The sequence below is a fragment of the Rousettus aegyptiacus genome, unplaced genomic scaffold (genome assembly GCF_014176215.1).
Source record: "Rousettus aegyptiacus isolate mRouAeg1 unplaced genomic scaffold, mRouAeg1.p scaffold_m13_p_12, whole genome shotgun sequence".
Taxonomy (NCBI): Eukaryota; Metazoa; Chordata; class Mammalia; order Chiroptera; family Pteropodidae; genus Rousettus; species Rousettus aegyptiacus.
The window spans coordinates 71,296,591-71,584,948 of NW_023416287.1; the positions used below are offsets into that span (position 1 = coordinate 71,296,591).

Sequence of the window (288,358 nt, forward strand, 5' to 3'; positions counted from 1 at the left end):
CCATGCCACCCTGAACGAGCTTGATCCTGTCTGATTTGGAAGCTAAGCAGGGTCAGGCTTCGTTAGTACTTGGATGGGAGACCACCTAGGAGGACCAGGTACTGTAAGTTAGTACTTGGATGGGAGACCACCTAGGAGGACCAGGTGCTGTAGGCATAAAAAAACAAATAAAAAATAAAAAGTAAGGGATTGTAAGCTGACAAGGTCCTTGCAATCTGTGAGGTCAACCTAGGGTTGCCTCACCTAAAAAAAAAAAAAAAAGTTTTCCTCGCCATAAGATAATCATAATTACCACTTTTGGTGAATCTCACTATTTAGTCAACTAGGATTTTGTTTTTATCAAGAGCAGCCTCTTATAAATAAGAATTTGTTCCCAACAACAACTTAGTTTTCCTTGTAGTCAAACTTGCTTTGTGTTAAAGTTGTATCAAAATACTCTGTCTCACAAAGTATTTTGAAACTGGCATACCTGTAGTCAGTCCAAATGAAAAGCTGGCTTACTGATAGTTCCCACTTCAAGGGAAGATAGTGGTGAGTTGGAACAGTAACGAGTGAGGCTGGGAGAGTGAAGGAAGGAGAGAGAGGGTGCAGTTGGAGAATTGCAGTAAAATACTGTAAAATATTGCTGAGGGCATCATCATGAGTGCCTTCTCCCTGCATCCGCTGGAAGAACTGATAACTGCCTGGCCTTTACAAAATGAAATTGACATTTGTAGGCTTAGGTTCAACAGAAACTGAAAAGGGAGGGGTAGAAGATGCTGTAGGCAAAGCCAGATCCCAGTTTATTGGATCCAGGGCAGCAAGTCCATAACTCTGCTGTGAGTGATGGGTCAATATCCAATAACTCCGAATCAAAAGCTGAAGTCTTCTTGAGTCAGCAGAGCTGAAACCTCCTTCAGGGGATAAGAGTACAGCACCAGCCCTTCTGACAGAGCTGGAGTTGCCAGTAGCCTTTAATCTAAGGAAACCACAGGCAAAGCAAACCTGGCATATAACTTTTCCTACATTAATTAGCACCCTTAAGTTGAAAGGGGAAAAAAATAATAATACTCTTGGGAGAGCAGCTAGAGCTCAACCTCAACTCATTTGGATTCAGCACATAAAGACTCTGGGAGAGCATAATGGGGTGGAGAAGAGAGCACAGGCAGGGAGCAGCAAAAGAGATTATTTTCAGTTCAGCTGAACAGTGGCTTTTAGAAGTAGGCTATTGTTTGAATTGTGTTTCATGATATTGATTAGGAATCATCTTTAGGAGTTCTTCACCTTTTTGGTCAGGCTTTGCCTGTCCTATTGGAAATGGGATGCAGTACATCCTGGAGCTGTGCTAAATGTGTTCTTTTCTTAAATGCAATGAGTCTGTTGGACATGGTTTTAAAATGTACTTTTAATAGCTCATCGTCTAGTAAAATTTAGCTAAGAAGATTAGTTAAATATTTTTGTTTTGACTGACTGCTAATCAAAAACAAATCGATGAGTGAAAACAATGATCTAATAGGTACTTTTCACTATTTATTGGATTTGAAAGACATACAAAACAAGTTTTTTTAAAAAACGAAGTGAGCATAGGCACATCAGACTCACAATAGTACTTCAGTGTGGTGAGGACAAAAGCTCAGAATTGAAAATGATGGACGAAAAAGAGTGAGCTTTATCTTGCCACTCTAATTTTTCTTTTTGAAAGGAATAATTAAAATTCATAAATCACTTACATAATTATTTATAGAAAAAAAGAGAAATCATTGTAGCCATCTGTAGTTTTCTTTTAATTCTCCAAATTAAAACAAGTAGTTTGCATAGGTGGTTATTATTTCTGTCCACTTTGCATCTGAAGATAACATTTCAAGGACTGTTCTTGGATAGAAGATACTGGACTCCTGACTCTGACATCATTATCTAAATGCTTTTTAAGTTTTGAGTCAGCTAGCAAGGCAGCAAGCTGAAGTCGAACTCTAGGGAACTATTGTCCCTTCTTCGAATCTACCGTCAGCCAGAAAGTCCATAGACTTGAATCCATCTGCAGGTTCTACCTCCTTTTATTTTTACATTTTTTGTTTACCTTTATGGCACTTGTAGCACATTTTTAAAGAGTTATTTAAAACATTTTTAAATGCTATAAAATTGAAAAATGAAAATAATTTAAAACTATTTCACTCTCCAGTTGCAAAATCTTTTAAGTAATTATATACTTTACTTTGGAAGGTGCTTGGGTTGGCATTATTTTACCATTCTACAAATGAGGGAACCGAAGCCCAAAAAGATTAAGTCATATCAGTAGCAGTAAGGACCATAACCAGAGTTCAAGTCTTCCAGTTCTTAGCTGTCCATCCACTTATTCATTCAACAAACATTTATTAAGCTCCTAGTATATAGACTCTTTTCTAAAATTATTTTTAGTGGCTCTGGTAACCGTATTTCCCTAACTCTTTATTATGTTATTGTAAGATACTATTATATACTATATTATTAATTATTGTTCCATTGTGCATGCCTTGTCCTTCACTTCAACTACCCAATAGATTATAACATCCTTAGGTAGTTCCATATTCCATGATTTCATCTTATTTTACATCCCATAAGGCTTAGCAATTCTGGGTATATGGAGACAATCAGTGTGTGTTACTTAACCAATTTACTGAAGAATATTTTATTGGTTTAAAAGCCTAGATCTTAAAGATTACCCCAGACACCTCTAATTATGATGAGTAGAACCACACCACATATGTTCCATCTGTTCCAGATATGTGGAGAAGATGTTAGAATCCAAGAACAAGTTAGAAACTTCAGAGGATATTCTCTGTGTTACCCTAGAAACTGTGCTAAGCTTCTCAGTTTAATTCCCACTTAGAGCCCATTACATAACATTGAGAAAATAATAAGACTAGCCCTTTTGGTTAGAGAAAAAAATTGTCATCTATTGTCATCTAAAAAAATTGTCTTCTATTTGTCATCTATCAACTGGTTTTCACTGAGGTTCTACTACATGCACAATATTTTGGTTATTATAATTAAACAAAGTAAAGCACATGGACATCTTCCTTCTCCTCCATGTGAAGTGTACTTTACAGTTTATATGTTACCTCCTTCCAAACTTTATAATATAGTTTAGCATGGCAGTTATATGCTTGAGCTCTGAGTCAGATGGTCTAAATTTAAATCCTGGCTTTACCACTTTCCAGCTGTGTGACCTCAGGCAATTTGCTTAATTTTGCCAAACTTCAATTTCCTCATTTGTAGAATGATAATAGGGTTCTTGGGAAGATTAAAAGAGATAATTCATGTAAAGCACTTAGCACAGTGTCTGGCACAGAGTAAGCCCTCACTAAATGTTAGCTATTCCTATCATCATCTTTACAATCACCCTCTGAGGTAGATAAGACATGCATTATTCATACATTAAAGAGAAAACTGGGGCTGAGATAAATTATGTTAGTTGCAAAGGGTGACAGAGATAGTAAAGACTATCCACTTCAGGCATAATCACTCTAGTCCCCAGTGCTAGCCCCATATTACACTGCCCTTTGACAGTGACGATGAGGAAAAAACACATAAACATAAGGAAAAGTATAAATGTGGAAGACGATTTAAGAAAAAAGTGACTGTTCTTGTTAGCTGATCTCTCTTCTCCTTCAATCAATATCTGGTATGCTCCTTACCAAAAGATGAACATGTACTTGGTGTTTTGAAGTTCTTCCTAATTAAGCTTACTTTCTTTAATATAGGCCAGTCTCTATATTTTAATCTCAAAGACTTGCTGGCTTTTTTGACAACATGATATGCCTTTGGATTAAACTAAATAATACAACATATATTCAAGGGATAAACATTATTCATTGGTGTGCCCAGAGGGATTATGAAAGAGGCAAAATTTATCCCCAGTCCCACCACAGTGCCTACACAAAGTTCTCATATTTTAGTAAGCATATGAATCACAAATGGTTGGACCCATCTCATAGATTCTGATTCAATAAGTCTAATAATTTGCATTTCTACAAATTCCCAGGTGCTGATGCTGTCTAGGGTCTATGATTGGAATGCTGCCCTCAATCAGTGTTTCCTAAGGCATAGTCTCCAGACAATCTACATCCAATCATTCCAGGCAATTGTCAAAATGTAACTTCCTAAATCCTACACCAGACTTGCTGAATATGATTCCCCTTGGATGGGTCCTAGGAATCTGTATTGTCACAAGTATCCTCAGTGAATATTCAACACTAAAGTTTGAGAAACACTAATTTAAATTCTGAGTTTTTCCATGACCTAAAACATATTCTTGCATGCTCAGGATCTAACTAAAAAAATAAAACATTTATTTAGTAGCCACTTGTAGTATCTACTAAATAAATGTTTTATTTATTTAGTTAGTCCTGTCTCCCCACACCACCCCAGGTACAGCTCCCTATTCTGAATTCCTGCCTTACTGCCACACCTACTCAGCCAACATTTACAATTTCTTATCTAAAAATAGCTTTCTTATTGTCATTTTAATTACTTCATCACATTGTTACTAAACCTTGTACAAACCCCTTATGTGATATGAGTATAAACCCTGAGGAGAGTGAGCGAGCACCTTATTTCCTTCATCCATAGAACTTCAATCCCAGTTAGTGCATTGCCATTTCACCCCGAAATAAAATATTCATTTTGTTTAAATTTTGTTTTATCAGATTGAAAATCTGTTTTTATTCATTCAGTCATTAAATGAGCATCTATTAGGTTTCAGACACTTAGCAAGACACTAGGCTCTCGATTAACATATATAGAAATAGTCAGTGAGTGAATGTTTGGCAAATACTAATTCTCTTTCACTTTTTGTCTCCCCATTACAAGACACACACTCACACACACATTCTTTTAGAAGGTGGACAATATTCACTGGTGTGAAAGGGATAAAGCTCCGATAACAAAGTGATTTCTCAGGAAAGCCCTGGGAGCTTATCTCAGTGAACATCTATGCAATTCTCAGCCCCTCCTCACCTCAGAGAAAGAAGTAAGCCACTTCTTTTGCCCCCTCCAATCTGATGACAGATACTTTCATATTCACTGTATTCAATCTATGCTTTATCATATCACACTACATTGTTTTTTGACTGTGTGTCAGGGAAATGCTACCATCAGTTTTACGGAAGTCTCTCCAGGAATCAAGGAGCTGTCGGCAAGACTGGCTGGCAGCAGGACTTAGACGTTTACAGATGTGAATCTAGCTGTGAGGTAAGAAAAAGCAATTTAAAGAGACACTGCCAAATTTGAGAGGACTAAATATTTCATCTTCAGGTTAGTAATTAGTCGCTTGAAAAGTATCCAATTAAAAATATGTTTATTAATATTTTAAAGAAAGAAATGAAGAATCAAGTTGTTTTTTTTTTTTTTTTCCACCCATGGACTTATTCCCCAAATGACAAAGCCAGAGAAAGCTGAAGGACAATTAAAAATCATCTTCAAATAAATATAAACGTATTACTGGACAAGGCCATAAAGATGAACAATTCAATCCCCTCTTATGCCGAAGCTAAGACACCCAACATAAGATTTACCAAAATTCACAAGCCTCACTGGCCATCATTTCTCGTGTTAGACTGATTAGGTAAAATGTTAATGGCAGAGACTCTTAAAAACCTTAAAGAGATAGTACTTTACAACAGAGAGAACGTGGGCAAAACTGTGATTCAGGGTCAATATAGCCAGATTCCAGTCCTGTAGCCATGTCTCCTCCTATGCCTACTCGCTGTCTCCTGGGAGAAAATCCCCCCAAGTTTCAGCCAATTTAGGAAAAGAAGCAGTCTATGGTCATAAAGGATTTCAGTTAGACATAAAAACCCCATTTCCCATGGTAAACTTGGTTCTAGGAAATTTCTCCTTCTGCACTCTCCCGTTTTTCTTTAAAAGGCAGGAATGACAACAGTACCACATCTGTACTTTGACAGATACCTGTGACGTGCAATTTACAAAAACCAAAAAAGTACTTTTACGTCTTGAAAGCTCCTTGTCATTGTCCTATCATGGTGTCTAATGTTCTTGCCATTAAAAAGTTGTTCCAAAAACACTAAAATTTAAAGCATTTTATATTCAGAAAACTCCAGTGTAATGTTACTACTTCTAGAAAGGATGGCACATGAATCAAAGAGCAGTCAATAATGCACTGGCATAGCAGGACCTGAGGGAATGGGACGTAGAGCCCCAGCTTGGAAGAGTAGGACCGGAAGCCATGAGTGCTGCCTGGGGAGGGCAAACAAAAAGGTGAGTCCTAATAAAGCTGGACTACGATTTGAAGAGAGCAAGTAGCTGAGTTATTGAGGGAAAGAAATAAGTGAAAGAAAAATAAAATGAACCACCTGCTTCATAATTTGAACTATGGTTGATTCTGGGTGGTCTCCAAGAAAAGCATAGGCTAACACAAGCCTAATGACTCATTCAGCAAATATTGATTGCGCACCTACTCTGTGTTAAATTCAGTTAAAGAATAAAGAAGGAAACTAAAGGTGTGTTTTTCTTTTTCCTTAAAGAGATGGCAAGTAAAAAAACAAGATTGACAGAAACTTAACAAGAGAAGAAATACAGCATCTGTGGTTTAGAAGTGTAGCCAACCAATAACATTCACTGAACCTTAACAGGGTCAAAGCTATAAGTTAAATTTGTGGGACGTCTCATTGCCTTCACTGTCTGATAGAGAAGTTGGCCTTGGTACACAAATAGCCCCAGTATGATGGGAGAGGAGGTCCTGGCAGGAGATACAAGCAAAACCTGAGCCATAAGTGTGTGCATTTGGAGGGGACATTATTTCTACTGCAGAAAGACTTTGCTGTGGCTCTGTCACTAAACTCAAGCCTAAACTTGAAGAAAAGGTAAGCCTAAATAGCTGAAGATTAAGGATAGTGCATTACAGAAGGCCACAAAAGCAAATATGCAATGTACGTTTGCAATACCGTGAATAGTCCTGTTGAATAGGATGAAGAAAAGAAGTAAGAATTTAGGAAGTGATCTTGTCCTTTTCCCACTTCTCAGGAAACAAGGAATAGAGGAAAACTTTAAGCATCCTCAAAACCTTAGCCTATTTCTCCAAAGAAGCAGAGTGAATTTAGATCCTATTTCAAGGCCTGGCTTAGTTGCTTAACATGTGAGTGACTTGGCAAATTACGTAACTTTCCTTAGCTTGTTTCCTCATCTGTAAAATGAGATGTGGAATATTCTGACTCCTGGCTTGATAAGGTTATGAGAGCCAAATGAAATAAGCTTTAAAAAAAAAAAAAAATCCTAGACAGAGCTACACAAATAGTCATTACCATTATTATTATGGAAGTGTGCCTAGCATGCTTGGTGGAAGTCATCCAATACTAGGGCAGGACACAGAATTAAATTAGTCTGTCCCGAAATGACTGTATAGTCTGGAAAAGTAAATCCTTACCTAAAATTAGAAATCAAAATAGTATATATGTAAGGTGAATCTGGCTTCTAGCATAGATACCTTTGCCGTTTATATCTTTCAAGCCGTGGAAAAGTTAGTTCATGGGGTGAAGTAGGGGTGGAAGTTCACCCTGATCCTTCTAGAAATATTTAGATGGACAAAATACTGAAAATGCTTTCTGAAAGAACACCAAGAAATATTTTTTCTATACTTCTGATTAGCTAGAACTTTCTTACATATCATAATGCTAATAAAATTATATATGTATTTCAATAGAATTATGTATTTTCTAATTAGTGCATAAATACAATGTACAATATTTTATATATTTCTTTACACATGCCTCAAAAACCTCAAAGGCAGCACTGAAGTGTCTTAGGGAATATTAAGGCTAGTCAATGACCACTTCTGTAAAAAAATAGATTGGTAATAACTGTAGAGATTTCAAACTTTTTATAAGGATATTCTAAAGGATCAAGCTAACAGTATGTTTAGTTTCAGTTTTGAAATATGAAATGTGCATTTCCTTAATTAGCCCCATCCCAACTCTTCCTAACGAGTATAATTATCCGAAGACTTCCTATACATCTTTAGAACCAGTGAGAGGCCAGGGTTACAATCAGGCTTTGCAGGTAGTCACACAGGTTCCCGCTTACTTTAATGTTCTTCTTATTATTAATAATCTTATTTTCAAACTTGCGTTTAATAAGTCTGATGGGACAATGGAGTGTGTGTGTGAGGAGAGAAGATAAACAGCGGAAAAGGGAAAGCTTCCCAGTTTAGCACTTTTCAGTATGGTGTTTTGGCCTGAGTTGGCTAATGGCTGCATTTGCAGAACAGCTCTTTAGACAGGAAATATGGACAACTGAGCTGACCTTGAAGATGCTATTTCTTCATCCCCTACTAGATGCTGTTCTTAAGGCCCTGTTATGCCTCAAGCTATTTCACTGGAGCCATGACAATTTGCCATACTGCGGCCCTGGCTGTATCTTCTTTAGACCATAAAGCTATGTTACATTTTCAGAACTATAATAGGGTTGTGATACTAGCTTGTTATCAGTCTTTTGAATTGTAAGAACAGTGTTAATATTCTGTTTCAATCTATGATGAAGAAATATCCCCTATTAAAATCAATTCATCCATATTTTAAAAAGCAATTCTGGAAAATAAAAGCCTAAGAAATATTAAGCACTTAAAAATTCAAAGTAAAAAACAATGCGTTAAGATTAAAATTCAAAATGTCAAATTGGCTTTTGCTTTGATTGCTGCTTATCTATTTCTTTCATGGGAATAAATTTAGATTTCTCTTTCACTTTCAGTACTTCAGCAAATTCTAACTTGTTTTAAAGGGGTTCAGGCACACACATACACTTACACACACCTATCTGTCAACAAAGGCATTAAATTCACAGTCTTTAGATATTGATGTTCTGTTTAGAAGGCTGTCAGACATATAAAAGCTGTAGGGAAAAGTTTCTTTGCATAACAAAAGAGCTAATGCATCAAGTTATGGTTTGTTAATGGCATTCAATTAACAAATAACTGTTGTTAGTTGATTAAAAATTAACTGTGAATAACCATTTAACATTTAGTACTTGCAAATGTTCCTTGATTTATTAAAATTGTGGGAACTAAGGAGTCTGGGGAGAAGCTAGAAATATTTGGTTAGGTTTTTTAATGGAAATTTTAGGCACACTGTGAAATATTTCTTCCTAGTAAATATACATTTGTAAATCAATCTTCATGTTTTAACCGCTCATGAAGAATTCTGCAGACCTCCTGTTTTAAAGGCACTTGAGAAATAAATATCTGCCAGGGCGAGAAATCCCATCAGTTTTCTCGCTGTTCCTATACAGATGGTGGACCATACTGTGAAATTTGCTATTCTTCGATTGCTCCATTCTGCATACGCCCCGAGGAATCTCAGAATTATAGAAACTAAAGATGTAATAGACTAAATAGGTCATCTATTCCAATAGAAATTTTACCAGATTTATACAAGACTCCTTTGAATTTACAATACAACTTACTTCCAAAGGGATCCAAATGCTGAACAAAAAAATTGGCTTTTTTTTTTCAGCCACCCTAGTGTCATATATTATGTTCTACTATTAATCATGTTTTTCTCTTGTGAAGATAATACACCATCAGAATGTGCACACGAAATTGCTTTTTCAACAAAGGGATTAGATTTGCAGTAATATATTTCCAGGCTCTCATTTGCACCCCCACTCTACACCCAAACCAAGGGCTATGCTTGCAGGACAACTGTCTGAGGTCTCAGGAGTATCTCCTAGCCCTGAGAGAATGAACTTATAGGTAAGCGACTTTTGTGTGTGTGATATTCAACAGTTAGTCTCTTTGAAACCATACCTTAACCAACCAAAATAACTAGCTGCAGACATATTACACGATTACTCCAAAATCATTTCAACATATTTTTGAACACCAAGGATATGTAAAGAATAGTCAGGAATTTGAAACATAGTCTCAAACTATAAAGGTTTACATTCTTGGGGAGAGGAAAGACCTTTAACTGCTTGAGAGCCTCATACCACTAGATAATGTGAATATCCTTTGTTTTTGTGTGTCTTCCTTTTTATTCTTCTGTTCCTATGGTGACTATTCTCTCTGTGGTTCAGATGGAAATGACCTCACAGTAACTCGTACCTGCAGCCACAGCAATGGGTGCAGAAATGATCAATGGTCTAAGTTTGCGAATTATGGTTCTCCCAGGAATTTTATGCTAGAGGTCTCTAAAACAAACAAACAAACAAACAAACAAAACCCCCTCTATCACCAAAAAGTCCTAAACATTTTTACATTAGAAGAATGTGGGCCTGAGGCTACTAATGGCAACTTACTCAACACATATAGAGAGCGCATCTGAGAAAAAAGTCAGGGTAAGAGAAGTAGAGAGACTGCAAGAATCCAGACAATATCATTGAACTTCCAAATTCGGCTGCTCCCAAAGCTACATCCAAATTTTTAACTTCTCTGTTCTGTGACCTCCCACAAAAGATCTCCTTTTAATTAAGGTAGTTTGAGTTGGGTTTCTATCATTTGTAACTGAAAGAGATCTAATAGAGACACCTATCAAGTGAGATATACAGATAACAAGAATTACGGGAGTTCAGGGTAGAAGTTCAAGGGAAGACTTTCCAGAGAAACTGGAGCTTGAGTTACGCTTTTAAGAATGTGAGAAGATAGAAAGGAGAAAAGAAACATTGCAAGTAAAATGGTATAGAAAAAGGCAGAAAAGAACATGCCAGTTTCAAGGGTCAGAGAAGATCAATTATGGGTAAAATGCAAGCTACACATAAGATAAGAAGTAGGAGGTAAGGCACAAAAATAGAAATACGTTTAATAAATGTAGGACATAACTGATCATCTAAAGGTAAAATAATGTTTTTAAATAAGCTTTGAAAAAAATAAAATGCTGAACAATTATCATCGTCATCATTATTAAATACCATTACAAATTAGCATCACTCATAAAAGCCTTGGAAAGGATCCTGGATACAAGCACAGAGAAAGCAGTCCAAAGGTAACCAGAATTGCATGTGCACTCTGACTCAGCTACACACTTAAGCATCCAGGGCCATCTACCCAACATTTGTCTTGATGACATAATCCTTTTAGAAAGACCAATAGAATCGACTCTATGTATAGATTGCAATTTTTCTCCTCTTCTAGACTCTTATCTCTGGAAAATAATTCAATTAGATACTCTTTCTCCTCACTTTCATCATCCTGAGCTTCTGTTTATCCATTTCTTACATTCCATACCTTAACTTTATCTTGGCCTAGTATACTGTTGCATGCATGATGCAGAAGAGAAAAGCTTATAATGTTTTCTTCAGCTGCATCTGAAAATTCTATTGTATTTATAAAAAGCACTGAAAACATATGTAAAATGTCAAAATAATTATCTAGCCAATCTGATTCTTTGGAAGTAGAGGTGATGAATTTGGAGTAATTTGTGAAGACAAATTTTGTAAGCCACAATAATAGGAATATATAGTTAGCTATATATGGATTTAAATATGGATATGGATTTAGATATATAGATGGAGATACAGCTGCAGGTGTAGGTAGAGGGAGGGACAGGGATAGAGACAGAGACAGAGACAGAGACAGAGAGATAATGTCTGCAATATGAGATTTCCAAGGCCTTTCATACTATCATGCCTGATCTCCTCTTTCCCAGTGACTTCTGTACTCCTTTTAGCTCTATGAAGGTTGGGAAATAAGCTGTGTCTTTCATTAGAATGAGCTCACTCACAAAAGTGATACATTTTCTATATATTGGAAAACAATTGGTAGAAAAGGTGAAATAATTTGAACCACCTTTTGAATGCTGGCTGAAGAGGAACAAAGCTTCAACTACATCTGGCTAAAAGAAAGAGGTTAGGCTAAACCTCTTTCCACAAGTATCATTTTCCTCTCCTCACTTAGAGTTTATACTTATATACACATATCTAATAGCCAGAGAGAAATGAATCTGCAGTGGGGGGCATGCATTAGGATGAGAAATAGAAGCCAGTTTTATAATTTCTAAATAATTGAGCTATATTAATAATTTAGATAACAAATATTGGTTAAGTATTTACTGTTCTCTTAGGCATCAAATTAGCTGCATTGCATGGTGCATATGTTTATGTACCTAAATTTTAGACTATGAACTTGCTGAATGATCTAGCCTGTGTCTTCCCATTTTTATATTATAAAACCAAAAGCAATGTCAGGTATGTTGTAGATGGTTAATATTTGTACAATAGAATAATGTCTTGATGATTAAATGATGTAATACATGCAAATTATGGAGTAAGTATTCCATTGATATTACCATTCTTTTTTAGAACATTTAAAGAACAGAAAGATAAAGAACCTGAAAAGATTGAAAAGGAAGAGATAAAAAGGGAATCAGGAAAACAGAGATGTCACATAAGCCATGTCTTCTTTCCATCATATTTTTTTTCTCTTTGAAATGCCCTCATAACTCCTTTTGCCTGGCTGACTTCTTCTCATTCACCAAGACTCAGCTTTGGTGCCAAGAATGGCCAGTTTGACTTATATGCTCTTCTTTTCTAGTGCACCAGACACCACATCCACTAACCCACATTTAGTTATTTATAGCTCCTATAAACCGCCAGAGTTAAGATCATGAAGGCCGGAGTCTGATGAGTTTATCCATTATTTAGATTCTCTGATGAACTCATTTATTTATGCAGCCAATATTTATTGAGCACCTACTATGTGATGTATACTAACACCTATGGAATAACCAATATCACATCTCAAGAACAGCCCAAAGAGTAAACTTTTAAAACATTTGTATAAACTAAGTCTATCTTCACACTGAAACAGTTTGTGTAAGTCACTTCTGTTATCATAATAGCTCAAACCCATAATCATTAGCATTATAAGGAAAGTGATGAAAGCTAGTCATTTGTCTTCAGGCATATTCAATAAGGTTGACCATTTCAGAGAGGTCAGGTAAGATGGAGCCTGAGAAGTCTGCTGGTGTGAGCCTCAGCTGTTCCTTTATGCTCTCCACCAGGAATGTTGAAGTGAAACTAAGGAAAGCAAATCCAAAGGCAGTGGTTGAAGCCTCAGTGTGAGGTTGAGAAGCTTGACTCTCATCCGAAGGAGAGAGGGAAGTGGTTTCTAGAGGGACGTGTGGAATATGGAGAGATCGTTTTGAGAATTTTTTTTTGGTTTTTAAGATAGAAGAGGCTTGAGCTTATTTGTAGGATTAAAAAAGAAGAAGAACTAGTAAAGAAGGAGAGATTGAAAATGAGGAGAGAGGCAAAAAGTGACAACATCTTAAAGGAGAAGTGTGGGGATGGATCATGAACAGCTCTGGAGAGAGTCATCAGTTCCTCAGAAAAGAAGAAGAGCCTAGGTAAAGGTATAAATTTATCAGAAAGTAAAAGGCAAGGTCACCTGCTATGATGGAGCAGATTTGGAGCTAGGGTCTTTAGGGACATGAAGCAATCCTTCACAGAATATTAGATCTTTGGAAAGGCTAGGACTAGGCTTTACCTTTGTAGAGATGCCAACCCTCACCATGGAACCTAGTTGGCTGGGGTAGGAGGTAAAATCACACCAGGTAGCAGCTGGGAAAAAAAGGAAATTGGAAGTTCATCATGTTAGGAATAACAGAGAAGGGAAAGAGACCACAGAACCAACTTAAGATTTTAGTTGATTAAAAAGAAACAAAAACCCAATGTATAATCTCAGAATTAAGAACCTGAAATGGAAGGGGTAAATATTGTTTTAAGCTTTAAGACTGGAGCAAGAAGGTCAAATTTGTTTTCTTTCATGAAGTGCTATGTTGACAAAGATTCTAGGAGTTCGTCTAGGCTTAATAGAAAAGAGTGTCATAGTCATTGAGTAATATCTGCCCTTAGGGAGTAAAGGTAGGAGCATAGGGCAAATATTTATCACCTCTTGCCTAGGCTGTCTACATGGATAATCATCTAGAACTTTAGAGAGAAGAGCAATACAGTACAGCAGGAACCAAAATCCTAAATAAAAAAAAAAAGGGGGGGGAGGTGGTGGTAAAGGGCAACCACAAGTAGCATGAACCTAAAATTAGAGGAATTTTTTTTCTTATGATAAATAGTAATAATCTGGCAACAGTAATGAGAATTGACAAAATGTAGTGGGGCATTAACAAAATATAAGACGATAAGCCCTTTTGCCAGAATAAGGGAAATTGTGGCATAAAGGGGAAGTTGGATTTTCATTTAAAACATTGTTCGATGCTCGAAGTGTCCTAACCAAACCATGGAATTGTTCTCTATAGCATGCCCTTTTTGGGCTTGCCATGGAGAAACCTTGGTTTAGTTTTGTGCATAAATCACTGAGGTATATCAGAGCACTGAATTTGATCTTATATGAGTAAGTGGATAAAAATCATCTGAAACACTACTCTGAAATGGCACTCTCTGATTCAAAACCTTCCATTGAACACTCAGATTCCTTAGCCTGGCTTTAATCTAGTTTTTCATTTTCTCCCACATTCCTCTAAATTTCTGCCACAGACAGGCTGATATGTTCACAGCCAACCCTTCTTTACACCTTCTCTTCCTCGTTCCCCCTTTCAGCATCATCTCCACCTCAGGTGTCCCTTTGTTTTCTTCTGGCTATTAAAATTGTTCATGTCCTTTTTTAGCCCAGTCCATTACCCACTCATTTCATGAAGTCATCCTTTGATACTAGAGAATTATGACATCATCTTCCTCTGTAATTATTTGTACCTATTTGTACTTTTAGATGTATTTTTTTTTAACCTACATCCCTATTAGAACCTTGCATGCACGAACAATCCAATGTCTCCTTTTTTTTTTCAATATCATATACCAGATACTTAGTAAATAACTGGTAGATAAATAAGTGAATCAATTAAAGAAAATTCCTCCATTACTTTCAATCTATAATTTTTACCTTCTTAAGGGTGTGGGGGTGGGGGCGCTCTGAGTGATAGAATCAAAGACCCAGATAGGGAATGAAGCATAATTCCCATAAGGAGAGGGAGGCAGAAAACCAACTTTAATGCAGACACCTGCAGAGAGGTTGGCAGTGGGAAGGTGGGAGCTAACGCCACCTGAAGGACAGGGGTTAGGAGGGGTGCACCCCCTCCCACAAGGCTTGAAGGGTATCTCTGTAGTCACTCACCAGAGAGTGTGTAGCACTTCTGGCAAGTTCCCATTATCCCATCACTCTCTCAGATGGTGGGCAGTGGAATCGATATTCCCAAGGCTTTAAAAAGCTCCCAAATGTTGTGCTGCCATTCATTCAACAACAGGGGGAGAAATAAGGGAAGGAAAAAAACTGATGTTGGCTTCTTATTTTGCTTATGTTGTTAAAAGCCGCTCTGATGCTGCTGTTCTGGAATAGGTCCCCTCTTTCTTTGAAAGCATGCTGTGTGATAGACTGTCATTTGTCCCCTGCCTCCAGAAGAGCCAGCTGGCAGCTAAGTGCTAAAGCCAGTGACTTGCATGTGTTTTTCTGACATTTAACAAATGGGAACAGCTTGCAAATCTGCATTAACTCACTCTGTCTCACAAATAATCAGGGCCTACGCAGTGTAGACACTGGGAACATTAGCTCCGACACAAAAGAGTGAGAGGCTGGGGGGTGGGGGACGACAGAAAACAAGTCAGCAAATAACGGATGTTTTAACGAAGAGATGAATGTAACATTCTGGTTCAGAGGGAAGAGTTTTGAAGTCATTTTTGTTTTTCAACAAGCCACTGCTAATGGTGCTAAATCCATCTGTCAAGGCCCCACTTTGCAGCTTGAAGGCGAGTCGCCTGCCACCTCACAAATGCTGATCTGTTGGTTCCTTCCATCTTGCAAATACCACTTTGAATTCTTTATGCTTCAGAGTTGAGGGCCTATGTTTGACCACATGTGGACTTTTGCAAAGTCACACCACACAGCTAGATTTCCACCTCTACTCAGATGTTGAATGAAAGAAAACATACCAGTCAAAAGGCCACACATAGACATAGATTTGCAGGAAAATTATCACATGTATGTGTAGTGATCTGTTGTACAACTTTCTTAAATATACCCGCATAAATTGGGGTACATGTCTAGCTCATGCTAGCATTGTGGATTTCGAATAAATTTAGGAGCCTTTCTCATTAAGAGTGATTTGGCATTTAGGGATAGGCACTATCAATCCCAAAATGTTTCAGTCCATTTAAAAGATGGCTGTGTTTGTGATGTTCTATCTTCTAGCCCCAGATATCCAAGGAAAATAAGTCCCTAAGCATGAATAAAGAAAGAAATAGATACACTGGGGAATGTGTTTGGCACAGGGCTTGGAAATTCTGTCTTCTAGGAGAGGCAAAATAAACCTGTACTTTCCTTAAACTTTCAGGAAGGGCACAATAGAGGAGCTTAACTCCCATCTTCCTATGTGAGACAGAGAGAGACAGGTTCTCAAGCCTTCTGGAAGGAGCCATGAAGAGGACTTAGGGTCTCATAATTAGGACCTTGAACCACAGGACAAAAATATTGTTACAAAAAAAAAAAAAAAAAAAAAAAGAAAGAAAAGAAAGAAAGAAAAGAAAGGATATAAATATTCCCAACCGCAACCATGAATGCGCAGGAAGACAGTCACCTGGCCCAAGGGAAGATGTTATAGAGCCTGGCCCTCCTTAGAGCCTGGTCATGGTAAGCATTCTTGAGGTGAAATCTCTGCCCGACCCCAAGACATAAGGAGAGATTCCCAGCAAGGACCTCCTTTCTTCCTAGGTGCCTTGATGGAGGAAGCAATAACCCTGAAGACCACATCCAACTTTCAGAAACCAAAAGGGCAGGAATTAGATTGCTAGTTGACCACTGCTGGGAAAGAACTGTCACACTCAGAAGCAAGTGGCAACTGTCAGTGGAACAGATAGTGATCTGCAGCCCTGAATTTTGGCAAGGGTTAGAGCTCAGCAAGGAAGCAGATGAGAGCATCAACTGAAACTGGAAGTTCAGAGGCATGAGGCCAGGTGTCAGGATGAGGGCCCTCTGGCATTGAGACTCTTCAGCCTATTCTACAACCTTAATTGAGTTGTTTACAATACTAAGAAGAAAAGCAAAAGGCAAGGGTGGCCCATTCCTCTGGCATAGGGAGTCATGCATGTAACCACCATGGGACTGAACCCAGAGGCCTCTTTGCATATCCCACGAATCCTGATTTCTCCCATGGCAGGGGGCTGGGGCAAACAAGAGTTACAGACAATTTTTATACACAAAAGATCAACAAATTATTTGTCTGAAATGTGAGACAGCTGAGGAATGTATCCCGGCAATGGATCAACCAGATATAACGTTCAAAATCGGTATTTTCTAAATAAATAATTTTGAGTCCAAATCTCTATTTTCTCTGTCTTTGTCTAGCTTCAAACCTTGTGTTTTGATGCCGATTCTCTTCATTTCTAGTAACGCTGTGCTAGACTTAAGCTTCTGTCATCTTACCTTCCCCACTGCAAGTGCTTCTGAATTCGTCTCCCCTAATTCCACTTTCAATCCCAACCAATCCACAAGCCAGAGTGGTTTCTTCAAAACACAGGCTGGTCATATGGATCTCCTGCTTAAAATTCTTCAATTAGTAGTCCTCAAAACGTACTCTATTAAAAACTCACAAAAGCATTGTGGGATATTTTTGAATTTCAAGAGAAATAGCAATCCTCCCCATCAGACCCAGCAATTTCAACACTGCATTGCACTACATTTCTTTCAATGATATCGCATCTTCATGATGCTGTTTTCAGTAATTGCTGTGAAAAGAAGCCAATACCACAGAAGTCAAAGTGAAACAAGAAATAAGGGTGGAGGAGTCTAATCTGATCCCAAGTTTGAGTAGTAGCGGAGTACCAAATAGGCAAATATGTCCAATTAATAAGTCAGGACATAGACTGCAGCCCTAGGTCCAGGGTCTTGTTGAAAAAAAAAAAAAATAGCAATCTCTAGTTTCGTTTTGTTAACATTTGCTGTATGCAGCCAATTCTTTATTCATCTGATTGGCCTTCTGGCCTGGTTTCCTGCTTGTATTCTAGCATTCACCAAGAATGAAGCCATGCTATAAACCCTCAAGAAATCTGCTGGGGTCTTATGTGCCTCTTCCCGACTCTGCGTGGTCCTTTTCCCCAGGACTGGCCCCTGTGTCCAGTATCCCTTATCCCAATTTGGACAATCCTCTTTGAACTACTACCCTGAGCCGGAACCTGCAATCTGCTGCCACTGAGAAGCCCTTAATTTCCACCATACCCCCCATCTTTCAACAACAATAAAAAATTATTGAGCACTACTGAGTACCAGTCACCGAGGAAACTGTGATATTCATACAAACAAAATTTACACTGCACAGTGTGGGGAGACAGACAACGAAAAGTACACAAGGAAATAATGTCATTTTCCAGCTGGTATTAAATGATCTTGTTTGTGTACTGACATCAGCTTGGATTGAACTTTAGTTAACTCTGCCTTTTGTTTTGTATTTTCTATTCCTGGCTCCTCCCAGAGAGATAGGGGCCACTGTGAATACCATAGTCAGCTTGCCCCACATTTCTACTGGACCAGTCCCCCTCATTTCATTTTGCTGGGAGCTCTCAACATCCTATAAACTTGAGTGCAAACTATTTATAACACTCCTGTGATGGTTAATGTTATGTGTCAACATGGCTGGGCCACAGGGTACCCATATATTTGGTCAAACATTTACATTAGAGAACTTTGGGTAAAGCAGACTGCCCTCCATAATGTGGATATCTTCATCTAATCACTTGAATACCTGAATAGAACGAAAAGCCAACCTCCTCCGAGCAAGAGAAAATTCTCTAGCAAACTGCCTTTGAATTTCATCTGTAACATTGGCTCTTCCTGGTTCTACAGCAGATGGTCTTCAGAGTCAAACTGGAACATTGTCTCTCCTGGGTCTCCAGTTTACTGGCCAGCCTGCAAATCTTCAGACTTGCCAGCCTCCATAATTGTGTGAGCCAATTCCTTACATGAAATCTCTATGCATGCACGCTCACACGCACGCATGCACACACACACACACACACACACACACACACACACACACACATTGTATTGGTTCTATTTCTCTGGAAAATCCTGACTAATACACCTCCCTATGACCAACTGGAAATTAAAAGTAACTTCTTCCCCCCAAAAACACAAAATAAAACCTAATGTATCTCCAGCCAAGACCAAGGTCAAATGATATGTACAAATCCAATAAACCCTTGCTGGCTGATTGACTCACCAACCAGAGAAAGCAACATGATATTAATCACTAGATTTAGAATTATAAAGTACATACAAAGTCAAAAGATCAAGACAGTTCACAAAATACTTGAAGCAAAAACTATTGACTAGAGAACCAACTAGGGAAACAAATCACTTGTGCTATGTAATTATAAACAGAAAAAAATGGGGGGGGGGAGTAAGAAGAACCTCATTTTATTCTCAAAATCAATGTGTCAAAAGTGGCAGAAGCAGAAGGAGACTTGGATTCTTATTATTTGAATCAGTAATATCAAGTGTAAAATGAAGACAATAATGAGGACACCTACCTCTCAAGATTGTCATGAGGATTAAATGAGAGAATGAAAGAAAAGCATTTAAATAGTGCCCAGGTATACATGCTAAGTGCTCAGTAAATGTTGACTGCTCTCATTATTATTATTTGTCTGTCCTACATCTTGAAACATAGGGCCACATAAGTGCTTAGGAATATAAAGAAATAGAAGAGAGATTTTCAAAAAGCAAGTTAATACAACAATATCCTGAGGACTATTAATTCATTAACCTGTGTGAAGCCCCCATCTGAGCCACCCCCAAATATGACTATCTGGCAGATCGGTTAACAGATACACAGACTAATGCCATCCCATAGAAACATTTAAGTGCCATAAGAGAGTTTCAGGTACCGTGTTGTGAAAGTTTGAGGAGAAAAAGAAATCATTTTCTAGAGGGAATCAAGAAACCAAACAGGACTTGAGCCGGGTTTGGGAGGACCATCCGCATATGTTCATGTGAAGGTAAGGGAGGACCGCTGTGTGCAAAGTCATGGAGGTGGAGCATCTTCATTATCAGAAAGTAGCCCAGGTTGTTGGGGGTGAGGGAGGACCGAGGTGGAGTAGTGACAGATAGGTAAAAAGTGAAAAGCAACTTAGAAGAGGTTAACTAACTTTCCCAAATCCCACGATAGGATTTGACTCTTATGCCTGATATCAAAACCCTGCCTTTCACTTCTCAACTCAGCAAACAAACAAACAAAATTAATTTGGGACCAATACCATAAAAAATATAGTATTAATGTTTGATTCTCCAGTACCTAACACAACATCTAACACACGATAAGTAAGCAGAAACTTTGTAACATATTAGAAAAAGGGTACTGAAATAGCATAATGTGGAAGACCAGCTTGTTATAAGGTGAAGAATTAGTTACATTCAATGAAATTTAATTGTATCTTGAAATGCCTTCTGAACAATATCCAGAATTATAATGGTATCCCGAATTTTTACTTTTAGTAAAAAATACCTCAAAAGTAGTTCTGCTGCACCTCTATTTGTATGCCTATCTCAGCAACCTGGAAAATTCCCACTGACAAAAAAAAAAAAAACAGAAAACCTCCTGTGTGGGGTTCCATTACTCCTATTACCTTCTAACTAACTATGAGCCAAGTAATTCTAAAAAATCCTTTCTAGTAATCTACAGGCAAATTCAAATCTCAATTTGGAAAACCTTTTACAGTGTATCATTTCTATGCTCACCCTGAGCTAAATTCATGAAGAAGCTTCTGTTGGCATTTGAGTCAGGTGAGCTGGACTTATTTAACAGCACCTACTGTGAGGAGTCAGAAGATACTACCTGGACAGGCCCATGCACAAACTCCCATCCCTCAAATCTTTCTGGAACATTCCTTGATTCTCCAGGCCTAATACAGCAATCTCACCTAGCCAATAGTAGATTTGTAACAGGCCAGATATGTGTGTCTGTATGTATGTGTTATTACTATTTTAAAGCCTCTTCCTAGTTTCCAAACCATTCCTAATGCTGGCAAGTCCATTTTTTCCTTCCATATTTTTTTCTTGTACTTCTTTCATTTTTAATCAATTATCAGGCTAGAGGAATAAGCTCTTAGTTTACTTTTGTCACTTCTCTAAGAGTTTTGGTTTTGGTAGTTTCCCTGGCCCTCCCATCTATATAAAATGTGCCATCACTCTTTTCTAGAATTCTTATGGTTTTATTCAGCTAATATATTTATGAAGCCTCTACTATGTGCCTGGCACCATGCCGGCTGTCAGTATGATTGCAAGTATTTCATTTAAACAAATATCAACATAAAGACCAGAAAACACTGAGTTTGGAAACTTATAAACCTCAGTTAGAGAGGCAGCCTGGTAGGCTAAACCAGGAAGCTAAAGTTCTAAATTAGGATCTGCCTTTAAAAATCTGTCTATATTTTCATTTTTCATATAAAAAGAAAAATTAGAGAACAGGACTGAATGAGTACCGTTCCTTCCGGCTCTAAAATTATAAATTTGGAAATCTATTCAAGATTTACTCAAATGGCCCATGTTTTATTAGGTAGAAAAAATACCTTACAATTTATCTCATCTCATATTTCTTCAATATGCTCTTTATATTGGCTATCGATGTTCTCTTCAATATAAACCCAATTTACCTTTGTAATAAAATCTCCTACAAGTTGCCTTTATACATACCCAAATTTCCAAGTCAATGTGAGTCCCGTGTCCTAAAATCATCCCAATTCTCCCAACCAAATACCTTTGCTATCACTATTTTTTCAACTTGTACTGTCTTTTCCAACCGGCTTTATCAAAAGGCCACCATTTTCTGTGTGGCTCAGCAGGTATGTTTCCTAATCTATAAACTTTGCCTTACTCACTTTAGTCAATTATAGTTGCTTTTTACATTGACCTCTCTAGCACTTTCTACCTCCCTTATTAAACCTGTCATGTCATGTGTCCAAGAGTCACATTTGTACTCTCTACTTGCTATGCCTAAATGTTCAAAACTGACTTATTGACATTCTCCACCCCACTCCAACATTTGTGTCCTCCTATATAGGGTCTTTCTTGGTGAATGATAGTTTGAGAGCAGTGATGTGCTAGTAAATGTTTAACAACTAGTTCCCTAGGGGGAAAAAATTAAAATATTAATGTGTAAGATAAAACTAAAGCAATGAAGATGTTAGAAATTTGCTTGTTGGTCAATAATGTGAGAGACTTCTTTGCTCAATCAATAATAGTTTGTAATACTACAAGAACATTTTCTCAAATTTTATACTATTCACTATGTAACAGCTACAGAAACAATATACTTTTAGGTTTAATCTGCATGATTAACATCTTTTCTATAACTCTTGTAGTGTTTCTGATTTTCACAAGATAAGTACAACTACCATGGCTAATTTTAAGCTACCAATGTAATATCAGTAAACACAGAGCTCATCTTTCTGGGCCCTGCTCAAGCATCAGTTACTCTAAGAAGATCCCTTGTCCTCATCTCAATTTTTCAAGCTATGTCCTCCGTTCCCATAGCGTAGGACTTGGGTTTGAATTTCAAAGCCCCAAATAAGTCTCCTTAACTCTATAAATGTTTGTTCTCCTCACAGAAAAATAAGTTAAATATAAAAGAAAGAAAGAAAGAAAGAAAGAAAGAAAGAAAGAAAGAAAGAAAGAAAGAAAGAAAGAAAGAAAGAAAGAAGGAAGGAAGGAAGGAAGGAAGGAAGGAAGGAAGGAAGGAAGGAAGGAAAGAAAGAGAAAGGAGGGAGGGAAGGAGGGAGGAGAGATGAAGGAAGGAAGGAAGGAAGCAACTACAAGGAGGATAAGAGTAGATCATGGTACATAGTTCCTTCACCAGCTTTTGGCTCCCTTCTGTTGATAAAATAAGGCACTCTCTCACTGCCATAGGGGACAGGAAAGGTGACTGGCTCTTGAGCAATCGATCAAACAGAAGAGGGTGCTTCTTCCAGAATTTTGACATGAAATCTTGTTTCACACTCCCATCTTTTGAACTGGGTGTATTAGAATAAGTAATTACCAGAAACGTGGAGTATTGGGTCAAGCTGTATAACCCATCTGACAGCAGCAGAGGGGGCGCTTTTCCTCCCTAGCAGTCAGCCCCTCACGCATATTCATAAGGTGGCCCTGTGCCTTGATAAATGGTGCCTTAGTGTTATGACCCTGTTTTCTCTGAGTGGTACCACAGCCCTCCACTTATTCTTAACATTTTTGCTAATGCTCTCCTCTCATAATCTTCAGCAGTTTTCAGGGAAACAGGAAAACTTATGCTGTATGATACATTGATATTATACTCTGACTAATACAAATAACTTCCTACTTCACAATTTTCACTCACAGAAATTCATTCTCATAAACAATGTTTCTAATACTCTTCCAAGATGATGCTATAGGTAGTAAAACGTATGTATGCATAGTGGCGGGGGTGCATGGAGTAAGCACATTAACAGTTACATGCTATCACGTGATCTGGGTCTGCCTTCCCTACAAAGCAGAAGACTCAAGTGTGTGAAACCCAAGCTTCTCAAACCTCATAAACACATGGAAATGCAATCACAAAATCTCTGATTGAGAACCCTATCAACAAAAAAGATTCCAAAACCCCACCTACCTCTCACTCCCAGGTGATCTCACAGGTCCTGTGCTTAGCCAGTAGAGACTGGCTGCAGGACTTAGGTTCCTGGGGAGACAGTAGTACACACAAGTGCCAGATGGTGCAGTGTTAAAAAACATCCTTTGGCACCAAACCAAATCAGAGAAAGTCAGTGAACCTTCACTCCCTGTATAGGAATGACCACTTCATACATTGCTTGCTTGAGAAGTTCAGCACTAGGGCTAGACTGTGAGTGCCACTCTTTCTGAAGGATCCAGTCCCTCCTCATACAAAGGTATCCTTGAAGGTCTAGGCAGCAAGAAAAATCCATATTGTTGGAATTCTCTCTAGGCAGCACAATAGCTGTATATGTGAAAGGAAAAAATGGTTTTATTGGGTCATCAGTGACCTTCATCTCTTAAAGAATAAGAGAATTGATTTGTGCTTTCAGTATTGCCTTATGAAGCACTCAACTACCATTTATAAGACAACTCCATCTCTCATCGCTATGCAAATATAACCTTTCTACGCCTTAGAACTTATTCAGCTCATCCCAGAAATTTCTGGGAACAAAAAGAAGGGCATTTTAAAGATGGGAAGTTAAAAATAAGAGGAGAGTATCTTTCTTTTGGTACATCTACTTCCAAAATTCTTCATGTTGTTCTGTGAAAGATACAGATAAGACATTTAAGATATTTAAAAAAATAGAGAGTTCCTCTGTAATGTCAAAATACAAAGAACCAAAGGAAGTGCAAAGACTGACAAGATAATATTGAAATCAATTATGTATTTTTATCATATGTTATATTCATTTTCCCCATTGCAGTTTACCATAGTTTCATCTATATTTAGTTATTGCTTTTCAAAACCTACACAGAAGATATCATTCATTTCTGTTTCTCAGAAGTGGAAATAAAGTCAGAGAAGTTAAGTGAATTGCCCATATTCAACCAACCAGGTAAATGATTGTGGAGCCAAAATTAGAGGGCCTTCTAATTCTTAAACCATTGTGCTTCCATTTTACCACAAATTCTTTTCTACAAATGTTTGGAATGGTGGAGGAAAGAGAGTAGAGAGACATTTAAAAATTGAAAGAAACAATTTTAAGATGAGTAAAGTGTTATTAAGGCAGTTAAGCAAACCTGTCATGCAGACAAATTCTGCAATCAGAATACCTAAATTAGAAACCCAGCTCTTTCACTTACTCTGTGTTCTAAGACATATAACCTTCCAAAAAGTCTCAATGTGATTGTCTGTAAAATGGGGGTTATCAGAGGATCATCTCCTTCAAGGTTGCTGTAAGGATGAAATGAGCCAAAGCATGTGAAGCACAGAATATAGAAAAACATGAGAAATACTTGATACATGTTAACATTTGTCATTGGTATCTCACAAGTTGTAACACTAGGTAAAAATTAAAAATAGCTCAAAAGTTGTTGATATGAATTTATAGATAACAGATCTAAAGGTGTCCTTGAGAAGAATCAGATTATTTGGAAGATATTCCTAACTCCTTAACACCAAGGAGAAGGGGCAGGGACTCCCATAACCTCTCCTTATGTGCCTTGCTAGAATAAATTCTAAGTAGATGGAATACACAGCTTAATATATGTATTTATAGAAAATTCTGTGTCTTGGTTAATACATTCTTAAGACTATCGACTTCTGGAGGGCAAGGACCGAGCCTTCTTTAGATCATTTAAAACCCTCCCAAAGACCAATACACTGCTCTGCACTCAATGAAATAATTTTAATCCCTTATTTATTGATGGAAAAAAACATGAGGTATTTGGAGAGATTTGCCACCAGCAATTGATTGTGAAAAACAGCAATTAAACTTCGTCAAGCAAAGTCAATGGCAGGCAGAAACCAAGAAATAAGCACTGAGAAAATGGAAAACTGAGGCAAGAATGGCCTGGTCAAGGAAACACCCATAAAAGAGCATTTATTCTGTAATTTTTCATTAAGCATCAAATTCAATACTCTTGATACACCAGAAAGGTAGGGCAATATTTTTACATATGATAACTCTGAGACTCAGAGAGAAAATAGCTGGCTTATAGGAACACAGTTAATAAATTAATATAAACCAATAAAGCCAATGTTTTGAATTTAAAACAATGAAGACGATTACCATGTTTCAATTCTTTTTGTTTAAAGGCAGCTATGTTGACAATCATTTTCTGGCACTTTTCTCTATCTGTCAAGACAATACTTTTAAACTGCAGGTGAGTTTTATTTTTAATAGAGCTACAATTGCTAAGATATAACATTTGATAACTTCATGGCCGTGCCCTGAAAACTTGGCCCTATAGCTTGAAATGTTAAAGAGTGTGTGTGTGTGTGTGCGCGCGCGCACACACACACACACAGAAATACACATCTAACACCACTTTAGTCTGCTTTTAACCTGGGAAAAATCAGATCATGTGATAGAATAATGCTGTGAAAGACAGAGACATTGCCCGGCAGAGTAACCCAAGCAGCAAAGAGTCCTGGCTCACCTCTTCTGCTCTCATCCCCACAAACCTCCTCCATCTCTGAGCAATGCCCTGCCCAGTGCCACATCATGGAGTGCCCAGCAATGATGAGGGCCCCTGCTGATCTGATCTGATCTGCCCAACTGTCCTGAAAGCCACTTAAAATCATTCAATTTCTCCTTACGTTTAAGGCAAGAGAAGGTGCTTGACAAATATTTACTGATGAATGCACTGGGGCTGGGGAATTATAATGCAATTTAATAACAGGATAAACATGAAAGAATTCTATAGAAACACAAATAAAGAAAAAGTATATCTGACTGGAGGAATACGATTAGACATCACTGCATAACACACAAACTGGGCCTGAAAGAAAAGTGGCTCACCCCAGAATTAGGACAGTTAGATAAACAGAAGGCTGGGTGGAAGTTCAGTGTTGATATAATCCAGCGACGCTTTTCATACTGTAAAATCTCTCCATAATATGAAAAGTAGACTCAAAATTTTCAATCACATAAAACGTCTAGGCTGACTATTGTAAAGTTAATGAAATGACAAGGGCAGCATTTTATTTGGTTGTATAATCTGGACCTATCCGAATTCCAGTTATAGTGTAGTAGCATCAGGGCTTTGGTGCGGGTTGGGGCTTCTAAGGCTGCTGTAAGCAATACCAGGAATCTTTTAATAAAGTGGTGCCTGTTCCATAGGCCTGATCAGGAGAGACTGGACCAGGGGAACACAGGCCTGCTAACTGGATGGAGCTGCCTCTTATCTCCTTTCTTAACTTCCCTCTCCCCTGTTCACTTCCAAATCAGCTCTCCATTCCTCTCCTTGTAGGAAAATAACAAATTTAGCCAGCCCCTTTCGAAGAAGAGAAACAAGGGGCTAATTGTTAAGTAGATTATATTAGAATCGCTATGATCATGGGGCTCATTACCACAGGATTTTACTACATTTGACTCCTTCTTATGGCCTATATGAGATCAGTCAATTTATCCTATATACCCCAGTTTCAAAGCAACCCATTCCTCCAGTGGATGTTTTTAATTTATGAAAAGTCATGTTCCAGACACTATTCTGTTTAACATACATACATGAGCACTAATTCTGTGATCATCCAAAAGGATGCTATGCCCTTTAAATACTGGAAAATAGATAGCACATATTTGCTAAGTTTTCTCTTTTACAGACTAAATTTCCTGAGTTCCCTCAGGAATTACTCATCTGCCTTGTTCACCGTTGTACCCTGAGAACTAAGGGAAATTCCTGGAACACAATAGACACTCGGTAAAGATGTACTAAATGAGTACATGATGAATGAATGGCTCCAAATTCTGTCCTATGATGAGAATGCTCTCATTTGTCTCTGTTTCTCTTCAAGTATGGCACCCCAAATAGAATATAAAATTACAGAAATTGTCCAGTAAGTATGCAGAACCTGACTGATCCTTACTCTTATCCTGGATGCTACACATCTACAAATGCCACCTAAAACTGACTTCACTTTTTGAACAATCCTATTACTATGGATTCATATCAACTTTATTGCCAGCTAAGACCCCTCTGAGATTTTTTTCACAGATCCACTGTTAAGCTACATCTCCCCCAATTGAGTTTTCAGACTGAAGTGCAAGACCTCACATTATTCCCTGTAAACTTTGTTTTATTGGATTTAGGCCATTACACCAGCATCTAAAGACCTCTTTGAGCCTTGATTCTGACCTCTGACATACTAGATATGCAGCCTAGCTTTGTGCCACTTACAAATTTGATCAGTGTTCTTTCACTGTCCTCACATAGGACTTCAATAAGTAGCTGGACAAAGTCCTAGACAGAGCCCTGAGACTTGCTTCAGAGACTCTCTTCCAGATTAATGGTCATTTATCTTGTAGCTGCATTATTGCCTGAGGCCACATGGGAAGTCACCAGAAAGAGAAATAATATACCGTCAGGGCTTAGACAGAACTACTTTGTAACCCCAGCTTATCATTTACTAATTGTGTTCCTTCTGGCAAGAGATGAGGAAAAAATAGCATCTATTGCACATTTATGGTCATATGTCAGACGTTGTTAAAGGGTTTCGAACCCATAAGTTCATGTCATCATTAGAAAAATGTAAATAAATATCATGATCCCTATGCTTACAGATGTGAAAATTGAGGATTAAAAAGGTAAAATAACTGAACCAAACTATATAAATAGGAGGCAACAAAGCCAATATTAGAATTCAGGTCTTTCTCAATTTAAAGCCCATGTTGCTCTCACTAAATCTGTGCTCCATTCCAATCTAATTTCATAAGACAGAAAATTTAGAAACTTTAGCAATGGAGGAAACAACAGACATCACTTCAGTATAATCTTATATTAATCCTGAACATTTTGGGACTTTTAGGCCTTTTAAAAATCTCTAAAATATTTTTAAATAGAAATAAATTCTAGCTTTAAAAAAATAATTCTGGGAAATTAATCATCTTACTCAAAGACACAGTGTGCTGGTAGCAAAGCCCACTTGGCGAACATCTAATAAGAATCAGACCTCCATCTCCTTTCACTTATACCATGCTTCAGGATAGGAAAATGCTGCCCTATCTCAGATCTAAATCCATCAATAATACATGGCAAGTCTATTCTTTATATAATTTATTTGTCTTATGAGTTTCTGAGAGCACACAGGGAAAGATAAGGTATGGACCCTCCCTCAAGATGTTCACATCTAAATGGGAAGATATAAAAAATACAGGATTTGATTCCATCCCATCCATACTATTCAACTTTCTTGTATTTTAATAGTCCACTACAGGTAAGACAGAACAGAATATATAAGTAAGTGATAGCTCCTATGGGCAGACAGCTTACACTCTAGTGAAGTGCATAATCTAAGCAAACACATAAAGTAAAGTATAACAGTATATTAGGGCCCAAGAGATACAGGCAAAGTGTTCCAATGAATCAAGGAAAAAGTATAGAACTGCTTAAGATCTATCATGATGTCTGGATCTTTGATGGTACTTATGGCAAAAGGGAAGTTTTTGCAGTAACAGAAATATTAGTTCAGAGTAGGAAATTCTTTTAACCAAACAAAGGAAAAATTGCGGTAGAAAAATTAAGCTCGAGTTTGATCTAGAGGAACTGGTAAGATTTGGCTGTGCTATAAGTCTTCATCTACACTGTCCAACATGATAGCCAATGGCTACAAGTGGCAATGAAGCACGTGAGATATGGCTAATCAAAATCGATTATGCGCCCTAAATATTAAATGCATATAAAATTTGGAAGACTTAATATAAATAATATAAAATATCCCATGAACAATGTCTATATTAATTACATATTAAATGAAAATAATTTGGATATATTGAGATAAACAAAATATATGATTAAAACTAATTTCTACTTTTTCATTTTTTAAACATGGCTAATAGAAAACATAAAATTTCATGTGTGGCTTGCATTCTACCTCTGCTAGACAGTGCCATTGTCGAGAGTGGCTAGCACAGAGAAGGTACTTACTACATGTGTGTCGAACCAGACCGAGGGATATGAAGGCTATTTCGAGAGATGCAAACAACAAAAGCAATGGCACAAAAGCAAAAAACTAAGGCATGCCCCGGGGACAGAAAGAAAGAAAAGATGTTATGATGGTACTTTGGAAAGCAGATAAGCTATGAATGCATCATATCGTTGCTTTTATGTTTGTATAGATATTGTCTACTATCTGAGACTCTTGAATTGGGGAAAATTATCACCTTATGTAATAAATAAATAATTTCTCTTAAAACAAGTATTTATGTGCAATTTTGTTTGTCAAGAGAGGACAGAGTATCCTGGTTCTTCACCAACTTGCTTTGTGACGTTGGCGAGGTCACTTCTTTAACTTCTTGGGTCTCCTCTCCTACAAAATAAGGGAGTTGGACTGGACTAAGATCCCTGCATTTCTACAGTGGTGGGGTGGGGATAAGGGGATAATCTATAGGGCCTAAAAGCAAAAAGTTACATTCTAGTTTCTGCTGATGCATGCTTTTCCTTCCTCCAGTCTCCTCGCTGCTAGATTTAGGCAGCCTTAGAACTCCAACAAACCTTTTTTCCATCCTACTTCTGATCCTTCTTAGGAGAAAACATATAGAAGAACATTGGCCAGCTCAGCATGCTGTCAATCACAGTATTGAAGAAAAAAACCTAGGAGTTGATGAAAATTCCTTTCAAAGTTTCCCAAGAAAAAATGTGGTAAATTGCTGCAAATGTTATTTGATTCTGTCCTAAATAATACCTCTTACAGGGGTAGCTAATACTTGTGCTTCAGGTCATAAAATGATCATGAGTCAAAATGACCAAAATTTGAATTACAGTTACATTTTCTTCTAAAGATATTGAATATTTTCTCTATTAGAATCAGATGGCAAGCTGAGCTAGCAATATGAAATAGTTTAATTAATGGAATTCATAGTAGCGACACATATGCATATTAGAAGACTCAGTCGAACTGACTGGGGACTATAATAGTCAAGTTTTCTTGGTTGCCAGTGGCAGTGTCCCAGCTTCAATAGTTTAAGTTAAAAAGGAATGCATTAGGTCATTTAACAGGGAAGATCAGAGATGGAGCTATTTTATCATCTCTACCTTTGCTGAACTCACATCTCTGCTTCTTTCTGCCCATTAGTTTCATTCTCCATGACTTCAGACTGTCTTGCTCCATGTTTGAAGAGAGGAGAGAGCCAGACCACAAAGAGTTCCAGGCTTCTATCATCCCAGCTTCACTATTCCAAAGAAAGAGAGAGCATTTTATCTATCTGTCTGTCTGTCTGTCTGTCTCTCTATATAAAATCTCAGAGAAGTCTGATTGGCTGTTTTTGGATCATAAGCCAATTGTATAACAGATACTATGGTTGATGAGACCTGATGAAATGCGTAACCTGTAACCAGAAGATTGAGATACTGTGTTTACCAGACCCAAAAGAACCACATGGGGTAGAATAAAGTCAAAGGAAGGAGCGTATTTATGGAGGGGGGTAGAGGGAGGGAGGGAGGGAGGGGGAGAGAGAGAGAGAGAGAGAGAGAGAGAGAGAGCGAGAGAGAGAAAAATGAAAGGTATGCTGAAGCAGGAAAAAAAAAAAAATATATCCAGTACAGGAAGCCACTGGCCCTTAATATGACCATTTGCCATAATGCTCATAAATCCACTTCACTTTCATTAAAATTTTTCTGGTCATCTCTTTGGCCCTGACAATAATAGTAGGTATTGCCTAAATCCTTAGACTTTCTTCTGACAATGATAAATGCCTCCAGGCTCAGGGCACCATGATAACAAAGAAAGCTAACAGAGCAGGGAGAAACAAGCCTCTGCTCTTGCGCCAGTTCATCGTGTCTGGCAGTGTCTGCCATCAGTGGGGATTTGTCTTACTTGGACCTTGTCAGCTCTGAAAACTGATTGGCTGATGGACCTGTGACTCTCTGCCTTAACCCTCCAGGAACACCACCTCTTTCCTTCATGGTGTTTTGGTATTTTTCACATTCTCTCAACTCAGCCAGCCTCCAAAGGCCCTTTGCTGTCTCTACCTCCATATGACTAGGGTAACATCTCATGTATAGTTTACAGTATATTTGCTTTTTTGCATTCTTATGCATGGCCCTCCCCAAATTCCAACTCTGGTACTTTACCAATAATTCAGCCCCTGTTTATGTCCTAATCAAATTGGGCATATTTGGTGCTTTCAAAACCACAAAGCTAACTACGCTCCCATGTGTAGGTTAATTTATGGCATCAGGGATAGTTTTATCAAAAAAACCACAAAAGTAGATAGCCGAAATGGTGACTTCACAAACAATATCTCTGACATCGCCTGCCAAAATTCAAAACTTACATTCCTACCATTAGTATTTTATTCCATTACTTTATCAAATGCACACTTCGTCTCCTGTTAAATGGCCATCTTCAGTTGGAATTACTCCATTAATCCTTTTCCTGAGGCAGGATTTGATAAGGACTTTCGGAAAAGAGCATAAAAGCTCTAAGAAACCAAGAAGAGTACCAAGCAGGAGACACCATTCTAGAAATCAAAGCCATTGAACCAGATACGTAAAAGAGGGCTCCTGTCTCTGGCATTGCACTTCCCCAGCACATCCATTTCTGTTTCCAAGTTCCTCTTATACCTATGACCCAATCTGACCCAATCCGCTGTTTTCTTTTTGCCCTTTTTGGGACTCCTTGACCCTACCCTAATCTTCTTTAGGACAGATGTCCCTTTTTATCAGATTTGGCTATGCATCAAAACACCTACTTACAGCAGCTTAGGCTAAACAGGAGAAAGCTGGGGCTACCGAAAGACAAGATTAGATGAGACCCGAAAGAGATCAGCATCAGCACAGTGGTGACGAGCTAATGGGGTTGGCAGAGCTATGAAGGGCAGATTGCCAGTATCTTACCTCCCAGAAAAGGAGTTGTGGTTTGCTAGGTGGTTCTTAATGTTGATAGCAGCTCCAGGGCCAGAGAATTGAGGGGCACAGGTTAGGCAAGATTGTCAGTTTCTCTGGCCTTCCATTGGAATGTACTGCATCATTGGGTTTTTTGTTTGCTTGCTTGCCTGCTTTTTTTTTTTTTTTTTTTGAAGATGTGTCCTACACTGGTCTTGATACATTTGCAGATGATGTTCACAGTTGCTATCACCCTTTGCATCATCTGAAAATGTCCAGATGAGTTGGAGGCAGCAATGAACAACCAGGCAGCCAGCTCTCATAAAGATGAATCAAACTATGGTGATCTGATAAGAAGACTTGTGAAATCCATTTATTTTCACCCAAAAGGGTAAGAGTTATTGTATCTTCTGAAATCGTCAGTGTTGATAAAGTAACCAGTTGGAAGACATACTATTCATGTTTCACCCAAATGTACCGACCAGGTAAACAGAACCAGCTCGTACCAGCAACCATAAATTTAAAGTTAGTATTTCAGGTCTATATCTAAAGAATGACAGAACATCATCTCTCCTGATTCATCCAGCAGAAATACATCACTCTTTTTCTCCCAATCTAATCAGGAACACTTCTGCCATGTTCATTTTTCTTTATAAGCCAGAAAAGCACAGAAAAGATTTAGGCCTTCTTTTCTACACCCCTTTGGACACAAGGTGGGGGAGGAGGCAGACTGCATAAGAGCAAAACCTCAGATTCTATTCTGACCACACCACAGGTACTTGATTTTTTTCCACCAGAATTCATTTCAAATGCTGTACACAAGTGCCATCTAGTGGTCATCAATAAACTAACATGGCTCTTCAAGAACGAAAGTCATTTTGCGACTAACGAGACCTTTTTTTCTTTTGTATTTAAACATTTTTCTGCGTTTGCCTTTTTTTTTTTTTTTTTTTTTTGAGAAATGTATTTCTTCCATAAGGTTCTCTTTGGTCTGGGTGGAAGTATCTTGGCTCCTCTCCTGTGAAGGTGTGCTTCAAGCCATAAAACACAGGCTGGGGTTTATTTACAAGAAAACACAGTGAGAATGTATCCTTTATTACTAGTCACTACTCTATACAATAAAATCTGTGTGCTTCTATCTGCTCTGTGCTCTACGTTCACAAACACTTTGGAATTGAGTAGTGGCTGAAATGGAAGAGAAAAGAAAGAAATTGGGATGGAGCAAACCACAGTCACTATCTTCAGTGGTTCTCCATTGCATATAGGGTAACAATAAAAGCTACCACCCTAAAATAAAAATCTCTGTAGTCTTACTCGAACTCACTTTACTAGTCTCTTTCTCCTTCCACACTCTGGTGTAAATTTTTATCTTTGTATTAGCCTATGCATTAACTCCTGAATTAAAGAATACAGTTTAACCTCTCTATATCTTCTTACTAATGTACCTTTTCTCCAGTCTGTGATATTATTGCCTCCCCTCCCTGCTTATTCAACTGTAATCATCCTTCAAGTTATATATTACTGTAACAGTATATCTAATCGGAACTATTTTAGTCTTAGTTCTCACTGAGACCTCTATCAATTGCTGTATAATGAATCACCCCAAAACTTCAAGCATTAATTATTGTTTACAAGTCTATGAGTTAGCTAGGCAGTTACAAGCTTAGCTAGGCCTTCTCATGCATTTGTGGTCAGTGGTAGATTATGTAGGCAGCTCTGCTGTTCTTGGTCCAGTTTTCTCACCTGTGTGTTGGTGTGACATAATAAGAAATATATATTTGGTGGGAATCTCCAATTTATAGCCAGTTGTTTATAAGTAAAGGTGACAACCTGGGATTTGCAACTGTTATCTAAAGTGGGAGCAGTCTATGAGACTGACTGAGCCTTTAACCTGTGATGTCTATACTAATTCCAAGTAATTAATGTCATAATTGAATTATGACATTCCATTTGGAATTATGACACCCATTTAGAATCCAAGAGTTGGAGTATTAGTTATTGGAGGGAGAGGGGGAGAAACCAATTTGGTGTCAAAAGTGTTGTGTGTAGAATATAGAAAAAGTGTCCTATTTAATTAGTTAGCTGGCTGTGGGCTGGTCTAATATGGCCATAGCTAGGACAACTGGGCTCTTCTGTGTAATGCCATCCTCCAGCAGGCTAGCCTGGGTTTGTTCACATGATGGTATGGGTACTCAGAAGGAGAAGAATCACTGAAGACTTCTTGAGGCCCCAGCCTGGAACTAGCACCTTGTCACTTCTACTGCAATCAGTTGACCAAAGCAAATCACAAGATCAATTCAGAGTATAAAGAAATAGACTCCACCTTCCGATAGGATGAACTATCCTATCTTAGCATAGAGAAACATGGAGAAGTGAGGAAAACTGGTCATTCTAGCAATTGATCTACTTCAAGTCCCCCACAGATGCCACATTTCACAGTAATGTAACACTGTGCAGACTTTATTATGTATTTACATAAATATTTGTATTAAAAGTAACTTTTTTTCCAAAGCAAAATAATTTAAGGAGAATAGTGGCATTGTTTTTCATTTTTTCAAAACATTCTAATGTCTGCTATAATAGAAGATAGCTAGATTCTTATATCTGCTTCTGCATTCAAAATTGCAATATGTAATTTTGGTTATAGTACGTGAGGAAAATTTGGCCTTAAGTAGATATGTACTTGAAAGGGTGAGGAGTATTCTAATACCAATTTCAGTAACTATGAATATTGTTCTTTGATACTACACCAAAACTTAACAAGGGGTAATTTCTTAAAGTTCATTATAGTGTAGAACCCAAAACTATATCAGTGATTTTGGTACTCTATTACATAAAAATGTATTGGTTTATTGTGTACTTTGAGTATATCTTTTATACATGCATGATTTTATTATATTATGTATTATTCATTTGGAAAATACTGGTTCATTGAGTTATATAGATCGCCTAAATATTGACATACTTTATTATCCAGTATCAAAAATATTTATTAATAATATCACCACTGGCCTCATCATAAAATTCTCTAGGTATTGGGGAGCTATCATTTTCACATGGCAGATAGAAAGGGTCTATACTGTCAATTTTTGCTTCAAAACTCAAATGTTTTATTGGCAATAAATATTGTTCATTGTTTCCTTAAAGTGACAAATTTACATTGTTCATTTTCAAAATATGTCTGCCAAATTCTAAAGACTGAATAACCATACTTGATCAGTGTTCGGTTTCAAGCAAAATGGTGTCTTATGAAAAAAGCTGCTAGCTAAACGATTTCAAAAGTGCTTTTCCAGTGGAAAAGGAAGTGGCTGTGATGTTGGCCACACTTTCCTTCCTGTACACTTGTCTATGCCACTTGTCTTGGCCAAGTTAACAGTGGTGGCCTTTGGTCACATATCTCAACAGGAATTTTATTTTGGCTTGAATCATCCAGTAGAGCCATAGTAATATATCAAATTTAGTGAATCATAGAATTAGAAAATATTTTAGACATCATCTAGTTCACTCTAAGAGAAAATTCTCTCTACAGCAGGCTTGACACAAGGTCATTCAGCTTCTGATCAAGCACTTCCAGTGATGTGAATCTCAATAGTTCTCTAAGCAGCCTATTCCACCATTCTTGGATAACTTCAATTATTATTCAGATCTTTGTTATATTAAGCCAATTGTTCCTTTCTTGGTTTCATGATGCAGAAGAGAATGAATCTGCTTTCTCTTCCATGTGGCTAACTTTCAAGCATTTAAACTTTAAATTTCTTGGAGTTTTCAAAACTACTTTAATCCATACCCTTTCTCACTTCATACTCACATACATACACATACACAACACACATCTTTCCTTATGCTATTTTTTCTCCAGGAAAGAACATAGCTCCTTTACTACTCTCTCTCTCAAATAACATAGTTTCTCAATTTCTGTCACCTTACCATCTTAGATTCTTTCTTTTCGTTCACGTGCCTCTTAAAAAGAGCACTAGAACCCTACCAAAAGATTCTTTTTAGATTAGAATTCATTTCCTTCCTGTAGACTTATATCAATGCACCCTACAACTGTATTTGGTTTTTTGTGTGTTATCATGTTTGTTTTTCAGGAACCACATCAAACAGTGGGTTCATACCGAATTAGTCTTTGAGCACATCTTCAGCTCTGTTATCCCTATGAACATTGTTAATTTGTCTTTCCTATTCCATACTTGTGCAATTAATTTCTTTAGCCTAAGTGAAGGAATTTAAATACTAGGTTGAGAGATTTTATCTTATAGGTTTAGACCCATTTTAAATACTCTATGCTTTTGGAATTTTTATCTATTTTAATTTTATCTCTGTGGCAAAGAATACTTGCTGGCCACCAAGACCTAGTCTCTCATTCCTGAGGACAAGACTGGATTACATTTCCTAGCCCCTTTGTAGTTAGATGCAGCTCTAAGGTTGATTTCTAGCCTGAATGTGAATAAAAAGATTGTGTACTACTTTAAGGGGCTTTAAGGAAGAGTAAGCCTACTTCATCCTCTCTCCCACCTTCCAATCTTGAACCTGGACATGACAATTCACCTTAACTATATGATACACTAATAAATCTATGGTTATGTCAGAGGCACTGGCAGATGGAGCCTGAATCTCTGCACAAAAGCTGCCTTCTGACCTTGAGTACTGCCCTGGAATTATATATGCAAAATATAAACTGTTCTTAAGCCACTGAATTTGGGGTCTATTTATTATAACAGCTTAGCTTACATTAGTTAATATAATATGCAACATATTGATGGTAAATATGATTATTAAGATACATGTTTTCAGCCAAATTGGTTGTTTTTCAGATAGAATAATGGTGAGAAATATAATGCCCACTAATAATATTAGGCCTGCCACATGTCTGTTTTTCATTTCAGTTCAAGAAACCTATTTTATTTCCTAGAGGATATCTTAGGTCCCTGATTCTGGTAATATCATGTTTTTATCATAAGCAACCTCCTCTTTGAAGTCTAATCCATCAGCCCCAAAGTCAGTACCTTTCTCTACTATGCTCTCAATAAAGCCTTGTCCAAGCCTCATGACTTGTAACTCTATTAAAATTGTTTAATATCCTTTTATTCGACTATGTGCTCACAAAGATGTAGACCACATTTTATTTTATTTATCTGTATATTCTTAGTATTGTATCACAGTGTCTAACACATAGTGAATACTTAATAAATAATAAAGACTTGGAAATGAATGAATAAGTGTATTTAGACCTTAAAAAGAATCACCAGGATAGAGTGGTTCTTCTAATATCACTAATTTCCCACTAATGTCAAATAAAGACCGAGTCCCTGAGTATAAAGTTATAATAACAAAGTAGTAATTAGTTATCTGGAGACCGGTATTCCAAGATCTATGAATCCTTTTATAATTCTATTTTTACTTTGAATACCTAGAACTAGTCATGGTGTCATAATCGCCTATGACTGACTAATGTTCCAACTGCAATGAACGAACCTCTGAAAACCAGAGCATGTTTTTCAAACCATGCACATGCTCTTAAGATGGAACCTAGTGTCTACTTAGATTTCTTACTTTCGATACAATTTATTTAAGACTATTCATGACAACCAGATGGTTCACACTAGTTGCAGACAATTTATCACAGTGCTCAGCTGTTCCATTAAATCTGTTTCTTAAAGGAGAAGAATTGTTTATTATTTTAACAAAAAAACAATAGGGCTCCACACTTACAAAGTAGCCTAAATGTCAGCTCAGTGCTCCCTGATTTTTAGAATCTCTATCTAGAACTTATCTGATTAGCTTAAACTCCAATGTCCTATGGAAATCCAAAACCCTTACCGGATTTTCTCCAAATCCTTGGGAATATGGGGATGTGGAGCATATATACTAATGATGACCTCTTGCTTGGCGGTCTTTCTTCTCACCTTCTTGGGTACACAGTCTGCATTCTACACCACAACAACTCAGTTATGAAGATAAGCCCCTTTCTCAATTCCCACTAGAAATCCCAACAGACACTATCAATGACTTGGGGAAAATTACAGAATTGCAAATAACTTCAAAGTGAATCTTAGCCTTTTACGTAACCTTCTCTCTCAATTTCTTTACCTCGCATTGGCAATTCTTTCTAACTGGCCACTGCACCTGTGGTGCTTCAGCCCTGTGTCTTTTCACTGGCTCTTCTCCCCTTACCTCTCTTGATTTCTTCTCTCCTATCTTGATTTTTTATATTTTTTTAACTCAGAGGAATGAGTTATTTCATTTTTGGCTTGGGTTCCTCCAGACACAATGATGGTCTCATCTTTCTCTCTGAATCTTACCAAAGTACTTTCCTAAATAATGGCATTTTCCTAAGTGCAATTCTGTCTCCAACTGTAAGCCCATAGCAAATAAATGCTTGGGGTGGGGGAGAGATTGATGACATCTGGACCTCAGTCATTTTGTATATAGACTTATTCAAGGATCCATAGGACATCAGCTACAGAATACAGCCTTGACTCTGGCTCCCCTGAGTCCCAGTCGGCTACTCGCCATAGGCCATAATCATCAGCCTCTATTCTATGGAGTGAGTGTACTTCAGTCTATACTCCAAGCCCAGCTGACACTCCTCTACTCTCTCATCTTTATGCCCCTGTTCAGTAACAGTAAACATTTCTCGTACCTCTGTTCCTGTTTTCACGATCTGTCCATTACTTCTATCCATCTAGGACTGGCATTCTGATACTTCAATGTATCTAAGATTAGAGCTACAATTCCAGCTTTCACTATTTCACTATTCCAGGATATTTCCATGTTAAATTGCTGCATTTTGTTTATGATTTTTTAAATATCAAATCTGTATGATTTACATCTTGAGGTAAATCTTTAAAACACATTCTGGCCATATCCTCCCCTTGTTTAAAAGCTCTACAATGTGTCTTGCTATTCTAACTCACATTTTCTGAGTTAATATAAAGGTTGGGCATGTTGTCTTACCTTTACTGGTTATTTGCATTTACTTAGGACTAAATGACCTCGATAAAGTGTTAAAAGTTGAGACAGAGATGTGGGGAGCCAAGAAAAACTAAAGGTGGATATAGTTTTTAATTAACTGTTACTAGGATGAAGTATTCAATACACAATATTTAAATAGGGCTGGGAAGTAGATAATCCATTCATACATATACTGGAAGAGAATTATCTAAATTTTGCCAATAGACCAACATGTAATATGAACTACACTTAAATATTCTTCTAAACTAGATCATACACACTTTATCTTAGAGTTAGGTACAAGAGGGGTTAGTAATTGTTTCCAAATAACATCAATATATTCCCTCAAAAAGTTAATATAAGCACATGCACACTCACACACCTTCCAGATGTGTTGTCTTTGTGTTCAGGACACCTGGCTGTTTCTAAGTAGCTGGGTGCATGGCCTCCTGCAGGCGGAACATCTGGATGATTGACTGTATTTTCCCCTATTCATCCAAAAGTTTTGGCAGCGAGTTGCAGACAGATTGAAGATCTTCCCCTGAAACAAGCAGGAGTAGCCTCTGTCAGCTGAATATTGACAGGATCCCTTGTAGTTTCTTCCCCAAGTCTCAGCTGCCATCAAAATGTTATTTTCCAACTGCTGATCTTTTATAACTCAAGAACAATTATATTTGCAATGAAGCATTAAAAATACATTTAGTAAGATTTAAGCCCTGGTAAAGGTGCATATATAGCAGATAAAGTCACAAAATGGTTTATAGGGCAACGTACCTGTGAATATCAGACTGTTTGACATCTGAAATTTCCCCTTATGAAGAATTTGGGCTCTATGTCTATAAAAAGAATTGGAGTTGGTCATCTATTGGCAATTAAATTTACATTGGTCCGAACCTGTGTACATTTATTTTTTCTAATGAACAATGGAATGCTAAATTAAGGAGATTTCTGAGTTCCAATGGAATAAATAAGTGGTTTAAATTGATTACAGATTGTTTGGCATTAATAATCACAAATAAATTATGTGAAATGTACCTATATAGTAAAATATATACATATTATCCTACATACGCATACATTATTTAGCTGTATGGCTTAGTGGATAAGAACATCTGTTTTAGTAATCAGGCTGTGTATGAATTTTGGCTCTACTACCTACTACCTACATGAACTTGAACAAATTATTTAACCTCTCCTGTGATTTTGTAAGTGTAAATAACAGTAGAGACTGCATCGTAAGGTCACAGTGTGAGGATTAAATAATATAATATGTGTAAGGCATGTGGGAGGTGCCTGGAAAATAATAAATTCAATAAATGCAATAGGTCTGTGTATGGATGTATTTGTGTGTGTACTTAAAAATCTAGTTATATCTTATTTTTTTCTGAATACTGAGGAGCTTTGGCATTGATTTCCTAAATTTTACCTTCGACAAACAGTCATATGATTTATAGGTTATAAAAATACAGAAGGAAAAAAACAAACTTAAAAGGGAACAGAAGAGGAGAGGGGAAAAAATGGAGTAGATAGAGGCCTTGTTCATCCCTCTGGCGACCAAATCAAAGTTGTGACAGAAACAAGGAGTAAGCAGCAAAGAAAAATTGCCTGGGATCTAGACGATCAAGCCATACAATTACAGAGAAATCTAAGAAAGCACCCTGCAATGGCAGAAGTTAGGACAGGGAAAGGTTGTAGGGCTGCCTGATTCTGCGCAGCTGAGTGAGACAGAGGCTTCACCAACTGTGGCGGCAGATGCCACTTAAAGGGGCTGCATCTGCGAGTGGATTTTCCCGGTGACGGACCTGCTCACTCTGACTGCCCATTAGGCTGCACACAGGGGACACCAAGGACTTACAGGGAGACATTGTCAGAGTGAGGGTCAAGGCAAGACTTGCTCAGTACAGAAGTGCTGGCGGTATCTTGTTCCCTGTTGAGCCCTCCCCCTCCAGTGAGCTGGACACAGCCCTGCAAAGCTGTGATGTCATCAAACTGGTTGCTCCACCCAGAGGATTCTCTGAAACCACGCCTACTCCAACTTGGGCCCCAGGCAAGCTACATCCAGGTGTATCTGCAGCTGGCCTCAGTTTCTGGTGTGGCCTTTTGAGGTACAGCATCTGTGGATTGCTTCCTGAACCTTACCAGGTGACCCCACAGGGATAGAGGCTTGGGCTAAGTTTGGCCTGCAGCTGAATCCCTCTCAGGACTGTGCCACTGGACACCTACTTCACAAATCCACACTAATAAGATCGGGAGACTTAGGAGCTTTGCTTAGTACATAGAAATAGACACGGAAAGGCAGCCAAAATGGGAAGACAAAGAAGCAGAGACCATATGACAGAATATAACAGAGATCTAGATATAAAGGTGTCAAGTAATCTAACAGATGCAGAGTTCAAAACACTAGTTATAAAAATGCTCAATGAACTTTTGGGAAGTGCAGAGAACTCCAACAAAAAGATAAAAATGGAAATAGAAATTATAAAAGGGAACCAGTCTGAAATGGAGAACACATTATCTGAGATGAAAAATATATTAAATGAACTAAACAAAGGAAAAAACAAAGTTAATAAAGAAGAGGATTAAATGTCCTATCTAAAGGACCGGAAAGACAATCAGGACACTCAATCAGAATGACAAGAAAAAAGATGCCAAGACTATAAAAATAATTTAAGGAGGTTATGGGACACTATTAAGATTCCAAATATTCATCTGATTGGCATAACATAAGAAAATCAAATTGTTGAACAGCTGTTTAAAGAAATAATGATGAAAAACTTCCTTAACTTGGTTAAGGAACTGGACATAAAACACCAGGAAGCTCAGAGAATTCCAAAAATCAGAGATCCAAAGAGGCCCACACCAAGCCACATCATAATTAAAATGCCAAAAGGTTAAATACAAAGAAAGAATATCAAAAGCAGCAAGAGAAAAACAGATAGTTACTTACAAAGGAACACCCATAAGACTGGTAGCTGATTTCTCAAAAGAAACTATGCAGGACAGAAGGGCTTGGCAAAAAATATTTGCTAAAATGAAGTCCCAGGATATACAACCAAGAATAACTTATCCAGCGAAACTATCATTTAGAGTTAAAGGACAGATAAAGAGCTTCCCAGACAAAAATAAAGTAAAGGACTTTATCACCAACTAAGCCAGTATAACAGGAAATGTTGGAGTTACTTCTTTAAGAAGAAAAGACATGTATCAAAAACAGGAATAAAGAATGGTAACAACTATGTTCCTATTAATAAGTACCTCAAATGGAAAAAAATTAAGTGCTCCAACCAAAAGATAGAGTGGCTGAAAGGATAAGAAAACAAGACCCCTACAAATGAAAAAGAAGGAGATGGAAAAAGATATTGCTTTGATGTACGTAAGAGGTATTTAAGTCAGACAGAGAAAGATAAACACTATATGATTTCACTTATATGAGGAATTTAAGGAAGAAAAAGAACAAACTAATCAAAAACAGGCTCACAAATATAGTGGACAATTGGTGACAGACAGAGGGTTGGGGGGTATAGGGGACTGGGAGAATGGGGTGAAGGGTTAAAGAAGTACAAATTAGTAGCTGATGGATGGTCACAGGAATAGGGAACATGGCATAGGGAATGCAGTTAGCATTAATACATTGGCTAGATGGAGGGCAAGGGAGGTAGGGAGCAGTTGGGGGAGATCATTTCACTAACTATATAGATGTCTAATCAATATACTATATGTTTGAAAGTAATTAATTTAAAAAAAAAAAGGAACAGAAGAAAATTTTGCTCAAAATTAAAACATAGCTATGAAGGTTCATCTCTATATTGTTAATCTTTCTTAAATATCTCTTTGATTATTTCACTTTCCTGCTCTAAAACCTACAGTGACTTTTGATCAAGTCTGTGCTTGACCATTTACAAATTATTTGACTTTGGGCCAGCCATTGCCTCCTCATATATTAATGAGAATAGGAATTCTTGTTCTATCTCTTGGAACTGTTGTGAGGATCACGTAGGAAACTTTAATAGATATCTACTTCTTTCCTTGGAGGAACTGTCCCCCTTCTCCATCTGCGTATGTCCTGTGGATTGTCCACCATGGGGACATGCTTGCTTCTCATCTCAGACCTATGCATGTGGTAGAGGCGGGATTAGCTGTGGTACACCATTCCCATGACCTCAGCAATTGGTTCAAAGACTAGACATCCAAGAAGAACCAGGAATAGCATATCCATGAATTTATATATAAACAGACTCCTGGTAAGAAAATAGCCTCTTCTTGGATCACCATTTGTATGAAGAATGTGGTCTAGAGCTTTTTTTGCCACCATCTTCTATAGCCACAAAAGGAAAGCTGTCTTTAACAGCAGAGAAAGAGGCTAATCAGTAAAAAGTAGATATGAACAAAGAAGACAAAGCAAATCTATAGCAAAACCACTTTTCCAAGCTTGCTATAGGTCTATAAAGAATCACTTAAATTATTTCTCATTACCCTGAATTACGCAGTCTCCAAATTTATACCTTTACTCTCATTGATCTACTTCTACTCCTCTCTCCATACCCCACTTCCAATATCTAAATCTCTTTTCAAATCTTGGGTTTTTCAATTTCTATATTTCTTTTATTTCTCCACCCCTTATTTATTTCCTTCTCTTAAATTTTACCAAGTATTAACATGTACTTCATATCTTGGTATTGAAAGATATTCTATAAATGATACTTTTGGATGTTTTATCTGAAAGAATAAAAAAAGCCAACTCTCTATATCTGAGGTCCTAAATAAATTCATAAATATATACCTTTTTCTGGGTCACAAATGTTACAAGATCCTTTGACAGTTTTGGGAAATAAAATCAGAACCCTTCTCAAGTACATGTTTTATTATGTATACCCTATTTATATAATGAAGCAAAAAAATCTCACACTTAATGGATGTCAAATTAATAAAATCCAATATAAGAAAATATGAATAAAAAATTTTAAAACATATTTAAAAGGTTGGGAAGTAATTATCTCTATTGCCAAAAAGAGTCCTACTTAATAGATAACTTGCTTTAAGGTTAATTTAAAATTGAGCAGTCCTGTTTATGTAAAATCATGTTTCAATTAAAATGTTGTTCTAGTCACAAAAATTTAACTCACACCAATATTTCATAAAGAGAAGCAGTTCTACTTTTTGTTGTTGTTCAATCTCTGCTTTTCCAACTTTTTTTACATGTTACATGTCTTAATAATGAATAAAGTATGCAGTATAAAATATATACAGAGAAGTCTGAGAATATTTTTAAAGAGTAATTTAATCATTTTAAAAAGACATTTTCCAAGTATTTGTTTCAAAATATTTGTTTTGTTTTGGGGGTTTGTTTTAAAAATGCTGGACTATAAGAGCAGAGACATGTGGTGTCCTTTTTCTTGTGAGTCCTAGATTTACAGGAGCTGGTGATGGTGGTCATCTCACTAATGATGTTAATAACAGTAGTAATATCACTAGCAAAGGTAGTCAAGACTGGCAAGATGAAAAATCTCATACTTGAAATGGGCCCTTTTAAATTATCATTTCTTCCTTCCCTCCACCCCCTTTTCTCCATTGGCAATAATAGGTACGGAATCACAAATAATTTCAAACTACATTATGTTCCTTGACACAGGGGACCATATCTTAAATCACCAGTTTTCAACCAAGGTGTCATGATATACTCATTTGTTCATAACAGCTGTGAAGTACTTTAAGATCAATCTTAGTGTGTGATGTAAGTAATTAGATATTAATAGGGAAAATACTTCAAAATGTGATTTTTAATAAAACAGGATATCTTTGAGGCTCTACCATGAACACTGACATTTTGACTCATTTTCTTTCAAATATGCTTTCTTGAGAGAGAAAAAAAATGAAGATATAACCAGTATGTTAAAAATTGTACATAAAGCCTTTCGATTGTGTCTATACCACATCCCTATGCTGAAAACCTTCGTGGATCCTCATTTTAAATATCCTATCATCCCATAAACAAGGAACAATCCCAGCATTTAAGTCTGTTCCAATCTCACAATCTAAATCTCACGATGTGCTTCTTCAATAGCAGGACTGGCACAAAAATCTTTTGTTGAATTCTGGATCCTGAATTTTTATTTGAAAAATACGGTCACCATGAAAATCTGCTAAAAATATAATGTTTGTTAGTTGTCATATAAAAGAGAAACAGAACCAGAGCACCATGTTACAGAGAGTTTATCAGATAGAAATCAGGCTTAAACCAGTAATCTATGAAAATCCAAATAAATAAAAATTCTCTTTTATCAGAACAATGTATTTAACTGATAATTTCAACATTTTCCTTCTTATCGTCTTTGTACTATGTCTATTAACAACAACAACAAAAAAGGAGAAACTGTAAAGGGCATCCGAGCTTCTAAGAATTTATAAGACCAAAAAGGGAGACATTTGGTTATATTCGTACCTGCAATAGATTGCCAGTCATTTGCACTGCACTGAATAAAGAATTGCCGTTTTCAATTCATACTGGGGAGAGAGTGGAAAAATTCTATCGGTAAAAAGGAAAATGTCACATTCACACGAAACACTAAAAATACAAAGTTGAGTGAGAAAAAAGGTAGGAAGAAAAGGAGAAAAGGGGAAAAGAAGAGCGTGGGTGTCGAGGTAAGACTAAAAGAGGAGAGAGACTGAATTGAGTTTTTAATTTTAAGAGGAGAAGGAATTAAATTCTCCACCAGAAAAATAAATCAAGGCAACTTTTATAGGATGACTAATACATTAATAACCTACAGGAAGAGTTGAGCTCTCAGGTGAAGTCAGTTCAAGGACAAAAGGGCAAGCTTCCACACTCCGAATACTGTCAAGGGATCCTCAATGAATTCACAGACCAGAAACACAGAATCTGGAATTCTTAGAGATGCTCATCTGCGTCCAGAAAGTCTCTTGTGTACATCTCTGAAAGGCCTTATTATTGACTAATGAGCTTGTCTGAATCACCTATTTGCTTTATTATTTGCAAGCAAACATACAATTATGCCCGAGCTAATTTGAGATTCCAACTTTTCATTTTTAATGCAGCTTAGTTAACGCATAAAACCTTTCACAGTGTTCATGACAAAAAGGTTACTCTTTATTCTTTTGTCCCAGTGATTTTTTCAGAGTGAGCTTCACTGGATGTCATTTTCTCTAGAAACTTTTTTCCCTCCTTCCATTAGTGGAACAGTCTAATTACAGCATAATCAAAAAGAGAAGCGCACACAGCCGCCTGGCTTCGCCACATCCACACAATGGTGCCGAATGCGTCTTAACAGTCCAGTGAATTGTCAGCAGCAAAAGTAATTGGAAATTGGGGGCTATTTCTTCCTGTACTGGTAGTGGGAGTTGTTCTTGTGCTTTGTTAATAGGCAAATCACTCAGGAGGTAGGGAGTCTATAGTTAGTTTGTAAAGACTCTTTATAATATTTTTTTTTTAGTTAAGACACTGCCTTACATCCTCCTAAAAAAATTTTTTTTTCAATTATACATTAAATGATTTGGCTTTTGGGGTAATGTTATCTAGTGTTAATTCACCTGTTAGGAAATTGCCTCTCTCTAGAACGTGGGGTTAATAGAGTGCAAAAGACCATTCTTATCAAGGGGTGGGAGAAAGGCAATTAATTTACACTATAAATTAAAACATAGAAAATGGAAAGAAAACAGACTCTGAGTTCTGGCCTCACTCCTGAAAAGCCATTATGTTTTGTTGTTTTTTCTGTTTTTAATTTGTTATTTTTATCCAGTTTAGCAGGCCTCTAATCATTTCAGGCAGAACACACAGCATGGATGAAACTATACATGAAAGAATATGCTTCAGGAAGCAAAATTAATTGACGTTGCAGGGAACATATTCACAGAGTCCATGGAGTTACAGCCATGTGGCTTCTATTCACATCACAGTAGAATCATTTGTCTGTTTAATATTTGCAAAAGCATATTTGAAAAGGAAAACCATCAAGTAGGTGCTAAGTAGCCTTGTTGACAAGCATGGATCTTCATTGTCATATTTTACCTTTAATGAAAATGGTGATGCTAATAATGATTAAATCCATTTGTACTACATTCAGAAGCCGTTGCAAAGCAATGTAGGCCAGAAGATGGCTTCCAACAAGTGAGCCTGAAAATAGTTGTTTATGGGCCTTTGTGAAGATCAGTTATTTTAAATAAAGTCTCTGGTGAATTAACAGTAAAAAATAAATAAATAAGGATAGGTATATAAGTTATTCATTTTCTTTTCAGGAGGCAGCCCTTTGTTCTCTTCTTTGTCCACCTCCAAAAACTAAAGGGAACAGCAGGTCTTGTCACATGCAAAATTTTAAATAACCTACTGATGCTTATCTTTCACTTTCCTGACTGCCAAGCCCCAGCATCCTCATGACATCTGGTACCTTCCCAGAAGCCCACACTCAGATGCCTCAGTTTAGACCTTAGCATTTCCCTATTTCTTCTCTGCCAGTACTTACTTTTCCTGTTCCTTTCTGTTGACATGGGTAATTTGTGTAATTGATCAAGTTTCCACCACTTACAAGTTCCGTAGCATTGGACATTGTTGCTTAATTTCTTAAGCCTGTTTCCTCATTTGTAAAACTGGGTCAATATCCCTATAAGGGTCTGGGGAAAATTAAATGAGATAATTCATATAAGGCCCCCATCCCAATGCCTAGCACACAGTAGATACTCAATAAGCATATAGAGATGGAATTATTATCCCTACAGCCAAGCACAGTACCTGCCCCATAATTGTAACTAAATATAGGTTTGTTGAATAGAATGAATGAATAAATACAAATGATGCCAGATTGCCATCTGCAAACCTGAAATATTAGAATAAGTCATAAATCAAGTAGCAATTATTTCGTGCATAAAATATCATGCAAACACCAACATAGTTTCCAGAAGAACATAACATTTTAGATTATTTCAGTTTCCTCCTATGATAAAGCATAGATTATGGAGATAGAATAAATGTTTAATACTTTCAGTAAGGAATTAGAGCCTATTACAGATATCATTAGCACTGAAGGAAACGTGGAATTGCCCTAATCGCTGCTACCTGGGATTATATGAATTGGAGTTAGAAATGATTCACTTTTCCCCTGACAATTTCAAATGGTGGCCCAAATGATACATCTTTAGCATCCATTTCACTCAATCTATTTGCTGAAAACAATGAACAATTCTTTTAAAAAATCGATTTCAATGTATTACAAGTAAGTATTAAAGACAAAGAAAACTTAAAATGTCCCTGAGAGTTTGGGGAAATTGTTTTTAAAATAGTACAAAAATCAATGGGGATAAGACAATCCATTTAGAGAAAATAAATGAAGAGAAAGAACTGATGGAAAAAAAATATTTGGGGGAGGAAAAGGGATTTTAATGAAAAAAAATTGAATTTGAATATAATTCCATCATTTCTTAGCTGAATAACTTTAAATATACCACTTAACTTCTCTAAACCTGTTTTCTTGTCTTTAAAATGGAAATTATAATATGTCTCTGCAAGTTTCTTATGAGAATTAGAATAATAAATATTCCAGGCCCATAGCAGCTAGTCAGTAAACAGCAATAGTAGACTGCTGCTTTAACTACAAGCTAAATAAAGCAGCAATTTCATATTGGGGGGAGGGGGAGGGAAACAGTATTTTTTAAAGTATGTAATGGAAGAGGAAAAAAACAAATGGACAATAAACATATGAAAAAATATTCAATTTTACTAATGATCAAGGAAATGCAAATTTAAAAAAAACAGAGATATCATTATGCACATATCCGATTGGCAAAAATTTGAAAACATGACAATAGCAAATACGAGTGAAGATGTGAAAAATAGGAGCTAAGAGAAGCAGTTAGGAGAACAGTTTAAAAGCTGCAGATCCCTTGCTGCTCTCCCGCAGCATTTCTCCAAAGAGACACTCTCATACTTGAACATGAGAACAAATGTACAAGCATTGCTTATAATAAAAGAGAAAGAGAGAGAGAGACAGAGAGAGACAGAGAGACACACAGAGAGAGAGAGAGAGACAGAGACAGAGACAGAGACAGAGAGGGAGAGAGAGACAGAGATAGAGAGAGAGAGAGAGAGACAAAGAGTGAGAGAGACAGAGAGAGAGACAGAGAGAGAAAACATAAGTGTCTCTCAACAGGAGAACATATAAAAGTAGTATATTCATTAAATAAAATGTGATAGAACATTTAAAATGAATGAATCAAAGCTACATGTATCAACATGGATAAACCTTAAAAACAATGCTAACATAAGGAAAGCATCTTGCTGAATGATAAACAAAAAAAGTATACTATTTTGAATTGGTTCTGGAAAAGCACAAAAACATGAAATGATGCTCACTAGATTCAAGATGGTAGATTTGCCTGGGATAGGAATGAGAAGACTAGAATTAGGAGTACAGAGTCTAAGATATTTGATTTCTTTCAAAAACATTTGAAGCAAATATGACAAATGGATGATATTTCTTAAACTCGATACTATGTATACAGAAAGGCCCATGTAAACACACCATGTGGACAGATCTCTGGGGCTTAGAGTCACCATCTGTAAACTGAAATGACTGGACCAACTAGTCACTAAATTCCCTTCCAACTGAGATATTCCATAATTCTATTGAAAGAAGGATTTATAATGATGGAGCAGGCCAGTCAAGTTGTTCTCTCTGACATAGGAAGAGGAAATTAGTTTAAAATTAAGGAGAAATACCAGACAGATACAGTTATCAAATAGTGTGCTATTAGCATAAGGCTAAACATATAGATAAATGAAATAGAACTCAGAGTTCAGAAATAAACTCTTACATTTATGGTCAATTGATATTCAACAAGTGCATCAAGGCCATTCAATGGAGGAAAGAATGGCCTTTTCAACAAACGGTAGTGAGACACATATTCACATGCAAAAGAATGAAGTGGACCCTCACCACTATACACAAAAATTAACTCAAAATATATCATATATCTAAAAGTCAGAGCTAAAACTGTAAAATTCTTAGAAAAAACAATAGAAATTTTTGTGACCTTGGATTAGGCAATGTTTTCTTAGATATGACAGCAAAAGGACAAGAGACAAAAGAAAAAGAGATAAAACGAATTTCATCAAAATTTAAAAATTTATGTTTCGAAGGACACCATCAAGAAAGTAAAAAGGCAATTGATGGAACAGGAAATTATGCTTTTGAATCATATGTCTGATAAGATATTTGTGTCAAGAATTCTGAACAATAAAAAGACACATAATCCAATTTTTAAAATGGGCAAAGGATTTGAATAGCTATTTCTCCATATACAAATTAAAAAATGATATACAAGAAGCAATAAACATATTAAACGATGTTCAATATCATTAGTCATTAGAGAAATTCAAAGTAAAACCACAATGAGATACCACTTCACACCCACCAGGATGTCTATAATCAAATAGACGAATGATATCAAGTGTTGGAGAAATGTGGAGAAACTAGAAACCTCATGCATTGCTAGTAGGAATGTAAATTGGTGTAGTCATTTTGGAAAACAGATTGGAAGTTCTTCCAAGAGTTAAACATCAGGTTAGCATATGACCCAGCAATTCCATAACTAGGTATATACCCCAAAGAACTGAAAGCATATGTGCACACAAAAACTTGTATACACTTGTTTATAGCAGTATTATCCAAAATAGCCAAGGAGTAGAAACAATCCAAATGTCTAACAACTGGTGAAGAGATAAACGTGATATAGCTATACAAAGAAATATTATTTGGCCTTAAAAAATGAATAAAGTACTGATACATTCTACAACATGGATAATCCTTGAAAACATTATGTTGAGTAAAAGAAGCCAGACACAAAAGGTCACGTATTATATGATTCCATTTATATGAAATGTCTAGAATAGGTAGACTCATAGAAACGGAAAGTAGGTTAGTGATTGCCAAATAAGGGAAGAGTAAATGGGAAATGACTGCTAATGGGTTTCTTTTTAAGGTGAGCAAAATGAGTTAAAATTAGTGGCGATGGGTGTACAACTCAGGATATACTAAAAACCACTGAACTGTACACGTTAAAAGGGTGAATGCTATGGAGTATGATTTATAGCTCAATAAAATTGTTTTATGTTTATGAGGGAAAATTTGGGGTTAGGTTTTTCAAAGACTATCTTGATTATCACAATTATTAGGATTATTAGAATTTCCTTATAAAGCTCTAAGAAAATATGTGGGGCATTTTTATAAATAAAGGATTTCCAGAAGAGAATACATTATAAACTGTCCTGATGCCTTTAGACATTTTTTTTATCTGAAGGCAAAAGGTTGATTCATAGAATTTTATGAGATTTCTTCTAGTTTTATTCAGTAATGAACTTAAGACTTCTGTTATCAGGTATTGATTTTTCTCTTGTTTCTCTCTTGGGTTTTATTTCTAAATAAAAAATGTATTCTCTTTCTCATCAAATGTGAGGAAAATCATTTGTGGAAATCAAAATTCAGTGATAATATATTCACCTGTCATCATTAAGAATTGTTCTGTGTAAATAAATATTATAAAATAACTGAAATTGTATCTGCAGCCAAGCCCCACGTTGTGCTTTCCTTAACCACACTTGATAGAAATATCAAAAATGCTTTATTTCTCTGACTTCTGAAGCAGAGAAGAGTGACCATACACACACTTTCCACATGAAATGGGGTCAGAATGATGAACGTTCCTTCCCTGTAACACACCATTATTCGCTGGCTGGCTTTGCATTGGTTTTGAGTGTCCTATTCTCCAACAGTCACTTCTGTTATCACTGCAGAATGCCTTCCATGAAAGCTTTGCATAGGTTTACAGAGGGATTACTTCACTTCTGCCTAGCCCTCCCCCGTGTTTCAAGCAAATAAACTCTTTAATGTCAGTAACTTTTAGAGTGAAAAAAAGGAACATTTTATAGAGAGAAAATGAAAATAAAGGACAACAATTGCCTTGCGCTCCCATTACTTGACCACATTCCGGCTTGACTGGTTGATGGAAGACTCCTGAGTCCATTCATCCTCTAGGGATGAATGGCTTATGGGAGACTTGGTGTTAAAGAATGGACGAATCCCCATCTTTGCAGTCCCAGGGAAAGCCAAAGGAATTGAAATGGGTACCAGGACTTTATCCTCATGAAATCAGTATAACACTCCTTCCAGTAGCCCTATTCTGCAACCAGAAGCCCTTCTAACTAATGTCTTTTCCCTAAAGATGGTAAGGTAAGTGTATGGGCAATTTTAGAGGATGAGGGGTATAAGCTAGGCAGAAGCAAGATTTTTACCTTGACTTATTTCCTTCTAAGACCTAAGCAGAAGAATAGGATTAATTATTATAGTATTAGCTTCTTAATCTTCCTTAAAGGTGCAACTTAAATAAATTAGCACATTCTCTGGCTACATTATGTGGTCCAAACAGGATTTTTTTTATTTATGTACCATTTTTCATCTTTGAACCCTGGATATTGACATGGTCTTGGCTTTCATTTTTTCCAAAAGAAGAAACAAATATCTTTAGAAAATTGTCTCCCAAATTGGCTGCCACCTGTTTTCCTTCTTTTGTCTTCTCAGCACTTCAGTGTTAAATAATTACAAATAAAACTTTAATAGCCTTTGCGTCTGCACGGGTTGAAAATCAGATTGATAAACGGTAAAATATTATAACAGATATTTTGGAATCTCAGGGCTCCTATTCATTTATTTCTTGGTCCACAGATATGCTATAAGGTTGAGTGTATCTGAAGTCCCTTTTCTAAATAAATGGGATAAAATTATTTAAGAGGAACAAATTTAATTTCAGTAACTAAGGTTACTGTGTGTTTCAGATGGTACAGTTGTTTTTTAGGTACTGTTTTCTGAGTGATTATATGGAAGCAAAATCTCTGATGACTTTTATTAGAAATGTAGCATGAACAAGAAATAAAGATTTGTTAAATAATTGACATTTCAAGGTAATTTGTTACCACAATATAGCCTACCAATCATGACTAATACAGACTATGAGTCTAAAGGTGGAGCAAATCTATATGAAAGAATATTCAGTTTGAGCTTTGTCAAAAATGATTGTTATTTAGAAAGAAAGAAAAGCATCCTAGGCTAGGATATGCAACTTGAGCAAAAGGAGAGATGTGAGGTCCACATGAGTAAAAGAGGAGAATGACAAATGTAAAGAAAGCATTAGAAAATATTGGGGAATATGGCTGGACATTTAGCATAGGGACCAGATCATATAGAGCCTTTGAAATCCAGTCATTTTATAAGAGACTTTCACTGCAAGTAGCAAACTGATTTAAACTAGCTTAAGCCAAATAGAAATAAAAAATTATTTAGAAGATATGGATGGGGTTTAAAGAAACCCAAATTCAGGAATGCCTCCAAGACTCCGAAAAAGTTGAAAACCAGAACTAGTAAAGATGGTACAAATACTGTGTCTGAATATCTCACTTCTACTTCTTTTGGCATGCCTTTTTCATTTCTGTCCCTCTCTGTCTCTCTCTCTCTCTCACTCTCTTTGCAGACCATCTTTGATTTACATGTTCCAATTCTTGACACAGACTAGTTGTTTCTAGATTCCAATATCATGTTCCAGATGACACCTTTGGGTGTCATATAGGTCAGGTGTCCCACACCGACCCTATCAGCTATAGGCCAGGGGAGAGGATCATGTCACACATATAGGGATGCTGGGAGCTCACTCTGTGAATCAAGGGTCTCCCGAAAGGGAGATAGCCTTATGGGCTGGACTGGGCCCTAGCAGTTGTCCGCTACAGAGAGTATAGTGATGATTGTTTCTTGTTTTATGTGACATGATTTGAATATTGTGGATAGTCTATTTCTTATTCGGTTAAAGCCATATGGACTATGAAAAATGAATATTTGTTAATGGAGCCAATCAAGTCATTTCCTCAAATTTTAAAGATAAATACACATAGATCTCATAACATTCATAAATGAAACATTAATGCCTTCTATTGGGTCAATAATAGGAATTTCCCCTATCTTTAAACATTTAAGTAAGAAGAGTTTTCTGTTTAACTTTTCAAACTATGAATAATATATTTCCTCATTTATTTTTCTCATTCAGAATTTATATCCTCTTTTGAGCCAGTCCTGCAAGAAATGAGTTTGATGAGGTTGAGAGGGCCCTAGCCTGAAAGTGGAAAGACTTTTTCTGAAATCATTAATTCTGCCTCTCTGGATTTGAAGCCCTTGAGTAAGAATTTATGAAGTTAGACTCTGTTTCTTCATACATATATTGATTTTTAAAAATATATTTAATAAGTGGGGCTTTAAGCAACACAAGAAAGCATCATTTGGTTCACGCTGGGTACCAACAACAGAGATTTGACACATGTATTTCTCCCCAGTTCTCATGTCAGTCTCTGTAGCAATGTGATTGGCTGAACAGCACTGGTTCCACCATGAGGCTGGGCTCCAAGAGAAGGATCTTGCCCTCTGCAGCTGCACCCCTTCCTGTGGTGCTCTGCATTGCAGAGGATGGGGATATGGTCTGAGTGTGGACAGCAGAGTCTGAATGTCCTGGGGACATTCAATCTCAGCAGCCCTGCATAAAGCCACCATAATTAAGCAGACCCTTAATTATTTGCTGATTTGAACCATTTTCCTATTCCAGGGTAGCATCTGTCACTAGGTATTGGCAAATAGAGAGGCACATGTTATCTAAGTAATCCTTGTTTTCATCACTTGACAATAGGTTCATCACTCACGCTTTCAAGTACATATATGTTCTCCAATAAGAACCAAAACTACATTGGTGTAAGTTGACTCCATTTGGCACATCTATTGACATTTCTCACATTTCTCATATCAACATTAGTGTCTTCCATTAAATTTTGTAATCCTAAGGTGAAGTCAATTTGCCTTTTTTCCCTTTTGTATTAGCTGAACCTTTCACAGTGCCTAGAAAATGTGGATATTCAATAAATATTTATTAAGCAAAGGAAACACAAAACATTTCCTTATGAAAAAAAATCTCGAAGAAAGAAATGAAGGAAAGGAATGCATCAAAGATTTGAAAAGCAGGCAAAGAGTAACTTGGAACTTTAATAATGTTCCAACTGGATTTCCACCTGGCGTAGGAAGTGTGTGTGTGTGTGTGTGTGTGTGTGTGTGTGTGTTTGTGTGTGTTTATAAAAAGAACAATAGGAATCGTAAAGCAATATGAAGTGCCCTTTCTCTCTAGCCCAGATGCTTTTGCTCTTTTTAGCTAGTATATATGATAAGAGGGGATGTGATTTTTTGGATTTATTGTATTTGATATTCACTCAGCTCTTTAATTTGTAGGTTTACGTATTTCACCACATTTAGGGAAATTTCAGTACTATTTTTTTTTCAGTCCATTTTCTCTCTATTGTTAAGATAAGGCAAATTCAAATGGTCTATCTTCGAATTCACCAATTCTCTTCTCTATCATCTCCATCTATCACTAAGACCATCACGCGAGTTTTTCATTTCAGTTACTGCATTTTCCGGTTTTAGTGATCTCTATTAGTTTCCTTTTAAATAATTTTTATTTATTGAGATTTTGTTTCACTTGTTTCTGGAGAATTCATAACTGTTTGTTAAACATTAGACAATGGTTACTTCAAAATCTTTGTCAGACAATTCCAACATATCATTGGAAGGGAGACAACACTAGAACCACGGCATTACCTCCAGTGGGAGTGTAAACTCCAGAGGAGGAGAGGAAAGAAAATGATGTGTCAACTATCCCTTCTCCCTATCAACTCACTCTCTATTGTTAGATGACAGGTCTCCGTAGAAACTGGTTCTCCATTAGTCCCTTCAGATGTGGGAGGGGAGGGAGTGGGGAAGGAGGAGACTGGAGCACAGACTAGTCCTGCTTTGCCCTGCCTCATTCGGTCTCATTACAGCCACATGAGTGTGGAGGTTCAGCTTCCCACTGAGCTCTATTGACCTGGATGACCTGGGGAGGAGTGAAGCATAGTGGTGCTCACACCTCACCCCCAAGGATCCCACACCCGCCTTTCTCCCACCATCTTCTTAAGTCTTCTTGCTGCTTGCTAGGGGTAGAGGTTCAACCCCATATAGGACCCTACTGCCGATGCCCTGTTGGGGAGCCTGCTTCACTGGGGGAGAAAGGGATAGAAGTTTCCCCATTCAGTTCTGCTGAAACCACAGTGGGAATGTGTGCTGGTTTTTCTGTTAGGCCTAAATTTTCCAGACTCTTTGGCTGGGAGAAACAGATTTTTCTTGCTGCTTTTGTGTGTGCCTGTTGGTGACTCCAGGTTGGAAGTTCCTGTCAGCTGATTCCAATCTGGGGATATGTGAGAGACAATAAGGAAGCCTATGGAACTTACTGGCATGTGGTTTCTCAAGTCCTGAGGTCCCTAGGCAATCCATCCATTTCTTTCTACCTTTCAAAGTCTTCTTATACCTGTTTGTTCTGTTTATGTCCAGAGTTTTTCAGTTGACCTCTATTTTTATCAGAACCATAAGTCTGGGGTGTACTCATTTAATTCAGATAGCTGAGACACTCCCCAGATTCACAGGCAGGAGCCAGCCCAACCATCTGCCTTCCTAGGCAAAATGATTTTGGAGGAATAAATGAATGAATGCATAAATGAATCAATGATTACCATACACTCTAAAATTTTAGCCATTGTCATCGGATTTGAAGAGAGGTTTCATCCCACTGTCATTTAATATAATCATCATTTATTTTCACTCTAACACACAAAAGACATTTCACAAAAACAACTAGACAGAACAGTTTTTTAAATTGTGATGTGTATATTGCAAGATTTTAAAAAATACTTAGCTATTAATCTAATGTTAAATCTGATTTAAAATCTTTTTTCTTTAACTTTTAAAAAACTCTATTTTTGTTAGAAAAGTAATACATGCTTATTATGGAAAACTTCAAAGTATAGAAAAGTTTAAGGAAGAAACTAAAAATACCTTTACTCTCACTACTTTCAATATTTTGTAATATTTCTAGTCTTTTTTTTGTGTGTCTACTTAGATGCATTAAGTAGATTCATCTAGTACATACAGTTTTAAATTCTCCCCCTTTTTTTTCATCTAACTGTATCCTGACCATTTTCTTTAGAGACTAAAATTATTGAAAAATTTAGAGTTCACCATTTTAGGAATTAATTGAAATTTATATGGACAATCCCTTTTATTGAATATTGAGATTATTTTTTGTTATAATAAATTGTGCTGTAACATATAATTTTTAAAATAAATTTATCTCTATGTAATTGCGATTATTGCCTTAGGATAGATTTCTTGCCTTTAATTTTTATTTTGAAGTACAGTTCTATCCTATAAGGTTAATTGTATTATTTTGGTCTGTTTAGTAAAAGTAGAAAAATAGTCAAGATCCTAGTTTTGAACATTGTAATATTCTGTAAAAGTATATAAAAATATACAGTTATATGAAAAGTTAGAGCTCCATGTTTCTGGTACATATCCACATTATTATTATTTGATGCTTTATTAGAGTTTGTGATATTTTTAATAGCCTCTGTAATGTTACTGTAGTGATGAGTGGCTCTTACCTGACATATCTGATTTTTTCAACAAAGTGTAAAGATTGCACTTGAAATGGTAAACAACATCTTTAAAACATACCTGAACACATTTTTTTTTCTATTTTTGTGGTTTTTTTTTTCAGTTTTAGATCTTTATGGTATCATCAGAAAAAAAAAATTCATATTAATTCTTTTCGAAGGATATGTAGGAAAAACATTGTTGAACACATGATTTGCTTGAGAACAGCTATTGGTAGCATGAAAATTAGTGAAATTTTAAAAACTATTTGGTAAAGTTTATATGATTTTTTAAAAAGTAAATCTGATTATCATTGGTGAGCATAGCAATCAGGCTTCAGCTGAAAGAGGTACAGGACTATTAGAAAGGATGAAAAGCAAATTAAGTTCAGATGACTTGAGGATAAAAAGAGACTGGTTATAGGTAAAGTTCTTCATTTCCTAAAATGCTCAACAGTAGAAAAAAATATTCACATAAAAGAGTTTAAAGATTAAATTGCCTTAAATTGCCTTTTCTTTCTTTAGAAAATAGACACAATACGGCTCTTTGTAGCAACAGATCTCTTCTGTAATTGAAATGATAAATAAATGGAGCTAGGCAAAACCCAAGGTGGTTTGGAGTTTGAGCTGAGAGTATTGCATTTACACTTTCTAAGTTTTCTTTCTTAACTTGTGACTCTGGGGCTGAAATAATGATCTCTTTTTTTCCCTTTAAAATAAATCTTTCCCTGCTTCTAACTACCAGGGGAATATTATGAAAACATTCAGAACTAACATTACAGAACTAACATAGCTAAAAACCGTGCATCAGCATTGTGAAAAGGCCTATAATCCCAGAGAGAGAAAAACTCCAAACATTATCAGCAGTGCAGGGCTCTTTACTGTTGATTCTGAGAAACAGTAAGTTTGGGGTTCTTGTGCTCATTTAGCAAAAATAAACTTCTTTGAAAAAAAGAATAAAGAAAAAAGAAAAGTCAAAAAGAACCACATAGAAAACACTTCCCTGTGTTACCCTTTACCTTGGTACTTCATCACCAAGTAACCTGTCACACCCTCACAGGATGAGAGCTGACAGAAGGGAGAGACAGGGGGGACAGTCTAAAGAGAAGGAGGGACAGAGTAGGAGCTTCCAGCTTCTGGTGTGCTGCTTCTTCCTCCATGCTGCTTTGCTCATCCAGAAGAAGAATGCAGACATCAGACACCAGTTTTACTCTGTTACGCCTTCCCAGCTGGTATGGGACCTAGCAGGGAAACTGAAGCAGCTCAGGTTGAAAAAGGAGATATCCTTAGAACAAATATGAATGTCCCTTCCCATCAAAAAAAATTAAACCCAGTGCCACCGTCTCTCCATGAATCCTCCAGTTCCTTTTGGTATTTACTTTCAGTATAATTTGAAAATCTACTGTGCATATTTCTATCACTGTGTGCAAAACTCTGTGTGTGTATGTGTGTGTGTGTGTGTCGTGAAGGAGGGGTAATTCTTTGCTTCATTGCCTCACCACTTGATTATGCACTCCTTGAGAGTAACCCTGAATCCCAAAGAGCTTTCAAAATACCTGGCACATTGTAAGCATTTTACAGTAATAATAATTATTATTCATTGAGCAACTACTAAAGCCCAGAAATTCAGCTAAGTAATTGTATAGATGTTTAAAAGAATTAAGTAACTCATCCAGGGTCACCAGCTAGTGGGGGCAAAGCTAGCCCCAGGAGCTAGGCTTCTGACAAGAAATAAAGTCTCACACATGTATTAAATGAAAGTAGAAAGCTCTTTTACTCTCTTACAGATAGCTGATATTTTAAATATAGGAAGCTAAAAAATTTGTCTTTTTACTATCACCAAAATACAATTTAGCACTTATATATGCTAAGAATCTAGGGTTATTACATTATGGGCAGCACAGGTACATAAAAGACATACAGCCTGAAGAATAAAAGCATTACCCTATACATTAATGGATCGCACAATACTACTCAGAGGGCCTCTGTATTCAAGTTACATTTAAAATCACAGCAGGAACATTTACGTATATCTATATACATACATGCACACATGTGTATACAGACACACATATGTATGCACATACATACATATGTGTGCGTGCACACATGTATACATACATGCACACATGTATGAACGTATATACATATGTATCTGTGCATATATGCATATATTATATATATACATACTTCTGTATATACATTATATATATGTGTATATATAAGTCTACATATATGTATACACACACAACACAGACGAGAATCTTCTCTATTTCTCTGACTCCACTGTAAAATAGATTGTTGTAAGAATTAAATGAACTAGGTACTGTTGCGGAAGCTGATGTTTCCTGGAAGCAGCTGGTATTGAGAGAAGCACGGCTGGGAGAGATAATTCAGGAGATTATGGATTTTAACAACCACGGGAAGTTGCGGCTAGTCTGCTTCTACAAGTGTTTCCCAGAAGAAATTCCACAGCAGATTGTTCAAAAAACTTTCTACCTAGTTCTCAGGAGGGATGGCAACATCTGTAACTTCTTGATTGGTAGCTCTGCCTACGAACCGATTTTTGGGGACTATGCTACCTTCTACTTTGTATTTTGTGTGAATTCGTAAGAGTGAACTTAGGATCTTGGACCTGATCTAGGAATACTGCATACTGGAAGACTTATTCATTGTATCCAAATAGTCTTTATCCCAAGGACACAAATCAGTTTAATAAGGAAAATTTCCTAGACTCTATTATAGCAGTAAGAAAAATAGAAGAAACAAATATATTGTGTCAGTAGATGCTGAGAGAAATTATTATCTAAATTATATTCCTAAAATACTCTTAAATTGAGATAGGAATCATTTTTATTAGATTACTTAGTGTACATTTATTTGTTTAATGGAAATTATTTTTGTTGAAGTAACAATACATTAATGTGGTTCAAAATTCAAAAAGCAGACCAAATGTGTACAGTGATGAATATCTTTTTTCCCCTCTCCCCCAGTCACCTAATTTATTTTCCTAGAAGCAGTCAATTTTAGTTTTAAAACCAAGAGCCAGAGCCAGTGTTATCTCAGGGGGAAAATCTATACGTATTTATATAAGGTATCTCTTACTATCCACTACTATTTGAACAAATACTTGTAATGAGCGATAACAAAGGAAATGAAGAAGTAATATAGTAAAGGAAGAGAGAGATAAGTTATAAATATAAGATGATCCGATATGTACCTAGAAAACCAAAAAAAAAAAAAAAGCAAAAAAGTATAACAAGTAATAAATGGTATGAACAAAACAGCAGAATTCAAGATAAATTCATCGAAATTGAATTTTCTATTTCTGAGAAAACAGCTAGAAAACTGATTCATAATTAATTTCACTTGTAGTAGTGACAAAGCATATTTAGTGTTTGGAAATTAACTTAGTACAGAATACTTGACATTGATTCCAATAAAACTGTAAAATCTTAAAGAAAAAACAGACAGAATACTTGAAATAAATGAAGTTATAAGCCCTCACCTTGTTGGGGAGAGTCAAGCAAAGATGACAGTAGTAATCAATAGATTAAATGAAAAACCAAGTATAATTCCATCAGAGGATCTTACAGAACTTGGTAAAGAGAAAATTTATCAGGAAAAATAAATGGTCAAGAACTGCAAAATCTGTTTTGAGGGAAAAATGGCAATAATAGGGGATGGATTGGCTTTACTAGCATAAGAATATATAATGTTTGCAAATGAAAGTAACTAGAAAATCTAAAGCAATCAACTGGAAAACAATTAGAACTAATAATAAAGTTTAGTAAGGGGACTGGATACAAGTTTAACATGGAAAAATTAATAGCTTCTCTTTAGTAATAATAAGTTAGAAAAATATAACAAAAAGTTCCATAAAATACCCAGGAATAAATGTAAATAATGTACATGATCTATTTGAAGAAAACTTTAAATCTCTACTGAAAATATTTTTAAAAGGAGCAAAATAAATAAATAAAACATCAAATAAAAGAATTCAGTGAGATAAAGCATAAAAAGTGCTTCAAATGCAATCTGCACTCTGTCATTTCTCAGATTATCAAGGCAGGAGGGAACATTCCTTGTAAGGTTAAAGTAGGCACTCTAGTGAGCCGAATTCCCAGAGTAGAGCTCTATGGACCATCTAACCACTTAGAAACAACTCAGGACTGCTCCAAGTGCATCAAGCCTCGCTTTTCTGTGCCCTTTACTACCTGTTTTGGTAATACATTATTATCTGAATTCCCATTACCATTTGGCCATACTACCCCAATGTGATTCAATTCCATCCTTCTCCTGAGTACTTTTCCTGAGCCTCTGGAACTACCTTTTGTAATCAGACAGCCTCATTTCTCAAAGTCATTTTTTTTTTCCTACTACACACGGTGTACTCAGGCCCAGGAGGTAGACTAGGTAAACACTTGATCCTCACTGCTGCTTCCAGCCATTCTCCTTTATCACCAAAGGGCAACTTATCCACTGGACACAGCAGAACCAGAGCTTAAGACCTGTGCTGCTTTTAGAGGACCATGAGAATATATTTTGATTTCTTTTAAAATTAGAAGAAAATAATAAATATAATCCAACCTGAATTATATTCATCTTTTATTAATGCAGATGTAAAATACACTTTCTAATATTTTTTTAATGAAGGAGAGATATAATGTGTCCCTGCTTTAAATCCTTTGCTCTTCCCAAGTTCCTATCATCAGGGTCCATCACCTCTATTCCCATACTGGTCCATCTAACAACTAGAGTTCTGTCCTTATTTATTGAGGACCTAAGCTCCCATCCACTACTTTCCTCTCCATCTGGACTCTGATATCCAGAGTTGGCCCCACTGTATACTGAAGCATTAATGCAGGAGGCCACACTTCTAGATATGCCTCCCCACCAGGTTGCACAGGTATGTGTGCATTTGGGTGGGTGCAGGGGTGAAATGTTAAGGAAAGAATGCTAAGAGCTAGAACACTAAATATTTTCTATTCAGTCCAGATCATCTCAGACATTGGGGAGGGATTGAATCTAAAAGCAGAGGGCCTTTGGCAGGCTTGGTAAAAAGAGCTAGGGAAGGCAGAGAGATAGCAATGGAGGCTGAGGACAGTACAGTAGTCCACCCTTATCCTACAGGGGGGGATACATTCCCAAATCCCCAGTGGACGCCCGAAACCGCAGATAGTACCGAATCTTATATATACACTGTTTTCCTCATACGCATACCCCAATAATAAAGTTTAAGTTATAAATTAGGCACAATAAAAGATTAACAACAATAACTAATAATAAAATAGAACTATAATAATAAACTGCAGTCGAAGTTATATAAATGTTATCTTTCTCGAAATATCTTATTGTACTGTACTTACCTTTTCACTTAAAGGAAGCACTTCGCAGCTTTCTCTGGCATATCTGAATTACCAGCATCACTACTCTGGTGCTTTGGGGACGTTACTAAGTAAAATAAGTGTTACTTAAACACATGCACTGCAATTCCAGGAGAACAGATCCGATAACCAAGATGGCTACGAAGTGCCTAATGGGCCCGTGGCGAACGTATTCCTCACGAAGATGTGCGAAAAAGGGACAACTCACATCCTGGGTGGGACAGAATCGGATATCGCGAGATTTCATCGTGCTACACAGAACGGCGCGCAATTTAAACATGAATTTTTTATTTATGAACTTTTCCATTTAATATTTTTGGACCATGGTGAACTACGGGTAGTTGAAACAAAGAAAAGTAGAACGGCAGGTAAGGAGGGCTACTGTACAGGCATTTGGAAATTTTCGCCAAGTATTCTCTCCCTCTCCGTAGCCCCAGCCACTCTCATCTACCTTGCAGCGCTGGGTGAGCCAAGAGAGGGATGCCAGGTGGGTGTGCTCGTGGCTCAGTGTTTCTAAGGATCCTTGTGCTTTAGCCCTGGATGAGCAAACCACATGCCTTCGGCCTCTGAGTGCGCCACATCAAAAGCCGCATGTGAGTTTTCAAGGTGCTTCAATGCATCCTGTAGGGGAAGCAAATGCTCATCACAACGGAGGGAAAAAAAATCCTAAATCCTTATTTCCCCTGAAGCTTCGTAAGTTCTTGAAGTGCAAAGTAGAGTGAAGAACTCAATGTGTGTGCAGAGGGCTCTTCATGCTGTAAAAGCCAGCCTGAGAGGGGCGGTAGCACTCATTAGGCAGGCTCAGAGAAGCCTCTTCTTCAAAAGGCAGGATGCTAGGTAGCAGCTGATGGGGCAGGCAGAAGTGTTTGTTTTAACCTGGCCTGGGTCCTGGGACTGCACTTTGGGGAAGGACGATTGCCTGGGGTCAGTGAATGACCCTGCCCCAGGCATCTCTCTCTTCTTATTTTTCTCTCTTTGTTAAAAAACAGATTTACATCTGGAAGCAGCCTAGCTTCATAATGATGGAGACTGCCTCTGTGCAGATATAATCTCTGATTGATGGTGTGTGGGGAGGGAAGGAAAAAGACAAAAGAGAATTTATGGATTCACTCTAAGATTCAAATCACGTCAGGGGCCTGCTGGCCTCCTTAGGCATAAAATTGGGCAAGGTAGAGATCAGCACTGTGTGTGTTGATGTTTCACTTGCTCCCCATTTTCTCGAAATCTTTTTACTACTTAACAATCTACTGAACTTGCAAAACGAAGCCTTACTATTCCTTCTTACATAGGCAAAACAGACATGGAGATTCTTGATTTTATTGTCGTGTTTTTGTTTTTGTTTTTGTTTTAATCCCTGCTCTACCCTAGGGACACTAGCAAAACGGAATTTATTGGTTCGCTTTTAAAGAAATTTTTATCTAAATTGCTCCCAGTGGGGTGCTCAGAATTTATTTAGTTTACTATTTGCCTTGGTACTTAAAAAATTAATGTATGAATAAAAACAAGGATTTGTAAATGCTCGCTGTCAGTCACCTAAAGGCAATTACTCAAAAGATAATCGATTTAACATCAATATATCTTTTTGTGCCAATATCCATCTGGCACTCTTCTGGGACGCTTCATGAATATAAGAAAATAAAAGTCGTATTCCATGCTGATTAATGTAGGGTAAAAAAGCAAACTCGTGAAACAATGACAAAGAAAGCAGCATGCTAAATAAAAAAAGTACCAACAGGCATAGCAATTTACCTTACACATTCTAGGTGTTCTACACATATGTTGAATAAATAAAGCTTATATTTTCTGTATAGTAATACTGACCTGTAAGTACATTATGCCATTTCATAATGCTGATCACCTTATCAATCTAACATGTGAATCATGTTCAAACGAAATTTAAAAAGAGCAAGGTTTTTTTTTTTTCCTTTTGAGGTGAGATCATTTGCGAGACTAAGAAGAAAATCAATAAACCACAGAAAGATTCTAAGTCATGGCAGAACTATTTAAATCAACTTAAGAAAAATCTGTATTTTAAAAGGGTGCATTCTATAGAAAATGTGAATCCATAGTGTCTGTGCATAGTACTGAAAAACACTTTCAGTAACCCTAAAGTCGAATGGGAATGCAAATACTAAAATGCATATCATCAAATATTGATATTATGCTAAAGGACTTTATATGCATCAAGTACTACTAGAGACAAAATAGTATGTTGTATAATTTTACCTTCAGAATTTTTCTTTCTCTTTCTTCATATAATTCTTAATTGTTTTTGTTTAATTATAAATAGTTAAATCCCAAAAGAAGGTGTTTGTTTAATCAGAGGACTATTGTGCAGGGAGAAGTTAACCCTACTCCAGAGGATCCCAACAGTAGCATATTCAAGCAATAAATGCAAAAACTACAGGGCGAGACTCCAGCTATGGAAGGGGAACAGAGAGGCAGATAAATTTGACATTGGAACTAGGTTGAGAGGAAATAATAATTTCACTGAACCTACAAGTTGCCTATTAAATTCTAGATTGTCATTCCAATTTCAAGGCTGTTTGGAGACACTTGGAATCTATGATTGGTTCTTGTCAAAGACAAAAACCAAACAAAGAAGGAAATTACTTTTATTCGGGCTATTACTATAGAGAAAATACCCCAGATCTGAAGATCAGAGTTTCTCAGCAGGATGATTTCATCTCAGGCTTTTACAGAGTGAAGTAGACCAGTTATAGGTAGAGAGATTTTACAGTTGAGATTGTTTTTATAATTAGGGGCATTCTCAGCCTGTCATCTAAACAGGAAATATTTCTCTCTGTGTCTGGCTAATCTGGGGAAGAAAAACTGTTCTATTAATTATTTAAGAAACAAAGAATGGAAATTTGATGTGTCTGTGTATAATCTTGTCATAAGTAAAAAGGGATTCATTAGCAAGTTTTATCTAAGTTGTAGGGAGAACGGTAGTTCTTTATAGTAAACCATTTTTCTGGATCACAAAAAATGGGGTTTTTCTTAACCATCCTTGTTTTCCAGGAATACAGGGCTCAGATAAAGTTCAGCACTGTCATTTTCAGTCTAGAACTAGACCTAAACTGTTTTGCCTCTTGAGAGTTTACTTACTAGAAAACCTGACTTACTTATGCAGTTGTTCATTTTTTTGTTGAATCATCCATTGAGGGCTTCAAATTCCTGCAGAAGGTAATTTTCAGAAAAAGGAAAAATGATGACTCTCATACAGACGTGAAAATAAACACGTTAATAATTTTATTCTACTCATTAATTGAAGAGGGAGTCAATGTCATAACCAATTCAAAAGAAAATTCAAAGACTATTATTTATATTTTTCTATCAGGAATATTGATATGAACATGTAAATTAAGACAAAAGTGGTTTTGCCAAAGATGTTGGAGGGAAGTCAGTTTGGATTTGTCTGTAGGAATTATTTTGCATTGCTGTTAGTTGCCTACAATTTATGAAATGATAGCTCAAAGCCTATGAAAGACTATGAACCAGATAACCTTGAGGAGTGTCACTGGGAAATGCATAGTTCTTCCTTGAAGCACAATTTTTTTCCACCTTGCCCTTCTGGCGAAGCCTGAACTTTTTTAGTGTTCTTTAACCAGGTCTTGGCAACTCTTTCATTGTCTTTCCTCTCAGTTATGAATTGAGTTGTGTCCTCTCAAAATCCTTATATTAAAGAATGTGAGCTTATTTGGAAATAGGCTCATTGCAAATTTAATTAGTTAAAATGAGCTCATACTAAAGTAGGATGAGCCCAAATTCAATATGACTGGTGTTCTTAAAAGAAAAATTTGTACACTAACATGCACGCAGGATCATGTGAAAAATCAGGGTGAAGCTTTTATAAACCAAGAAATATGAAAGACTGCCAGCAAACCACGAGGAGAGACATGAAATAGATTCTCCCTCACAGTACCCAGAAAGAGCCAACCCTGCCGATACATCAGTCTTGGACTTGTAGCCTCCAGAAGTATAAGAATAAATTTCTGTCATTTATGCCACCCAAGTTATGGTACTTTCTTATAAAAGACCTGGCAAACTAACATACTCCATTCCTACTGTTCTATGCTTCTTTCAATTCATCCTCTTTTGAGGAAACCCAGGTTCTTTCCTCTTCCTGGAACACTTTTCTTTCATCTTTCCATTCATATTTCTCCCCAGTCTCCTGACCAACTTCTACTCATTCTTCAGATCTCTGTTTTATCCTTTCTTCCTCTGCAAAGATTTCCTTGTCTCAACAGCACCCCACAACTGTAAAGAACCACTCTGATGTGCTCCCGTAGAACACTATATCACTTTTCATGCTATCATAACTAATTATAGTTAATTCTGGTTATTTGCAGTAGTTCTAGTTTATAAAGTAGCCGTGAACACTGAACTAATGAATCCTCAACCATTCCTCTTAGGGAAAATACAGGGTTAAGTTCCTGTGAGCCTCTGGTCCCAACATTTTCATCAATCAACATATAATCTAGTTTTATGTGTGTTTCTGTTTAAAGACACCTGTTTAATATACATCATGGATTCATTGACATTGAATTCATAGCTAACTGCTCTATACTCAGCCTGAATGAAGCTTACCTGACACACGTAATTTCTCTGTAAGGCACATCACAACCTTCTTACACTGAAAAACCATAGATAGCACTTCAGCACTACATTTGGGGGCCATTTTAAATGGTGAAGTCACCAATAAAAATCACAAACATGCAAAATAACATGACACTAAATAGATTACAAAGAGGACACTTATTTATAGTATAAGAGCTAAAACAAGGCAGAACATTGCCTTGTTCAGCCTCAGCCAGGAAATGTGTATTGTACATGGAAGACTCGAATTTTTTTTTTCCCACTCTGCACATGTCTGCAAATGACCATGAAAGCACTGTATTAATTTTGGGGTTACAGAAAAATTTTAGTGAGAGTAGGTAAATTTATAAATATAGAATCCAATAATAGTGATTGTTTTACTTTTTTTTTAGGTTTATGCCTTACCTAAGAAATTGTAATTCAGAGAAAGCAGAGACTATACCTACCTATGTCTATTTTTTTCTCCTATTTCTTTACTATGCCTGGCACATGGCAAATATGAAATAAATATTTGTTAAAAGAATAAATGAATGACAAGTGCCATAATAAAATACAGAGATGAATTAATTTTGGCTCTTGACTACTTATATGAGACAACAAATGTATATACATATCATGCCAATAAGTGTAGGGTTTTCAAAGGTATCTAAGAGTTTGGAAAATTTGTGCCTGAATATCAAAGAGGGCTAAATATAATAAAGCTGGCTCTTGAAGTAAAAGGGATAATGAAGAAAGAAGACATTATTTAAGGAGAAGATGTAGCATAAACAACAGCTATGTAAGGAAACCTGGGTTACAAAGAAGACTGTAACTGGCTAAAGCCTAAGGAAAGTTTCCTCCTTGAGAAGCAATGGAAGACCACATACCCAAAGGAGGCTGAAATAAGGATCTGGAATATAAAGCAGTCTCAGTTAGGAGACCTGATTTTTGTTCTATCAGATGTGATAAGCCATTGAATGATTTTGAGTAGAGGAAGGACAAACATATGTAATAAAATATAGGCATGATGGAAGGAATGGAATGGACTCTTATCCGGGCTTATTAGAAATCCTAATAGAAAGGTTTTGTTTTTAATAAATCTGGAGAAGATGCTCCATAGTATAAAGGCAGCCTTCAAGAATTGCAAACAGATTTGGGAAAGAAATGGAGAAAGTGAGAAGCAGAGAGCAGCCAAAGCACATCATAGCTTCCTAGGAAGCCCTAACCATAAGTTTAATTTGGTGCCTGTTAGTAAAACAGAGGTCCATCTTCTCTTTGAAGTCTTCTGGTACACTGTACTCCAGTTCCAACTCTATAATTATTAGTGTGATCTCAGCAATTTACTTTAATCTCTACAGAACTCGATTTCTGTGTCTAGGTGAAGAGTGATGGATGGTGCAGATTAGTACTACTCGAGACTGTCTTAGCCTCACTCATTAGAAATAAAGACTCTCAGAAATAAAGACTGCCCCTATCTACTGAATTAGAATCTGAGTTTTAGTAAGGTCCCCTGGTGAATCACATGCAAACTGGTTTAGAGAAGCTCAAGCTCTTTTTTCTCTTTTGAAAATAAATACATTCAATTCTCGTTATTCATGGATTCTGTATTTGTGAATTTGCTTGCTCACTACAATTTATTTGTAACCCCCAAATCAATACGGCCATCACTAGCATGTACAGAGCAGTGAAAAATATGAGTCACTAGATGTACATGTTCCCAGCTGAGGTCAAGCAAGGCAATATTATTTTTTTTGTTTCATTTCTGATGCAGTAGATGAGTATCTTTTCTGTAGTCCATTTAATGCTATGCTGTAGTTTGTTTCTTTTTTTGTTTGTTTGTTTGTTTTGTTTTTTGCAATTTCTGTGTTTTCTTTTTATTGGCCATTTCACTGTTTAAAATGGTTCCCAAGGACAGTGATGAAATGCTGTTTGGTGTTCCTAAATGCAATAAGAATATGATATGCCTCATGGAGAAAATACCTGTCTTTGGTAAGCTTCATTTGGGCATGAGCGATAGTGCTACTGGCCATAAGTTCAGTGTTAACAAATCAACAATATATATTAAATAAGGTGTCTTCAAAAAGAAGCATACATAAAACAAGGCTATATATTCATTGTTTGATGAAGTGTTGTGACCAGAGGCTAGCAGGAACATAACCCTTTATTTCCATTAAGAACAATATTTTATTATTCATTAATTTAGTGCACTGTGACCTTATAGAACTTAACTACCATGAATAACAATAATCAACTATACCACTTACTGATGAAGATAAAGGCAAAATCTGAAGAGAATATGAGAAAGGATATTCTGAACTGATATTTTCAAACAAACATTGAGAGACAAATAGAAAATAACAATTTCATGAAATAAAACTCAACCCCAATTCTAAATAGTCCATGAGTTTCTGGAAATCCTCTCTTCTTAACTGTTGTAAAGAGCCCTGGCATAGAACAGCACTTCCATGCCGTTTTATCTTTATTGGTTCAAAAATTCTGGAGCTTCCTGGATGAAATCCGAACCTGGCCTCTGTATGTGGAAGGCAAGAAGAGATGAAAGAAAGACAAAGGCCACTCCAGATTGATAGCTGGAAGTTTTAATAAGCAAGGGGACATTGCCTATGAATCTTGTCTTGAGTGACCAAAAGATGAGTATCATCACACCTGCCTATCAGAATCTTCAAAGTTTAAATAGGGGCCTTAACTGAGTTCAGTCACGTATACAATCCAGCTGGTCTCAACAACGCCTTCCTGTCTCCTTGAAACTGGCTCCAGCTTCAAGGTGGGTTAGACATACATTCCAAGGACAGGGGAGGGATGAGCAGCCTCCTGTTTCCCAGGTCCCACTCTTGAGTCATCTGGCTATAGAATCCTCTAAAGGACCTCCTCTCATAGTCTTTAAGACAGAAAAATAAACAAAGTTTCATCTCTGTGTGTTTTTTTAGACGTACTTTCTCTTAGAAGACAGAAGCCTCAGTGTTTTATTTTTCACATTCTCTCATTTGAGTCCCCTTATGAAATTTCTCCTGACAGGCATCCCTCTCTTTCCAGAAGGAATATTAACTTTCAGAATTCTTAAACAAATACACAGCTTAAATTCAAGTAGACTCTCAAGTAAACAATTATTTTGTCCCCCTTCTTCCTCATTCCAGGGATTCTTTTAGTGTTTACTTAAGGTTTTTGTTCTGTTATATATTCCTATAACATAGTAAGGGGCTTCCTTTTAGAGTCTTTGTCATTTTTCCCCTGTGCTTTTACAGAATCTGGGTAGGTGGTAAAGTGATTTAGAATGATTTAGGGGATAGCAAGGAATTACTTGGACACAGATTCTGATTGCTCCTCTACCTTCTGTCTCAGGGAAGCAAATCTGAGTGTCAGGTCAATAACCTTTCTGTGATTAAATATTCATGCACAAACACAAATGCACACAGGCAAGGTAATAAGAATTACCAAAAATAACAGCAGCATCTCTGTCCTGCAGGGTGTGTAGGAGCACAAGTAAAGAGTGAACACTGTGCAAAACTGCAGATCAAACCTAACGTGGGCTGAAGATGGGTTTTCTAACAACGGTGAGTTCTCAGAAATGTCTAAAGCCATTATCATCCCCCTATATTTCTAGAACAAATGAAATAAAGCTCTTTGTGGCCTTTGTTCTTATAGGACAGATTGCATGAGGACATAGGGAACACACTGAGGAATCCCAGGGGTGGCACCATGCAGAAGGGGTTACTACCATTTTCTCCCTGGTGAGATTGGAGAGAACGATGTCTAAAACAGTGCTTGGTGAAGTCTGTGGCACATTTTAAGCGCTCAGTAAATACTTGTTAAATAAATGGATGACTTACAAAGATGCTCTGTGGGCCCAAATCTCCTCTCTTGATGGAGTCCATCTGTAAGGGGTCAAAATGTTTACCTGAGAATATAATTTATAAAGAGACAGAGGGATCTATGGCAGTGCTAAGTAACACTGAGGATGCTAAAAATACTACCATGAAGAATTTATTTTCTGTTACAAAAAGTTCAGAAATTGCTCTGGAATATTCCATCATAGTTTGGTAAAAATGTCATGCCTTTTGAAGTCAGACATACCTGGCTCTGCCATGTATTAGCTATTATATACAAATCACCTAACCTACTTCACAGTTACTTTTCTGTAAAATACAGTAACAGCACCTAATTCACTAATTTGTTTAAAAAATTAAATAAAATAATATACTTAAAACCACCTAATGTGTTGTCTGACAGATAGTAGTTTTTCAAGTGCTAGTCTAATTCTGATTTTCTTATTGAACATCTGCCCTGTGCCAAAAACTAAAGTAGGTTGTAGTGGTAAATATAACCGACACAATAGAACCTTTCCCTTGCAGACCTTGTAGTCTAGTTGGGAAGCAGACAGTAACCAAATTACTGGTTTCCCCCATATCTGAAAGTAGAGTGTTTCTATGAAAACTTTCATAAGCCAAAATGGTGTAAAACGAAGGAGCAATTACTTTAATTTATACGAAACATATTTTGAGCATTCCCAGATCCAAAATTCAACACATGCACAATGGCTTAATTTCATTTGCCACAATCAAAACGTTTAATTATATCCAGTTTTACACTAACCGTTAACACCCTTATGAGCTCTCTTAGGCTTTTCTGATACTTAGAACACATCTTGCTATATCTTAGGACACATCTTGCTACCAAATGCACAAAATAAATCGAAATAAAGCACAGATGCTCACAGACACAGTTCAAAGTGATAGCACCTTGATGCTGATCTGCTGAGTGTAGTCACTGGGAAAGGAGCTTGGTGGGGGCCACTCTGCTGCCCGGGTGCTGCTTCCCCTGTAACAGGTCACTGCAAAACAAACACTGAACACTATTTTCATTTTTTTCCCCCAATTACAGTTGACATACAATATTATTTTATATTAGTTCAGGTAGTTCAGGTATAGTGGTTATACATTTTTATAATTTACGAAGCAATACCACTGATTAGTCTAATACCCACCTAGAGCTATGCATAGTTATTACAATATTATTGACTATATTCCCTCTGCTGTACTTCACATCCCTGTGACTATTTTAAAACTACCAATTTGTACTTCTTAATCCCTTCACTTCTTTCACCCTTCAATCTGGAAACCATCAATTTCTTCTCCGTATCTATGAGTCTGTTAAAGTTTGGTTTCTTTGTTATTTCCCTTTGCATTTCTTTTAGTTAGCAAAAACAGGTGCTAATGTAGGCTTTGCTTAAAAGTGAGCTGGCATAATTCAAACTTTCAAAAAGCAGGGGATACAAGTAATAGAAACTCTTGAAAATGCTGTGAAAGAAGAGTACAAGAAGGGATGGAGTTTTGAGTGAGATGGTTTAACTAGTGTTGGGAGGAAGATGGGGTCAGAGGAGGAAATAAATCTTAGGCTTGAAATGTAAAAATCTAAAAGAAGTTCCTTTGGATAGGGTCAGGGAGAAAGATGGAAAGTCTCCCAGCATCCAGTAAACTTTGGTAATACACAAAGCTAATGTGGGCTTAGGGTTTAAAAAATCTTCTAATATTTTGACTTAAAACAATATAAATAACAATTGGATACTTCTCAGACTGTTTTTAGATTTGAGATCACTCCCATATTGAGTGAGGGGGTTCAGGAGGCACAAAGACCTCAATCCACTGCTGTGTTTTTGGGCATGATCCGATCATACATCTTAGGGGAAATATGACCCTATTTCTTGTTTATAGCTGACATTCTTGATTGACAGTGGTATCACTGAACTATAAATTTTCTTTCCTCACTTATCACACTGAGAGAGAAGCTAATAGAAATAATAGAAATGTTACATAATAGAAATATTACAAAGGAGCACACATGTAAGATTTACTTTTAATATTTAATATTATTCAATATCTCATGCTTTTGATCTTTTCCCTTTTGTAGATGATACAAATTACCTTTTTAAATGGAACCACGAGGCCTGTGGGTTTGTGCTCCAGGATCAATAATATTCTCAAGCCCATTGTTTTCCTCACTGTCACCTGACAAATTGCCAAGAGCCTTGGCTTATAAGGTAGAACTTTTCAAGTTTCCTTACACTGTTGTCTGTTCTATCTCATGATTAGGTTCTAAAACACCCGGAGTTATTAGAAAATTTATCACAGCAATATTTTAATTGGATAAAAAAGAATTATCATTTAATCTCACTATATCATATTCATTTTTTCTTGGTGGAAGGTCAAAAATAAATAGTTGCTTTTTAAAGCTGTGAGTGAATATTTTATTCCAAGCTAAACAGAGTAAATTGGGTGACAGAAAGTTGACAAAACCAAACCCAATTATCACTACATGAGTCCTGGGCAACTTGAAGGAATGAACCATTATCAACAAATTCTCGACATCATTAAAATCCGTTATTTGAAAAATTAAACATGAAATTGAAACAAGATAGCAAAACAAACACAAAATCAAAATTGCAACTCAGAGAATGAATTAAATATGGAACCAAATAGTCAATAAAGTAGCTAGCCTACCACATGAAGAAAACTCCTATGTGTACAATTTATTTTTCTACAGACAGGAAGTGGTCTGTGGAACCTTAGGCTCTTACAATGCAAATTGTGTTCTATAATTATAAGTGTGTATTATATTTCTGAGTTGTGAAAGATCATGTGGGAAAGAAAATATTATTCCTTTCCTTTCATAATAAAATGCCTTAGGCTTCCATTTTTCTCTATGGACATGGCCTTGCCAACTGGACTCTGTTACTCGGTTGGTCCATGAAAGGCACTGCCAATTTTGGTTTCTGTGACTTCTGTCATACTTCTATGACCTACTGAAATCATCTTCATTACTGGCACATTAGTTTTTCTTACATCAATATGTTTAACAATTATATCCTAGACATCTAAGATTTTCCCATGATAAATATTTAATGTCATTTTTGATGATTATATTTAAAAAGTTAACAACTTTATCCTTAATTCTGTGAGTCAGTCTCTTAGAGCTAAATACTGACACTTCAATTTTACACCTTTATCTGTGCTGTTTGTGATTACGTTGGGGTCAGTTAGTATTATTTTAATTGTTATGAGCTAATGAGAAAGGAACAGAGGTAGACTTAAGACAAAAAATGCTTTGGTGGTCAAGTAAAGGCCAAATGTCATCATGGTACTTATACTGATGCAGATTTCATAGTAATTTGAAAAGAAAATAAGGCAAGAAAATTAAATTGCTATGTGGTATACAGTAGTTTAGACCTGCAGAATTACAAAGAACCAGTCCTATAAGAGTAGTCAATGCCATATTCATGTTGTAAGCAATAGAGTTAATTTTTAATTAAATCTATAATTTTTGGAAGGCTACTGGAATTTAAATTTGGCAAAATTCGAATTCTTTTGATTGTTCTCTATTTAGCCTGTAACTAGTGAAAATTGTTACAATTCTTTTTGAAACGAATTTTCTTTGAGCTTGATTTTAGGAACAGCTCAAGCTCAAGTGACAGCTGTTTTTTTTTTTTTTTTTTTTTTTTTCAAAGATCCGGTTAAGACAGGAAGACTGTAGAAAACCTGGAAAGTAACCCGGCGCGCTGTTTCCCGGAATCCTATTTTCCCTTAAGCAAGATGGCGGGGTTCCTTGCACATGCGCAGAAGGGGAAGCTTGGGCGGGGAGTTCCGCCGCGTCGGGTCGCGCACAAGGCAGGGATTGGCTCCGCCAGGGCTGAGAGGCGGAACCGGAAGCGCCTGTGTTGTGAGACTCAGCCGGTTCAGTCCTATCGTATTTCCAGCACCCTGCTTCCAGCTATAGTTTGCTGTATTTGTTGGGGCTGCGATGGGGGAAGCGGAGAAGTTTCACTATATCTACAGTTGTGACCTGGACATTAACGTGCAGCTTAAGATGTAAGAGAATCTGTGGACAGGGATTGGGATTGCTGGGGTTTAGGGACAGGGAGGCAGGGGCCTGTGAATTGGGGAGAGATGGTTAGCCTCATGGCTGGTCTGGGGGCAGCCAGGAGGGCTGTGGCCAGGTAAGCGGAGGAAGATTGGAGCCGTGTAGGAGGGGGTTTGAGGATGTGGTCTCTGAGAAGGACAGAGGCAGGAATAAGCTGTTAAATTCCACGGTATTTTACGTTCTTCAAAGCATTTGGGTGTTCATAGCAACCTTTTGAGGGATTACTGTTCCATTTTACAGATGAAGTCAAGTCTCAGTAAAGTCTTCGTCCCGCAGTTAATAATTGGGAGATATTTAATTGAGAACAAGGCCCGAAAGTGAAATGGAGACTGCAGAAATTTGGAGAGGTAGGCTCAGGCAGATGTGGTAGCTAAAAATGAGATGGACACATGGATTTACAGTAGTCCTGGAAGCACGGGAGGTAACAGAAGCATAGGTTGAATCTTCGAACAGTCGGGCATTGTTTAGTTAGAAAAGTTATTAGCTGAGTCGATGGTGAGGGTTCTAATTGCAAAGGGACCAGAAGATATGAGAAAGAGCCTTGCAGGAAAATCTAGGGGCATCACGGTTGAAGTAAAGGCCAGGGACATGACATTTTGAGATGAGAATAATGGAACTGAGATGGACCACAGTTAGGACAGAATTGGAAATTATCTCCGTTTTAAGGCAGTCTTAAGAGAAATATTTTCATGTGCAAAGGTTATCAGAAATTATTAATGACAGCATTATTCATAATATGTTCCTCAGGCAAAGGGCTGCATATCTCCAAGAAGTACATTTTCTCAGATGGACCTTTGAGTGATTGTCTCTTTTCATTTTCAGAAGTTACTTACCTCAGACTTTGACAATTTACTGTTCATTTTGTGGTGGTTGTAAAATGATATGTCAGCATCCATACCGTCCATTTGTATAATACTTTATACACCCATTTAAGGTATTTTCAGCAGCATACACCACTAGACGCTTATGTGGGACCTGTATGCCATTATCTGGTAGAGGACTTGCCTTCAGTCTTATTTCTCAGTATTTAGTAGACATATGAATGTATATTTTTGAAACTTTTGAACATTAAAAGGAAAGAAGAAAAAAAAACAGGCCTATTATTAACAAATACAGACATTGAATATTTTAAGATAAAGCATAAATCGAAAGTTTGGCAAAATTCAGTACTAACCGTCTTTTAGCTTCTGAGATTGCCATTGTTGGTTTTTGAGGTGCTGGAAGTATCAATTTAGAATTATATAATCAGAGAATAGTAATTTCTTTAATTCCACTTATTCGCCCCAGACCTTTTCATCTCTTTTTATGGGTTTAATACCAACTTGTACTTTGATATCTCTTTTCTTAGCACCGTAATTGAATATCAAACTGTGCACAAGACATGGTCTCTTCGGATCTTTCAAAGAACTTTAAAAGCAGCTTGTCCAAAATTGAGCACATCATTAGCCTACCCCTCTAACTCTGATCTTCTTGTATTCTCTCACCCTGTTTCGGTGAATGTTAGCATCATTCATCAACTTGGTTAAGACAGAAAACTTCAAGTTATGCAGACATCCCTCTTAGTTTTTCTGTTTAATCATTCTCAGGTTGTCTTGAATATACCTGCTGAATATCTTTGACTCATACCCCTTTTTCTTACCCACTGCCCTAGTCTTAGTCTACCTTTTTCCTTTGTAATTTTGACTGAAAGTCTCACTAACTGATCTCCATGCTTTCACCCCCACCTCTCTGTTTTGTTCTTCTACTGCTGCTAAAAGTATCATAAATACAAATCTGATTGTACTACTCTCACCTCAGATAATTCATTTAACAGATTTTTGAATGTCACTGTGTCAGACACTGTACTGAATTTAGTGGCTACTTAGCTTCATTGTCTCTCTACTTTTCATTGACATCTGTAGCTTCTTCTCCCATGAGCTTTATGCTTTTGCTCTACCTAACAACTTGCAGTTCTTCACACACACTTTCTTACTCTTTGCCTTTGTATATGGTGTTCTTTTCTTCTGGGATGACACCCTACCTCTTTGGCTCCCGTATCTCATATATTGTTCAAGCTCATTTCAGGCATCTCTTTGGGATATTAAACTTCTATCTTCAAGCTCTGAGACTTTTTTTTTTTTTTAATGTCTACAGCACCTGGTATTCCTTGGTGGTCTCCCATCCAAGTACTAACCAAGCCTGACCCTGCTTAGCTTCTGAGATCAGACGAAATTGGGCATGTTCAGGGTGGCATGGTCATAGACTGAGACTTTTTGATGTATGGTATCTTTGTATAGTGGAATTAACATTGGCTTTGAACTCCTCTGCTCTGGTTTTTATTTTCAGTACTGTTACTTACTTTGTGATCCTTCATCTCTGAGTCTCTGCTTCATTATTTATGAAATGAGAATATGGTGAAAAGTAAGAAAGAATATATAAAATGTTAGGTATACTATCTGACATAATCTTAATGCCCCAGCAATGTTTCTACCTCTTTTATAATTTCCAGTGCATATCGATTATGACTTATAACACTTCCCTTTTTTAAAGAAATATAAGGTAGTGCATCTACATAGTAAAAAAAAAAAAAATTTATAAGTACAAAAAGAACATGCAATTAAAAGTAAGTTTTCTCCCCAGAAGAAAGGACTTAACATTTTCTTGTAATGCTGTATTGCTTATCTTGTCTTTCATTTTTGAGCCTCTATGCCTAGTACAATAAATGTTTGTTTAAAGAATAGATGAATAAGTACTCAGCTTGAAATAAGTAAAAATGAAACTAAGGCCTGGAAAACTGGTGATGTCTGGAAGGTAGACCAAGAGTTGATGACAAGGTTTAAAATGAAGAAGCCTAACAGAGAAATACGTTGGTGAACAGAGGAATGATTTTAGATATGTCAGGGTTAAGAGACCTTTGTGAGATATAAAAGTGACTTTAATTTCATATACAGGAAAATGTGTAGGTAGCATAAGGTTACTGTGACACGACCATACACTTTTTTTCTTATCTATTGTATATATGTTTAAAAAATGTTTGTCTAAACATTATTGTTCTTCTGCTTCCAGAGGAAGTTTGGAAGGGAAGAGAGAACAAAAGAGTTACAAAGCTGTTCTAGAAGACCCGATGTTGAAGTTTTCAGGATTGTACCAAGACACATGCTCTGACCTTTATGTTACTTGTCAAGTTTTTGCAGAAGGGAAGCCTCTGGCTTTGCCAGTGAGAACATCCTACAAGGCATTTAGTACAAGGTGGAAGTAAGTTGTGTTCTTGCATATGGTGGGTTCCAGACTCTTCTCGCATTTCTTTATAGATGTTGCAAGTATAATTTGGTAATGGTTACAGGGGAATTTTTATTTTCATTTCGTTATTTAATACCTAAAAGCATTGCTCAAATAGTTTAAAGTAGTTACCTACTCAGAATGAACTATTATATATAGTGATGTTATAACTGCAATTAAGGTGGGAGTGAGTTTATGTTTGTATTTAGTATATCTACATATTTTTATAAGAACTTCACTGATTCACAAATGACCCAAACCAAAAACACATATGTAGCATCTTTAAATTTTCTATTCTATGCCTTCGAATGTATAAAAACTTCTCGATAGTCTGAAATGTTGACAAACCAGGTGTTTGGAACTCAGATCTTCAAAGATCTGTTGTCATCTGTTCAGATCATACTTTTATTATTATTTTAAATATGAAACTTTTTTTTTTTAAAGTTTATAGTTTGTTGAGCATAGTACATTAGGACACCATTGTCAGGATGCAAGGTAGATATAATAAACATGAAGTTTTTATTTTTCCAGAATAGTATCATGGATCTTTAACATCCAGATACTTCTTATTTAATAGGTTACATGGTGCAGTTTTAATTCTTGATCCACAATCATTACTCAGTATCTTGGTAAGCTTGCTGCAGGATACACATAGACTGCCAGCCTGTGCTGTTGAGGGTACAACTCTGTGATTGCCAAGCATGGTCCGGCAGGCTGGAAAGGATTTTTCAGTGTGTAGAAGCGTGAGCTCTGGTGATCTGGCTATATGGAAACCAACTACTTTGATGGCGTAATTTCTTACTAGTCTTTTTGTGCATAAGTATACACAGAAGTGGATATGTATGTGTGTATATACTTGTTATTAAGAAAATTTTCAAACCTGTAAAAGTAGAAGAATATAATGACCTTCCACTTACTAACTCAAAGACAGTCTTGTTTTTCCTATTATTTTGAAGCAAATTCCAAATATAATATTATCCTAATTGTAATTATTTCTGTATACCTCTTTTTAAAACATAAGTGTAGTATTATCATTATATCTAAAACAGTGGTCCGAAATTCCTTAATTGTATCAGAGGTGTTTAAATTGGAATCAAGATATCTACAAAGCCCCAAAATTGTATGCAGAATTTTGTGTGTCTTGTGCATTTTTACAAGGGCAGAGCTCAAAGCCTTTATTAGACATTTGAGGTGTCTCGTGACCCCTCAAAAAACTTAGAAGCACAGATTTAGTTCTAGAAAATCAGCATTTATGAATTCTACTTTTTTGTGGTAAGGAAAATTGTATAATGATTTTGTTTCTTGCCTTGGCACTAAAGAAAATTAGAACAAAAGCAAATTCCCAGTTACAGGGAGATTAAAGTCTTTCTTCTCCTGTTTGTTAATTCCTCTCTGCATTATTTATATATTAGATTTTTTCAAGGACATAAAAACTTCCATATTTGCACTTTAAAAGTTTTTTTTTTAATTGCGAAACTACTTAATAAAATAAGTACCCTAACATAATTAAGAGATAGCCTTTTTAAAAATTAAAACAACTGTGTAGAAAATAAGTTGGAAGACACTTCATGTTGGATAAAGTAACATGAGACTAAAATAACATGCTCTTTGGGCTTAGGGGAAGACATTTGCAGATTTGTGCATCCCGTTCATTAGGATTTAAGATTTAAAGTATTTTCCAGTTTTTCAAGACAAATGTTGCCTTTCTAAAATCAACAAGCTGTGTAAACTTTACACAGCTATCATTTTCTATAAGCACTTACTTAAATATTTTGAAAACTGGGAAAAGTAAATTATACCATAAAGCATCTTTTGTTATCCGGTTCTCCATTTCCTTAGTTCAGGTAGTATTTTTGGGTAGTACAGTATTCCAAATTATCGAAATCTGACTTCTGAGTTTCCGATAGTGAGTTGAAAGAGTTTGAATAATGAGGAATTCATTCAAAATTTATCCCAAGTCTATTTTATCACATTCTATTCTATTCTATCCTATCCTGTAATAAGAGAGCCCATAATGAGGGAAACCTATACTTTCTTTAGTTATACTTAAGGTAAAATTTTCATTTTTAGATGTGGACTACTACAAATTTCCAAGTTTTATATATGAATATTATTCTGTAGGCAAGTGATTTAATTTTTTAAACTTATAATTTGTCTTGTCCCATAAAGAGTTTGAAATAGCTTTAGAGAGAGAGACATATGCTAAATTGTCTAATATAACTTAATAATTAGAAGTTTATGATTTAGGAGTGCATTCATCAGGCTAGAGAATTAATACAGTGGTGTGTGCCAGTGGGGGTACATGGTGGGGATTGAACCATCCAGAATCAAGCTTTACATTCTTGCAGTGTTTTGAGAGTTGCCAGGTAAATTTAGTCTTGAGCTTAATGAAGGTTGGGGGTTGGGGAAGGGATTACGTATGGGGAAGGAGAGAACATAAAGATAGTCAAAATACACAGCTTTTTTTATGTCTGACGAATTCTTTCCATAATTACTGAAATATCTAGAGTAGTTTTCAAATTATTTCTTAGCTACAGATTCTTTGCCTTCAAAAGAACTAACTCTTCTGCAGAAGCCTAGTATGTAAAGCAAGTTAAAGTACAGTTGGTTTGACTTAAAGAGGTGTGAGGGCCTGGTGTTGGATGGCAAAAGGTTTGAGGTGAATGACTTGTCTCCTGGTCAAAGGACAGAATATAGAAGTGAGAATTTTCACATTTTGGGTATTGTTGCTGACTTTTCTCTTGGACTTTAGCCTGTGTTAATTAACTTCTGTGTTTTTTTTCATTGGCAGAAGATGATACTGCTCAGTATTTACCTCTTTAGCCTGGCCTGCCATGTGGATACTAATTTAAACAATTCATTTAGTTCCTCAAGCTTGTCTGTAGTGGAGAATGACTTTTTAGGCATGTGATTTTTAAGAACTTCATAGCAGAAATGGATTTAATGACTTCGATTCTCCTTTAAATTGATGGTCATCTTTAATTTTCCTATAGGTCCTTGAATTTATATGGTAGATATAAATGATTTGTCCTTTATATTTTTGAAAGTTCTGTTCAATTTTTTAACCAATGCAGATATATTTGACCTACACTGGTATATGCCCCTTTGAGATTAGTTCTGAGTAAACAAAATAATTTTGTGTAAAGAGAGAAACAATTCTATGTGTCTTCTGGATATTTGTGTACTGTTTGCAGTTTTTGGGAGGGATTTTTTTAAAAGACATCTATTGTTTAAGAGAGTTGAAATTATCCAATAAATTCAATGTGAAGTTTGAATACAGAAGAAAATTTTCAGAGATGAATAAAAAGTAAAAAAAAGAAAAGATCTACATTGTTACTTGTTACTATAGTATTAAGAACAAACATTACTTAGGGAAATCATATATAAACATAGTTTGAAAGCATAAAAAAACTAATAGCTAATTATTATCAGTATTAATTAAATAACTTTAGGAACAGAAAAGTCTCATGTAAAAAAGTGTCAGATGTATGTCCTGAGCTGTCCGGTAACTTACTCATATTACAAAAGGTAGTGGGTAGTCTTCTTTAACCTTTTTAAGGGTTTGGTCATTATTTTTCACTTTATTGAAACACTACTGTATGTTATAGGACCCTATTATCCTTGGTAGTGTTTTGAATGTTATATGAATAATTCTGTTTTTTTTTCTTTTCATAATGTAAAACTGTTCTGGAGAATGCTTATAGAAAAATCACAGTTTGATTCAAAACATGTTTGGTTCTAACAGGTTTAAGTATTTTCCTGGATGTTGTCTGAGTTTCTTAGTTAAAGGATTTACCAGTGTTATTTTTCATGAGCCCTGTTTTTTAAACAATTTTTTCCGTGTGTTCTTTATTTAAAATGGAAGTTGCATAGAGCAAAACTGAGGTAACTGCCACATTTATTTTTTGTTGTACTAACTTAATCTTTTGGGATATTTTCTCTGGCCAAACTTTGCATAGTTTGTTAATTTAAAAGAAAATTTTATGTGTATACGTTTATGTTGACTTTATTTCCATAGCTGGAATGAATGGCTAAAACTGCCTGTGAAATACCCAGACCTGCCCAGGAATGCCCAAGTAGCCCTGACTATATGGGATGTGTATGGACCAGGAAAGGCAGTACCTGTGGGTGGAACAACAGTTTCGCTTTTTGGAAAATATGGGTAAGCATTCTCTTCCAAATTTGTAGGAATATTGTAGTTTTCTGTTTCTTTTCTTTTGGGGAGGTTTCAATAGTTTATGTCCGATCTGGCTCTCTATATGTATATGTACATGTTTGATACATATGATTCCATCATTCTTGAGACTGAATTTGACACATTTGCAGATAAATTAATTAAGAAACACAATTTATATTACTTTACTGCTATTGTAAAGTAGTAGTATTGATTCCTTTTAGAAAATAGTCATTGGAAATTAGAATCTTGCTTTTAGGAAGAAAAGACTATTTGGTACATATTGTAATTGCATTGTCATAGGGTTTTTCTTTGTCATAATGATAAAAAGGACAACAAGCTGGGTTAAAATGCACAAATTTGCTAATAGTTGTAATGATTATAATAGAAAAGTTGGTAAGTTTTTAAAAATTTACAGATAACAGAAGTTCATTGTGAAAAAACAAAACCCAAAGTCTCAAAGGGTATTTTTACCTATCCCTTTTTTCTTTAAAGACTTAGTCTTCCATGTTGTTATAAACAGAAATATTTCATCATTTTTTATGGTTGAATAGTATTTCATTGTATGTATGTACCACATCTTCTTTATCCAGTCTAAGTGAAATAAGTCGGACAGAAAAGGATGAGAATTATATGACTTTAGTCATATGTGGGATTTAAAACAAAGTAACAAATGAACCAACAAACAAACTCATAGACCCAGATAATGGTATGGTGATTACATTTTCTTTTGAGTTTCTCATATATTTGTTTATTTGCTTGTTTGCTTGCTATTCATGAATCTTAAATTATGACGTGGTATCTTTATTCCGAAGTGGTATCTTTAAGTATTTAATTCATCATATAGTCACATCTTAGAAAAACAATGTAGTGTGTCATATGGTGGTTAGGAAGGCAGGTTGTTGAACTAGATTATCTGGGTTCATATCCCGGCTCCGTTAATATCTGTGCACCGTTGGGAAAGTTATTTAATCTCCTATGCCTCAGTTTCCTCATCTGTTAAATGGTGTAACGATAATATTTATCTCATAGAGTAGTTTATTATGATAAATTACCAAAGATATAATGAGCTTAATGAGTGCTCAGCAAATGTTAGCTATCATTATTTCTGAACTATCCTGTTAGTTTTCAGTACTATTACATTATAAAATGTTTTAATAATAGATAGAAATTATCTTCCTCATTAGTCCACTTTTTTAGGATTTCTCTGGATGTTCTCTCCGTTTTATCAGATACATTTTAATATTAATTTCCCAATTAAAAATATTGTTGGGAAATTATATTAAATCATATATGTTAATTAAAGTGATAATCAACACCTTTATAATAATTGAATTTTCCTCTCTAGGGAATAGGGTGTGTCAGAAAGACTTAAACTCATGAACAAAATCGAGATGTAATTCCATTTATTTAGAATAGCTTGATTGCTTAGTAATGTGTAAGTATTTTAGCTTAATGTTGCTATTAAAGAGATATTTATTATTGAAATCCATGGAGGAACAATAATTTAGATATAGTTAGACACTTTGTGGCCTCCAGTTTTTAAGTGTAAGTTTTGATCAATAGCATGTTGTAGTACAGTGACATACTATTAAATCAGTATTGTTGCTTTTCCAGGGTGTTTCTTTGTCTTTTTCTCTTCTAGGGTAAGGTTTGCTTGCCACAGAGAAAAAATGGATAATAGTTTATTACTCTTACTAGAGCCTTAGTTATTAAATGTTCTTGAGAACTTTTGGTTTTTCCTCCCAGCTTCTTCATAAGTGTTTACCTTTGGATTATCAGCTGGAGGTTCCCTCAGAAAAATACCATGTTAGCACTCATGTGCCTTTTAGATGACCTTAGGTTATAGCTTTAGGAGACACTCTATTGACTTAGTGTATGGGTGTGAGACAATTGAGATTTCCACAGAAGTGTAGTGAAATGACATGCCTAAAGCAAACAAACTCTTTCTCAGATTGATATTTGTGACATTGTTTCACTTGGCTTTTGGCAAGTTTTTAAAATATAGGTGAAATCAGGAGTTAATATAAGTATATATAAGAATCATCTGTTAAACTCACTAAAAAGCACTTTCCTGTATTCTCACTAATTCATTAAATCTGTAGTAGGATCCAAGAATCAGCGTTTCTTGGATCCTGAGTGATTCTATGAAAGGTGGCCTATGGACCATATTTTGAGAAATACTGCATTAGCTTTTTCATATAGTCTAGCTATATGACTTTTGCAGGCAGTTATTTTCAGAATTTCTTCCTTTACTCCATTCTTTGGTACCCACTTTATTTGTATTCCTATGTATATCCCGGTGAAAGAATAATTTCTTTACTTTCTGTCCAGACATGCTGGAAATGTGCCTGAAACATAAATCAGGAGTATTTGTTCTACTTTAAGGAGTAATTAAACCACAGAGATTTCCATAAAAGTAGCAGTAGCAATAAGTGGGAGTTAAACTTCCAATTACTTTTTCTGGTTTTAAGTAAATTAAGACTTTGAATTTTGGAGAGTCATCTGTATTCTCTTTACACAACTGGAGAGTAGTTCGTTCTATTCCTACATGTCCTGAACACATCAAATGTTAGCTACAAATGAAACATGTTAGAGAGCAGCACAGATTATGTGCAATTACCTCCCTTAGAACAGAATTTCTCATATGTGAGTCACTCTTGCAACTTTCAGAATTCCTGCAATATCTCTGTACTGAATACATATACTCTTATTTACTTGATTTTTTAATTTAAAGCAACTCACTTTTTTTTACTTCTATTTAATTTAAGGCAAAAAGTCAATATTCTGCTGTACATGGCAAACAACAAAATACAATGAAAACAACTGTTACTAAATATTAGAAATTGAGAAAAAACCCTAATGAAATACAAATGATAATCTATTTGCTTTGTAAAATATAATATATAATACCTGCAAAAAAAAGTTTTTTTAATTAAAATGGTTCTGTTTGTGCCTAATTGGATGTAAGGAGATATTCAACTTATTGTCACTTAATTTAATGGAAAGCTAAGGTTTTGCATCAACATTTTCTTTTATCAGTTGTATGGCAGTTAACCAAATGATAACATTAAATTTTAATAGAGGTCTATGGTTACTTTATACAGTGGGAAAGGAATATAAAAAACTAGATCTCTTACTCCTGTTCCTTCTAGGCTGACTCTTATACTGACTTTCACCTTAGAAAAAGGAATTCTAAGAAACCCTGTGAAATTAAAATAACTCTTTTTCCCTATGTGTAGTGGAGCCTTTCCTTGAGGGTACACTGATTGCAGTGGAGACAAGACCAAATGAACCCTAGGGCGATATTGGACTTCCTGTGCAGCTTTGGATTGTGGAAAAGTATGATATTCAGGACGTTGCAAGTGCCGTAGCAGAGTGCAGACATACACTTGTACTGCTGGATCACAGCTGCTGCTCTGCATGATGCTGCTGACATCAGGGAGAAAAAGAAGCATGGGTCTTCTGGGTGGCCTCAGCAGGAAGTCGATGCAAATTTTCGTTCACCTACCATTAAAAATCATGTCATGTGCCTCCACAGTTCTCATTACTTAGGGAATGGTGCTTTAAACCGTAGTTCATCAGATGTTTCTTAATCAGTGAGATAACACCAGATGCTCCCTACTTGTTCCTTAAATAGCCCTGTTACGGACTCAGTAGTTTTTTAAAAGAGGTCCTCAAGGTATCTAGTAGTTGTATTATAGTATTAGGACGCTCTTGCTATTTGCTAATATCTGTTTTGTATACTTGAGTCAGTGTGAAGCAGTACTTCCTGGAGAATAGTGTAATTAATAATTGAAAGACTAATCTGTTAGGATATGGCTAGAATAACTGTTCTCATTTTCAAAGTCTAGCTTATGAGATTTCTAAGTAGGTAAAGAATGGATTGATCATTAGGTTGAATTGGCAAAGAACCATAGGCAAACTGCAGATTTCTCTTCCAGATGTTTTTTCCAAATGTGGATTTTGAAGTCAGGGCAGTTGCTGCTGTAGTGGCTTGGCACTGGGAGCTGGAGTGTCGACAGCAGCTGTCGCTGGGCCTCTGCTGGCATGTGAAGGAGGTCCTGCTGTGCTGTTTCTTTTGTCTTGCCTGTTTGGCTTAATTTCCCAAGTGGACATGATACTCTGAGCATCTTCCGGCTTGCCACCTGGAGGCTTTGTAACTCTCGACAAACGTTCTATTAGTGTCAAGAGAAAGTAATATGTTCACTTGATTATTTGAGTCATTTGCCATCACCCTTACCCTCCACGTTCCCTATCCTTAAATCTTATCTCCAGATTCATCCCAAGGCACCTAAATCATTTAGTTAAACTGACTTCCTGCCAAATGTACTTATTTTTGATTTAGTTAAGTTCAACTAGTCAGAGTATTCACTGGGGTGTAGGGAGGTAGAGAAAAGGAAGGGAGGCTTCTGATGTTTCTGAAGATACATTTAAGGATATTCATTAAAAGCGATGTTATTACTTCACCATACTCAGTTTCTTAGAGACCAAGCAGGTTTACTTGATGTTGAATCTATATCTCAGTTGAAATGGAAAGAAAATGGAACTTTATAAATGGCTATGTATATGCTTTTTGGTAAGGTAACTTAAAAAAAATATCTTTAACATGGTGAATATTGAGAATTTTAATTCCTCACAATCATTCAATGTATTTTGTATTGGGCCTATAAGGAAAGCTTTTGCAGATATAGTTGCTGGATATTACCTGTTTATTGCCAGTCTTAGAGACCTTGCAACAGATAATGGTCTTTAATCTTTGCTCATGAACTTGTAGTTGTTCTTTGTAGTTCCCAATCTAAATGTTTATGGCAACATTACCTATATACATTTTATAATGTTCGGGAAAGTCTGTAAAGAAATTTTCCATTAGTTGAACAGGATAATGATTTGAAAACATTTATGTAAAACTTTTACAGTTAAGTGCAATGTTTTTAAAGGTGGGAAAAAGTATCAATATATTCAAAATGTATTTTTAAGACTATTTCCTGTGATAGTGTGCAAAATGCTTTGGACTTGCCTACTCACCAGTATACACTTTCAGTATTACTATTTCCATTGCATTTGACAGCTTACTTTTTCAGTTTTGGAAAGATGCTATTCGAGTAGACTTTACATTGTTTGAAAGGTTTTGTTAAAGAACACTGAACAAGAGAGAACACACTAACAGAACACTATCTTTGTCTTTAAACCTCCCATAAAAACAAAACAAAACAAACAAACAAACACACCCTCAGAAACTTGACAGGAGCATATCTAAAAAAACTTAATTGTCTAAAGCTCCTTTATGAGTTTGTTCAACTTTTATTTCAGATTTTCTTGGTAGATTTTTGAAGGAAACATGACTAACAAAGGTCATACGGTGTTTCATTTTAAAGAAGGATCATCAAACTCAGTTTGAATTCTGACTATGTGTTTAATTTCTGATTTGTAGATATGGGGATTTTTTTTTTTTTTTTGTACGAATCCACTGTTATATTCCCTTTTAGATATTGATCTTATAGAAGGCAGGAGAAAAATCAACATGTACCTAGTGAAAAGAATAGTAATAGCTAACATTTATTGAATACTTTTTATATGTCAGGAACTATTATAAATACTTTTTACTTGTACTGATTTATTTAAATTTTCTAACAGCCCTTGTAGATATAGGTACTCTTTATAAGCCCACTTTATGGATTAGCAAACTGAGGCACAGAAAAATTAAGTAATTCACGCAAGAACATGTGGGTAACAGATGGCATAGCTGGGATTCAAATCCCAGCAACTGGATTATACATTCTATTATTGCTGAATTGTCACTTAAAGTAGACAGTTATGTAGTTATTTAAATTTTTGTTTCAGTCTTTGTAAATGTGACATTCTTTCATTAGGTAGGAATTGGTCTCTGTTATTTCTAAGATCTCCACTGGAATGATGAAGGGCGTATAGTCCTTTACTGATCTTTTTCTCCTTTTAGTCTACCTTTAGAATCTCTGTTAATAGTTCTGACTGCTTGGAAGAGAAAAGATGGCATGTGAAAAACAATGTTACATTGATATTAGTTGCTTAGTTAATTGCTTTACAACCCACTGGAGGCTTAAAGCTTGGCTAGAGACTTGGCATTTCCTAGTGTGACATTCTCTCTGTCTAGGGATCTAAAATTTCCTATAATGAACAGCATTAATTTACTTCTACCCCGAACATTCTCTTTTTGTCTAGCATGTTTCGCCAAGGGATGCATGACTTGAAAGTCTGGCCTAATGTAGAAGCAGATGGATCAGAACCCACAAAAACTCCTGGCAGAACAAGCAGTACTCTCTCAGAAGATCAGATGAGCCGCCTTGCCAAGGTAAAAAAACTATTGGAGCAGGTGGAAAGCTCTGAATAATGTCTATTGTAGTGTAAATTAACATTATGAAATCTGTCAGATTATTTTTTAATTTAAATTTAGTTCTTTAGTAGTAGTTTTATCGAAATAAAATTTGCCTTTGGAAAGTGTACAGTGCATTGGATTTTCATAACTTCACAGTTGTGCAGTCATCACCACTACTTGATTTTAGAACATTTTTTCATAAAAAATGTAACCATGTACCCATTAGCTTTTATTCCCATTCCTTCCTTCTTTCTGCCTTTGGCACCTACTAATTTTCTTTATAACTTTATGGCTTTCCTTATTCTGGACACTTCCTACAATGGAATCATGTAACCTTCTGTGTTGGTAATTCCGTCATATTTAAAAATGTGGAGCTTATGGTGCTATTTTCAAAGAGAATACCTACGTTTTTTGGTGATGTAGTTTTAAGATGGAAGTGTTATACGTTAGAGATTCTTCTGTTGTTTGGAAGCGAAGATTCCATACCAGTAGTCTCCAGCCTTTGTGGCACCAGGGACCAGTGCTCCTATGAAAACCCAGTGCCTGATGATCTGAGGTAGAGCTGAGGTGGTGATGCTGGCACTGGGGAGCGGTTGCAAATACAGATGACGCTTCACTCGCTCGCCTGCCACTCATCTCCTGCTGTGTACCTGTCCACTGCCCTGGGGTTGGGGACCCCTGCCATATATTATTAGCTAGTCTAAATTGCCCTCACTCCCATTCTACCCCTGTTTTTATAAGTGGACTGAATTATTATCTTTTTCTTTTAGAATCGTTTTAATGAAATGTTTTCATTTAGAAATACAAAAGCTAAGCTCAATTCTGTGCTTAAATCAGAACAGTGTAACTTATTTTGTCAATATCTGTTCATAAAACACTATGCTAGATACTGTTTAAAGATCCTTTTACAATTCTTTCCATAAGGGACTTTCTTTTAATTTTTACATGTAATTTTCCTTTGCAGTCTTGTTAGTATAGATGACTCTTTAATGTCTGGAGAAGGTTTGACACCAAGTACTTTATAGCTGGTTGCCTCAACCTCTGTGTGGAAGAAATCTTTAATTATAAAGAATAAGTACTTGTATTGGCTAGGCTTTGTGCTTCACAGTTGTGCAGTCATCACCTCATTAGATTTACTAAAATCCAATGCACTATACACTTTCCAAAGGCAAATTTTATTTCAATTAAACTACTACTACAAAAAAACTAAATTTAAATTAAAAAATAATCTGACAGATTTCATAAGATTTTTGCTATTTTGTGTTATTTTGCATAGCTCTTTTATGGAAAAATTTCATGACTCCCTAATAAGCTCTCTAACCAAATTACTATTGTCAACTTCCTCCTCCATAATTAAATAAATAAAATTTAATTTTAAATTCATTCTGAGTTTTTGTTTATGTTCTTTCATAGGATGTAGGAAAGTTCTTAAGCTTTTAATATGTCTACGTTCTCTTTAAGAGTTTATCTTAGTGATGAACTTCCATTTAAGGTACTCTGTGACTTTTATAAACCTGGAATAGTTAATAGAAATTGTATCAAATGTAGATCATTTTTAGCCTGTGGGTCACAAAAGGTTAAATCTCAAATGCAAGAGGAATGTAGCATGTGTCGAAGAAGCAAATGTTCTTAAATTGCTTTATTGAGAACAGCATCATGATTTATATTAGAGATAAAATTCTTAATTTGAGGAGGAATGGGTAAAGTCAAGAAATGTATAGCTGTATAGTTCTACAATTCGTCTACTTTGGTTCTCATTAAATAAATTCATATGTTCACACGTTTTTAATTTTCTCCCAGTTATTTTTGAATGGAGATTCAAATAATTTTTATAGCAACTGACTGAGGTATTCTTCAGACTGCAGTAGATGCAGCATTGGAATTTGAACAACTCTTCTGGCTTTTTAATGGAGTGCAATGTTACAAGGTGTTTCTCATTTTTATCTTTTGAGTTTTATGGCAGGAAAAGTGATGTGACTTAATAATGATCAACTTTTCATGATTGAAAGATCCTTGAAAGAATCGTATGGTTGTCACTGCACATTTGCAACTCCAGAAATGATGACTAACCATATACAGAGGTAAATGAGGTATTGGGAAGAAGACTCCTTAACACTTTTGTTAATTGGTTACAGTCATCATTGACAGTCTAAATTCTTAATATTGGAGAGTATGGCAAGTTGGGTCCTCCTTTTTCAAGAGATAATTATTAAAATTTATATGCCATTGTATTGTCCAAGGTGGTTAACAGTTTTCAAGTAAGTCTTTATGCATTGATTTCTAAATCTTTAAAATAAGAATAAAAATTAATGTAAACAAGCATGTTATAGTCTTTATGATGCTAATTGGAGATGAGCGCTTTTCAAAGTTCTTTGCCCCTAATAGAATTCTACGTTTTACTTTTGAGTGGAGACTTCAGAGCTTGTTATATACTGTGGCAGCTTGTGTTACTATTAACTCATATTCCCCAGAAACTAAATAGAAACCATTAAAACCAATAATTATTTTTCTTAAGGGGAAAAATGCATCAAGTTTGTAGCATTGGTGAAGCAACTGCTCCCTCTTTGAAAGAAGCTCTTTTTATTTTTTGGCACTTTCAGGTTAATATTTCATTCTTCACTATACGGCAGTTGATCATGTTCTTTGAGGTTTCAGAACCTGTTCTAGCCCTGCTGTTGTTGAAGAGAATGCGTTTTAAAAAGGTCTTAGGTTTGATGAAACTGGAAAGTTTTGCAATTAGAAGCACTTTACAGTGGGAAGAGCACTGTAGTATTAGTCAGATTAGCTACTTTACCAACGCAGGGAAAATCATTTCTGAGCCTATAAAATCAGAAGTTTAGAATGAACAATTTCTGAGATTCTGTGTAGTTGTTCATATTTTATTATTCTAAAGTTCTGAAATAGCAGATAATTGGGATTATTTCTCTACCTAGATTTTATAATTATCACCTTAGTAGAGAATAAACATGTCATCAGTTTGCAGTTGTGAATGTTGTGTTCATGTCATTTCTTTTCTTCTGCAATGTTTATGTCTAGAGTATTATTCAGGGCCTGCCTAATATGAATGGTGTGGCTATGCTCTTAGATTTTGTTTTGGTGGTTGTTTGATTGGTGCCTGCTTCTTTATTTAAATTTTTTCAGACTGGATTTCTGAGTCTCTTTCTTTTGCCTTGTATCAGAGAAGGTATACTTTGATATTTGTATGGTCTTAACTCTTAAACTTACCAGAGAGTGTATACTCTGTTACTTGTTATGTCAAATTTAAGATTATATTTCAATATTTATTTTGTTTTTAAAATTGTGACACAGTAGCTCTCTTTCTCTCTGCTTCCCTATCGCTATCCCTCTCCCCCCATCATTCATTTTTCTGGTTCCACATTTAAAAGTTTGTTCAGTTAGATTATCATTTCCCTCCTCAAAACATTTTAAATTGTTTTTGGTACAATACACATTAAAAACTAGTAAAGAATATATTTGCTCATATTTCTGTTTTCATACAAAAGGACCAGAAATTTTAAATGTAATATTTATGTTTTTCAACTCCCATTTTAAGAAAAGAAATGAGTATTCATATAGATGAGGTTTAAATGGTTGGAACTGAATAGTTTATTTCTTGTTGCACTTTGATTTTCCAGCCAGTGAATTTACTGTGATTGTTTCTAATTGTTAAGAAGGCAGTTGGCTTACGAGTAAAAAGGTGTACATAAATCTTAATAATAGGAAAGCATAGTTACCATGCATTGTACCCATGAGCCAAAATAAATAGCATAGTGACAATTTTCAAACTGCAATGTAAGAAAGTTTATTCAGTTATAGAACTGCTTCAGTCTTGGCTGCCTGGGGATAATGAGGCAAGAGGACTGTGAAATGAAGATGAACTATTATTTAAATGGCCTGTGAAAAGATGGTGTTAGATAATTATTAAGCAAAGAACCTCAAACTCCAGCTGGACTAAATAGTCTTATTCTGACTTATTGCTTACCAATGAAAGTTGGATTATAACTGCAACATGCATAACTGAAGTTTAAAAGCCTTATTTCTAGGTTTAACTTTTTAAAAATCAAATCTTTTCAGAAGAATTTTAGTGGAATTAACCTCTCTACTGATTTTACATTATTTTGTGAATCTGTGTAGTTTTCCCTTGAGAAAAAACAGTGTGAGAAAAGGAGACTAAACTGAAGTCTTCAGTTTAGTTCTTACTTTATATAACTGGATTTCTTAGACTTAGTAGGCCATAGGAAGAAATGAATGTTTTAATATACACTCCTCCCCCCTCCATCTTTCTCATTATCTTTCCCATCCCCGAAATTCCCTAAGTAATTTTTACCAATATAGTATCTTTCTGTTTGAATCGATTTGTGAAAATAATCAAAGGCCAGACTTCTGGGGGATTTATCATACTTTCATTGTTCATGACCCAGCCTTTTAATGATTGTGGCCTTGAGCAAATTTGCCCATTGTTCCCATCTGCTCTGTTTTTCAGCTTGTCATATTGTAAGAGTTTTATGACTAGGATGTATATCCACCTGGGATTTTGGATGTGCCGACCAAGCATTAGTGTGTGATTTATATTTGAATCCATGTCTTTGGACATGAAAGGTTAGTGCAAAAGCATGCTTCTCTATTGTCTCCTTTTCATTTTAGCATCTCTGCTTGATTCCTTTGGAATGTGCTTTAGTTTCTGTCAGTTTGATTAAGAGGCAGCAAAGAGAAAGTAACGACTAGATGAAAAATGTTCTGTGGTCTGAGTGACATAGATAAGTTGAGGAATGTTGAGCGGAGTGTTTAAGTGAGCATTAGTATAGTGATATGGTAAGTTGTGGTGATGTTTTAGGCTGGCCCTCAGATTGCCACATGGAGTCATTGTGCTCCGGAGGCCAGATCTCAGGTTTGTCACCATAGGAACTGGATTTTTTCTAGTTCATCCAGAAATAACAGGTATCTTGACGATAGGTTTGTGTCAGTCAGTTCAAAGAGTTATTTATCCTCTAAAGCTGTACTATTAAATAGCCATAATCCACATGTGGCAGTTTAAGTTAATTAAAATGCAATTAAAAATTTAGTTGGTCTATTACATAATCACATTTCAGGTGCTGAACAGCCACATGTGGCTAGTGGCTACCTATTAGTGCAGATATGGAATGTTTTCATTATTGCCAGAAGTTTGATTAGACGGGTCTAGAGTGACCACTTACTTACTAATTTGTAATGAGCGAGTAACCATATTATTGTCTTTCTGGTAATCATATTACTTGTATCTGCTACCCAGAACACCATTTTTCAAGGCACCTTGGAAATTAAATTAGTTTTCAGGAGACTGTTGATTTCTTGGTGAGCCGTGAAGGAGCTAGCCTGAAGGAGCTAGGAAGTTTTGTGAGATACTTCTCTCACTTTGAGAGAAATCTTAAAAGGACTTTCTCTCTAGACATTATCTTTCTAGTGCAGGATTATTTGAATGTGCTGACTACACCCCATCAAACATTGACAAATTGTCATGATTACAAAACAATCCTTTAAAAAATTGAGATCGAGGTACCAAATTTTCTGGTCACATAATTTTGTGAGGTGGGATTGAGCCTCTTTATTTTGTATTGTTTTATAGTACTGTTTAACATTTTGCTGAAACATTTGCTATTGAAAGAAAGTATTTTGCATTGAATGCTTTGACTGAATGGGGTACTTGAGTCATTAATTAGAAGAACTCACTGAGATTTTTAAGTATGTGGACAAGTCGTCTTTATTTCCACCATAATCACTTGTTTTGTTAAAGGCATACTCTTGAATGTTGGAGACAAAGTGTATTGCCACGTTGATGCTGTCATAACTAAGGCCATTATGAAGAATAACAGTAAAAACTACCACAATGATAATCACCTTGCATGTGTAAAGTGCTTTAATATATGTAAAATCCTATAGCAAAGATTGAGAACTAAAGTGGAGACATGGTTAAAATCATGGCTTTGGAGGCCATTTTTTATTCAGATTCCAGTTGTGTCACTTATTTAAATGTGATCTGGGATTAGCCACTCAACCTTTGTTAAGCCATGAAATCCTCATCTGTAAAAGAGGGATAAGAGTTATATCTACCTTTTTGAGTTATTGCGAAGACTAAATATAAGTGAAATAAAAAATTTAAAGGATTTAGGATATCGCCTGGCAGTTCTGGGCACTAATAAATGTTAGCTGTTGTTATTACTTTATTATATTTGCTTTCGTTTGATTCTAACAAGTGTAATGATTGGACTTGTAACATATATCAGAGAGGGGGAAAATTCCCCCCTCTACCCTTCTTTAGTTCTGTTGTTAGACTGGTAACAAAACTGACACAAGACCAGATTAACAGAGGATCCAATTTAATATGTGTACATTGAAGATAATAGATGATGCTCTGTGAAATGATGAACCAGCCAGTGTTTTATACTTTTTACACAAGGAAACAGTAAATTTGTAAAGAAAGGAGGGCAAAGGCACTTTAGTTTGGGTGATCCTTAGTAAGGGCTCTAAGCAAAGTTTGGGCGTGGGTAGTAAATTAGTTAGTAAAGGAGTAACAAGGTTCTTTTATGTAAGCTTTTTGGCCCTGGATTCCTTAATTCTAGCCTTAAGGCGTCTCTCTTAGCACCCCTGGATCAGGAGGCCACTTTTCACAGGGAAGATTTATTTCCTGATTCAAGGAGACAAGGGAGGGTCCATGTTCTCTTCATACACTGGCTACTTGTCAAGTAACTTTAATTCAAAGTAATTGACATGTCACTGTAGAATATTTTGGGGTGGCCTGCCCTGGACTCCCAACACAAACTCATGAATATATGTTTGTTTTTAAACTCATGAAAAGATAGAAACTTAGAGAAGTTAAGTGATTTATTTAAGGTTTCATGTTTATTAAGTTATTGAACCAGGACTTAAAATCAGTCCTTTAAATTCTTTATGTAAATGTCCTTCCAAAGATAGGTATCACTGATGTGTTTTAAGATTTAAGGATTGTGAAGATTTTCTTTGCATGGAGAATATGTTGTTCTTATTAAGAAGATGGCATTTGAAAATAGGAAAAATAGGAGAAGAGGCAGAGAGAGTATGAAGCAGTTGTTAACAACACTGGAGTTCTTTGGTTTCCCAAGACAGAAATTGAGAGTAAACCTTAGAAAAATTTCCAGACAAATTTTATTAAGTTTGTGCTCAAGTACAGGGGAGGCAGCACAGAGGAAAGGTCCTCTGAACTGACTTGGGGTCTGGCTCTGTTTGGCGATTTTTATAAGCTTGGGACAAAGCTGGCTTTTTGGATAATGGGGGTGTGGGACTTTTGAATAAAGCAGGTGTGGGATTTTTGGAGTGATAGGGTGGTGGTATTCTTGTGGTCAGTTTATTTGGCATTTCTCCTGGCCATCTGGCATTCCTTTGACCTCAGGCCCCAAGTCCCTATGCTGTCTCACAATGTATATACACCTGTAGGTCCCCAGGCATGGCATAAAAGATGGTACCTCACTAAACAGAGACTAGCCGGTGGTGAGTGAGCACCCATTACATATTTGTGCTGTGAATGAACTGGAGTTATAAACAATACTTAGAGCTCTGGTTGCTATAAACAATGCATAAATTAAAAGCCATAAAAAATAGTTGTTCTTCAGATTTCTTTCACCCATAAACCTCAAAGAACTAAAGTTAAGGAGGAAGGGAATCATGACTGTGAATAGCATATATGTTGTTGTAAGAAACAATGTAACAGGAACTTCAGGGTACAGACACATGTGAAAGCTCTTTACTAAGGATTAAAAAACAACCAAAACGGACAGATGCTGATAAACTTGTGGAAACCTTTTGGAGCCAAAGCAGTGGCTGATAGTTTCTTTGTGTGATTGCAAAAAATGATGCAGCTAGAAAGTTAACAGTGATAAAGAAGTCTCATTTACTTAGCCCAAGCTTTTGTCAAATTATTGCTTGATCACAGGATAATTTTTCAGAAAATTAAGGAAAAAAAAAACACACTGCTCTAGGACTAATTATAATCTATGTGAAGTAATCAGTTGGTGAATAAAAGGAACTTTAGAAAAAATTAAAGTCACATTATACTGTGGGATTACAGTTATACCTATTTTACTGCTACTTCACATTTTTAGCTTTTGTCGTGGGAAGATTTTCATTTTATTTCTGTCTGCCACATTATTGAAACTAGAAATCAAACCCAACTTTATTTACTTATCTGCTATTAAAGTTAGACAGACCTAGAGAATGGAAGAGATTTATTGGAAAATAAGCTTGGCAAATGTTTTGGTTTTTAGAAATATGATTAAAGAAATGAATTTTGTTATTATAAGCCGGGTGTAATTTTTTGTTACAAATTCTAGAATAGATTATGAAATTGATGATTTATATGGATTTCTAAACTCGTATGCACATAATGGTATTTTTGTAGTTAGATTTTAGAGAAATGGGGAATGCAGAATTATCCAAGGAGGTGTTTTGAAAATTGGAGGCATTACCTTTTTTTTTATGCTTTTAAAATTAATAGAAGTATCAAAACTGGTGGAAGATTTAAATAGTAATGAGATACATTATAACTGGGTAGAAAGACTGACAGTCAAAACCTGAATAACCATATATTTCTGTAGTTGTGGATATTTTTTATTGATAAAATATGGTCAGTTGGACTACATTTTCTCTGTTAATTATAGAAATCACAATAATGCCATTATTATTAGTATTTTTTAGCTGTTCTGAAAAAAAAAACAACTTTAGAGACCATTTCGTTCATAGTATAGCAGCAAGGTGATTAACTATATTTTTCTTGGGTTCTGAATACATTTCCACCTTGAAGCAGCTACATGAAATACTTTTCATAAGTAAACTGACATTTTTAGTAAAACTTTGTTTAATAGAATAAATTATTTAGTAGGACCTGTTAATGATCTTTTCCCCTCATTATAAATGCTGTTTTTAGAATGTAACACCAAGTTCCTAGAGATACTTTCAATTGATTTTATGTTAGGACTTTTCTTAGAAAGTAGGTATTCTTTGTAATATCTCTTCACATGAAGAGAGTGTCTTTTTTTCCATATTGATAATGATTTGGTTATAACTGAAGTAGCTTGATAATGTTTAGTTTTCTACATTACAGTCAGTTCACTTATGAACTGTTACTTATGGTATGAACACTCTATGTGATGCGGTATTAGACCAGGTATAGCAATTTAGGAATGCGAATCTGCTACTCAGAATCACATAACCCACATCTAACTAAATGGACATACAAAATACATACAAGGTTTTGTCTGTTTTTATCTCTATTACATTTATATTTTATGCACAGTATAAAACAAGCCATTGAGACTTGACAATATACTAATAAATGTAGTAGAAATAATTTTATGTTCTCAAAAAAAAAATGAGTGCCCCATTTATGTATTTTGTCTGTAATAATGTACTTTAATGACAAGAAACGAAACAAAAATCTTGTTTTTTAAATGTCTGTATTTTAGAGGAAGGAAAACAGTGATCAAAAGCATTAATGGAGACATTTTTTGCTTTAAAAATGAAAAAAAAAAAAAAAACCAGAATCTTGGCCCCAAAATTTGAGTTGGGCAGAAGAGCCTCATTTTGTTTTATTTCTTTCCTCAAAATGTAAATGACAATAATAGCAGACCAATGACAGCTGCTGAAATTATTTAAAGCTGTGAAACTTGTTCAGTGGCACTATTGACATCATTGAAAATACGTCTTAGCTGCAGGATTTTGCATAAATAATATGTGTAACTTTATAAACATAGCTTATTTGAATATCTTATGTGTTACCATTCTTTTGTGTCTGGGAATCTCTTAGTTCTTTATTACTAATGATACATAGTAGAATCTTTTTTATTAGTTCTTTTAGTTTGCTTACTGTTATCTAAAACTGTCAAAACTTTTAGATTTGTCATGAAATCTGTGGTAGCAAATAGACTAAGTTAGTTTTCACAAGGGTAAGATTAAACCCTAAAAAAATATTGATTTATGTTCTATAAATCCGTTGTATCTTTACAGCTATAATTTCTGCCAGAAAAAGAGAAAGTGACATGGTTTTAAGACAAGATTAATCTCTGAGTTTAGCTGAATGAAATTTTTGTGAGGCAAATGCTACTCTTTTAAATATAAGATTTACCTATAAAGTTTCAAAGTAAAATCAAAGATTCGTGGCAAAGACTTCATTAATCAGGAAGCGAGAAGTAACTCCGATACTTCCTAAGGATTAAATACACAGGTGTGTATGCAGATTCTCTGACACAGACTTTTTTACTCTCAATAGTTCAAGTGAATTCTTATATACAGTTACATTTTATCTTGAATTATAAATTCCTGCATTGCTTGTATTTGATTTAATACAGGTAAGCCTCACTGCCTTATGTTTATTGAAGAATTATACTTTTAAATAATAGAATTTGAATAAACCATAGTACATCATGGAAATGGATTAGATGACCAATAATGATATTCTGTTCAATGAATATTTAGCTCAGTTTTAGTCTGGGCTCAGGAAAGCGTTAAGAGTCAGAAGAGTTACATTATAGCCTTTAACTTGAGGGAATTTAGAGGTACAGGATATAAGGTAGTTGAATAAACAATCCTGTATAATCATGCTGGAAAAAAAAAAAAGCCTTGCATATGGTATAGTACCGAGCACTTTTATTGGCCAGTGTTCCTATAAATGCTTCAAGAGAGAAATTGTGAACTTTCATATAGGTTTTGTTTCATTTTTTCCCCTTAGATAGCATGTGTGTATGTAGACAAAACGTCACCTTTTGTATAACTACTTTTTGGGGGGGAATTCATTTATTGGGAAACTCTTCTGTTATAGTTTTTTGACATGAGTAGAGTCTGATACCTAAAGCCTCTGTGTTTCTGTATTATAGGAGTTTTTATTAAACACATATTGAAAAATGGTAGCATTTAATTTATATGGTTCTTTAGTTGGACTTATTTGAAAGGCTCTTGAAAGAAGTAATTTGAGAGAAAATTATGTTAGTACCTGGTTTTCATTTTAGATGGTGAAGTTAATCAAATAGGTTTTTATTCTTCGAATTTTTATTGTGAGGTAAAATAATTTAACACATGTTCATAAATGCTAATCTGTAGAGTTTTCTCGAGATTTTTTTCCTTCACAGTTAATTATTTTAAAAATATCATTAGTTTTTAAATAACATTTTTTCTTATTACAAAGACTGTATACATCTTCTACAGTGATAGAAGATTTGTTAAAACACAAAGACTATAAAAATCACCTTTGACCCTCTTCCCAGAAATAATTATCATTAATATTTTAATTGATATCGTTTCAGTAAATTAATATGTATGTTGCTTATAAATGTGTATATAGTTATTTTCAAATCAGGACCATGTTGTGTATGTGTTTTAATTGAATTCTGCTTTTATACTTAATGGTATCTCAGAATTGTTTTGGGTCATTTAAGATACAGCAGGTCCTCAAATGACATTGTTTCTCTATAATGTTGATGAGATACCAGAAGAACTTAACTCTTATTTACATCAATTAGCCTATGGTAAAATTGCTTTTGTTTCACATGCTTCTCTTAAAGTCATAGAACTTATCAAAGACATTAAGGAAGGAATTACTATGCTTGTAAGTGATTTGTAGAGACTTCAGGATTTTGCACAGTGTGGATATGCCATAATTCATTTCAGTAATCCTCTCTGGTTGGATATTCAAAATATTTGCAATTCTGTGCTTTTGTTAAGCCATTATCAATTTTACATTTTCTGTTGGCTTGAAAATAAAAGTGAGAATTATTCTTTTGAGATGTTTTTAGATGGTTTATTTGATTTGCTCATATGCTATATTTCCAAGTTATCAGACATAGTCATGAGGTCTGTGTGGGTGCTTAAAATCAGGGTCGAAGTTCGATATATATCTTTGAATTTTTTTATTCTATCAGTTATATTCTGTCACAGCACCCTGTTCATTGCTTTCATCTCACTGTTTCAGTTTGTAGTTACACTACACATAGGCATTTAACCATAACACTGGCTCACCCTTTCCTACCTTTAAGTTCTACGAGTGCAGGGAAATTGCTTCTTTTAACATTCTGCAATTATCTGCAGAGCAGAAGACTTGAGAGAAGTTTGAAACGTACAACAATCAAGTAATATATACTTATGTTGAGGGTACAGGCATACCTCATAGATTTTGCGGGTTTGGTTCCAGACCACCGCAGCAAAGCAAATTGTAATCTTTTTACTGGTCGAGTGTCTTGCCTTCAATCTGTGAAGTACAATAAAGTGAAGCTCAGTAAAGGGAGGTGTGCCTGTGTATAAATACTAGGAAAAAGTGACTGAGGGCATGTAACGTTCTTTTCTTCAGCTTCCTTTGGACTGCTTCTCTGTCCTACTTGGCCCCCATCAAATCCCTAAAGCTTTTGAGCAGAATTCCAAAGTATATAAACATTTGTTTTCCATCCTATCACTCTTCCACATTAGAAGGCCTTTCAAAAAATGTAAACATTCACTGAGTGAGTAAATACAAAGTACTATTAACTATTTATAGCTCTAGCACTCGGAGGAGCTTGTAGTCGAGTGGTATGAATAAGGAGTGATGGATTGTGATCCTGGGAGTTTATCTGTTCCCAGGGATCACTCCCTGGTTTGAAATTTGTTTTTCCTTCTGTTAGCCTATATATAGTGCTGCAAGTTGGCCTACTTTTAGTTCTGTCCCAGGTAATTGTGTTGAACACTCAAATTCTGGGACGTCTTCCTCAAGCACTTATTTCTATCTTCCTATTAAATCTGATAATACATGTACTCCAAGCAGCTTCCTTGACATGTTACTTGATTCTTACAGATTCTTTTTATTTAAATAGCTTTTAAAACTCCTTGCTGTTTAATTCTTGGAAAAGTTAGAGCTCAATAATTATGCACTTATTTCTGTGACCGTGAGCTTCTCCTTTTAGCTCTATGTGACTTCTTATGAATTCTTTGGAAACCCATGTTCCTTAAAAAGTGAGAATGACACTTTCACTGATTTCTTGACCTGTCTTCTTCCTAGGACGGGCACCCTAGTGAGGATTATTTTTTCAGAAGCAATTTGAAACAGATTGTACTAGTTTTACCCTGCTGTTTAACAGAATGCAGATTTCCTCTTTTGAAAGATCTAGGTCACTGACATTTCAGACCCGAAAAGAAATATGAATTGTTAAAGTTCATTTTTGGTTTTCATTATCTCCAGAAGTTCCCAGCCTGGAGAGAACTAGAAGCTGCTTTAGACTGAATAAAACCACCCAAGTCTGTCTGTATTGTTATCAGCACCTATAAGAGATGAAGTGACATAGATTATGGGCCAATTATAATAGCTGCTAACAATTTGCATAGTGCTTTATAGTTTTCTAAAATTTTACAAAATTTTAGAAAAATATTTTCATCCAGTATTTAATTATTTCACCTGCATTGAGTCATAAAAAGTAATAAGTCTTATGGTTTGAATAACTGAAAAGGGTGGCTGGAATGTAGTGTCTCAGAGTTGTAGATTATTTTAGAGAGGAAAGCAGTGGCCAATCATTTAGAAGTTGTGAAAATTAATTCTAGACGTTCTCTGTTCCCTAACGTTTAGTCAAGAGCTGACTTTGCCATCTTGAAATCCTCTCCCCTTGCTCTTTTACAGTTGAGCAATCAATTGTATATATGCTTGGGTTTTCCAAGAAGCAAGTGCTGTGCTAGCTAGTCTCTAAAGATGGTCCTCAATGAAACATGCTCCCCGATGCTCACACCCTTCTGCATTGAATCTGCGCTAGCCCTGTGATTCATTTTAAGCAATATGATGCAGCTGAAGTGATGCTTTGCCTGTTTTAAGATAGCTTGATAGCTTTTGTTTTTACATTTTTGGGAACAGTGAGCCATGATGTAAGATGTCTTGCTACTCTGTTGCAGTGGCTATGTTGAAAGACCACCTGGAGAGAGAGCAGTACTGATAGACCAAGCAGAAAGAAAGAGCCCCCACCACCCTGGTTTCCCAGCAGAGCAAAGGCATTAGAAATGTGAGTGGAGCTGTCTTGGACATTCTAACTCCAGCCACCAGATGTCAACAGTCTTGTGAGAGGCTGTTAGAAAAATAGAAAAAAAATATTCAGATGTCTTTCTAAAAGAATTCTTGAATTCTCCAAGGATCATGTAAACAATAAAATGAATGTTGTTTTAAGGCATTTAGGTTCGCGGTGCTTTGTTCCATGGCAGAAAAATAGCACAAGTGGCCAGGGGACCTTCTGAGTATAATTTACCAGTTCTGCAGAAATTATAAAACTAATTCAAACAAATATTTAGAAATTCAGCTCTCAGTTTCAAAGTGTAATGCAGGAAGCAGACTTGTTAACAATCATGTGTAGCATAAGTGGTACCTCTCATTTTGCAGTTGCTTTTGCATTCAGCAGTATTGTAGTGATCTTCGCCTATCAGGGTATATTGATTTTCCTTTCGTTTTGATTATAGTATTTCATAGTTTGTGTACCATAGTCTACTTAACAGTTGCCACTATTGATGGTCATTTACATTCTTTTATGTCTAAATTTTCTTTATTGCAAATAATGATATACAAATGTGAATGTATCTAGAATAATTTAAACTTGTTCTCCAAAGTGGCCTTACCAGTTTATGTTACTAGTATCCTGACCAAACGGTCATCTTTAGTATTCATATAGGGAAGCTAGGAATATGCTATATAGGAAGTAATATATATTAGCAGCAAACATGAATTCTCGAAAGAGTGAAAAAAAACTTTTTTTAACATGTTCAGGTGACAGATTTTGGACTTCGAAAAAAAAATTTTTAATTGTTTTTCTCTAAGAAAACATAATGATTAGTCACTAACCCAAGTCTTTCTTGTCCTGATAGTTGTGTATGGTGTGTTACGTATAGGAATGTATCAGATATGATGATGAGAGTATTGTAGAGCAGTTTTAGATTCTCAGAAATATTGAGAGGAAGGTACAGAGATTTCCTGTATACCTTCTGCCCTCACATATGTGTAGCCATTATCAACATCCCCCACCAGAGTGGTGCATTTGTTGTTATTGATGTACCTAAAAATGAAACAAAACAAAACAATTAATGAACCTACATTGACATATCGTTATCACACAAAGTCCCTAGTTTATCACGGTACATTCTGTGGGCTTGGAGAACTTTATAATGACATGTAGCCATCATTATGTATTATTCAGCAGTTTCATTGTCCTAAAAATCTTTTTGTGCTTCATCTGTTCAGCCCTTCCCCCCTCCGCTCAACCCTGGGTAACCAATTATCTTTTTATTGTCTCTATAGTTTTATCTTTTCCAGAATGTCATATGGTTAGACTCTTACAGCAGTCATTCAGATAGATTTCTTTCACCTAGGATTATGCATTTAAGATTCCTCAGTGTCTTTTTATGGCTTGATAGTTCATTTTATTTTAGTGCTGAATACTATTCCATTGCTTTGAGTACCCCAGTTTATTTATCCATTCATCCACTGAGGGACATCTTAGTTGCTTCCAGGTTTTGGCAATTACAAATAAAGCTGCTGTAAAAATTCCTGTGCAGGCTTCTGTGTGGACATAATTTTTCAGCATCTTTAGAGAAATATCAAGGAATGTGATTCCAGGATTGTATGGTAAGATTATTTTTAGTTTTGTAAGAAACTGTCATACTGTCTTCCAAAGTAGCTGTACCATTTTGCATTTCCACCAGCAGTGAATGTGAGTTCCCTTTGTTCCACATTCTCATCTGCATTTGATGTCAGTGTACCAGATTTTGGCCACTCTAATCAGTGTTTAGAGGTATCCTGTTGTTTTAATTTGCATCTTCCTGATACATATGATATGTAGTATCTTTTCATATGTATATCGGTCATCTGTATATCTTTGGTGAGTTGTCTGTGAAGGGCCCATTATTTATTTAATCTGGTTGCTTGTTTTCTTACTGAGTTTTAAGAGTTCTCCATATATTTTGGATAATAGTCCTTTGTCAAATGTGTCTTTGCAAATATCTTCTCCCGATCTGTGGCTTTTCTTGGTCTCTTGGCAGTTTCTTTCATAGAGCGGAAGTTTTTAATTTTAATGAAGTCTGGCTTATCAGTGATTTCTGTCATGGATCGTATCTGTGGTGTTGCATGTAAAAAGTCATCACCATACCCAAGGTCATCTAGGTTTTCTCTTATGTTATCTTATATGATTTTTATAGATTTGCATTTTACATTTAGGTCCAATGCATTTTGAGTTGATTTTTGAAGCGTTGGTTTTTTTCAATTTTTTATATGTGGATGTCTAGTTAGTCCAGCACCATTTGTTGAAAAACTATCTTTGCACCATTGTTTTGCCTCTGCTCCTTTCTCAGAGATCACTTGACTGTATTTATTTATGTGGATCTATTTCTGGGCTTTCTGTTCTGGTCCATGAATGTTTGTCTATTCTTTTGCTAGTATTAGACCATCTTGATTATTGTAGCTTTATTATAATTTCTGAAGTTAGATAGTGTCAGTCCTCCAGTTTTCTTTTCCTTCAGTATTGTTTTGGTTCTTCTGGATCTTTTATCTCTTCATATAAACTTTAGAATCACTTCTCTGTCCACAAGATAACTTGCTAGGGTTTTAAGTGGGATTTTATTAAATCGAAAGATCATGTTGGGAAGAACTGACATCTTGACGATATTGAATCTTCTTATCCATGTACAGGAATATATCTCCTTCTGTGTAGTTCTTTGGTGTTGTTCATCAGAGTTTTGTAGTTTTCCTCATATAGATCATTTACGTATTTTGTTAGGTTTATAACAATATCATTTTTGGGGATGCTAATGTAAATGTTGCCTTTTTTTTAAATAACAGATTTATTGAGATATAATTTAGATATCTCTGTGTCTTTAATTTCAAATTCCACTTGTCCATTGCTGGTATATAAGAGAGTAATTAACTTTTGTATTTTAACTTGTTATTCTGCAAACTCGCTATAATCGCTTATTAGTTCTAGGAGGTTTTTTTGTCCATTGTTTCCTGTTTTCAACATAGATGATCATATCATATATGAACAGAGATAGTTTTATTTCTTCCCAATAGCTCTTATTACATTAGCTAGTACTTCCAGTATGATGTTGAAAGGGAGTGATGGGCAATGCTATTTTTTATCTCATGCTGTGAGATCTACGTTAAAATTTTCTCCATTGTGTTTTTTCTGCAGCTCACAAAAGCCCATCGACAAGGACACATGGTGAAAGTAGATTGGCTGGACAGACTGACTTTTAGAGAAATTGAAATGATCAATGAGGTGGGTTGTATTCCTCTTTTTTTATTACAAAATATTTCCTTTAGGTACCTAATTCAAGAGTTTTTGGAGAATTATTTATTACCAAATATCTCACAATATAGGTTTATTGGGGTGATGTGTAGTTGAGGGTTCTTTGTTAATAAGTGCAAAACTTGAGATATCTGCCTTTCTTTTATTTTAATGTTCTGTCCAACTGTGAAGTAGGTAGTGTATATTATAGTGTACTAAATGTCGTATAAGTGAAGCCAGTATGAGTTTGATGCCTCACTTATGTGTTCTGTCTCTATATGACAGCTCGTATTCAGCGGAGGCTACCTCTTCACTTCAGTTACTTTAAATCATCTTTAGCAAGTCCTTTCTCCAATTAAGATACTTCTTCTCTTATGTGCTACATATAGGACTCCGCATCCTTAATAAAGTTACATGGTTCAAGTACTTTATTTGTCTCTTGATCTTGTGTATTCTTGAATATTTTTACTTAAAAGATGGCTTCAATGAAACTCTTTCCAAAAGTTAGAATGCGTTATTTCTCTTTGCTATGTATTTGCGCTGAAGTGCTCGACTTTTTCCCTAACATTTGGTATCTGAGAGAGCAGAAATGACAATTACTATTAATCACATTAGGAGAGAGGAATATCAGCTTTGTGATATGCCTGGCTTACAGTGACCACCATAGATACTGTTCTCTGAAAAGTTTTTAGGAGCTGGAAAGAGAAAGAAATTTTTAATTTTACAATGAACACTTGTAAAAGTTATATTCTAGCATCGTTAATTTTTAAAAAAGAAATTAGTGGTGTTTAACAACATTTATATTTAGTATGAATACTAGGCATTTTTTTCAAATTTATATATAGTACATTCTCATATATTCAAACTGGAAGGAGACTTTATTATTTTGAATTTTTATAATAAATTAGTTTAATTGAAACGCTTACCTGTATTTTTCTGTTCTTCAACTTAGGTACCCCCTGCGTAGAAAATGTAATGTTAGGGCTTACTCTGTCCAGCCTTTTCCATTCTCTTTAAAAGATAGGAGACATTACCATTACCATAATAGACTGTACTATGCTTCATAAAGTTGGACAATGTAAATGACCTCCTTAGACTTTGATTTTATACATATTGATTTAAAGCCATTTAAAAACCTGTTTTGGGTCAAGACTAATCCTTTTAGACTTAATTTTATTTCACTTCATTATTTACATAGTATTTACTTTTTTTATTTAAAGGAACAAATTTATACACAAAATTAACATTTTTTTATGTTGAGGAAGTAACTGTTTCCCAGTATACTTAAAATATACTGATAAAAATTTACGAGTCACTGCTGGTTGTCTTAAAACTATTTATAAATTGTGAAAAACTTGTAAAGGTTATGTCTGTTAAGATCAGATGCCCTCAGTCCTTAGTTACACATTTTGTTTTCCTTCTGATTTTTGTTATACTTATAGTAATTGCTATAGATTAGTTGCATGGTTTAAGGGTGCACCGTTCTTTGTTTAATGTTGTTATAAGTACAACACATCTTTAGCTTTGAAAGAAAATAGTTCTCATACACGTGCATACAAAATATCATCAAGATTTTATATAATAATATCCAAACTACTAAATAACTAAATGTCATTAAGTTTTAGGAGGGAGTTTGAAGTGAATAGTAGATACTACTGGCTAAACAGCAGTGCTGTATATAATAAAATAGTAGTGTTGTAACATTGCATTTATAATTACAAAATAAAAATTTACATTTCAAGTTGTACTTGATAGATCTATGTATTACTGAATTGGGAATAATGGTATATACTGATCCTTTAATAGAATGTTAAAGATGATCATTTTTTCATGAAAGTCTTTTTTGTTTTTTTGGTTTTTTTAGAGTGAAAAACGAAGTTCTAATTTCATGTACTTGATGGTCGAGTTTCGATGTGTCAAGTGTGATGATAAGGAATATGGTATTGTTTATTATGAAAAGGTATTTGCCTTGGAACTGTTTATGGTCTCTAAAGTAGAGGGGAGGGGAAACATTAAAAAAAATTGCTGTTCCTGCTGAGATGAATTATTTGGTTGCAGGATAGCAGCAGACAGCTGTCAGCAGCAGCTGTTTATGTATGCACAAATCAAATCATATAGCTACAACAAGATTACAAAAGCCAATCATTCATGTAATACAGTTCTGGGTTACAGAATTCAATTAATATGCAGAAGATTGAAAACTTTTTGATTAATTGTTCTACAAATTGGCAAGTAGGACATTAAAGCTGTAGCTTTATTAACAATTAGAATTCATATGAAAAATAATCATGTTTTTAAAATATTAAGGTTATATTTGTTATCTGAGTGTGTGTGTGTATATATAATGCGTTGGAAATTTATATGTAACCCTAACATAAGTATTCTTATGAAAGACTTTTACACATCTGCATTTATTAGTATAATATATACAGAATTAAGAAACTTATGTTATCAGTAGGATGAGTGATAGCACATATGCAGTTCTAGATTTCCTCTGGCCCATTATGTGAAAGAAAGTAATGTGTGCTTGACATGTAGCTACTTGAAAAATATCTGTGCCTCAAATGTTTGTCGAAGGATCTTTATTTAAGTATTTTAGAAATAATTCTATGTGTAATTTAAAACCACATAAAACAGGTACTTTTTTTTATTGTAGAAATACTAAGACAGGTACTTAAATCAGTGTTAATGAGGACAGACTTTTTTTTTTTAATTTTTATTTTTCAATTGGTGTTGACATTCAATATTATTTTATATTAGTTTCAGTTGTATAGCATAGTCGTTGCAAATTTATATTATTTACTAAGCGATCCCCCCAATTAGTCAAGGACCCACCCACCTGGCACTATATATAGTTATTACAGTATTATTGACTATATTTCCTTTGCTGTTTTTCACATCCCTGTGACTGTTTTGTAACTACCAATCTGTACTTCTTAATCTCTTCACCTTTTTTACTCAGCCCCTTAACCCCCTTTCTGTCTGGCAGTCACCAGTTTATTCTCTGTATCTATGAATCTGTTTCTCTTTTGTTTGTTTATTTTGTTCTTTAGATTCCTCATATAAGTGAAATCATGGAGTTTGTCTTTCTCTGGAGGACAGACTTTTGATACATGGCATAATAGAAAATATTCTTGTAGCATATAGCTAAGCTCATATACAGTGTAGTCGTTCATTAGAAGCAACACTTTTAAATTACTTTTAAACTTTAGTGTTATTTGTTAAACTTGTCAAAAGTGATTTTTAACAATATATTTGTAACTATAAATTATCGTTCGAAGGATGTTTTTGTAATGGAGGTCTAGGATTTGTACAGTTAATTTATGATCAGTTTTCTGGTATTTTTCAAGTTACTATTCCTATTTTCTCCCTTTAGCTTTTATACCTTCCCTTTAGTAAAAGGTTAGGAAACGTTAATTTGTTTCAGCTTTTTATTTTATAAGTGAAATGGGGAAAAAATTCGAAAGATAGACTAACATTGTTTATTAATTCATTAGAAAAACTATATTTAAAAGAGAAATGTAGGTGAGTGAAATTTTTGTCACAATACATTTTAATAAAATTACATTTTACATTTTATATTATATATAATTTCATTTAAAGCAGTATTTCCTGCCCATGTGGAGTTTATATTGCAAAAGCATGCTAATGAAGGTGGTATTTTACAACATTGGAGATGTAAAGGACCTTTTGAAAGACGGCTTTGATAGTAGATGAAATAATAACAGAATAGAAATTAGAAGAATTTCAAGTATTTTCTAAAAAGGTTCTTGACTCCTTTCTACTGCTTTTTGAAAATTGCCCATAAATTAATGCCTGTGTACCTACCCTGTCATACTTCCACTTAGTGTAAAGATTGCTGGGCCAGTGTATTGAATCTAATGGAAATAGACTTTCTTGTCACCTGTCTTTTGTGACAGATAGCCTTAGTGAAGATTACTTGTCACAGTTGGGCTGATAAATATGTTTTCTGGTGTTGTGACTGAGAACCAGCCTGTTAAACAATGGCTGTGGGAATTTGTGGTTTTCTCTAAGACTCAATTACTGAACTAAAGTTACAATACTTCCCCCTTTTCAGTTTCTCCTGATTTTGTTGAACATATCTAAAATTGAAAATATAGTAGCATTTGGAAATTGACAAAAAAATCTTCCTGCTGGTTGTACAATTGTGAGGAAATGAATTTTTACCTTAATTAGTTTAGCCTTTTCCAGTATGTATGCAGTGACATTTATTATACTGAATTACCTTTCTTGCTTGAATTGGATGAAAATAAAAGCCAACATTCTTCAAAAATGATAATACCAACAAAATAAGACAGCTTTATTTCTTAAGAATTGATTCTCTTTATTGAAGTTTGCATTAAGTTGAGTTAGGTGCCCCTGTGAGAAGCAATGCTGCTGAGTCTATTGCTGTATATAAATTTGAGTAGCATTAATCCCACACTTAAAATTCTTCTTCTTTGAATGGAACTTAGTTGTGATCATTTGATTTACCAACATCCACTTAGTAGTTTTTTCAAGTGATGCAACACATCCATTGTGCCATATTTTAATTATGCTCTGGGGTTTCTTGTTCCGTGTTTGAAAATTAGGTCATCATAGAGTTAAAAAAAAAAGATGAAAACGATCTAATTTCTAGACTTCATATTCCTAAAAACTGCATTATAAATTTTTATTGTTAGAGTTTATTTTTTCCAAAACATTTCATAAGCAACAAAACGTAAAAAATAGATATATTTTAAAATGTAGTAGGAGGAAGAATAATTTTTTTAAAGGAAGGAGTGATGTTCATTAAATGGAATTAAAATACATTGGAATATACATAATCATGTATTATTTCTTACCGTTTGGTTAAATTTTATTTATTTGTTTTTTTAACTTATTACATTGTAATCCAGGATGGTGATGAATCGTCTCCAATTTTAACCAGCTTTGAGATAGTGAAAGTTCCTGACCCTCAGATGTCTATGGTGAGTTATTGTCAAATTTCTTATAAAAGTACTTTACTTTAGAGTGACTTAGACCCACATCATACACTTTCTTTTTTAAAAAGTGTACCTCAGTTATCTAAAATTGATTTATAAATCCACTTTAGCTGTCTGGTTCAGATGAGATTTTTATAAGAAATCTTAACATGTAAAAATAAAGTCAGGATAGTACAGTGTTGGGAAACCATTTTATTTGGATTATTGAAAGAGCTGGGGAATGTGGTCTTGAAGTAAGGACTTAGGGGATTTGTTCAAGGCAGGGTTGCTACAAACCTTTAATGTGTAAAAAAAAAAAAAAAAAACCCTCGATATCTCGGAGGTTCAATAAAGCAAAGAGCGATAAGATGAGGATGAGGTATGCCTGTATTTGAAAGATTATCATAAATTGTACAGAAGGGGAATTAGTTTATACCAGGATATATAACACTAGGATCAGTGGATAAAAATTTTAGGGAAACCGAGTTGGTTGTAAAATATGTAAGATCACTGTAGCTACTAAAACTATTCAATTTGAATCATAATGTCTGGATGATTTTGAGATACCTATCTGTTGAATTTTTGAGATGATAACTCATGGGTATGAAAGAATAAGAATTCCTGCTTTACAACAGATGTTTAATTAAATGACTTTAGATTTAGAAAGTTTAAGGTGAAAAAATTCTTTTAGCAGCACAATAGATACCATCATATTCATACTTATAATTCATTCACATCACTCTGAACTATTTCATTCTTATTTTATGCATTTCTAATTAGTAACCTTCTTAATCAAACCAAAGTAGATTAAAAGTTGCACATTGAAAAATGAAAACACAATGATTAAGGTAAGTATTGGTCATTAATGCAGGAAGTAATGACTGATGGCCTAACAGCAGAGGGAGAGATAGGGAAAAAAAAAAAAAAAAAAAAACAGAGTATAAAAAGTTAGAATAAAAAAAGTCACTTGGGAATCTTTTAGAAACAGACCCTACATACCTTCATAGTCCCTATGCACAACATATTATGATTGAATTATGCACAACACGTATTTAAAATTGACACTGTTTTCATTATAAAAATCAAATTACATTTTGCATTCTGGATATTTGAAACACAAATGAGTATACTCAGTGGTTGCCTTCAAAATGGCTAAGAGTAAACAGGTTTTGTCACATTGAGATCATAGATATCACTTTTGTTTAACTTCTACCAAAATACCAGGTAAATGAGATGTCTGTATATGTAGTATGTTATTTTCCAAAGAAAATGCTCATCAACAGTTATAGTTTTAACATTATGGATACTGTAATTAAAAACAAAAAAAGAACTAGGGTCCCTGTTAAAAATTTTTAGTTTTAAATGTAGGCAAGCAAGCAAGCAAGCAAGCAAACAAACAAAAAACCCTATTCTCCTTACCTCTTGTGCTCAAAAATTCAGTTCAGTTTGTAGCCATAATTATTTATTATATAGAGGAATATATTTTAACAAAGTAATTTTGAGTGCCACTAAGCTGGTATACCACTGTATCAGACAATAAAAGACTATAAAACTTCTGTTAATTACAGAGTTATCCTAGCACATGTACATATACAAATAGACTGGTAGAACAGAATAAAAAGCCCAGAAATAGATTCAAATAAACATGGAAATTAGTATATGATAAAGGTGTCATTTCATCATTGGAGCATAGTGCTAAAGAACAGATTAGCCATTTGGGAAAGGATAAAATTAAATCAGATCCATATCTCATGCCATATATAAGGAAAAACTCCAATTGGATTTAAATGTTAAAAAATGAAACTTTACTAGTACTTTACTCTCACTGTAGGGACAGACTTTTTAATGATGACTGAAAATCAGAGGCAGTAAAAGAAATGATTGATAATCTTGATTGCATTAAAAAATTAACTGCATGGCAAAAACACTGTAACAGAGTAAAAAGACTGTTAATAAATTGGAAGAAAGTATTTGTGACACATCACAGACCAAAGGGCTGAATATTTAATACATGAAGAACTCTTAAAAACTTAAGAACAAAGAATCAAAAAGCTAATTGAAAATTAGGAAAAAGACATTAACAGACAGTTTACATATGCAAAAATACATAGAATAAAAAGTATTTTAAGCAAAAATAGTATATCTAAAACAATTTTGGTTGTAGGTAAAATAGTCAACAACAAATATATATATTTAAGTATTGTGGTCCCTGCCCTCAGTTACTACTGGTGGTCAGATTAAACTGCTAATATGAAAATATCACAAGTTTGTTAGTAGCTTATAGGAAGAGGAAATGCTTTACTCTGAGTTGTCAGGGAAGGTCATCGAAAGAAGGGGTTTTTGAGTGGATAGAGGATATAAAAACCTGGAGTATGTGGAGAATGAAGGGTAGATGTTTTAAGAAGCTTAAATGGCGTGGGCATGTTATGGTACTAGTGAAGCATAAAGTATGCTTTGTTTCCCTGTCTCAAAATGGTGATATGTTTTTAAAATATACATAGAGACTAAAGCTGTAACAAAAATAAAATATTAAGTATTATAAAATGATCTTAAGTAAGTAACTATTTACTTTTCTATTTCTAACTATTGGAACTTTTTTTTGGTGAAGTTTACATTGTCGATTAATATTTTAAAATTATTTATAGGAGAATTTAGTTGAGAGCAAACACCACAAGCTTGCCCGGAGTTTAAGAAGTGGACCTTCTGACCATGATCTCAAACCTAATGCTACCACGAGAGATCAGCTAAATGTAAGAATTTATAAAATAGTAATATACAAATAATTAAATGAGTGTTTTGGTTACTTCAGTTAAAAGTGATTTAGATAAATGTCCCCCCCCCCCCCAAGTTAATGAACACCGCATGATTTCAACAGCTTTGCAATCCTGTTGTTTTATTTTTATTTGGGAGCTTTCAGTAAATATATTAGCCCTAGAGACAGCTGATAGTTTGCACTTTTGTGATACAGTGTTCTTAGAAACTGGCCCGAAAGTACATTGCCCGAAAGAGGCCTTGGTGCGCACATGTGTTGTTGCACTTATTGGCTTGATAAGACAAACATGTATTGTTCGGATTTTTCCTTTTTTGAAGGGGTGGCTTTTTTTTATTTTGGTTTGTTTTCATTTTGGTCGTATTAAATTAGCTCTGTAGTTATATACTGTTACATGGAGTAAGACTTTTTCATTTTACTTTTTATTCTCCCTTATACTCTGTTAATATCCTTTTTGAATTGATAAGTACAACAAATTTAAGTCTTACTTAGTTGCATGTACATTCTCCTTCTGTAATAGTTCTATTATAGAAATATTTAATTAAATGAAAAAAATATATAAATGAACAAGAAACAGATAGGAAGAATGTATTTGACAAAAGTACCTTTTTTGTTTTATAGATAATTGTGAGTTTTCCACCAACCAAGCAACTTACATATGAAGAACAAGATCTTGTTTGGAAGTTTAGATATTATCTTACTAATCAAGAAAAAGTGAGTTTTTTGAGTACTTTCATATATCAAATTTACCTATAAACTTTGTTGCTGTTGAACAAGAGGAAATAAAACTGCCGTGGAAATATAGAGTTATTGTCAAATTTTAAAATAGTTACAAAACAATATCTATGATAGTCCATTGAAAAAATTATAGAGGTATACACATAAAGACACATATACCCGTTTGTTGATGTGTAGACAGTGACTGAATGGTTTAAGTCAGAGAGACTTGGGTTCAGTTTCCAGCACTACAACTTAGTATTCCTAGGTAAGGCAAGGCAAATTACTTAGAAAATTTGATTCCCTCGTTTTTCTGATGATGACAACCTCCTTCACAGTCGAGATAATACAGGTGAATGACTTGGCTGAATACCTGGTACACAGTAGGTACAGAGTAAATGTTGATTCACTTCTGTCTTCATTCTCCTCACCTCTTTGAACCTGGGCAATTAGCAAAATATTCACGTTATTAAAAGAACTGTAGAATTCTGAAGGAGATGTGGCTAGAGAGAGAGTATGAGAAATGTAATTTGAAATGTGTAAATTGAGTTGGTAGCATAATATCTAGTTTATAATGCATGATAGAGGCTAGGTTAGACCTAGACATTTACTTTCCATAATGAAGCCATGGAGCACATAGTCTCTGGAGAGACCGACTTGGTTGCAAGTCTTTCTATTGCCACTAAGAAGCTTTTTGACTACAAGCAAATTACTTCACCTTTTTAAGCTTTAGTTTACTCATATTTAATATGTGTTATTTAAATGATAGTGAACTTTATATCTTCCAGTTCTTAAAATGGTCTGTAAATTCTTAGAATATAGGTTTAAGGGATAACTCTTAAAGTATAATGATCATTACCAGCATCTGTTGAACAGCTGCTGTGTCCAGGGATCTTTTTGGTCCCACAACCCCCCACACACTATTTAGGTATTATCGTTGCTGTTCTACAGATGAGGGAACTTGAGTCTTAGCGCTTCAGAAACTTGTACAGAATCACAAAGTTTATAAATGCCGCTCTTTGGTGCGATCACATTTGTGAGTTCGAAGAGAAGGTAGTCAGTGAAGACACAGAGTAAGAGGGATTATAGAGAAAATATTTGCATCATCATGGCCATGCCTTGGCAGAAATTAAAAAATGCATTGGGGCAAAACAGAAGCATCAAGAAATTTAACATCTGTCAGAAAATTATTATATGTTTATATAAGAATAAATATGTTTCACAACCTCATGAGATGGTCTTTAGCTACTTTGTTTAACTCGTTTTTCTGAAGCAGTTGTGCTTTCTTTAGTTTCAGAAGTAAAGATAAAAATGTAGTTGTAACTCCTCTTTACTTTTAAGTTTTTCCTCCTTATCTTCGATTGAGGCCTTTGGAAATTCTTTGTAAATAAACCATAGTCATTATTCTTATATTCATAACAAGAATGAGAGAAAAATTTAAAATTTACCATAGCTTCAAGTGTTATTCTCTTTATCACTGCAAAAAAAGGAAATATTCATCAATAGAATCACGGGTTTGTAATTTTGTGTTTTATAAAAAAATTGAGTTAGTATATGATACTATGTTAAATGAAGAATAACCTTGGTCACAGAAATTGCATCTTGAATGCAGCACAGTCTTGTCTAAAATACACAGCAAGATATTGAATTAAACCTCTTAGAATATATAGGTTCAAGAAGCATAGAATGGATTTACAGAGCAGAACTGCCTTAGATAGAAAGGCTTGCAAGAAAAATTGTTTGTTTAAACAAGTAGTCACTTCCCACTGAAATTCAATTACTTCTAGATATGTGCAAAAGAAATAAAATGCTCAAGTGATATAAAGTATGTGACAAGTTTCATTTAACTGGTTGATTTCAAGTTTTCAAAAAGTGAGTGATGAAACTTCAGTTCTCAGGACATATTATAGGATTCTAATGATCACTAGAATCGAGTGAACAATATTTTTTTAATGTTCAGGAAGCACTTTTCAGTAAAGCAAATGTCTATTGGCCTTGGAGTGACCAGAGAAATTATTCACTTAGCCACATTTGTATCTTTGTAATAATTTAAAATGGGTTTTGTAGAAAACAAATACTTTTGTACCTTTGTCCTTTAATTTGTTTACTCAAAGAAATTCCTTCAGTGTCAGTTTCTCAGGAACAGTGATTTAGGTTATTTGGCATTTGGGCCCTGAGGCTGAAAAGATTTTCTGCAAAGAAAGCGGTGCTCAGAAAACAAATTGGTGGAAATTGGTTCTTACAAAGTAATACTTCTTATTTATTTTTTAATTAAATTTGATCTTTCTACCTATAATTTTTCTAAATGACTGTGTCTCAGAGCTTGCCGACACAGTCTTAAGTATTTCAGATGAAAACCCTCTAGTCTAGACTTTAATTTGTGGCCCATAGCATGTAAGAAGTGACTCATTTTTATGGAACCCAAAATGTGAATGTTATCACTTTTCGAAACTAGTTTTTAACATAGTAAACGGCTTTTCTTTTTATAAAAATGTTGATTAAAAACAACTGTTACATTAACGCCTTTCTATTATGTTTTGGGAAAAACATGCAGTCGGAAGAGTCGTATCTGGTAAAGGTAATAGTGATGCACTGAGTATTCTTAAGAGGTTGCTTCTGAAGTATCCACTGAGGCAGTGATATCAGGACTCAGGACACGCATAATTACATTTGTGCATTCTGACCAGAGGTTGGTGGTGAATCATAGCAGAAATTAATTCAGTTCAGCAAGGATTTTGGCCTAGTATCATTCAAGACTCTGGGCTTCAAACTGTAATTTCTCTGTCTTCATATAAATTAAAGCTCTTTTTAGGGAAAGGATATTTATCTACCATCAAAATGGAGAAATATAGGATATAGTAGTTGATTAAGGGTTACTCTCTTGGTAAACATTTAGGTAATTAATAGAAATGTGGAGCAGAATAAGATCAATGTGGAGGAGGCTTTACAGAGCAAAGATTGGTCTTAAAGTTTATGTAAGTTTTCATGGTATCTTTTGTTTGATCATTTTTCATAGGGAAAAAGAACATGAGTAAGGCAGAGTGTTAGGTTCAGAGACACAAATGTACGACTGGTTATGAAATAGAAAAGATGTGTCAGTTTGTGATGAACCTTGAATTCTGTGCTTGGGAGTTGGATTTCAATGGCAATAGGAGACTACTAAATCAATAGAATGTGTCTTAACAGGTGATGTTTTAAGGAAGGTGAACCAGAGTAGAATTGAGCAGAGCTGAGAATGAAAAAAAAAGATAAATTAGAAGACGCATGTACTGATATTTAGAGATGTTTTGGAGGGCAAGGGAAGCAGAGGAGAATGTATAAAATGATTTGGAGACAACGCCCCAGACTTAGGCTTGAATGCCCAAAATAAGGAAATATGGCAAGTGGAAGGAGCAGGGTAAGGATGTACTTTTCATTTTTTGAATGTTTTTAATTGAAAGTATTAGAAGAACAAGTGTGATGTTGTGATATAGTAAGGAATATACATTTGGTCTTTGGTTCCTAGCATAGTTTCTAAAACACTCAGAATTTCCTCAGTGGTAGGGATGAGAAGAGCATCTTTTATTATTCATATTAAGCCCCTTTCAGCTATACTGGAGTTTATGCTAATGAGGTGACTTGGAGGATGGGGCTGGTTGCCAGAGGAACCAATCTTGTGAGTAGAGGGTAGGAACTTTCAGCTCTCCCTGCTGACTTCTGGGAGAGGGGCTGGAGATTAAGTTAATCACTGGTAGCTAGTGATTTTAAAAAATCATGTCTGTGTAATGGAGCCTTCATAAAAATATATGATGAGGTTCATAAGCTTCTTAGTTGGCAAAGACATCCATGTAACAGGAGAGTGGCACACCTTAAACTATACCGGGACAGAAACGCCTGTGCCTGGGACTCTTCCAGACCTTGCTGAATGTACCTCTTCATATGGTTATTCATTTGTATCCTTTATAATATATCAGTAATAAGTATTTCTCTGAGTTCTATGAGCCATTATATCAAATCATCAAACCAGAAGAGAGTATTGTGGGAAACCTGATTTGCAGCCAGGTCAGACAGAAGTATGGGCAACCTGGGGACCTGAAATTGGCTTCTGAAATGGGAAGCAGCTTTGTGAGATTGGCTCCTTAACCCCAGGAATCTGCACTGACTCCAGGTAGTTAGTGTCATAATTGAATTAAATAGTAGGACACCCAGTTAGTGTCTTTAGAGAATCAGGGAGTTAGTTGGATGGTGTGGAAAACCCACACATTTGGCGTCAGAAGTGTCTTGAGTAGAGAAATAGCAATAACTAAGTTGGTAGAAGTTAAAATTAGAACTATATATATGGGAAATATAGTATTTTCAGCTCTAAAGTTATTGTGGTCATGATTTTCAGAATAGGAGATGTCAGTGAGATGATTCTAAGATCAAAAGAGGTTAAAATATTTATTACTATTAATATAAAACAGTAATGTTAACATTTGATATTAGAGTCAACCTCAGAAGCAGAATAACAGTAATACTGGATAATAAAATAACGAACACTTATCAGGTATTTATTATATGCAAGGTTCTGTTCTAAATAGTAACATTCTATAACATATTTAATCTTTACCACAACCTTAGGAGATAGGTCACCTAAAAGTTAAATAATGTGCTCCAGATGACTCAGTCAATAATTGATAAAGCCTGGAGTTCAGATTTGACCCCAAATACTCTGGTTCTGCAGCTTGTATGTACACTCAAATCATCTGTGGAAACTCTAAGAATAAAAATGTATTTCAGTCCTGTACCTTTACTTACATAGATTAATAAAACACTAAAGTGTCATCATTATCATTGCTGCCTTCAAATTCTTATTCTTTCTCATTCCTCTTGTTTTCTCCATCATTCTACTGCCTCCTTGTTTACATTTGTAACACTTAGCATTATAAAGTTTGGAATTCTTTGTACAGTGACCTGAGTTTCTTGGCGGTAGTGTACTATTACTAAGTTTACAGTAATCTATAAATCTGAGAAACTGGGAGTTAGATTGTTTCCATTACTGAATTGAGTACATTGGCATGCTGCAAGATTTGCTTATAATAAGCATGTTCCTATTACGACTGCCGATGTACTGTGAAATGGGAAAGCTTTTGCTGTAGTTATGTAAGAAGTATTATTGCTTTGTTTCCACATTCAATCTAGAAATACATTTTAGAAGTGAAAAATAATTGTGTGGAACGAACTAGTAGGTCAGTCTGTGTTCTTACGGGGAGAGGACACTTTACTAAGAGGTGGGCAGGTGATATAGGGGAAATGGATACTTGTCCTTGGGGAATGCAGATTTAGTTGTAGAAATAAGAACATCCACAAAAGCATTTTGCAAAGAATAATAATAATAATAAATGATAAAAAGCAGTTGGAAGAGCATGATTTAAATGAAGGTTGTAAAATTGAGACGACTACTAAAGGAAGAGCTGAAAGTTGCCAGAAACTTCCTGGAAAAATTGAATTTTTATAACCTGGCTTTAAAGAAGATAATACTCCTATTTTGGTGAGTATAAGGAAGTCTTGTAGATAGGATTTGAACAGTTATATATAAAATAGGTTAACTCAGTTGAATCACAGAAGAGCAACAAGAGTTAGTTTAATGAGAGAGGTTTAGATTGTGGTGAGGGCTATCAGTGGAATGTTTTGAGACAAGAACCAAGGTTTTGTTGTTACATTTGTTTTTTGTTTGTTTGTTTTTGTTTTGTTTTTATAAACTAGAGTGACTCATCTGTCTAGAAACCACACTATAACAATCTGGCATCATCTTCAAATATCGGAAAGGTTGTCTATGTGGTGGGGGTTTGAGTCGACTTTTATTCTCTCCAGACAGTGAAACTGACCAGTTGGAAGAAGTTAAATGAAGACACTTATCTTTTGCTTCATTACAGTTTAAAAAAGCAACAAATTATTTCACTGTCTGTAAATACAATAAGTTCTTTGGAAATTAGTCGCTGGAATTAGTTAAGTAAATATTGGCCCTCTTTATGTCAGAGATGTTATAAGGTAAATTTCTGCTGACAGTGGGAGATTTGAGCTAAAATCACTTCCAACTTTAGCTTTTGAGAGTTTGTGTGAAATACTCAGAAGATAAACTGGTATTGAGGTTCTTAGAAGGCTGTGCCAAACTCCAGATATGTGGTATAGTGAGAATCAATCTGAGAAGAAAAACAGGAAACATTGCTAGGAAATAATTGACTGGAATTGGGAATGGATTTAGGAGATCAGCGTTGATGCAGTAATGGCTCGAAGGGGCATGGGTTTAGCTGATTAGGAGATGGCAGTGCCTTAATGGTGAGGAGGCCCCATCTGGTGGAAGGTGCATGAGCTGAGATTCAGTGAACCTGGATTCTAGGTCTAGCTTCTTCACCCTTTCGAGGTGATGGGTAAGTCACTTATTTTGCTGAAATTAAATATATTGAACATTGGACTGATGCCAGAGAGCTCGACAGCATAGGAGTCCAAAGAAGGACCTGGGCCTGGAGCTCTGGTGACCAAGTTCTTATCTTATGCCCTGAGAAAACAATTTAAGAACAGGAAAAACAGCAACCAGGAAAACACAAATTTTATTAAAATGAAAGTGCACACTTAGAGAAAAGTGCGGGCAGCTCAGAGAGAGTCTGCCCTGAGCTGTCTGAATTATAGGCTTTTGTTTTCTTGGAGAGTAGGGGTGTCCCAAGGCTATCTGGCCTACTTTCTGATCTTGGCCTGTTTCCCATGCCACCAGGAGGAAAGGAGGCGGTCTGAGGCCATCTATCTCATCTCCTGGCCTTGGCTTATTTCTCCTGCTGGAGTCTCATGGTTGAAATCAAAACAAGGGGAGAGGGCTGAGTAAGAGACTAGGGAAAAATTCCAGAGTCATATCCTGGAATGGGGGATGGGGGCTTCTCTAGGCTAACTGCCCTGCCTCAGGGCTAGATAGTCTCTATGCAGCCTTTGTTCTTAATTTAATTAAATCAAGAATAAATTAGGGAATAAACATGAAGTTTCATTTTATGCTATACTAACCAGTATTGTGTTTTATTGGCTAAGCAGATATTTTCTTGAGAATTTACTAATGAAGAAATTTTGTTTGGGCAGAGTAGGAATTTAAAATTTTAAGGTTATCTTTGTTCAAGTGATGAATTCATAGAAGAAAATATCTTGAGATTAGCCAGGAAAGTGTTTCCAGTAGGGAGATTACTATTTATGGAAAACAGATATGTACCTTTCTTTAAAAAGCATTTGTTATGTATACAGCTATGAGTGATATGCTTCAAGGTAATTTAGTTACCTGACAGTCTGGTGAAAACTTCAGTATGCTACTTATCTAAAGATGTGAGGTTCTAGAAAGATGCTACAAACAGCCAGCTGAATCATGGACTATCTGCTGCTGCTTCTGTATATATAAATTTTTATGTTTGTTTCTGTGGAGGTTTTGTTTGACTCTCTTTTTAAATAGTTACTTCTCTGTGTGAGAGACATAACATATTCAATTTAGTTTGAGACCTCATGTATGTGAGTGTCTAGGAAACCGAGTGTCTAGGAAACCCAGTGTCCCTAGAGAGGTGTTCAAGAGTGGGTTTAGCGGTGTGGATTCTATCCTCTTTTGGCTTTGGACTCTTTTATTCATTGGCTGCTTTATGTCACATGGAGATGTTGTAAATGAACATCTTCTCAAAGGCATCTCAGAGTTCATGAGACATGCCTCAACTATTTCCATGTCTTGAGCCCTGCAGTATTTTAAAATAACAAAAGCATAGTGAAGAAAAGCCAAAGAAATTTTTAAAATTCATAGCACTCTGGAAGTAGTTTGATCTGTAAAGTAATAGGCAACATTTTTTTTTTCTGTCCTGCAGTGTTTTTCCGAGCATCATTTGTTTAACTTTGTTTAGTGTTTACAGAGGAGTGTGTTGACGACTCTGTGACTCTTTCATCACAACCAGGCGGAACTCTGTCTAGTTGCCTTTGACTTTCCCTGACCCAAGTAATTTGTTATTTCTAATTTTAAAATCTTTTCTAATTTTAGGCTTTGACAAAATTTTTGAAGTGTGTTAATTGGGATCTACCTCAGGAGGCCAAACAGGCATTGGAACTTCTGGGGAAATGGAAGCCAATGGACGTAGAGGATTCCTTGGAGCTGTTATCCTCCCATTACACCAATCCAACAGTGAGGCGTTATGCTGTTGCCCGATTGCGACAGGCAGATGATGAGGTACATTATTATTCATTATTCCTCTTTGAGTACATCTTAAACTGCAGCCTGAGTATAGACTCTGTGTGTGTGTGTGTGTGTGTGTGTGTGTGTGTGTGTGTGTGTGTTTGAGAGAGAGAGAGTGTGTGTGTATGAGAGAGAGAGAGATTTTTTTAGAAGGGAAGAGGATATACTAGGTTTGTTTTCAGAAGTAAAATTAAAATATTTCTCCAAGGACTTCTCTGTGAAATGAAAATTTACTTCCTGATCTGTTTTGTGATAGGGCAATCTCTCCCAGGACATTTACCTGGCAGCAGAGCTTGTATTGCTCTGTCTAGAAAAAGGAATTCTAATGAAAAATGGTTTAATGCAGCACCAGCTAGGGAATAATTCAGATCCCCTATATCAGTCAGTATACAATAAGCCACATTTAATTGTAGCCTTGAAAAGCCCTTGAGGCCTTTAAAACATAAAGATGCATGGGCATCTTATTCTCCTTCAAATTCCTTTAGATTTCAGTTGCTGACAATTATGTGTATATGTAGATTTTCTGAAGGTGATTTCGAATCCCCTGGGAAGCGAAGATCGCAAACTTTATGCTGGCTATTTATATACATATTAGACCGCTAGGGAAGAAAGAACACTCTCTGTTGACACAAAGTATTGCTGGATTTTGAATTTTAGTAATTCCTAATGAGATAGACTAATCCAGCAGTATTTTTTACTTATTAATTTTTGTAGTCTGAATGTGCTTTCAAACATAACCTAATAGTTTATGCTAGCCTATATGAGGCTTTTGGGATATGAAATAACTCTTCTCAAGCCTCGATTTATATAGGAATGTTGATTCTGCAGAACACCTATTATCAACGACCTTTATAAGAAGTAATTAAATTATTTTGAATTCATAGTAGTATTCGAATTTCAGGACGCAGAACACAGCGTTTATTAAGGTCAATATTTGTGTGTGTTTAATCATAGTAGAATTTAAACACTTAAGTAAATAGTATATTGAATGCTTGCATATAATTTACCCATCTTCAGCAATTGCTACTTCATAGCCAATCTTGTTTCATCTCTAACACCACTTATTTTATTCTCCCCATTCCCTACCCTCCACTAGATTATTTTGAGGCAAATCTCAGATATTGTATAATTTTATCAGAATACGTACGATACTTTTCACTCTCCTGTCAAGAAGCAGCCCTAAGCATTGTGATTCATAGTATCATCTTCTCTTTCTTAATTGCTTTTACTGTATCACAAGAAAGAAATTACCATGTTTATTTGAAATATTTCTTTTGAAATTCATTAAAAATTTTACTTGTCATTAATTATCTATGACATAAGTCAAGGAGTTTAGATAAAAGCCTCTGGGGTGTAGTTGAAACAGCTCCCCAGTGTAAGTTAAAAATTTAAGTAGAAAAATTGTAAATCATCATTTTTCATCGACCAGTTCCCTCATAAGCTTAGATGCTAAATATTTGTTTTGTGGAGTTATCAGTGTTCGTGCAGGTACTGAGCATTTAATAATTTTTGTTAAGAGGTTGAGGATAATGATAAAAACATGCATGCATCTAAACTGCAAAGTATGGGTCACTTATTGATTGTTAGTGTTTTTGAGGTTTTAGAAATATAGCATAAATCCAATGGTGGTTATCTCATGATTTCCCTTTCTATGAACTTAGTTAAGTAATGAATTATATATACTCAGCTAAAAAAAAAAAAAAAAAGGCCTTTTAATTCTGTTATGACTGATTCATTAGATGTATATTAAGATCAGAATTTTGTCTTTTCTCTGTTTCTGTGTACCTATGTATGTCTTTGGAAACACTACATATTGTTCTCACCTCAGTTTCCTATCCAAAAAATAGAGTGATAATAGCTGCTTATGAAATTTGATAGTTGTGGAAAAAAATTTTATAGGGCAGAGTTTTGATATGCACATAGGCAGAAAGATTGCACACTTATATAAATGTCATGTTGAAATCATGCATGTTGTGCCTTTCATTTGTAATTGTTTTAAAATGCCCCCTTTTTGCTGTATCTATGGAGTACAGTATTTATGGTTTTATAAACTTCAAATGTTTTTTGATATTACAAAAGATCATATAATTATAGCATCAAAAGATATATCAGAGGCTACTCTGTCTAAATATCTACATCAGGACAACTGGAAAACCTGAATGAAAAATATTGTGCTTTATGTGTGGATAATTAGTCTCACTTCTTGAATGTGCCATAGTCTCTCCATTAACCATGACTTTATATGTGTTTCTTCATTGTCTGTGGCACAGACCTCACCACTTCTGGGATACCTCTCAGAACCATCCCAGAAGGAAGCAGCATTTTTGTTTGTTCATTTTCTGCTCCCACAGTGTTTGGTTTATTTCTTTACCGTAATATTAACCTCCCCACCGCAGCTGCCCGACTTACTTTGCTTTTGAATTGTGAAAGAAATAATGTAGAAAGTAATACTTCTTTGACAACCGCTCCTCAAGTCATTTCTTATCCCTAGAAGGGTAGCCAATCATTTATCTTTCCATATATTCTCTCTGCAAATTGTAAGCATATGTACGCGTGTACAGTGTAGACACTCTTTTAAAAATTAATGAGTAGGAATATCTTATATTGCCAAAAACTTGATTTACTGACTGAACAGTATAATCTTGGACATTTTCTCATTATCAACATGTATATTTGGTGTCCTAAAGTCTGGAAACAGGCAAATGAATATCAAGGCAAATGATATTAGAGGCATGTTTAGTTTGTACAAAATAAAAATGCTATGTCTTAGACTTTATGGACATCTTATTTTTAACAGCAGCATATTTTACTGCAAATTCATTTTATAATTTATTTAACCTGTCCGATTCTTCTGATAGGCAGTTATGTTATTTTCAGTCTTTTGCTAAAACTGTATTTTAGTGAACAAATGTGTATATATTTTTTTCTATAGTCTTGCATTGGAATTATTAAGCAAAAATATATATGCCTTTTATATTTTACTTATAATCCTCTACAAATATCTTTGTTTCGTGTGTTTGTATTATACTTTTAAAAATTACAATTGTTTTATAATACCTTTACACATATGATTGGACAAATCTTCTTCCTTTCTTCTTTTTCCAAGTTTTATAATTTTTGTGCATTCTTTCCAAGACTTAAAATAATTCTGTCGTTTTCTTAAAACGCCACCAAAATTTTAAGTGGAATGACATTAAATTTTTATGAGGAAAAAATTGACATCCATATGATACTGAGTCTTCTTTCTGGAGACATGATTTTTTTATTCAAGTTGCAATTTTTAAAAAAAATTTATGCATTTTTAAAAAAATTAAGTTTATTCTGTGACATTTACATTACTATTATGAACCACTTTTATCTCTTATTTTTTGTTAGTTAAATGGAAAACTATATTTTTGTTTTAATATTTATATTTTGCCTTGTCAGTTTAGTGATTTCCCTTATTAGTTCTAATAGGTTTAGGTGAGTTCCTGTTTTTCTGTAGGTCTTAGCATCCTGCTCTCTGAAAAAAAATCAGTATATAATATATGCTAAATATGATATCTGTAATGATAGATTTCCTAATGTTATACCAGCTGTACATTTGGAAAATAAATCTTACTCAATCTTTTAATACCTTTTTGAATTTGACTTGCTAATATTATACTTAAGAAATTTTTAAAACCATATTTCTTATTGCTTGCTGTGTGGCTCAAAATAAGAGATTCCCCATTAGAATTTCAAGGGGAAGTGGCATTTGAGATAGACATTGAAGGGAGAGTAGAACTTGCACAGTTGGACGTGAGTTTACATTCCAAATGGAAAGAGCAATATGAGCAAAGGGACGGTAACTGGAACGTACAGGAAAAATATAAAGTATTTCACTTTAACCGCTGTGTGGGATTTATGTAGCCGTCTGTGAGGCAAGATCAGGACCCGTGTCTCCAACTGTAAATTCCTATATGAAGAGTCACTTTTAATTAAGAAGTGAGGGCGAATTTGACATGTGACTTTGCATTTGTACTCTGAAGCATTAAAATTAACTTTTTCTTGAGAAAAATGGTGATCACTATCTAAATAATATTTCATAGCTCTTGAGAAATATTTATTGAATTGCCTGAGATGGAAACCTGATTTTTTTTTTTTTTCTGTTTTACTCGTATGCTTATGTCCTCTATGCTTGGAGGAATTTTATATTTTTTAAGATGTGACTATGTAACGAGCAAACAGACTTGGTACTTACTGTTGCAGTTAATTCATTTCCATACAAAAGAAGGAAAATGTAGTTTGAATATAGAATACGAGATGACCAACATATCAGATGGCGATGAGTGACTTCAAAAGAGGAAAGTTTTTTTTTTTCTTTTTTTCTGTAATTGGGAAAACATAACAGGTGATATATTCTGTGGCATTTCTGAAGCATGCCTTGGTAATCAAGGGTAGTAGTAAAACTGAATTACCTTTCAAGAAGGTTACTTGTCATTAAGTATATTAATCAATTTTCTGTTATGGAATTCATTTTTTTAAAGAAAAAGCATGGAGGCATACTTATAGATATTAGATGCAATAAATCTCAAATAAAATAATAGGAAATCAGATGTTTATTGTTGCAACTAAAAAATTTTTAGAAACAGTACTCTATAGGAGTACTTTGATAAAGTCACTTGATTTTCCTGACCACTGACATTGATTGAAGAGATATTTGAATAAGAATTAATAAGCCAGTTAACTTCTCATTTGACTCTTTTTGTGAAAAAAATCATATTTAATGGTGAAATCACATATATTACTCTGTCAGTATTTGAGTAATGATAAAAATGTTGACTATCAATGTAAGAAAAAATTATGAAAAGATATATTAAATAAGGAAAATAGGTTGTTGGGATGTGGTCTTTGTCTTCATAGAGTTTATAAGATGGTGAGAAAGACAAAGAGTAAATAAACAGGTAATTACAAGTGCTATAGTTGTTACAAATAGGAAAGGAAAGCGTATGCCATGAAATTTTTACAGGGGATTTAACCTGGTTTGTGGGCTAAAAGAAGAGACTGAAATTGAATTGGTAGTTACAAAGTCTCAAAATTATCTAATTACAAGTTTTGAGGGGCTAACTAGGTAACTCACATTTGGAACTATAAGATAATAGATACTTAAAAAAAATTGAGGGGTTTTCTTAAAAAGTCATTGGGAAGGGCTAAGAGCTACATTTATAGAATAAGATAGAAAATAGTTTCATCCTAAACATTAAACCTAAAGAGTCTTTTTTACATTAGAGGAATACCCAGAAAAGTAAAAGCTACTTTGTTGACACTTTTTTAGTCTTAATTATTGCATTGATTATCAGTAGAAGTGTGGAAAATTTAGGCTTAGGAATTTTCCTTCAAACAATTATTGTAGTCCTCAGGAAAGTATTTTCTTTAACCAGAAGTGTTAACATGTCTGTTTTATAAGATTTTTTGTATAGAAGCAACATAAATTCTTTAAAACCAAGCTTTTAGGAAGAAAAAGGAATGCAAGATTTTTAAAAATCCTAACTAGAAAAAGTCATAAAACAAATTCTTTAAAAATTTGAATATTTGGAGTTTCTTATATAACCTTAGACATAAAATGCCATTATCTGATCTATTGCTAAAAAAAGGACCCATCATTAATTTCTTAGTTTTTTACATGAACCATCTTACTCCTTTTTTTGTTATAATTTTTCCATTGTATTTTGGATACTACTTTAAACAAGGCAGTTAGTGGCCACTTTCTCTGTGCCAAGCATTATTCTGTGACTTTTTTCTGTTAACTGATTTAATCATCAGAACTCATCTCTAAGGCTTATATGATTACATCTGTTTTATAGATGAGGACCCAGTGAGACACCAAGAGGTTAGGTATCCTAGTAACTTGCCAAAAGTAACACAATTGATAAGTGCTAGATAAAGGAAAATTGCTAGTTTGATATTTAGGAATCAATTATGTCTATAATCACATCGCATTTGTTTTTCTAATATTAGCTTATTTTTTTGTTTCTTTGTTTTCCAGGATTTGTTGATGTACCTATTACAGCTGGTCCAAGCTCTCAAATATGAAAATTTTGATGATATAAAGAATGGATTAGAACCTACCAAGAAGGATAGTCAGGGTTCAGTGTCAGAGAGTGTGTCAAATTCTGGAATAAATTCTGCAGAAATAGATAGGTATGGATATCCAGGAAGACTTATTTTCAAATCTAAGTTTTCCCTTTTTCAAACACTCTTCTCTTTTCTGTTTTTCCTAGATGTACCAAACCCTAGTGAGTACTAAGTATGAAGTTTTATTAATGAATATAGCATATGCATCCACAATATGGAAGTACTATGTTACAGAGCAGTGTTTGCAGGCTACGAGTCAGAATACCTAAGTTAAACTCTTAACTCTACCACTTAGTAGCTGTATAATTTAAATATTCTCTGTTTGGCCCAAGTTTCTCATCTTAAAAATGAGGATATAGCAACAGGAACTGATCTTTAAGGGTTGTTGAAAGATTAAATGAGTTAATGTATATAAAATGTTTAGAAAAGTGTTTGACACATACTGCACAGAAAGTATTAGATGCTATTTATTGTTCATACAAAAATAAAATGAAGGACAGAGCATGCCAGTGGACTTGAATATTTTATTGTAAATTTTTATTGGCTACTTGTCACCTCTGGTAGTTATGCTAAAGAAATAGCATGCTACTTGAATTAAGTCAGCTTTTAACAGTAATAGCAATTAAGAACTCACTTCTGTAGCAGACATTGTGAGGTGGTCTACATACAGTAACTTGTTCCAATATTGCTATGAGGTAGGTATTCATATCCCAAATTCAGATTTGAAAGACTTAACCAGAAAGTAACTAAATTGCCCAAAATCGTATACCTTGCAGATAGTAGAGTTGAATCCTGTTCTTTCTACTTTTCTGTTGTGCTTTCCACAAAATTTTACAATTTGAAATAATTAGGACTTTTGATGAGAAATCCAAGGCCCAGTGGTATCAAGTTGTTTGTAAAGGTCATGAAATTTGTTAATGACAAAACAAAATCTAGAATTCAGATTTTCTGAATCAGTCCAATTTTCTCAATTATCACATGAGCTTAAGATTATATTTCTGAATTTTTCTTTATGACTATGTTAATGCTGTTTTTCTTATCTTCTGTGTTTCCTTTGGAGAAGAACTGAAAAACAGGAAGCATATTTTTCATCCCTCGGTTGTTTTATATTTTTCTATATTTAAGAGAAGAGAAACCCCTCACATTTTCTTCCACTATACATTGATTGGAAGCCTTTAGTCTCTAATCATGCTAATTTATCTTTCCCCTTACTTATGGCACCTAGAATTTTTTTTTTTTTTTTAGAAGTCTATGTAAGATTTTATGACAGAATGTAAACTAAACCAACACTTTCCAAATTATGGTCTGCTGGTCGCTAATTTGTATATTTTTTTAAAAAAGATAAAAAAAGGTAGGGGTGGCCTTGTGGCAAGATATGTTCAGGAAATGCTGAAATGTTGGGTTAAAGTAAAATGGGCTCTATTTTTGGAACTACAGTACTTATCAACAGCTTTAATACGCTGACTTGCTGTACATTTCCAAGAGGCCTATATTCTATGACTACGGGGTCTCTTTTTCCAGAGCATAATGCTAGGAAGTGACACCTTAACCAGACACAATTGAGGTGAACTCTGCTAAAAAATGTGTATGTCCTCTTGCAGACAGAATATTTTACATATTAGTGATATCTCCTATTATTTTTTCAGCTCCCAAATTATAAGCAGCCCTCTTCCTCCAGTATCTTCTCCTCCTCCTGCATCTAAAACAAAAGAAGGTTCAGATGGCGAAAATCTAGAGGTAAGTACAGAGCTTTTCAAGTTCCCTATAGGAGAGATTCTACCAGATAAACATTTTATGTTCGTCTTTAAAACATTGATTTTGATTAATAAACTAAATATTACAACTTTATTAAATAACTTGTTTTATGATGCATGTTTATAGCTTTTTCTATCAGCAAAAAGTGCCATATAATCTTCAATTCAAGGCACTTTATTGGTACTTTGGGCATACAAATGGATTCATAATGCAATGTGAAAATAACCTGAGCTTAAATATTTTATTAAGGAAACTCAGAATATTTATTGTTAACACATTTATGAAACATTACTGTAATTGTTGGTGTTTGTGATTACCTTATAGAACTGTATGACTTTGATACTAAGGATAATATGCTAATAAGTTATTTTAACTTATACAGAAAAATTAAATCCTTTTAGATAAGTAGACTAATTTCTGAGGTAAAACAGGCCTATTTGGCTAGTTCTTCTCTGAAAGTACATTTGGAATTGCATTTGCAGAAGCCGATCTCGTATGTATTGTTGAATTTCTCTCTAAGACTTCTAATTTGAGAAGAATCTTTCACACCCCTGGTGTTTAAAACAAATAATACATGCTTTGATATTAGAAAATTCAGTTTTTAGGTATATTTATTACTTTTAGTCGATATTTAGGAATTAATGTTGATGATTGAATGACTCTTGTTTTTACTATTAACTGTTAACCAGAGTTTGCGTGTCTGCCTTCCTCTTGATATAATAGAAAATACTGAAAAAGGAATTTTTAACTACAGGATCGTAGAATCCTTAGGGAACCCTTTAAGGAACCATTCAGCGCCAGTTTAAATTTTTTGCCCTTTCAAAGCTAAGGTACTGATTTATTGATTCAGTAATACATTCATTCAGAAATAGCTTTTGAATTCTTATTATGTGCCAGAAACTATTTTAGGTGCTGGGGATGATGCAGCAGAGAACAAAGCAGTCAAACTCTGTCTTCATGGAGCTTACATTCTAGTATTGGGCTGATGATAGTTAATATTTATATGTAGTAGAAGAGATAATGATATTTATTTTCTATGGAGAAAAATAAATCAGGGAAGGATAATAGGGAGTGTTAGGGTGGGATTAGTCTTTTGCAATTTTCAAAAGATTGGTCAGTGAAGGCCTCCCTGGAAAAGTAATATCTTCATAAAAGATGAAGCAGGTGAGGGAACAACCTGCGGTGATCTGGGGGAAGAGTATTTCAGGCAGAGTGGAGACAGCAATACGGAGGCCCTAAAACCAGAGTTTAAGTGTGTTTGAGAACAGCAGAGGCCAGTGTGCCTGGCCCTGGGGAGTGAGCAGAAGGGAGCATGGTGGAAGAATGAGTTAGAGACAGAGTAAGAAGTAGTCATGCAGGGCCTTGTAGGCTGGGGTATCAAATGCCTTTTACTTGGAGCTATTGAAATATTCCAGGGAGATTTATCAGTGGCTTGAACCAGAGAGGTTTATAATGAAGATTGTGTGATATGATTGGATTCTGAAAGTTATGTTCAGAATATTGTTTTACACACTACCTATCACTTGAAACTTTTACCCTAAAAATAAATTTTTTTATATATATATTTCTAGTACTTCTTTTATGACTAATGAACTTGTCTATTGTTATGCAGTGATTAAGCTGAATAGTTCCTTAAACAGTTCAGGTAATCCAGACTATCCCAGAAAACAGTAGGAATCATTTTAAGTGCTATTTCTCTCCCCCTTCTCCTATCCCCAAGTAGAGTAATAATACTGTGTTGGCAGTCATCACCTTTAAGATATCTCTAAGCAATTAAGTGTTTAGGGATATCAAGACAATATCCAACCAAGCTGAATTCTCTCTTATCTCTACAGATACCAACATTCTTGTCTCTTCACTGACTTGAGAAGTGTCTTGTTTTCTTTTCCTTTTTTTTTTTTTTTATTTCTCTTTTTCTCTTGGTGTTTTAGGAAACCACTATGCATGTCTGGCAAAATATTAGAAAGAAGATAGAAACTCAGTTAATCTCATTTCACAAATATGGTCACTTTTCATAATTATTTGAGCTCTTGGTAAGAAGGTATGTTCCCAAATTGTTGGGTACATCATTATACATATGTCACTAGAGCAAGCTTATTTATTGTGTTGTGGTACCCCTTGCCTGATATATATATTTTTTCTGCTTAATCTGTTAAAGAATTAGGGTAAAATTCCCCTTATATAATGGTAGAATTATCAAATCCTCTTTGTATTTCTATTAGTATTGCTTTAAAAGTTTTGAGCCTATTTTATTAGGTGCATTCAAGTAAATTGAATCTTCTATCACTGTTTAGTAAACCTCTTTATACCTAATTATATTTTTGCCTATTTTGTCTGATATTAATAGAACTTTGTACTGATTAGTATTCACTAGTATACTTATCAGTTCTTTCAGTGTTTCTGTGGCCTTATATTTTAGATTTATCTCTTAATAACATCATCTAGCTCTTTTTTTTTTTTTTTTTTTTTTACTGTGATTAGAGCTATATTTGGATTTATTTCACTATCTTATGTGGTACTTTCTGTTTTTTTCTTACATATTTTTTCCTTTCCCATGTTTGGCTGAATTCCCTCATTATCTTCCATCTCTATCCCCAACTTAGAGGTTAGATTGTCTATATTGATTCTTTTACTGGTTATTCTAGATATTTTAACATCTAGCTTTAACATTAGGTCTGGCATAGTCAGTATTACCTTGTCCAAAACAGTACACTTCTTACTTGTATGTAATTTTTATCCAGTGATTTAGTTCTATCTTGTTTAACCTACAAATTAGATAGTGTTATTATTGTATACAATCAGTAACTAGTTACTTACCTATATCCTTATTCACCATGTCTTCTTGTATCTCTGACCTTCAATACGATCTTTTTTTTTTGCATAAAGAACATTCTTCTTATTGTTCTATATTTTTAAAATAATTGCTTATAAAAATTGAGTTTAAATTTTACACCGTTTCCTGTTTCACAATATTTTTAAATTTAATTCTTCCCTATTTATACTCTGCAAGTAAATTTTTGTTAATGAAAAAAAAGCATAATGTCAACTGAAATACAAATGTTTTCTATTTAAATTATGTCACTGTTTAAAAGCATAGCATCCTCATATAGTCAAAGATAAACTTTAGGCTTAGATTCAACTTATTAAATTCATGAATTCAGCATTACATTATAGCTTTCTGATTAAGGAGTTTCCTTATTTTAAGATGTTATACATTTAAACTGTTGTGCTAAGGTTTTTGCTCTAAAATTTAAGATAAGATTTCTTGCCACCTCTGAAAGTAATGACATCTCCTCTGAGATAACAACCTCTTATTACTCGAACTTACTTTTCTAACTATCCCTACTGCACTGAAATTTCTAATCAATTGATCTCTATCCTTTTCTTTGTTCATCAGCCACTTTTATATTTGCTTTCCTCTGAATATAGCTTTTATCTCATGGTTCATCATTTTAATCATTTTTTTTATTAGTACTTTCAGTTCCCTTGGCAAAATCTTAACTCTTGATGAGCCATCAATCACCTAGTTCATTTGTACCTGGATAATGCTGAAGAAAAGAATGTAGCATAGCATGTTGATATCACTATAAATTCATGATCACAGAGTCAGGTGAGCACTCAACACTGTGTCATCTTACATTTCTAAGTTGGATGCCTCTCCCTGTTCTGCAGTGACTCCTTCATACCTTTTGTGCTCTGTTCTTTAGGCCCTGTCTCCCAGTCTCCAGATGACATTCTGTCTCATACTTAATAGAAACCACTAGGTAAGAATGGTCTTGATTTCCCATCATCAAATTTATATATAGGAGTCCCTTCTCATCCTTTACTTCTATTTTCTTACACAGAAGAAACATAACTCCCTTCAAAGGTAGTTTCTCTTCCTTTCCTGGTAGAAATATTCAAATATGGTTAATATCACCCATATTAAAAATTCAGAAGTGAAAAAAATGAAATAAAAACACTTGCTTGACACCACATCCCTTGAATCAGAACCTTATTCTCTTATTTTTCTTCATGATCAAGCTTCTCAAAGTTTGTACTTCTGACTCTCTCCTTCCCTTCTTTCTAGTCTAACCCATATCATTCTGGCCTTTGCTTCTCATCAGTCTATTAAAACTTACTTTGATAAAGTGGTAAATGACTTTAATGTTCGTGATTGTGCATAGTTTTCAGTTCCTCTCGGAAGTACTTAGCAAAGTAAATTACTTACTTGAAAAAATTAACTCTTCTCATGGTTTAGATCAGCAGGCCTCAGCCTCTTCGGCATCAGGGGCCAGTGCTCCTATGAGAATCTAATGCCTGATTCTCTGAGGTGGAGCTGAGGCGGTGATGCTAGCACTGGGGAGCGACCGACCGCAGGTGCTGATGAAACTTTGGCTGGCTTGCCCGCTCCTTACCTGCTGTGCGGCTCGGTTCCTAACAGGCATGGACCAGTACCGGTCTGTGGCCTGAGGGTTGGGGATCCCTGGTTTAAGTAATACCATACATCCCTGTTTTCCTGTTCACTTTTTTTGCCATTCTTTCTGTTTCCTTTGTCAGCACTTTTTCTCTACTGCTTGACATCTTAATAATCCTCAGGGTCCTCTTCTAGTCTCAATTTATACTCTTGCCCTTGGTTGCACTGATAAACTCAGTAGTACATTTCTCTCACCTGAATTTTAGATTCATATATCCAAATGATCAACCTACTTGATCTCCCTTATATATCTGACAAGTATTTCAAAATACAGCTCTCTGCTCACATTCTAGTCCATTCCTCGTCTGCATTTTTCATCTGTGATGTAACAAATCAACTCATTTGCTAAATTCAGAAATTTGGGAGTTTTCTGTCAATTGCTTTCTTTCCTTCTTACTTCTTCATCAGCAGTTCCTTTTAATTATACTTCCAAAATATTTTTAAAAACCAGTCAGCATCTCTCTGTCTTTAACTGATCCTAACTGATCTCAGGTGGTACGTCTCAGAGCAGCTTTAGTCATTTTCATAAAATATAGATCAGATTATCTCACTCTCCTCTTCTGCATAAGATCTTTTTTGAGTACCCATTGCTTTGAAAATAAAATCTATACTCAATAGTGTTCCCTTAGTGGTCTTGCACAACCTTTGCCTACCTTTGCAACCTCGTTTACTTTGACGTTCACTCTAATTTAGCCACATCGGGCCATTTTAAAATTCCTTGAACAGTTAAGTTCAGGAACTTTGTTCACAGGGTCATTTTGGTCTTGCCTAAATATCACATCCTTGTCACTGCCTTTGCTAACTTCCCAATCTAAATTGTTTTTATGACTGTTTCTTTAATGTCTCTCTCCTACACTAAATATTAAGCCTCTAGTTTGACAAGAAAGTCTGTGAACCATGGCATCCTTAACCTTTCACATTCTGTTGCTTGGGTTAGAATAAATATTGGATGGAGGGATGCAGGGATAGATCCATACCTGAAATCTGATCTGTGACTTAAAATATGTAGATGAAAACTGATAGGCAAATGTAGACTCTTATTTCCTCCTTGTTTATAGCAGAAGGTAATACATATACATTTCTTTTAATTCTTTCAGCAAGATCTCTGTACCTTCTTGATATCAAGAGCCTGCAAAAACTCAACACTGGCTAATTATTTGTACTGGTATGTGAAAATAATTTTGTTTATTTTCTTATCACTCTTTAGGACTATTTTTCCCCCATACTGTGTAAACTTAAAGTCAGTTTTAAGATAAGGTATGAGCAATCATCAAAGACCTAACTGTAGTATTTCTATCTAGTTGTATTCCTTTACAGTTGTGTTTATGGAAATGCCTGTTAGCACCACTATATCTCTTCCTTTCACTATACAAGATCTAAAATAAACTTGTGTAAGGTTTTAGTTTTCAGTTTGATATCTGTTTGCCTTTTATGCTATTTAAGTAGTGTAAGATTGATAACTTCACAGTCCTTCACAAGTGTGTATTTTCACCTTATTTACCAAAACATTGGAATAATAAAATGATAGAAAGTTTGAATTTGAATTTACTTACTTTATAGATGAAGAAACTGAGGCAGAGGCAGGATGTGCTTGAACTTGATAGAACTTAAACTAGGGTTAAATCATTTATTTAGCATTTTCTCATTTATCGAGTAATGTCAGTGGTGACCTTTTCGCCTTTTTCCCTGTAAAGTCAAAAGGGCAAACGTTTTAAATATCTCAATTTTATATGAGAACAGGTTTCTTGAGTTGCAGGAAAGAAAGAAACAAAGGTACAGAGAAGCTAATTGACTTCTTGAGGCCCAATTAATATGAAGAATAGTTCCCTTTAAGCATCAAATCCGGGAAGGTGGTCTCTGAGTGCCCGGCGTCACAGAATTCTAAAATGTGAAAGAAAAGAAGCTTAAGCTAATGGGAGAAATATTTTGGTTCAATAAAAAAAAGCACTAGGATTAAACACTAGGCGAGAGAGCCTTCTCCAGGTTTACGGAGCAAACAAAGGGAAGAGCCAGCCGGGTAAGCCCTTCCTGATGCCTTCTGTACATTTGAGAGAACACTTAAAACTTCTTGACATAACTTGATATTTTCTAACTGTAGAAATGATCCCTGATCTAATCTTACTGCTTAGTTTACTGTATTTACTTGAACGGTACAAATTACTAGATACCCGTTCTGAAAGCTCATTATTTTTGAAGAACAATGAGGCACTTTGCTTTTCATGGAAAAATTAAAAAAAATACTATCTTGTTTTAGATTGAGTTTAGAAAAACTGTCCAGTAGGTCAAATTAAGCCTTAATGTCATTCTCCTGCTCTCCAAACCTAATGTTACTGTGGAAACTGCTGCTGTAGCCAAGAGCTAGGTAACTAAATTAAAGGGCTCTTCACAAACACAGGTATCCATTATTTGCATAAAAACAGTAAATAATTGTTTGCTTTCAGTCTTTATGGTTCTCTTTATAAAGAAGAAAACCATTATCCGTAATCTTAAGTAAATCTGTCATTTTTACCCCCTTTGGAACCTGTGATTTTTTCCCCCGTTGGCTTTAGTAGTGAGGAGAAAAATAGTTCCTTGCTTTTACTTTAGCAGTTTAATATAATATTCATAAAACTACATTTCTCTCATAGTAAATTTCAGTATGTCCTTGAAAATATACCCACAGAATGTTTTGGCTAGTTGTTAATCACCATTTTTACTTTGAAAAGTTTATTTGGAAATTTTCGTATTACCAAATAGCTACTATTTCCTTCTAATATAGAGTCTTGCTTCATAATGTTCTCCATATTCCAACCTGAATTCTTAAGTATGTCTATTCTCTGGTGTTAAGGAAAAATATTTCCTCATGAAAATCTAAGTAAATATTTAAAAGGAAATAAAGAAGAAAATGTGTAAGGCATGTTGCCAAGTTTTTGAGTAAGTACTTATAATTTTCTTAGGCATTTTAAAATTAATATTTTATATATTTTTAAAATCATTTACTAAGAATTTCTTTATATGCACTTTTATTTCCTTGCAGTATTTATGGAAGTTTTATCCGGCTCAGAATTTAGAGTGTTATGAGAACTGTGTGTATATACTGATTATGTGGTGTTTTAAAACTATGTATTCTTTGGATTTGACTGTAGATCAGATTTCATTGTAAAACCTAAAATTAGTTATGGTAGAGTCTTTGATCTCTTATTTTAAGTTGGAAGAGTTTTCAAGCCATTCTGAAAGCAGCCAAACATAAGACACCTATTAGATGAGCAGTTTCTAACAAGGCAACGGTTTCTGTTCAGAAAGAGCACCTTGTTTTCTCCATGGATAATAAACAAAGTGCAACCCAGCTCCTAGTCTTATAAACATTCTATCCGACTTAGATTTGATTTATTTTCTCATGGCATCTCTGATTCATTAAAGCAGTAGTATGTGTTTTGTGTATTTATTTGCTGAGGTATAATTGTATTTCTCAAATTTACAGTCTGCGTATTACATATTCAGAAATACTCATGGGGGGAGCTATTGATGTTGCCTTCTGGCTTTGGTAGACACTGCTTTAGTGATTGTAGGTGAATTATGGGAAATAATTTCAAATGGTAGGTTTAAAATGACTTTTTTCTTCCTTTGAAAATGTACAGAATGGTATAAAAATATTAATCAAATGTAACAATTTAAGTGCCTCTAACCCTAAGCTTACTGTATTATAACAAATATATTAAAATATAAATTTTAATTGATTGTGCTGTTTCCTTTTGAACATTTCGAATTTCCTTTTTCCTTTGTTTCTTTTTTAGTAATTTAAATGAGATTACTGCTATAGCTGAATCCTCAGGGGCCGATTATTATGCAGACAGCCCTTTTGAAATGAATAATGTCAACCTTTTCAGCCACAGAGGGGAATTAGAGTCTCCAGTCTGTTAAGTGTGGAATATCAGGATCTATGAATCCTTTCAGTGTTTAATTTTTATAGCTGTTCCAGCATGTTGAAATTGAAAGTAAACTTTGGATGCTTCGACATATTTTTCTATAACTTTTAAGACCTTTCAAAGTAACAAAGGTTATTTACTCCACAAAACAAAATTTCCAGGCAACAGGTAGCCTGCTGATGTCATCTTAAAATTGTTACCTGGACCATTCTGTCTGCATTTGTACTTGAGGATGACAGGTTTCAAGGGAATACCTTTTAGCGTGCTTTGTGGAATCTAGCTTGCTGCTGTGAACAGAGAATTCAGAAATGATTCTAATCTAGGTCTTCTTCTAGACGTGATCTAAATTTAGGTGTTCATCTAGAACAGAGCTGTCCAGTGAAACTTTCTACAGTGATGGAAATAATCTGCTGTGCTGCACCTATGACTGTTGAGCACTGAAATATGCATGGAGTGACCGAGAAACGGAATTTTAAGTTTATTCCATTTTAATTAATTTTATTTTAGATAGTCATGTGTATCCTGTGTCTCTGAGAAGGCTTTCTTGATTCAAGATTCAAGAATGCCTTCTTGAATTTTTAGTCTAGAACTCTTGTTGGGAGCATGATATGGTGGATATAGTGTCATGGTTCAGTCCCTTAACTGCTTTACAGAAAATTCTAGGTTAGTACAACTCTGGGGACTTCCAGAACACTTGTTATTAAAATGGCAAAGCATGACACTGGGAAGTTGGGAGGGGAACACACTTAATTTTATCAATGTTTTATCAAATATTTCTGTGTATAAGACTATATTGTACATGTCAGGCTACTGAAAGTTTTTTAAGATATGGCATCTGGCATCAGTTTCTTTATAACCTCTGAAGAGAACAAGGAGATAAAAACATGTGAAATAGTGACAAGGTAATATTAGCTCAAGTTGTGTGAGAGGCTACACAATTTCAGGAAGTCAAAGAAGTAAGAAGTTGTTAAGGTTTGTGAAGACTTCCTGAACTAGAATGTCACATATATTGGAAGGATGGGTAGACTATGGAGAGATGAAATAGGAAAGTATTTCTGCAACATGACCAAAACCACAAAGGGGTGGTTAGGAGATTGACCTGACTGGAGTGTGAATGCTCGAATTGGGCATAGTTTAAGTTTGAACCAGAAGTTTGGCTCAGAAACTGTTTTAAAATAGTAGAAAAGAGGGAACCATTGACGTTTTTGTTAATAAAGGTGGGACATGTTGAAGGTAGTTTAAAGAATAAAAATTAGTATGATTGTATTGAGCAATAAAGGGTTTCTTTTTAGAGTTGAAGAGGCCAGGTAAGAGGTACCTGCTGGTCGATTCCAGATGGGGCTGGCTATTAGTGCAGAACCATTATAAGAGCTATTTTATAGGAAAAAGTCAACAGGGTCTGGTGACTAGTTGAATTTCGGTGTTTGAAGCAGGGAAATGTGAGCTAGTTTTGGCTCTAGATGCATGGACCACAAATTAAACACAAAGCACTAATGACAATTTTAGGTAGAGCTTGTGTTCTCTGGTTTTATTACAGCCTTATCTCTCTTTTCTTATATTCAGGTGATGCAAGCATTTATGTTTCCTGCCTGACTTTTGCGAAAACTTGAGTTTATAAACTCTGACACATGAGAATTTCTAGCCCAAATGTCTAGAATATTAATAATACCTTTAATAGAGATAGAAAAATAACTCAGTATGATGACTTCAATTTTACAAATGTTCGATTAAAAATGACAAGCAGTCCCTTAAAAAGGGGGGCCTGCTGTTTGAAAATTAGGGAGGATGACTGTAAAAGCAGGCCAAGTAATGAAATGCAAAATTAGATCTTCTATATGTTGAGAGGGATATATATTCACATTTGAGAATTATCAACATTGAGATAATGGTTAAATTCATGAGATCGTAGTCATTTATTCATTCAACAAAAGTATATTTACTATTGTGAGCCAAGCATGGAAGTGCTGGCAGTAAGTGTGAATAAGACTGTAAGCTCTTTGCTTTCATGAAGTTTATCTTCTAAATGGCTGAATATACTCTTTCCCAGAAATAGTACAAAGGAAAATAATAGGTAGTTGTTAATTTGAGATTTGTGAAACACTAACAATTAAGCAGGTTAAAAAGTTTCATGTGGCTTTTAAAGATAAAACAGTGAGAGTAAGCTTAGTAGAATACAGGAATCATGGTAGGAACCCAAAGTCCTACGTTCTGATTATACTTCTATACTCAACTAATTGTGCCACAGTGGGCAAGACACAACCCCTCTAAGTTTCATTATTGATGAAACAAGCAAATTGTTCTAGATCTATGTTTTTTAAAATACATATCATGATCCATTGGAATTAGTGTTAAGGTTCACAATCTAGTATTGTCATTCAAAGGAAAAAATGAGAAACCTTTTTCGTTTAATGCATCTATGTGCCCACGTGGGGCTGTGTGTACCGAGTTTGGATAGGAACCCTTGTGCACTGTGAGTGGGATTGTAAATCAGTATAGCCACTATGGAAACAGTATGGAGGTTCCTCAAAAAATTAAAAATAGCAATACCATATTACCCAGCAATTCCACTTTGTGCATTTATCCAAAGAAATCCAAAACACTAATTAGAAAATATATATGTATCCCTTTGTTCATTGTGGCCTTATTTACAATAGCTAAAATATGGAAGCAACCTAGTTGTCCATCAACGGATGGATTAAGAAGTTATGGTACATATACACACATTGGAATATTACTCAGCCATAAGAAAGAATGAAATCTTTGTCATTTGCACAGCATAGATGGACCTAGAGAGCATTATGCTAAGTGAAATAAGTCTGAGAAAGACAAATACCATATGCTCTCACTTATATTTTGAATCTGAAGGTCAAAACAAACAAACAAGCAAGCAAAACAAAACAAACCGACTCATAGATATAGAGAACAAACTAACGATTGTCAGACAGAGAGGTTGTGAGGGGATGGATGAAAAAGGTGAAGGAGATTAAGAGGTACAAATTTCCAGTTGTAAAATAAAGTCACAGGGATGTAAAGTACAGCACAGGGAATGTAGTCAGTAGTATCATTATAATTGTACAGCGACAGGTTGCTAGAATTGTAAGGTATATAGATGTCGAGTTGCTATGTTGTACACCTGAAACTAATATAAGTCAACTATACTTAAAAGAAAAAAAAAAAAAAGAACCGAAACACTGGATTAGAAGACGTCTAAAATCTAATTCAACCAGAGGGAAATGGGGATAGGAGGGAGGTAAAGGATAAAGGGGGTCAAATATATAGTGACGGAAGAAGACCTGACTACACGATGTAATATTCTGATGATCTATTATAGAATGGTACACTTGAAGCCTATGTAATTTTATTAACCAGTGTCACCCCAATAAATTTAATAAAATTTATTTTTAAAAAAGGTCTAGATCATTGCTCATGTGATTTTGCAGTTGCATAAGTAGTTTAGCTTTAAGAAAATATTTATAACTTTAACTCTCTAAAACCACAATTTTATGATGAAAAAATTGAAGATTACATACGGGTTTTTGAGAAATGGAGAAATTGGATGGGAAAGGAAAAATCAATTTAAAATTTTATTCATCTTTCAGAAGAATATTAATAAGGGAAATAACTTAAGAATAAGAGAGCCTTAAGTAACACCAAAAGTATTACATAGGTTGTGAAAGTATTTTTGTTCCTGCGTTACTGGGCAAATATGTGAGCTTAAACGATTTCTGAAGATGTCAGTGCTTTATGTATCTCATATATAGTAAGAGTAAAAGCTTGTTTCGATGCCAAAAGTTTTTAGAAAATCAAGGATATTGTGCAAATTAAGGTGTGACTAAATTAATTTACCTTTTATAGATGGTGGTATATGTTCCTCAATTTTTCACTTTTGAAAGAGTGATGATAAAATATGTCTCATTACTCCCATTTCATTATTTTTGCAAATGTGAATTAATCTGTTTTAATGAAAAGGCATAAATATTTACAGAACGAATCTGAGTTTAATTTCACATCTTATGACTGACTTACCGTATTTTTAAGGTACGTGATAGTGGAATGTGAAGATCAGGATACTCAGCAGAGAGATCCAAAGACCCATGAGATGTACTTGAATGTGATGAGACGATTCAGCCAAGCGTTGTTGAAGGTAACCATTTAATGTGGGGATTGGCAAACAGTGCATGAACCAAATCTGGCCTGTTGTCTGTTTTGGTATGTCTAATGAGCTAATAATGGTTTTTATATTTTCAAATGGTTGAAAAAATTAAAAGAAAAAAAATATTTTGTCATATAGAAAAATTGTGAAATTTAAATGTCAGTATTCATAAGTAAAATTTTATTGAAACATGGTCATGCTTATTTGTTTTCAAAATGTGGCCATTTTTGTACTACAATAGCACTTGAATAGCTGGATTTGAAAGTGTATGGCTAGCAGGCCTAAAGTGTTTATGCTTGGCCCTTTACAAAAAGTTTTACTGATCCCTGATATAAAAAATAAACCTTTATAAGGAACAAAAAACCCCAAAGTTTTTTTTCATTTCCATCTGTTTTCTGTTTTTTTCTTTTCAGACTAGGTACATTTCTCAGAAATCTGGCGACGATCATGTTGTAAATAATGGTCATATAGCAGATACTTTCCATATAACATATCTTTTTGCCTCTTAAAGTTTCTTTAAAGATACGTAAGGCCATTTTTCCCCTAATGTTTTTCTGGTTCTTAAAACAATGTCATAGTTCAGCCAGCAGAGGGTGCACAGGCAGTGAAAAGAAAACTCAGAACATTAATCTGATTACAGAAATATTTTACTTCATAGCATCTTTTATCTTGTTTTATGTTATTAAAAATTTAAATCACCTCTTATTGAACTCTTTGAAACTAAACTTTTATATAATTCTCAGAGCTCAGAGTGTCTATATCAAACTGATTAGCAAATAAGCAGTTGGTTTTCTTTTCTAATCTGTTCTATCACTTACAGCCTTTGTCACAGCTTGTGAAGCAATCTCAGTTCCTGTGAGCTTAAATGTTCTTATCTTCAAAATGAGGATGATAATATTTGCCCAGTTGCCCTTATCAGTGGAATTGGAAAGGTTAAATGAAAAAATGTATTTTATAATTTATGAACTGGGAATCATTACATAGGACTTTATCGCATTTAGTTTTTATGACTTATATTTTACTGAACCAGCATGCAATATGTTACTATTTGAATACTTTCCTTTTTATTTTTTAGTAGGTTTTTAGTTCTCGGAGATAATATTGTTTCTGCCATATGCCCAGCACATTTCTGAAGACATCATAGGTGTCCAGATATATATTGAATCAGTGAATAAATGCATTTTGGGGAATGAATTCTATCTTGTCACATGATTGAATGTGAAAAAAAATATGCTGTTTTGATAGACTCAAATATTTGCTGAAGACTCAGATAATTTTCAACTGTGGAGGAGTTGGTGGTGTTTAAGATAGTGAGTTTCTCATTATCTCTGAATCAAGATAATTAATCTTTTTCAATTGCACTTTGTATTGAAGTTTGCAGCTATTAGAGGAATAAATAAAGATCACCCATGCTATTAAAGAAACCCCAGTCATTATGCTGCATAGAACTAATTTTCCTGTCTGCTGAATCCCTTCAGGGTGATAAGTCTGTCAGAGTTATGCGTTCTTTGCTGGCTGCACAGCAGACGTTCGTAGATCGGCTGGTGCATCTAATGAAAGCAGTGCAGCGTGAAAGTGGAAATCGTAAGAAAAAGGTAAACCTATGGGCTTTGCCTTCCGCTTGTGACGAATAATGCCTTGGTATTATAAGATACTGAGTTTTGGTACTTTTTTTTTGGATTGATATATTTTATGAAATTCTTATGTAATTATAGTAATAGGAACACTTAAAAGTAATGATTATGTACAAGATCCTGTTTCATAAGTTTACATATATTGACTTAATCCTTATAACAACCCTATAAATTAGGTACTGTTATTAACCTAATTATACAGAAAAGTAAGGATAGAGAAGTTATTTTTCCAGTGCCCTCAGCTTGTGTTAGTGTTAGGATTTATACCCAGGTATTCTAAGTTTATGTTTTGATCTACAATGTCTTATTGGCTTGTTCTTTAGAATCTTAGCATCCTAGAATATAATTCATTTGACATGGAAAGGACTTCTAGAGATAATTTAGATTAGAATTTTTTCGTGAAAATAAAGGTCTAGAGTAACTAATCCAAGGTTGCAGAACTCATTGTTAGTAAGATACTGGCTTTGTATTTGTATTCTCATGTCTAGTACATTGACCTTTCTTTCAACAGTGGGGCTTTTACTTGGCGAGACTAGATGAGTATCTGTTCTGCATTTGTCATTTTTCCTAATCACTAGCCTAATTGAAGGACTAGTCCTTCTAATATGAAGGACTCACTTTGTATCTTCTCCCTGTCTCATCCCAAATAAGGGATATCTTTCTTTATGACCTTTGTTAAATAACACAATACGTGTTACTGTTGTTCTCCAGGCTTGTGAGAAGAAGGTGGAGAGAGGAGAAGGTGAAAGACTGAGTCAGGAATTGAAAGTCAGGAGATCAGGTCTGAAGAGAATTGCTAGCAGAGATACGTAAATGGAATAATGTTCATGAGTTTAGGAATGAGAAAATAGACTGAAGAGAAACACATTTCTATTAAGTTATCATTGTTTTTTGTTGTTGAAAAGGGTCACAAACCATGTTTAAATAACTAAATCCCTACTACATTTATTTCTGAAGCCCCTCTCCCAAAAGGGCCTTTGTGAGAAGCAGTGTCATTCAAATGCCCAGTGGCAGAGGGTGTGTCTGTTACTGTGACTGTCAGTTTGGGGCATGTACTTAAAGCATAATTTGTTTTTGCGTGACATGCTCTTCTATTTATCACACATAAGAATCTCTGGCTACTCCTCAGTTTTATCTATTTGGCAGGATGACTACTTATTTGAGACATCACTTAGAGCCCTCCCAAAATAAATTTTATTTTTGCCACCGAGGCCTTTATTTTAAGTTAGACAATGTCAACTATAGTCTCAGCCTTGGCAAAAAATCTTTTTAGTTTATGTAGATTTACTAGAAACAAGCTCTGGCACCATGGAGAAATGCCAAGACGGCTCTCTGCTACCATTATTTGTGTTGCTACTAGTAATAATGACATGACTACTGCTAATAATTTAAAATCATACTTGTACTTTTCACCTCCTCACGATAAAGTTGGGAGAGGCATATGGTGAGTGTAAAAGGGTTAGATATATGGCAAGTTAATCTGATTGACGAATCAAATGGATGAAACAAATGATAATATTGTTGCTTTCTTCTTTCTCTCTCAACCTCTAGTTTAGGAGAAACTGTTAGAAGAGGTCCCTGAGTAGATGTTTGAGTTCTAATACAAATGCTTTTTTCATTATTGTTTAAAAATTAAAGCTTTTGTTTTGCATGTTAGGTAGTCTGTTTTCATTCTATGATTGTTTAGGTGATATCATTCATTTATTTGTTCTGTAAAATGTACTGCATACTTACTGTGTGCCAAACATTTTTCTAGGTTCTTGGGATACAGCAGTGCATATAAAACTTTCTACACTAATGGAGCTTACGTTCCTCTTGGAGGAGAAAGTAAATAAAATAAATAAAACATATAGTATGGTAGAAACTGAGCTGTGTGCTATGGAGAAAATAAAGCAGGAAACGGGGATCGAAAGAGCTGGGTTCAAGTAGTGAGGCAGTGTTTCACTTTTTAACTGAATGGTCAGGGAAGGCCTTAGGGAGAAGGCGACATTTGAACAAAGGTGAGGGAACAAGCCATATGAATATCTAGAGAAAACCATTCCAGCCAGAGGAACAGCAGGCCATGTGGGAACATGTCTGACATGTTTGAGACATAGGAAGAAGCCCACTGTTTTTAGAGCAAAAGAAGCATGGAATAGAGTAGTAGTAGATGAGGACGGAGGACAGAGTTAATAGGGAAACAGATTGAGGAGATCCTTGCAAGCCATTATGAGGACTTTGACTTAAACATTGAGTAAGAATGGAAGCTATTGGAGGTTTTGAACAGAAGAGTGACATCATCTGACTTTTGTTTTAGCAGTACCATTTTAGTTTTTGATAAGAGACTGTAAGAGGCAAAGGTTGAATAAAAGGAGCAACCAGGAGCCTATTGCAGTAATCAAGCTAGGAAATGATGGGGGCTTGGAACCCAGGGCTTATAGTGGTGGAAGTGGTGAGAAGTGGCTGGATTTTTCACCCTTCTCTTATTATCTGCTTTCTGGTCATTTTATTATTAGCACATTAGCTAGAAATTGAATATTAGTTGATTTTACTTCATACTAGTATATCTGATAGTACATATGATTAGGTAGATTTACTGACATCAACTTGAAATTTCCATGATTTAAGGATTAGAGTATTATGGAAGGGAAAAAATTTAACTTTTATGCCTTGGTGGTCCTTGGAACATTATTTTTATGAACTTGCATCTCATCGATTTCAGAGTTCTCTCCTTTGACGCATATGTCTTTCAGTGGTATTACAGTTGAAGTGTTTTATGCTGCTGGGATTGACAAGTCAAGTTTTCTCCCTTAAAGATGAAGCTCACCTGTTTAAAGAATGTGTGACTCACAGATTTAAAGGAAGTAGTTTATTCTTTTGAAATTGAGTGGAAGGCCTTGGTTTAAAACACTACAAGATGCTATTAAGTGATGAAGCTGTTTCTATTTCTGAAATTTTACTCAATGCAGTGTGCATGTGAACTGAAAAAAACAAATGATGGTATCTTAGGAAAAGTTAGATCACTCAGAGTCAACAGTAAAAGGTAGTGTCCAAGTTCCTCCAAGTGAATTGAGTTTATTACTTTTTAAACTCAAAACATGCACTGGAGCCACATAATGAAATTCTTTTTTAATATTTGGTCATGGAAAATTAAGCTTCAAATGAAATTACAATTTCTCTTTGTGGTTTCACAAATCCTGTGAAAAGAGAAATTTAATCTTTATGTGTGGCTTCTGATTCTCAGCTACAGCAAGAGAAATGTATTCCCTAATCTCATGAAAGTCCAACTTTTCATAGTCAAAGAATTGCTCCTTTTAAAGCATCTCCTGCTGTTGTCATCTGGATTATAAGTGCTTGTCTTTCACATATACACTATCCCCTTTATGTTATCTTGTACATATTTTTTGTGGTGCTTTGCAGATATTTTAAAGTTAATAGAATCAGTCTTAATGTCTTCATTACATTTTGTAAACTACTTTTCCATTTAACGTGAGTAATCCTTTCTAACTTATTTTCCTAGAATGAAAGACTACAGGCATTGCTTGGAGATAATGAAAAGATGAATTTGTCAGATGTGGAACTTATCCCATTGCCTTTAGAACCCCAGGTGAAAATTAGAGGAATAATCCCAGAAACAGCTACACTATTCAAGGTAATTGTGATGGAACTGTAATGTATGTATATGATCGGAACCTAATTCTTTAGAGCTAGAACAGAGACACTGCCGTTGAAAATTATTACATCTCAGGTAATATGTATAATTTTATTTAATTTAGTAAATGCTAGACAAAAAGATACCTTTTATTTATCAGTGCTTTTTGACTTAAGATCATATATTACCTGTAGGCATTTAAGTATGAAATGTTTAAAGTATTTTTATATCTCTAGGTTGTTTTTTAATCTTTTAATTCTTTGAAATATTCATTAATCAGACAAGACCTACTTTTTTCAATACGAGCTTTTTTAAAAAAATTAATTTGCAAAACTTATATTATGCATTCAGCTCATAAGTTCACATGGTTAGATCGAGTCTCAGTTAACCTTTTAACATTTATCAATCTGATATATGTTCCTATGACTTAATTTTTTTTCTTTTTTCTTAATATTTTCAAGTAGTACAGTAATTGTCTGTGGTCCTTAATAGCATGCCAGGCTATTTTTTTTTTTTTTTTTTTTTTTTGGCTGGCTACCACTCGGATAGTTTAAAACAGGTAATGGCAGCTGCCTTCTCTACTTTGGTCAAAGGACTGAGCCTCATTACCTGTAAAGCATCATTATCTGCCAGATATCATAATGGAAGGTCTCTGTGATACATGGTGTTTTTTAGGTTTTGTGATTCTAGGGGGTCGAAGGGCATAAGTTGCATTGGCATATTACTTTGCATTAGATAAGGAATGGGCTCCTAGAACAACATGCTATGTTTATTAAAAGGGGTGCCATTGCAGTAAGAAATGATTCAGATTCTTTAAAGGGTATTTAAAGGCAAAGTATGTGGGTGTTCTTGAAAATTTTGAGTTGAAGTTTAGGATTAATGGTTTTGGGGCATTTACTACATAACTCTGGTTTAGTAAATCTAAATCATTTTTTGTGTCATGAATGCCTTTGAGAGTCCACAGAAAGTAACTGATTACATACTTTAGAAACTTACTCATATGCTTGCACATCCACTGGGTTTTCTGCACACAGTTGTAGGGGATTCTATGCATTTTATTGTCCCTTTATGAAATCCTTGGAGCTGAAAAGATAATAGACCCAGCATTTGGTATTTTTAAGAGAGTTTTGTAGACCTTGGTTTAAGAGCCAAAGCTAGATAGATCTTCATGGAGAAATGAACCATTTAAAGCATTGGGTATAGTGCTAGTTATTCTCTGGTTGTCATCTGCTTGCTTTAGATTTCAGAATAAATCTAAATTTCAGAATCAGATCTGAATCTGAAAAGGGAAATTACAACACAAATCCTCTTGCCTGTCATTTTTTTTAGAAAGTTCAGTTTCAGTTATTCTTCTTGAGCTTTTGTGAACCAAGACACAGGGCAATTTATAAAACAAGTTTTTGCCTGGAGTGATAAAAGGATACTTGAAATTTAAGATAATTTAAAGCTCTGTCTATGGCCATGTCACCTTGGAAGCTAAGCAGGGTCTGGCCTGGTTAGTACTTGGATGGGAGACCACTTAGGAAGACCAGGTTGCTGTAGGCGTAAAGTAAATAAAAAAAAAAGTAAGGGGTTGTAAGCTGACAAGGTCCTTGCAATCTGTGAGGTCAGCCAAGGGATGCCTCACCTAAAAAAGTAAAAATAAATAAAAATAAAAAAAAAATTACAAAGAAAAAAAAAGATAATTTAAAGCTCAGAGTTTCAGTTCACTAGAGATTATAAATTCTGAATATATATTCTGTGAAGCATTTTTGATGCCTTTCCTCTAGTGTTTTATAAGAAAGTTTTTAAACATACAACAAAGTTAATAGAATTTATAATAAATAACTGTATAACTACCACTTTGATTCTTTTGTTAACATTTTATTCTGTGGGCTTTGTCACATATTTCTTCATCCCTCTATGTGATACAGTTTTGCCGTTATTTCTCATGGCCTACATAAATTAATGTTAATGTTTTTTAAAACTTGTCAACTCATTTTTTTCTTTTGATTATTATAAATTTCTTCAGATTTCCATATTATATAAATTTTTCTCAATGATCAAAACCAATAAGGTATATCTCTCAGAACAGTTTTCTCACCTTTTATCTCCAACGTAGTAGTCCTCAGGGTGCTACTGTATGTGAGATTTCATGTCTAAAGAGAATTTAATTATATTATTTGATTTAAACATATACCTAAACTAAGTCATAGATTTTATCTTATTAAGAAAAAGATCTGGGGAAGACATAATTATTCCAGAATAAAAGATAAAGATATTTGAACTCTCCCTTCATTTTATAAAAGAGTAATTTGAGTCTCAAAGCTGCACAGCTAGTCATATATCTGCCATTAGAAACCAGGGCTCTTGACTTTTTATCTGGTACATTGTTATGCTATTTTTTTATCTCATTTATTCTGGTATGTCTCTAATAAATACAAATAGTGATAGCAAACACATATAGAATGTCTGCTCTTTACCAGGCATGGTGCCAGACTCTTAACCCCCTCCAGTTTAAGATTACCTTAGCAACTCTGCAGAGGAAGTGTTACCTTTTATTTTACCAGCGCAGAAACATTAAAGAATATGTACAAGATCACCCAGTTCATATCTGGAAGAGCCTGGATTCATATCCATGCCTGTGCTCTTGATGTTGTGTAGGCTTCTGACTATTAGCTAGCTTACTGTTTTCTCCAAGGTACCCTAATGCATCTTGCTGCCAACTCATTTTGCTTCCTTAGGTCACATTTACCTGTCTTTTACCCTTACATGTCAGCATTTTCTTCTGTGTATAAAAAAATTTATGTGTTAACTTACATCCACATTTGAAAACAATATTTTTATTTCCAGAGTGCCCTTATGCCTGCACAGTTATTCTTTAAGACAGAAGATGGAGGCAAATATCCAGTTATATTTAAGCATGGGGATGATTTACGCCAAGATCAACTTATTCTTCAAATAATTTCACTCATGGACAAGGTGAACATGACCTTATGCTGGCGGGGAACACTGTCATTGTAGAAAACTGTGGTTCAGTGCATATGCTGTATATGGACACAGGGTGTTTCGTAACTTTCAAGTACAATCTAGAAACCACCTGTCTCCACTTGACCTTGAATAAATTTTGTGGTTTTTGTACATTTTAGAATGGCTCTTGTGATAAGTATAAAGTGAAACTGCATGTGTTCTTTTTTATAAAACCTTTTTCCCAATTAAGGCCTCTGAGTATTAGATTTAGTAATTTCCTTCCTCTTAGTCCAGCTAGATCTTCTTTTTAAATCCCATCCCTACCCCTGGCTTTTAAAGGATCTTATTTGCCCTCATTTCCTTTTTTTCTGAGTTCTAAAACACTTGATGACCAGAAAAAAAAACCCTGCATTTATCAGTAGGAGGAACCCTACTGTTCACTGAAAACTACTGACAGTGATTTAGAGTAAGATACAAAATTTGGCATGCCATCAAGCAAGTGCTTAATAATTTTTTTTTCGATAATGGAAATTAAATTAACTAAATAATTTAGTTAAACCTTAATTTAAGTTCACCTCCTGAATCTCGTATATTAAACTGCTATAATACTTGCTTGCAAAACTGTTTCATTACGAACTTTATATTTGATTAATGTATTTTACTTTTTGATCAAAAGCTGCTGCGGAAAGAAAATCTGGATTTGAAGTTAACACCCTATAAAGTATTAGCCACTAGTACAAAACATGGTAAGCTTATTTTACATCGTGATTATTTCACTGTCCAATGAGTATACTTTTTCTTTTTTTATATTGAAAGTTGTGAAGAATGTTAGAGATTGAACTTATTTGTAGATCTGAAGATCAATTGGGCTTGCCTGCCTGCCTTTCCCCCTCCCTTATAAAATCAATGAACAGCATATTTGGAAGAAAAATTAAAAATTTTTGATATATTTTTTGCATTCAAAACTGCTTATAATTCAAAGTAGTTTCTTACATGGTAATCTGTGTCCTAATCATCTTTCAGAGTTACTATGGCCAGAGTGGCTTTGTACTGTGCTCTGCTTACAGACGTCACTTATTAACTAATATTTTTTTATATAGATCTATAATATCAAAGTCTTTCTGAGATTGAATAATTTCTGGAAGTTTGGTAGAAGATTTCCTAGGCATGTTAGTCTAATGCCTGTTGTAAATTCCATAGTCTTGTTACTCGTAGAGCCTCTTACCCTTAGATACTTTGGAGAAACAGAAGTTATCTCTTAGGTTTCCTGCTCTTCACCTGGCCACTCCCAGATCTTTTTGGTGGTTTAATTCCTCCTTTTCCTCTCAGAATGATCTTGTTAAAGGTGCAAAAAAATGCTCTTCTACTATCCAGCATAAATTGATTGACTAGCTTTCATTTGCTCGTGAGACAAAGACAAAAGCTTAGCTTAGTTACAGGTTCTGGCATGGTGTGGTGTTCCTCCTGCACCTGACCCTGAAGCCTCTCTTGCCGCTCTCCTCCTGGCTTCCTCGGCTTTAGCCACGCTGGCCGCTTTCTTTTTTCTCGAATGTACTGTACACTTTTCAGCCTTAATACCTTCACATATGCTGTGTGCATTATCTTTAACATTCTTTTTCCACAGCTTTATCTGTTAGCTTTCATAATCCTTCAAAACACGACTCAAATTGTCAGATACCCTCTGATCTCTGTTATAATTTAGTCCTCCCCACACTGTTCCCTTTTATAGTACCCTTTAATTTGTAGTATTTATCCCCAAAACTTGCAAGTTTGTATGATCTGTGAAGACAGGGTGAAGGCTCTATTTTTTACCTGGCAAAGTTCTTGCTACATAGTAGAACAACAGGAAAAACTTGAGTAAATTAATGAAGACTATTCTGTGTTTAGGATATTGGAATGAGTGACACATTTCATATTCTAAAGGAGTATCCAACCTCCTAAGTTACATGCAAATAATTATAATGTAAGGCTTACCAAAACCAGATCATGATGGTTTATGATCCTGAAACAGATTCCTTTATTCAACATTGATCATTTTAATAGATTTGTTGTTTTATACTCCTCTGTTGTTCCCAGGAGTATCAAATTTACTAGACTTACTAGACTTATATTTTGTCATCTTTTGTTCTCTTACATACTGTCTCATTCCCCTTCTTTTTGGTAGTTTAAAGGATTTGTACTTTTTTCTCATATGGCAGAGATGGAGTATTAAACAAAAAAGCTAATGAACATAATAGAGTTTTAGGGTTAGGTGATTGATATTATACAATTTCAAAGTGATTTTAAACTTAGAATGGAATATTTTAAATGGTATGTTAAAAAATTACAGAATAGAGAAATTTTTATGCCAGATGTAAGAAACTTGGCCTATGACTTTGTGTTCCTTATATATAATAATAGAAATTGGCCTAAAGAAACATACAGATTTGATTAGCTTAATTTTTAAAAAGTTTCCTGTGACATAAATGCCAGTATAAGCTTAAATAGTATTTATAGACCTGGTTAAGTTGTTCAGGAATGTAGTATATACATTTGCAAGTGAAGGTTATTCTTAACAGAACCATTACTTTTATTGCTTAACCAGTAACTATACTTAATACAATGCATATGTTTCTGTGTAGGATTCATGCAGTTTATCCAGTCAGTTCCTGTTGCTGAAGTTCTTGATACGGAAGGAAGCATTCAGGTACAGTGTCTATTTTAAAGATTTACACAATTCGTGAATATATTCTTGTTATAAAGAGTTCAATCTTCATAAAAGTATATAGAGTTAAAAATAAAAGACTCCTTTTAGTCACTCTTCTTCTTTCAAGTTTTTTTCTCTTTTCCATAGAAGTAAACAGTGCTAGCAGTTGGAAATTCTTCTGTGTTAGTACATATAGATACTCAATTCTGTAAACAGTGCCTGGCACATAATAGGAGATAGGAAATTAATTGGTGAACAAATTAAAAAATTTTGTGGTTATAATTCAAAGTATGGAATTATTATAATTTAACCATTAATGAACATTTTGATTACTTCCAGTTTTTGTTATTATTCAGAATAGTGCTCCAGTGATTTTCTTGCTTGTGCATATTTTGCACAATTATTTTTTTTAAGACCCCTATCCTCCCCCTCCAACCTCTTCCTTCTCCTTTAATACAAGAAAAAGCAGTTACTAGGACTAAGCCATATATATCTTTGGAATTTTTTTTTTTTACATTTTAAATATATGGAGTAGTTCTTATTACATCTTAGTGGTTTATTTTTGTTATCTTTTAAATATATTTTTTTTCCTTATGTGATAAAAAAGTATGTGATTCACACAAAAAAAATTGCCTGAGATGAAAGATAATACAGAAAGGGGCTTGACAGAGGATATTTGCTACAGTATGATTTTGCCTTTTTCAGTTTAGAGTGTCTAGATAATTAAGTATAGAGTTTAGATTTACAGAAAAGCATTATTCAGATTTGTTGGCAAAGCAAGTGATTATTCATTCTGCCCTTGTTTTTGGGGTACGATTATATGCAATGGTTAAAAGCTCAGGCTCAGAACATCAAATTGTCTGGGGCTGAAATTCGGCTATGTAGCTTTCTAACTATGTAACATCGAGTGACTTTTTAACCCTTTGTGCAGAAGAAGTTAGCATAGCAGGCCTGAGCCTACTATATTTAGAAAGGCCTGGTTACAGGGTTAGCCATTGGCTATTATCTGGGACCTTGGCTTTCAGCATGTTCCCTCTGTTCCCTAACTGATAAGGGTGCCTGTACTGCTTTATTTAAAATTTTGGTAGTTGCTAGATAGAGAGTGGCTATTGCTGTAGTAAACCTTAGTTGTGCTACAACTGTATGTTGAATCTGTGACCTCTATCTAACAAATGAAACCTATTGAAGGTCTTGGGGCCCCTTTAATAACTCTTCATGCCTCAGGTTTTGCATCTGTAAAATTTGAGTCATAATTTATAGTGTCTGTCTAGCTCTAGGATTATTCTGAAGATGACATGAAATGCATGCAGAGCCTTAACACAGGTTCCAATTATTTGATAGTTATCAGTTGTTGTGTTGCTCTGTACAGTTATGCTTTTGTGAAGTGATGACAGTTTGTATGATGATTCTTGGTTCCGTATCTTATCTGTATATATAGTTTAGCTGAGTCATAGGTTATTTTGTCCTTAACTTTAGTAGATAATTAGCAATTGTTTTTGAAAATAGTTGGCACCTGTCGTGTTTCTCTTTGCTACATATTTTTGGCTGATCTTGGTATTGTCAAACTTCTAAATTTTAGTATTTTATTGTTATTTTACTTTGCATTTTCTTGGTTCTTATAGTACCTAATACAATGTAAATAGTTGTTATCCTGTATTTTTTAGGGACTAAGGACAAAGGAAAAAAAGCCTGTACATGTTCAGTACACATGGAATCATATTAGCCTTAACTACACAGTACACATTAGCAACAATGGAACATTTTTTCCTCAAATATTTTCAGTCTGCAGTGCTTGAATCTGCTGTTGTAGAACCCGTGGATAGTGAGAGCCAACTGTAATTTAAAAAGAAATACACAAAAAAACTCCTGTTCACTTTCAGAAAAAAGATGAAACAGTGATATATTAAAAATAGAGATAGAGGAGTAAATTTATTTTATTTTATGTTTTCCCTATGATATAGAAGTAGCAGTATGTATATCTATATATTTATATATGGATGTTTATATGTTTGTCTTAGCAGGCATAATAATAGACCAATTCCTGAGGAATATGCTTTCTAATATCCACATTTTATAATTACTGACCAAATTTTAGATCAGACACTTAGGGTCATTATTTATAATTTCAAAATGCCCATTGTATTTAAGGATTGTATTGAATTTGTAAATACATAAATAATATTGTTTCAGAACTTTTTTAGAAAATATGCACCGAGTGAGAATGGGCCATATGGGATCAGTGCTGAGGTTATGGACACTTATGTTAAAAGCTGTGGTAAGTTTTTCAAACTATTAGTTTGCATTGATATGTTTGAATAAAGGAAAGCAGGATATTCTGATATGTGCCATATTCGTACACATTTAGAATGTAGTAAGATTTTTGTCTTAGTCCCTTTGGGCTGCTATATGGTATAACAAAATATCAGAGATAAAACAAATCATTAATGCTTTGATATAATAGTAATGATGTATAAATTCTGTTTAGTCTATAATAGATGTATCTTTGCAATCACTTAACTATTATAATTAAAAAAAATGATCTCTTCCTAGAAGCTGTTAATTTTCCCCTAGGTTTTCCCTGTGTTTGAGTAACTATAATTAATTAGACTGCAAGGAGAAGTCTCAGTCGGCAATATTTATGCTTTAAATAAATCTCAAGAGCTAAGACAACAGTGTTTTGTTGTAAAGAAAGGTCCCTCATAGTATTTTAGATTAGTACTTATTGTCTGTTCCTGGAAAGAAGTGAGGAGCAGCATTTTATAGAAATTAATTCTGATATTTTAACCTTTTATGCCTGTCCTCATGAAGTCTATAGTCTTGAGAATTATTTTTTATTTTTTTAAGATTTTTTAAATAAGTAGACTATTTAAGGGAGAGTTAATAAAGGAGTTAACATTGGAATCAAGCCCTGAATGCTACATGGCATGTGCTACTGCTGTTTTATATAAATATTTATTTCTGTTTATGTCCATATTTTTGCTTTGACTTGAGCAAGGAGAGGATCTTCTAGACATATAACAACTATATTTAAACTTTCATATCATTTCATAAATTGCTTTGTCGTACATGGCATTTAAAAATTTTTCACAGTGCCCCTGTGAAGTAGTATTCCAGATTATTTTGAACCCCAAAATTTATTCCCAAATTTACATTTGGTGATACATTTTTGGCTGAGAAGTATAAATAAAAGATATTCTTTGGAAATTTACAAACTGAAATAAAATGTATGTATATTTATTTGAATCCTTTATGTTTTTAATTCTCATTTTTACTGGAGAAATATAACATGTTACATGTAACTTTCTCCTAGAAATGATCACATGCAGTGTATTTAAAGACTAAAAAAAATTGAAACATTCGAGAGAATTTGTTTCCCTTCTCTTACTCTTCCCCCTTGCTTCTCACTCTGTGTTTTTCTCTCTTCTCCCTCACTCCCTTCCTGCTTTCCTTTCTTCCTCCTCTTATTTCCCCCTTTTTTTTTTCTTTCCCATTTTTCTCAGATCTTAAGTCTGTGTTTTTTATAATCTGAAAAAAATTACATACCATATAAAGACTTGAGTAGGTGATAGATCACTCACATGACAGGCCGTTTATATTGTTTTTCAGCTAGACTTGTCAATTCTGTCACCTACATATGTATGCATAGCCTCTCTGAGGCTTGCTTGGGCTTCTCATAGCTGCTGATTTCCAAGAGGAAGTATTCTAGGAGACAGGAGATGGAAACTTGGTTTCTGAAGGCGAGGACTGGCAAGCTGGTACTTTGTCATTTCTGTCGGATTCTGTTGGTTAAAGCAGCCCTAGGCCTTGCCAGGACCGAGGGGAAAGGAATATAGTTCCCACATTGAATGACAAAGTATCAAAAAATGTGTGGCCATCTTTAACTCAGCACATCTAGCTCTTAGTACCATATTAAATGAGATATTTTGCATGCCCTGAAGAGTTATCTTATATTTTTTTTTACTTGACTTTCTATTCAGATAGTTACTATAGACCTTTTTACATCATAAATCTATTTAATGAAGGAATGTTTACTATTAGTATTTGAAATATATATACACATACACAACCTATAAATATTGCCAAAAAATTGAAAACCCTGCTCACTTATTAATTACAAGACCAATGTTTTATGAATACAGGCAAGTGAACTGGAGCAGTGTAGTCTTTATCTAGGCACAGTCTTTCTCCATAAATCCCAGTTTTGTTTTGTTTTAAGGAAGAAGTATAGAGAGGATATTGTGTAGGCAAATTATTAGTCCCGGTCATACTACAGACTATATTTTGAGAATCACTGATAATGTTTACAGTGAACTGTAACTGATTTGTTATAGTTAAGCAAAAATTATTAGTAGAGTAGTAATATGATTAGAAGCATTTTTTTGAATGATAGTGAATGTTATCTATAATTAGAATATGGTTATTTATTCTAAACAAATATACTTTAGCTTAAGCAGCTTGTCGAGTGTTACACCTATCAAAATAGTCTCTTTGGGCAGGAGTAGTTACACAGTGCAGAAACAGCATGAGCAAGGACTTCAGAGTCAAATTTAAATTCACATCCTACCTGCTGACCTTGGACAATCCCATGAATTCCTAGAGCCTGAGGTTTTCCATTTGAAGGATGGTTATAATATTAAAAGGGGTTAGAGATGACAGAAGTAATACACCTTGCTAAGAGCCTAGCCTTCAATAAATTGTAATTGTAATTATTATTACTTAATAATTAAAGATTACTTCAATGATCATATCATTGTTTAAATCGCTTTTGGACTTCCAGAAAGGCCTTCAGAGCCCGAGTCAAGTGAACTTTAATGTTTATTGAATTTCGACAGGATTAATTTGGTCATTCTCAGGTGGTCCAGTCTTTTTTCTGCATATTAACTAAAATAAACATGTTTTTGTAAATATTCGTATAGTCATGTATGTTTGCCAGTTCTAATGGGAGAAGTAGCGAGGAAAAAAATAAGCTTCAAATTTTGTGTGAGCATTTTGTGAACACATGGCAAGTTTCTAGACTTTTTAAAAGTAAGATAAAAGACAATAAAGCTAGAGCCAATGACTCTACCCCTAGCCCATGTAATATTTCTTAACTTTAGAAGATTGTGATGTGAACTTCATAAATGTCTTTTTCACTTAGATGAATTCATTTGTTTTTCTATCTGCTGGCACGTCAGTATTTGTTCCTCTAAAAGTATTTACTTTGTTATAGACAACACAGTTGTGGGATGGTTGGCTTCATTATGCATATTTCTGTAGACACTTTTTTTTTCACTGTCATCTTTAACATGAGCTCAGTTTGAGATGAGAAGTGGTAGACTCATTATAATTAAGGTTCCTGAAACCTGATTTAACTTTAATACAAATGACTTTTATCATTTGACAAATTTCTACACAATATTTTTTTGTTGCAAATAATTTTTTCGAGTTTTAGGTGATAAACTTCATAGAGTCAAAGAAGATTACAGAATTAATTTCAAAGTTTAAGTGAGAAATCAAAAACAGTAGTAAGCAAATTGAAATTAAAGTAGCACAAACTGCCTTTATATTCAGTGCTATAAATAACCTGGTTTGCTTGTGTTTTTCTCAATTTTTTTTGAATCGTTATTATAGCTGGATATTGTGTGATTACATATATTCTTGGAGTTGGAGACAGGCACCTGGATAACCTTTTGCTGACAAAAACAGGTAATACGTAATGGCTACTAGTAGATATACATCTTATATGCTGGTGTTTTTTACCTTAGAATCTATTTAACAGCAAAATAATTTGTATAAGCGAAGATAAATCACAGAGTCTTAAAAGTCCTTTTAAATGGTACCTTTGAAAGATATCTAGGGGAAACTCCTCCTCTCCGTTGTAAGAATCACTTTAGTAGTGATCCTCCAGATGGTCATCTGACCCTTGAATGCCTCCTTTGGTGGCAAGTTCATAATGTATGCAAGCAGTCCAGTCTCTTCCTGTACAGCTCTAGTTAGAATGTTAGAATGTTGTCTCTCATTAACTCTTATCAAACTTAACTCACTTTAACCTCTCTCTTTAATTCTTTGCCCCCCCCACTTCTTCTTGATAATTCTTTGGCCCCATAACTTTAAACATCATCTCTGAAAACAGGTGCCAAACATATAGCTGCCACCTCAGTCCATTTTACTAGCTTCAAACTGCTATATGCAGCTGCTTACTTGAACTAATTATATGGCTAGTTCTAAAAGTTTTTTCCTTCCTCAGTGGAGGAAACCTGCTCATCATCTCATTTTTCCACCTCAGTAAATAGCCTTATTCACCCACTTGTTTAAGCACCAAACTTAGAGATCATTTTAAAAACTACTCTTGGCCTCCTCTCACATATTGAACTTATCAGCTATCATGTCTATTCCTCACCTCTAAAACAGATCAAGAAGTTACACTGTCTCTTCATTTCCACTGCTTTGTCCCCATTTGAAACCACTATTATCTTTGGCCCAAATCATTTGAATAAAATCTGACTCTTCACTATGGAGGCCGTAGCTTGCCCACACTGACTAGTCTGTTGAAATGTCAAACCACTCTTGCCTCAGGCCAGCGCCCTTGTTTCCTCTTCCAGGACATCTCTTCTTTTAGATCTTTGCAAGTCTAAGTTCTAATGGCATTTCCTTAGAGAAGCCTCTTCTAATTCTCTGATCTGAAATAACATATACTTGCCACCACACCCTTCCCCATGACTCTCTATTATTCTATTTTGTTTTCTTTATACTACTTATCACTGTCTGAAGTTATCTTTTGTATATAATTCAATAAATACTTATTTAGCACCTACTATGTGTCAGGTATTCTAGGTGCTAGGGATACCAGAGTGAATAGAACAGACAGAATCCTGACTCTCATGGAGCTCATTGATCTATCTGCATCTTTTCCCGTGTAGGATTCAGGACCCATGACAGCAGGACCTTGCCACCACCTGGCCAAAGTCTTTATTAGATCAGTGTCGAATTAATGAATGGATCAGTATATCTGCTACTTTATGTAGCCTTTTCTTCCCTTGGCTAAATAATTCAAGTTTTTTTATCCTTCCTTAGAAAATAGATTTTAAATTATTTTTTTTAAAATGGTCTCCCAGGTAAGGACATTTTGTTTTGTGAGTATTCCTCTAAATTGTGATATTAAGAATTTAACAAATACATACTGTGTAGTCTAATTATTAATAGAATAATTCTGTTAACTCAAATAATCTGAAATTTCATCCGTTTAATTTTAAATTTACTAATCTGAAAAATTATATGTAGTAGAATTTGCATGTGGAAACCACATCTATGTCAAGGCCAGGCAGTCCCTTTAATAACCATGACCAGAAGAATGTAATCCGATTGTCCTGGAGGTTCTTACCTAATTTGATAGTTTAGCAAATGATATTTATAAAACATTATAGTGTGTTTAGAGAAAATTAATTTTGAAGAAATTTTCCTGTGTTTTTTCTCAGGTATCTTTTTGGTTGAATTTTTAACCACATGTATTAATCGAACTATCCAAGTTATTCTATTTGTTTTTATGATTTAATAATGGTATGGCCATAGGATCTTTAAAGTATAGATCTTATGATGCTATATTCATAGATCTTACTTGTATTTTCTTTGGGAAATTGGTAAATTATAGACCTTTTTCTGTTGGATTTTGAAAGCTGTTCTGTGTGTGTGTTGATGGGGATATTTTAAGAATAAGATTTGGAAAGAGTCGTCTACCTAATATATTTTTTTGTCCCAGGTCACAGTTAACTTGTTTTATGGAAATTTAATTATAAAATTTCAGAAACAGAAGTTTTAAGTTTCTTATTACCAGTTTTCCACTAGAGGGTGCTCCAAAGTTGCCTTTAAAAACGAAACACCTTAAAATGTGCTAGATAAGAAGCATATTCTCATCTTTTGAAACAGCATTTCTTCGACTTATTTTTTTCTTAAAGTTTCATCATAATTATATAGTTAGCATTTTAATTCCTCCTCACTAGGATAATTATTTTCAATGTTCAGGTTTAATTTCAATGAAATTAGATTATATAAGGAAGATATGATTATGTCAAGGCAAATGGAAGTGTAATACATTTTCAGCTTTTAAAAGCTTATAATGATTTATTTAAAAATATTTTGTGTCTTTAGTCATCTTTGACCAATAGTCCATGTATTTCAAGGCTGTTTCAAGTTATATCAATCATATATATGTTGTAAATAGACTTTGTATTGTTTAGGCAACTATTATATGTTCACAGTAAATTTTTAATGTAGTTCATTTCAGGAAATACATTTCAGTGCTTGAATATCATGATGCATCTTTCATGGTATATTTTAGGTCAGTTATACCTTCAATACAGACATATTAAAAATTTAGAACTTTAGGTTCTCTTATGTAACTATATAGTCTCTCAGTGTTAATGGAGCATGTTTTTAAAAATGAAAAGTAACATTTTTCCCATTCTTCAAACAACAATACCTTTTGTCTTCCGTTCATTTTATTTCCTGATTTGAGCAGGTTCAAAGTTTATGACTCAGCTTTGGATGAAAGTGTTTTGGAATTGTAATCAGAGTTCCACTGATTCATCTGTGTCCAGTTCTCTGGTATGAGAGGTGGAACAAAGAGAAAGGAGACCCCGGATTTCATTTCACTGGGGTCCTTTGGGGACTTACCCCAATACATTGTTCCACCCTGCAAATACAGATGAGATAGAAAAGGGTCAGACTGAGAACTTTAGGAGTGTGTGGAGGAAAATACTTTCCATGTAGAGGATTTCAAAATATATACAATGGTAATGTGTAAAAATGTAAAATATGAATCTCAGTTACAGATTTCCAAGAAATTGTGCCCATATTTCATTAAAAGTTTTGGATACTTTAAGCTTGGCTGAAGTTTCGTCAGCTTGTACAGCAGCAGAGGGCGCTGTGTTTCCATCATAAATATAAAACTCAAAGTTCCTTTGTCAGTATATTATCATGTGGTCAATTAAAACATTGTTTTCTTGAAGCAAATTTAGAGTAAATGATGTTTCATTTATTGATGCATTAATATAGCATTATTTGAGCAAGAAATTATAAAATTTAAGCTGTGATATGTGATAAAAAAGTGATTTTTTTTTCCTCAAAGTTGGTGTCCTTTGAGGGAGCTTTAAGTTTCTTCAGAGTAGTCAGTTGTAGCAGTACTTAAAAGAAACATGATTTGGGTTTACCCCAAATCTTTGGAGAAAGGTTTATTTTTGTTTTCATTTTTGAGCCTTTGAGGGAGGAATAAAGGACCAGTATAACTGAAAAACTTGTTTATTGTTTATGGCATTCAGACTTTACAATAGAATTAACATATAAAATTAATATGTAAATAACCTAAAAAATGTTCACAAATGCAAACTAAGGAGTAAGTTTCTGTAGTATCTGGAAAGTTAATTGTAGGTTCTAAGGATGGCCCTTTTAATCTGGAGTTACTCATTTGTATAGTGAGAGGAAAAGTGGCTTTTTTGTCTATTTTGGCATTTCAGAGTACCCTTTGGGCCTTCTGTCAGAAATCTCAAAGTAAATTGCCCCTCCACCATTGCGTGACTTTAGGTAATTTATCTACTATATCTGTGACTCAGTTTCTTTTTCTGAGTGTGTAGATAATAAAAAAACCTCTCTTCTGCTGGTGTTGTGAGAGGAGGATTAGATACATAATAGAATTTTCTATGGTGCTGAGCACATAGTATGCAATTCTTAAGGGCTAATAGCTATTATGGTTTCGTTTGTTTTACCATGAGGTAATAAGAATGCCTTACATTTTTGATGTATGTAGCCAATATTTGGAATCATAATTTTATTTATTTATTATTTATTTGCTTTTTTATTTATTATTATTTATGGCTACAGCACCTGGTCTTCCTAGGTGGTCTCCCATCCAAGTACTAACCAGGGCCGACCCTGCTTAGTTTCCGAGATCAGACATGGGACTTGTTCAGGGTGGCATGGCCATAGACCATCGACTGTGGCTCCACTGGGACGCAAACCCAGGACCTTCTGTGTGTAAAGCAGACGTACTAACCACTACACTATAGAACTACGTCCTTGGAATCATAATTTTATAGATTAAAAAAAATAATTTATTTCAAAAATTCCTTTCCCTCACCAAAAAGTTCAAACTTTTTAAAGTTATTGCCTTCTAAATTCTCTTTTGAGTGACTCTTTATTTTAGTGGTCCAGGAACATTTATAAAAGAAGTAGTCAGTTTGATCATTGATTAAATGTTATCTGTTTTGTGTTTTAAGGTAAATCTTGACACCTTGAAAATATACTATATTTTATTTTTTTTCCCAAGGCATAACAGTTGTTTATGATGTTCAAAATCTTACATGGAAAGAATTTAGTTAACTGTTCAAATGGTGACTCTTTAGCTATTTGTTTTTAAGTTATTAAGTTTGGTAGATTAACTATAGTGTAAAGTCTTAATGTGCTAGGTTCTTATTTTCTTAATGTGCTTGTTTATACTCTGGGAAATGAGAGAAAGAAATATAAAAAGTTTTATGTAATAGTAATCACTCAGTATGTGCTTTTAGAATGAGTATATGAACTAGGTTTTTAAATGTAATTTTTATCCATTATTAGGGTTTTTAGGAAAATATGTTTCTTGTCTAAACTTTTGTTACTATAGACTATGGACATACTGTTATTTACCAGTTTTGTTTTTCTCAATTGTTATATAAAAGAGAACCAGGCACTTGAGACCTTTCCTTTTTATCTGTAAATAACTTCTTCAGTCTATTGATCATGACTTAAGATGTTTAAATAATGAGGACTTGTTTTCATGTGAATAGTTTTCTTTTTAGACATTATTTAAAATCTCATTTCTGGAAAGATTCCTGGATATTCAGTATCAAGAAGTCAGTCTCCTTAGGTTTACTGAAACCTTATAATAAGGAAAATTTAATGGTTGCTGTAAGTGCTTTCATTTTTAAAATTTATTTTAGAAGAACATTATTTCTTCTCATAAGTAGTGAAAATAATAAAGTGCTATGCTCTGTGTGCCTATGGAGCTAGAAATTATTTTGTCGAGGAAATTATTCAGGCTGGATCATGAAGAAGATGTTGGGTGTGTATGTGATACAAATTGAGAAAAACACACATATTAGTAAAAGCCCCACAAGCTGAAATACGCAATGCCTTGCAGTTAATATGTAGACTTGTTATATTAATTTGAGGTCAGAATGTGGAGGGAAATCACTCTACCTCCTTTTGGATCATCTTTTATATAGTAAAGCCTAATTTAGTCATTGGAATGAAACTATAGATTTGAATATTAAATTTTTATGTCAGTTTTCTTATCAGATGATATATTCCTTAATGCTGGGTAGACACTGTGTTTGTTTTGCTTTGCAATGAATAATTTTAGGAGAAGTTAAATTTTAATGGACTTTATTGAAAGTTCAACCATAAATTGGCATAACCATAAACCAGATTATTAAAAAGTTAATACATTTTCATAGTGACCCCTTGAACAAAAAAATGTGTCAAATTTTAAGGTAATGAGGTTGTGTACAACACAGGAAAACTGAAACCATTAGTCTTGAATATCAGTTTTAATTCCTTTAGGTGATTAATCTCAGCACTGTCCCTTCCACAATGACCTAAGTGAAGTTAAGAGTTGTATTAGTCATTACGTAGATGAGAAGCTTGTTTTAGCTTGTGTCAAAATCAACTAGATAGTGAGTTAAAATACAGATTGTTGAGCTTCAGGCTCAGAATCTCTGATTCAGTAGGTATGGTAGGACCTGAAAATTTGTTTTAGTTGCAAAGGAAGTATCCATAACTCTCTGAAAAGGTTATTAAAATTCTTCTCTCTTTTTAAAATCCCTATCTATTTCGAGACTGGATCTCTTTTACTTCAATCAAAACATCATCATAATAGATTTACAAAGGAAGCAAATAGGAGAATCCAGATGTCTCCTGTTAAGCCAGACATTAAAAAAATTACTAAAATATAAGACAAGGCCACTCTTCTCTCTGAATTATTTTTTTAGAAAAGTTATTCATAAAAAACAAATTAGGTTAAAATATTATTGACTTACTCTTTTTAATTAATTAACATTTTTAAAATGTCCTAAAACCAAAATGTTTTAGAATTGCTCATTGAAGTCTATTGCTTTTCATTTTTAAGGGGTTAGAGTTCTGCTTTAGATAGTAAAGAGTTCTCTAGAAGAAAAGAGTATTTCAGGTGAAAAAAAGACTTCATGACGTCGATGATCATAGAATAAATGAAAATATATTTAAAAATTCGTTTTTCTTGAATGGAAATAGGCTATATAATCAGGTATAATGTTAAGTAGACATGTCCATTTTCATTAGTTAGCCATCTTAACAGTTGATGTGAAATGATAATAAATTATATGAAACATTAAGCAGATAATTGGAATGTCTATATCAATCTGTACTTATGTATGTCTTATAATTCTTTAGCAAAAATTATTATTGAAAAATATTTCATTACTATGCTTTTAACTATAAGTGAGAAATACCTCTAACCAAGTATATGATAAGGGATTAACTAGTAAGTGTTGGAGAGTGTAGAGATAGGGAGAATTTTTAATTCCAAAAATATAGGTTCCATTGTATCAATAAATAGTAGTTTGCCACTTTCTTTGTTTCTAGTTTTCATAGTAGGGCAGGAAAGAGATAATATTCACAAAAGAAATAAAAGCATTTTGTGGAAAAATCATAGCATGTCAGGTTGAAGAGAGTGGAAAACTTACTCTGGAGTAGAGTGGTTGGAAGAATTTTTGAATTTGGGAATTTTGTGAGATTTTCAAAAAAATAGGGTTGGATTTTAGGGGAAAGACGAGAAACAAAGGGAGTGAGCAGAATTATGAAAAATGGAATATTTACAATTTTGAGATTGGCCACATTTAATTATTAGATAGACAAACTGGAAACTAAAAACTATTTCGGCCAGATCTAGTCTCTTTAATCCAAGAACTACAAATGTCTTAAACTACAAATTTAGAAATAAGTTCATGTCACTTACATAAATAACAGAAAAATTTAATTAACTCCTCTTTATTCCCTTTCTATTACAAGTCAGAGACATAAGAAGATAATTACAGTCAACATTCAGTTTATTTTATGCGCACTTGACCTCTTTACTGTTTAAGGTAATAAATTTGAAAAAGACCACTCTTCCTGAATTTCTTAAACATTTTTTTTTTTAATTTCACGAAGTATGTTTTTAAAACCCTTAAGTTTCATCTTTAGATATTACTCTTAAAAGAGCCATTTCCTTTGGTATGTAAGAGGATAAATTTTCTTAAAACGTTAATAGCTTCTTTTCAAAATACATGACCCTTGAACTTATACAACATAATAATGGTTTAATTGTTAGATACTGAATCTTTTATGCCTTATAATTAAGCAGTAATCCTGTTCTTTGAGGTTTCTTATAAGAAGGATAGACATACGCTCTTCATTTGTAAGGAGCAGTACATAGCTACATTGGAATTCCACTGGTTCCTGTACTGAAATGAAAAGTGGGGCTGGGTTTCCTATTAAAAGCACAGAGCCCATTAAATAAACCATGCGTGATGGCTGATATCATCTGATACCAGGATAGCATGGTTTACTAAGGGTGGCAGTTTTGAATAAAAGATTAGTCAGACTGATTATCTGCTCAAGTGCTGAATATCTTTAGGAATTACACTGGTAACAAAACAAAGCATCATTTAAATAATTAAAACCAAGAAAAGTTTATCTGTACCTGTAATGTAAGCTTCTTATCTCTTTACCTTTTGAAGAGTAGAATGGCCTTTGTCTAACAAAGTAGAAATGGGAACTCCAGAATCAGAATAAAACAACAGTGAAGTTCTTAGTTTAGTTAGATAGAAAATACATGTTTAGTTGAAGGAAGTGAAATCCTTAACAGAAGTTGATCTTGGACTTTTCAACAAATCCTGGAAAATTTAACGATAGCATAAATGATAGCATAAGGATCCCTTGAACCCTAAGGGATTAGGGGACAGTGCTTTCCTAGTTAGTACTACAGTCATCAAATTCCTTATTCTAAAACTAGTTTCTCATCTTTTTGGAATCATGGGCTTCACTTGGGAATTTGGTGAATTCTGTGGATTTCCAAAAAAAAAAATATTATTTCATTATGTTCAGAGACCCCTGAAGCTTATTTTGAGATTCTGAAAGGGTGTTTTTCAATCACGAGTAATACACAGAACTGTTTTAAATAGAAATGAAACCCCCCGTGTTGACATATTGTAGTCATATGTGCAACATAAAACTTGATATTAACTTTTTGCATCTATTCTTACATAACTATAAAATAAAAACAAACTAAATAATGTTAAAAACTTGCAATATATTAATCTAACAACATTAATGCGACAGGCAAAAGTAATACTGAAATTAAGTTGTCACTTGCAGTGAATATAGTATAGATTAGTATACCGAGAATCTGAGTTCAGAGTGTTGTTCATATCATATCTCACGTGAATATTGCTAAACAACTTTTCTCTACTTAAACTACTTTACAACCTCCATCATTCAAGGTGCTGTCATGTAATTTCAAGGTAAAACTCATTCTGCTTCTGCTAGTATTAGCCTGCAACAATTAAAGTAGGCTGTTTGATACTGACCCACTCAAAAAACACTGAAATCAAAGGATACTACTAAGTAATAAGGTAGCATCCTGATGATCCCAGCTCCACCTCAATGTGTTTTATTGTAATCTTCATAGACATGAAGACACAAAATTTTTAAAACACAACTTCTTATAAGAACGTTTAGCTTTCTAGAAGAAAATTTCTTACATCAACAATGCTGTTTAAGCTGTAAACGCGAAATAGAGATGCCACTGGTTAAACAAATGCAGCATGGCCACACTGAGCTCCTGTATGCTAGGGATGATCCTCGGTTTCAGGACTAACAAAAATAATAAATGAGATCCTTGATTATAAGTCTCTTAATGCGCCATGAACAGTTTAGCCTGGGGAAAATAGATTAGTGAACAAATAATTTCAATATAAACTTAGCTAAGGTGAGATAGGAGCTTCATTAATAACTGTTTACCAAGTGCGACCGATTAAGGTAGCCTTGGGGTGAGCTGCAGGAAGCTATTACTGCTTTGGTCATTTTTGGGGTAGGGTGGGCACAAAACAATTTTCCATTTCTCTATAGGTTCCTTGCTATCTATGTCTAATTATAATTTCTTCTCATGTTATTTTCTTCTTTGGTCATTTACTATAATAGATATAACCATTTTCTAAAAAAAATAATTCGTATGAAACTTTCACTAGTTATCTAATTTGAACAGAACATTTTAAGCCTGGTCTAGGCTAAAAAAAAAAAAGAAAGGCAAGGAGATGACTTGGATAAATCTGGTTTTCAGTGCAGTAGTTACACTGATGATGGCTACCTTTTCTATAGCCCAATGATGATAGTGCTTAAACCTTTGAACACTTCTTATGAGCATTTATATGTAAGCTGTTGTTTTTCTTTATGTATCAACCTCATGTCCCAAATATAATATAACTTCTGTCAACTCCAGGTAATTTTCAGTCTAGTTTTCCTTACAATTATATGAAAAGAGTCCCAGTATCTATCTTGCATTTCACTTAGAATTTAATTTCATTATTGCCTAAAATTCAGACTTTTTTGAGTTCTTTCTTATTTTCTAAGTTTTATAAGATTTCTAACTTAATGTATTACTTAGTTTTTTTTTTAAGATGCCTGAAAGAGTTGTAAAAAATATTACTTATTCTTTCAATATTTAATTTTACTAATTACTGGCATTGATATCTCAGGCATAAGCGGCATATAAATAACAATTCAGTATATTTAAATACTTTTTAAACAGTAACATTTGAATTTTTGAGGATAAACATTTATAATCACCTTCGGTAGACTTGGTCATTAGATACTAAATAGCTTGATTTCAAGTTTTGTGTTTAGACTAAAATAATTTTTTTCCTCTGACTTAGGGAAAGATCTAAAATGGGCAAAGCTATAGAGGTAACCATTCCTGACATAAATGAGGTTTTTTAAAGTTATTTGCTTGACTCACTCATCTGTAACTTATTTGGGAATAATAATTTATTTACTACGTACCAGGTACTATGTTAAGTATTAGAAGTATTATCTCTCTTCATTCTGCCTTATGTGGTAATTATCAGTATTAACCTATTTCGTAGTTTAGAAAGTGAGGTTTTTAGAAAGGTTAAGCAACTTTCTCAGGTCACATTCCTGGTTAAGTGAGACATGAAGGTGTTAGTTGTGCTGAAGGGCAGCTGTACCACTCAGAGTGCCTGCCAGTGCATCACTGTTAACTTGGGACTTCAGTGCCATAACTAGAGTCAGTTCTGTGCCTGTCATTGTTTTATATTTCCAACAGTGATAGAGTACAGAAGTTCACAGATAAGAGTAATAATGCTCAGAGAAAGCATATAGAAGGATGTATAGGTAATATCTTAATGGATACAGTCATTATATAAAAATACTTTGCAAGATGGCGGAAGTGTGCAAAATCTCAATACATGCACTTCAAGAAGGAAAGTTTTTGGTTGGTGCCTTTAATGAGAAAGAAAAAAATGCAATCTTCCCAAATACATGAGTGAGGATAGATTTCCAAATAAAATAGGTCATAGTGTATTACAGGATAAATGAGAGTGGGAAGATTGTACTAGGGAGGTTTTGGGTGGCTTTTTAAATGAATTTGTTCCTCCATTCAACAGCGAGTGCCTGCTGTGTGCCAGAAACTATCCTGAGCCTGGTGATACAGCAACACACAAACAGGCATCAAGCCGTGCCTTGGTGGAGCTTAAATTGTAGGATATGTGGGGTTACTTTTTATGTTGAAATGTATGCCTACTTTATACCTATCTGTAAATCACAAGATGCTTTATGAATTCTATAGTGAGTCATTCTCTAATGTGAATGATCACATTCATACATACCTGGTCTGTGAGTTTAGATGACAGCTCCAGGGTTTGTCTTCATGGGCACTGAAGCTGTATTCAACTGTGGGCAGATGTGAATACTGTGCTTGGTTTCTTAGCATCTAATGAGTGACACATTAGTTGGAATGATTCAGATACTGCTAACAGTATAATGTGAAATTTAGGGGATTTTTTTGGCCAGGAGTAGGGGTAGAGAATAGTGATAAGTTGAGGATTCATCTTAGGAATACTTAAAAGAAATAATCTTCTGCTATATGAAGGGTTGTTTGCTTAAACTTTAGCATGAGAAATTTGCTGTAAGATATTATTTATATTAATACCTTCTCCAGGCTTTGTCTGTCTTTGATTGTGGAGATCTAAAAGTAGGATTTAAATTTTTAAATTAATATTACTGTGGGATGATTTTAAGCATAGTTCCATCTGAATGAATGTAGGTTGACACAAACTAAAAAATATGCTCTGAAGGCCACTCTCAAGTGTGGCATTAGAGGATCAAACTATTTAATAAACTTCATGCTGAACTAATATTCTTTACAAAGAGAACAGCTTTACCAGTTGTATGACATATCCCCTTGTCAGTTTCTTAAGATAATTCTGGAAACAAATGAGTTTCTTATCAACATGCAGGCAAACTCTTCCACATAGACTTTGGATATATCTTGGGTCGGGATCCGAAGCCTCTCCCTCCTCCAATGAAGCTGAATAAAGAAATGGTAGAAGGAATGGGAGGCACACAGAGTGAGCAGTACCAGGAGTTCCGTAAACAGTGTTACACGGCTTTTCTCCACCTTCGAAGGTAAGTTCATTTGCTTGATATAGAGAATTTTGTAAATTTATTTCATAGAGCAAGAAAATAGAATAGTTCACATGTATGCATTCTTTAGAATCACATTTTCAGAATGACATAGGCAACATTATTTCATAATGTATATTTGGTCTATTTTGATAAAATCTGATATTAAAAGAAAAATAATTTCTTGGTTTCCCATTAATTATCTGATTGCTAAATCTTAATAAATGGAAAGCTACCATTACACAAAATTCAGCAGACATGGAGGCTTCAAAAACCAGTCGATTGAAATCATTTTAATAAAATATACTGTGTTTTTTGACAGTGCTGAGATAGAGAAAAGGTTAAGCAGCTTCCTACTATTCAGATCTTCGCAAGGCCAGCCTTGAAGGGTTATAATCACCAGGTTATTTCCCTTCTCCCTAGCTGACTTCCTACTTTTTTATCAATGAAGCATTTAGCTTATTTAGAGTGATATTAATATAATCATTTTTACTCTCTAGCACTTTTATCAGCCTTAGATTTGTTTGCTCTTCAGAAACATTCAGGAGTTTGTTAAATGAATGAAGAATAAACATTACATATGATTTTGTCTCTTTAGCACCTTATCAGTCATTCTGCTAAAAAAAAAAAATGTTGATTTTTCTCTATTCCTTCATTTTCCTACAATGCCACTCTCTCTCTCTGCTTCCTTCATCTTAGTTTACTTAGAACTGAACATCAGAAAAAAAGTCACGTTTGTTAAATTCAGGACATCGTTCTGATGATTAGTCAAAAATGATAGGATCATTTGCCTCTAACTTTGTTTTCAACCAAGCTAAGCAAAATGAATGTTCTTAGTTCAGCTGAAAATCCCAGCCCAAGAGACATACTGTATGTTCTTCCAGGTGAAAATACAACTTATAGACAGTGAATTGCCTATTACCCAGGCTCTGTCTTGTCTGTCTTTGTAATCTCATTTACTCATATCCTAAAGTGATTAGAACATAGACACTCAATGTATGTTTATGGAATGAAAACTTTCAATATTTGTATGAGAACCCCCAGAATTTCTGCTTCGCATCTGGAGTGAGGCTGTGTTCCCAGGTAATGTTGATGCTGCCAGTTGTAGGAAATACCTGTCCTGTATTAATCAGGTTTAACCTTTGGATTGACTCTATAGACCTTTAGTCTTAACTCAGTTTCCATCAAAACGCACAAACTCTAACATGCATTTTAAAACGACCACGTTATTTATCCTTTCGGTAGCAGAGTGCCTCAGTTTTAGTTATAAAAATGCTAAAGGAATCATGAGATCAGTGTTCTTTTGACTTGCCTGGTGATGCAGAAGCACTTTGAGATGAGAGTTCCACTTTAATATCCGGGATTTTTAATTTGAAATAGTCAAAGCCTACAGAAAACTAGATGGAACCATGGTGATCTCAGTGAGGAGCCAGACATGATATGAAATGATAACTGGAGAAATGTCACAGGTACTCTATCTTATTGAAAGCAGAAGGAAAACACTGTGCCTTATAAACTGTCATTGATAATGGATTAAAAGCAGTTCAGTAGAATGAGAAAACAGAAGCAGATTATTAATGTAGAGCCAAAGTTAACTTTCTTCACTATTAGGAAAAATCACAGAGATTAAATAATTTTATGTTGTTTTCATGAAAATTGTTTTATTTTTTATTTAAAAATCAGCAAACTTCAGTTAAGATTAGCTGGATCCTAATCTTTTCATGAACATTTATTTTTTAATGTATTTTAGAATATGGTTGCATTAGTGAAAATTTCCTTTAGGACCTAATAATTAATCTAATAGTCAAATTTGTTTGAAGCTATTTGATACATTATTAGGGTTGGTAAGTATGACCAACCATCTTCTTTTCATGGTTTTTACTGATTGCTGATTAATTTCTGCAATAATTCCCTGAATAACAGTGGACCACATTAACAGGGCAGTCCCTGTTGAACTAAGTTATGAGTGGTTACAGTTGTGCAGATGTCAGAACACCTTTGATGGTATGATTTTCATGTAACAAAACATAGTGTCTCTTTTACTGTTCAATACCCATTGTACTAGTAATTAATTGGTAAATTTATTTTGAATACTCCGAGAAACAGTAGTAATGCTAAAATGTTTAGTCCACTCTCCTGATTTCTTTTTGTCTCACTGGCCACTCTTGCTTTTTTACTGATTTTTGCCCCCCTCTTCTGTCTAATCGCTATGTATTGAACTATTTAGAACTTCCATTATCAGTATAAAGAGGTTAGTTCTGAATTTTTTCTCCCTTAAACTCTCTCCTTAAGTATTTTCATCCAGACTTGTAACTTTAAATAAGATCCAGATACTAGTGACTTTGCACTAGTATCATCATCTCCGATATCTCCTCTGAGATGTATCTTCTTTATCATTTTATTGTGTGAGTCCCCGACCTCCTTCAGAATGTAAGCTTCATGAATGTAGGACCTTGTTTGTTCAGTTCACTACTATATCCTTAGTGCCTAGAACAGTGTATAGAACAAGTATTCAGTAAATATTTGTTAGTTGAATGAATAAAATTATATGAGTAGAAGGGGCATAACATCTGTGATACACTTTTTATCAATTTCCACAAGGAAACCAGTAACTTAAAGCTAGGTTAAAGCTGTTTATCTATTATCTTACTTCCCCCTCCCCCCTCAGGAGAATAAATGAGTTAGGGCCTAATTTGGTTAAAAGATTACATCAAAATAGAAGTTTTCATTATAGTACCTCTTGATTTTCATGGGCAATATAAAATTCAAAATGATAAAATAGGTAATTTGAGGTTCATATGGATAGTAATTTTTGTCTACAACTTCCATTGCCATTATAGTTCAAGTATTAAATAGTTTTTATGTAACAGGTTGTACTTTTTTAGATAGATGGCTGGAAGAAGGATTCTACCTCTCCCAAATCCCGATTTTGCTTGAAGGCAATGCAAGGCACTTGTATTGTTGACATGTTTACTGAGACCAGCAGAAAGCCTTCATTGCCTAAAACTAAGACTTTCTTTACTCACATCTATCCCCAAAGTCAAACCTGAATCTCCTCTTATCACTATTGTGCAAATGAGCGATTGACAACATGATGTCTGACATCAGTGTTCTGGAGCAGGAGGTGGATCCAGTGAGCACTCATTTACTTTTCCCCACCTCTGGAAATGAGCATTTGTAATAATGACATTCTTTTTCCTTGTTCGAAGGAAGATAAAAAGTCTGAGAAATGGTGAGGATAAACCTTCAGTTCCTATAGGAGTCAGCATAATCCAAAGATGGTATTTAAATATCTTGTCCATTTTTAATACAGTAGAGTACTAGCTATTTTCTCCTTCATTCAGGATCATTTACATTCAGACCATTCACTGCCCTAAAATGGTGATTAGTATCCCGGTACGATACTCATGAATGATTAGTGGGGATCACAGTATTTCCGTTTCATGCATTTACCCATAACACACAGGTAGTCTTAAAGTGGCAGATTCGTGTCATCATTTAGCAAAGACAGCTCTTCATTGTTTGGTAAAATGCTAATTAGGTATAAAATGGAGTCTCCCTAGGCCCTTTCAAAAGGACCATACTTACTAAAAACTGAAAAGAATGTCATTATTAGATGGTTATGCCAAAAGTTTTTTCCATAGTGTAAGACCTAGAAATTGCATTCTATTAAGACTCCACAATAAAGTATTTTTTCAGGGCTTACTTTTCATTGAGACAGCTGGTAAAGAGTCTCACATTCTATTCTCCTGAGGAATAATAGTAATTATTATAAAGATCTAGGTACCACTATTTCTAGGAGTGTTCTCAATGTGAGAAAACTTCAAAATTCTAACATGTTGCTGTTTTTTTTTTTTCTTTCCCATCTTCTTTAGGTATTCTAATTTGATTTTGAACTTGTTTTCCTTAATGGTGGATGCAAACATTCCAGATATTGCTCTTGAACCAGATAAAACTGTGAAAAAGGTAAATTTTATGCAACTTAGCCATCACAGTCTACTTTTACATATACGAAAGATGTTAGGGTTTTAAAAACCAACATCCTGTTTTTGTCCCAGCCTCTAGACTCTTCAGTAAAATAAATTAAGAGAGAGACCTCGTGTAAATTTTTTTTCACATCTCTCTCAAGGCTTCTTCAGCCAGTGCCATCTCCTTCCCTGTTCTTACCCAGGGTCACATGAATAGGTCACTATATCTAGAGAGAGAGCTTTCTACCACAGCCTTTGCTCTTTGTCCTGAAAAGTTTAGCCTTATTCTAGTATTCCTAAGAAGTTACATGATTCTTGGCACTCCCAGGCTAAGCGTACTAAGGATCATAAACAAAATATCATAATAGCATGTAGGAGAAAATAGTCATTCTTTATCCTTCCTATTTATACCGATGGTTATAGGGGTTACTTGCTGTGTCAGGAGAGTAGACACTTGCTTTTTAAGTCAGCCTGCAAAGAGAAGAACAAAGGAAAGCTATCATGTAAATGAACAGTTATTCAGAAGTATCTTACCTTGAGTTCCAGCAAGAGATATTCGGAAGGGTAGCAGATTTGTAGATTTTCATCCAAATTAATTTCTGACTCTCTGATTCATTGATGTGGAGGGAGGTATATGTAAAGCACTTTAATTACCCAAGATAACACAAATCGATATTAAATATCAGGATGATTATCAATATTAAACTTCAAAGAAAGATAGTGTAGCTTTTTAACTGTAGAAGTATAAAATTACTGAAGGGCAGTAGCAGTATCAGAGGTAGAATTGCAATGGTGGTTGAAAATAATTGGCGCCAAAAGCCCCAAGTTCTGACATAACTTTCTGAACATTATTAGAAAGATACCTTTGTGGATTGGACATTATCTTGTCCATTCAGGTGATTATAACAAAAATACCATAGCCTGGGTGGCTTGTAAACAAATTTCTTGTGGTTCTGGAAATTGGTTGATGAAAATTTCCTTGGCTCTAATTGATGGCTGCCCCAGATTTCAAATTTTGTTGCCTTTTTTTTTTTGCATCCCTTTATACAGAGTCTGTTTTGCTGTTTATTTTAAACCCATTTATGTTTACTTTTCTCTGACTTCACTCTTGTTCATAATCAATTTATGAAAGTTCTAACAGTACTTGTCAAACTTAGTTTTCCAGTTTCTTTTGCTAATTACATCATATGTTCTTATTAGATCTTTTTGTACCATCTTGGTTTCTCTTTAAAAAAAATCATAGTTTTATTAAAGACAGTACCCTTTGTTACCAACTATATTTATGGCACTATTTTTTAACATATGAACTAAATCACTTTACGGAGAAAAAGCATATACATGAATTATTTTTCTTTAGTACTCCCTAGCCGTTTATTTTAGTTTCAATTAAGTGAACCTTGAAAAAAGGTATTTCACCATATTTTTCCCCAAAAGGGTATTTTAGAAAAGGTTTCTTTTTTTTTTCTGTTCTTTTATCAAGAATATGGAGTAATCAATTACAACATAAACTTGACATTAAAATCATAATAATGGAAACTTATGCTGGAATAAGCTGAAATTTGTTTCATATTGGCTGGCTTTGTAAAGAAGTAGTAGATTTTTATACTTCGATGAACTACCAATTGCTGACATAACTTTGCAGTCTTACTACTTATAAAATTTTTGCATTGTCCTCACAAATGGAAGCCACGTAGAGAAAGAGTAGCACTTTTGAGGCTGAAGTCTTCAGAGAAGTATGCATTATTAAAATTATTTGAGTAATCATAACAATGTGCAAAAATATTTTCCTGTCTCCATAACTTGTTTTAATATATATCAGATTTGTTTCATTTTTTGGAAAGTGAATACTTTTATACGGAACCTATATTTTGGTTAATCAGATTTGTTTATTCCTTAGAAACTACAACTGCCCCAAAAGGTGAGATTTCATCACAAATTCAAACATAGTTCTTAATCACAAACGTCAGTGAGTAACTGGTAGTAGGTTAGTGTGCCACTCGTTGCTTGCTGCTATGAGAAGCTTGTGCAAAGTTTTTTTAATACTTTGATGATTTAGAGCAAAGTTATCCAAGTAGTCTAATAAAATACATATTAAAAAATAATACATATTGATTAAAGCAATGTTATAATGCTTATATTAGTAAAGCATAGGGATAGTCTAATATCCAGCAAGCAAACTGATTACACTAGTTTTTTCCTTAATAATTTTTATATGAAATATTTAAATCATAAAAAGATATGAATGCTCATGTAACAAACACTTATTAACCGCCAGACATATTTAACAGAAGTTAACATTTTGCCCTATTTGTTTTAAATCTTCGTTTATTAATGAATCAAAATACAGTTAGTGTGGAATCGCACTCACCTGCATTCCTCTATCCCAAAGGTAATCCTTCCTGTACAGGTTGAGTGTATCTTTTCATGAATATTCTTTATACTTAACTCATTCACTCAACAGAATGTATTGAGCTGTTTACTATGTGCCAAGCACTGTTTCAGTGTTTGAATTATAATAATAATGAACAGAACAAAATTTCCTGTCCTCATAGAATTTACCTTCTAGTAAGGGAAATAGACAAAAAACGAGATAAGGTAGGTAAAAAATACAGCACGTTAATAGCAATCAGTGTTATACAGAAGAAAGATAAAAGATAAGGAAATTAAATACTGGGTTGATAGTGGTGTCGGAAATTTTAGTTATCACCAGCAAAGGTGTGTGTCAGCTCTCTTTGAATAAATTAAATATTTTATAAACGTGGTTTGGAAAAAAGACTTCTTAGTCAAATTCTACAGAATGTACGAGTGAATGAAGAAAAGTAAAAATATATGAGATAAAAAGCATATGCATTCTCCAGCAAATTATTAACTTAGCTACTAGGGAGAGTGTTGAAAGAAGATAATTACTTATCTTCAAATAGTTTTAAACCTTTCTTAGCTTTTTGATGCATACGAATCTCTTTTCAGAAAAAAAAGAGGGAAAGGGAAAGTAAAACTAGTTTAATGGATAAACATGACCACTTAACAATCAGTGCTTTTTCGCTCATGTTCTTTTAACTCAATAATAAAAAAAGAAACCTTTAAACTATAGTAACAAGTTTGTTCAAAGTAATTTAATGAGATAATGCTGTTTTGTGTTGAAGAATTAATTGAATATGTTCTCCTTTAAACTGATTTTTTTTATTAAGCTTTAAAACAAAGGAATACACACACACACACACACACACACACACACACACACACACACACATATTACAAGCCGCTATAAATTATCTGAAGATCTATTGCAGATGACCTGTAAAATTAAATTACCTTTGGACCTGTAAGATTAATAAACATATAAGCCATAATATCCACTCTCATGGAACTTTTGCAGTGTAGGATTTTAAAAAATGGTATCCATATTTCTTATAACAAACAATTCTTTACAGTATTGATTCTCTTTTAGGATTGGTTTGATGAGGGTTCAGCTTCATTACTTTTCTCTTTAATTACTCTTTATTTTAAATCGTAGGTTTTCTTTTCAAAGAAAGATTGTTTTGTATTCTAATGCAGCTCAAGTACATCAAATGAAGACAGCAAGAAAATAATACTTAGATTAAAACTCTTCCTTTCATTTTTATAACTGAAAATTGTCCCTTAGTTGTAATTACTTTTGGAATTAAATTGTTGGGGAATGAGTACAAGGCAAAACATTTTTTTTTTCTAATTCTAATACTTTTGAGTAATAAAAATTTAAAAAGGAAATCTGCTTTTATCATTTTAATGAAAATTACTATTATTTCAGAGATGTTAAACACCAAATTATTTTAGGTAAATGCCTTCTGTGCTAATGTTAGTCTTTTAATAGTGTATTTTGAGCTTTTAAAGATAGAAAATAAAGATTAGGTATAGATGAAATCATTGTGCTCCGTACGAAAGACAATGCAATTCTGTCTACAAATGGATTGCAGAGTTTTGTTTGAGGAACACCTCTGTTCACCTGAAAATGTGGGTAGATGCAAGAAGACTGTTCATCAAAATCTATTTAAGACAAAATTTAATTCTTAGTATTAATTGCAGTGTTAGGGGCTGGGTGAGTAGGTGGGTTTGTGGGTGTGTGTGTATGTATAGAACTTACAGTTTAAAAGCTGTATCATTCCTGTGTAGTTCAAGAACTTTAAACTAAATCTGTGGTTTTTATTATGAATCACATTTAATGAATTGTTCCTTGGGATTAAAAGGAGGTCTAATTTTTTGTTCGTCAGCCCCTTTGGTGCACAAAACAAATGACTGTGAGATCCTTGCTTAGCTGTTAGCTCTCCTAACCTCTCACGAGTTTGGTTTGACCATTAAATAGAGTAAGAGATCACAGGTAGAATGAGGTTACTTATCCTTCTACATATTTATATCATTCCTAATTATTTTCCCAAAAGAACCATTTGACACATGGATACCTCATGACCAGAAGTGTGAAGTGTAAAAAGGAAAGTATCAGTCATCCGATATTAACCAGAAAAGCAGATATAATAGACAAGGATCTTATTTCTTAAGGATGGCTGTCTTTCAGATTAATATGTGAAATGCTCAGGGACAGATTAGGAAAAACATAGTTTTAAATTAGTTTTCAAATATAAGAAAACCATATTGCTCATTATTTTATTTCATAATCATTAAATGTTTATTTTAAGTGTGTGGTAAAATTTTAATAGAAAAATAAGCTACCGAGTCTCCAGTTCTTTTTTAATGTATCCAAATTGAGGCCCATGGGCTTTGAAGAAAAAAGAATTGATATGATAGATCTCTATTTTGAAAGCAGAGAAATCAGATGATTTGATTCTGTCCTTTGTAGCAGATATGAATGCTTGATTGGATATCAACAACCAGTAATTCATTGGCATACAAAGAACTCAGTAAATTTTAGGAACACTACTTTTACTGCCTAAGGTTGGCACCACAACTGTCCATCAATTATACTGAATGCCTCTGGTGAGAAATGCCCATGTTTTCCTTTAAAAGCTGTGCTGCCAAGGACATATGTTTAGTATATTTTTCAGAAAACTGTAATGTCAGGCTACAATGAAAAAATGATCTCTCTAGTTAAAAGATACTGAGTTTAAAAATATCTGAAAATGAGACTTGGATAAGCAGAGCCTTTCTATTACTTGCTGGTAAGGGCTAACTGAGTAGCAAATGGATTCATCATTCATTACGACCTTTCTAGAACCATGACACTTGAATGATAGAGGCTGTTGAGTAGATTTTGTCAATTACATATTCTTATAAGAAATAGTTATCCACCTTTTTTGTTGTTGTGTTAATGTAGCACATTAATTCTTATGTCATCATTTGATTATGAATGGAAAACTGGAATGAGCTGGTAGATAACTTAGTTGACAATAACCCGATGATTCTAGGGAATAAATAATTACCTCCCCAGCTCAATTTGAGAGGTTATACTGCCCTTTTGTGTTGGACTAGGAAAGTTAGGCTTTTTTTTTTTTTTGTAAGTAAATTAAAATATCATTGTTTATAGGCTAGATAAAATACAGATTTTCCAGATTAAAACATCTCCCACAGTCCAATACAAAAATGATGCTACCACATGTAAAATCAGTCCTTTTTATATTGGCAAAGAGGATGTTAATTGAGACTGTTTTTAGAAGATTATAACTTTTCAAGATGAAATCATGCTCATAATCTTCCATAAAATTATTTTTAGTCAGTTTTTAATATTACCAATATTTTATACTTTTAAAGACAAGACATCCAAATATAAGGTGATAACGTTAAGTTTGATGTTCTTGGTCTAGATCGTATTAAGGATTGTAATAGGCAAGAATTTCAAAAATAAAAGAGAAAACTGTTCTTGGTCTAGATTGTATTAACGATTGTAATAGGCAAGAATTTCAAAAATAAAAGAGAAAACTGAGTAGTTTCTGGTAGATTTAAAAAGATAGGTCTTTCAAATATTTGGTGACAGAAAGAAATCCAACTATAGGTGGTGAACACACAATGCAAAGTATGTATGGCTTACTGTTTAATTGTACACTTGAAACTTACTGGATTTCGTTAACTGGTTACCATAATAAGAAATAAAATAAAATAAGAAATAGGTCTTTAAATATAAGGGTTCATTTCTACTTGTAAGTCAAATTTCAATAAGATTTGTATAAAATGGATTTTACTTTCAGTTTATAAGTGAGGGTTTTAAAAGGACAGTGATAATACTAATTTTTATTATTTAGGAATTAGAAATTAGAAAGCATAAAGGAAGAAAGCTATTCTCTAATATCATCCCATGTTTAAAAATAAGAGACTGGTTTTAAAGAACAGAAAAATTGAAACTAAAATTTATTTTGCCTCATTTAGTTTCGACTGCCTAAGGCTTGGGTCTATATTTCACCAAAGTTTTTATCAGTTCTAGGAATCTTTCATCATGGACTCGTATAACAAGTCATGTTTTGGTTGGTTGCTGCTCAACTTCCACTTGATGTTAAGCTTAATAAGAACTAACTGGCATGTGGCTAATATAGAAGCCTATAAAATTTATAATCTATTACTTGAAATGTAGTATCCAAATAAAGAAAGCCATTAGTTCCACCATATTCTATACCATTTCTATACTGCTGTGTTAAACTTTTAAGATGAATACAGACACATCACAGACTCAGGATATATAACTGAGAGGTGTGTCTAGTGAAGGTGCTACCATATGGCGGACCAAAAAAAAAAAAAAAAGGCACTAAAGACGTTTAATTAAAGATAAGATATAGAAGAACCAATACCCCCTGCCCCTCCCTCTCTCTCTCTCTCTCTCTCTCTCTCTCTCTCTCTCTCTCTCTCTCTCTCTCTAAAGGGCGTAAAGTTGTATGAGTAACTCTGAAAAGCAAGACAAAAATGAATGGATACATGTTTTAGTTCTCTGGAACTTTTAGATAATTTGAGTATCTGGTAATGGTCATGGTAAAACAAGTTCCTTATAATGTAGTTTTAAATATTTTCAAGGGCTTAAGGAAAAATAAATCCACAAAGACTGCACAGATAATGATTTCAACAGAGAAATAAAAACTAGAAAGTAAAAAACAAAATTCTAGAGCTGATATAACAAATGAAATAATAATTGGATAGCTTTAAAGGCAGATTGGTATGGCATTAGGAGGGGAGGAGTCAGTGAACTTAAATCAGTAAAAATTACATAATCTGAAGAACAAGGAATGTAGCTTGAAAAAATTCTTAGAACCTTAAGGACCTAGGGGGACAATAACAAATAGCCTAACAGGTCAGTATATGTGCTATAAAATCAACTATGTATGCAGTTATCCTTTGTTATAAAAGAATGTTTTCATATGATCATATTTTCTTTATATGCAAATACACATCTTGTTTGTAATTCAAGCACTTACAAAAGTATGTAAGTTTTGATAAATTGGATTAAATTTTTGTTTCTCCTGCCTTGTAATTTTTTGATGTGCTTAAAAATAGTTCCAGAATTGTCAAGACATGATCTCTTTAAGTAGAGGTGAAGGAAAATAAAGGACTAAACTTAAGGAACATGTTTGTCGTTAACTGGGATCCAGAAATGGGAGAGCTAGTTCATTGAAGATATACCCTGAGATTTCGCTTTGCCGAATTTTCTTTCACTTTTTACATCTACCTCTCCTTTACTCCCTGTCAGATCATCTCTTGCCTCCAATCCATTGAAGGAATGAGAGCACCGAGCTGGAGCCATGGGTTATATCATCTTTTCTTTTTACTAGTTTTCTAGTAATTAAAGCACATACTTAAAAGGAAATACTAAATGCGAACTACTTTTAATCCACTTGAAAATCCCATTTTTCTCCTAACTCGCCTTGCAGATGTGTATCTGGGGCATGATAGGAGCAGACAGGGGTAGAGTATAATGGGCATGTGCAGTGGTGTGAGACTGTCTGGAAGCATGAGCCTGTTATCAGTTAAGGGTCCCTGGGTTGGCTTCATAAATTCTCTGTACTTTGGTTTTTGCATCCTTTACATGGAGATACTATCTAACTCAGAGCCATCTGAGAGTCAAGTGAAAATCTGTTATGTATTTGCCCAGTGTTTTGCACAAAGTAGTCATTCCATAACACTGACTTTTATGTTTTAGGGAATCATTCTTTCTCATACATATCTCTGATTTTTTCTAGTACTTATTAAAAATCAGGTATAAATTTAGATATGGACTAAGAGAATATTCCTCTGTCTTTGGAAATTATAGACCAATTGAAGTAGTTCTTTGAAGAAATACAGGAAACTAGTACAGGAAGAGAGACATTTTAGAAGATGTAGTGTAGTTTATTTTACCAGTGATTGACACAGTTCTTGTTCTAGTACAGACAGTAAAGGTGGGGAAGAATATTGATATAATCTCATCTTGTTATATCCATTTCACTATGAATGATAGAAAAAGTAAAGGAGATTGTTAATATCAATTTAAAATGGATATGGTAGTTCTAGATTTGAAGTGTAAAAAAAATGAAGCACGCCTTTAAGAGGGTTTTTTTTTTTTTTAAATCTACTTTTAAATGTGCAGGGCCTGACAGAATCATATTTTAATTATATTTATTTTTCTTAAAAAATTTTTGCAACCAACAAAGATAGGTGATATAAAGAGCATATAGCAAAGACAATAAATTTCCAAACTCAATTGAACAGTATCTCGAGCTCCTTAGAAGTTACAAATCACTCATTTGTTATAGAAATAGCTCATAATATTAATATCTATATTTGTTTAACTCTGTCTCTTCAAAATACATGTGTTTTTCTTTATTTAAAACACTAATAGACTGTGACCTTGTAGGTTCAGGATAAGTTCCGTTTAGACCTGTCGGATGAAGAGGCGGTGCATTACATGCAGAGTCTGATTGATGAAAGTGTCCACGCGCTCTTTGCTGCAGTGGTAGAACAGATTCACAAGTTTGCCCAGGTAAGTTCTTTGAGGACGCCGCCTTTATCTCAGCTACTCCAGAGTCCTGTGAGAGCCACACTTTCCTCCTGCTAACTGGTATCTTTTCTGTTTTTTTGGTCAAGCCTTTTTGACATCTCACCAGCCAGCTGATGTGAATGTGTTCCGTGAATGATTAACTCTAAAACATTTCACTTAAATTTAGTGGAATGTATAGTAAATTGTGGAGGCCAACACAGGTGTATTTACCTTTTTTAGTCAGTGGTGATTATAAACTCTTCTTGGGAATGATTTTGGGTCTAGCAGAAGCCTTGGTAAGTGAGACTTCAATAGTTGCTGGGTTTGGGTGAATGGTGAAGTATTAGGAAAGGAGTTTCGAAGCTGAGAAAAGAAATATATTCCACACACTAAAAAGATCTATCCATAGACTTACTGTTAGCAGAATCTGTCATACAAATGTCTCAGGGAATACCTTTTCACACTAGCCAATGATGATAATCTTCAGATTTAAAACCTGTTTTAATTATGAATTTCATAATAAGGATGATATAAAATGTTAGCAAACAGAAAAACTAGGCTGCTTTCCTCTCTCATACCTTCACGCACCTCTCGCGAATTCTTTCCTGAGTACACATTCAGTTAATAATACTTTTACTAAGTACCCAAGTGTAAAGCCTGTCTGCTTTGTTTTCTCCCTCAACTAGTGTCTAGTATGTCATCAAGCCTTGTCAGTTCCTTTAACCATTTCTTTAATTACCCTTTTATTTTCCAACTACTAACATTTTAATCTATAGATGGTTCGATTTAAGATTTTCCAACTTTATGATGGTGTGAAAGCGATACATGTTCAGTAGAAGCTGAATTATGAATTTTGATCTTTTCCTGGGCTAGTGATATTCTCACCACAGAGTACTCCAGCCCGAGCTGCTGCTCTACTGCATGGCAACTGGCTTCCTCAAGAGAATGGGGAAGCAGAAGCAGCAGGCCTCTTAAAACAAGTCACAAGGCCAGGCCAGATTCACTGATAGAAGAAATAAATTCCACCTCTTGATAGAAGAGGGATGCATATGCAGAGAAGACAGAAGTATGTCATCTTTAAAGAATTAAATGCCACTCATCTAATATGCTCAAGCACAAGGTCTGAGCTTTCTAGTTCTGTAAATTGAACTAGTGGCATGCTTTGTTTTTATGGTTTAGTATTGTCGACTTAAATAAGATGTATATTTTGTTTCACTAACTGAATCTAAGACTAGAAGGATTATTTTTGTAATTATCAAAAATGGAGGAGAGGAAGAACCTGATTAAAAAAAAAAGAGAGACCATACTATTATTTGGGGGATGTAGTAATAGAGAGACATTTGTTTACCAATGTCTCTGGACCTCAGTTTTAACCTCTATAAAGTGATTGATATTAAAGTTAAAAACTAACATATTTAATCTAATATCAGAGATGTATAAAAGTTAATTGCTTTTCATATACAAAGCTAATGTTGACTACCACAAAGACTTAATAAATGAAATCTCATCCCCTGCCCGAATAGTTAAATTATGAAGGTTGTTCAGAACTGAGTTATTGCCATGTACCTTTTCTGTTCATAGAGAAAATATGAATGTCGTTGATGAATTGATTATACAGATAGGCATAATCTTAAATTTGACATGAGAAAGACCATTTTATAACCATTAACTAATAGATTATTAGTTAATACTATAGACTTAATAGATCAAGTCTATTTCCTAGGTTCCTATTTTCTAGTTATTCAGTAAAATAGTAATTAAGATATAGAAATTCTGGATAATTCATTATTTAAAATTACTTCAGCTTCTATTGTTACAAATTCTTTGGACTAGGATAAATTCTTGATAATAAAATGTGTAGAAAAACAAGGCAATAGCAACATGAATATAAGAGTTATGAGTAAATACCTGGATGATTCCAACAACTTAAGGACCACCACCATCATCATCCCAGAATGATAAAAGTGGACTTTTAGTGTAGCATGGATACTTATGTAGATAAATTTTTTTTAGATTATATCTCAGCTCTATTTTATAATCATAGATACAATATCTTGGGCAATATTTGGGATAATAGCTTCACTTTACTTGAACTTTGTACTTCATATAGTGCTTCTCATTTTTTAATATCATGTAATTCTTACTATATCATCTGAGTTTTAGCATTATCCCTTTTTTTAGATGAGAAGACTGAACCACTTAAAAAAGTTGTTTCCTAGCTTAAGAAATTCAGGTTTTCTTTATCAGAATCCCATATTCTTTATCCTATGAACTTGAAAATGCTCATGTTTTTAGGTTTTCTCAAATATCTCACCTATGCCCATACTATTGTACTCCTGAAAGAATATCAAAATAAAAGTAACCGAAGGATGTTAAATTTCATTGGAACTTGCTTAGGAATTGCAGGGTACAAGAGATAATAAATAAGGTACTAGTGTCACATAAATTTGATCAAATTATAAAATTACAGAAGCATACCTGGCTCTTAACTAATCTCTGAAATTTGTTTTCTTTCTGAAACTTATACTTCTACATATATTTTCTAAGTATTAATACTAATAAATCACATGCACACTCAACTTCTAATGACCAACATCTTTTATTTTGTCACTCATAGCATTTATTAGGATGCATGTTGTTAATTGATTCACGCTAATTTTAGTGCATTCCTATTCATCACTCTGGATTGTAAAACAGTGTAAAATGGAGGTAGAATGATTCCAATGTTGACAAACATTACAGTTGTTTCAACATTAAACAAAAACTGATGTTCTAAAAGATTAAAAATCCGCCAGATCCAATTATCATGTTGAAATGCTGAAATTTATTTTCTTATTTTTTTCTATCATGCCATTCCCCATGAAGGGTAGAGTTTAAACACGGCAATATTCGTTTCCTAGCAACACCCACCTATTAGTGGTACAAATTTTCCATTGAAAAACACTTTAATGTGGGTCACTGTCTTTGAAATTACATCATCAGAGTTCTTCTTCCTGCTGAAATGATCTTTCAAGGACCTTCTAGTCTTGCCTGCATAGAATGGTAGCGATCACTCAGTTTGGATCACTAACAGCTCGAAAACTGGAATGTTGGTAGTCTCGCATACTGCAGCCCATTTCTTCCCTATTTCTTGTTTTGCCTGCCTATATTTCTCTTCACTGATTGATGGTAGAAATATGGAGAATGGGGTATGGTTTCCATTAATCTTAATACATATTAAATTGAATTTATTGAATCTTGGTAGATTAACTGAGGTTAGAGATTTATTTTTTTATAGACTGAACATTAAAAAAATAAGAATAAATTGGGTTCAGAAAGTTAACCTAAGCTCATATTCTAAGAACACATCACTGCTGTCCGTTTGCCAAGAATGCTTGCTTAGCCCCTACAGTATTCAAGAAGGAGAAACGCAGGCCCACGCTTTTAATTAGAGAGAATTTAACTATATTAACTATATATATACTTTAAAAAAAATGAAAGAAGGAAATTGGTGTGGTTATTCTGTCTGACATTTCCCCTGAAGAACATATGTTCTCTAATACAGCGGTCCCTAACCTTTTTGGCACCAGGGACCTGTGCTCCTATGAGAATTGAATGCTGGATGATCTGAGGTAAAGCTGAGGCCGTGATGCTAGTGCTGGGGAGTGGCTGCAAATACGGTGAAGCTCTGCTGCTCACTTGCTGTGTGGCCCGGTTCCTAACGGGCCACAGACCGGTACTGGTCTGTGGCCCAGAGGTTGGGGACCTGTGCCCTAATAAATGTTAGTAGAGTTCTCAGAAGTGTTTCAGATGTCAAGTGCCTCCCGTGACATGACATCTTACCTTGTTAAATGTGATTCCAGTATAGCAGGGTTTGTATTTTTTTTTTTTTTTTTATAACATGGCCTATAAGTACAAGTCATCTGCCCCATCTGCTGCAGCTCAAAGAAACAGGTGCCTTGTTTCATTTTTTGTTGTTGTTTGTTTGTTTGTTTGTTTGTTTGTTTTTGCATCAGTACTGTACTAAAGGGAAAGCTTCCTGTTTTGGACTTTTTTAGAGATGTCTGTTTTACGTGTTGATTTCTGAAGGGCTTTTCTTGAGTAATTTTGTTTATCGATATTGCTGTTTTACCTTTATGTGCTGACCTACACCCAGTGTAAAATGTTTCCACTGTAACAGCACTACTTTCTCATCTACTTTGAGAGGGCATAGATGCATATGCCCTGAGGAGGAGAGAATAGAGCACTGTTTCTGAGTTTATATTATATGGACCTTAATTTTCCGTTAGGTATAAAGAATAGCAGTGTAAAATATTTTATTGAACAAAACAAAAAGTATTGAATTCTGTAGCTGAATAGAAATTTTTCTGCTCTAAACCAAATCTATTTTTTAATTTAGTAAATAATTTCATAAAGTGTCAGATGATTCCCAGACCAATGGCTTAAATAAATAACACCACTATATCATACAAATCTATTTGTATCATTTTGTGTCCCAGATCTATTCCTAATTTATTCCGTTTATCTTGGGAGGAATAAGAACAACAACAACAAACAATAGTAATGGCAATAACTTCCTTTTGAACACGTAAATGTGCCAGGAATTATATGAAATGCTTTCTCTGGCATTACCTCGTTCAGCCTGTGAAGTAGTTATATTACCAGGCCTGTTTATAGATGAGAACTGAGGCTTAGCTAGGTTAATAACTTGCCCAAGGTCTCAAGGTTAATAGGTGACGAAGTCCAGATTCAGACTCAAACCCCGGGTTGTAGAAATGAACAATAGTTTCTGAATAACATTTATGCTCATTATACATCTAAACGTTATTAGATATGAATAAATTTTGTTGTGAGTAGCTAGTTTTTAAAAATACACTTATAAATTTTATTATTTATTTTTAATTAATTTTTTTTATTTTTTAGATGAGGCAACCCTTGTTTGACCTCACAGATTTCAAGGGCCTTGTCAGCTTACAATCCCTTATTTTTTTTTTTTTTTTTTTTTTGCTTTTTACACCTGCAGCACCTAGTCTTCCTAGGTGGTCTCCCATCCAAACCAGGCCCGACCCTGCTTAGCTTCTGAGATCAGACAGGATCGGGCTTGTTTAGGATAGCATGGCTGTAGACCCCTTGTAAATTTTAAACACCATCTTTTTAATCTTTTTTTCTCCATAATTTTTCATTTGACCATCAAAAAAACAAGCTGTGCAAACAGCCAATAGAGTATGATATAAAAGGGAGGCATTGGGAACAGTTAATTCAAGATAAATATGATAAATACAGGATAACATTTATTTTGCATGTTGGTTAAAAACCAGCCTTGAATTTTATTGACCCACATGCACTCTCTTGTTGCACTGCCATCAGCACTGCTGTACAAGTACCTGCTAAAACCCACGATGTTTAAAACAACATATCGGCACTTGCTTCGTTACAAGTGTTTTAAGGTCTTAAGAATAGTTAATTATTATATAGCAACAATCAGCAGAATGCCTCATAAATTTTCAGCTAAAATGTCCTGCAGTTTATTTTTCATCTGTATAAATTTAATTTCCTTAACTTCTCTAAGGAAAGTTTTCAAACACTTAAATGTAACTTATGGTAAGATTTGTGTGTTTGCTTCAATAATGGTTTTTAATATGGTTGGTTGTTATACTGTTGTTATCTTGCCACTCTATGTTATATCAAACCAACCCTTTTATATAAATTCTACAAATGCATAGGGTGTTGAATATTTGGGATTTGCTCCATTACATAGTTATCACTATTTTTTTTCTACCATACACAAAGACACTTTGAAGTATTTAGGAAATGTATTAGAGACCATCTGTTCAGTATCAGCATTTTTCTCAAACATATAAACATACACATTCACAGTTTTTGTTTCCAGAATTTTTAGAATTCCTAACATGTCAGCAAGGATTCTTCACAATTTGACATTAACCTGCATTTTCAATTTTCATAATCTTCCACCAGCCTTCAGAAATCAGTTTTCATGATCTTCCACCAACCTTTCTTCGTAGCTCTAAAGACCTACCCCATGACAATTCTTAATACCCAAGAACCCATCACTATTCCTTCCCGCCAATCAGTACGTTTTTGCTCTTTGCCTAGAATGAGTTCGCCACCTATTTGCCCAACTTGTGTGTGTGTATATATTATATGACTCTCTCTATATAAACATTTTGCCTCAAGTAACTTGAGGTTTCTCATAGAACCTTAACTGTTCTTGGCACATAGTAGGCACCAATTAAACATAGGTGTTTTTTTTTTTATAAGTGCCAAAGACGATTTGAGAAGTCTATTTATTTATTTTTGGTTAGACATTTATATAATTTATAAAGTGATCCCTCTGATTACTCTAGCACCCATCTGTCAATATTTTCTCTGATACTGCCTTTAAGAAAACATTTATATAGCTTCTTACTTTGCAAATTACATTCCTTATTAGCATGAAAAACAAATCCTGCCATATTCTTTCTAGATTACCACTTAAATTGTATTAAATTAAAAGCAGTCGGCATCTTTCACATTCTCACACATATGCACACATGTGCACACATACAAATTTTTTTGTGAGGTTTTTTTTCCCCCATCACATTTTCCCTCAAAGTAATAACAAGGTGAAGTTCATAGAAACAAAGTTATGTTGCACATAAACAGCATTCTTAATACCTCCAAGATAATGCCAGCATATATGTTACTGAACAAGAAGGTACCTGAGTGAGATATGGAGGACTCAATGTATAGTCACCCAAACAAAATGATCAGAGTTGTCCTTACTGAGAGACTGATAGTATCTGCACATGTTAAAGACAACCTTTACCTATTACCAATAACCTTTACCAATTGCTGATGAGTTTTGCATTAGATAGTCCTCAGATGTAATAGGTGTAGCCTTCTATTCGATTTCACTGAATGCTGAATTCGAGAGACAATAATAATGAAGAGAGGGCAGTATCATAGATACTTCTATATAAGCTTGTGAGGATGCCTAGCACAAAATAGGTATCAAAAATGTTGATTTCTTCTATTTCTACTTGATATTTTAATATTGAACACTGGTAATGCATTGGGCCCCAAACAGCTCTTGAGTGGGACTGTCTTATCCTTTCAGGACTACTTTCTTTGATTTTGTTCCAGACCATTTCTAGAATGAAGTGGTTATGGACTAAAGCGATTTATGGAATGAAGTAGTTGTGAAAGTGGTCTGTGGAATAAACTACCGTTTTTACATTCTTTCTGAAAATTTTGCAACAAGATTTAAGGACATTTCTCAAAATATTATCTATCACTGTAGAATTCAGTGGAATTTTTGCCTTCCTTCTGATAGATTTGCTTACCATGTAATAATAATTGAGTTGTCTTGCGTTTATAGTCAGCAAACACTCCTCTAAAATATGTTCTCATATAAACTCATTTTTAAGCCAAGTCTCAGGAATCCTATACATTGTGGTTAATTGAAATCCTCTTCATAGCAGTTAGTAAAACAATTCTATTGCCTTTTTTTTTTTAATAGATTTTTTTTAAGGACTGGAATTAGCTAACTTTATCAAAGAATTATGTGTTCATCTCTTTCTAACCATTTTTTAAAACTACAGACTGTTGTTTTATCTATGTGAACAGTAAGGTTAATTATTTTCTCTTTGTTTATTTTTTGTTAATTTTTTGTAGTATTGGAGAAAATGAAACCGGGTTTGGTCCAACAAGATGCTTGGCTGTGTAAGAAAACTACTTTAGAAGCAACTTGTTTATAATGAAGACTTTAGAGTAACAAGAAATAGAACATTTAATCTTCAAGATACCATATATCCTAAATGTTACATTATGCCTGAATTAAGTATCCTTGGATGTCATTGCTTAAATATGGTCTTGAATGGTTTGTTTTGAAATATTGTATATATTTATTTTCAAATGTACACATTGCTAATAAAACTAAGATGTGAGAAGCCTACTCCAGGATCATGTACATATTATGAGAGTTCTGGAGGAATTTTATGTGGAAATAGTAAAATATTGTAGGTCTTGAAACATCCTTTTCGCCCTCATCTCCTCACATCAGGAGAGCAGTTACATGAATTTGGATTATCTCAAGTTAGAAGGTTTTTGATTGTCTCTCCCTTCTTCCTTCTTACTCTCTCGTTTGTTTTTTGCCTAATTTATGATACTTAAAGATTTACATGTTATATAGCTCGTTCTTTTACAGTTCAAGAATTATATATATTCCAAATTACATGTTCATTTTCTCTTAAAAATATTGTTTTGTTTTGATAACTATATACCATAATTCTCCTAGGATGTAAATACATAAAGCAGGATATGAAAAATGTAGTCATATCTGGATAACTGGCCAAAAGGTAATACGACAGCAGCTTTTCATATTGAGTCTAAGATATTTTTAAATATATGTGTAAACATAAATTGTCTTCTGCAATAAAAATTTTTTAATGCAAACTTAATTTTCAAATGCCTTGTGAAATAGATCTGTTAATGTAATATATTTTCTGATTTTGATTTTTTTGTCTTTTAAGACCAGGAATCCCACTCATCCATCTAGGTGTTTTTTTTTTTGTTTTTTGTTTTGTTTTGTTTTGTTTTGCCTCATGGGTAGAAGGAATGCACACAAATGAGAAGAGCAATACAATAATAATCTTTACAAATAAATATGTTTTATAGTCATGTGACTTTGTTCTGAAAGAAAAATAACATTTCATTCTTTTGGTGCTAAATAAATATTAAATATCAAATGATAGAAAGATTAAGAACATTAAGGCACAGTTTCAGAAAGTGCCATTAATTATAATGTTTATTTGTCACCAAATTCTTATCTGTGAGTTTGTCTCTTTAGAGTCAGGTTACCAGCAGGAAAAAGGAAGCACATAATTAGGAGACTTCACAGAAGCATGTGGAATGTGATTTGTATAAAACACACATGTAAATTAGAAAAATGGTAAAGATGAAAAGACCTTTGTAAATCTTCGTTAAGAGAGTTTATGCCCAAAGTAACTGGCAAACTCCATCCTCTATCTTGCTTTTTCTTTGCGTCACACATTTATATCATGTTTGTTGCCTAGAAGCTTTTAGTCTGTTCTCTTTCCTTTAGTCCTGTTTCTATTGGCACCTCCTCCAAAAAGTTTTCTCACAACAGCCGTATTGAAAGTGACCGCTCCAGCCTTCTGAACTTTAATTATTTATAGATTTTTAATTGGAATTTAGTAAAAGTGGAACATTTTTGTTATACTTGCATCTGCTATAGAGGGTGCCAAACTTGTTTTGTAAAGGGCCACGATGGTAAATATCTTCAGCTTTGGCAAGCATATGATCTTGGTCACAACTCAGCTCTGCTGTTATAGTAAAAAAAAAAAAAAAAAAAAAAAACAGCCATAGACAACATGTAAACAAATGGCATGGCCAGATTTGACCCTCGGGCCATAACTTGCTGATCCCTGTCTGAATTACCATAAGGCAAAACTGTTTCATATTACTCATCTTTACAGACTTTGCATAGATAAGAGCACGTTTACATAGAGTTCTACAAGTAATTTTTGGACTAATATGAAATCTACAAGTGCAAACACTGATGATTAGTAAGGAGGGTTGACCATGAGTAAACTTGTATTCAGTGCAACTTGATAAGACCTGTAAGGGAGATAAAGCTTTCTAGCAAGAAAGACGTGTTTTGACTGAGGGTGGGCAGTGGCTATGGTTTTGCTGAAAGTATTCTGGGTAGTGAGCCTACATCTGAAAGAAAACTGATTCATCAGTCTCAATTTCTGTTGCTCAAAGCAACCTCTTTGTTCCTACTATTTTCTGCAAATTCCATTGTTTTTTGTTTGTTTTTTTTTGTCCAGATCTCTGTCCTAAAAATGTAGTCTGCACCTCTTTGTCTTTGAAATACTATAAACTTTGGCAAGTTCTATAGTATTTCAAAACCATGAAGTTTGCTTTGATTTTAAGCAATGTTTTTGTGAGTTCACAGTGCTTTAATTAACAAGTGTAAGTGCCATGGCCATGTACTGAGAGAGATGTTTGAGTCCGGGAGAGAGAACGTGGATGGCAGCCACTGAGAATGGGGCTATGGGAAACAAAGTAAAGTGTGGTTCACATTCCTAAATAAAGACTGGATACAACCGGATTTCTGCTATTCTCCATATACTAGGGTTAGATCCATGTTCCCCAGCTCAGTTGTACTACAGAGTTTTCAGTTAGGTATATATTGTAATAATGGCAGTCAACATTATTTGTAAGGGCTTACTATTATATGTCAAGACTATGCTCATGGTTTCATATACCTCACTATTCTGTATAACAGTCCCGTGAGGTAGAATTGTCTCCTTATTTTCTAGTTTTTAAGTCATCTGTCCAAGGTTTAGACTCAGAGCAGGACTGAGATTTGAAGTTGAGTTATTCACATTTTAGTGATCACACAGCAGTCTTGACCATCAAATTCTCCTGGCCTTCACTTCTCAGAGGTGACAGTGATAGTACTGACCTCTCATGTGTGCATGTGTATGTATGTGGTCCATTATACTTGAGTCCCCCTCAGATAGCTTATTCCTTTATTTTTTCTGTCATGTTCAAAATTACCAAAGGTATAGGCAGCAGTAAATAAAGTAAATTAAATTTCTAAGAAACTGAGTTGTATCATCATACCACATGTTCATGTTTGTTTTAAGATGGGAAATAAATCTTTCAGTAAAAACATACAGGCAAAATAAATCTTGACAATGCACTGTTAACTTACAATCATGATGTACTTTATCCTTATACATAGTTCTAACGTTGCAATTAAAAAAAATAATAAACCAGATTGAAACTCTTAGGAAGACTTTTTTTAGTAGATACATTTCAAAAAACAACATAAACTTTACATAATAGCAAAAATACACTGGTTTTCCAAAGTGAATAATTTGATATATTAACATTTCACCATAAAGAAAGCATACTACCCAGATAGGATCCTGAAACTGAAAAAGGACATTAGCTAAAAACAGAAGAAATCTAAAGTATGGACTTCATATTTAAATATAAACATATATTTAATAAAGTGGTTTTTTGTTTATTTATTTTTTATGGAATGGGTAGCCTCCGGGTAGTGAATGTCCTATCTGTGTGAACACTTAGGGAACCTGAATCCCTGCATCGTGGTCTTCAACCTGAAATCATTCCTCAGTTCTCTCTTGCCCTTGACCTATTTATAAAAATTCAAGGCATTTACTTTGTAGTTAATCCCACGGTATGGGTTTGTCTAATTTTCCTCAAGATTTATTCATTTTTGGTAAGAATACTTCAGAAGTAATGCTGTGTTCTCAGAGCATCTTATTAGAAGGCCCATGAAGTCAATTTGTCCTATTCCTGGAGGTGGTAACTTTTATTACTTGGTTAGGTTGGTGTTTTCCAGTTTTCTCCATTCAGAAGTTAATTAATTTGTATTTGATGCTTATGAGTTAATGAGCAATTCATAATTGTCTTAAGATACTTTAGAACTATGTAAATATCCCATCTTTACCACGCTTTTATCCACCAATTTGGCATAGATTGATGACTGCCCAAATCAAGTATTACTATGGTGAAAACCAAATATTGATTAAAAAAAAAAATCCATTATTCTTTCTACATTTGTTAGTGTTCTACTACAAGGTAAAACTCTGCTTTTACATTTATTTATTTATATTGGTATGGACTCTGGATCCATTTTATTATACATGTATTCCTATTATCACTTATTATGATGGTAAAATCACTCCAGAATTGACATGTTTTCAGTCTGGTGCCTGTGTGCCATGACATGGCCCCAAATATTCTCTGAGCTCTTCATTTTTGGCACCATATGATCCTGGCTTGTACTTTCTCTGCCCAGCCATGGAGTTAGCCTTCTCCTAGGAGTCCTAGTTTTTTTTTTTTTTTTTTTCAATCTGATTTTACAATGTAACTCCTTAAATAAGGTCTCATTTTTCTAAAGTAGAAGTTATTATGGCATCCTGATACTGTCATTCTAAAACTCTGGATTCTGAACGGGGTGTGTTTTGCGGGGTGAGGATACTGATATAAATAAGCTCAAAAATAGGTAGAATAACCCTATCTCAATGAACCACAGAATCTAGCTATTTTTAAAAATTCTCAGTTTTAGATCAACATCACTATCTGCCTTGAGACCATCAGGACTAATTTTATTATGTCCTTTATCCCTCCCTGTTTTGTCAGTCACCACAGGAACCCCAGACCACCCTAAGTCACTCGCACCCATACAGCTTTGTACAACCAGCATTTCCCAATCCTTTGAAATTCCTGAGGTTGTCATCAACAGAATCCGTGAGTGTCAAAGTTTACCTTCTGTGCTGTAAAATGGCTGCACGCTTTTTAAATATCTGATCTCTCTCTTTAGAAGAAAAACAAGTAAAACCAAGCAACTTAGTTTCTGGGATTCAGTAAAATCAACTTAAAAAGAAATTTCAGAGTGTATCTTAATATCTATATACCTTCGACCCCATTCTCTACACAGCACTAAACAATGACTGTTATGTTCAAATCATCCTTTGCAAGATTACCTGTCATCGGAAAAACCATGTTTAGTTCATTTTACCTAATATTAATGGTTAATACAATGTCTAGCTCAATAAGTTTTTTTCAAACGAGTAAAAGAATGATTAATTTTCAGTTAAAAAGGATTTTAATTAGAAATTACTTCAACGTGAGTTAATTTTAGTTTCAATTGGCAGCCTTTTTGATCGAACTGTCTTTTAAATCTAGTCAAGGGATCTGAGGTAGCCATTAAAAAAAGTAACAATACAAAACCGAATTTCACTCCTAGATATTGCTCAAGAGAAATGAAAACATGTCCACATAGATTTGTACACATATGTTCCTAGTATGATTCATGATAACCCCCAAAGTGGAACAGCTCAAGCGTCTATCAACTGGTGAATGGCTAAAGAAAGTGTGATACTTTCACACAATGGGATACTATTTAGCAATAAAAAATAACAAACTATACTGCAATAATATCGATGAACCTCAAAAATACGCTAAGTGAAAGAAGCGAGACAAAAGACCACATACCCACAGATCGTAAGCTTCCATTTTCAGAAAAGATAGATCGGCAGAGGCAGAAAGTAGATCAGAGGTTAGCAGGGGCTGTGGGTGAAAACAGCAGCCGACTGGAAAGAGACACTGGAGGAACTTAATGCAACGACGGATGTGTTCTAAAACTCGATTCTGATGATGGATGCACAAATCCATGCAAAAAAATCATAAAATTATGATTTTTGCCATGTACAGTGTACCTTACTTAGTAAAGCAGCTTTTAAGAGATCCAGAGCAACTCTGTCTAAAGCAAGGAAATGCTGGATTCCATCCCCATCTCACGGAGAAGCAAAGGCGCGCGGGGCCGGTCTCCGCCTCCCGGCGAGGCCGCCGGAAGAGGCGGCTCCACAGCGACGTCCCACCCAGGGCCGCGGGCGCATCTTCTCCACGCGGTTTCACCTGCGCTCGGCGTGGGCGCCACCTTGCCCCGCTGTGTTCTTTGTCCACCCTGTTGTGGACCTCCTAGCCCCAGGCAGACGCCACCTCCTCTAGTGCTGCTTCCCAGGTCATGGGATGCTGACACCATGCTTTCCGACGTGGCTGGCGATGAGGACCCACCATCCCGGCAGGTGCAGAGGAATGAGAGGAGCCTGGAAGCAGTGGAGGAGTCGGAGGCCCTGTGCGAGGTCGCAGACAAGTTCCTTAACAGCCTGCCCGACTCAGTGCGGGATAACAAGCCCAGTTTGCCAAGAAGACTAATATCTTGAAAGAGAGTATGGTGCTCTATTTAAGTCTGTACTTGTTTTGAGACATGGCTCCTTCGATTCAGAAAATGCTTGTGACTTGGAAGTTAGAGCACGAAGCAGAAATCAAAGAAATGACGAAGCCCAGTATGTAAGCAGCCACCTTCAGACTTTTGAGCAGTTCCCTTGGAGCCTTTCTCCCTTGGCGTGGAGTGAGAAATTACCACTTTTTTCACCAGAAGGAAGAAAAGAACAACCTCCCTTGGAACAGTGCACTCCCTTCAAAAAGGTAACCACCCCCTCCCCTTTCTGTCCTTTTATTTACACCAGGTGTGAGTGGTGCTTGGTAGTGGCTTTACCAAATCTGATAAATTGATGCTTCAGTTAGTGAGGAGAAAGCCAAATTGATATTCTGGGACTATTGTCACTCTTTTTTCTTGGTTTGAGTGAGGGATTAGTCTCCCATCCCAAAATATGTGCAAGGAGCAAGGACTGTACAGCAACCATCCACTGACAGGTAGAGGTTTTGGCTTATCTTCCCTTAGGAAGAAAGCCACATATGCTTGCCACAGAGCCAGCAGAAATAGCCCTCAAATATCAGGTGAATGGGTTTATTTCTGGGCTCTTAATTCTGTTCTATTGGCCTGTGTGTGTGTTTTGTTTTTTTTTTTTTTTTTTTTTTTTTTTTTTTTTTTTTTTTTAATGCCAGTAGCCCGTACTATACTGTTTTGATTACTGTAGCTTTATAATAAGTATAGTTTGAAATCAGAAAGGGTAATGCATTTAGCTGTGTTCTTTCTCAAGATTGCTTTGGCTTTTTGGGGTCTTTGTGGTTCCAAGCAAATTTTAGGATTTTTTTTTCTATTTCTGTAGAAAATGCCATTGGAATTTTAATAGAGATTTCATTAACTCTATAGGTGGACAGCTTAACAATATTAACTCTCTGATCCCTGAACATGGGATAGCCTTCCATTTATTTGTATCGTCTTTAATTTCTTTCATCAGTATCAGTATCATATAGTTTTTAGCTACAGATATTTCACCTCCATGGTTAAGTTTATTCCTAAGTGTTTTATTACTTTTGATGTTGTCGTAAATGAGATTGTTTTCTTTTTCAAGTATTTTGTTCTTAGCGTATAGAAACACAATTGATTTCTGTATGTTGATTTTGTATTCTACAACTTTAGTGATTATTAGTATAGTTTATTAGTTTTAAGTTTTTTGGTCCAGTCTTTAGGATTTTCTATATATAAGAGATCATGTCATCCTCAAATAGAGACAGTTTTCCTTTTCTGATTTGGATGCCTGTAATTTATTTTTCTTACTGGATTGCTCTGGCTAGGGCAATTTTCCAAGTAAAAATTTGGCAGCATCCATTGTCCATTTTGAGACTGTGATAATGAAATAAGGTGAAGACAGCTGTGTAATTTCTCTTTTTCTAACAATCTTCAGCTGCATACATAACAAAGTCGGGTTGTTGGAGGTTGTCCAGAGCCCATGTTTGGTCCCAGGCATGCAAAGGAGGTGGGGAAGAGTAAGAGAATTCAGGATTCTTTGAGAGAGTGCTTGAATTGATGAGGCATGTTATCTAAGCTCCACAGAGAGGAATGTGAAGATAGAAGAGTGAGTAGGTTGTGTAAGTAGTGGAGTCAGTGCCCTGGAGGTCTCCAGATTTAGAATATAATGGGGATGAGTGAGCAAGTGAGCTACAAAGGTAGGTGGTAATAGTCATAAAGTGGGATGTTCGAAGCCAAGATTTTGGAGATAATGGAATTTCTGGTATTGACATTGTCTTTGCAGCACGGAGCAGTGTGAGTGCATAGCCAAGAAAGAGTTGAGAATAAAACAGATTTAAAAATATATTTAATTGAGATGCCTAAGCATTGGATGGACCCATCTATGTGCATATAGAAGAAAATAAGGAAGACGTTCCCTTAAGCTACTCGTGGCGGTGGTGGGCTGCTCTCTCAAATATACTTTTTGGTGATAATTTTTAATGTGGCCTGATCAAAGAACAACTTGCAACATCCTTATTTAAAGAAAATTTGTGTTACCCATTTGCACAATGGAAATAATTTTGGAGGGTCATATCTCAGTGTGTACCAAGGATTTTTGTGCAATCTTGTTTAACCCTTAGAAAACCTTCGAGTTTTTCTTTGTGGGTGGTTTTAATAATCCCTATCTAAGAAAGAACACTTTGTTATTCTCTGCTTCGTTCTAGTTCTGTGTTTTTCCAGTTTGTTTATCCATTGATTTCATCCCTAACCACCATATTTAAGATTGCGGTGGGCAGAAAAAGGGCAGCATTCTAGTTGAGAGTGTCAAGTTGGGTCTTCTCTGCCTGAGGGTGCTGCAGACTGCACTAGTTACAGGTACAGATAGTCGGGTGAAGGGTTTGAGCCATGTACCGTGGGGAAAGGAGAGATGAAAGTTGTGACTCCAGAACTTGGTCTTTTGAGACGTAATGAACAGAAGAGAGGCTGAGAAAGGAACAAGTGGTTTCCTCATCACCTGGTGAGGACTCTATAAGGTGATCTGAAATACCACAGGGGAAACTCCTACTTTAGAAAAAAGAGAAAGAGGAAACCCTGCTACCTGGGCCTTAAAAACTCCCTGACAGCCAATAAACAGTAGCAACTTGATTTGGTCAAGTCCTCAGAGTGTGAAAATGGACATTTTGAGCAAGAGTGTTCAGTGTAATCTTTTGATATAGAATAAAATTCAGAGACCAGAGTCTCCGGGCAGCCAGGTGAGAACCTGATCAACTGAAGGGGGACTGACCACAGGTGTCCCTTGACAAAAACAATGTCTCAGATAACAGTGTCTGGAGTGGGCAGCTGAGTGGGGTATGTATTATCTCCCAACAAGTGCAGGGGCCTGGACTTAAGTTTGAGTTGTGGGAAATGAAGGCGTGAGGCAGCTGTCAAGGAAGGGGGAGTCTGGGGGTTCCCATCAGAGAGTCACGTAGAATATGGCCTTGTTAACTCGCTAACTCAGCAGGCCTTTGTTGTGACTGTGTTATTATGTACTACCAACAAATATTTTATCTTCTCAATTACTAGTCTAATATAGACTATTAAAACTTAAAGAGTCAGTTTTAGGCAAAGCTAATTTGCCTTTTTCCCTCCCTCTATTTGAGCCCTCTAAGAAGCAAGCTCAGAATATCTAGGGTTTTTGTTTGTTCGTTGTTTGTTTTGTATTCAGCAACATTAAGCAGCTTATTTAGATTCACAGTCCTCTGCTCCTTCTTGCTTTTTCATCCCTTTCATCAGTCATATTCAAAGAGAAACACTTCTCTAGTAACCCAACTAATTTTTCAAGTTCCTGAAGACGTGACAGTTGATATCTGTTGTCCTGAAGAATCCTAGGCAGTTACTCTTTCGCTTTCATCGTTGCTTCTGTTTTTTGTCCCGGCGTACTCTGTGTCAGGAGTGTGCTTTGCAGAGTGCTGGCTATGATAGTGGGGGTGTAGTGTGTTTATTTCTCATCGTCCCTGTTTTTCTCACTCTTGCCTTTCTAGATCCTTCTGTCCCCATCTCCCTAACCCAAATGTTCTGCAACTGTGTTGTCTTTGCTCTGATAATCTCCCTTTGGCGTTGGATACAGGGAAGAACCCTGTGGCCAGTGAAGGGTGTGGTTAGACAGATCGCCATCCATCTTCTCTCTATAACTCTGCTATTCCATCTTGCTATCGTGGTTTCTGACCCTTCAAAGCTAGAGAGATGGGGAGGAAGGAGAGAAAGGAAACTGACTGAAAAGCCATTACCTGACCAGTAATGTCCTAACACAGCTTTGTGATGTTCAGGTCCAGTAGGTGTTTAATGCTCTCTCTTTCTCATGTGCATGCTTTAGAGAGCTTCTCAGAGGTCTGCATTAGGGACTAAGCGACCAATCACTTTCTCTAGCTGGCCGCCTTGCCCTCAGTCCTTTTGGTAATTTGCTTCAAAGACACTTTGCTAGAACCTGTTATCATTCCTGGCAGTTTCCTTGCATGGGATTTAACATAGTTCTAGGCTGGCTTCCGCTCCTGTGTCGACTACATCCAGATGATGAGAAATTCTTGTGTATGTTTTGCTCGGCAAAGCAGTGGCTGTTTTTTACTCTCCCTTCTAAGCCATACACTGACCATCTCTTGTCCTCTCTGTTTCCTAGACTGGAGTCAGACACCAGTCATTGAGTACTCTCCTTACCGCAAGGAACCCATAAAGGTTTTACTTGTAGTCTCTTCTTTTTAACACTTAGTTATAGAGCAAGTTCATAGAAGAAGCTGGACCATAGGAGAAGCTGAGTGAGAAATGCAGCAGGGCTCAGAATCTCCTTATCATTTCAATCCTGAGTTAATGTCCTTGAACTGAGCGTTTCTTCTCTCCCCCTTTTCCCTGGACTGTAGTTCCCCTAAGTAAGCCACTCCAGAGACCCTCTAGACATGTAAAATGAGGATAATAATAGTCCCTACCTCATAGGGTCATGTGAAGGTTAAATGAGTTAATGTGTGTGAAGTATTTACAACAGATCCTGGCATGTAGTAATTGCCATGTAAGTATTAGCTATTGTAATTATAGTGCCACGTGGATGAACCCTCTAGTTTATCCTTCTAGTTCTGCGGGCTTCGGGCAGAGGGGTGGAGGTAGAGGTGGTAGAAGCAGAGGATTGCTTTTGAACAGGAGACTTGGGATTCCAGGTGGGGGACTTAAGTATTTTAGGTTTATTAGCTGGACAGAAAGTGGCTCATTTAAACCAGTATTATTGCAATTTCTTTGGGCTAGGTGTCAAGAAGATGAAATGTTGAATTGCCAGACAGTGAAATATTAAAATTATGCATTCAGCTGGACTGGAAGGAATGTTGATAGAGCATACTGCCTTGATAAATATATATGGTAATTAATCCTCTATTCACTGAACTAGGAAAACTTAAAATCCCGGTTAATGCCCCCAACAGTGTCTAAATGATATGACTGAGATTGCAAAGGGATTCTAAATACCAGTATGAATTAAGATGCCAACTTGTTAGCCCATGGGCAGTTAGTATCTACCTGTCAGCAGTTGAGTTTGTCCATTTCAGGCATTGAGATGCTGTTGCATTCTGGGTCTTAGGCTACTGGAAAGTGTAAAGTATACATACCCAACACAGGTAATGCCTGATAATGAGGACTCAGTCAGTGCATTGAGTGTGGAACAGTCACTGGCCCACATGGGTGCATTCACTCATTCAGCAAAAGCCCTGCCATGTTTTAGGGTCCTTGTGTTTTCCAAATATCAAGATGAGCACATTGTTTACCATCAGATAAAAGACCCCTCCAACCTGAACTAATAAGCGCTGTTATCAGCATTTATCTAGTTTAATTGTTCTTTATACTTATTTCGTGCCTAGGTTCTCATCAGCTTCTGCTGGCCCATCTGCCCATCTCAGCCTTGCTGCCCAGCTCATCCCTTACCTGCTCTTTCAAATGCTGCTGTCTGTGCCTCCTCTCTCCCGATAGCTGCATGTAAAACATGGGTGTTATGCTCGTTTTAATTTAGCCACATTGATTCCATTGATGTCTTGTCAGATACTCTGGATCCCAAGGCCTCATCAGCCACACAAGACAGATCAGAGATGTGCCCTCTGGTCTTTTGACCCTGATTATCTTTTCTTTTTATTCTAACTTTCTTTTAGCATCATAGAATTATATGGAGAAGGAAGGCCTGGGGCGGGAAGAGAGGGTAGGAAGCAAGGAGGAGAGTAAGAGGTCAGCATTCACAAAAACAAAAGAAGAAAAGAAGTGCAAATTGGCACCTCTCTCCACAGGCACCTTCCTTTCAGAAATGGTTCCTTACAGAACCATTTATCATCTCCCAGGGACTCCCAGCTCAGGGCTGGCAGGGACCCAGTGAGAACTGCCTAGGTGCTCACTTGTCAGATCAGTCCTAGGATCACCTTAGTGCAGTAATCCTGCCTTCCCCAGGCGAGACCTCCCGCTGCCTTCAGGGACTCCACATCCCTATTATTTATTAAGGAGACAAAAAGAAATGGGTGATGGAGCCCATGGTTGAAGAGCAGGAGGCAGCCCCGGGCTGCTGCTGTAGGGGTGGGCTCCTGCTTGGCAAATCTTGACGTGGTGTATTTTGTTTGGACTTTTTGTTGTTATTGGACACAACTAGAGATGGCATGTGCCCTAATGCAGTTTCGGAATACTTTTTGATAATTCTGGTAATCTATTGGTTTTTAAAATTCAAATCTTGTCGTTAGAGAGTCCTTTAATATTTCAGTCTGGTTTGTAAATGAAGGTGGGTCGGGATGGGGGGGGGTCTATGAATAATATATACAATTTGTAACCATCTGTGGAGCTAAAAATAAAATAGATTTTGTGTACGTGTGTGTATCAAACCTCCATATCTGCATCCTGTATTTAGAATTTAGTTTAAGTGAAATGAAAGTTGGTGCCTTTATCTGACCTGTCAACATTATAGATGATACTGTATATTTATAAAGATATTTGCATATCTTTTTTCAGATGGATGCGCTTAGTTGATGTGTTCCAGCTTCTATATGGAAAATAAATCAATATTTAAAATGAAGATGAAAAGCTCATGGGATTTTGACTCACTGGTCCTAGGTTCCTCTTGTACTTGGGATGTGTGACCTTTTTGAGGTCCATGCTGGATGTAGACAAATTAATGAAATAGGAGCCCTCCCATTTCTTTTTCTTTTGTTACTGCCAGTTTAAAGGACTACAGTATATCCTAATTCTTAAAGGTTTATTTTGGGTTCTGCTGTTAACTGATTATCCTTTAAAATGCATCTCCCTTCTATTGAGTTTTAAGTGGACATTTTTAAAGACTATAACTATCCATATTAAAAAAAAATGGAGTTCTTTGAGAATTTCTACAATAAAAGCAAATTTGGTTGAAAAAGTGCTTTTGCATATATTATCTCATTCTGATTTTTCTTTCTCAATTACAGAAGTGCTATTTGATAAGAAGGATCAATTTTATTATATATATTTTACTGATGATAAAACTGATATTCAAAGAGGTAAGGGATTTAAACCTCAATACCTCAGCCCCAAGATAGGAGAATTCATTCCATCTCACTTGAAGTGCTTTGCCCCACGATATAGCACTGTCTCTTTTTATGATGGAGTTTCAGGCAGTAGGATAGAAGAGGGAGAGAGATTTTTGGCAGAGAAACGTACTCACATCCTTCAGGACGACCCTCTGCTCTGCCTCATCTTGAAGCAGAATATGGTATAGAGCAGAACCTGCTTAGAGTCTGGCAAAGTTCAGTTCTTCCTCCAGCTCTGCAACACAGGTGTATGATCTTTGCATGTATTTAACACCCCTGGGACTCAGTTTCACATTCCGGAAAATGCAAAAAACATTGAACTGTGAGAATTTGAGATGTGTACATAATGTTCCTGGATTATTGTGAATAGCCGATATTTGATATTCTGATTATTAACACCTCACACTTTCTTTCTCCTTTTTGGGGGCAAGGAAAGCTCAAATAAGAGGACAGTTCAGGCTGTGCATGCAAATGTTTACACACGAGTTGGTTTGGGGTTAAAAAAAGAAAACCAGTCTAATTTCAATAAGCAAAGATTTTTTCCTATTGTCATATAGCTAATTAACTCCATCAAGTTCTGAGAGGAGGTAGAATCCCATTTCATTGAGTTCTCACCTTGGCTACCTAATATGCTTATCTCAAAGGGCTCCTTCTGGGGACTAGAAAACAAACTCAAAGCAGAGATGTCAAGAATTGTGAAGGGTCTCTGACTTTTACCTTGCAAGCTAACAAGCTGGTTGGCCACAGTTCCATGGGCACTGGCAGATGACATGAGTCTCCTGAGTCAGAGACAAAAAGACTTCATTTTTCACAGCACAGCAAGCAGCATGAGCTTCATGCTCATGTCAGTTCTCCTTTGTCCTCAAATTCTGAAGCAACAAGGAGTAGTAGCCCAGGTAAATGCTGCATACATAGGAGTTTGTCTCACAGCTGAGAGATCCTAAATTTAGGAGACCTCAGTATTTTATAATGGGTCATAAGCAAACCTTTCCAACTTTTGTCTCAGAGGTATTCCTTATTTTTATTACACAAACATCCTTAAAAAGATAATCCAGAACAAAGATAATTAGTGCCTCTGGTTATAAGATGTGCAGAGTTAAGAAAGACCCATATTTGTTACTGTGAAAATATTTATTATTGAGGACTTAACTGTGTCCCAGGCACTGCCGATGATGTTAATGAGTAAGCTAGTTAGTTAATTCCATTCCACAGATGAAGAAACTGAGGCTCAAGTATTAAGGCAACTTACCCAGGGTCACATGGGCAATTAGTGACAGGGATTGCACTGAAAGATCTGATTTTTTACAGTCTCACCAAAAAAGAAAAAAAAAAGAGAGAGAGAAGTGTATCTTCGATGCATTTCTTATATACTTGGAGAGGTGAGGAATAGGTGTAGATGGACCAGGCAACTGAAAAGCAGGGGCAGAAAAACTGGGAGAAAATGCTCTTCACATTTTACAGTCACCATTTAAGTCACTAAATGTACAAAGGGTGCTTGGGGAAAGCTATAAAATAATTAATAGCTCATAGGGGAGGAACGTTTATGTTTCAGTTGTCTACATTTAAGAAATGCTTTGCATATCTGTTCAAGGCTTCAGATCATGGTCTTGAATATGAATGAGAGGAAGAAACAAAGAAGGCTTGAGGCAAGAAAAGGCAATTAGAGGCACTTCAGACAGGGCACATCAATCGCGGTAGAATCCCAGGCTTGACCTTACTGCCAAGCCTGGTAGAAGCCCAAGTCTGGTTTTGCGTGCGTTCTCACCGAGATGGGCATCCCTTTCACGACTTGCTCTGAGATGTGCCTGTGATTGCCTCAGAAATAGGCCAATAATTTTCCTTTGTAATTGGCTTATGTGGCCCACACGCAATATAAAGGCTTTTGGGTCCTAGGCAGTCACTTCATAAATGTTCAGATGCACTAATTAGGTTAATATATGCCACAGTCCTAGAAGGAGAGGAAACCGATAGTTTTCAGCTAAGCTTATCTAAATTGTGGGACCTTGAGGATTTCTGCTTTCTGTTAGAATTAGAGCAAAAATTGACTTTCATCTTTCAAGTGAAGCTATGAACTAATAAAGATCCTGAGGGTCTGCATCACTACATATTTTTAACCCACGTAGCTGAGAGGGTAGACAGAGCAAGCACTGTTATCCCCAATTTTATACAAGAGACAGCTGGTGCAGAGTTAAATGACTTTTCTGCAGCCATCCACCTAATTGCTGGTAAAACTGAAACTAGAAACAAAATTATTCCACTAGGTGGCGCCACCCACTAAGCTAGAGGCGGGGGCGGCACTACCAGGTGTGCATAGAACTTGGTTCACTACAAGCTTGAGTTTTTTTCCTCTTAAATAACTAAAAGAATAAAGCCTCATTGTATGTTCTAGGGTTTTTCTTTACTTCCCTCCACTCAGCCATAATTTAATGTGGTTAGCATCAAGGTGCAGGTCTGAACACACGTTTTAGAGGCAACGTAAAGTTCTGAAGATCGGACCCTTTTAAACACTTCAATTTACATGATTAAAAATAAGAATTTTGACATCCCAGACAAACTACATACTTACAGACACACAGAGAAGACAAAAGAAAATCATACCATTTTGATAAGGTTGTGGTAATAATAACAAAGTAAGTCACAAGGAGAAATATTATCTTGAGACTTCATTCTCTCCAATTTACAGATAGCCCAGGATAACTGTAAATATGTAATAGTATTTGAAATTCTAGCTTTTTTTGTTTAGTTAATACTCTATTTCAAATGTCTTTTTTTAAAAAGTAAGTTTAAATTATAAACAAATCTTGGCCATGTGCTTGGGTTTAGTCTTAATTGCACTGCCATCCCTTTGTTGATAGTTTGCATAATTAATATTTCTGTCCTGGTTACTGTCGAGACTTGCTTGAAAAAAAAGCTGACTTTTTTTTTATATTTAATAGCCTTATTTTTTAAGTCAGTTTTAGGTTTCCAGAAAAATTGCACATAAGGTACAGAGAGTTCCTATAACCCCTCTTTCTTCTGCCAAGTTTCCCTATCATTAACGTCTTCATTAGTATGGTACATTTGTTACAGTGGAGGAACAAAATTGGTAACACATTCTTATCTAAAGTCTTAGTCTAATTAGGGTTCTCTCTTTGTGTTATACAGTTTGATAGGTTTTCACAAATGTAGTGTCCTGTATCCACCATTACAGCATCATGCAGAATAGTGTCACCACCCTAAAACTTACCTGTGCTCCACTTACTCGTTCTTCCTTCCCACAGTCCTCAACTTCTGTTAACCACAGATTTTTATTTTATTGTCATTTCACCTTTTCCAGAATGTCATATAGTTGGAATCATTGTATTTAGCCTTTCATACTGACTTCTTTCACTTAGTGATATGTATTTAAGATTGCTCCGTATCTTTTTGTGGCGATAGCTTTTTTTTTTAATCACCGAATAATATTCTATTGTATAGATGTACTAGTTTGTTTATCCATTTACCTATTGAAAAACATATCGATTGCTTCCAAATTTTGGCAACTGTGAATAAGGCTATTGTAACCATCTGTGTGCAAGTTTTTATGTGGGCATAAGTTTTCAAATCATTAGGTAAATATCTAGGAGCCTAATTACTATGTTACATGGTAAATTTATGTTAAGCTTTGTAAGAAATTGCCAAACTGTCTTCCAGAGTGGCTGTGTCATTTTACATTCCCACTAGCAATGAAGAAGAGAGTTCCTGATGCTCTATATCCTTATCAGTGTTTTAGATTTTAGCCATTCTAATAAGGGTGTAGTGGTACCTTATTGTTGTTTTATTTTGCAGTTAAGCATCTCTTCATATTGATTTGCCACCTGCCATTTTCTTGGGCAGGTTGTCTATGCAGATCTTTTGCCCATTTTATAATTGGATTGTTCGTTTTCTTACTATTGAGTTTTAAGAGGTTTTTTTTTTTTTTTTTCGTATATTTTGAATACATGTCCTTTATCAGATATATTGTTTTGTAAATATTTTCTCCCAATCTGTTTTGTGTTTTAATTCTCTGTAAAGGGTTTGCTTTTTTGAGACGTTCTCTAAAGCTATCTTATTACAACAAGAAAACTTGATTTTTTCTTTCTTGTGGCTTTTAACTGTGTAAGAAACCTCTGGATTTCAAGGCAGGCTCTGCTTTTAGAAAGAGAAAGCCAGTTTCTTCTCTAAGCATTCATTTCTTGTATGTAAATACAAAGACGTTGAATTGGATGGTTTCTAAAGCTGCATGTGGCTTGAATGTTCTGTGAGTCCATTTGACGAATACAGATTCTGAACATGCAGAGATTTTTCTGAAGCTTACTTCATCTATATGGATGTTATGGGGGACTTTTGTGATGTTGTCACATATATTGATGTCAAAAATGGAGGACTCATTCTTCCTTTGGTTAAGGTACTCAATCCTGTTTTTAAAGTGTTTGTAATTCTTGAAGTTAAACAGGAGAATGATATTGGAATTCTGTGCACAAACTCACACACACAAAAGCAAAACAATGACATAGAACCTGAGTTGGTAAGGTTGCAGAAAGAAGAGTGAAGGGCAGTTAGAACCTCTGAGGTAGTCAAGGAGAGTATCCTAGGGAGCATGGTAGGAATCAGCCTGGAAAATGGCATTAACATTTAGGTGTAGATGGAGAAAAACTGAGGCTTTTATTCTGTCCTTCGTACAGGGAATTCGGGGTTGGGCAAACACTCCCTCACAAGGACATAGGGACTGAACAGAGAGCCCGAGTCATGGAAAGGAGGATGACCTTCCAGTGTATACAGAATCCTTTCTCATCTCAGTTGAAGTCAAGTGTGCTTTAGAACTTGAACTTGGTTTATCTTTGGAGCTCGTTTGCCATGTCTTTGCCTGGGTGGCACCCACTCCTACCCAACCTATGTGTCATCACCTGATTCTAGTGCTATCTCTTGCACCAAATCCTCCTGATTTTACTTCAGGAAAAAAAAAAAAAGTAGTTTTTATTCCCCAGAGATCTTGATGTGCTTTTATGTGTTGTTGCCTGCTTTGAAATCTTTTCCTACACAGTTCTCCCCTGTACTAGGCTCTTATCTCACAAATAGTCAAACTCACTTTTGACTTAGAGCTTTTGCTGTAGCTCTTAACCCTGCCTACAAAGAGTGATCTCCCAGATTTCTGCAGGTCCGGTAACTTTTGTCATCTAAATCTCAACCATCACTTCCTGGAAAGAATCTTTCTCTGACCTTTCAGTCTAGACAAGGGGGTCAGATACAGGGTAATGATGAAAGAAAATTTAACTTTGAGTGATGAACACACAGTGCAATATACATATGATGTGTTATTGAATCGTACACTTGAAACCTAACCAATGTCACCTCAATAAATTTAATAAAAAAATAAAAGTAAACTTTCTCCTCCTATTCTAACCTCTATTAGAATGATTGAGATTTCCAAGCTTCCTTTTTACTTTTACTACTTTGTGAGTTACTCATATGGTTTGCGTTCTTTTGGTGGTAATCCTTACATTTCAAACATGTATACTTACCCTAAATAGGTTAAAATTAATTAGTATCTTTTCTGTTCTGAAACACGCTCCAAAGTTAATTAACATTATCTTTTCTTTTTTCAGTCCTTAATACATATTTATATTTCCCAATGTGTTTACCAGCTTTTTCGCTTGTTGCATTCTACTTCTTCCTCCTTGAGTTCAATATTTTTTTTCGTGGAAATATATCTCCTGTATAGTTATTTCATTAAAAGTTTGTCATTAGGTAACACTTTCAGGATTTGTATTTCTGGAAAAGATTTTATTTTGCACTTTGCTCTTAAATGATCATTTAGTTTCCTGTCAAAATCTGATCTGACAGTAATTTCCACACTACTTTAAAGATGTTAATCTTTTGTCTTCTGGCATCTGTTATTACTTATAAAAATATACATTATGAGTCTGTCATTCCGTTTTAGAGAAACAGTCATTTCTAGTAGCAGTTGGAATATCTCATTTTCTGTTATATTCCGTAGATACATTAATAGATGTTTAGTATGGATTTACTTTATTTTTGCTTGGGACTCATCGTGATTCTCAAATCTTAGAATTGATAACTTTCATTGATTTCCATTTATTTCCTTAATTATTTCTCTTCTATTTACATTGTGTTTCATTTATTCATCGTATAGTATCTTAAAGTAGAGACTAAAGTCATTAATTTGAGGTCTTTTTTTTTTATGGATGATCAGTGCTTTAAATTTCTAACTACTGCTCTAGTTGCATCACAATTTGGTATGTTGCTTTTTCATTTTCATTCAGTTCAAAATAGTTTCTAATCTCTCGATTTCTTCTTTATTCTATGGGTTATTCAGACATATGTTATTAGTTATTATTATTTCTTACTATTATTAGCATTTATTTATATTAGATATGTTATATAAATATCAGCATTGACATATACTGGCATGCTGAATTTACTTCTGGACCGTCTTTGTTTCTTCAGTTTCTTCTGGGACATCTTTTTTCTTCCGTTCAGCCTCTTCTTCTGGTTTAGGAAACATCTGCCCTTTTTCTGTGAGGATCATCTCAGCCTCATCTCGGGAGTTTTGTTCACTTGGATGTGCTCCATGACCAGAGACTCTGCATCTAAACCCTTAAGTTCAGCATCACTGTCCGCATTTTTAAACATGTGCAGTGAAAATTCATCACTCTTTTAGGTCACCGACGCTGCATCCAGCGCCACAGTTTGGCCTGGACACATCTACCCACTTTACCATTGTAACAAAAGAATGGCACACTTTGCTCCCATAAAGTGACATCCTTCAGATACTTGCTGGCTGTTCAGATACACATATCCTCGATGACTTGGGCAGTTTCCTGAGAGTTCTTAAAGTGAGCGCGAAGAATCAACCCTCTTGATTTACATGATTTTGTGGGGTTTTCTGGGCCAAGTGAATAGCGAACCACTTTAAGAGTTCACCTCAGACCATTTATGGGAAGAACTAGAATTATATTACTTAGTTTACAAATATTGAGTATGTTTCTATATAGCTTTCTATTATGTATTTCTAATTTAATTCCATTGTTGTCAGGGGAAATAGTTTTTCCTTTTATCACTGCTTTTCAGAAAATTGATTATATATGATGTGTCTTGGTTTAATTTTATGTTCTTGTGCTTGGGATTTATGCTTGGATGATGAACACAGTGCAATATGCATATGACATATTATTGAATTGTACACTTGAAACCTAACCAATGTCACCCCAATACATTTAATAAAAAAAATAAAAGTGGACTGTTATCTTTTTAATTTTCTCCTCCTATTCTAATTTATATTAGAATGATTAAGATTTTCAGGACCTTGAAACTGTGAGTTTATAGTTTTCATCAAGTTTCAGAGCTTCAGTCATTATTTCTTCAAATATTTTTTTCACTCTTATTCCTTCCAAGGACTCCAATTATGTATTTATTAGATTGCTTGAAATAGTTTTCATTTCATTGATACTCTTTATTTACTTATTAATTTTTTTTTTTTGATGTATTTGCTTTTGGATAGTTTCTATTTCTATGTCTTCATGTTCACTAATCTTTTTATTGGCAATGGCTAATCTACCACTAGATACTCACTCTGTATTTTTTTCTCAGACGTTGTAATTTTCAGAAGTTTCTTGGGCTGTTTTTCATGTCATCTGTATCTCTACTTATTTTTTTTTTTTTGACCGTCTGGAATACAGTTAATTTTTTAAAATGTTAATCATAAATCTGCTACTTATCGTTTTATGTTTTTTAATTCTGTTTCTTGTCTCTCCGTTTACCTTTTCTTGCCTTCTGTGAGTTATTTGGACTTTTGAATTTCATTTTCACTTATCTCTAGTATTTTTTAAATATAATGTATATATTTTTATTGGTTGCTCTAGGTATTAAAATATACATATGTAATATATCACAGTCTCCTTGTATCAACATTTTACCACTTTGAATTAAATGAAAAATCCTTATTTTTCTTTAGGTCCCTCTATAGTTGGCACTTTTAGAACATAAATACCTTTAATATTTCTGCTATAATACATCGAGTACCACGTCAGATGATGATATAATTTTTGCTTCATCTATAAAATATAAATAATATAAAAATTTTTATAAATTTTATAATTATTTCTATAAATAATATAAAAAATTCATGAGGGAAAGGATAGTCTATGGTATTTACCCCTATTTTTGCCCATTTCTTTGACTCTGAGACTCTTTCTGCTCTGTTATCACTTCCTTTCTGTTTAGTTTCTTTAGTCACTCTCAAAGTAGCCTTGTTGGCAAAAATTGTTCTTAGTTATATTTATTCTGAGAATGACTTTATTTCCCCTTCATTGCTGATGGGTATTTTCACTAGATTTCAGTACTTAGAAAAAGGCCGCGCCTTTTTGCCGCTCTCTCTGGCTCCCATGGCTTCAATGAGAAATCTGCTGTTGTGCGAATAGTTTTTGTACACTACAGGTAAGACTGAGTTCTTTCAAGAATTTTTCTTTTTTTAATTTTATTAAATTTCTTGGAGTGACATTGGTGAATAAAATTATATGGCTTTCAAGTGTACAATTCAATAATACATCATATGTGTATTGCAGTGTATGTTCACCACCCAAAGTTAAATTTCCTTCCGTCGCCATATATTTGAGCCCCTTTACCCTTATTTATATCTTACCCCCCTCCTTCCCTCTGGTAACCACTAGACTGTTTGTCTTGTTCATTTGTTGCCTTCAGTTTTATTTCCCACAGATAAGTGAAGTCACATGGCTCTCAGCTTTTCCTATCTGACTTATTTTGCTTAGCATGATAATCTCAAGATCCATGTTGTCACAAATGGCAGTATTTCATCTTCGCTTAGGGCTAAGTAATATTCCATTGGATATATGTACAACATCTTTATCTTGCTTGGAAAATTGGAAACCACATGCAAAAGAATGAAATGACTGCTATCTGTCCTCATACACTGAAATTAACTCAAAATAGATCAAAGACCTGAATACAAGATTCATTGAAGAAAACATATATAATAATTTATAGACCTTGGATTTAAAGAGGATTTTATGAAAACCTTGAAGACAAGGGAAGTAAAAGCAAAAATAAAGGAATGGGACTATATTAAATAAAACTAGAAAGCTTCTACACAGCAAAAGAAACCATCCGTAAGACAAAGAGGCAACCATCTGAATGGTTGAAGATATTTGCAAACTATCTCCAATTATTAAGGGGTTAATATCCAAAATATACAAAGAACTCATACAATTTATGAAAAAAAAATCCAATTAAAAAATTGGACAGAGGACCTGAACAGACACTTCTCCCAGGAGTTTTTGTTTATCTTTGCTTTTAAGAAGTTTGATTATGATAAGTCTTGGTGTGAATTCCTTTGGTGTTAGTCTCTGTAGGGTTCATGCTTCTTATATTAGTATGTTTATGTCTTTCAGTAAATTTGGGACATTTTTAGCCATTATTTCTTTGAATATTTTTTTAATCCCATACTTTTCTTCTTTCTGTAATTCCAGTGGTACAAATGTTGTATCTTTTATTATTGTTTTGGAGGTTCCCTGAGGTGCTCTTCATTTTTTTTTTCAATTTCTTTTCTCTCTTGTTCATTTTGTGTATCTATTGATCCGTCTTCAAATTCACAGATTCTTTTCCCTGTTGTCTCCAGTTTGCTTTTGAGCCTGCGCAGTGAGAGTTTTATTTTATTATATTTCGGTTATTGTATTTTTATTTCTACATTTTTTTTCTCTGGTTGTTTTTTCTACTTTCTGTTTTTCTATTGAGTTTTTCTAATTTTCATTTGTTTCAGGAGTGTTCATAATTCCTAAATGAGGACATTTTTATGGTGGCTGCTTTAAAAACCTTGTCAGATAATTCTAACATATGAATCATCTCAGCGTTGGTATCTATTGACCGTTTTTTCTCATTCAGTTTGTGGTTTTCCTAGTTCTTGGTATGAAGAGTGGTTTTTAATTGTATCCTTGACATTTTTGAAATTATGCTGTGAGACTCTGACTTCTATTTAATCTTTTTTTTTTTTTTTTTTTTTTTTTTAAGCAGGTAATCACCCCATTTAGGTACAGTGCATAGGTCCAGATTGGGGAGTAAATAATTTCCTGCTTGGCCTTGGTGACACTGCCTTGGCAAAAGGCCAGCGCTGAATCATGCTTCTTCATTGCACATGAGTAGGGTGTGTGTAAACCTCTGGTTGGGCCCTAATGACAGCTCCCTAGGGAAAATGAAGCATGAACTTGCATCTCCTTATTGGGAGTGCATAGACCCATAAGCCCAGTTCCTCCTTTGGACCACTCTGGTAGAGAAAGCACAATGCCACCACTTTGTCCCCCTGGATGGGGATTGGATAATTAACTACCTTCTTGGCCCCACTGAAACTGCAGGAGGGAGAGAATGTGAATGGTTTTTTATAGATGTTTGGCTGGAGGAGGGCAGGTGTTGTCAGAAAGACTTTCTGTTCTATTAGGCCGATCATTTCCCACTCCTTTGGCTAGAGATAGCAAGCTTTTTTTTTTTTTTTTTTTGAGCTTTGTGCCGCTTCGGAATTCTGGATTTCAGTCTTCTCTAGCACCCTCTCTGGAATGCCTGGAAGATGAAACCCAGTTAACTCACTGTCGTGCAGTTCTTCAAGTCCTTGCATTCTTTCCACTGTTCAGAGCCTTCCTAAGATTGCTTTTTGTGTTATGTTAGTGTTTTCTAGTTGTTATAAAAACTATTCTTTTCTAGCTCCAAAAGACAGACAGACAGACAGACAGACACACACACACACACACACACACACACAATACATAGTTTGGGGTAGAGATGCGAGGAAATGAGAAGAGCTTAGGTTCAGGTGAAGTTAGAAGTATTCATGATAGTCTTCAAGAAATACTCATCAGCAAGCAACCTAAATATATATTTCTTTCACACCTAGTTCCATCCTAGAATTAATATTTAATTTCAATAGTGCTAAAAGATGGAGCTAGAACACATGTTTAATATTTGTTCTTAGCTTTCTCTAAGGGCCGGTGCAAATGAACTCTCTCTACACTAAATCTCACTTTTTCCAAGGGCAAATTCAACTGTTCTTGGAATCTTTCTGAAACTAAACTACCTTCTTTCTTTATAAGATAATTCCATGCATTCAACACGCAGAATGGTTAATTTTACTTTTATAGATACAGAGAATGTTATCATCGGAAGGATGTTTAAAGATCAAAAATCTCTCATTTTATAGATAGAAACTGAGATACAGAGAAAACTGGTCAGTGAAGGTTACAGTATTAAATAAACACAATACAGTGCAATAGCCAAGGAAGGTATTCTTCATGTGTCATAGTTTAGGAAAGTCAGCCTTGTACAGATCAGATAACTTACTGAGTATTGTATGAAGTCATAAAGCTGTGGTCTTTTGTATATAAAGTGCGTGTGTATGTTTGTGCACGCGCACGCGCGAGAGAGATACTTCTAGTCCTTTCTTGAAAAAGCTTCTATTTTCTGATCCTCAGACCAGGACTTCTTTTGCACATGAGCCTCCTGGAATCTCAGCTGAGACTGTCGGCTGGAACACCTACATATGGCCTCTCTATAGACAGGATTTTCTTTATAACATGGCAACCTCAAACTTTTTACATGATAGCTCAGGGCTCTAAATGTCCCAGGAGGCTCATGTGGCAGTTGAATCATTTTTTATGACCTCGTCACAGAAGTCACATAATTCACTTCTGCCATAGCCACAGGCTTACTCTTATTTAAGGAGAGGAAATATAGACACCACCTCTCAATGTGAAGAGTGTCAGTGTTACATTGCAAGAAGAAGCCGTGAGCTAGAGATATTGAGGCCATCTTGAAAATATAATTTGTCACACACATTATTTAGAAAGTGTATGGAGTCAATTTTGTAAAAAGTCTGAGATACATATGTGTGATAAACAATAACGTGATGGTGGTGGTTTTAAACCGCTGAGTTTTGGGGTGATTTGTTATACATCATAAATATCTGAAACCCTCGTATACATTGCCATCTTTTGATCCATTAAGTTTAGACATCATCTCTCCTCTTCCTTTTACAGTTCTGGACAGTTTACCTCTCTTATATCACCAACTCCTTTGTGTCCTCTCCCCACCCTTCTGGTATAATTTTATATCATCATTTTTAGTTAAATTAAGAATCATATTTAATTTTGATGATTGTTCCCTTTCCCAATTTTTACCTTGTTAAGTGATTAAGTTAGCGATTACCTTGATTTTAATGTGCTTTGGTTTTGTACAGAATTGTTCCCCACTCATCTCAGTTGCGTCCAGTTCCATTTTCTGTCAAGACATAGTAATGGCTGCCCTGAAGGAGCCTATCTAGAATCCAGGTTGGAATAGCTATGTGAAAATTTGGGGACCTTGCATATCTGAAAATGTCTTTTTTTAGCATTTGACATTTAAAATAATCTAAGTTTTTTCACAGGAACTTTGCCTCAGTTTAGATGGAAATTTTCAGCTTTGGGACCAGTCGTGCACTGATGTAAGTAGAGATGTTGATACTAAGTACCTTTCTGGGAATAAGCTTAACTTGAAAAAAAGAAATAGAGGAGCGACTAGTCCCTAATAGTGAACCTGCAAGAAGGATTACTGCTTTCTAGACTAGGGGCTGGGAAAGTACATAAACATATTTATGAGAATCATGTGTGAGATAAAATCAGAGAAATTGGAACCCTTGCACATTGCTAGTGTGAATGAATGTAAAACGGTTCAGCTGCTGTGGAAAACAGTTTGTCAGTTCCTCAAAAAGTTAAACATAAAATTACCATATAATCATTCCATTCCTAGGTAGTTACACTTAAGAACTGAAATCAGGTTTCAAATAAGTACTTGTATACAAATGTTCCTAGCCACACTCCTCACAATGGTCAAAAATTGAAAACGACCAATTCCATCAATGGATAAATAAGTATGGTATGTCCACACAGTGGAATATCATTCACCTATAAAGAGAAATGAAGTACTGATACACACTACAGTGTGGCTGAACCTTATAAATACTAATCTAAGTAAAAGAAGCCAGATACAAAAGGTCCCATTTCGCTTTCATGAAATATGTACAGTTGGTAAATCCCACATATTATATGATTCCATTTACATGAAATATATATATATATATATATATATATATATATATATATATATATATATAATTGGTAAACACATAGTATATGAAGCAGATCCATGATTGCAGCAGCCAGGGGTGGAGGGACTGAGGAGTATGTGTATAATGAGTGTGGGGTGTCATTTCGAGGTGACGAGAATATTTTGGAACCAGTTGGAGGGGGTTTTTCACAATACTGTGAATGTGCTAAATGACACTGAATTGTTCACTTTAAAATGGTTAATGTTATGTGAATTTCACAAGCTTAATTTGGACAAGAGAAGTAGACTAGTCTCTAAAAATAAGCCAGTAGGAAGGATTATTACTTTCTAGATCGGGGACTGAGAAAGTACATAAATACATTTGTGAGAATCGTATATAAAATGAAGTGAAAAAAATATACATATGACATTTATTTTGACTTTCTAGAAAACGGCTTTGCTTACATAATGCTTTTATATAATGTTTTGGATATAAGAATACTGTGGAAAGATGAGTTCTGTTTAGATAAACTTTTACTTTGCCATGCACATACATTTTGTGATAATTAAAAATATTTGATCAAATGAGATAGAATAACTGAGGAAAAAAATGACATTTAAAAATATTAAGTACATGGTACTATCCAGGGATTTCTACACCTAAAATAACATTTTTTCAAATGATTAAAAAAAAAGAAAAACATTTAGAATAAAGGAGAAGGAAGAAATGACAAGGTGAATAAGAATCGGATCTTAGAGGGCCTCCCTCTGCCGCGCTGCCTGCCTTCACCTGCAGGAGCAAGTGTCAAGAGTGTCGTACTCTTCTAGAAACAGAATGAGTGAGCACTTGCCAGGAAGCCCAGCCCGGCCAGCGGGAGGGTGGGAGAGCCGTTATTAAGCTGTAGCCCTAGAGCCTCCAGTTTTGTTTTATTGTTTCTGGGATGAGAGCGCAATGCAGTTCTTGGGCAACTTTCTTTCCAAGCAATTAAGTCCCCCATTTTCCCATGTCCTAAGCCACAGCAAGGAAGTAAATAAGAGGGGAGGCAGCAGCTTGGTGGGGGCCTCCAGGTTATTTATTACTTTAATAATCTGGGCTCCTCCCAGCCAGCCTCAGACTCCTGTTTCTGTCAAGCTTGCAAGGACAAACGATGGCTTAATTGTCGAGTTTGTGGGCCGAGGTGGGCGCCAAGCACAGTATATTGTCCCAGAAAGGCTGTTAAGTAAGATGATTTTATAGCACCCTGGCTAATACATCATTAAACAGAAATTAAAAGCAGAAAACTTCTAGGTAGCCACTCTCTAGCTGATATTAACCTCTTAAAGGCAGAGTCGATTGTGTTGGGAGCTGAGGGTGAGATGGGAGAAGGTTTAGTCAGAGAAGCAGGAGAGCAGAAGGGCCTCTAGAATCCTGGTGTGTCCTGTTGCCCTCAGCGTGGCCCCCGCCTTACCTGCTCCATCCAGACAGTGGCTGTCACACGTGGATATGGAAGGCTGCCGAACTCCAGGCAATGTGTTCTCATCTCACTTTACTTGAACTTTGCTACCTCCTTGCAGTGCACAATGCACATTACTTATTGCCACATGAGATGGTGGCCAGGGATCTTGGACCTTGGGTGAGAGCATGGGTGGGCCTTGAATATGGACCTCTTCTCAGCTGCTGAGTTTCATTAGGAACAGAAACATCTTACCTCTGGGAATCTGTCTCAGACTCCAGCTTGAGTTCATTGAGGCAGCGTGATATTTCCTTATGCACTGGAGTTCAATTTCTCCCCTCTGGGTTTAAAGAATAGAGTAACTGAAAAACTTTGAATAATGGTCAAGCAGCTGATGACCGCTTCCTTCTAACCACATCACAAAAGTCCACGGAGCAAGCGAATGAATGATAGGGGAATGGAAATGTCAGCTTGTCTCTGCTGAACTGCTTGCTCCATTTTTGCCTGCACCTTCCCACTTTGCTTTTCCTCTTATTGTCTTCTGTATGTTGCTCCTCCCGCTTTGGGACTTTTCCTGATTCTCTGGTCTCAAGTGTCCCCATCCACTGTTCCTCCTAGTCTTCACTTTTTTTGTCTCTTTGATTCCTATCTGGTCTTTTACTCATGCTCCTCCTTTCTACTCTTTCATTTCTCTTCCTTTTCCCACCCTTTCTTCCATTTCAACTTTCATAAACATGACATCGAAGGGTAATATTTTCAGTACATACTGGTTGTATTCAATATATAATTGTTGGCTCTTAATTAAAAATAGCAACTATTGAGCATTTTACATTTGTGAAAAGGAAACAGTACTAACTAAATTCCTTTTTGTTTGTAGCTCTTGGTTTATTTATTTTTCCTGTGGGGTCAGTAATTCTCAAAAGTGGTTTCCTACCCTGTTATTAGTCTGTAACCTACCCACAAGGATTTTTAGCAAATGGAAAAAAAAATATTCTCAACCTCTTTCTAATCCCGTAAGATTATCTGCTCAAACCTGTATTTCTCAGAATGAAACTGAATCTTATTTTTTCTTATTCAGTCCATAACTGACAGTTGTTTTTCTCTTAATAATGAACTTGAGTGGAGGGTTGAACAATGACCTTGTCATCCCAACTCTCCCTTCACTTTTAATGATGTTTGTTTCTACTTACATTCTACCTTTGTTAAGAATTTCCAAAACTTGGAAATAAGGCAAAAAGAATCCTACATGCCCTTTCAATGTCATCTTAGAGCATTTTATAACATATCTACCCAAGGGTCATCACACACTCTGGAGGAAGATAACTTTGTTTGGCTTATTATTTATTATTTGATCAGGGCTCAGATTTTTAAAAATTGGATGCCAAATTGTGGAAGATTTATATGTTGCAAATGATTTTTATTGGGTAGAAAAGATACTTCCCAGCTATGATTTTATTGTTCTGTAGGGTATTAACCAGTTTTCAATCAAATTTTGCAACCTTTTTCTTTTTTCTTTTTTTCCCCTTCCTGACATATATCAGTTTCTCAACTCCTCCTAGAAACTGGCTTTGCCATGCTGCCAATTCCTTCTTTAAAGAGTTAAATACATCTTTGACTCATCTTTCTATTCATATGACAATTAAGTTATTGAAAAATGTTCTGCTGTCTCTAAGTTTAGCTGAAGTGACACTTCGTAGACCTTCTCATTACTTTTGCAACATCCTTCTTGCCTTTCACAGAGTTTTTTTTTGTAATTGATTTAAATGAGTTAATATCTCTTTATTTACAAAAAAAAAATGTACTATTTTAGAGGCAGAACCTGTGTTGTGTACTTCTTCTATATTCAGTTCTTGTCCATCAGTGGAAACAGAGGCAGCCTCCCTTAAATGCTTATTGGATTGGATAGAATTGGAGTGAATCTGTCTCAATTGTCTCCAGCCTTAGGCTGCTAACAATAGCTGCATGGAAAGAAAGCTTTAGCTCTCACAGAATATTAGTATTTAGAGATCTCCATTATTGTCTCTTGGGAATATTTACACTGGCAAGTGTTTGTTCTTGTATGAGTGCAGGTGCTGTCCATCTCTGGCCCAATTTTGGAGCCTTTCCTGGAATCTCTCGGTAAGCAGCAGAGCATATTTGAATCATCTTGCTTAATGCCAGTAAAATGTCACCCGGGTTCCACCTCAGAGTGTGTGGCTGAGATTAACTGCATCTTTCCTTCCTCATCTGGGAAAGAGTTGTACCCGCACTGGGCTCAGTGCTGCCTGGGAATTATAGAAAATGTAACATGTATATACCCCCCTTATTTTTGTTTTCATATGTTGAAATTAATGTGTCATTGTGAAGATTCTAAACAGATGGGGAAAGGTCAAGGTTTCTTTGTTGCTAAATGTGTTTCCATGGTTACAGCAATATGTGTGCATTATCAGAAAGCATCATTTGTTTGGCTGTACTGGCTCATTAGAGGAGGGAGGAGCCCCCCTTTGATGGTTCTGGGTGGTTTATTTCTGTTTTGCTCTTCATCTTGTTCTGAGAACCATAGTGATAGGTCGAAACACAAATAAACCTGGTAGCTGTAGGTGGAGAATACCCATAACAGCTCAACACTTCCATATAAATAACCCAAACAGTTTAATTGGGACAGTTGAGCCCAGATTAAATAAGCTCAGAGTAAAATGAAGTAGTGTCCAAACAGCTGTGTATCTGGATTTTGCTTGCCTCAGAGGCTCAGCACTTTATATAAAACTCGCCTTCTCTGTTACTCTGCTTCCTGGTACTTTGCTGCCAGGACCTAGAGGAGCCCCATTTTATTCTGGGTTTCCTGGGAAAGGCTGCCTCCCACACCTCTTGCCTTTGTCCTCTCTCAGGTGGTTTTGCTTTAAGGCATTTCTGGGATTGTAGCAGGGAGCTTGTGAAGAGGAGGACCTTGGACCAGGCAGTATTAGGACAAAGAGGATGGACCAAGGTGACCCCTAAGGAGGCAGCCTATAGTGAAAATGCTTGGGTACAAATGTATGGCAGGTTGGGATTTAATTCAAGAGATTGTGATATGAGTGAAATAGCAGCGAGGGCCTTTGAGCGGCAGGCATGCTCGAAGTCGGATCCATGGCAGGCTGGCTGCCCTGATGAAAGCAGAATCCCAGTCAGCGGCTCACAACATCACCCAGCTCTTAGGGAGAAAACTTGACAAGGCATCTCACCCAAGGGAGACTGTCGTTCAAATCAACACTTCAACCCCAGTGAACACGTGGAGTAGGCACCATGCTATAGATAGCATTTCCAGACTTTGCAACAGCAAAAGTAATTGCAGACTCTACTAGTCAGATGGTCCCTGCTGTCCACCTCAGCAAAGTGCTGCCCAACTTGATAAGGACTCGTTTTAGACCTGTCACAGGCCTGGGATTTATCTTCCGCATTTCTAGCATCTAGCACCAGGGCTGTTTCTTAGCAGGGGTCAGTGAATATTTGTTAGCAAATGTGTGACTGGGAGGGCTGTGCCTGAGGGATGAGGGGTCTGTGCCTCTCACTTTGAGCAACCAGGAGAGCCAAGAAGTGAGAGCTTCTGTCACCTCTGTCAGGGGCACGCCCTGGCTGTTTCTTGGTCTCTCTGGACAATGATGGATGGTTCCAAAGATGAAATTCTGGTGTGAAAAGAAGTGCCCTGGAGTCACAAGAATGGGGCTGTTCTCCTTTATCTGCCACCAAGACTGGACAGTCCTCTCTCTTTTTGGTCTCAGTCTCCTCACTGGTCCAACTCTGGGCTAGGCTTTCTAATGCTTAATTTCTCTCATGTTGATCTTTTTAATGTATCTCAAAGAACAAACAGCAGAAAGTTGCCTGGTATCAGAATTTTTAAATGAAATAAATCCATCTCGGTTAATAACTTCAGTAGACATTATGAAAGAACTCTACCTCCATCTGATAGGTGAGAAAAATGTATTTGATCCTTCTATTTCTCTTGCCGCTATTTTAGTCTGGGCCATCATCAATTTAGGCCTGATTTGTTTTTGCAGCCAACTAATCGGTTTTCTCTGTCTCTAGTTCTCCACCTTGGTATGCCCAGCTTACTGCTGCCAGAATTATTTTTCCTAACACTATCATTTGTCTGCTCAGAAGACCATTCTGTGCCCCAGCACTCACAGGATAAAGAATAAACTTGTTAGCTGTCTTCTGAAAGCCGTGTAGAAGCCATCTTTATTTTCTGGCACCATTAACATAAAACAAATAGGCTGAGCTTTTTCTCTTGTCCCCCAAACTGGCCATTCCCACTCCCCCTCTCCCCACCGCCACCACCACATGCTACATATTTTCACATGCCCTCATGCGCTCATACGGGCTGGTTTCCTGGGCCGAGATAGTGATCTCCTCCCATGTCATCTGGCTAACTTTATTCATTGATGGATTCACAGTATCCTGGGCCCGCCTTTCTCATGTGATGTTCCACAGTACATTGACTTTTCTCTCCGTAGGGGCAGAACTTATGTCACGTTCATCTTAGTTCCATAGGTCAAGGCATATACATTTGATTAAATTGAACTGACTACAGCTCTCTGCTCATGGTATTTCTCTCTTCGGAATCTCCTATACTGTTAAGTCCTTCCACCAGCCACGCCTCCCCTAGCTCTGCTGCATTCTGTGACTGGTGAGCTACATTTTATCTTTCAGGAACCTGTTTGTATATCATCTCTTTTGTGAAACCTACTTAACTTTGTTGTTAATAGAGGGAAGCTACAAGGCTACTCATAATTGTGTTCCTAGACCCGAGCTCGGGCTGTCAGTACATGTTTATGGAATGAATGTTATTCATTGTATTTCTGAAACACTTTAAATTTTATCAAATTCTTTTATCAGTTTTTCCTAACTATCTCATTTAATAAAACCAAGAGCCTACATAGGTAAGGCAGGCAATGTTAACCTTTAAAAAAATATATATGTATATATGCACTTATGGATTGAGAGTCATATGAAATGGAACATGGCCAAGATCAGCATTAGAAGGCAGAAGATGTATGATTCAAACCATTATTTTTGACTTAAACTGAATTATCTTTTAACTATTCCCATAGTAAGATAATCACTAAAGTTTCTTCCTCATGCATGCTGGAAATCCTATCTGCACACCTTAGGTCACCTGAGGCCTTCAGTATGATGCTTCCATTACCCCCAAGCCTCCACTGACCTCACACTGTCCTGTTATTTGGCAGGCCATCCGTTTGACATGTATGAAGAGAGGGAGCTGATATTTCTGGAGTTCCTATGTGGTAGAGATTTCATATCTGTTATGCAATTCTTATAAAAACCCTTTGCTCTACCTGTTTATTATCTTTAATTAATTCATGTTGCATATTTTGGGTAATGTAGCCTTTTGTCATTTTGTGTATCAACCTTCATATAAATGAGGCTGGACTCAAATTCTAATTTTCTGATTCTGACTCCATAGCATTTCCCTGAGACTACATTGTCCAATGCAGGAAGGGAGAGAGTTATGGCCTCTTGGACATTCTTAATAATGAACATTTGAAAAATTCCTTGTATTCACCACCTTTTAGAAGTTTCCCTTTTCTCTTAGAAAATTAACAAACAACCAGCCTAACACAGAAACAGAAGATCATCTTTGACCTAATTTGCTCTTCATCAACACAGAAGAGTATGATTTTTTTTTATTAGCAGTTGCATTTTTTTTTTTTCATTCCAATACTCACTTCTTTTTTAAAAGTATCTCTTTTTTTGTAGGAAAAATGCTTTTGGTGCAAACTGTGTTCTCAGATAAAACCCGCCTTCATCAGGGCAAAATGGCAGGGGAGGAAAGACATTCTCCTGGAAATACCTGGTCAGCATGCTATTTTTGAATGTACCTTCTGCCATGGGCAGTGGTTTGCTATGTGAAGTCAAGGTTTTAGAGGAAAGTGGATTTTCTCTACCAACAAAAATGAGAGCATACAATTTTGGGGGAAAAAAAAAGGCAAAGGGCATTTCAGAGCTTTTCAGTGTCAGAGAACTAATGAAAGTTGATGGACAGGTTGTGTTAGGAAAAGTGTGTGTTTTGCCAAGATTACTCCACATGTGAATCTTTGCTAGATTTGGAAGGTCATTTTGAATGTCCATATGGTTACAAAGGGTTTAAATACAGATTAAGTAAATGGTCACTTGCTTGGAGAAACTTGAGAGATAAGATAAATCTTAGTGATAGAATAATTGAGTTAAAAGGATACAAGAAATCTTAGAGGGTGTCCTCCAGAATTAGGATCTTTAAACTACTAATCATATCCCTTTGGTCAGTTATGAAATCAATTCAATGACAACATTTAAAAAAATTGATAGAATAGAACCAATAGCAAAATACACTGCACAGAAGATTAGATATTGTGTCAAAAAATTTTGCTTGCTATACACACATGCAGTATTTGATTTAAAATACATTTATACATTTCTTATAGCGGGTCATGTCAAAATGTTTAAAAACCACTACCCTAGACAAAAGTTCTATGAGACAGGGAAGTTGTCTGTTCCAGTTATTTGTTCCATAGGACCATCTAATGAATGTCCTGTGGAACAGATATGTTCAGCATAGTGCTCGACCCAAACAAGATATTTAATAAACAAACATGTGTTGACTGATCTAATCCTAATCTTTGTTATATTACATTTATAACACTGTGACCCTGAAAAGTGAATTGTCTAATGTCACAAAACTGGTTAGTAACAGATTCAGAAATTTTTGATCCTGAATCATATTTTACAATGCCTTCTGTTCCATCCTTCAAAAAATGGATTTTTGGTAGAATCGTCATTGAATTGGAAATGTAAATATTTTCCCTTATAACATGAATCTCCATGAATCTCCTTTTCAGGGTTTGATCCCTTCCTGATCCTCCCCAGTCCTCCTGGATCTTCCCACTATACTTATTCTTTTTTTGCCTTAAAATAACCAGCCCTGGACTTGGCATCCGTCCTCAGACAATGGGCCATCATCTCATCCCTCAGATTGCCTAGACTTTTGGTCACAGTCTCTTTTATTTTGGCTCCTGCCACGTTGTCTTAGATCCCAAGCCCCATAACCTGGACATGGTCATCATTAACTCATGCCTTTTCCTATTCATTTTACTTAGCTGTAATGACACCACACTACTGCATTCTGCATTCTTTTACTAATATGCTAATATAATGATAAAGTGCTTAATGATAATGAAATGCAAACAGAAAGATGATTCATCAATAGGGTGGCTTTTCAGAAGACACAGACTTGAGGAATCTCCATGTTAATTGGATTTTGAGTTGTAGGAATCACTAAGAGCAAAGGAGATACATCTTCATACCAGGCTATTGAAAACCAGTGTCCATTGTGTGCCACGGCAGCTTGCAGTGAACAGCAACAATCGTTTTTCCTGATTGGTGCTGCTCTCCTTCATAAAGCTCAGTCTGGGAGTCCTCATCGCTTCCTCTGCAGTGCTAAGCAGCTGACAGCTGTGTAGGGCAGGAATGGCTGGGATGGCTTCCCAGCAGACGGCACGATGGAGTAGTGACTTGGGCTGATGGAGTTTGTACTCGGGTCTCATTTCAGAGAGTAGTAACTTCTTCCTGTGTTGATAATTAAATAAATAACTCCAAGACTAAGAGAATGACGCAGGATTTTTAAAAAACAAAGGCTTTTTATTCAGGGATGCAACCAACCAATGCTTAGTGCTCAGATAAAATGATTTATTGTTCTTGAAGGATGTGGATTTATGTGTGTGGCGGGGGGGGGGGGGTTCAGATTAGAAGTAAAGAGACTTAAATTTAACTCCTGTCTCAATCTCCAAGTACATGTGGATTTGGGACCAGTCACTTCTTATGTTTGAACTTCAGTTTCCACATCTGCAAAAATAAGGATTCGATAAGACCGGTGGTCCTGAACCCTGGGTAAACATCAGAATTATCTGGGGGAGTTAAAACAAAAGCTGACGTGTGGCTTCACTTGTAAAGATTCAGATTTAATTGGACTAGAGCGAGATCCAGACTGAGGTGTCAAAATAAATTTCTTAGATTATTGTAATATTTAGTAGGGACTGGATGACCTCTAAGAGCTTATTAAGCTCTGCTATATTATGATAATTATAGTGAAAACACACAGATATTAGGAGAGCACTGTTTTAATTGTAGCAGAAATAGAGCTCAGACTAAGATAAGGAAAAATAAAAGGAAAATGCTTAATGGTTCTGGGCTTCAGGTTTCCCCAATTTGAACTCTTTCCTTCTGTAGCTTGGCTTTGTTTTCTCCTTGAAGCATTTTGGCTTCCCACATGTGGCAAGGAAAATTGGCAGGCCTGACTTCACCTACTTCAGACTCTGCAGTGGAAAAAGGAGCTGCTTCCTTCTAACGTCAGTGCATCAGCTCCTGAGATGCGCTCTGATTCATCTTGCTTGGATCATCTGTCCCCTTCTTGGTGTGCTGGGTTGTAGGATTGACAGCCCCACTATATGGGAGCCCTGGAGACATCCTACCCAAAGCTCTCTTCTCTAGAACTTGCCGTGGGGATCATAGCTGTCAACCTTCAGCTGCCATAGCTTTGGATCACAGCAGGCCACATTTTCACTGGGCTGCCCCAGCCAGTGAATGTGTGTGGTTGGGATGCTCGAACCAGGCCACTCCTGCCTGATGAGGGATTCCACCAGTGGGTTCTAATGAATTCGGGAACGCCCTTCCACCCCAACTGGCCTGGTTAAGACTCTTAGAACTGCTTTGTGATGTGAGATCTTTCTTACCCAATTTTGCCTTCACTCTCCCTTTTTATAAATGCCAAACCTGCATCTTGGTCTAAATGGAGTATCTCTCTACCTCTTTCTGTTCTTAGTGTCCTCAGCCTTCATTGGGTCTTGGTGTGTTGAAAAGTTTCTTAAAAGGACTTGATCTAGATGCGCATCCAAAGTTGTTACACATCTCTCTCTGAGCCCTCTGTGGACAGCAGCCATTGAGCTACTAATAGTCAGCTGTGGTCTAACATTGCATTCCTCATTTGATGTTTTCAGAGCCCAATTTTTTTTAACTTAAAAAATAAACAAAAATGGAGAAATACAGTCTCTACTCATTATTTGGAATTAATGTTTTGTTGAATATGCTTCATATTTGTTTTTTGGCTTTTGTTTCATGATTCTACTTTTTAATAAACACTTTATCAAGACCAAGAAATGTGAGGTTTTGGGTGTCAAGTAAGTAGAATTCTTACACTGTTCCTCAAGGCTTAGCCGCAGGATGTCAACCCTGTGACCCCATTGATTTTCATGGAGATAATCCGTTTGGCATTTCTTTCTTTCTCTTGGGAAAATTATTTAAGAGCTTTTTGAGAACATGCTAATATTCCTGAGAGAAGTTACTTTTAAATTTGATCATTTGTAAGGTCTCCAGTGTGAGCTACTTATCAGCTCAGATTTCCAGTTGGCGACTTGCTGAGCACAGGACGAGAAAGGGGCAGTACGGTTTTGGTGAATTTGGGTGTGAGCAAATTTCAGTGAATTTGAGAGCACAGATATCAATGTCTCCACAGGCTGACTTCGACTAGAGTCATGGGTGTGATCCATCAGGGTCACTGGAAAGACACTGTGACGTAATGAAATGGGGAGATTGAAGAGGAAATGCAGGAAGATGAAAGCAGAGGTTTTTGGTTTGTGATTTTTCCAAAGACCTGGCTTGGACTCTGTTCGCCTTTGCAGCAAAATGTGCAAAAGGTACAGTGACATCCTGAGCAGAACAGGTGGTCACAACCTTCCCAGCCAGAAGGAGGCTAACGTCCAGCCCCTGGTGAGGCCCACTCGACTGACCAGGCAGGGCACAAAGGTCTAAAGATCTGTGCCAACTCTCTTGCCTGGCCAAGCTGTGAGACCAACTGTCCCTTATTTTCTAAGCGTTGAGCTGCTTATGGACTTTGCTTCTTTGTTTAGGAATTTTATCCAAATCCTCTCCTCTGGATTTATTTGATCTCTGAGCCCAAAGTCAAGCTGCATTGGGTATTGCTTGTTCTCCCAATCACACATTTAATAGCAGTAATAACCACCCACACTCTCATGGCTTCACTTCTTATTCTCAAAGGGCTTCTTCTGTTTAGTCTACTTGATATGATACTAGAAACAAAGCTCTATATTGGATTGGGCAAGTGTTATCCCTTGTGTGGCAGGTGTGGGCCTGAGGTCCAGATAAGTTAATATAAAGCCTAGCGTCAGAGTCAGGGGTCCAACTTCTACCTCTTCCACCATAGTCCAGGGGTAGCAGCGTGTTGTTACCTCTTGGAAGGAATGCACGTTCCCATCTCCTGTTAGACACAGTCTTAACTCCTGTAGGACTTTTTATCTTTAATTCTTTGTTTTCAATTAGCCAAATGAAGAAAAAGGAGCATTAACATGTTGGAGCCTAAGGCCATCATCCCCTTGACAGGGCAAAAGTGGGAATCTGCAGGAGCAGGTGGACATGTCTGTGATTCAATAAGCTCAAGAATAAGAAAACCTAAATTTTAATCCAAATTTTCAGCGAATTAGCTCTGCGATATTTATTAAACTCATTTCATCTCTCTGAGATTTGTTTTCTTCTTGAGCATGAATAATACTCACCTGCCATTTATACCTCACAGATTTACCAAGACAATCAGATGAAACTATAAAATAAAACAGGGTTTAAAATTATAAAGGACAATTCAGATAGGTGTTTTTCAGCATTGTCTTAAATTATCTTCACATAGAAGCAATAAATAAATATCTATTGGAAGAATGAATTAAGAAAGGAATGAACGATTTGGTTCCTTTGAATACCCTACATCTCCATGAGTTCTTGTAGTCCGCTAACTTCTCTAGTCCCGCCCCTTCTACCCCCCACCCCCATCCCAGTAGCTCCTCGACTGAGGTTAGATTGTCTTTTCCCCTTTTCCTTTAACTGGACGTCAGTCTTTCAAGTACAACTTTGCCCCCAAAAGTGTGTGTATAGTCACCAAGCATTATTTGTGAACCCTCAGATTCTCAATGACAGCCTCTCCCATTCCCTAAAACACTGAGAAAAGGCTTTCTGAATCAAATGGCCTCACCGCCCACTCCTGTTGTCCTCTCTACCCAGCAGTTTCTAAGGCGTTATCAGCAAATTTGGCTAATCACGAAACTATTGATATCACAGGGGAAAAGATGTATGGATTCAAAGAATCTTAGAGCTAACAGGGTCCTGAGAGGCCATCTTAACCACTCTCTTTAATTTACAGATGCAGTTGCTGAGGTTCACAAAGGTGGAAGGGCTACATTGGGCTTTGCCGAACTATTTAATGCAAGAACCAGTAAATTCAGGACCTTAGACTTAACCAGTTAAGTGGTCTTTGCCTTTTATGATTCTGGGAGGAGGGTGCAGAAAGAGAAAGCCAAGGGAACCCCTAGCGCTGTCTGTAATTGTGACTTTCCTTAGCTGGAAGAGCGAGTTTCAAAAGGCCTCTGTTGCCTTCACCTTCCAACTTTGAAGACCTTTCTTTAAAAACTTCTTCAGCCTCTGCAGTGTCCTCTTGTGCTATATTCTGCTGAAGCTTATTATTCTAGGCAGTATTATTTTTCTGATTTACTCGTTAGAGGACTCAAGATTTAGTGCCCAACTTTTTGTTTTGGTGCATTTTATGTTTTATTTCATTAGAGGGTAAATTCAGTTGATGACTCACTCAGAGAGATTTTTGAGGAAAATTCTAGAGCTTTGATTCCAACTTTGTTAAGGACTTTGGGGGTCTTATCAGGTTTGAACAACCTAGAGCAGACTGGAAGAAAAAAAATCTCTGTGGTCATATTTCTAGTTTTCAAGGATTTGCATTTTGGAGTAAGTTAGTCCAAGTAACATCCTAAGTTGACATTTTTGTGGGTTTAGATCTCTAATATCAATTATACTTGAAAACAGTTTCCAAAAGTATAGGTGCCTAGCAGATTGTCCATTTATAAGTGACCAGGTATGGTCAGGGAGTCACACCTTTGTTCATAGAATAATTTTGATTTCTCCTTTCTCAACACAATTTCTAGCTTGTTGTAATACACAATGTGTGCTAAGAAGAATCTTGAGAGAATAAGTGGTCACTTCAGAAAGGGGATGATCTCAGGAGCCCTAAGGAAGATGCTAAGTCATAAACAGGTACTCTCTTAGTCATGGAAAACTGTAATTTTACTGAAATTCCTTGTTTACAGAGTATAACAGAAATTACAGTATGCTTTTATATTATCTTTTAAGCACTCTTTCTTTCTTAATTTATTCAACAAATGTTTCTTAAATTCCTGTATGTCCCAGGCACCATAGGTAAGGATCGTTATATACATTTTATAGATGAGCCAAGGATTAGTCACTCAGCTAAGCAGGGAGCAGCCAAAGCTTGAACTCAGGGCTTTCTGATTTTAGATTTAGTGATCTTTTTGATATATCGTATACTGGGTTTCCTGACTTCTGCTATATGCTCAGTTCCTCCAGAATTATGCTAAGTTCTTATGGCATGAAATAGTCAAGTAGATACAAAAGGACAAACCTTGGATTAGAATATCATGGAGTAAGCATATAGTTAGTTGCTGAAGTTTTTACTTTTCAGTTGTTTTTGTTTATTCTGATTATTCCATGCCTATGCCACAGTGATTATAAGTTTTTGAATATCATTGGGTTATGACTTCATAACGTTTGAGGCCGCATTGTCTTCGTTTGTTGTTGTTGTTGTTATCTTACTTAATTAAAAATACACATACCATGCAATGTGTCATCTTACCTGTCTTTAAATGTACAGCTCAGGAGTGTCAAGTACATTCACATGGTCATGCAACCAATCTCCAGAACTCTCTTCATCTTGCCAAACAGAAACTGTACTCATTAAATAGCAATTCCCCTTTGCTTTCCCCCTAGTTCCTGGCAACCACACTTCCACTTTCTGTCTCTATGAGACTCTTCTCTCAATTGTTTGGATATACACCCAAAAGTAGAATTACTGGATCATAGAGTAATTCTGTTTTTAATTTTCCTGAGGAACCTCACAGTGTTTACCATAGTGGCTGCACTATTGTTCATTCCCACCACCCTTGTACAAGGATTCACCAACACTTTTCATTTTCTCTGTTTTTTTTTTTTTTTTAATTTTAATTTTATAGCATCCTTTCTAACCTAATGGGCGTGAGGTGGTATCTCATTGTCATTTTGTGGTTAATTAAATTTTTAAAAAGTCGAAGTAAAACCTGTTATTAAAGAGTCAAATAATGCAGATCCAAAAGGCTCGTAATGTCCGCCTTCCTATCTCGTCTGCCTTTGTCCCCCCGATCCGTCTCCCCAGAGGCAGACCTTTTCAATTATTTTAATAACGATGATCCCTGAATCCATAATCCTAAATAATATGCTAATACTGTTATTTCTCGATTTATCAGGTCTTCCTTGTGACCAGTCATTATTCTTTTGTTATTATGGCAGACAAACATTTAGCATTCTTCAACTACTCTCTTCTTCTTTTGCATTTCCCAATATAGTTATGTAAATATGTTTAGTTAATTCAGTATGATTAAATATTGTTTATTTCAAGGCCATGTGTTGTACATAAATTATGTTTTCTTATATATATTTTGTTTATTCCAGATTTAATAATTGCCTCATTTTTAAAATTTAGTCTGTTTTTTTTTATATATACCTCTTGCTAATTCTTCCCATATGCTCCAACTGCTTCATATAGACTTTTATAGAGTCAAACGTATGAGACAATTCATGATTTCCAGGTTTTCCTGGAGATACCGTCTGTTCTCATACTCCTCCTATTTAGATACATTGTTTTCTAACAGGCTGCATTGTCTTTGAACTTAACTAGCTGCTCAATGTTGGGGACAATGTTGGCAGAACTTGTTGGCTCAGATATAGATTATTCATTTATTGAAGCCTTTTTTCAAGTGTAGTCTGAGGCCCAGCAGTGTGCCAGGCCCTGGAGATGGGTCAGGGGGTGGTGTGGAGAGAGTACTGCACAATCTTGTTTCCTTGTCTCTAAAATTGGAATAATAATTTATTTCATAGAGTCATTTGATGCAGAATCAGTTGATATATGGTCTACGAAGGCACCTAATAAATGGTAATAGATGAGAGAAATACAAGGTGATGTTACTCTTTTATACAGGATAAAGTAAAACACAGTTATGGCATACAGCATCTTATACTACATACATGCAGACAGGTACTCCAAACTCTGAGCTGCTCTCGTGTGAGAGCTGGTTGCTATCTGCTGTTGTAATTTCGGTCCCCTGCACAATATTTGATGCATGATGTATGTTTGAAGAAAGAATAAATTAATAAAATAAGGAAGTCGGTGCCAAAGGAAAAGTACAGAAAATAAATCCTATACGAGTCCACAGAAGTGAGCAAATTCAGTTGTGTGGAGAGATGTTACAGCAACTTTTGCATAGGCTTCATTTAAGGAAGAAGTTGTGAAAAATGAAACTACTGACTGTGGAATTCCTTGTTACAAGATTATCACAGATGAGGTAGATTTGTTGCTCTGAAAATATTCTAGAGAAGACTGGAGAAACCACGTATCAGACACCTTCTGTATTGCATGTCATAAAAATATAATAATCTAGTACTTCTGTATGCCTACACATGTTCAAAGTAATTTTACATTAATCCTTCCATTTGATTCTTACTATGATTATAGTACTATGACATTGATAATACATACTAGGCACTGTTCTACATGTATTATTAATACGCTATTAATTATGTATTAATATAACATATATGAATTCATTTAACCTTCACAAAACCTTGTGAAGCAAGTCACTGCTCTTATCCCTATTAGACGGACAATGAAGTTAAGGCAGCAAGAAGTTAAAAACTTATGTAAAGTCACAGAACTTATAAAAGGCAGAGCTGGGAATAGAACACATGCCATCCAAGCCACATCTCTGTGCTCTTACCCATTATATGATATGGTAGAGAAGCAAACTCTAATATCTGTCTGGTCTTGTTCTAAGGCAGAAACGAGTGATGTGGGTGGACCAGAGAGTGGCTGCCCCATCTAAAGAAGGCAGCCGACCCTCAATTCCAGGCCGTTTTTGCAACGTTGACATGCATGTCCAAGGTTGCCAGATCTTCTCAATTTTATGTCATCATCCAGTTTTTAAATGCCAATTAAGTAAATGTATGCTTAAATATATATGTATGTGTATGTGTGTAATGGTTCAGTGATGTGCTCAAGGTGATAATAGTTGACTCTGGTCACAAGGAAGACCTGGCTTTTATTTCACTGTCATAGGTATTCTTTACCACTTTTAAAGAGGTGAAGATGTGGTGAAGAAAGCAGCAGTTACCTGCCTTCATGTGGAATACATCTCACTATCCCTGTGGCATATTAAAGCAGCCACAGATCCTTTATTATTCTTGTCATTGAGAGATGAAGTTGAATTCTGCTACCCTAGTGATTTGGTTCACCCAAAGAATGTGGCAGAAATGATGTTCTGGGACATCTGAGATTAGTCATAAGAAGCCATCTGCCTGGGCCTTTTGGTACCACTTGCTCCTGGGATGCTTTTTCTGGAACCTAGCCACCTGCTGTGAGAAGCCCAAGCCACATGGAGATACCAAATGTCAGCCCTCAGCTGGGCTCCCAGCCACCTGCCAGAATCAACTGCCAGGCATCCAGCCCAGGCTCCAGAGCATTAAGCAAAGATACCATATTGTATGGGATCCCTTCCTCCCCATCTGCTCCCGCCCCCTCTGCGACCCCAGCTGATGCTGCATAGTTCAGAGCTCAGCCCTCCATTCCACCCTTTCCTGAATTCCTGACCCACAAAAGTATGAGCCAAATAAAATAGTCGTTTGCAGCTACTACATTTAGGGGTAGTTTGCTGCACAGCAATAGATAACTAGAGAAGTACCTTTAAATAGTTTTCTCAGGAAAATATTCCAAAGCTGCCTCCTCCACCTTCCACTTTACCTTCATGTTCTGCCATAGAAATTTCATTTACTGCTGGGAACTCACACAAGCCTGGTTGTGCAGAGAAGTCATTTTTGTAAAAGATGACTTTGGAGGTTTCATTTTCACATTGAATGTATTTTTCACTTGGACACAGTGGACAGGTAGAAATCCTCAGACAGAAGTGAGTGACAGGTGAGCGTATGTCCCCTGCCATAGGATTTATCATCCTATCTCTGTGGGCCTTGGGAAGGTGAGTAGCATTGGAAGGATGGACGGGGTCTCTAACGACTCCAGGTCCTCTTAGAATTCCGCCTGGATGCACAGCGTTGATTGGAAGTGACTGTTGTGGAAAGAGAGAGCAAAGTGCAGTCCCGGCGAGGTTGCGTCTGACAGCCTGACACTTGTGGATGCGGCAGACGGCATGTGTTCGTATTCACCCAGGCAGCCCTTCATTTTCATGTCACCGTGAGCTGTGTGCCAGGGCTGGGGATATAAAAATGAACAAATGTGCCTCTTCGCTCAAAAAGCTACAGCCTGGAAGGATGTATGTATGTATATATACATATACACACACACACACACATATATATATAGTTGCTTTATATACACACACATATACATATATACATATACATGCAGATATATGTAAAAAATAAAATATTACTTGGGCTGAACTTTGTAAATTAAAGGAGGCAAGAATTTCATGGCCAGTGATTTGTAAGGCAGGCCTTCACTCCCTTGTTTATGGCAGGGGTTCAGATGCTATCGGGGGCCCTACTGTCCTCATACACACACTATACCCCAGCACAGGGATTTTTTCAGTTTCCTGATGCAGAGGCTCCAGTCTCTGGATGACCCCTGACAACCCCTTTCTAACCCTCATCTCTCTGAAGTCCACAAGCATCTAGCCCTCTTGGGCAGGATCTCATCAGGTTGCCTCCAGCTCAGCCATCTGTCCTCTGAGCTGTGCACTCAGTCCACAGGAAACTGATATGCACTCATTAAGCCAGCACTGCTGTACTGCTGCCTGTGGCCTTCTTCCTGCCATCTTGGGCTTTTTCTGGCCAGCCTTATGCCTCCATAGTCCTCTGGGTGGGAAGCAGTTGGTAGTCTCTGTCCATATATGTTCCCTAATTCAGGATCTCCCAAGAATGCTCACTCTGTGCTTTACTTGAATCCCTGCTTTGGAGTCTGTGGGTTGGAAGCACAGAAAACATCCCCCTGGGGAGTGGGGCTCCATCCTCCTCTTTTTGCAGCCACTCTCAGGATCCCTAAATGATGCTCTCTAAGTTCCTCTTCTAGTCCCCTGGTTAAGAAAAGCCAAGAACTTTTTATTCCTTCACTGAACCGTTTTTTTACATTTCTGGTGTTGACAGATTGGATGGCTAGCAGTCTTCAGCTTTTCTTTAAAATGTGTAAATACATATCTATTGTTCTCAGTTTTAGCCAAGATTCTGGGACAATGGGAGATGCCTCATTAAATACAAACTGTTCTGAACCATGTTGATAACTGTTAAGTGGAGGCAGACACCAAGCAAGTTTAAGGGGCGGGAGAAGGCTGGAGTGCTTCAGGCAGCCAGGTGTTGGGGAGGAGTGAGCTCTAGAAGGACCAGTGGGGTTTCATCAAGAAGGACAGTGAGAAGGAAATTCTAGGCAGTCATGAAAATAAGCTTTTATGACAGAGTCTGGTGAACTCAAAGCACAGAAAGTGTGCAAATCAGGACTATGGGGAGGTTGGAGGGGAAACAAGACTTCAGAGGCCACCTGGAGGCAGGCTGGAGGGTGATGTGATATAATTTGCATGTCAGAAGGAGCCCAGGAAGGGAAGCAGGGAGAGCAGTTAGGAGACTCCTGCCAGGCCAAGGTGAGAGAGAACAAAGGCCTGCTCTAAGGTAGGATAGACGTGGAGGAGAGGAGGGCTGGCTGGAGAAAGATCTTCAGACAGAGCGTGGTGATTGGCTGTGTGGAACTCTGGGCTATGGGTAAGGTGTAAAACCTTGTTCAGGTCCCCCAGGTAATCCATTTACCTTCAAAATTTTACCCTCTTACATCTTCCTTAGATATTCAGTTGTCTTATGTACTCAAATCTGGTAATAGTTGATCAGGCCATATGTCCACAGTCCATTTTCGGCCACCTTCATAAGACTGAGTAAAGTAGGTGTGTGAAAATACTCTTTAAAATGTTAACCAAGAAAATGTAGGGAACTCTTATTTTTAAGCAGATATTGTTTGCATGACTCTTTTGGCAGTTAATCATGAGCTAGCTGCCTGTGACATTTTTTCTCTTGTTATCTGGAATTGTTATTTGAGTTTATAAACCTGCTTGCTCCATCCCTTGGGGCTCTCCTCTTCCACTTCCAAGTGACAGCCAGCTAGCATGGAGATTAGCCCATGCTAAGCAGTTAGTCGCTACTATAGGAGGCAACTCTGAGTAATACCGTGCATTTTAAACCTAGTAGTCAGGATGTTCAGAATAGGACGGCTCGTTGACCCTTCCCAAGACACAGTTCATGGTGACATTTATATTCAGCACACCGGACTGTAGTTTGGAATTTCTGACACCGTAATGGGTCAGTGAGAGAAAGTCCCTTTGCTAAAGATCAAATTGCACTAAAATGTTTACTTACATTTAAGGCTAAGGCTGTGATTTCTTTATCTACCATGTTTTCAAAAAATCACTTTGGTTCAGATTGTAAGTCTTTTGATGGCATTCATGACTCTATCACCGTAGTCTAACAGCTGCTAAGCAAATACTGGTATCTCGACCCTTCCAGGTTTAGGCTGTGAGCTTCTTTTCCTTAAGGAAGCAGCCTGCTATTGTATGTATGGATGGATGGATGGATGGATGGATGGATGGATGGATGGATGGATGGATGTACATGTCTATCGTCTATATCTGTAGACATACATATATACACATGTGTGCGTGCGTGTGTGTGTATAGAACTTTTTCTTTTCCGGTTGGATTTGGGAACTGAGTCTGATTCTTCCACAAATGAAGAAAATACCAAGCTAGGGGCAGTGAAATGAGGAAGTCAAAAGAAGACTTTGAGGAGAAGGGAATATGTGTGATATGTTGTTGTGGGCATAGCCAGCTGTGTCCCAAGACTTTGAAAGTCTCTGCATTTTAATACTCTGCATTTTAATACTCTGCATTTTAATACTGAGCTGTCATATTCTATGTGGATTAGATTTTCGAAGAGAAGTTTGAACAGTGGCCTTTGCCTCATGGTCATAAAATTTAAAGCATGGAATGGAGCCTAGCTCATCAAGCCAGCTGAGGGTTTTTATGTGGTGGAGGGAGGTGGGGCTGGGGGGGACCACCTTTAGTAGATACACATTTGACCCGAGAATGCTGAGTTATCAAGTTTTCTCCAAGGGCAGTCATATATCTTGGGATTCCAGAGCCAAATTATATTTGACATTTCATTTAAAACCTGAGACATCTCGATGTTAAACCGGAGTCTAGGAGTGCTAAAGCATAAGGCCATTCAGTTTGACAGAGCGGATGTTTCCATTCCTGTCTCACCTGCATGGGTAATAGACAAGTCCTGATAGCTCTTCCTTATTTCATCCAGATGAAAATCACTGAGTTAGCTCTCTGCCGAAACGACACTAGCTCTATGTTATTTTCTCTCTGGCAAGTGAAGAGAGCACATCCGGAGTCATTTGAAGGAGCGTCATGGCCGGCATTATTTATGTAGTGGGTAACAGAGCTACATTTACTTGGCTTACATTCCAGTTTGAAGTGGTATGGGTGTGGGTGAGTGGAAGATACATGAGCAAGACCCAGTAAGTGACATTTCCTCCACATGTCCTTGTGGATTTGGGAAGGAGGGCAGGGAGGAGAAAAAGAAACAAAAGGTAGGCTAGTTTAGCCCAGTATTTTCCAGAGGTTGTGGAAATAAAATAAGTTGCCTAAAAATTAGAAAAAAATTATACATATTAGCATGACGATATGTAACATGCATATAGTTCATAGATAAAGAAATGTGCTTATGTTTAAAGATAATGCTCACTTTTTTTTTTTTTAACTGAGGGGAGTATATGATCAAAAACATTTGGAGATAACCAGCCACTGGTCTGTACTGGTTGGTATGTTCAATTATTGCTTTAGAAAGTTACAGAAAGAGAGTCAGTCCATCGAGTTAGTCAGTAATTATTTTTATGAGTACTTAGTATATAATAAATAGCCCTTAGTATATAAACTTTGCAACAGAAACTAAAAAGCATAAGTGATGGCCTTCTTGCTCTAAACACTCCCATAATGTGAAAGAAGAAGAGGAGTGAATAGAATTTCCGGTGAGTTGCTGAGGGCTGGGAGCACGCATCCATCTTTCCATGCCTGCCAAGTAGCTGGAGATCCAGAACAGGTGGCGGAGTGAAGGAGTGAGTGACCCGGTGAATAAACAAATGGACAAGTGCTTTGTCAGGCTGAAGCTAAGGGAGAACTCGCAATGGACTGGGCTGCAGTGGTTACCAAGATCTTGAAAGACAGAAGGAAGGCTTATGAGCTGCGAGTTCCTGTTTTATCTGTGAACTCCTACAAGTGCCACCAAGTTTCCTTTTCAGAGGCCTCATCCTGGACCCAGTGGCCAAAAGAAGCTCCTCGAAGGATGAAAGCAGACACATAGATGCCTCAGATACCATCCAGCCTGGTACTACCTGGTTCAAAATGTCTATTTTGCCTCATTTATTATCTCCCTTTAAAAAATATACCTGTAATGTTCAGCCCAATAGATGTTACAGCACCAGTAGAGGTGTATTGTTGAATCATAGAGAAATCAAAAACAAAACAAAACAAGACAAAACAGCATGTTTTCATTACCTAGAAGTCACTATTGTTATCATCTTGTTGCATAGCCATCTGTGCATATCTACAATGTTTTATGCCCAAATGAGGTCATATTGTATATACTCTTCTGCAACCTGCTTCTTTTTTCATTAATGGTGTCCTCCTTTTCATTTTATTAAATTGTAAACTCATCGGTTATTCTCCCAAATAACATTCAAATGACTTTCACAGTTGGTTTCTCCAGTATCAATCCAGGACCACACTCTTTGGTCTCCTAAGCGGTGGCATGATACAGCTGGCTTTTAACATGCACAAGAGATGTTTCCAGCTGTTTAATGTCACATAGGTAGCTTGAAATGACCATAGCGGGGGTGTTCACAGCAGGAAAATTGGCAAATACTGCAAGTTGGGGCTTCCCTGTCTCTCTGAACTAGTTGTGAAACATTTACCACCACACCTCTCCCTCTAGTATCTTTTAATCTAGGATAGCACTTCTCACCCCTTTTTTCTTATGACTCTGACTTGTTAAAGAGAATAGATCAGTTGTCCTGTAGAATGTCCTATGATCTTAATTTGTCTGGCGTGTGTTGCTTAGCCCACATATCTCATACCTAATGTATTTCCTATATATTGGAAGTTATGTTGAAAGGTTTAATGGATTCAAGTTAAACATTTCTGGCTAGTTTTAATTGATTTTAGGCATACGTATTGTAGTATGCCAGAAGACACATAATATTTGGTTGCTCTATTATTAGTAATACTGACATTGACCCCTTAGTTAATATCAGTCTCTCCATTGTAGAATGTTTCTCATGTGACTAGAAAGTAATCTGTGTGGCATTACTCTGTCTATATGAACGTGTGACTGTACAAACCATTCACTTAATAATTTTGACACCGATTTATAATCATTGCCTGAAACAGTTAATTTAGGGTTTCTAAATGTTTTAAAATTTTTACCACTTCTTCTTTATTTATTAGCTGACATTTCTATATAAAGGAGAAATTTCCCTCACTAAGTGGGCTATTTTATTACCCCGAAACCCAGTTTCTACCAAAAAGATAAGATAAACGATCAATTTTTCCCTCTTATTTCCCAATTTTCAGAGGAATTGTGTTAATACTTATCTCAAATGGTGACAAATGAGATTTGTATGAGTTTCTTTTTCGTAGTATCATTACCTACTTGTTGACTTTTCATTGATCAATCTGTTTCAGTGCACTAAGCTCATTATTCTTTTTGAGGTCCAAATTGTCTCAACTTTTACAGGGGATAGCCTCTCCACATTGGCTCCCAGATCTGTTTGGCACAGCACCATTAATCTTTGCAGGTTCCCTTGCTTTCCGACACAACAGGTGGTCCCAGGCTCACCTTGCTCCTTTTGTCGCCTAGACGGGAATCAACCAAGAAGCCTTAGTTTCTCTTCATAGGGAATACTTACAGAGGCCATGATCTAGATACAAGAGACGTTCATTGGCATTGAAATTACATTGATTCTAGAACCTTTCAGAATCTTTATATATTTAAAAATCATGAATTCATATTCGTAATTTAAATTAAAATGTTAACATTAGAGTGGTTTCCCTTACTCTTTATATTTGTATTCTCTTTTTTTTTTACATTGAAAGTTTAGATTCTTAAAACATCGACATAATTACTTGTTTTAACATATATTAAAAATAGTTTGAAAATGCCAATACCAATTTTACAACAATCAGTATAATTACTGAGGGATATTTATTTTTGTGCGTGTGGTTCTTTTTTCCTTAGAAAAGCTCGCACAAAGTATTCACAGTTAAAATACTGTGTTTTCAAGTCCATTGAAATCCTTTAGCTATTAGTAATTTGATATACGGTTAAGTTCATTTGTTTCAATTTGAAGCGTTGTTTTCTAATTTAATTTTCTTGAAAAGTTAGTATATTAACATAATTCTATGGTCAAAATAGTACAGAATACACATACAGAAAAGTATTGGTTTCATTTCCCTGTCATCAATTTCATGTAATCATTTAACAATTAGCTTCTAGTTTATAGTTACAGTGTTTCTCTGTCTCTCTCTCTCTCAATCTCTCTCTCTCTCTCTCTCTCTCTCTCTCTCTCTCTCTCTCTCTCTCTCTCTCTCTCTCTCTCTCTCTCTCTCTCTCTCTCTCTCTCTCTCTCTCTCTCTCTCTCTCTCAATCCCTCCCGCCCTCCCTCCTCCCCATAGACAACATACACCATTCTGTGTCTTGCTTTTTGTTGCTCTACAATATTTATTGTTGATTTTTCTATATCAGTTCATGGACATTGTCCTCACTCTTTTTGACCTCTGCTGAGCCTTCCTTCTCAAGTCTTTATCACAGGCAGGAAAGGGAGAATAAAGGTAGAAGAAACCGAGAGTTAAGAAAACAGAAGCCACACAATTTTGCTTGGGTAGAACCATGGCAAAGCTGGAGACGAAGTGGAGTGGGAAAGTCCAGATTTATGCCAGGTAGAAAAAAGGACTTATCGTGGGCTGGATGATATTCTGTCAGCTTATACCAGAAAAGTTTCTTCCTTCTTAGTGGTTAAAATGTTCTCTAACAACTGAGTCCTACTTACTCAGCATGACACAGTGCAAGTGCTATGGTGAGCCTGCACATGAGAAGGGCCAGCATTCCTGAGCAGGTAGCAGGGCCTCATCCAAAGGGTTTTGGTGACAGATGAGAGGCTGATGAGGTCAGGCTGTGTCTCCGGTATAGAACCTGGTGATCAGGCTCACTAAAGTTGTTCCTTATGATCAGATTCTGAAATGCTTTGTCCCTGCTTGATGAAGATGGGCTGATACAGAGTACAGGAATATAAAGTTCATGGCCATGTTTTTTTATTACTTAACTTATTTATTCGGCATATACTTATTGACTGTCTGCTATTTTCTAGCAACTTGGCTAAGTTCTGAATATATAAAGACATTTATATGTAATCCCGTCTTAAAGATCTTCTAGTGTAGAGCAGTGGTCTCCTAATTTTTTTTTTTTTTTTTACACTCTGGTGGCATTAAACACTTTCAGCATACATCCTAGTTATCCTTATTTATTTAGAATGCCTTGGTACTTCTAATATGAACATAATAAAACTTATACAAAAATAAACCCTATAAAGGGTTTACAAAAATATAGAGTTATTAACAGTTTTCTTTCTTGAATACTTTTGTGAAAATTATTGCATTCAGTACCACAGTGATATGGGCTATTGAAACCTGTTGGACATCCAAGTAGTAATTAGGCCAGTTAAAACAAAATTTGTCGAGAGTCTTCTTACCCAGTATCTAGATACCAGGATCTTGCCTCTGATGTCCACACAGAGTTGCCTAGTTCAACTAAACCAGATGGAAGACTTTTTTCTTTTATAAACTGAGACTTAAGTAGATAATAAAAAGGTCTTTTGGAGGGAGAAAATGACTATATGCAATGTATACCACATAGTTAAAGGCAAAAGCTCCTGAAATTGGTCCCCAGTTCATCTGTCATAAGGAACTTGTGCTGATCCTAACTAGCGTGGTTAAGGGGCCAGTTTGAGTATAGCCTTTATTTTCATCTGGGTGTGCTGTGGTATTCTTTTATGAATTAACGCTTTGTGCATCTTACTCTTAATTTAAAGGCCCTATTACTAAGCCCTAGTCTGTGCTTAAACACTCAAAATAAAGCCTTTAAATATTGAACCTTTATTTGCTGGTGAAAGATTTTTTTCCCCTCCAGTGGCCTCTGAGAATTGCTGTGTTCAGCTCTGTGATGCAACTTTTTGTGATTTGGGTCTTCTCAGTGAAGTTGATTCTTTATGACTTGTGGTGTTTTGGGTTGGAGTGGTGAGGAGACTCCATTTTGCATAAAGTCATTTCTCTTAGACTCCTGATTGAAAAATGAGTTCTGTCATCATGCAGAACCATGAGCACCATGGCTTTTCCTACAGACATTATTAAATAGCTCCATGGCAACAGCAGATTAGGACACTGCATTAATTACACATGTCCAATATTGTGTGAGTTACAATAAAAGAAATATTAGTACTAAATCTGAATTGTAAACTTAAAAAAAAAAAAAAAACTTTGGGCTTACTACCCCCAGTTTGAAGAGAAATTTAAAAAAGCATTTTTCACATGTTCTACAGGAGACTTGTTTTAAAAGAAATAAAATGATGGTTTCTAATTTCTATAGTTTGTACATAAATGGGTGTTGCTAAAATGATTGGAAATAATTAACAAATATTGTTTATCTCTCACACCAGCCCCCAGCAATTTACTTGACAATATTAACTTACTTAGCAAAACCCCCTCACAGACAACTAGGAGAATTTAGCCTGAGTCAGTATTATTCAGATCATGTGACAGTCTACATCATGGAACTTTAAGGCTTGATTGAAAGTTAAGCTGACACAGCGAGGAGCCAAGCCTGGTGGTGTGAATTCTCTCTGATGCAACATCTTGCCACGCTCTTTATTCTCTCTTTATGGTCTCTGCTTAGTGCTCTCTTGTGAGCTTCCATTTGCAACATTAACATAATAACATCCATGTACATATATTTATAGGGTACCTCCTTTCCAAGGAGGAAAGTCATTAAGATTAAGCCAGATTTTTTTATTTCCCCAACCATATTATGAACAAAACAATTTCTCTCCTTGCTTCTGGGGTGAAAAGCCTCACTTGTCTCAAAGTTACCCAACTATGCTGGGAATAAAAGTGACTGAAACAATGGCATCATTTAAAACCGATGAGCAAATGATATAACTCTGATACAACTCTTGGGATTAATGAAAACAAGTTTGGAAAGCAAAGTTTTCTTAGGGAGCATTCAGCGGTCCATATGGCATTGAAGAGCAGAGATAGTACCTGCATTTAAATGACCATCATGACTTATTTGCAGCAGCATCCATGCATGGTAGTCCTCCTCATGAAGTCCTTGCATAGTTGCAACTTATGTTTATTTGTGTGATTATTTTATTAATTTCTTTATTCTCTTAGATCACCTGTTCCATGAATGCAGAGACCATTTCTGATTTATACTCAGTTTCTGCACAGGAACTGTCAAATAGTAATGCTAAATACATATTGGTAGAAGGAAGGAAGGAAAGAAAAGGAGGACGGAAAGAGAGAAAGAAAGAGAAGGTGGAGGGCAGGACTGAATACCAAAAGTACAGTGCAGCTGTAGTCCTTAAACTTGTGTGTGTGGGGGGGTGCTCTTCAGATGTTTTGGAGAGGTGGGCATGTTTTTAGTTACTCAGAGTCTTCAGGTCATGGGACCTGAGCAGGGTGACCACGGCTCCTTTTTACTTGGTTCAGTCCTCATTTACTCTTGTTGACTTGATATCATTCTTAATAAAATCTCTTTTCAGTCTTGAAGGTGTCCTGACTTGACAGACAAATTATATGGTAATCCTAGGCAAGGGGATGTGAAAAATGGGGTCAGTTAGAAGTTAGCTACCCACTGGTAACTCTTAGCTGACCCATTACTTTCCTGTTTTGGTGAAATATTAACCCAGGTTACATTGCACACAACTTTATAGAGGAGGAAAAATAATGTTCCCTCTGTTCCAAAGTTCTCGGCTGAGACTCCTGTGATAAAACATGTACTGACGAGAGAAAAACTGAAGTTCATTAACATGTATACCTCATACATACATGGGAGGTTCCTGAGGAAAAATGAGTAACTCAAAGAGGTAGATTTAGAATTCGAGATTAAATATCATCTTAATAGAGACAGGGGGGAGAGAACGTAGACATCTTAGGGGAGAGTAAATGATTTTTAAGAAAGGTAAATAAACCCTTAGAAGAATAGATAGGAGTTTGTCTGGGTGTGGTATGGACTTCTAGTGACAAGACTCAATTCTTCCTGGCTGATGAAATTCTTGGGGAGCGCAATAATGACAGTTGAGTTCTTTATAGAAGATCTGTCTTTAGAGAGATAACAGGAGTTGAGGGAAAGCCTTTCCCACATATACTGTTTTTCAAGTGCTTATTTCTTAAAATAATCAATGTATCAAAGTGGCATATTTTGAGGTGGCATGTTCTACCCTTCAGCATGTACCTCCTTAAACTAGTCCCGTGTGCTGTGATCTAAAAGTACTTTTGAATCAAAATATTTGTATCATTGACCTTTTTTTGTTTGTTTGTTTTAAATTCTAAGGTATAAGGTTCGATTCCTGTTTCTTGGACACCAAACAGAAATGAAACAGCTAGGAATATGTTCTAGTGTTCCAAGTGTCTTAGTGATGCTCTTGGTTCTCACTGGTTTATAACTTTCTGTAGCCAGAGTGTTTGTTTTCACTAATGAATAAGAGCAATAGAGAGTGAAATGAGAGATAGCAGTGTAATCTGGATTGATCTGGTTTGTACAGTGTTAAAACACTAGGACAAAAAAACAAACCCTTCAGTAAATGATATGAATATTGTTTGTTTGTTTGGTTTTCTTTTTTTTTTTTTTACATGGCATTCATTATCTCGATGTAAGATTTGGAAAGAGCCGTAATATTCAAATCTTCCACTGTTTATCAGATTTTTTTTTCTCACTATATATAACTAGTACTCATCAGCTTTCATGCTTTTTTTGGAGAGACAGCAGGGCCAGGCCTGCCAAGTGTTCAATTACAGCTGACTGAGAAGGAATTAACACTCCAGTGAAAAGGGAACCATAAGGAGGCTGTTCAGACCATTGTAGATCCTAAATTTTGGGTCCGAAAGGAGCTTGGTGCTTATCAAGTCCTCATTTTGGTAATGAGTAAATCGAGGCTCCGAGAGGTTAGGTGACTCGCCAAAGGTCACACAGCCGGCGGCTGAATCATGCCCCCTCTGTTTCATGCTGCTGCCTGGAGAGACTGCAGACAAAGCACGCACACTCTGATTGCTGTTCTCAATGGTGAGCAGAAGCCAGACTCCTTGCTTTGAAGGGAGTGCGCCGATGCAGGCTAATTGAGGGACATCAGAACAGGCTGTGAGAGGGATCTGCAGCCAATCATGTGAAATTTGGAGGGTCTGGCTAAAACTGATCTCAGTCAATCACTGGCTTCTTCTCTGGCTGTTGGGAGGGAGGTAGTAGAATTTTTTGGATGTTGCTTTCATTGTGTTATGGGTTGATGTTTTGAACAAATATACTTTTTACCCTTTCAAATCTCTGTTTCTGGTAAGGTTGAATTGGGCACTTGATTTGTCATACACAGTACCCGGGAAAGATAAAGTCTTCTCCCTTCAGATCCATGTGGTTCTTAGCCCTCGCTATTTGTAAATCCCAGTCATGTAGTCCATATATCTTCATTATGCAATTATTTGAAAAGATTCCAATACTCTCTACTTATTAAGGTCTCTGGGATACATACCACACCCCCTGATTAGGAGTGATTAAGAGTGATTACAGAAATACCCTATATCAAACTTTTCACATTTCCTTCTCTATCGATTGTGAGTATTGTGGCTGATCAGCTGGCTATTGTTGTTAGGAATTCATTGATTGTGGGCTGCTTATGGTTTCTCATTCCAGGCTAAATGTGCAGCTTTAGATTCATAAGGTGAGACAGCCAGATAAGAAAAAGAAAAATTAAGGCCAGCGTTTTATTGTCCAAGCTCTGGTTAAATTGCTCCACCTTCTCACTATATCTCTAGCTCCCTCACCAAAGGAACAACATTAATTAGTCTTTTCAGCTATGCAGTCTTTGGAAGCAATACTCTTGATCTATTGAAGGCTGCATTATTAAAATTATCTGCTGTGTCTGTTCTTAATAAGGTCAAAGAAGGAATCTATGAAAGCTGATTCATCACAAAGGCTCTGGGGATGCACATCATTGGGAAAGCCAATTTTATTTTCCTATTGAAAGATAGAACTGGGTTGCAAACCCCCTCTTGCTTATCAGAAAGGCAAAGCCCAGAAAATCCACCATTAATTTAGAGAAAGGCCTAATCAGTTCATCTGGCCTTTTTTTGTGGAGGGTTTCTCATGACCAGGCTACTTGTGGGGAGAGGGGGAGTGGAGGGGTATGGGAGGGTTTTTAACTCTCTAAGTTAATAATAAATCCTTGGGGGAGATGCTTGTTGGAGTAGATTTCCCTTCTATCTTTCAGCTTACATTTCGTTAATAGTTATTAATGCCACCGCATTGGCAATGCTCCTCTCCTACCATGATAAAATTTCTCCCAAGAGGATTGCTATCGTGTACATTCAGCAGGATTTAGGAGGAGAAGATGCAGGAAAAGAGAACTGATTTGTTCCTTTTTCAGTAGAGAACAATGATTGGGACATTGGTGTGTCTTGTGGCACAAAGTAGGTAAATTACTTCAAAATTGCACAGGATGCTCTCCATAATATGCTCAAAGTGCAAAGACTCCCAGCTTGGTCTATTCACCTTAATTTGTACTTTAGGAAAATTAGTTCTGGAATTTGGGGGCAACCTATGCAAAAAAAATTTGGTGTTTGTTCCCATACTGCACACATAAAATATATGTCCGGTGACTCTTTGCCAACTTGTGGATATGTTGGCAAGATAAAAAACTAAAATTCCTCACTAGTCATTTCAGGACAGCTACCATTTGTGGCAGGTAATTAGAGTTTGATACTTAACATAATGTATTTATTAAACAAATATAACCATATAACTTTGGAATCTAATCACTGGGTGTTCTCCCAGTTCTCCCTCACATCATATGCAGACATCAAATGAGAAGTCATCATTCAGCCTTTAGCTCTGACGTCATGTTAATTTTTTTCCATTTATATACTTGCAGTGCTATTTTTTAAAATACGAGGAAAATTTTGGTCTCACCCCTAGCCAAGTAACAGATATGTTAATAGAATGAGTGGTGAAGTAAGTTCTTTTTCAAAACCTTGAAAGTATTAGATTTCTCTTGGCTGTTGAAAGTCTTAATTACTAAGTGAAACCAGGAAACTTTTTATTCAACATAGTGAAAGAAAATATCTAGCAATTTCTGGAAGGTTCTGGGCCCTTTGCTGAGAGTTAGAGATGTGGAAATACCTACATCATGGCCTCTATCCAGTCAGTCCAACTGATTAGATTCGTAAAATGTTGTGAGGTATGGAGAAGACAAGATTTTCCAGCTGGATGTGACAAGTCACAGTATCCCTAAAAGATCTTAGCCTGTTCTTGAAAATCTGGTGTGCCTGAAGGTGAGTGGCTGGAGGAGAGCTTGAGAAGTAAGGACCTGAGAGATGAAGCTGGTGATACTGGATTATTTCCTGTATGGCCAGCATGAAAATTTAACCCGGGATCACAAATTCACCTTTGCCTTTTAGAAAGTCTCTGGCTTGTCCATAAACCTAAAGAAAAAAGCAGAATTCAGGCTACAATGTACCCCACATCTAAAATATCCTGATTCACATCCCTGGCCGTTGCTTTATTCTAGTGAGAGCTTTTTATATTTTTCTCAACTATTTCAATAACAAACTTCGAGGACACATCCCAGTTGGGAGATCACTAATTTTTATTTCTCAATGCCAACATCACAGGGAAAGAGATCATTTGTGTGGCTCTAGGTAGATTGAATGATCTTCAGGTAGGATAAAATATCCTGCATGTCCTCTTCATTTGCTTTCTGTTTTACATGGTAGCTCTCTCTTCAGCAAGGAACACCCTGCATGGCTTTCTGATGCTGACCTGGATTTTACTTACAAGCTGCCCTAAATTGTATTATGGTATACCAGTTGTTCAGTATTCAGTCTTGTTCCTCTTTAACTTAATATTATGATTTATTTCTGACTTGGCTTTTCTTTATTGAATGCTGACTTTTCCTAAGAGGTTCATGTGGAAATGTGCTGCATGAAGGGAAAAAAAAGCACAGTTTGGCCTCAGGGCAAAAACATGAATACTGACCAGGGACATGAATGCAAGGCAGAAAAGATGGTGCCATGGGTGGTTAAGCAGCCAACAAGATTAACTCATCCCTGTGCCTCTTGCATGCTCCTAAATGGTATGCAGTGACTGCACATTTTAGCACTGGAAGTAAAGTTAGGAAGCAATTGTGTAGTCTGCTAACGAGCTATTCTTTCAACCTTGAAGTTAAAAAATTCACTTGACAACTGACATTTTCATTTAATGTTGGCCCAGTGAACCAAGTTTTAAGGTATGCGGTTGCTCTGACACTACCCAAAAACCAAATATTTCTTACAGTCTACTTTTGAATGATTTGAATGAGCTCAAAGTAAATGACTCAAAGATAGATTAAATGTCCCTTAAAATATGCCCAAACTTAATAATTAGGAGAAGAGTGCTTGAATAAACACATTTAGAGTGTTATTGAGCATATACAGCAGGTCCTCAAATAACATTGTTTCATTTTAACATTGATGAGACTCCGTAGGTACTTAATTCTTATTTATATCAATTAGCCTGTGGTAAAACTGGTTTTGTTATACATTGTTTCTCTTAAAGTCACAGAATGTATTGACACTGTTAGGTGTGGACTAACTGTACAAGCTTAGATGGTTCATATTTTGAAAAGGCAGTCAGTCTTTGAGAGCTCAGCAGATCACACCATAAATAAAAATGGCAATTGGGTCATCGTTTTATCATTCAGTTAAGCAAGAGGGACTTAGGCAAGACAAACAAACTTAACTATAAGAATAAAAGAAAACAAGGAAGCATTACCATTCAAGAGTATGAAATCATTTCTCTCAGAGTCGTTTGGGGTTTAATACTTTTATTTTGGTTGGCGATGTCAAATTCAAACTTTTCCTAAAGCAGCAAATACATAGGTGGCTCTTAACGTATCACACAAGGCTTGTGTTTTCCTGTTATACAACTAACATTCCCTTATATGTTTCCAAATCACTTCTTCCCATTTCTCCAGCATTCAAAACCTACTGGATACAGTGAGGTATGTAGGCATGGGTTCAAATCCTGGCTCTGTTATTGCCTTGCTTTCTAATCGTGAGCATAGTACTTAGTATCTCTGAGCCTCAGTTTCTGCATCTGTAAATGAAGAGACTTGAAACTCCAGCCTTGTGGATTTGCTATGTGGGTTGAATGAGGTAACCAGGGAAGGTGTTTGGCTGGTGGTGTAATAATCTTCTTATCCGTCAAAGCCTCTTGGTATGCAGAGTCAGACATGGCCTTTCAGCTGCATCTCTTGCCTCTTTCTAACACATCTCATGCAATCTCCATGAGCCATTGTCTTTTGCAGTCCACACAGACCCTTGGCATTGACCCACATCTGTACTTGTTCCACATTATTTCCCCTATGCGGAACCTCAAATGGCAGTGCAATCTTTCTAGAGAATCTCTGAAGTAGAAATGTTACTAGTCTGCAGTGAATGTAAAAACACTCACAGCAAAAGGAAAGACTGCGATTGAAGATAAAATTATGTACTTCCTTTGGCAATACGTAAATAGAAAGCACTCACTTTTTACTTAAAAAAAAAAGAGAAAGCTAAGGTATCTTTCTGTCACCATTTCTGGTTGTCCTAGTCACACAGAGACTCCATTCGCTACTGAGGCTGAACCTTCTTTGTGATGTGCCCATGCTACTCAGTATGTGACTCTCATAGGGACCCCTGTGGAAGAGGCAGACCTCCCTCCCCACGAGCTATGAGTCAGACGTTTGAGCTACATGACTCATTGCCAAAGGGTACTTTCCCAGAAGTGTCCTTGCTTGCTTTCCCTCAACCCAGCTTGTCCCTGTGAATGGCAGCGTGCTGAGACTCTTCTTAGTCATAGCTCTTTCATGTCCACTCCTTAGAATCATTTTGAAGAGCCTGCCTTGTCCGTGGCTATCCATTTTAGCCTACTTCTGGAGCTGTCTTAGCATCGAAATGGTCTGCCATGTAATGTGCATTTAGAGAACTTTCAGGCTATAATATCTTTTGGAAATTCAACTGTAAATATGTTACTCCCCAGGATTCGATGTCAGTCTTCTCCCTGTGCAAATGCATACGTGCCATCTCTCCGTTGTTAACGGTGTGAATCTCACACTGGGCTGGGACAAGTTAGTGATGGCATAAAGGGGAGGAAAAAGGGGCAGTATGGTGGATAATATGGGAGTTGTCCATAAAGACAGAGGGAAGGGAATCTGGGACAAGTATGCAAACATGGAAGAGGACAGAGAAGAACCAAACTAAGTGCCTTACATTGAACAATTCTGTCTTGAGTTAGTCCTGCTTGCCATAGAGCAGCCACAGGGTTTCACGGTGCTTTACTGGTGGTGGCCACCTGTAACCTCTCATTAGGAGCAAAATCTCTTATTGTTAATAGCATATTCCACTTCTTTAGAGGACAAAACTCCTCTGCTACAACTAGTTTTCTCAAAATGGCATTTAAGTTGTCAGAAAAGCCCAGCTCCAACATGTCTCCTATCAGCTTTGAAGGTTATAATAAATTCTTCTTTCTATTAATTCATAAATTCTTTAGCCACATGTCATTTTTGGTCCATATGCTTCCTTCGATCCCTGGGAAAGATCTTTCACATCCAATCTCTGTAGATATCTGAATATATAATCAAATATGGTTATCGTATTCCTCTAATCAGAAGGTCAGAAGTTACCTGGGATTTTCTATTTGTCCTTCAACTGAACACTGGCATATAGCAAATCAAAAATGGGTTATAAATTAGTAAAGCTGATTGACTCAAAGAGATCCAACCTGGAGTCTTTGCTGAATGGGCGGAGGTTTAAATATGATTTGCAGGGAGATTCTAGGTGAACTCTATTTGTCAAATGTAGAGAATAACAGCTTTGTGAAAGAGGAGAAGTGTTTTCCTGGGGAAAAAATGTTCAATTACATGGGGAATGGGCTATTTTTCAGGTGATTATTGAATTGTGAGCCTCACTCTGAATGGATTAGGTATATATTTTTTTTCAGATACAAGGAAGTAAGTAGTTGGATATAATTTTCCCAAAGTGTTTCAGCCTAGAAATCAGTAGGGAGGCCTCCTGCTTGTGTCCAGTCTAGAGTGACACAGGATAAGTTTCAAAGTACAGGGAAACACACACCCATGAAACAATTTGCAAAAATAAAGTGCCGACCTATGTGGCATGGATTACGGGTGTATTAGGGCACCAGAAGCGGAGGGAAGGACAGGGTCAGCTGGAGAAATTGTAGGGACATTCCATGCAGGAGCTAATCTTGGGCTGGGCCTTAAAAATGGACATGGTTTCTAGATCGGAGGAAAAAGAGAGGGAACTGGAGGCCGATAAAAGGTAGAGGGATGATTAGAGTCACAGGAAAATCAGTCTGTCCTGCTGGAGCTGAAGGTTAGGTGCTGGGAAATGGTGTATGTAGGGGAAGGATGTTGGTGGTCACTGAAACACTGGCCAAGACGTTTGGGATTGATATTTTAGGTCAAAGGGATCCATTAATGTTTCTCAATAATAATGTAAATGAAAGATATAGGTCATACACATCTGGCCATTGGGGTTAAGACTGGGAGGAAAGTCCAAGAAAAGTTAATATAAAAATCTCGGCATGACTTACTGGGACTGGCCTGTGAGGAGGAAGTGGAGAGAAGACACACTTTTGCAATGAATATGTCAGTGAAAACCAATAGTACTTCACCATAAGACAAAGAGGACTTTAAATAACCTATATATTTCTGACATGCAGGGGAGGAAAAAATCATGCTTCTAGCTATGGCAAGGCTTCTCCACTGGAATGATTCCATTTTAGCGGAATTTCTCTTTATGTTTTTGAAGCCTGGGCCTTCCCTTTAAAAGAAAAGGGTCTGATGTTCCTCTCCTCATTCAAGTGGGCTCAGGAACCAGCCGGCCACTATGGGATCGTGATGCAGCCTGAGGCCGCTGCTCTCCTCATGGAGCTGGCTTGGGCCTGCAGGTAATAGGTGGTGGTGTAGAAGCCTTGGAGTCTTGAGATTTAACAGTAGGACTCAGAGCTCCCTGGTCATTTGCACCTAGTTTAAGGCACGAAGTTGAGTTGTATATGCCAAATAAAGGTCTGTGATCATGTTTCTGAACCTCAGAGGCTTGGCTGCATCCTGTTGAGGCCTGGACCTGTTTAGTTGTGGTGTTGCTAGAATGTGAGGGGATGTGAGGAGGGAGGTGGCAGAAAGGGAGAGGGGCAGATGGGGGTCAGGGATGCAGGATTGGGAATTAAACTCAGCTGAGGAGCAGACGGGCTGGACTAGGCTATTCAGCTAGATGCTAAGGCAAGAGGAAGAGACTTCCTTTTTCTGCAGCTCTTTGTCTTAGAGCCACCTTTTGTGGTGGCGATCACTCAGAGTTCTCCGAAAGATTCAGCCTGGAGAAGCTGAGCGAGGGGCTGACTATGGCTCCTTCGGAGCCTACAATGGGCCCTTGCCATTGATGGTTTTGTGTTGGTGACAAGGCCCTTCTTCTTACTCAGTGTGGCCTGTGGATCGTGAGAATGTTAGACAGAAACTGAATTCCCAAATCCCCAGGGCTATCACTGTCCTATTTGGTTCCTACAGCTGGGGCTGAAGACTGTGAAGTGGGGTATGTAACTAGGGCTCTGACTCCCCTTAGCAGTCATTTTCACACTTGCAAAAAATGATGTATTTTCCCAGGCTGGTGTGTGACTGCCTGTTGCAACCCTTAGAAAAATGAAAACATTTTCTTGGTCTCTGGGCAACCAGATGCTAACAGAGAGGCTTCTAGGATTTAGAATATCTTAGGTTTGTTATTTGAGCCTAACAAAAGAGAAAAATTCCTCCTAGATGCAATTAGACAATTTTTTGTTCCCCCCACTCCCCATATCCCCATGGAGAAATAGAGGAAGAAATGTGAAGGACAGAATTTTACAGCTGTTATTGGTAATGTTAAGTGCAGTGTGGGTGGGATAATATCTGATAACAAAAGGTTTGTGTGTGTCCTTTCAGCTCTCTGAAAAAGCTATGATGCTAGGAGTTCACTCTGAGCAAGAAGGAAATTCTCGATATATTCAAATAAGGTAAAGGATACTTTTATTATGATACTATGCAGTAAGGCTTCTTTGCAGGGCTAGAAGCCCCCAGAGGAAAGTAGTTTCAGAGCAACGACCACAGACCAGGAAGGGCATCTTGACCCCGGGGAGTGTGGCAAGAGGGAACACGCATTCTCATTGCTCAGCATCATAAACAGGATGTCATGCCCATGGGTGTGAGGTAATCAGTTGTGATGTATGTCCTCCCAATCTTGTACTAGTTATAAACACTGGTATATGTTATAACATCAATTTTTAAAATGAATTTTGTTGAGTTTAATTTACCTACAGTTAAATTCACCAATTTTAGAAGTTCAATTTGAAGAGTTTTGACAAATGTGTTTAGTCAGTATGATTGGCATATAAAACATTCCTATCGCCCTAAAATGTTCCTCATACCCTTTTCCGGTGAGTTCCCTTCCACCCTTCCCCTCACACCCGCGGTAACCACTGACCTGCTTTCTATCACTATAGTTTTGTCTTTCTTTTTCCTCTGCCAAGTCATTATGGTCTTAGAACCATTCTGCCCCTTTAAGGTAACTTTGTAGATTTCCCTGGCACAGCGATCTGTATGTGATCTTAGTTTAGTGCATTTCTTTTTTTTTTTTTCCCATGTTCTCGGTGGTAACACCTCATTGTCACCTTTGTACTTTAAGTAATGTGAAAGGAGGTCATGTACACACACACACACACACACACACACACACACACACACGTGCTGGGTGGCTGTGTGAGTGGTCAAGATGACAAGGTAACCAGGAAGAGGCTAAGGGGAAAGAGGGGCGAGCAACATTGATGGAGCAGAGCCTGGAGGAAGAAAGATGGAATGTGTGGTGGCTGGAGACACCTCTTCTGGGACAAAAGATGAGTTATTATTAACAGATTAACCTAGAGGTAAAGGAATGCCACTAAGCCATGTGATGAGAGTGACTGGAATGGGTAGAATTAGGGATTCTGAGGTATGTGCTAAAGATTTACAACTACTGGAGGAAATGCAACACAGCAAGGGCTTGAAATAAAGAAAGAAATTGCTAAGGAGCATTGAAAGACCCATTGCTTCTTTAGGTACCAGCTGGGTACCATTTTCTATGGGTTCTTCTTCGATCAGACAGATCCTTAGTCCTGCTTGATTAAATTTTTATTAAAAAAACTTTCATATCTACAGAAAAGTTTCAAGAACATTACATTAAACTCCCATATGTCCTTCACCTAAATTCAATACAATGTTAACATTTTGCCACGTTTGCTCTCTCTATATATTATATAAAACACTCACAGCAGTATTATTCTTATAATTATTGTAATAATTATTACCATCTCGCTGAACCATTTGAAAGCAGTTTTCAGAGGTCATGCATGACTCTTCATTTTTCAGTACATATTTAATGAGAATGTGAATTTTTTTACTTAACCACAGTTCAATTCTCAAAATCAAGAGATTTAATATTGATCTAATTATCTAATTTGAAATTCAGGTTCAAATTTCCCCCACTGTAGGAGCTGGCATTTAAATGGCTCTCTTGAAACCAAAATAGTCTCATGATTCAAAAGAATGATCCCGTTGTGGAACTATAAGTCACAGGAGAGAAGAAGGCCATCGACCACGTACCTATATGTCTGATGGAAAGTGCCCAATCAATGTTTGTTTATTTGATCTAAAATATTAGTAAGCTGGTTAAAAAATAATTTGCCTTTTTTTATTCTTAGTTATGGGGTCCTTGCTCGTAATGAGTGAGCAAGTCTGGGCCTTTAGTTCTTTGGAACATTCCATCTCAGCTTCATTTCTCCAGTGCCTTGTAACAGACAGGACTATACAAAAGAAAACCCTTTTTATTGCCCTAATTCATATCAATCAAAGACCAAGGAAAGGGTCCTAATATCTTTCTAAAATGTTTTCATTTATCTTGGAGTTTAGTTGTCATAAAAATCCTATGTTTAAAGTGTCCGTTGGGTGTAAATAGTCCCATAAACCCTTGTAGCTGAGTGACATGTAATAATGAAAGTACCTTCACAAAGAACAACAAAATAGATCTTTTTTTTATTGTAATCATCAAATAGTGTGCCCCAAGGTATTGATTGAATTATACATAAACCCTATATGGAGCTATAAAAAGGATGCTGGTTCAAGACAAACCACACTCAGATTAGCCTGCAAGAAATGACCTTAATTCTAACACTATCCAGCCTCTGCTGGGTGGGTCACAACACAAAAAATATTTCTAGATGAAAATATCTGTGCATGTATGAAATTGTTTGGAGTGTACTGTGAGATATTTTATCAACCAAAAAATAGGAAATGTATATTTAAAAAAGGAAGAGCCATTTATTTAGGAGGCAAGTCTAATAGTCCAAAGTTTCCCTGTAAGTCACTATGATGCAGTTAATGTTTGGATAAGAACAGAGTTGTTACGGTCTGGAAGAATTCAAGGAATACTTTGTGGAGAAAGGTGGTTTAAACTGAGTATATGTTTTTGTATATTTTCTATTTGAAATATGTAACTGTTTTAAAGAAATAAGCTATTTTATTTCTTTGAATTTTCAATTTTCAGTTGATTTACTGAAGGTTATGGTGGTCTAGGCAGAGCATTGGGGTACTGGGATTTGGAATTCTGTTTTTCACTGGTTTGTTTCTCCCTGATGAGGAAACCCTTTCAACACCCTTATCTTCACAGAACATTCTGGAATGAAAAACATACTGCTCTTGATATTTTTCTTGATCTTAAATTTCTGTTCTTCTTATGTGCCCCTAGCTTTTTCATCTTCATGGTTCTGCTCATTCACTCTTCCTCATTTCTGTGTGTCCAGATCCTACCTTCTCTTCAGGTCTACTTCAAATTCTATGGTGGCAAAACTCCCCTGATTGCCCCAGTTGGGGATGTAGTCTCGCCTTCCTTAATCTCTTTGAATACTTTTGACTCTCTATCTTTTATATGGCCCTTACCACTTCCTACTTCGTATGATGAGTATGAATAAGTGTGTTTCCTGTTTTGGCCTGTGAACTCCCGGAGGACAGGACCTGAGCTTGTTTTTTGATGAACAATTTGTTGATGCCAAATTTGTAAAATTTGTAATGAATTGCACATTCAAAAGCAAAATAGTCATGACAGCATATAACATTTCAGTGAATTAGTCTAGAATAAAAATGCATTTAAAAAAAATTATTGCCCAAACTTATATTTTCACAATCTGTTCTGTAACTTTAATAGAACCTTAGGGACTCTCAATATTAGTATTATAATTATGTAGATGTCATTTATGTAGAACTAATTAGTATGGCTTGATTAAAGGTGAAGGAAATGTAATATTTAACGTCAGAGTTTCTCCGTCTCAGCACTGTGTAACTGACATTGTGAGCCAGATTTTTCTTTGTTTTGGAAGTCTGTCCTGTGCATTGTATGATGTTGAGCAGCATTCCTAGGAACAAAATAGTTTCCTGTTGAGAAACAGCTCTACGTTAAGACTTTGCCATTTGACAGAGAATCTTCCAAGCAGCTCTCAATATCTCTCCAGCTTTCTTCACTTCAGGCTTTATAACCAATTCCCACTGTTTACTGTATTTCATGTTATTCTATTTACTTGAATTTGCTTTTTATTTTGTTATTGTATCTTATTAACTAATTTTTTAAATAAAGGGTGTGTGGATGGTTAAAAAAATAAAGGAAACTTAGAGTTTCTCTTTGGAGGCAGATGCATACATATATGGCTAATTTATTTTTGACAGATACTAAAAAAATTCAATAGAGTGAGGTAATCTTTTCAACAGATAGCATTGGAACATTTGGATAGTTACATGTAAACCAACAAACAAGCAAAAAATAACTAAAAACATCAGTTTTTACCTAACACCATGTAGAAAAATTAACTTGAAATGGATTACTTTCCTAAATATAATAGCTCAAGCTATAAAACATCAAAAGGAAAATAGAGGGGAAAAAAATCATAGTGACTTTGAGTTTGGCAAAGAATTTTTAAATACCACGCAAAAGGCATAATCTATAAAAGAAAAAACATTGAAGTAAAAAAGATTTGACTTCATCAAAATTAAAAACCTTTGTTCTTCAGAAGACACCTATGAAAATGAAAAGGCAAAGGCACACTCTTTAAATATATAGTGTAACACAGACCTAATAAGAGACTTGTATCTAGAATATATGAAGTGCTCTTACAACTCAGTAAGAGGAAAACACCCAATTTAAAATAAAAGAACAAAAGATTCTAAGGACTTCCTTAGTCATCAAGGAAATGCAAATTACAGCTTTAGTAAGATACTACTACAGTCTCATTAAAATGGCTAAATGAAGAAGACTGACAATACCAAGTCTTAGCAAGGATGTGGAGCAGCTGGACATCTCATGTACTACTGCTGTAAATGTAAAATGGTGTGACTATGTTGAAAAACACTTTGACCATTTTCTAAAAAGTTAAAAACGTATCTCCAATATGAACTAACCATTCCACTCTTAGATGTTTACCCAAGGAGGGTGGGAAAGCATGCATTTGTACAAAGACTTACACACAGATTTTCTTAGCAGTTTTATTTGCAAAAACCAGAAACTGGAAACAATAGGTAAATGCACAAATTGTAGTATATCCATACTATGGAATACAGTTGAATAAATTATTGATATATGCAACAGCATGGATAAATCTCAAAATAATTATAGTGCATGAAAGAAGCCAGACCAAAAAAAAAAATAAATACATACTGTAAGATTATGAACAAATCTATAATGAGAGAAAGTGGATTGGTGATTGCTTGTGGGTGGAGAGAGGGATAGGAGGAAAGAATTCCAAATGATCACATGGAAACTTTGAAGGTAATGATTTTGAGTGTTAATTTCTTGATTGTGACGATGGTCTCATGGGCGTGTACAAGGTAAAATTGGTCAAATTGTACACTTTAAATATGTGTTTTTTACTGTGTGTGTCGATATTACCTCAATAAGACTGTTTAGAAATTCCTCTAAAACCGATATTTTTGTAATTTGTTTTGTAACTTCTGCTTTCTCTTTGGAAGATAGATGTTTTAAAGAAAATGGGCTACTTAAACTTTGGGTTTAAGGAGTACTTTCTCTAGACCCTTCTTTTAGACTTTATATGTTCCCAGGAGAGGAAATCACTCCCTAAAAACGTGGTGTGAGTCACTTATCAAAGTTCTTTTGAGTTTCCAAACCTTAGTTTTCTTTTTCAGAAAACAGGCATAATAACAGCTGCCACAGAAGCTTGATGGGAAGATGACACAATGTAGGCAGAGCACCCTGCACGGTGATTCTGTGGGGTGACCCTTCCCCTTGTCCTTCCCGCCTCCTCTCTCTTCCACAAAGCCAAGCATGCGTTGCACGTGTGGCATATACTCAATAAGTCCTTTCTGTTTGACTTAACTCACTATTTGCTTGTTTTAATTCAGTTAGTAAAGGCATCTGAAACACCGAATCAGTTTTCCAAACTTATTAAGTCTTGTAAAACAAGAGTGTACTTCGAGTGCACGTAACTAGAGTGAATAAGACAAAAACTACTGATGTAATTGTACATTCACTGAAGTAGTTACTTCTAGAAGAAGTATGAACCTCTCCATACACAAAAGTAACTAGTCAATGTTGTGGTGCGATCAAATTTAAGACCCACGGAGCCAATTGAGATTAATTATAAGCCTTTATTAGCAGGCCTGCTACTTACTCTCCCCACTAGAGAATCAGCCCAGAGCCTCCAGAAGGGATAGCTTAAAAAGCCCCCAAACACCCTCTAGCAAACAAGCAGGTTTACAGAAGTAGAGGCTGGCCATTAACATATCTTTACACAGGATAACTGCACCCTTAACATTAAACAATGGAAGCAGAAGTCGGCCATTTGAAAATTTTCCACCCTTAACAGCCAAGATTTAATGATAAAATGAGAATCTTGATTATGAATTTTTTGAATGAAAAAACACAACTATTTAGAAACTTCAGTTGTATGAATTTGTCCAGATTATACATGCATAATTCTTTAATACAGAAAAAAAAAAAAAGGTTTGACTAATTTAACATACCAGACATTCAGGAATTCAAACAACAAATGTCTTCTTTAGGCTTTAATAAACTCTCCATCTGGAATATGCCATTGACATACTTCTTTCAAGAAGTTCTCTCTTGGCTCCTCAGTCTGGTATGAAAACCCAGGAAGCTACTGGGAAAGGAATACAAATATTCTATTTTTAAATATCTTCAGGAAGGCCATAGAAAGTTCTCTATCAGCTTCAGGCATTCTGAAGCCTCAGCTGACACTTAAAGGCAGCTTACTTTCCAGGCTTGATTGGATCAGGCAGAAAGTCCTTTGATACTACTAGGTAACCAGCAAGAATTTACAAAAAGCTGCAGTTGGGCAGAGATTGTTGCTAAAAAACTGTACTATCTGCAGGAAAAATGTAAAGCAGCTACATCTCTTCAAGCCATTATGTAGTGACCACTGAAATGTTACAGTCATATTGGAAAACAACAAACCAACAAACATTTAAAATCCATCACAAATTCAATTTGGTTAGTTTGGAATTTGTGTTGTTCCAGTAGTGCGTGAACTAAAATTCGCCATTTGTTTAGAAAATCCTTTTTTTCACAGACAACTTACCAGATTCTGCTGTGATTATAATGGAACTCCTTAAAATATTCAAGGGTATTAATGTCTTCATGAATTTGTGTATTCTTTAAAATTTCTCACTCGTAGGAAGCTCTTAGGTTTATAAAAAAACATGACATTCAATTTAATCTCTTCATTAAATGTAAGTTTTTGAGATTCAAATCACTTTTTAAAGGAGGCCGGTTATTCATGAATAAATCAATAAGCAATAGGACCCTGGATAAGTACTGCATGCTAACCAATTTGCCACCGGAGCTCCTCATTAGGACCCAGTAACCGATGCTGTCAGTTCCCTGCCCACATCTCCATGGCAATAATGCTTCCATGTGTGTCTTTCAAATTTCCAAATTTCTGCCTTCCAGCACCTGCTACTCTGTCAGGCTCTCTGTCTGACTGTTGGAGCCTGTTTTGGCTGACCACTGACCACTCCAGAACTGCTCATATATTCCCCATTCAGTAAATACCCCAACTACTTCCCCATTGGCGTGGGATAACTCTGTGGCCCACATTCTAAACTATTTTCCAGTTCCTTAGATGAATTGAGCTCCACTTGTTACAGCGTGTAACTTGCTTGAGGACACAGCCTCTGTCAGTTCTTTTCTTTCCTACCTCGCCTGTTCAGTCCCCTACCAGTGTTTGCTGGGATCACCTTCTTCTTGAATCTTCATCTCAGGATACTCTTTGTGGCAATCTTCACTAAGGGGGACCTTCACGCTTTGGATTTAGGCAGTGCTTTCTCTGGAGCCTGCTTTTAGAATTCACACATTCCTGGGAGGGAAAAATCACTCCTTAAAATCTTTGTGAGAATCAATTACGAAGGAATAGGAGTCAGGTAATATGCTGTTCAACAGCACTTCTGAAGACAGAAACAGAGTCAAGAAGTAGGGTTATCCCCAAAAGCTAGCTTTCCTCCTTTCATAGGTTCTTGGAGGGGAAGGCCAACATCGATGTCAGCACACCCAGTGTATTAATTTGGGAAGGGTATGTGGAGAGGACACCTGTACTTCGAGCTTTGACATGTGTCGTGTGTATTACATTTAATGATGCCTCAGTAGTGAATCAGGCTCTGTGTGAATCTGGAAAGCAGCTCCAAATCCACCAGCCACAATGTAGAGAGAACAGTTGATACTCAATTATATATGAAAGTACCACTTAAAGCTAATCCTCAATTATAGTCTATAAATGATGACAAACATTTTTTTATAGTCATTGCAGGATTTAAAGATGCGCTTATTGTCTAAGACATGATGTTTTCGAAGGGAAAACACAAATGCATGACAATATGCCTGTCTTTGTTTAGTATTTTCAGAGGGATTAGCACAAGCCAACGGGGAAAAGCAGTGTTAAGATATATATTATATGTCGTATGGCAAAGGTAAGGGAAAAGGTCTGTCACTGATAGAACGAGGTGCTGTTAAAGCCATGGCCGGGTCGGTCCCTGTTTGGAGAAGTGAATTGCATACCAAGAAGAAAAAAAACACAGTCTTAAACCCTAGGCAAGAATCATAATCCTAGCTTCTCATATCATACAATGTAAATGATCTCTCGCTCCATCTTCATATGAGATAATGAAATTGTTGGAAGGACACTTTACTTTCCAACAATGATATGGGGGTTCTGCCTACTTCATCCCCAACTCCAGTTGGGGACTCTCATAGGTGCATGTATTAGTTGATCGGGCTGCCAGAACAAAGCACCACAGGCTGGGTGGCTTAAATGATAGAAATTTATTTTCTCACAGTTCTGGAGGCCGGAGGTCCAACATTAAGATGCTGTCAGGTTGGTTTCTGGTGAGAGCTCCAGTCTTGGCTTGCAGATCTCTGCCTTCCCACTGTGTCCTCACATGGCCTTTTCTCTGTGTGCACAAGGAAGATCTCTGGTGTCTCTTCCTCTTCCTCTAAGGTTGTCAGCCATATTGTATTAGGGCTCCACTCCTATGATCTCACTTAACCTTTATTATCTTTTAGGCCCTATCTCCAAATACAGTCACATTGGATAGATGCAGTTCAGTCAAAAACAGTGGGAGCTGAAGGGCAGCATGTTTAAAATAATTTTTGTTCTTCCTTTTTACCTTCCATAGGGTACTGGGTTTGGGTAAACATGCTCTTCATTCTGCAATCCAAAGGCTCGAAGAAGGGGATCTTCATTCAGTGAATATTGGCTCTGTGGCAGGCTATTTGGTGGAATATTTTAATTCTCATACCAACCAAATCCTGTGTTATACATACTTTCTTATTTTCTAGACAAGGAAATTGAAGCTCAGAAAAGTGAGATCAAGCTAATATGTGAGCCAGGATCTAAACATAATCCTCTCATTTTTTTTTCTATGCTATTACTGTGATTCTTTGTACTGAGGAATTTAGACAATTGATTATAGTTTCAACTTTCTGTATTCTTCCCTGAATGGTTTTTATCAATTGTTAAAAAACTTAATGGTGAGCCTTCTAGACAGACACATATAGCTGGAGAGTTATAGGTTATTAAAGGTTATTTTTTTCCATTGAAGATTAATTATGCATACATAAATGAAAGGATTTTGAAATTATCATATAAACCAATGAAATAACATTTATTTTCCAAATATCTAATTTACGAGGAGAATTTTAATGGAGGGAAATTTATGAAAGTAATAAGTATTATTAAACAGGAATAGACCTATATTTTCTTCTAAGTATAGAAATCAAGCACATTTGCCCTGTCTTTTCATTCACTTATTTATACATGGTATTCTTATTTTATGAAAATGTTGTGCTAGGTCCTGCACAGGTTGTGCATATTACAAGATGTATTTAAGGTACTGTTTAGCCAAAGCAATAAAGACATACACTCAAAACTATTGAGAAAAAAGGTGCAAGTTGAAGAACACACTGATCCAGATGAAAAATAACTCATTTTCAGTATCTTTTTTGTGTCTGTTTTTACCACATCTCTGTCCCAGCCTTTCTGTACTTATAGGCAACTTGCTATAGCCTTAAATAACTGTGACTATAATGTTTACCATTTTGAGAAGAGGAATGTAGTTGAAAATACCTAAATCTTGAATAATTGGGTATTGAGGTCATGCGAGCCCATTTTTATCTATTTGAGGCATATTATTCTGCTTGTAAAACCTCAAATGATAGAGTAATTTACATTCTGATGATGCTCACCCTAGAAATAAGGAGGAAACATTAATATAAGTAATCTCCCAAATGGAAGTTTCATGGATCAGTCGTGGAGTTTGTCTTTTCTTCTAAGGGATGTATGTGTTAGTTCATTTCATTTGTTCTTTTAATGTGCTCTCTTGCTCACGTGATTCGTAAGATGGTGGTCACACTCATTTTCACGAGGTATTTGCAAGCCTACTACACTCCTATTCCATTACACTTCACAAAAATAAAAATCTTTCCTTGGTTTAATTAAATTTTAAGTTAGTGGCTGACATCTTGAGATTTCAGGGTCTTCTGCTAACATACAAACACAAACATGCTTATATATAAGTACATATAGCAAGTCCTACATTGGTCCATTTCATAGTTCACAGTTAAAGAGACATCATAACAGTACCATTTATTATAAGCTCACTGACTTAGAAGATAGCCTTCCTTTTTAGAAAGAAGTTAATATGATTTGCCATTCCAGTCAGCATCTTATGGTTCTTTATGCCCAGAGGAACAATAGAAGACTACTTCAAGATGGAAACCCAGTAATCACATCTTTCTTTTTTTCCTTCTGATTACTGAACAATACCCTATTTCTTCAACTGCTACTTCTATGGCATTGTTTCTAAAGTCCTTATAATCGTGCCTGCTTTTTTGGTTTTATTGTTTACCCATCTTTTCATCTCAAAAATTTCTTCCATTTGTGACCACAGTACCCTTGTGTGAGCCCTGAGTATGGTAGCAATATTACCACTTGTGCTCAAAATATCACACTTTTACTAATATATGCTAAGATTCCAGAAGCTATAAAACATGTTACATAATTGGTAGATATTGGGCTTGCAGTCAACCAGGAATTTTCACTTGAATTCTGGCTAAACCAGGTGTTGGCTGTTGTCTTGAATGGGATTAGCGTCCTTATAAGAGCAGTCAGAGAGCCTTCCCCTTGATTCCTTTCCACTGTGAGAGGCTACAGTGAGAAGCTGCTGTCTAGAAAGCAGGCCCTCGCAGATGATGACTCTACAAGCATGCTAATCTTGGATTTTGCAGCCTCCAGAATGGTGAGAAATAAATGCCTTTTGTTTATAAGTCACCTAGTTTATGGTGTTTTGTTACAGCAGCTCAATGGACTAAGATAATATGATTAATTTGAACAGTGTAATATCAGCAAAATAGGAGTGACAGGTAGTATATTCATTTTGTAAATGAGGAAATGAAGGCCTAGAAAGGTTCAGTGATTTGGCCATCATCGTATAATTTCTATGTATTTAAACAAAATACCTTAACATTTCATTATCATTTTAGTATGGTGAAAAAAGATGTATTTTGTTGCTTATAGAACTTACAATAATGTCCAAGAGCTAATTCTCTTGTATAATGTATTTTATAGCAGGAGCGTAAATAATATTAAACGGATTTTAAAAAGACATAAATTATCCCACTTCTCAGCTCTAACAGAATAGCTGATTTCATTTTAGCACATTATTTTCTTTCAGTTTTAGTTGGTATATATCCATTTTTTATGTAATTATAATGGAAATTATACATTTCTGAACCAAATCTTTTAGTTAACAATGTTATAAACGGTTTTCCTTATAGTTGCATAGAGTTCATTGCCATTTTTTTTAAAAAAATACATATCTTATTGAGTTTACCGGTTTATTCAATTATTTTTTAAAAATATGCAGTTTAAATGATGCTTCAATGACTACTTTTAAACTATTTTTTAAATATAAATTTTTAGAAACTATTAAGTAAGAAAGTAGGCATGTGGATATGGGTCAAGCACATGTATGCATATTGTGTACCAGAGAGGCTGTCTTTGTGTGCCAGGCTTACAGTAATGTAGACATGACCTATCATTGGGTTCTGAGAGTTCAGTTATTTCTTTTGTAATTATTTTGTTAACTTTAATGTAAAATGCCATTATATTATGTGGCTTTTTTACATTTTTTCTTTTAAAAAAAAATATTTTAAAGTACACAGGACATTGGTTAGACATTTACATAGTTTATAAAATGATCCCCCTAATTGTTCTCTCCATGTCTGTTATACATTTTTTTGTGGGGTTGTTTATTGTGAAGAGGGCTCAGGTGAACCCCATCAGTGTCCCTAGTGTGCTGGGTTTCCCATTCTCTTGGCAGGAAGAAATTCTTCAGCCAGGCATGCCTGGATTTTCCGTGGAGGGTTTGCTGTAGGAGAGAGGCCTCACCTGTTGCTTTCCCTTTTAATGGGAGAAATTATTAGAATAGCCTTTAAAGCCGAAGATGAACAGACTACCTCAGCCTTAAGTACTTTGACCTTAGATGTCAGCTGTTAGCACCTGCTTACCTTGTGGGACATTGGGTTTGTACACAGCCTGTTCTTAGAAGGAGCCCAGAGTCCTAGCTTGTTTTTTATCAAGCTGTCCAGGTAGAATTTCTGGGGTGAGTGTTTTTATTGAATAACATGCTTGTACATTTCCAGAACTCAATGAGGCACTTGGAACCATCATAAAATATACATGGTGGACAAGGTCAAGGTCTGGGTAACCCCAGAATGAGCATTTCTCTACTGAGGGTGTGGGAATGTGTTTTTTTAAAGTCTTTTCTAACCTAACATACTGGTATTAAAAGGATTCTGGTTTTGAGAGAGAGAGATCAGTAGTCTGTTAAAGCACATTATAATTAGAAAAGCAAACATTACTTATTACCTATGCCAAGATATTTGTATATTAGATAATTGCATGAATGTTCTTAAAGATTGAAAACTTGAATTTTAATATGGTCGTAATCACTCTTCTGCCAATTTAATATCTTTCCATTTCAAATATTACTTAACTGCTGTGCTGTGTTAATCTCGTCTTAATTTTCATTTATTTTCTGTGAACAGAGTGTTAGAATCAACAGAGCCAAACTTTAAAATTAAGGCTTTTTCCTTTGAGGTGTTTTACTTGAAAAGCATTTTCAAGAAAACTTTTACGAGTAAACTTTCTATTGACGTTTAATATACATGCAGAGAGGTGCACATAAGTGTATGTCTTGATTTCCACAAAGTGAACAAACATGTAACAAGCACCAGATGAAATAAATCAAAAATGTTCAACTCCCAGAAGTTTCTCTTGGGCCAGCTTGTTTTTTTATCACTATCCAGACCCCATCTCCACAAAGGTAACTGCCATTCTTTAGTATCATTGATTTCATTTTGCCTGTTTTTGATATTTATATAATGGAAGAATTCAATATGTACTCTTTTGTGTTTACTTTCAAGAAGTAATTAAATTTTGTAAAGCCTGCATATGTACCGTGATTTCTATTTGACTATTACTTTTTCAAAGTTTCTTTGCAATTATGTTGGCCATGCATGATCAATATAGAAAATTTGAAAAGTATTGAAAGTCAGGGGAAAAAAAACAACAGACCATTCATATTCCTATCACTTAAAGACATCTATTTAATATACTTCCTTCTAGTATTTTGTCAATGCATTCATTAACTAATAAATTTACACATCAAATATGGAGCATCCACAGTGTGTGGGCACTATGCTAAGTACAAGAAGAACATGGACAAACATACTTGTTTTTACATAGTTGTAATTAAACACCTTTATACCTTGGCTCTTCATTTAATGTTGTGGTATAGGTGCTGTGCATTTCCGTGATGGCTGATTAAAACAAGGGCAAGAGGGAGGAGAACCCACAGTTATGTGCCACCTCTCAGGTCCTCAATTTGCTTATGCTTGAAATTCAGTCTCTACAAAAGGTTTCTTTACTGCTTTCCTTGTGGAAGAAGTGGAGGGAGAGGAGATGGGAGCTAAGAAGGGAGAGGTGCTAACAGGTTCTTGTGGCAGGGTGACAGTTTCCTGCACCAAAATGGTGGGCATAAGGGAATGTGCTGGAATGGTGACTGATAAGTGAATGAATAAGGACTTTTAGGCTTCAAAAATGGGGCAAGCCAGAGGTTAGGAAATCTGGAAATGAAGGCATTACTAGGGGGCAGCTAAGGAGTGGAAAACAGCCAGGAAAAGCAGTGGATTAAGCATCGGAGTAGATGCAAGGAAGACTGGGTATTCATCAGCTCAGAAAAAGTGTAACAGAGAAAAGATATATAAGCAAAGTGAGCCAGTTCTGGATACTAAGGTCAGCGAAAGAGGAGACTGCCTCCTGGAGGATAGGCCACCGGCCTCAGATGTGCCCAGTCCAACCCACTTCAGGGAAGAAGAGCAAGCAGTATTATAGGGAGGTTCGCATGGCCTCATCTAGTGTGGGAGTGGAGAGTTCAGAAATACACCGATATCTTCACCTGAGATTTTTAGGCCTAAGAATGCTATAAAGCCTGCTACATTGATAAGAAAATCCTCATTTTTATTTACACACATTATCTTATGATATTATGGCAGGTAGGAATAAAACTTTTGAAGCTAGTTAATGCTTCAAATAATACCTTTAACATTTAGTTCAACAACCATTAAAAATAGCTATCATAATACTGGTTAAAATAGATGAAGGGCCCTGCAGTCTTAGACCTAATGAACCATACTTCATCTTTACAATGATCATAGAACACAGATGTGTCCGCATTTTACAGAGGAGGCAACTGAGTTTCAATATGGTTTAGAACTTTGTCCAATGATACTCAGCAAATACATGGCAGAGGGAGTTTATATGCCACTTGAACTTTCTACTAAGTGTTGTGGGGGAAGGGAAACTTCTTGTAAGGAGCTCTCAATCCTGAACACTCCATCAGCAATGACCTCTGCCCATAGAAAGGGGGTGGGAATGTGAGGAGGGGCACTGAATGGGTCGAAGTCCAAGGGCTCATGTAACTGGGCCCCCAAGGCTCAATGGACAGTCCCAGAACGCATGTTCATGTGTTTTGTGACTAAAAGGGTGACCGAGGTGGTGATGTTGGAGATGCGCAGCAGAACTCTAGGAGGGCAGGGACGTTGGAATTACAATGAAAGCAAACCCTCTCCCCAGCCCAGGTGCATAGCAAGTATCTACAAAGAGACGGTTTTATCAGGCACCAGGCAGCATTCTCTGGCCTGCCAAGTTCAAAACCTGATTGCCTGTTCTCAGCTGAGTTTACTTTTTAATCTGGTGACCATTTAACACTTAAAAAAAAATCTTCATGGGCACAACAAACATTTTGAAACACTTAGTGAGTCAGGGAGACTTTAAAACCCTTCTCTTCCCTGGTTGATTTTGCTTCTGGCTTTCCTGAGCGTGCTCCTGCTGTGTCTTCACTTTCAGGCGCCTTCTGGAGCAGTGCTCCTGACCTTTTCGTGAGGATGTTTGTACGGTGTTCTGGGGAATGCCGAAGGGGATTTGAGGGAATTTTCTATGAAATGGTGAAAACAGTCATTACATTTTTTGTATATCATATAAGAACAATAAATATTTTTAAAATAAGAGAATAAAAGTCTATAAAATTTCGGATAAATTCTTTTTATTTTTATTGAAAAGCATGAGTTTTCTTCCACGATATAACTTTTTAATACAAGGATTATGTTTGCAATTACTATGTATACTTTCTGATTGAGAGTTTTTAATTATATCTTCAAATTGTTAATTGTCTTCATCCACAAAGAGATTTTATTCCACAAATGGTTTCATATAAAACTTAAACAATTTTTGCAATTATTTTACAATTTATTTACAACAGTTGAAATTACATGGAAGGCTCTAATAGCTCTTTCATGGACTAAGATTGACATCTCTTGTGATAATGTGAAAATATTCAAATATAATCGAACTTTTTTATATCAAGTATTTAGTAATAGTGGAGTTCTAATTTGCAGAATGTACATAAATTGTTAGAGCTGTCACTCTGCAGATAGCTTGGATGCTAATAAAAGGGCATATCAGCTGCAAATTGACAGAAATTTCAACATATATGAAATCAGATTCAGGGCACTGCCTGGAGCTTTGCACACCAGGCGTTTGAACCTTGACCCCCACCTCCCTCCCAAGTGGCCACACCTTTAGCTACAGATGGAAGTGCTCCTTGTCTACCCAGAATATGACATCTTCCAGCAGCTTTGTTGGCTCATTCGTCCATTTCAGAAGCAGTGCTGTGCTTTGCAGCTGGCTTATGAAGTATATTGCCAAGTAGTATAGCACCTCCCTGTCTACATTCAGGGCACACAGTAGCACATTATATCACTCATCTTGCCAGTGGCCTGGGGTATGTAATATTTCAGACTCCGCTCCTCTCCAACGTGCTTTAAGAAGGCTGGAAGATGCTGCTTATGGTTGCAACTGGCCTATTGGCTTTGGCTACCCTAGACCCCTCCTGGCTGCTCTAGCGCAGATGGGAGCAGTATTTCCTGGTACCTGTTGTGGAATACATTTTTTTTTTTTCTTGGAAAGCTCTGATTTAGGGGGAGAAAGTTCTTATTCTCCCAGAGTTCTTAGGAACTTGAGCTGCTTTTAAAAAGTCTCCAGGTTAAGTTTATCGTTTTACTCAATGTTCTTGCAGGCAGCCCACTGAGCAAGATAAGAGGCAGCAAAGCATAATTTCTCAGAGGTAGACCCTGGTGCCAGACCGACAGATTCCAAATCTTAGCTCGTTGCTAGACGTGTGCTCTGTGTTCTTTTCTTCATCTGTATAAAATAGGGATGATGATAATATCGTTTCCCTAGGGTTGTTGAAAGAATTAACTTCATTAACATGCTCATTTCTTACAATGCCTAGCAGAAGGTGTAATATTACTGATGATATTACTATTGTCAATAGCAGTGGCATGATGTTATTGATGTTACTAAGAAATTGATTATTACTCTAGTAGAGTTTATTTTTTATTTTTTATTTTATGGAATTGGATTCAGGGGAAATAAACAATGGGTATGAAATCTGAAAGATTTTAGCTTTATCCGATTTCCAGACTGTAATCTTTGCTTTGGATTTCTAATATTTTCCATTTGCATTATACTTTTTATAACCTAAATGGATATTACCCTTCCATTTTAAACATTTAATATAATATAACAAGCCAGGATTAAGATTAGGGCTTGAGGCATGGAATAGCTATCTACCTCTAGGAAGATTGAATCTTATATTTATTTTCATTGGGTTGGCTAGAGTAACCTGCAGCAAATGTAGAAACTCATTGAAATAAATTAAAAAGACTATATTATGCTCCTTGGTCTCTAGAGTCATTCTAATTTTTCAGAATCTTTGAACCTTGGATTCAGTGGGTTAGCCATAATAATCAGAAGATCACTAACATTTTTAGTTTTAACTAAGGACAATAAGTTGGCTTCATAGTTGAAATGGAAAGTCTACAGGCGGAGCACACTTTATGTCTTCTGCCTATTATACCTTTTGTCACAGAAAAGGGGATTAATATAGTAACTCTTCATTGTAAATGGACATTAATGAATGTTAAATTACCAACCAAATTCCTGTGGAACTGCACATAACAGCTACTTTCACATTCAAAGAGTTTTTCATGATTAATGTTGTTGTAATGAATACCAAAGAAATTAATAACCATTTGTCATTTTAAAAAGTGTTGCCGATTAATTTTATGCTATTTTTCTATTCTCATTTGTCAGAAGAATGAGAACCTAGAATTTTAATGTCTAATATGTGGTGTGAATTAAAGTGGCCATACCACACTGACCTTTTCAATATTCTAATCTTTGCTTGGCTGACCTCTTAGACCTCTTCCTGGCAACAGTTAGGCTTTTGAGAAGAGGGAGAGCTGAGCCTGTTGGGTAAGTGAGCAGAATGAAGAATTATTTTAAGACACACTTTCATAATTCATGGACCGTATTGGAAATTCAAAATTTCAGACTATTCATTATCTTGACAAATATTGTAATGTGCGGAGAATATGGCACCACATAAATCCATTCTGGTGACAAAGAGTGTAATGAGAATGGGAAATAGTAGAAACCCAGAGCAATCACTTTACAATCTGGAAACTGGATAAAGCTACGGTCCCACCAGGTTTCACAACAGTTCATTTTTGGCACTCTGAATTGCTTTCTGTAGAAAACACAGCATGGCACCATACACAAGCACCCATAAAGGGAGTTTGGACACATTAATTTGGAAAGCAGCCTCCATCTAAGTAGAACATCAATTTAATGAATTCATACACTTTACCCTGTGAGGCAATGATTTGACATCATTGAAATGTATTGAACGATTCACTTCTATTTTGAAGGGACATGAATATACTAATACCTGAAAATATTTATTTCCTTTATTCATCTATTCAGTAAGTATCAAATAACTGGTGTGTGCATGGTATTGTGCTAGCTAATGTGAGGAGCTAAAAAGATGGCATATGGATGTGTAGACCCTAAAAGTACAAGTAGCTGAGGATAGGTCCCCTCAGAATGGGCAACTGGCTGTGTTTTCTTAGTGCAGATGAGGGGAATCACTCTGGTCATGAGGAGTCTGGGGCGGTTGTGTTCCAATAAAAGGGTATTTGGTTATCGGAAAAAAACAGGGATGGCCAATCTGTGTGAGAGGGATGTTTAAAGGATGAGGAGTGATGAAGAAAATTTACATTTTTAACAATTTTATAAACAATTGGACACATCAGTATAAGGTTGTACAATTCTCCCAACAAAATTCGAGCCTGATGAAATGATCACCTATATAGGACCAGCAAATGTGCTTGCCACCCTCTGTGGGTAGGCCTCATCATAGAGAGTTTAGAGAGGTAGAAGCCAATGAGCTATGGTTGTTTGACATCAATATTTTTGTGTTCTGGTAATTGCATAACCTTGTGCCTAGTCCAAGTGACTGAAAGTTGAAATCAGAATAGTTTGGTACTGGAAGTCTGAAAGCAGGTGGGCAATCAGGAGTAGGAAGGAGTATGTTCAATTGCTGAATTTCAAAGCAAGTCATGGATCAGGACTGGGTATAGAAGTTAAAAGTGCAAGAATTAAGATTGTGGTTTGGACCAGGTTGACAGAAAGTAATGTGTTAGAGGCAGGAGATGAGGATCAAAAAATAAAACAAGAGGTCATAGTAAGGCAACAAGCAAGTGGAGACAGCAGTCAGAACAAGGAAATTGGAAGGATCCCTAATAGTGAGGCAACATGATAAAGAAGAATCTTACTTTTGAGGTACACTTTTGAAACATGGATTTTATGATGGCTAGTAGCAGGTCAGTCTCAGTATGTGATTGTGATGTCTGCATTTGCTTTATCTAGAACATAAGCACTTAAAGGAAACTTAATTGTATTACTTAAATTTGAAGAAGGGAAGCCCTTAAGAAGTTCCTGACAGCTGATACATGTATGGTCAAGGACAAGTAGTATTTTTGGCTAGAAAATTCAGACATTGTTTAATGCAATTATAGAAGCCTAATAGCAATTAATATTATTGTTTCTATACATTTATGTATTTCACTATACATTTATTTACTTTTTATTGTTGAAGGATGTAAAACATATATACAATGGAGAGAATAGTATAATGAATATCCAGGTGCCTTTCACTTAGCTTTGGCAATGACTAATTCATGACCAATCTCGTTTCATGTGTATGCCTAGTAAATCTCATTTATCCTTACTCTGATTTATTTTGTAGTAAATCCCAGACTTGAAGTCATTTATCCATAAATATCTGTATGTATCTCTAAAAGATGAGGAGTAATTTCTTAAGCATAGACATAATACTATTATCTCACCCAAAAAATTAAGAATGATTTATTACAATGTTGAAGGTTATATTCAAACTTACCCAATTGTCTTATTTCCTTTTATAATTTGCCTTTATGGGCTCGGGATCAAAAAAGTTCATATACTGCAATTACGTAACCTGAAACTTAGGTTTCGTTTAAGTACTTAATGTTTTGTTTTGTTTTCATTTTGGAATTCTCTCTTTAAATATTGCTCTGCCAGATTGTTTCTTTCTTGGACTCTTTATATCATAGTTTCTTAATAGCAGCTCTATTGACATTTTTACACCAGATAATTCTTATTCGTGGGAGTTTGTCATGTTCATTATAAGATGTGTAACAGTATTTCTGGCCTCTACCCACTAGCAACTCCTAGAAGTTGTGACAAAAAGTTAAAAAAAAAAAAGTATCTCTAGATATTGCCAGATGTTGGGGGAAGAGGGCAAAGTTGTCTCTAGTTAAGAACCACTGCATATATGTATATTTATCCTATAAAAAGTTGTATTCCATGTTTCTTATGCTATACTTCTTGTTTCATTCCATTTGACCTATGTCCCCATTTTTGCTTCCTTTAGTGAACCTTGTTATTTTGTCCACTTTTTATTAAACTTCTTAATTTCAATTGTGTTTTTCAGTTCTAAAATATTCATTTTATTGAAAATATAGTTATTTTCTTAAATAATTGGAATTTATTTTCTTGACCATAGTAATCAATTATTTTAACTATGTTAACTTGAAAATCTAGATCACTTGTAGGTCTATTTTTATTTTCTGATTTATCTCTTGGTCCTGTTTCTTTCTGTGCCTGGTCATTTTTAATTGAATGCCAAGGCTTGTTTATGAAAAACTGAAGAGATTCTGGCCTTCCTACAGAAAGGATAGTAGAAAATCACTTTAATTTTTTCAGAGGTTAAGTTGATTAGAAGTTGAATGTAGAGCTCTTCAGGTGTCCTGAGTGAGAGCCTGAAATGTTTACAGGGTCCTTACCCAACTTGGTGGACCTTGAATACCCTTTATTTTCTTTTCCAACATTGTGGGGAAATTGCTGCTTTATTTCTCAGTCTTAGAGAAACCACATTATGCTTGGCTTATGTCTTATCTTAGGTTTATTCTCTGGAAGTAGAGCCTAAGTCAGTGATTCCTAATACATTGTTTCCACTTTATGATGACTTGTTGCTGGGCCTGCACAAACTTATGACTTGATAGATCTAATAATATAGAATATATGGCAGTTCTGGTCTCAGAGTCATGTGATACTTCATAGTTAGTTGTTCACTTCCTACCACTACCAAGTAGCATGTCAGAAACTACTTTTTGAATGTGGTATGTAGGTTTCTTCTGAAGTTTTTGTGGTGTTTCTCTAGAAACCTTGAGTTTTTTGCTGCAAATTTCCTATTAGGACTTTATCAGGAGTCTCATACATTGTCTATCATTAATTCAGATATATCTTCTCTTGCCCTGGGCCTCACTCAAAACTGTACAGTCTTCTGTGTCACCTGATGAATGGGATGACCAGTATTCCCAAGTGTGGAATATGCCATCTCCAAAATTCAGAGGCCCACCCAACGCTGTTTCTTTCTTATTGGTAGGAGTTCCAAGATGCAGTAACTTGACCTTTACTTTGAAGGGGATATTCCAGCATCCTCTGAATCACTGGACCCCTAAAAACTTCACCAAAGTGGCAGGTTCCTCAACCTTTGTGAAATTTATTTCTCGCTTTCTGGAATGCATATATCTTATGAAGACATTCAGAGGAATTATCAATTATTGATCGTCAGGTTTGATAAGCTTGATTCACCTATTTAGAGGACAATGTAATGGTCTGCAGAATGTCCAGATGGTTCAAATTCCTTTGAGCTATATTTTGACAGTATGCAGGAGAATTAAGGTGGCTTTCAGGCAAGACCATGAATATATATTTTTGTTTTAAGTGAAAACAAACTGCTTCTCATCCTTCTTCCTGATAGATTTTGAAAATGCTATATTTGCCTGATATATAACCATCATAAGGTATGTATTAATTTACTCTACTCAAGATATCATATCTGATATAGCAGCTGTATTGGGATGACTATTTGCTTAGGTTTGCAGTGGTCCACTATCAGTTGCTATGATTCAATGGGCTTTTTGCAGGAGTCACACTGGAATTAAATAAGGCATGATGGCACTACCATCACTTATTTAAGTGTTTGAAAGTGACACTATTCACTTCTCTCCCAGGAATATAATATTGTTTTCTTTTTCATTACTATATTGACTAGAGGGTGGTGTTTCGAGTACTTCCATTTGACTTTTCCTTCCATGCTAGCTTTTTCTTTACAGGTCCAGGAGCAGTTTCTGAACTGTTGTTCATGTCTTTTCTAATTATACATCTTGGAACTGAGAAAAATTACTTGGTTTGCCCACAGACTTATTGGACATACTGTGAGGAGGACCTGGATCAGTACTCTATTTATTGCCTGAGTCCAGTACTCTCTTACTCTATCAGGGGATCATAAGGACTCTAGATCTCTGTTTCTCAGCATCAGTTCATACCCTATGTACAGCTGACTTTGAAACATCTGGTTATTCTTTCTCCAACATATGACTATCTAAGTAAAGAGCCATAGTCACATTTCAAAAGAGCTGTGAAGAGCAGTAGCATGCCCACTATTTGTGGGGTTACTCATCCTTTTCATCAGGACCATTGCCTCTCTCTCAGTTGATGGGTCCTGAGTCTGAGAATTGACTCAGTTCTGGAAATTGGCCAAGAATCATGACTTTCCATTGCATGGATGACCTCTGCCTTCTGCTCATTTATTTTTGATCTCTTTTCTTTATAACTTGTTAAGCAGTAACCATGATGGCTTTCTGTATCATTCTGAGGTCAACTCTACCCTGGCTGCCATTTCAACTTTGCCACCTGTTACGGTAATTTTGACCACCTTGCTTATGATGGGTAAGTGCTACCACTTGGCCTTTACTATTCCAGACTCCTGTTATCCCCATTAACAATTGTTCAGATATGTATTTTTTTTTTTACTTTTTAATTTATTTTGTTAAAACTTATTGGGGTGACATTGATTAACAAAATCAAATAAATATATTGCCTTCTGTGTTCACCACTCAGAGTTAGATTTCCTTCCATCACCAAATATCTGACCCCTTTAATCTCTGCTTCCATCTTCCCCTCTTCCCTCTGCTAACCACTAATCCATTTGTAAGTCTCTGTCTATCATGTTTGTTGCTTTTGGTTTTTTATCCTACATATAAGGGATATCATGTGGTTTTCAACTTTTTTTATTCATATAATTTTGAGTCCTTGCAATTTCTTCTTTAACTCATGCGATTCCAGTTCTGTAACAATATATTATGTTGGTTTTTTTTCTTTTTAACTAGAGTTTTAGAATTATTAATATTTGCTAGGGATTATAGCACATATCTTTATCACAATCTACTTCAGGTAAATATTAACTTAATTCCTGCAAAATAATGCAACTTTGCTCAAAAATAGCTCAATTTCTTCTTAAGGAGTAGAGAGTTATTCTCTATATCCTTAGGGGAGGAATATGTATGTAAATTATTTGGAATTTTTTCTGGAAAGAAGGTATATTTCTTCTTCTAAGAAGATTTGTTTATTCTCCCCTAGTTATTTTAATATTCAATCATTTCTATCTATGGCCTCATGAATATTTATTTTGTACTTTGGGTTAAAATCACATACTAATTTGCTTTTTTTTTTTTTTCTTTCTCAAATTGTTTCAGTTTTGGTCATTGGGAGCTCTTTCACTTGGTTCCTGTATCCTTTCGATGTACCTCATCACTGGAAGTTGATTTGTTTGTGAAACATTTTCTTCTTTTATGGTACTACGATGTGCTTTAGGTTCCTTTTGTATATTTCCTGCCTGATCCTAGTTAGAATCAGCTATTTCTCCAAGGAAGACTGTTTCCTCTTTTTTTTTGGAGAATGGTATTAGAAACCAAGATCTGAGTGCTAGGTGTACTTTTTGTTACTGGGGTATCATCGAACCCATGTATATGCACTATCTGGCTTGATATATACACAGCCTCTAGGAAACAGGTGGCTTTTGGCCCAATGACAACATGCTTGTTAAAAGCTGTATATTCCAAAACAGTAAACAACTTAATGTGTATCTAAAGCAGTAAACTACTTATCTCTGTAAGAACATTACTTTCAGATAATACAGGTGCACCCTTCCAGGGGTGAACTGGCTGTAATTGAGAGAAAGTTGCTTCTTAAGATGGCTTCAGTGACATCAAGCAGCAGAAACCTGAAATCGTGAGAAATCTGGCTCCTCCCATTCACCATTCATTTTGATTAATTGTTCAAATCTAGTGTGTATGTATGCTGATATCAGACTCTGCTCATACCCCCATGGAACACGCCTTTATCAGCTAAAGCAAGGGACTCCAACCCCCAGACCACAGACCTGGTACCAGTCCGAGGCCTGTTAGGAACCAGGCCAAACAGTAGGAGGTGAGCGGCAGGTGAGCCACTCCCAGCACTAGCACCATCATCTCAGCTCTACCTCAGATCTACATCAAGCAGTAGATTCTCATAGGAGTACCAGTCCCTGGTGCCAAAAAGATTGAGTACTGCTGAGTCATAGTACAGTGATTACGTACAGTTACTTTTGCCTTTAGTTTTACAGACTTCACTGATTTTCAAAATCTTCTAGATCAGCATGCTTTTCCCAGACCCCACTGAGAGAGATTGTATCATACGTCTGTAATACAGTTAGATTGTTTTAACATATTTAATATTCCGTACTAGGATTCCCATAACATCCTGAATTATTTTTAAAAATTTGTATACATTAAGGTATACTCTTTATGATGTAAAATTTTAATAGGTTTTGACAAATCAGTGTCATGTATCTATTACAGTATTATAAAGAATAATTTCACAATTCTAAAAATTCTCTTTTTCACCATTTCAGCCTTCCTGCTCATCTCCCTGAAACTCTGACAGCCACGGATTTTTTCACTGTTTTTATACTTTTATCTTTTCTAGAATTTCATAATTGGAATTATAGAGTATGTAGTTTCAGATTCTTTTCAAACTCTTTTGCTTAGCAATGTGCAATTTACAATTCAGTCATACCTTTTCATGACTTGATAGCTCATTTTTAAAAAATCATTGAATACTATCTTGTGTGGATGCCCCAGAGTTTGATTATATATTCACCTATTGTAAGGCACTTGGTTGCTTCTGGATTTGGCAGTTGTGAACAAAGCTACTGTAAACATTCATGTGCAGCTTTGGGTGGCCTTGTTTGCCCCAAATGTTTTGAGTAAATACCTAGGAGTGAGATTACTGGATCATATGCTAAGTCTATGTTTGGCATAGTAAGAAACTGCCAAACTGTCCTCCGAAGTGGCTGTACCATTTTGAATTTCCACCAGCAGACAAATGAGAGTTCCTGCTGCTCTGCATCCTTGCTGGCAATTGGTATTGCCAGATTTTTGGATTTAAGCCAATCTAATAGGTATGTAGTGGTATCTCATTGTTGTTTTAATTTGTCGTTCCTTAATGACAAATGTTTATTATCTTTTCCATATGCTTATTTGCCATCTGTGTATCTTTGGTAAAGTGTGTGTTTGGATCTCTGCTCAATTTTTAATTGCATTGCTTGTTTTCTTATTGCTGAGTTTTAAGCATTCTTTATATATTTTGGATGCAAGTCATTTATAAAATATTTATTTTGAAAATATTTTCTCCCAGTCTTTGGTTTGTCATTTCATTTTCTTAACCATGTCTTTCACAGAGCAGAAGTTGTTAATAAGGTCCAAATTTTCATATTTTTTTTCATGGATCATGCTTTTAATATTGTATCCAAAAACTCATTGCCAAACCAAGGTCATCTAGATTTTTCCTGTTTTCTTCTAGAAATTTGATAGTTTTATGTTTTACATTTAGGTTTATGGTCTTTTGAATTTTTATGAAAGATAGAAAATCTATGTCTAAATTTTTTTTGCATATGTGTGTACAGTCGTTTCAGCACCATTTGTTGAAAGACTGTCCTTTTTCTTTATTGAATTTCCTTTGTTCTTTTGTCAAAGATGACTGTATTTGCGTGTGTCTATTTCTGAGCCTCTATTATATCGATATGTCTATTCTTTTGTCAGTACCATGCTGTCTTGATTATTATAGCTCTATAGTTAATCCTTGAAATTGAATGCTCTCAATTCTCTTTGACCACCTTCTTCAATGCTGTATTGGTGGTTCTAGAACTTTTCCCTTTCAAAAAAATATACTTCAGAATCAATTTGACAATATCTATAGAAGAGCTCATTGAGATTTTCCCCCCCTTAGGTGAGTCAGGAAAGCTAGAGGGAATTGGAATTGGGGAAATACCCTTTTCTCAGGTGCATAAGGTAGGATAAAGTCTTTCCCTCAGGAGAGTAGACCTTTGTTATGGAAAATGCGCTGGGCACATTTCACAATGGTTGCTTTTACCTTTCCTCTGCCTGGGCCACTGGGTCTTTGTTACCTCTTCACTATAAAAGTACGGTTGGGTTCCCAAAAATGTGGATGGTTAAAAAATAAAGTGTAGAGGCTCCTCTAAAGCTGCTGCAGCCTCCATGAGTTTCTCACTCTCAGGCTAGTCTGAAGGCATCGGCAACTCATCAAAATTACCACTTACGTATTCCTACCAGTTTATTGCTTTAGCGGCTTCTGGTCCAGGTAAGGAGATATGGGCTGTAACTTTTTAGATTCAGTTGTGTCTTCAGATTGATGGGTTTGCTCTATAAAAACAGTTCTCTGAGTCTAAGAAAAGTCATTGATTTTCAGTTCATTTTTTTTTCTTGTTATAAAGATAGGATTAATGACTTTAATAATCTTTCATGTCAGAGCTAAAACTAGAAGTTTACCTCAGACTTTTTTTTCTGCCACTTTCTCTCCTTCTGAGACTGTCATTACCTGTGTATTGATACTTTGATTTTCTGACAAGTTTCTGAGTCTTAATTTTTTTAATCTTTCTTTTTATTCTTCAGATGGAATAATTTCTTTTTCCCACCATCACAAATATGCCGTTGAGTCTATCTGGTGAATTTCTTGTTTTTGTTATTATATTTTTTAAACTTGAAAATTTCCATTTGGACCTTTTTTATACTTTCTCTTGTTAGATCCCTACTTTTTGAGTCTAATAAATTTTCCTTCAAAAAATAGTTTCTTTAGTTTTTTGGACATATTTATAATAGCTGCATTAAAGTTTTTGGCTGCTCAATCCTCTATGTCTACTCAGTTTCATCAAGGTTTTCTTTATTATTATTTTTCATGAAATATGGGTCACACTTTCCTGTTTTCTGCATATTCTGTAATATTTTGTTAAACTGGACATTTTAGCTAACATAGTATAATAATTTCATATTCTGATTTTACTTTTTCTGTTTGTTGTTTTTTTTGTTTTCTGTAACTTACCTGGAATTAAACTGTGGAATTTATCTCTCCTGCAGTGTATAGTTGCCTGTCTCTGTTCAGATTTTTAAAAATCTTTTTTAGCTTTCGCCTGGTTTCCTGGGAGTTGCCCCAGTGTCTGCATAACTTAATGATTAACTGATGATTGGGGAATACATTGTGCTCAAATTCCTTAAGCTCCTAAATTTTACTCCCTATGCTGATTGATCTTGGGCTTGGGGAGCACACTCAAGGCCCAGCCAGTTCTCAAGTCTCCTTAGACTTTTACTTTCAACTCTTTTGGGTATGTCTCACACATATGCATGGATTTCCATTTGGCCAAGGATGCATGAGAAGTGTATTGCATCTCTTTTTCTAAGGTTTCTCCATTAAGTTTATGGCTGGTTTACCACTCACTCCAGCCAGGACCACACCTTAGACAAATAGAGCTATCAGTTTCTTGTATATTTCTTAATGCTAATGCTGCCTGCTGTAGATTTTTTTTCTGTGCCTAAAGTTGTACCCACACTCTCTGGCAGCAAAGCCATTTTTATCTTGGATAATCCCACATTGGCAGCATTGCCATTGTTACTGCCTGAGCTGAAGGTGAGGGGTGGATTTTAGCCCCAGACGAGAAGACTGCATATTCTATTGTTTTTAGCTGAAGGACTAGCAGTTTTCTGTAAATACTCCTCAATTTGTTGTTCGTATTTGGTCAACTTTTTTAGAGTTCCCAGATAGTTGTTGACAATTTTTGTCCTTTTCTGTGGGGGTAGGGAGAATCGTTTACTTTTTTATCTTTTATATCTGTAAGTCCTCTTTCTCTGTTCTATTAGTAGGAAATTTTCTTTTAGACTGTCTTATTATAGCTAGGAGCACTCATTGGTATCTGCTTAGTTGCTGTTTGTATATATATATACATATATATATATATTTTTATATATATATAAAATAAAGTATATCAGGTTCACACTGAAACTTCCAATTTAAATTTAAGATTATGAGGTTTTTAAAAGTATAATCTGTTAGCTATTACATCTTTATGTTTTTTCTTTATGCCAAAGTTCTTAGTTCTTAATAACACCAGCATAAATACTCTATCTCACAATATACATGTCTCAGATAATAATACTAACATGATCACAAGTGTAATTGCTTAAAATAGGTTTTATTTGCACTGTCCTGTTTCTTTTATAATACAATGCTGATACTGATTCTTTTTTCTTTGCTGCTCTTTATTTATTATATTTACTACCTGAATTAGGATATATCTGCTCATCCTAGAAAAAAATCTGTGTATCTTACTTTGTTAAATCCTTAAACATGCTGTGTTTTATATCTGCAATGGATAATACAGTACATTTCAAAGAGATTCAGAGAGCTGCTGTCCAATTCTGCACACATTTTTACGCTGTAATTCTGCTCCAAACCTGATTCAGTTTACATTCCAACTTTATTTTAGATGTACTAATGTACTTTTAAAATACTGAATATTAAAGATTTTCAAAAGTAGTTGTAAAATTGGATATTTTCTGCTTTTTTTAACAGTGTCTTCCCATTTATGAGATAGTCACATAGCATCAGGATATAGATCATAAAGAGTGTTTTGGACATATCACATCTTTGCAATTTCAGGAAGCTGGTGTAGAAAAATTACTCCTTCAGTTTATATACATGACAGTGGTATAAAGAAGGAGCCTAGCTAGAGGATTTTACTCAAGAATGAATTATATTTTGTATATTGTCCAAATTCAAAAGAATAAAAAATCAAAGCAAATAATAAACTTCTAAGTGCCCCCTACCATTAATTTTTTTGGAAAAATTAGATTTTTTAACTTTCCACAATTTTAAAATCATACATAGAAGTAGAAATACTAGTAAAATAAATTGCCATGCGCACACCATCTAGCTTCAGGAATTATAAACTCATGACAATATTGTTTTATTAATACCTGCATTCACTTTTCCCATCTAGTATTTGTTTGAAGCAAACCTAGTAATCAAATCATTTCATCTAAATATTTTCTATGTGTATTTTCGAAATATAATACTTTAAAAAATAACTATAATTACATTGTCACCAATTAACTTCTTAATATCATTTAACACCTAGTCATCGTTCAAATTTTAAATCCTCATAAATATTGTTAAACAACTTGTATGAATTGGGACTGAAAATTTTTAATATTTTACTCTGTTGAAGGGACTGAGTTATTTGTCCAGTAGAGTTTTTCATAGTTTGGATTTTGATAATTATATTTCTCATGGTTTTACTTAACATGTTGCTCTGCTGTCTGTATTTTTTTATAAATTGGGGTATTGAGTCTAGTGGATTTAATTAAATCCAGGTAGTTTTTTGTTTTTGTTTTGATTTTTGTTTTTGGCAATACAATTTGATAATTGTTGGTGTGTTTTTTCATTCATAAGTACTTACTACCTTGGTTGCCTGTCTTTTAGCAGTTGTCGATGGTCAATAACTAGACCCATTAACTCATTGAAAGTGGCAAAATGGGGCTGTCCTAATTTATTTATGTCTCTAAAATTGGATGTATATATAAGTGTATGGATGGATGTATTTCTGAAATACATTTATAAGTAGAATTTTTAGAAACCAAATGGTATCATTTGTATGAGAAATGCTGGATAAACGCAAAGTGTTACATTTCACAAATGAGCCATAAACATTAAAAAATGTTCTGGCATACCATAGGAAAGACACTTATGGTGGTATCCCCAAATGGTTAACATTATTCTGCTACTCGAAGTCCTTTGAGATCTTTTGTGCAAAAGTTGTATTCACATTTATTCTTAATATTTAAAAACATAATGCTTATAATTGTCTTCTGTCCAAAAAATTACTCATGTGTATTTTAGAAAACATAGATCCTTATGAAGAAGAGGGGAAATCATTCAATTACTAGATAAAACCACCACCGAAGTGATTTTAAATATGTATATTGCTCAGGATTCTAAAATCTAACAATACAAGATGATACTCGAGCTACAGGAATGGAAACACAAGTAATATAGGCTTCAGTGAGCTTTTCTTTCTTTCTTTTTTATTTTTTGCTTTGTTTTATTGTGAAATTTGCCATTGTAACTATTTAAAGTGTATATAATTCAGTAACATTAGTACATTCACAGTGTTATGCAATCGTCACTACTATCTAACCTCTGAACTCCCTCATCACCTCAATGAATACCTTGTAACAGGCCTTGAAACTCTCTGACTAGACTAAGAAAAATTGAATCGTACACTTTCAGTTGGTGAGATTTAGAGTATATCAGTTGTACCTCACAGTTGTTTGTAAAAAATGGAGGACAGCCAAAAACAAAATAGAAAAAAGAAATCCTTGACTTCATGAAGCTTGCATTCTAGTGATAATCATTACCAATAAAATTCTCTAATACTTTCAGCAGCAACAACAAAAATGGGGTATATTGCCCTTAGGAGGGAAAGGGCATGGATGTTCTGTTTGTATAGACTCCCTTAGATTTATTGAATATAATCTCAGATTTATGGAACCTATCACCTAGTTCTCATGAACGCATAGGGTGCAGTGGTGGCAACAAATCCTACATTTTCCTGCAGATAAACAAACCCCTAAATTATGAAAACAAAGAACAACCGTGCAAGATAAATTTTAAAAAGTAAATCAGCATTTTATAAAGTCATGGAGTTTTAGATCTGGAAACAATCTTAGAGGTGATAAAATTCAACCTGTTTTACAGATAAGCAACCAAAAGCCATGGTAGATCAAGGATTTAGTCATAACCATCCAGGCACTATCTGAATCTATGAAGCAGTTATGCTTAAGAGCAGTACTGTTACATTTTATTTTTGCTTGTGTCTCCCAGAATCCTTGTCTGCTTGACAGCTCACTGATAATTCAAATCCTCTCTATGTAAAACATGCTTTATTTTGGTATCCTGGAAAAGATGGAGGTTGGGTTAATATTGAATATCAAATAAAATGCTTTTGGTTTATTTGTTGGGTGTTCATTTGTGATAGTCAACTGCAAAACTACAGAGGAGATCCTGAAAGAGAGAGATTCCTAAAATTTAACTGGGCTCCTAAATGACAGCCCCAGGTTATGGTGGCCTCTAAAATGCTCTTGAGGAAGAAACTGTGTGAAAACCTTAGATTTTATTAAATTCTCTCAGTAAAACCTGTTACTGATATTCTTGACTATCCTTCTTGTTCTTAGAAGCTAGCTGGTGGCAAAGTTCAGACAGATCTTCTGTAGCCCAGTTGTGTACACTTTGATGCTTTGTGATAAAAATTTCATATGATTGATTCTGTCATGACTCAGCCTAATCTAGCAAACACTACCAAAGGCTCCTTTGCCAATTAAAACCCTTGCCAAGTCACTGGGTCTTATTTCTGAATGTAAATTCTCATTTACCTTGCAAAGAGTGGATTGTGACTAGAGAAAGAAGGATGAGGAGATTAGACTGAATATATCAGCATTTAAAGTGAGATGTCTGAAGTACCAAGAAGACCACTGGATGGCTTTCAGGAATACTCCCTGTACTTGTGGGTCACACAGAAGCTAAGAACAGATTTGCAGTGGGTCAACTTGAACAAAAATGGGTCTGCCAAAATTTTCATGTAGGGGCTGGCACTTTAGGGCAGAGGAATAAAAATATGAAGTTATATTTGTTTCCATAACGTGCAGAGCTGTTCAACATCCTATTTAATTTGAAATTATGCAAATTCAGGAATGGAGAAGAAGGAGGGAAGTAGAGGTAGTAATAAAGTGAAGAGTCCATAATGATTGCTGGCAGTGGGTCTACTCTCTTATGGTGTTGACTGTGGTATCTGGGTTACTGGTGTAATGTAAAGGGAGCAATATGAAATATGTACCTCATCTAACATCTATGAGAGATGAGTAGGGCATATATAACTAACGTCGTTTTAGGTAAGGTTGTCCAGCAATAATGTGGTTAGCTTTTATAAGATCATTGACTTACTCCTTCAGGAAGGGGAGTTGAAGTGGGACAAGAAGTCTGATCTCCTACCCATGAGCCAGTTGGCCTTCCACCTCTGCCATGTCTCCTTCCTTATGCCCATTATGAGGCTACCTTTCTACTAAGGACTCTCGTATCAGCAGGACAGATGCTATAGTCAAACATTGCTTTTGCTTCCTGTCTTTGCAGCAGAAACATTAGTCCGAGAATATGCTTGAAGCTGTATATCACTGATGGTTAGAACATAAATATGATTTGGGGAAAGAATTT

At 35.7% G+C, this 288,358-nt stretch overlaps 1 protein-coding gene and 1 pseudogene across 4 annotated transcripts; one reads left to right on the forward strand and one right to left on the reverse strand.

The window, feature by feature from the left end:
- Positions 1–75,644: 75,644 nt before the first annotated feature.
- PIK3C3 (phosphatidylinositol 3-kinase catalytic subunit type 3) lies at positions 75,645–193,876 on the forward strand. Of its 4 annotated transcripts, none has more exons than XM_036229994.1 (26): positions 75,685–75,798; positions 76,091–76,197; positions 78,896–79,084; positions 83,112–83,270; positions 89,484–89,613; positions 106,812–106,898; positions 108,772–108,867; positions 111,806–111,877; positions 114,517–114,621; positions 115,263–115,355; positions 123,370–123,555; positions 129,569–129,723; positions 131,304–131,394; positions 136,966–137,033; positions 143,812–143,917; positions 145,405–145,521; positions 149,060–149,191; positions 152,024–152,152; positions 152,817–152,886; positions 154,762–154,826; positions 157,017–157,101; positions 160,437–160,511; positions 172,382–172,550; positions 176,423–176,513; positions 185,316–185,441; positions 193,092–193,876. In XM_036229994.1, exons 3-26 carry the CDS (start codon positions 78,954–78,956, stop codon positions 193,104–193,106), a joined length of 2,553 nt encoding a protein of 850 aa, XP_036085887.1. In that variant the 5' UTR covers positions 75,685–75,798; positions 76,091–76,197; positions 78,896–78,953; the 3' UTR covers positions 193,107–193,876. The 4 variants fall into 4 exon arrangements, with proteins under 4 accessions (XP_036085884.1, XP_036085885.1, XP_036085887.1 ...); XM_036229995.1 differs by having other exon boundaries at positions 83,127–83,270; XM_036229991.1 differs by lacking the exon at positions 76,091–76,197 and having other exon boundaries at positions 75,645–75,798.
- LOC118610445 lies at positions 77,975–78,093 on the reverse strand (annotated as a pseudogene).
- Positions 193,877–288,358: the final 94,482 nt, after the last annotated feature.

What these genes read in the sequence shown, in the direction of transcription:
- PIK3C3 (XM_036229991.1), top strand. Translation starts at nt 75,731, where the DNA reads ATGGGGGAAGCGGAGAAGTTTCACTATATCTACAGTTGTGACCTGGAC. An exon ending in GTATTGTTTATTATGAAAAG is followed by an intron (nt 108,868 to 111,805) that starts GTATTTGCCTTG and finishes ATTGTAATCCAG; the next exon opens with GATGGTGATGAATCGTCTCC. An exon ending in TGCGACAGGCAGATGATGAG is followed by an intron (nt 123,556 to 129,568) that starts GTACATTATTAT and finishes TTTGTTTTCCAG; the next exon opens with GATTTGTTGATGTACCTATT.